The 288,358-nt window shown below is 39.9% G+C and overlaps 3 protein-coding genes, 1 long non-coding RNA gene and 1 pseudogene across 7 annotated transcripts; 1 reads left to right on the forward strand and 4 right to left on the reverse strand.

The window, feature by feature from the left end:
• Nucleotides 1-4,997: 4,997 nt before the first annotated feature.
• lrrc24 (leucine rich repeat containing 24) lies at nucleotides 4,998-37,785 on the reverse strand. The gene is made up of 5 exons (XM_047367222.1): nucleotides 37,450-37,785; nucleotides 13,880-14,075; nucleotides 12,887-13,165; nucleotides 12,446-12,614; nucleotides 4,998-9,174 (listed from the first exon to the last, which is right to left on the reverse strand). Exons 2-5 carry the CDS (start codon nucleotides 14,039-14,041, stop codon nucleotides 7,928-7,930), a joined length of 1,857 nt encoding a protein of 618 aa, XP_047223178.1. The 5' UTR covers nucleotides 14,042-14,075; nucleotides 37,450-37,785; the 3' UTR covers nucleotides 4,998-7,927.
• Nucleotides 37,786-65,864: 28,079 nt separating this feature from the next.
• LOC124869801 lies at nucleotides 65,865-68,444 on the reverse strand (annotated as a pseudogene).
• Nucleotides 68,445-83,694: 15,250 nt separating this feature from the next.
• On the reverse strand, nucleotides 83,695-179,317 carry slc6a9 (solute carrier family 6 member 9). Of its 3 annotated transcripts, none has more exons than XM_047367210.1 (14): nucleotides 179,185-179,317; nucleotides 159,449-159,727; nucleotides 105,539-105,695; nucleotides 98,985-99,116; nucleotides 98,545-98,821; nucleotides 96,242-96,374; nucleotides 95,997-96,131; nucleotides 95,797-95,900; nucleotides 92,443-92,680; nucleotides 90,899-91,033; nucleotides 90,711-90,810; nucleotides 88,378-88,478; nucleotides 86,743-86,913; nucleotides 83,695-84,861 (listed from the first exon to the last, which is right to left on the reverse strand). In XM_047367210.1, the coding sequence occupies exons 2-14, from the start codon at nucleotides 159,476-159,478 to the stop codon at nucleotides 84,607-84,609; spliced, it is 1,968 nt and encodes a 655-aa protein (XP_047223166.1). In that variant the 5' UTR covers nucleotides 159,479-159,727; nucleotides 179,185-179,317; the 3' UTR covers nucleotides 83,695-84,606. The 3 variants fall into 3 exon arrangements, with proteins under 3 accessions (XP_047223166.1, XP_047223167.1, XP_047223164.1); XM_047367211.1 differs by lacking the exon at nucleotides 179,185-179,317 and adding an exon at nucleotides 162,124-162,200; XM_047367208.1 differs by lacking the exons at nucleotides 159,449-159,727; nucleotides 179,185-179,317 and adding an exon at nucleotides 138,010-138,571.
• A 24,400-nt stretch (nucleotides 179,318-203,717) lies between these two features.
• klf17 (Kruppel-like factor 17) lies at nucleotides 203,718-207,043 on the reverse strand. The gene is made up of 4 exons (XM_047368696.1): nucleotides 207,026-207,043; nucleotides 206,156-206,230; nucleotides 204,979-206,065; nucleotides 203,718-204,770 (listed from the first exon to the last, which is right to left on the reverse strand). The coding sequence occupies exons 2-4, from the start codon at nucleotides 206,219-206,221 to the stop codon at nucleotides 204,595-204,597; spliced, it is 1,329 nt and encodes a 442-aa protein (XP_047224652.1). The 5' UTR covers nucleotides 206,222-206,230; nucleotides 207,026-207,043; the 3' UTR covers nucleotides 203,718-204,594.
• Nucleotides 207,044-216,067: 9,024 nt separating this feature from the next.
• Nucleotides 216,068-222,879, forward strand: LOC124869450. Of its 2 annotated transcripts, none has more exons than XR_007038586.1 (2): nucleotides 216,068-218,866; nucleotides 220,762-222,879. It is a non-coding gene; the product is annotated as an uncharacterized LOC124869450 (long non-coding RNA). The 2 variants fall into 2 exon arrangements; XR_007038587.1 differs by having other exon boundaries at nucleotides 216,068-218,833.
• The last annotated feature ends 65,479 nt before the right edge of the window (nucleotides 222,880-288,358 follow it).

Here is a 288,358-nt window from a genome sequence, read left to right on the forward strand (position 1 = left end):
TCTAGACTACTTGTTTTTGTGACAGTGCCATCTGCTGGATGACTGTAAAACTGCCCCCACATTTAGTCCCGCAGCTCTAGACTGCTTGTTATCGCGACTGAAGTAAAAATTTGCCTTTTTTTTTTCCGCACAAATAAATATAAAGAATTTCCCTTTGGGTATCAATAGGCTACTTCTGATTTCAATTTAGCCTGAGGTCTTTTTCAGCAACAGCTATTAAAGATAATTAAAGCACTGATTGTGATAGTTTAGTTTAGAGATTTAGTGCACCCTGATGCCAAACAGTTTGAAAGTTTATTACATTAAACTACTAAATAGTAATAAATACTTTATGCTTACACAGAAATATGTATCATGCAATAATGTATACATAAAAACATTCACGTGCTTCAGCTAATAGCAAGAAAGTCAAGTACTGAGAAATGTGAGAAATTCCGCAAACGATTTTAATGATACATGCATACACATCTATTATAATACATGTATACACATGTATTCCATGTATTCACAGCCACAGCTAATACAAGTCCTGATGAACTTTGTATTATAATAACATCATGAGTTCATGAAGTTCCAACATGGCTTCAGACATGTGTCTCTGATGGATTCAGAGGGAGGTGATGGAGAGATTGAGCAATCTCAGGTCATCTGCTTCATGGCACCTTGATGGATTGGAACACGGTGGTGGACGGCTCCTCTCTGTTCATTGCAGGACAGAGATTTTGGAGATCCTTCATTCCTGCAGCCATCAGGCTTCCTTTTTAAAAGCAAAATGTATAATGCAAATGAAGCTTGCTGGGTGCCTCAAAACTTTGAATACACTAGTTTAAAACTGAACTTTAACAATTTCTGGTCTGCTTACTTGTTTATGCCCAGCTGCTGTTCCGACCCAACTGTGTGAGATTAAATAAAGTTGAGCTGCAAAAGGGACAGTGAAAGTTTGTGCTGCAGGTCCTACATCTGTCCAATATTATGTGCTGGACAGTTTTATGCAACTGAAAAAGAGAGACCCTAGTTAGTCCACGTTAATATTTTTCTAAAACACATTCTCAAAATATAGGTATCAGAGTGATATCAATTTAAATAGTTTAAAACATACATAGTAACATAAATACTGACTGAAATAATAACCTTTGGCCATTTCTAAATGGACCTCTGGGAAGTTCTTTTATGGCTCTTTGGAAAACCATTTCAGGTGGCGACCTCATGGAGAGAATACCAAGAGAGCAAATCAGTACAGGTGACTGTGGCTCAGGTTGTAAGAGTTTGTCATGCACACCGGTGGGAAAGCTCCCTAGACGCCGCACAGTGGCAGCCCTCTGCTCCCTAAAGTGATGAGTTAAAATGCAGATGTAGATTTCTCCATTGTGAGATCAATAAAGTCTAAATTGTTATTATTGTTATTATTATTAATGAAAGCAAAGGCTGGCTATTTTGAAGAATCTATAATATAAAAATGTTTAGAATTACTTCACACTTTGTGTTTACTAAATAATTCCATATATTCATTCAGTTTGTTGCCTGTGGTGAGAATCTACAATGTCAATAGTCATGAAAATAAAGAGACCCATTAAGTGAGAAAGTGTACTTAAAACATTTGACTGGTCTTTCCGTTCGCCATCCATGTTGACTCGGGCAAGGAAATAGATGGCACTGTGGCAGAAGAGAAGAGATCTAGAACTGCAAGTCAGAAACTGCGGTCTTTGAGTCGGCAGACACATCCTTCTCACAAAATCAGCTACAAACACAAGGCTTGTGTGATGGTATGAGGGAGCGCCATGTTGTTTTCAGTTTTCGCCACCTAACGTACAAGATGCGTAATCTGGGGCAGGAGAAGAAGAGTTGCCAATGAGGTCACTCTCCTGCTTGGGCCATCTTATCCTTGTAATGTGTGTTGATGAACATTCTTGTCCTATTCTAACAAAAAGGAAATTTTAAGATGTGTTCTCTTCTTAATGTACTTTGGAGAGTGCCAACATTAAAATGGTCTTTAATTCTTTTTCGATTTCCACAAGTTTGACATCATTGGAAAGCTTAGACTCCACTCTTTCAGGATCTGTAAATAACTCAAAACGACCCTGGGTAGACTTGTTCATGGTTTTGCCATGGCCTGTCACATTTTTGTAATGAATTGCAGCAAACCAACAACTTCTTGATTGACATCAGCAACAAATCTGGTTAAAAAAAAACATTTGTTGCCTCTTACCCGTTTAGTTTTACGTGTGCAACAAATCCAAACAGTGCTGTCTAGCTGCTGCATTAAGGTTATTTATAGCTTAATTTTGATCATTGTAATGGATACCACATCATTGTCATAACGTGAATATGCCTCCCAAATGTCTATTAGGAAGACTGTCGCTACACTCACATTGTGAAGTTCTTAACATATTTAAAACGATTCAGGACATCAAAAAAAATAAATATTTATCCAGAAGCCAGCCATCTCACACTGAGCCTACTTGAGGTTTGTTCCCAACACATTATATACTATAATTAGAATAACAATAGTTATTATTACAGTGTAAAGGAATTACGAGTTGAGAAGGCCATCGTGCCAATGCATTTGTGAGACACATTTGCACATCAAAAATAGGTTGCACATATATTGAATGAAAATGCTTTATATTCACAAAACCATATTCACTTACAGATGGTGAGTGCAGTCCATAGCTCTGATTACATTCGGAAATCGGCTCCTCGCTGCAAATGAGAGCCACAGTTTAGGGGAATTTTATATATCTGAGGAACATATGGATGAGCCCGTCCCATATTGCTGGCATGGCATGGCTCAGGGATGACTGTTAAATATCCAACCTGCCAGTGAGCTCCCTGTGAAAAGCTACAGTTGAAAGGAACGCAGCACAGTGAGAACTCGAACTGACACCTGTGACTCACGGTTCTTTCTGGCTTCCATCTGTAACACTGGAGCAAGGTCCGTGCAGAGCTCTAAAATAATTACCCTGGACAATTTAAGCCAACTAATAAACCATGCATTATCATTTGCCAGCAGATCAGTACAATCTCTCTACAATCAGTACGCTCCCTCTGACTTCTTCCATTGGCAAATGTCCTCCAGCTGCGCCAAAGCTGCCATCATTCCACAAGTAAGCACAACTTTACGCAACTATTTATGGACATGTGTGATTGTCTACAGCTTGTCCACCTTAGGAATCATCAAACCTGACTTGTTGTTTGGAATTAATCTGCTGATTAGACACCGTTTATTTTTCAGTAAGAATGATTTACATGCATTTTATGCTCTACAGCGCACAAGCCGATAGGCATTTACATCTAAATGTGACACAAACAGAGGATGTTTTACAGTTTACATCCGACTGAGGTTGTTTCCATCATTTTTTGAGGTGTGTTATATTATTGTTTGAGGCTAAATGTGATTCAGTTTCATTGCTTGGGTTTAAACCATGAAAGCTCAAACTTATGAAAATACAATGGGCTCAATGCTTCATGAATTCAATAAAACTGAATGGAGAGTTTTAGTTCTCTGTATTTTGTTATTGTCATTTGAAGAAGTTTGCATGGATTACCGCACACTTTTAGGCCATGTTCACTTTTGTACATGTCGAGTTGTGTGTGAAACTTTGCGCTGCAATGTTTGTGTGTGTACGCACACTTTGTACACGAGACCCCTGGACTGTAGTCCTTTTAGCCATTTCACTTTCCCATGGCTGCTTATCTCTGTTGTTTAAAGGTCCCTCTACAGTGTGTTGTTTTGCATTATTCACTTTCAGGGTTACCGGAGAGAACGTGTCTTAGCCTATGTAACTGTTTTACTACTACCTGAAGAAATGCCTAGTTTTTCAGTATTTTCCAATGGCAACAGAACAGCTTCCATTTTCTGGTTTTGAAATACTTCAAAACCACAGACATGATAGCAACATATTTCTGCACAGTCCATACAATTGTTCAGCTTTAAGGGTGTAACTGATGTAAAACCTAGAGAGTAGGGCAACAACAGTCTTTGCGATTTGAGTGCAGAAAGGTATTTAGATTTGGAATCGTTCAAAAATGCCGTGATTGGGACTCTGAGGTTTAACTTTATTAAAAGTTGCAGATACAAACTGTTTAATTGCCATTCTCATGGATTGTGTCTTATTAAATCAGCAGCACACACAGAACTGTACAGCAATTCATGAACATGTTTCTGAAGTGTTTGAATGCTTAGAATGCTGAGAAGAACATTGTTATCAGCTTGTATTGTCTATAAGTGTGAGCCTGGTCAGATGGCCCAGCAATTAATAGACCCCAATGGGTTTCTGACTGGCACCTGTAACATGGCTAAGTTTAAAATTATGTTATTTCTAAAGGTCAATTCAGACATCCAAGGGAATCAAAACACACCATAAAATGAAGCTGTTATTAAACACTACAACTACAAGTTGTTTAAGTGTCAGTTCTCATGATGCTTCCTCCTAAGTTGTTTTGAAAAATATCTTAAATTTCTTAGCTATAGAAACTTTCTATTGAGACTATTGAACTGACAGGCTGCACAAACAGGTAACCATGGTTTACTGCTCCTCCATAGATCAGACATCACATTTGTGTCCTGCAGGGTTTAATGGTGAAACTCTTAAATAGCAGTCCTTTGGAAAAAAATATTGACATACATTTGACTCAGAATCAATACAACATTTGGTCTGTGTGTAAAGCAAAGATTTTTTGGCCCTGTAAAACACATTTTCAATAGCACTAATCTATCTTATTCTGCAAGTAGTTCTGAAAGCACATCTCATACTAAAATACTTTGCAGCAAAGGATGTCTATGAACTGTGAACCTCTTTGACTGAACAACACAATTACTGACAACAAGAGTCTCTCTATAAAACCATGTAGCAAGTCTGAGTGAGCAACACTCAGACTTGCTACTTGTCATAAGTTGTGAAGAATAACAAATCATAAATGTATGAACTCTAAAGGTTGCACCAAAGAAATACTGTCACTGGTAAAATTGTTTTTTACCACAGAGTAGGACAAATAGACTCATTTGAAGACATTTTAATGTATACAAACTGAAAACATCATGTACAATATTCATATTAAGTTAGTTGTTACAGTCTGGTGTTAGCAGGATAAGATTTGTTTGAACTACACAATTTTATTTAAAGTGGCCTTGATGCGCACAACACCAAAAGCAATGAAAACATAAAAACAACAAAACAAAAATGTAAGAATTTAAACATTTTCCAAAGATAAAAATATAAAATCAGGAAACACAACAACAAAACATGTTATCTGACACAATGTTTTATTGTGTTTTCCTTGGATTCTATCTCTGTGGTGGAGTTTGTTTAGCAAAATTCCTGCTTAATATGTTTTTTCCAAACATGTTTTTGTACTTAACATTGAGTTTTGCCTTTTGTTTTGGATGTAGTTTTTGAACTGTTATTTTCCTTGTGTTTTGTGAAATAGGCTATGTTTTAATTCACCCTTTCTCCAGCTTGTATCCCTATTTTGCAATCAAATATTGTAGCATGAAAATTTATTGTCCCCCTTACATATTTTTTCTGTTTTATTTCCCACATTTCAGATTTAACTTTTTTTTTTTATATCAAAGATAACCTGAGAAAATACAAAACGCAGTTTTCAAACCACTCTGGCCCTATGTGAACAACTGATTGCCCCCTAAACCTTGATAACTGACAGTATGTCTTTTCCATTGCTGTGGAGGAGTTCTGATCCATCTTCTTTGCAAAATTCTTTTTATTTAGCCACATTAGAGGGTTTATAAGTATGAAGATCCTCTGTCAGGTGTGCCAAACCATCTAATTCAAATTTTAAAAGCAGACTTTGACTAGGCCAGTCCAGAACCCTTTTTTTTTTTTTTTTACTTTTAGACATTTCAATGTGAAATTTCTGGGGTGCTTTGGATCATTGCATTGCTGCATGATTCAAGTGTTGAGCTTAAGGTCACAAACCGATGAATTCTCTGGTACAGAGCTCAATTAATTGTTTCAGAAACGTTGCTAAGTTATCTAAGAGAGTTCCAAAAGTAAAAAAAAAGATGTTGTTTGGCTTAATGAAAACACCAAACTGCTGACTGTTAATATCTGCTGACATGGCATTATATCTATCTGATATGAACATTTTCAGGCTGAGTTTTCTTATTTGTTCTCCAACTTCATGGTCATTTGATATCTTTTTAATACAGGTAAATTAACTATTACCAATTAAGACTTCAGAGAACCCCACTGAGGTCTGAAATACTTTAGATGTTGTTCTGGGTTCTTTTATGATCTCCTGGATGAGTCGTTGATGCACTCCTGAGGTAATTTTGGTAAGCCAGACACTCCTGGTAAGGTTTACCACTGTTTCACTTGTTCCCCATTTGTGGATAATAGTGTTCATTGTGGTTCACTGGAATCCCAAAGCCTTAAAAAAGGCATTGTAAAACTTTCCAGACTAGTTGATCTCAATGAGTTTGTTTCTCATCTGTTCCTATTTTTTTTTCTGATCGGGGCACAGTGTGATATTTTGTGAGATCCTTTGGGCTTCTTTATCTGGGTGTGATTAGTGAAACTAAACAAAAAAATGCAGCTAATCACAGTTAAGTTGTGATTTAACAAGGGGGCAACTTTGTTTTTACATATGGCCAGAATGGTTAAGATTAAAAAATTTCTGTGAGACAAAAAAGCAAAACCAGAACAAATCTTTAGGAGGACAAATACTTTTTCACAACACTGTACTTCCAGTTTCTACCGTGAGACAAAGCATTTTGAGACCATGTATGGTACATGATTAACCATTGCATAGCAATGGTTTTCTCTTGGTTGTTGAGTATTTTCCAGACAAATAATCTTAAAATATAATCTCACAGCTAATTAAATTTCTTCACAATTGTTTTTGATGATATTTGACTATAATTCTGTATGTTCCAGTGGACTCTTCTGAAATATGGCCGTACTGAATATACTATGAGCTATCTCCTGCTGGTAATTGGACTAACACCCCTATTTTCTTCTATGAGATTGGGGTCACTTCAGTTTATCCCAAAATGGATGTATAAATTGATGCATGGTCGATATGAATTGTCTTGTGGCAAGAGGCGTTTTTCCTACTCGAAATAGTTGGTACTAAACAATCAAAACAGTGAAATGGTGAAGGAATTAAATGGCCAACACCTTATAATCACCTGTGTTGTTTTTCATATAAAATATTGTCTTAGATTTTGTTGTTGTGTTTCATCCAAGTTGCTGGGTTTAGGGGTTATGGTATAAATGACAAAAGCATAAGACATCAAAAGATTAAAGATTACAGTGCAGTGATGCAAACATTCAAAACTCTCTGACTTTTGCCACATTCATGTTGGACCCCTTTAATCCCCTCTGGCCACACAGACCCTCACAACATATGCAGCTGATGATGCAGCTTCCATAAAACCTTTGTTGTAGAGATGATTCTAATTAAATTTATTACAGGGTCCACAAAACAGCTTCACTTCACACAAAATGAACAACATCAAACTTAGAGACAAAATACTTAAAACATAACTTAAATAAATACATTTATAGAAAATATTGATCACCAACCACTGACATTGTTACAACCATACACTGAACAGGTTGGGCCTATTTTGTTAGGATTTAGTTTAACTTTGATATAAACGTCTTGTGGTGAAGTTAGTCACTTGTAATTGTTCTGAAAGTGTTTATTTGGAGGTTGAAAAGCATAGGTCAATAATAATTTTCTCTGTAAATACTACTGTCCAGTCCTCTGACCCATCTTTTTGTCACACAATTAATTAGAAGAGGATCTTTGGAAAGCTGGAATAGATCCTGTTTTCCCTCTGCAACTACTATCTGAGTGTCTCTGTATTGAAAGCCAGATAATAATCTTATGCTTTTAAATGTTACAAGATGGTTATTAAAGTCTTTAAGTCCTTTAACACTTAGTTTCACCCATTGAAGATGCTTCAACAGTGGATCTCATAGGCAACCTGAGATCCAAACAGGAGGCTCTGGCTGAGAAGCATTTCTTCTGGATCTGTCGTTAGTGGGCCCTCTCCACCCTCTGCCGGGTTTCTGCGAAACCCAAGTCCCCCCGATCGCGTCAGTGTCTGGACCATTTCGTGGTCCAGGAGAGCTTCCTTCATTCCTTTCTGCTGGACAAAGCCACTTATCATTGGACATCTAGATGTGGTACAGCCCATGACAGGCTTGGTTCGGTTGAGTACATACATCTCATGGCCGTGGTCATCACGGTACTCTTCCAACTGTGCAAAAGTTGTGGGTCCATCAGAGTAGTCATTCACATAAAGGATGCTCTCCTCCTTAGTAGTACAGTAGGAGCTATTGTCCTCTTTTTGGTACTGCTGGTGGCGAGTGTAGATCATAATCAGGAGAAGAACAGCAGTGAGAGCCAGCAATGAGATTCCCATAGCAATGGCGGTCTGTGTGGCTGGACCTAGAGCACTGAAGTCCATGCTGTCCTGCTCATACAGGGGCTCCTGACTAACATCTAGGACTTCGGGCTGATAGAAGGAGCTAGATGATAATGAAACATAGGACTGTGTGTTCAAACGAGGCCAGAGCTGGGATGAATAAGAGGAAGAAGACATGTTGACAGCCAGGTGAAATGTAACCCTAGCCACACCACCCGGGTTCCAGGCCTCACATTCATAGCGCCCAGCATGTGCTACAGTCACATTACTGAGGAATAACATGCCGCTGCCCATGTCTGGATCAAAGCTATCTCTTTCACCGCCCTCTTCTGCTCCACGCACAAGTCCCTGGATTCCTCCAACTGCTCCCATCTTGATCTCCCGATTGCTAGGCAGGGCTGTCACCATCCCCCCAGGCCCTGGTCGGAACAGCTCCCCATTTGGTCCCAGCTCTTGGAAAAGACCTCGAGGTGATAACTGGGCCTTGCCCATGGAAGCTTTTTTCCATGTCACCTGAGGCTGAGGATATCCCGAGGCCTGGCAGGAGACTCGGAGGCTCTCGCCGAGTCGCACTGTCAGGTGGCTGGGCTCTAGCTGCACAACAGGCGGAATACACACCAGACTGTTGGGCGCCACCTCTGCCAGGCTGAGGTGTGAAAGACGAGGGGGTTCAGCACACATCAGTCGACGCTGTTCTGCCGAGCTTAGTAGACGCTGTCCATCATCACTAATCCAGGTTCTTAGCCAACTGAGAGCACAATCACAGCGCCACGGGTTCTCTGAAAGAACGGGATATGGATAGAAAAGGATATGACAGGACTTTAAATAACAAATTTAACAAGCTTAGATAATTCTTAATTTCTTGAGCTTCCTGAGTTTGAACAAGATGCATCCAGAATACAGGGTATTTAAAACAAATGCCGAATTTCCTTAACCCAAATTCTGGGTTTATGCTGTTGAAACAGATATTTAGGAGTTTTAATGAAATATTGCAACAAAAATTGTGACCCGTTTGTTAGGTTAGAGAAGACATTAGAAGTCTTATCATTCTTCTTAAGCCGGCATTTTGAATTATACAATGGCCTGATCAGACCTCACTGCACCATAGGAATTGCAGGATGGTATAATTCTGCATAATGCAGTAACACTGTGTTTAATAGTGGTAACATCAGTGGGTGGTGTTATTGACATTAATGACATTAAAGAACTAGTTTGTCTAATTAAGATAGCATTGGCATTTTATTTCCTAAGTAGGTGGCACATTTACACTTTGTGTAAAGGATAAGTTATAAAGTCAAAATAGAGAGACAATATTTCATGTACTGAATATAGATTCTGCTATTTATACTCTCTTGTTTTTGACAAAATTATTCTTAGCCATTGTCAGATTATTGTGCTATGATTTATTTAATAATATTTTAATACAGAATTAAACAAAATATATAAAAATAGTATTTTAAATATTCCTATTTTAGTAATCCAGGTTATGGCTTAGTCTTTTCAGTCCAGTCTTTGGTATCCTTTACGTTAAATATCAGTTACTTTAACACATTTTGGGATTGGATCAGTCCATAATTGCCATAGAAGTAGGTTAGAAACAAAACCCAAATTGGCTTGTTTTTAACCCAGCTGCTTTCAGAGTTTGCTAAAGCACACATCTAGCCTGTGTTTAAGGTATTTTGTTCGTATCTTATTTTAAAATGCCATTCCTCTAATCCTAGAATATAGACTGTAGTGTTTTGTCTGACAGTTTACACCATAGCAAACCAAGTGCACACTAGCACTGAGCAAAGTGAAAATTATGAAATACTAAGTTTTCCCTTACACACACTTTTTCCAAGGATAACTGGAAATAATCCATCTTTTTGTCATAAATTCATTTTAGGCCATGTTTACTTGGTCCTAGTTATTAAAACACTGAATCAAATGTACAAATTCTTGATAACAGAAAGCTAATTAAGCATTTAGCACAACAGCAGTTGTCACAGAGTGACTTGTCTATTAGGCTATTTATTGACTCCTTATGCACACAGAGATCATTGAGAAATAAATCCCCATTGATTAGAAGTTTTATAGGATAATATAAAACTTGATTAATGGGCTTTTTTAAACAGTAATATGTTTTCCTTTTGTTCCTTTCATCGACCTTCCTTAATTGTAGGTTCAATAACAAGTAGAAAACTGGGATATCCAGCCACTTTCTTGCAAAAAACTGGAAAAAGACATTTCTTTCTGAAAACAACAGATTTTTAAGATGTTTAATTTGCTGATGACAGCAATGCAGAAAGCAAATATAAAAATATGGAACTTCCCACTTGGGAGTTGCAACAAAATGTTTCATGATTTGTTTTTAAGGATGGGATGAGATAAACAGGAGAGGCTGGATTTTCTTCAGAAAAGAATACATACACTATTAGGTACATAAAAGGGATCTTGTGCACAGTGGCGGTTTTTGCTTGAAAGGAGTGAGACTGTCCTCAAATTCTAAACAACCTTCTCAAACACTGTTTTAAAAATGTCCATTTAAGGTAAAAAAAAAAAAAAAATCCAGATCAGATTAAACTTTAAATTTGATTTTAGATTTTGAACAAAATCCAGTCTTGGTTCTTTAAAAAACAGGATAATTTAGTTTGAAACCAACTGTATCATCACTAGCCAGCCTGAGTTTATGAAATAATTATCTTGCAGTACTTATGAAGTGAACAAGAGAGAGTGGCTCCCACAGCTCATTGACTGAACATATGAATAATAAAAACAAACATAATTCTGGGGGCAACAGAAATAAAACCTTTTAGTGCCACCTCCCGAGTGTTTGTGCTGCTGCTGAAGGTTCACTCTATGTAGGGAGCCATATTGCCCTTATCAAAAACTGCCACTGCCTAAGGCCTTTAATGGCTGCCATTCTCCATACTCATCTGAATATTAGGCCTTGGACCAAAATAATTATTTTAAACAGTTTATGCTCTGTTTAAACTGTGCTGAGCTCTTTATAGGACCCAAAAGACCAGTTTATTGGGAGCGGGTTATTTCATCCATTTGCCATTCTGTATCTTTGTAGTTTAGGTAGTTTTCTTTTGTCCCAACTATGCCCTAACCCGTACCAACATGCAAGATATTATGAACCTGCTTTAAAAGCTGAAAAGTTTTAGTAATTTTCTATATTCCACTTACATTCCATGGTTAAAAGTGTGGTTTCATCACTACAATAAAAATATCTTCCACAAGGAAGTTGCTTATTAATTTTGGTTTGATTAGGGTTAATAACCATTGATATTTTATAAGAGCCAAAGGGGGAAAACAGTTATCAGAACCTAAATGAATGGAAATAGTAATATGAAGTTTTCAGATAAAAACACACAATTGTTTTAAATCATGCGACTATTCAGTCCTGGAAACACGTGATTAATATTAAAGCCCAGAGCTAGGTTTATGTGGTTGCAACTACGGGTTGCCCAGTCATGCTGCAAATCAAAACTGTCAGTGTGAAAACTGCGCTCTAAGGCACAATAAAATCACAGCTGTCACAGACTGAAAAACATTAGATGCTGTATCAAGATCTAAATGAAGTAGAGTGGTTCAGTCCCATGCTATTGTTTCACCTGTGCACAGCTGACCAATTACTGTTAGACATAAGAATGAATGTCACAATGCTGATTTGAGAAGGTTGCATAAATAGTCTGCCTTTTCAAAAGGTGTGAGAGGAAGCGTTACCAAAGCTGACTGCAATATACTGGTCTCCTAATTGGCCACTCTATCACTCTAAGATAGTGTCTTGAAGTACCTGCTTTAATAGCTGGTGTTGGTTGGTTGGGTGAATTTCTTTAATATGCAAAAAATTCTAAGGGTTCTTCATTTTCTTTAACATGGGTCATTGCTATATCTATCTTAAAAAAGATCAGGAGTGACTCTCGGTGCTTCACTAATTGGTGTCAATTCTTAAAGATTCTGACATGGATGATCTTTTTAAAGATGCAGTGAGTTTAACATTTTCTGAGACTACATGATACTGCCATAGTATCAAATACAGTATGATCTTAAGATTGTTCCTACCTGTAATACGGAGCACCTGCATGCTGACGAGGGGTTTTAGAAACAAGGCTCCCAAAGTGCGGAGGTGATTCCTGCTGAGGTCCAGCAGAGCCAAAGATGATAAGCCAGACAGAGCCTGCTCTGTTAACAACTCTATGCTGTTTTCCTGCAGGTGCAGTTCCTGCAGGCGCTGCGCATTGAAGAAAGACATAAAGCAAAAAGAAGACAGGCATGAAAAGAGCTTGTCGAATGCAGAGAGGTGGTAAAACCCACAGTTGAGTCAGTTCTTACTGCATTAAGAATAAGATTAGGATTAGCAAGACATGTCAAATTGGATTTAATGTAGATTTTTAAATGACAATTTACTAGATTTATTTAAAGCCATGCTGACTTTATTTTGTAGACGTCTAAACTCAAAGTGTTCAACATCCATCTCTAGCTATCCTTCTAACATGACTGAACCTGCAGTCCCCTGAACGTGTGGTCCTGGATGCGAGTAATCTGGTTGCCAGCAAGGTAGAGGATTCGGAGATGCTCCAGACCCTGGAACATGTCAGGGGTGACCAGGTGGATGAGGTTTCCATTGAGGGCCAGCTCCAGGAGCTGGCCCTGGTTGAGAAAGGCCCCAGGCTCAAGGGCAGAGATACTGTTGTTCTGGAGGTACAAATAATGGAGGTTTCTCAGGCGTTTCAGGTCCTGAAGACGAATCTGTACTATAGCATTGTCCTGGAGGAAGATAGTCTTTGAAAAGCAAGAAAGGGAAAAACAAAACGAGTGATCAAAATGTGCAAATGTTAAAGGAGTGTGCACTTTTGCAAAGCACTGTACTTCACTGTGCTTTGCAGAGCTTTACAATAATGTTAACACATCTAAAAGGGTATAAGCTAGAAAAGGATCAGAGCAATAACCAATGTTGTGGCACTTTCCTAGTTTTATTGCTTCTTTTGTGAAACTTTGCAGACATCTGCAGAAATACTCGATTGTATTTGAGCTTCAGGTGAAGTGCTTTAAGTTTTAATCCACAATTCATGGGCGCCTGCCTGATTGCTAATGCGACTTCATCGTGCGTCGAGGTGAGCTTTGATCGACGAGATAGACCTGCTGATTGAGGTTAATGGAACAATTTATGCGAGACTTGCTTTTCATTAATATTCATGAGCTGCAGTAATGTTGGAGGGCCTTAACCCTGAAGAAAAAGACGGTGTAATGTTAAACATCTTCCTAACAGATGATCAGTGGGTGTGCAAGAGTCACTTTCTAAGGAAGGATAAATAATTATGCAGCCAACAGTGCAGGCCCTCCCTCAGGCTTACATCAAAGAAGGACTCAGTCAATTCATTAATCACAATCATTTTAGGGTAATAAGTAAGGATGCAGGGGGAAGTTAACCTAAAACCACCCCAATGCACGGAGGACAGTTAGAGGAGCTAATGTTTTATCATTCGGCCAACTGACCTCTGTAATGGAGGGGGCACCTTGTGGAATTTCCTTGATCCCTAGCGATCCGCACTCCACTGTGAGGCTGTAGCAGCGACATCCAAAGGGGCAACCAAGGGACCGTTGAGGGATGAGGGTTAAGATTACCAGGGTAAGTCCGGAGAACCACAAAAGGGCCATGGCAGTTTCACGTCGTCCCTTTTGAAGACAAATCCTGAGGAGGGAAGACAAAAGGCAAATAAATATCACAGATTCAGCTCAGATGCACAGGAACAAACCTTTTGGTCCATTGCAGCAATGTATTCTCATAACAGACATAACTTAGGCGGTAGATGGAATGTATGTATGGAATGAGAACATGATTGTCAAATAAAGGAGGATTTACAAAAAAAACCAGGAGAAGTTAAGCACGTCTCTTTATCCCCTGGCTGATTACTATTCAGCTGTGTCTATTCAGTGGAATTGTAGCAGCCTCTATTAAAGGCTTTAATAAATTAAAGATGTGATAAAAGATGTGCTGGTTGCCTCAAGGACCTCTCTCTGTTCTATTTAACTCATATGCAAACCCAGTCTTTCAATAGCTCTGTCTTTGCCTTCTCAACACACTCATACATATGTGCAGCTAGGAAAGAGAGGGCTCTCAGTTGAGCTCCATAATCTTAGAAACCACCTTGAAGCAAATCCCAGGAGGTAAACAGCTCTAATGATCTGATCATGGCCATCAGGTTTGGTTGCGTGGTGCACCTCACGGTGATTTATCCCTTTGATATGCACTCATCACTGAGCAACTCAACCATGCACTACTTTCTTTTTTGTATTTCTATATTGCATGGAAAGGGTTTATTGTTCTGTCTAACTGCTCACATCAAAACAGCCTCATACTCCCTTCCCAATAACATGCAGCCCGGTGCCATATGCAGTTGTTCCTCGGCTGCAGATTGCATGAAGGTACAACGCTGCTGGAGGTATAATACAAGTTGAAAATATCATACTGAGCCAGTGCTTCTGCTGCATCAATGGAGGGTGAAAGAAGCTTCTTTCAGTGGAGATGCAGAGTTCACCCTGCTCCGATCTAAACTCTCACATTATTATAAATGATTTATGCGCACCCAGGTGTTGTGTTCTAATCCTGTTAAGCTTGAGCTTGAACTTCAGGTTTGTTTCAGACAGCTGAGTTGTCCAGATGGATCACAGATTCACAGCAGGTTCTGGATCACTTGATATTCTGGTTTATTAAATACAGGAATGTTCGCAGATCTTGTTTAAGTCAAGTGATAAAAAGGTCCTGTGCCTGATATAAACTGCCAGATATTAATATTTAGTGCCTGACCTGCACTGCCAGATTGATATAATCATGTCCCATTTGTAACGCTTTAATCTAGACCAGTCATTTAATGCCTAAGTATAAAACCAAGTCAGAAGTGTGTTTCAGTGGCCGAGAAGTAATTCCCAGTACAACCGTATGGCATTATTGAGCCATTGAGCAATGAACTGGATTTTAATGTGGCACATTTGATTTGGAGCACATTTATGAGGATAGCCAGCCAGATTAATACAATGTGACCTACATAAGCTTTTCTGTCGCTGTGTTTCACTTATTAACAAAAGTGTGCCATGCCTCTTCTCCACCAGGGAAAGAGAAACCATGTGTTCCATTGTTAGAGACAGAGGAGATGAAAATTGGATGGCAAATGAAGTGCTAGTCTGTAACATTGTTGCTTCTCACATTGCAGAATCATCTAAATAAGTATGACTTGGGTTCGAAGGAAACCGGAGAGGAAAGCGCTCATCAGCCCTCAGTTGTGGTGCCTTGAAATCTTTGAATCGTACACCCAACATTTTTAGATTTTGTCCTGATAAAACCAACGAAGCTTTATGTATTTGGTTGGGATTTAAAGTTACTGACTTGAACAAGATAGCACAAGTTGTTACACTGAAAGAGAATGATACACGGTTTTCAAAGTATTTTACAAAGAAAAAACTTAAGTGTTGTTGCATTTGTGTTAAGCCTCTTTACTCTGCTACCTCTGTGTTCTGTGAAGTCTGCAAAAGTTTGTCAGAGAACATTAATGAACAATCAGCATCATGGAGACCAAGGAGCACATACAGCTGTGGAGAGGTTAAAACCAGGGTTAGGTTATAAAACAATATCCCAAGCTTTCAACATCCATCAGCAAAGACTGAAAAATAGGTTCTCAAATTTACTAAGCTATGACCGTCCACCTAATCTGACAGGCCAGGTAAAAGAAGAGGCAAAGAGGGCCCTGGTCAGTCAGGTGTGGCACTCAGGACCACTAGCAGCCATGCACTTTGTAGAGGAGGGGCAAGAAGAAAGCTGTTGTTGAAAGAAAAGCATAAGAAGTCTTTTTTGGAAAAGATGTGTTACAGATTAATACCCACAGCAAAAAACAGTGATGGCAGCAGCAATATATGGGGATGCTTTTCTTAAGTAAGAACAGGGAAGCTGGTCAGAGTTAATAGGAAGATTAATGGAGCCCAATTCTTGCTCTCTTAGGCTGGTGTCCTGCGTGTTTTTAATTCCTCTGCTTGAAATCACCCGATTCAAATGAATTAGTAATTAGTAGGCTACTGCAGGATATGGTGACAACCCAACTGCCATCGAGGACTGGAATATCCCACCAATGATTTAACTCAATCCATCCTCCCAGTAACTATGATCAGCATTCTTATCCCTGCAGAAGAAAAGCATCCCCAAACCTGTGTTGCATGTTGGCAGAAAAATAACAGTGCACATTAACACATGGTGAAACATGGTGGTGGCAACATCATGCTATGGGTACGCTTTTCTTTAGCAAGGTCAGGTAGGTTGGTTACCCTAAATGGTTGGTGGAGCTTAATACATTGAAGTCCTGAAAGAAAACTTGTTAGAGGCCACAAAATACTTGAGACTGGGGACAAAGATACATTTTGCAGTAAATTTGAAAGGTTTTGACTTAAATACAAATGTTTGCAACACTTTAAAGAAAACGAATACTTTGTATCATTATGCTTCCAGTTCACAATTATTTACCACATTGTCTTAGTCTGTCACATACAAACCCAATTAAACACTATGACCTTTGTGATTGTAATGCAAAAAAGTTAGAGGTGTTTAATGGCATTGTAAAAATGTGCAAAGAACAGAATAGATTGAATGACTCCCAGCATAAAGGCAAATGACACCCTGAAAACTGCATGTGTCTCATTTGAGGAAAAAGAAAAGCCCCCTGATTGCCAATGATATTGCTGTGATGGCAGCTTGATGGGTTGCGACCAGAACTGATGCAGTGACCAGGATTGGCAAACGAATAAGGAGGCTTTTTTCAAACAATGTTGGACTGAATTTTTTTTCCAGCACAATATAGGTAGATGTTCCAGATAAAACTTCAAGTGTCTGTTTTTGACCATTTTGTAGATTTTTAGTAGGAGATCAATTTGTTCATCTGAGGCTGAGTAATCCTCTGTGAAACATTCAGTAATCTGCACAATCAGATGCTTGTTTGTTAAGCCTCTCCAGATCCTGTCAGCAGTTTAATAGAAGGTGTTTCATTCAGTTCGAGAACAAACCAGGTCAGCAGTTTAAAATGCGTAAATTGGATGATTAAAGCTTGATATTGTGTACACAGATCAGCCTGTCAAAAGAGAGCAGCTGCAAAGGTCTGTCATGCCAGATGTCAGTCATAGAATGCCAAGAGGAAGGCAAATCAAAGCGGATGTCAAAATTCACCTCCAGCATCCTAACTCCAAACATGCTTCTGCAAACACTTCACTTCAGATCAGCTCAGGGTTTGTTTATTCTGGAATTTCTGAAATTACATTTGTCACTTTTATTCTCGACATGGTGTTTCATTTTCACACACTAAACAAACCATCCTCTGCTGAGCAATCACAGCCTTGCTTAGGCCAACCATTCCCTGCAAAAAAAAAGAAAAATAAATGTTCCCGTGCCACTCCGTGTTGATTTTTATCTAGGCAAAGGTGGGTGTTGGCGTGTCGGAAGTGATGCAGACAGCTAAAGAGCTGGAGGCAGAAACAAAGTTCACATCCCTGTGCTGCAACCCATGCAGGTCGACCTCATCTGTTGTTATGGTAACTTCTGTGATGAGGGAAGGTCTGCTCACAGGGCCCGAAGGCCAGCCAGGGCTCCCGTGAGCCGCTGTTAGGCAAACAACTCTGCAGAAATAGGAGCTGTCATTTCCCACGGAAAATTGCTCACAGGCACTTGAGCTATCTGATGACCCAGAGCTAAATTGCTAAATTCTTTTTCACTTGAAAGTTTTTCCCTCTTTTCCAGCTTCAACTTTGCTGCTGCTTGCTTTCTGCTCTCTTTTCCCTTCAACAATTTTCTGAAAGCCTCAATTATTTTTTCCCCTTCCTGAGTCTCTGACCTATGCCTTTTCTCATCTCCCATCCTTCTTCTCTGACTGACAGGTGCTAAATCATTTGTCTTAGAGCATTCTTATGTCCACAAATAGACCGAGGCCAAGCCACAAACCCACCTGTGTGGCACTAACTCAAGAATACTGACTTTGACAGATTGTCTCAGTGCTCAAAACTGTGCACATATGATATGCCTAAAAAGTAGCAGTTGTGCACAAACACCAACCACTTACATCCAGGGAAAACATTCTCACACACACATACACACACACACACATGCACTCAGTTCATGTCTACAACCAGCAGCACCATCATCATTCACCTATAAGTAAAACACAGGCGCCCACACATATTTTTGTGTGTGGTAAAGGAAGCTCTGCTCAGTTAATAAGTCTGCATTGATTTCTTTATTTTTCCACAACTGCCCTGTCCTACTCGCCTTCTGCAGCCATCGATTTTCAACATGAAAGCCGATGGGGAGGGGAGGTTGGTTGGCATTTGTAAATGTCTATGTTGAAGAGAAACAGAGTAAATGAGTGCATCTTTTTTCTCTATTAGTGCATTTGTGTGTGCGTGTGTGTGTGTGTGTGTGTGTGTCTGCAGCTCGCTTGTCAGACTGCCTCCAGCAGAATCACCCTCTGAGCAGCAGCAGCACTCCACCGCTGCTCCCAGTGGAACATTTAGACTAAAAACCCTCCATCCGTCTGCCCCTCGTGCTCAGAAAAACTTCATGAATGTTTGCTTTTTATAGGTTCTAATGATAAACGGCCTTGACAAATAGAAGCAGTTGCTGTTAGAGTAAGCGAGCCATCAGAAAAACTACAAACTTATTAATGTAAATGCAACATCATTTGAACTTTAGATGCCTGATAAAAGAAAAGATAGACATAGAATAGACATAAAACCAGATGCAGTTAATTATTTTAAATAAATGTTACCTGGACTTCTACTTCTTTTGTATTTTAATTGATACGATTATGGGATTTATTAATTTGTATTTTTGCAAACATAGCATTTCTACTGCATGCATTAAAAGAACTAATGGCAGAACCCCCCTAAAAACAACTAATGCACTGACCCATCATTTTTTTACCTGAATGCCTAAGCTTTTATTGCACACATTTTCAACACCATTTGTATAAACATTTAATGATATTATAAGTTATTTTATTGTTATGACTGAATGAAGGATGCATTTTTTCCATTTTGGACTAACAGTGCTGTGAAAGTATTTGCCCTCTTGCAGATTCCTTCTGTTTTCGCTTTTTTGTCGCACTTCAGTATCACAAACATTAAGCAAATTGTCGGACAACCATAACCTGAGTAAACACAAAGAAAAGTTGTCAATTGACCCTATCCAAACCAACATTACCCTATTTGAAAAAGTAACTGTCCTCTTGTTAAATTATAAATTAACTGTGATTAACCACATTTTTTAGAGAGCTGAGTTCAATTCCACTAGCCACACCAAAGACTGATTACTCCCTGATCATTAAAATCAAGAAATCACATAAATAGAACCTCTCTGACAACAAGAAGCAAGCTAAATGTTCTAAAATAACAATACATAATGCCCTGATCTGAAAGAAATTCAAGAACAGATGAAGTTATTGTCTATCAGTCTGGAAAAGTATTTCATACTGCAGTGAACCACTGTGAAAGCCATAGTCTACAAATAGGGAAAACATGGAAAAGTGGTGAATCTTCCTAGTGCCAACCAAATTTAGTGAATGAGTCCACCAACGACTCATTTAGGAGTTTCACAAAATATTTCAGAATGACACCTAAATTACTGCATAATTCAATTCCCTCTGTTAGCGTCAGTGTTCATTATTCAACGATAAGAAAGAGACTGGGCAAAACTGGCATCCATGGAAGAATTTAAGGAGATTTAGGCAACCACTGTTGCCCAAATTGACAGGCCTGCCTCATATTTTCTAAAAAGCATTTTAATGATCCCCAAGACTTTATGGAAAATATTTTGTTGACTAACGAGAAAAATTTGGATCTTTTTAGTAGGTGTGTTTCATTACATCTGTTGTAAAAATAAACAGCATTTAAGAAAAATACAGTTAAACAAAATATCGAGGCACTTGACGTCGCCCGGTACGGCGGAGCTGGGGTCCCACCCTGGAGCCAGGCCTGGGGTCGGGACTTGTCGGAGAGCGCCTAGTGGCCGGGTTGCTCTTCGCGGGACCCGGCCGGGCCAAGCCCGAACGAGAGACGCGAGGCCATCCCCCAGTGGGCCCACCACCTGCAGGGGGAACCGTGAGGGACCGGTGCAAAGAGGATTGGGTGGCGGACGAAGGTGGAGACCTCAGCGGCCCGATCCCCGGATGCTTAGGCTGGCTCTAGGGACGTGGAATGTCACCTCGCTGGGGGGGAAGGAGCCTGAACTTGTGTGGGAGGTTGAGAGATATCGACTAGAAATAGTCGGGCTTGCCTCCACGCACAGCGTGGGCTCTGGAACCCATCTCCTTGAGAGGGGTTGGACTCTCTTCTATTCTGGAGTGGCCCACGGGGAGAGGCGGCGGGCTGGTGTGGGTTTGCTTGTTGCCCCCCAGCTCAGCCGTCACATGTTGGGGTTTACCCCAGTGGATGAGAGGGTCGTATCCCTACGCCTTCGGGTTGGGGAGAGGTCTCTGACTATCATTTCAGCCTACGGGCCGAGTGGCAGTGCAGAGTACCCGGCTTTCTTGGCGTCCCTGTCGGGGGTGCTGGATAGTGCCCCTCCCGGGGACTCCATTATTCTGCTGGGGGACTTCAACGCCCACGTGGGGAACGACAGTGACACCTGGAGAGGCGTGATCGGGAGGAATGGCCTCCCCGATCTGAATCTGAGCGGTGTTTTGTTATTGGACTTCTGTGCTAGTCACGGATTGTCCATAATGAATACCATGTTCAAACATAAGGGTGTCCATCAGTGCACTTGGCACCAGGACACCCTAGGCAGGAGGTCGATGATCGACTTTGTTGTCGTATCATCAGACCTTCAGCCGCATGTTTTGGACACTCGGGTGAAGAGAATGGCTGAGCTGTCCACTGATCACCACCTGGTGGTGAGTTGGATCCGCTGGGGCAGTAGAAAGCCGGACAGACTTGGCAGGCCCAAGCGCATAGTGAGGGTCTGCTGGGAACGCCTGGCGGAGCCATCGGCCAGGGATGTATTCAACTCCCACCTCCGGGAGAGCTTCGACCAGATCCCGGGGGATGTTGGAGACATAGAGTCCGAGTGGACCATGTTCCCCGCATCTATTGTCGTTGCTGCTGCCCGTAGCTGCGGCCGTAAGGTCTGCGGTGCCTGTTGTGGCGGCAATCCCAGAACCCGGTGGTGGACACCGGCAGTAAGGGATGCTGTCAAGCTGAAGAAGGAGTCCTTTCGGCTGTGGTTGGCTTGTGGGACTCCTGAGGTGGCTGACGGGTACCGTGAGGCCAAGCGTGCTGCGGCCCGGGCTGTGGCAGAGGCAAAAACTCGGGCCTGGGAGGAGTTCGGTGAGGCCATGGAGAAGTACTACCGGTTGGCCTCAAAGCAATTCTGGCAAACCGTCCGGCGCCTCAGGAGGGGGAAGCAGTGCTTCGCCAACACTGTTTACAGTGGGGGTGGGGAGCTGCTGACCTCGACTGAGGACATTACCGGGCGGTGGAAGGAGTACTTCGAGGATCTCCTCAATCCTGCCATCACGCATTCCGTGGTGGAAACAGAGGCTGGGGACTCGGGGTCAGACTCTTTCATCACACAGGCTGAAGTCACCGAGGTGGTTAAAAAGCTCCGCGGTGGCAAGGCTTTGGGGGTGGATGAGATCCGCCCTGAGTACCTCAAGTCTCTGGATGTTGTAGGGCTGTCATGGTTGACAAGCCTCTTCAACATTGCGTGGCAGTCGGGGACAGTGCCTCTGGACTGGCAGACTGGGGTGGTGGTCCCCCTTCATAAGAAGGGGGACCGGAGGGTGTGTTCCAACTATAGGGGGATCACACTCCTCAACCTCGGCTTCAGGAGGAGCAGTGTGGTTTTCGTCCCGGCCGTGGAACACTGGACCAGCTCTATAACCTCTACAGGGTGCTCGAGGGTTCAGGGGAGTTTGCCCAACCAGTTCACATGTGTTTTGTGGACCTGGAGAAGGCATTCGACTGTGTCCCTCGTGTTGCCCTGTGGGGGGTGGCCATGGTACTCGACCGGAAAAGGGTGGCTTGTCCTCTTCAGGTTGGAGGGGAGTTCCTGCCTCAAGTGGAGGAGTTTAAGTATCTCGGGGTCTTGTTCACGAGTGAGGGAAGAATGGAGCGGGAGATCGACAGACGGATCGGTGCGGCTGCCACTGTAATGGGGGCGCTGTGCCGGTTCGTTGTAGTGAAGAGAGAGCTGAGCCAAAAAGCTCAGCTCTCAATTTACCGGTCGGTCTACGTTCCTACCTATGGCCATGAACTTTGGGTCATGACCGAAAGAACGAGATCCTGGATACAAGCGGCTGAAATGAGCTTCCTCCGTAGGGTGGCCGGGCACTCCCTTAGAGATAGGGTGAGGAGCTCGGCCATCCGGGAGGGGCTCGGAGTAGAGCTGCTGCTCCTCCACATCGAGAGGAGCCAGTTGAGGTGGCTCGGGCATCTATACCGGATGCCTCCTGGGCGCCTTCCTCAGGAGGTGTTCCAGGCACGTCCCACCGGGAGGAGGCCCAGGGGCCCAGGGGACGGCCCAGGACACGCTGGAGGGACTATGTCTCTCGGCTGGCCTGGGAACGCCTTGGGCTCCCCCTGGAGGAACTGGAGGAGGTGTCTGGAGAGAGGGACGTCTGGGCGTCTCTGCTGAGTCTGCTGCTCCTGCGACCCGGTCCCGGATAAGCGGAAGACGACGAGTACGAGTACGAGTACAATTAAACATGGGGGTGGTAGAATGAGGGTTTAGGACTGCTTTGCCACTGCTAGATGATTTGCAGTATTTATGAAGCCATGAATGCAGCTTTCCTGCTGAAAATCCTTAAGAAGAACCACAGTCATTGGTTCATGACCTTAAGCCTAAGCCTAATTGGGTTATGCAGTAGCGCAATGATCTGATGCACACAAACAAGTTCACCTATAAATAGCTAAAAATAAATGAATAAATAAATAAAACTCTGAAATGTATGAAGTAGCGGCCCTATTGCTGTATCTATACCTGGAAGAAAACAGAAACATATTTTGTCTTCTTTCTCTTTCAACATGTTTTTGTGCTTTAATTGAAGCCCATTAGATTTGGGTCTGATAATTGTTAGCGACAGGCATAATGGCAAACCGTATGGCAGCGCAATCAATGTCCATTTTCCATGGAAGATTTATTTTGTAACATCACACTGTGATTGCTCAAAGCTTAAAAAGAGATTTGAAATCTCATTTAAGCCTCATGCATTTCCTCCTTGTTTTTCCTCTGTGGGTTCTTCTTTCTAAATCCAGTGCTTTATCAGCTTGATGAAACAGAAGCAACATTGCAAACGTTTTTAGAAAAATGCATGACTTCCTAACAATAACGCCCGGTGCACCAACCACATTCACACTGCTCTCAAAGACAGTTACATCTATCAAGATGAAATTAGAATAATACAAAAAGATTTTACTACTGAGGACTCTTAATAATAGAACACAATCAATGAAATTGCGGCTCTCTAAATACCAGACTCTAATACAAATCTATCAGGTCCTCATGACGCATTCGTTACAAAGAGCCACATAAATATGATAGAAGGTATTTAAAATGCAAAGAGAACTGCTCCTTTCTACTTTGGGTACGATTTTTTTCCAATGCATCCTAAAAATAGTCATTTGCAATTTGTAACAGATCGAAGATAAGAGCAACTTTAAGGCAAACAAAATCTGCTCTTTTTAAGGAAAGGAACAGACAAGGAGCGTATTTACTAAGAAAACATTTGTTGCAAAAAGGAAAGATACATGGAAACTAAAAAGACATTATCACCACAGAGTAATGCAGTATTATTAGTATCACCTGAAAAGATGTTGAATAAATGACACAATGTTTAAGTGAATAGAGTTATCCCATTGTATCATGTAATAAAAATAGCCACACTTTTCTTTTTGGAAAAAATTTGTGATGAATCAAATCGTGTATATAACTAGTTTGAAATTAGCAAAATGTTAGAGTTTTTAAAGCTGTCACAATATTTAGTATCTTTCATTGTATGTTGGTGTATCAAAATCTTAAGTGGTTATGAAGGTTCCCTATTACATCTATGAAGTAGCATCCTCAATTCGTATAGTGTATGTCTAGTGGGATCAAGGATGTAAATGTGTGTTTTCCTTTTATGTCATCGTCTGGCAGAAATAATTACAAAACAAGTGGGGCTGCCATTGAATTAAGCTCCTGCAGTGCAGACAGGATGTCTGCATAGTGTAGCATGAGAATATGTCACATTATTATGGAGTTAATAAGACATTTGAGTAGCACTTGTTTAAATTCCATAGCAGTGGTGCATATATATAAGGATTATTTTTTAAAGTTTTAGAGATGAAACAGTTTGAATCACTGCAGAATTAACTTGTGATCACATTACATATGTTACAGTATAGTACAGTACAGTATAGGCTAAGGCTAAATCCAATTCGCAATCTAATTTATGTTATAATTTTTTGGTGCTAACCGCCGATAATACAAGATGCATTTAAACACTAAAGGGACATGCTCACAAATACAAGCTGTACCGTACAATGTGTATTTCTCTGGTATATTGATATAGAACCTGTGAGATGTGCTTATAAATAGTTTATACCTGCATCCAACTTCAGTTCATGGTTGTGTTTAGTATTTTCAACTGGGAACACAGAAAATAAGACTTTGGAGGTTTTACTCCACCTCTCCAAACCATTTAACAGTTATCAATAACAAATATGCATTTATGGTGCAAAACAACACTGCACCATATGGTGATTATACAGGTCCTTCTCAAAATATTAGCATATTGTGATAAAGTTCATTATTTTCCATAATGTCATGATGAAAATTTAACATTCATATATTTTAGATTCATTGCAGACTAACTGAAATATTTCAGGTCTTTTATTGTCTTAATACGGATGATTTTGGCATACAGCTCATGAAAACCCAAAATTCCTATCTCACAAAATTAGCATATCATTAAAAGGGTCTCTAAACGAGCTATGAACCTAATCATCTGAATCAACGAGTTAACTCTAAACACCTGCAAAAGATTCCTGAGGCCTTTAAAACTCCCAGCCTGGTTCATCACTCAAAACCCCAATCATGGGTAAGACTGCCGACCTGACTGCTGTCCAGAAGGCCACTATTGACACCCTCAAGCAAGAGGGTAAGACACAGAAATAAATTTCTGAACGAATAGGCTGTTCCCAGAGTGCTGTATCAAGGCACCTCAGTGGGAAGTCTGTGGGAAGGAAAAAGTGTGGCAGAAAACGCTGCACAACGAGAAGAGGTGACCGGACCCTGAGGAAGATTGTGGAGAAGGGCCGATTCCAGACCTTGGGGGACCTGCGGAAGCAGTGGACTGAGTCTGGAGTAGAAACATCCAGAGCCACCGTGCACAGGCGTGTGCAGGAAATGGGCTACAGGTGCCGCATTCCCCAGGTCAAGCCACTTTTGAATCAGAAACAGCGGCAGAAGCGCCTGACCTGGGCTACAGAGAAGCAGCACTGGACTGTTGCTCAGTGGTCCAAAGTACTTTTTTCGGAGGAAAGCAAATTCTGCATGTCATTCGGAAATCAAGGTGCCAGAGTCTGGAGGAAGACTGGGGAGAAGGAAATGCCAAAATGCCAGAAGTCCAGTGTCAAGTACCCACAGTCAGTGATGGTCTGGGGTGCCGTGTCAGCTGCTGGTGTTGGTCCACTGTGTTTTATCAAGGGCAGGGTCAATGCAGCTAGCTATCAGGAGATTTTGGAGCACTTCATGCTTCCATCTGCTGAAAAGCTTTATGGAGATTAAGATTTCATTTTTCAGCACGACCTGGCACCTGCTCACAGTGCCAAAACCACTGGTAAATGGTTTACTGACCATGGTATCACTGTGCTCAATTGGCCTGCCAACTCTCCTGACCTGAACCCCATAGAGAATCTGTGGGATATTGTGAAGAGAACATTGAGAGACTCAAGACCCAACACTCTGGATGAGCTAAAGGCCGCTATCGAAGCATCCTGGGCCTCCATAAGACCTCAGCAGTGCCACAGGCTGATTGCCTCCATGCCACGCCGCATTGAAGCAGTCATTTCTGCCAAAGGATTCCCGACCAAGTATTGAGTGCATAACTGTACATGATTATTTGAAGGTTGACGTTTTTTGTATTAAAAACACTTTTCTTTTATTGGTCGGATGAAATATGCTAATTTTGTGAGATAGGAATTTTGGGTTTTCATGAGCTGTATGCCAAAATCATCCGTATTAAGACAATAAAAGACCTGAAATATTTCAGTTAGTGTGCAATGAATCTAAAATTCATGAATGTTAAATTTTCATCATTACATTATGGAAAATAATTAACTTTATCACAATATGCTAATATTTTGAGAAGGACCAGTATCATCCCGTTGAGAAATGATCAGATTTAGACCAAAGTAATTCTGTTTGAGTGGCATTTAGCCAAAGCATTTTAATCCTTTTAAAATTATTTATATGTTACAGTTACAATATCAACGCATGAGAAAAATCTCCAAAGCAGTGACATATACTGTGTTAATTTGAACATTTTGCATCCATACCAAGCAGACTGGATTAAATGCATTTAGATGCAGACATGCCCATCAAGTCCAGCAGATGGAAACAATTTTCATCTATTATTGGATCAGCTCCCAACTATCCTGTCTTTAGCCACCAATGCATCAGGTGCAGAAGTGATCAAAGAGACAGAAAAAACACACAGATGTCCACGTCCTAACCTGATCAGTCACTTTCCAGTACCCGAAGAAAAAGATCTGGATGTATCAGGAAGTAATCACATTTGGAATGACATTTCAAAAATAATATAACTGATGTGGATGTTTTTGTTTTACACTGCTGCAGACTTTGAAGGAGAGTAGAATGATTCATCCTTTAAAATGATTCATTCAGAGGTAAAAGGCAGTGAATTGAATTCAAATGTTTCAGCCTTTAAATTTCTTTCATTTGGTGTGTAGCCTTCTGTACTAATTTCTGATCTATTGTTAGAATAAAAAGAAATCATTTCCTGGTGTGACTTGATTACACCCTGTAATTTCTACTTAGAAATTAAAAAAATGGTCGTTTTCTATTGCAGGGTGCTGGCAGCAGGGGCAATTTTAGGGTCTCAAAACATTGGGGGTTTTAGCCCAAATCCAAAATAATAGATTTCAATAAGACAATGTATAGGTAATTTAAAATTAAAATAATATAGGACATATTGTACCAGTTCTCTGTCTCGGCCGGTTTTAGACTGAATGTAAATTATTGTGAATCAAACAAAAAAGGTTTGCAATAATTTTACCTTTTATTTTTGTTAGAAGCTGCATGAAGGACAAGGAGAAACGGAGTTTAGGCCTGATGAAAAACCATTTTGTTGAAGAAAATAATGACACCTTTTGAGGTATTTAGAAGAGAACTTAATCAGACTTTTTGCTGACAAACGTTTTTCTTAAACTCAGAGATGTTTACTTTGGGCCAGTTAAATGTGCTTCTTTTGTCATCTACATAAATGACTTTTTTAAACATTACATTCTAATCAAAGTGCTCCACTCCTGAGGCTCCATTGTCTTTATTCTTATATTTCAAAAAAGGTAAGTGGTATAAAGTTGATTTTCCTAAATCTTAGTCAAATGGTAAAATCCTAAAACACATTTATTTTACTTATGCCAAGAGCTTTTGAAACATTTTATTAAAATTGTTCCTTCTTTTATGAACCTGTTCTCTTTTATCGCCATCTTTTCAGCCCTTCATTGCACTTCTGAAGAAATTTGGCCTGCCAAAAAATAATAAAAGAAACATTTTTCAACACAGTCTTTTGTTCTGCACTGAACATGTGAGACCTTAGAGCAGTTCTTACTATTTAACACTTTGAGAGGAAATGGTGTTAAGTTGTGGTGTTTAAAATATAGCATAGAGCCTCATCCTGGACCTCATCAGTACTAATATTACAGTTATTAATAACCGTATACATATGGTAAGTATGTCTCACCTTCAGTAAAACTGTATCCTTGTTAAATTAGTTTAGTTTATATACATGTGTAATTCAGAAAAATAAAATAGTTAACTAATCAATGGTCCACCTGTGATTAATTGCTATGATTTATTTCTTAACTATACTGCATATTTCAGAGCTGTATGTTTAGAATCAACACAGGAGATGTGAAAGAGAACATGGAGGCTTACTTTTGTACTTTCTACTACGTCTTACTGGAACCAGGAGATATTTTCCTGGTTTATTGAGCAACACTTTTTTCTGTCTACATGTAGAACTGGACTATAAGACTGGCTGCAGAAATGAGATGCAATGTGATGATCTGAAGGACCTTTTAATGTGTTCAGCTGCGTTAGGATTAAATGCTTTTATTTTGACTGAAGTAAAGGACCAGATATTTTCACATTATGATGCAAATCCCGCTAGAAGCTCACAGAGAAGGTTGCTACTGTTTTCTATCACAGCCACATCATTTAACTTCACTTGTAGCTCAGGTGAAAGTCCCTCATCATGACCCTGATGATGCTCATTAGAGTGAACCTCCACCTCATGTCTTGCTGGGTGAATCAGTGATTAGCTGTAACTTACAATTAGCCCATTCCGAGTCAGCATTTAGGTTTTACAGCTATCTTCAGCTTGGGTTGTACCGCTCTGCTTCCACCTGTTCCTGAACACACACACACACACACACCAGGCTTCCTCTCGCCGGTTGGCTCCGCGGTTGCTTTGAAATGAGCCCTGTTTGAGCCGCTCAGTGTAACTTTTCAGGTAATGAAGGAGGCAGGTCGACCTGGAGGAAACTGCTCTTCTGGACTTCTCCAGAATGGAGTTTGTCTCTGGCTGTGCGCGTAGGGCACATTTGTGGAGCTGCGAATGCACAAATAAATTTTTTTTGTCTTCTTTTAACTTGTTGTCAGGTTAGGTGGAGCGGGAGGTGATTATATGGAACACAATTGATAAAATCTGATTGTTTTTAAACATAAATATGAAGTCCAGCTACAAAATGTTATCAATTTTGTGGCTGGATCTTTTTGATACTTCTAAATTTCTTCTATCAAGAAGTCCGGGGCTATTCAGAAAACATCCGGGGCTTCCGTCCCGGAACCCCCTGTCTAACTACGTGCCTGGCTGGCAGTATACTTATCCTCCCTCATCCGCCAGTATCGTCAGGTCTCCTTACCATCCCTCCTGCCCTCAACAAAGCCCCCAAACAGAGCAGCCTTCTCAGTGCGGCACAGCCACATTGAAAAGGACAGAAATCACGTTTGGAATGACATTTCATAAATAATATTACTGATGCGGATGTTTTTGTTTTACACTGCTGCAGACTATGAAGGAGAGTAGAATGATTCATCCTTTAAAATGATTCATTCAGAGGTAAAAGGCAGTGAATTGAATTCAAATGTTTCAGCCTTTAAATTTCTTTCATTTGGTGTGTAGCCTTCTGTACTAATTTCTGATCTATTGTTAGAATAAAAAGAAATCATTTCCTGGTGTGACTTGATTACACCCTGTAATTTCTAGTATTGTCAGGTCTTCTTACCATCCCTCCTGCCCTCAACAAAGCCCCCAAACTGAGCAGCCTTCTCAGTGCGACACAGCCACATTGAAAAGGACAGATCAAATTAGCACAGTTCTTTTGCTAGAGTTCTGTTTATTAGTCTCTATTAATAAAAAGGGCTATAAACACAGTAGTGGTATCTGTGTGGATATTCCGCGATCCTAGTGTTTTGTAATTTGAATAAAAAGAAACAGGATTTTAAACTCAATTTAGACAATTTATGTCAATAGGAAAATAATTTACTAGAATTTCAGGAACAACTCAAGAGATGATCAACCTTCCCATTTGTGACTTTCCCATCCAGCCACACAACAGATTGGTTTTTCTTTTCTTTTCTTTTCTTTTCTTTTCTTTTCCATCTCCTGCATCCAAATTAGCACCAGCTTTCAGTAAACATTGTTTTTTCACCCAAGCTAACTAACAGAATTTGCTCTGATTGTTATGTACATAAGTATACATTCATAAGGCAAAGATTCCAACAAGCTTGCATTATACGTCATTAACGTGCAAGCTGCATCAGTACAAAGAAATACCAAATGGTCTTTAGAGTGGTTTAGTGCTTTAGAGCAGATCTTGCTTTTGCATGTGGTGTTGAGAATTAGAAGACTATGCAATGTCTCAATTTTTCTCTCAGTTTTTCTGCTCTTCGCAGAATTGATCATAACTTTCTAAGCCAGGAAAAAGTGGGTGAAAATATGTCAGTTAATGTGCTAAGTTAGTTCAAAGGTTGTATCATTTGGCAATTGTAAATCTGAGCAAACATATATCTTAGATATCAGTACTCACCTAGTCTCAATCTGGTTAAAAGCTCTCGAGCATTCACAAACTTAGACTGTAGACCTGACTTTACCTGCTTCATAATATCATTTACTAATTCAGATTACTATTATCTTAAAACATTGCATGCTTTTATTTAAAATCGGTTAGATTATGGTAATGACACCTTTACTTGTCTCTTTATAAAATCAATTAAGCAGCTGCAGCTCATTCCTCATGCTGCTGTTGAATGAGTTCTAACTGACATAATGCACCAGTCTCTAAATCACCACACAGCCAATTTCTGAAAGGACATTTTTTAAAGTTTTTCTGCAATGAACCCAGGCCTAAATGCATTTTAGAGTTGTGGGTCAGGTATGAACTATCTAGACCCATCAGATCATCAGAGACCTGCTCCCTCATTGTTCCCAGGACAAGAAGTGAACAACGGGAGAAAACATGTTGCGTTTGTATTTCCCAGGTTTTAGGACCACCTTCTCGAAAACTTAGGTGTGCAGAAACTGTTCATTTCACCTAAGCAGATTGTTTCAGTTCAGATTTTTCATGTATTAGTTTTCATTTGTGTTATATTTGTATTTTACAATTTCTTTCTAATCTTTCTTATGGATGATCTTATTTGTTTGTTTTCTTTCATTCTGAATTAGTCTTAATGTACTCCTTCATTAATAGTTTTTTCCTTTGCTTTATGTAAGGCATTTTGAATTAACTTGTGTGTGAATAGTGCTATACAAACAAATGTCCCTTGCCTTATCTCTGGTTGAGTGCTGTACAAGAACAGAATTGTGGTTAAAAAGATACATTTACATATTGGTGTGGTACTGGTAAAATAAAACAACATGCAATGAACTTCCACCCCAGTCTTTAATCTTTTGCAGCCTCTGACAGGTTTTCTTACTCGATTGCCCAGTATTTAGCTCCATCCATCTTCCCATCAAGTCAGACCAACTTCTTTGCTTCTGCTGGAGAAAAGCATTCCCACAGCATGATACTGCCACCTGCACATTTCGCCATGGGTATGGTGTGTTCGGGGTGATGTGCAGTGTTAGTTTTCTGGCACCTGAGTGTTTTGCATGTAGGAAAAAAATGTTTTGTCTTATCTGACCAGAGCATCCTTTTCCACATGTCTGAGGTTTCCCTTGCATAGCTTACGGCAATTTGCAAAAAGGACTTCTTATAGGTGTTATAACGATGGCTTTTTTTCTTGTCATAAAGGAAAGATTTTTGAAGTTCAACTTTGGTCTTGTGACAAAGTTCCAACAGAATGTCTGGAAGCTTGCTTCCATGGAGGCCATATTTGTAGATGCCCAACTAGTGGTTAAAATGAGAACAAATTCTCCCACCTGAGCTTTGGATCTTTGCAGTTTCTCCACAGTTTTCAAGCAACGCAAGGATGGCCATGTCTTGCTAGGTTTGTAGGTGTGCCATACTCACAACTACATTCCTAACCCTGCTTTCAACTTCTGCACATCTTTAGCCCTGACCTGTCAGGTGTGCTCCTTGGTTTTTGTAATGCTGCTGAAGACAAATGCTTCCACTGGATTGTATTCAAAGGTATTAGAGTACCAGGAGCTGCATACAAAAGCATGCCACAATTTTCTTTCATTTTAATTAGTAAAGAATTTGAAAACTATAAATGCTTTTGCTTCCATTTCATAGTCATACACTACTTTGTGCTGGTATATCACATACAATTCCAGTAAAATACACTGAAGGTTGTGGTTGTAATGTGACAAAATGTGAAACTTTTAAATGAAATAAATACCTTTGCAATAGACCGCAATCCACTGTAATAATAATTGTTTTTGGCAGCAGTTTGCCATGATTCCTCTTCCGTTTTCCAGAAAAAACTTCAGTCAGTGTTTTCAGTGCTTCCCTGTGTTTCCTCAGGATCTGTTAAGTCACTTCTGTTCAAACACAGACCTCCTCCGGTTTCTTCCTGAGACTCAACCATTGTCATTCTGCAAGCCAGTGTTGGTTGTTGGAGTTGATCAGAGCAGTTTCATACACTGCTAGACTCATCTGAAAGGATTTTAGAATTTTCTGAGTTGGTACGTGTTTAAAATGAGGAGGCTGTTTTTATTTTTTTTTATTTTATTTTGCTCCATTTTCACTAGCACTTGCAACCCTCTTCACCTTGCCCTTCTGTCTGACCCTATAAGTCACTGATCCATTTACATACAGCGATCACATGTGGCGGCTGCTCACTGAAGCTGGGATTTCATGATGTAAAGGATAAATGAGATCCGACAGGTTGGAAGATGGATGTGGAACAGCCACATCCTCTTCTACTGAGAAGCGCAATTTCTTCCATTTTGATATTTGTAGAAATTTCTTTCATTTAATTTTGTTTTATATTAAAGGTTTCTCTCCTGTGTTCTAGATGGATGAATCCAGGGAAAATGGAAAATTGCTCATTTTTTAAGACAGCTGAGATGAAACATCAATGAAAGTGAAAGATAAAATGTGTGTCCCCAAACAAAATTGGAATATTGCTTCCATAATGATTGCTTATCGACCCACTGTATTGCGTTTCTGCAATATTGGGTGCAATAATGGTGTCTGCAGGAGTCAATGAATCCTCTGAAATTATGTTTCATTGTTGCCATGGAAGTGACAGTATCTGCTGACACCAAGTGATGGATGATGGATGTCAATTTACACTAAGGTACTGCGCCTATATTGGGGTTATCTATGCAGTCACACATTTAGGCAGGACTGATGAAGCTGTGAAAGATTTGTTTTGGTAATTTTGTTTTTTTCATACATTTCTCATTTCAGCTTGTTTTTACGATCATCTGCACACGGTCAGACCAGAACTGAGACAGTAATACTATTACAGCCTTTAGAGAGATTTCAGTTATCATTGTCTGGCAGACAGTAGCCAATGAAAAATTAAAAATCTCCGCAGGCCTAAGGAGTCAACTTATCCATACAGATCCGTCAGTGCAAGACAGATTCCCCCACCCTTGGAGTTAAACAAACGAGGTCTTATCCAGTGGCCCGCTGCTTGGCTCCACACAGCTTCCTGTGCAGAATAGTAATTAACCACAGAGATGTGCATTTACAACTCTGACATCAGGGAAGAAACACCAATACTGAGACTTGGCAATGAGAATGCATTGTGGTCCTCCTGTAGGGCATGTAATATTTAACAGTAAGCAACTGCTAACCTAATCATAGCATTTTGCTCCTGGCATCTCCTATTGTGTCGCTCCAATGTTTCAGCCAGATTCCTATGGAGAGTGTGCTGCGCTCAGCAGAGAGCGACCTAAACATCCTTTAGCCAATGACAACAGCATCACTTTCACATTCTAGTCAGATACAGTTAAAAAGCACATTTTAGATAATCTACACTTAACTTGTCTACAATGTGACCATAAGATCAAACTATAGGTATTTCACTGTTACAGCATAATGGCTCAAACTTAACTTCTGAAACCATTTACTGGACTCCAATGGTTATAAGAGTAACATAAAGTACACCTAACAGCAAATTATAACAGTCAGTTCAGGAAATTGCTCGAGCTTTCAATATGTTTGATTCTTCAACTTCACCAAACCTAATTCAGCTAAAAACAACAATCAATAAGCCAGTATCTGTGATGGTCAGAGAAGGTGGTCAGGAATACAAACTAACAGTGGGTATCTTTTTTGTAACTTTGTAAGCTTTATAGATCCCTTTTTAATAACATGCACTCAGTGAGTGGCTACTTTAGTCCACTTACAATTACAATTACAGGTCCTTCTCAAAATATTAGCATATTGTGATAAAGTTCATTATTTTCCATAATGTCATGATGAAAATTTAACATTCACATATTTTAGATTCATTGCACACTAACTGAAATATTTCAGGTCTTTTATTGTCTTAATACGGATGATTTTGGCATACAGCTCATGAAAACCCAAAATTCCTATCTTACAAAATTAGCATATTATTAAAAGGGTCTCTAAACGAGCTATGAACCTAATCATCTGAATCAACGAGTTAACTCTAAACACCTGCAAAAGATTCCTGGGGCCTTTAAAACTCCCAGCCTGGTTCATCACTCAAAACCCCAATCATGGGTAAGACTGCCGACCTGACTGCTGTCCAGAAGGCCACTATTGACACCCTCAAGCAAGAGGGTAAGACACAGAAAGACATTTCTGAATGAATAGGCTGTTCCCAGAGTGCTGTATCAAGGCACCTCAGTGGGAAGTTTGTGGGAAGGAAAAAGTGCGGCAGAAAATGCTGCACAACGAGAAGAGGTGACCGGACCCTGAGGAAGATTGTGGAGAAGGGCCAATTCCAGACCTTGGGGGACCTGCGGAAGCAGTGGACTGAGTCTGGAGTAGAAACATCCAGAGCCACCGTGCACAGGCGTGTGCAGGAAATGGGCTACAGGTGCCGCATTCCCCAGGTCAAGCCACTTTTGAACCAGAAACAGCGGCAGAAGCGCCTGACCTGGGCTACAGAGAAGCAGCACTGGACTGTTGCTCAGTGGTCCAAAGTACTTTTTTCAGATGAAAGCAAATTCTGCATGTCATTCGGAAATCAAGGTGCCAGAGTCTGGAGGAAGACTGGGGAGAAGGAAATGCCAAAATGCCAGAAGTCCAGTGTCAAGTACCCACAGTCAGTGATGGTCTGGGGTGCCGTGTCAGCTGCTGGTGTTGGTCCACTGTGTTTTATCAAGGGCAGGGTCAATGCAGCTAGCTATCAGGAGATTTTGGAGCACTTCATGCTTCCATCTGCTGAAAAGCTTTATGGGGATGAAGATTTCATTTTTCAGCACGACCTGGCACCTGCTCACAGTGCCAAAACCACTGGTAAATGGTTTACTGACCATAGTATCACTGTGCTCAATTGGCCTGCCAACTCTCCTGACCTGAACCCCATAGAGAATCTGTGGGATATTGTGAAGAGAACGTTGAGAGACTCAAGACCCAACACTCTGGATGAGCTAAAGGCCGCTATCGAAGCATCCTGAGCCTCCATAAGACCTCAGCAGTGCCACAGGCTGATTGCCTCCATGCCACGCCGCATTGAAGCAGTCATTTCTGCCAAAGGATTCCCGACCAAGTATTGAGTGCATAACTGTACATGATTATTTGAAGGTTGACGTTTTTTGTATTAAAAACACTTTTCTTTTATTGGTCGGATGAAATATGCTAATTTTGTGAGATAGGAATTTTGGGTTTTCATGAGCTGTATGCCACAATCATCCGTATTAAGACAATAAAAGACCTGAAATATTTCAGTTAGTGTGCAATGAATCTAAAATATATGAATGTTAAATTTTCATCATGACATTATGGAAAATAATTAACTTTATCACAATATGCTAATATTTTGAGAAGGACCTGTAAATGTACTCTAATGCAAATGCTCAATTGGAGCTGGTGTGTTTCAAAGCTCATTCACTCTCTTTGTTTTTCCCATCTATACATGTAAGATGCTCTTATAAAAGCAGCGCTAAAGGCATCATATACAGATGCAAACAATGTCCTTTTTAAATATTTCTCAATAACTATAAAATTGAATGATATTTTGCTGTAAAGGTACACACATGGAACTTTAAAAAAAACAAAAAACCTTTTAATTAGAGTACATTTCAATAGGTGAAAAACAAATCCCACATTAAGAAAATAATGATTCTAAGAAAATTACTGGTGCGATTAGCTTTTCCATATGTTCTTATGTTTCATACAATATCCCTCAGAGATGTTAATTGCAGAAAAGCTCAATCTTTGTATCCTTTAACAAAAGAAAGTTTACCAGTTAGTAGAGTTATTTAACCTTTACATTTTCTGGAAGGACAGACAGGCTTTTTTCTGGCATAACTCAAAATCAACCATTTGCAATGTGTTGAATGGTTGTTAGGGAAGCTTGTTAACCCTAGGAGACCGCTCTTTGTTGCAGTTCTGTCACAGTAAGCTTTACACGTTGTTTTGCCTTCTTACCATCCCACACACTATGCGTGGTGGCAAGATATATATAGGTCCTACCTTAAAGGAATATGGGCCCAACATATTTATACTTCAGGGAAACAAATAATCATGGATTGCTACCTAAATTTCTAAAAACTCTGATGAACTTCAAAAAGTAAAGCAGGCATAAAAATACTTTGGTTACATTCATTTTTAAAGAGATTGTTAGAGCTACAAGTATTTGCTCCCACAGTATTGTGTTACAGTGGGTTTGTCAGATTGATGGTGTTTGTTTCCACAATTTTTCAGCTTATACCTGTAAAAACCTATAAGAAATTTGCAGTAATAATAATTTTAATAGGTTTCAACATCATCTTGATTTAAGTTAGTTTACTGGGTTTGGTCTTATTAACTTTGTCCACCCCATATTATTATCGTATACATGCTACAATCATTATTTCTAGCAATTATTACTACGTGCGAGCACATGTGTAAGTTAATATAACTAGAAATGCATAAGGAGGTCGAACATTTCAGTTCGCTGGTACTTCGCTCTAAATCTCAATTATTCATCTCACTTAAATCACGTCAATCATGCGGTTATTGCTTTCACAAAAAACAAGTCGCCTCTTTTGTTATTTGTTTCCTCCCTGACAGTTTGAGTCCAGCATCCGGGAAAGGTTCTCACCTCGCATTGAGGGATTAAACCCATCAGACGTCAAACAGGTCCGCGATGTTTTTAAATAATTAATAAAATACCCCCTCTATGTTAGTATCACAGGAGCACGCCGCCTTCTCTTTTTTGACCCACAAACCGAAACACCTACCCGTTTCCTTGGCTTGAACCCCGCAGCAGAGTCCCCACTTGCTCGAACGACTTGAAAGGAAAAAATTATTCGGAGAGGAGAAAGAATAAAAGCTGCTACGTCCCACTTGAAATCACCGAGGAGAGACTCTCCTCCGCGCTCCTCTTCCTCTCTGCTGTCTGTCTGAGCAGCGGCTTACAGCCCGTCCATTGAAAGTGGACGCTGAGGGGATAAACTGGACGTCAGCGCTGATGATGCTCCACTCAGACTCTGATAGTGTTATGCGGCTTTGATTCCTTTTTCCTGCCTCCGCCGGATGCTCTCTACCAATAGTGACCCACTCTTGTAATTATTCCTGCTTGAATGGACTCCCTCCCTTCATTCTCTCCTCTTTATGTCTGAGCTTGATTAAAACAAAAACAAAAGGGGGGGGGGGGGGGATGGTTCTACATACTCTGTTCTCATTTTGTTCACTTTTAAACCGTTAATTGTGCTGGCTCGTATGTGCGTGAAATGCAGTGTTGCGGATAATTTAAAGTGTATATTCGCGGCTGGGGAAGAAAAGCCACTTTGTGGTGAAACAAAAAGACTCGGCAAGGAGCAGAGTGATTTCAGCACCACGGACAGCGGGGCCCCGTCTGTCTTCATGGAGCGTTCTGGTAAAATGTGATCCTCCACGCTCTGACGCGTAAAGACACATGCTCAGAGTCAAATTTCTAGCTGTAGCGATGAAAAGAACTAGGAAAGAAGGAAAAAGCTACGGCAGAACTGATGTGAAAAGTCCCATTCTTGTCAGCCTGAGAACAAGGGAACTCATGTTGAACGGTGACCTTTAAATAACCTGGAGAATGCCCACAGTTCAAGCGTGGTAGAGCCCTGTAAAAGCAGTCATACTTTTCCCATAATTATTAACGTTTTAGCCAAACACTTGAATGTCTTTTGATAGGATTTTAGATGATTAGGCCAACACAAAGCAATGCATGCTTGGAAGGAAAGAAGGTATATGCAGTATTGGTTTTAATGGGTTTCAAATAGAAATAAGAAGATTGTTAAATAAAGAATTCTTTAGAGAAGCAGCAAAAAAAACAAAAAAACAAACAACACAGGGTAACTGAGAGCTCTACAACTCAGTTGAGAAAATCTGTTCACTTGGGGACTACAGTAAAGGTTGTTCTCCTTTGAACATACGTCTTCATAAGCCTGGCCTTTATGAAAGAGTGGGAAGACAAAATTCACTGTTGAAAAACAGCCATACGAAGTTCTGTTTGTAGTTTGCCACTAGCTGTGCAAGGGATACCTAAAACAAGTGGAAAGGATGCTCTGGACAGATTAGACCAAATTGGCTTTCATACAATGTGTGGTGAAAATTTGACACCTAAAAACTGACACACCACACCCATGGTGAAAGAAAATTGTGGAAGCATCATGCTGTAGGTATACTTTTTTCAGCAGCGACAGGGGAGCTGCACTGAGTTAAAAGGAAAGCTAAATTAAATTAAATACAGGAAAATCCTGGAAGAAATCCTGTTTGAGGCTGCGAATTACTTGACACCGGGGTGGAGATTCATCTTTCAGCAGTAAGATTAAACATACAGCCAGAGATACAATAAAACGCCAATATATTTGTGTTGATTAGAATTGGCCAGTCAAAGCACAGATGTAAATCAAACGGAGAATCAAGTGTGGCAGGGCTTGAAACCTGCTGTTCACAGATGCTTGCCATCCAATATGACTGAGCTTGAGCTATTTAAATAATGAGCAAAAATGTCAACTCTATTTGTGCACAGTGGGTTGAAACATACCTCAAAGGGTGATCCTGCAAAGTGTTGATTCAAGTGGGGCTGAATGAACGCCACACTTTTCAAAATTTTATTTGTTAAAATATTTTTCCTTCCACTTCATGATTGTTCACTCTGTTGTGTTGGTCCATGGCAATGAATCCCAGTAAATAAATTTTTTGAGATTGTGATATGACAAAATGTGAAAGAAAAACTAAAGAGGTGTCAATACTTTTACAGTGCATTGTAGGTTATACTATCACTGAATATATTTAAATGGTGTGTTGAAAATTGTCTATTTTTAGTCCAGGGGCTTAATTTCCTATGTTCTGCAGGAATTATGTGGCACAGTTGCTGACTTACATAATCATACTGGCCGTATGAACCCAAAAACCTTTACGTGGGCACCAGTAATCATCCAGCTTTCTTTTTATAAACTACTGTCTGAAACCAGAAAAAAAATATGTAGTTGTGGTTGAATTTAATAGCTCAGATCAGTATGGGACAATCATATTCATACAGTATTAGTGTGGTGTATTTTTTTGCTTTGTTTAAACCATGTATTTTGAGCTGAACAACTTGACCCATCTAAAGCCCTTTGCATTCTAATTAGCAAAACATTTCTAATCATATAGAAACAACTAAGGTCACTTAAAGGCAGAAAAAAAACAAATTGATTTCATCTAACTGAGTATTGGGTAATTAGAATTCACCATTATACTTCTTCATCAGGAAGCAATTTTTACTCTATATTGTATAAATAAATTGCATATGTCAGCTTGTATCTGCTCCAATATAATCTGTCCAAATCAGTTTCTAGTCACCATGCAACCCACCAATGAGCTTGTTAGCAGTCATAGTGGGGGACATGGAAGTATTGAGAGATTTTAGGCAACCTTTCTATTGGACACCTGGAATGCAGCCTAAAAAATAATGTTATGTTTTAACATTTTACATGCTTTTTTTGTAATGTCATTTAGGTAGATGTAAATGTTTGTTATAGAAGAGTCTTGCTCCATTTTGAAAATAGAAGTATATGATGACATATTCACTTTAATCAAATTCAGTTCAGTTTCTTTTTATTCAGTCACTTTACAGTGAACAATTTATGTTCTTTACCAAACGGAGGTGGTCAGTGTCAATTCATTCCAATACATTTCCATTATCATCTGATCCAGTATAGTGTGCTTCTGATTTAAACCCAGTTACATACAGTCTGATTCAAGGCTACTAAAATACCCTACAATCAAATTCAATAAATTCCAAAACACTGATCGCTAAATGAACTATCTATGCAAATCAGCACATTGCTTCAAATATTAACTTCAGTTCTGACCATGGACATGGTGGCCAACAACAGTGGATAATAACTAGGTAGCAGAACAAGCTCAAGATGGACGGCTATCTGATTCGATCAGCTGGGAGCAGAGAGCACTTAATATGGGAAAGAAATACAAAGAGAGGTTTCCAAAATTAATGGTAATAATAACTGCAATACATAGAGAGTAAAGACAGCAGACTGAGGAAGAGTGGTCTGTGTGTCCTTCAGGAGCCTAAGGGGTAGCTCAAAATAACCCAGGCCATTCTGGCTATATGATTTATCAAAAAGAAAACTTTTAAGTAACAAGTGCACTTGTTGAAAAGAAGGGCCATTCTAAAACAAGATTACAAAATTAAAGGTCATCTTGCAGTCATCCATACTAGTTTTCCTCTAAAGGCATTCGTGTAGTATAATTACCTCATTTAATCTATTGAGTTTTATTAATAATTATGGAAACCAGATATTTACATACACTGCAAAAGAGCAAAATCTTTTTTTTCTCACTGTCTGACATTACACCAGACTAACCAATCCTTCTTTTAGGTCAATTGGTAATGCCAGGATGATAACCAATGTTGGTTTCAAGATATTGTTTCAAACTTACTTTATATAAAAAAATGTTTACATAAATGTCCTTAGTATTTGGAAAAACTGTCTTTAAACTGTATGAGTTAGTTCAGGGTGGCCACTTTAAAACGTTGTCATTGTCATCTTTAAGCCATTAATTTATCATAATTCTATTGCAACTAATGTAATGAAAGTCAAACAGTAAAGTTTTAGTTTAATCAGAAACTAAAATTACAGAAATGAAGATCTCTGTCCCTGAGTGCTAATGATACACTGTGAGTACAGAAAAAGTTGTGTCATTTTGTTCATGTAAATATCTGGTTTTAACTGTACATAAATCTGAATATCAACAGAATAACAATAGAAATATATCATATGTTATCTAATAAATTAACTAGTGGAACCATCAAAAAAGAAATGTTCCTAGCATTGTAGCAATAAACAAAAAGTTAGGCCCAGTTTAAGTCATTATGATAAACTTAAACTACAGTCACCCTACGTTATAGTTTCTGATTCAATCTATCATAGACCAGACAAACCAAAGTAGGTTATTTTTAAGAACTAAATTCCTTTCCAATGACTACCCATGTGTGGAACAGTGTTTTTTATCATTTAACATGTTAGTTTTAATACCAACTGTCTTAAAGTTACAAACAAATAATACTAACTATATCAGAACTGTCCTCTCAATGCTGTTCTCCTTGTTAACTTGTTCCAGACTCTGACTTGTACTTTTATTTCCTGCTTCCTGCAAGTTTATGGTTCCTACATCAGACCAAATCTTGACAAAACAATTAATATAGTGTTTTAAGCGCCACACTTTATTTTAATGTTTCAGACTCTTACTTTGAAGTAAGAAAGGAGGTAGTTATTGATGTTCTGTTTTGATGACAGGGTCTGCAAATTAATACTGCTCGTCTGGCTGGCTGAAAACACCTGGTTGCAAAATATATATATGTCCTCTCCCCATGGGCATATAGTCCCTCCAGTGAGTTCTGAGTCTGTCCCTGGGTCTCCTCTCAGTGGGAGTTGCTTGGCAAACCTCCAAAGGGAGGCAACAAGGAGGCATACTGATCAGATATCCAAACCACCTCAAACTAATTCAATCAATTAAGAAAAGCAGCAGCTCTGCTCTGACACCTCCGACCCCCTGAATCACAAAGTTCCTCATCCTGTCTTTCAGGCCGAACCTGCCCAGCCAGTGAAGAAAGCTCATTTAAGCTGCTTGTATCTGGCAGATTTGATTAAAATCCTCAAACTAATCAAATCTGAACTTGATTTTGAATTCAGATTAAAGAAATTTTTTAAAACACAGTTTAAGAATCATAGAAATTGTATCTATTTGTTAAAACACAAAAGGGGCTTTAGGAGCACCATAGAATTAGACAATTAAAAAACCTCCATATGGGCTATGCAATACTTATATGTGCACCACCTACAACACTGCTCTGGTTCACCTGGTAGAGACTGGTTTGGAAGCACATAAGTTGCATGCAGGCATCTCCCTGTGGGCGTATTACCTTTGATGATGGTTCAAACCCACTAAGCAGACACCACTGGAGTTAAGACCATACTGACCCACATTTATCGTAGTTTGATTAACGGCTGCCTGCGTGTGTGTGTGTGTGTGTGTGTGTGTGTGTGTGTGTGTGTGTGCGTGTGTGTGTTTGTGTGTGCACACCAAGGCGGTTAACTGTGCGTCAATCGAAGCATAGCTACTTGTGAGAAGGCAGCCATGTGAGAGCAGGTACATTAGTTTGCATCACAGTGTGTCTTTAAAATGCTGTGCATGATGCTTTGTGCATATTTGAGCCCTGATTTTAATGATCTCCTCCCACCCCCTCTGGCCCAGCATGAGCTTATTTCGACTCACATCAGGATAATTAATATCACACTCAAATGCCTGAGAGAACATGGCTCCTTTCACTAGCGTTGCCCACACCGTGCTGCTCATAACTTGCCTACTTTTTTGGCTCACTGGTGAAACAAAACACGTTAAATAACAATGTTTGGACAATTTGCATCCATGGAAGTAACATTATGGTTTACTTGGACACTAACTAACAAATTGTGTTAATCATCCCTAAAATCATCCCTCAGAGCAAGACCGTTTGGCTCATAATACCATAATTGCCAATTTGAAGCCTTATATCTACAGAAAAATCACTCCTCCACATACATTTTCTTTTTAGCCCAACTGCTGAAGTGCACTTGAACTTTTCCCTGTTCCATTAGTGGTGCACTGAAGCCAGTGGTAGAGGACTGAGGATCTATGGTCTGTTTCCAGTAGTGTGTGTGTGTGTGTGTGTGCACAGTAATGAGTGAAAGTGTTTAAATAAAACCCTTCATCCTTTTGCAGATACTCCCTTTGGAGTTTGCGTTAATTAGGAGCATTCATTCTCCCTCAACTTGGCTTGCAAATAAAAACATCTTCAAATAAAAAAAAAATAGGCAGCACATGAGGTCATTTCTTGCTCTGATCTTCATAGTGTCATAGTGTCTTTGTTTCTATTTGCTTTCTTTGTAGTCCAGAAACCTCATGTGGAAAGAAGATTTTTTTTTGTTTCTCTCGCACATATGTGGAAAAAGAGCTCAATACAGAAACTGACACAAGCTCTTTGTCATTGTGAGAAATGCAATTGTTAGGGATTCATTCATCTCTTTGTTACTAAAACTGACAAGTATGAGTGATTTTCAAACGAGCAGAAGATAAACTAAGACGACATGATTCACAGTCAGTCAGAGGGAAACAGCAAAATTGACAAAATAAGTTAAATCTATTTACATATTTTATAAAGGAGAATAATTTCCATGTAAATGTGGGGAGAAATATATCCAGGTGAGAAAATCACTGTCTTTGTGTTTATGTGTACATGGCTTGAGATCAATAACATGCACATGTAAATAGTTGGGAAGATAACAGGGATTCAATGCAAAAACCACGCTCACCCACACCCACACATTCAAACCATGAAATGAGATGATCTCACAATAAAAAGCATGCAGGACATGAAAGCTTTACAAATGGCCAGGAAAACAACAGCTGTAATACGACAAGCAGACATTTGTTCCACTAATCACTGAGGGGATTGTCAAACGCATTCGAACACAAGCTACCAGAGACTTATGTTATTAGGCTCTGTAGCAATGATTGCGCAACACAAACAAACACACACACACACACACACGCTGGGGATGATGCTGTCGTCCAGCACTCTGTGGCTCAGTCCTCACACCTTGACAGCTGTCACTGATTCTGACATGTAGGATCACAGGATAAGGGGATTACACTGATCTGTGGAGTAATGGCTTCTTTGCTATCAGATATTTCAATTGATGTAAGCTTTGCATCAAGTAAACAACACTGGGTTTTACATATAAGGTGGAGGCTTATTTAAATCAGCCTGCTTTATATTTAAATATACAGCAGGCTTTCAACATCTGATTCTAAATAAATTTGTCTACAGGGACAGATTTATTTAGGACAGCTCAAGCTTTTTTCAAATAGCAACAATATACTATTCTTAAAACCGATTTAAAATCAGTGTGTTACTAGCTCTTTTTTTGCACTTATTTGTTTTTACTTTAGATCAACTTAAAAAAACAAAGAATACATAATAAAAATACTGCAGTTACATGTATTTAAAAAATATCAAAAAATTATGTCACTGGTGTTGCTGCTTTGGTCACAGGTGAGTATTTTTGGACACAAAAGCTCCAGTTCAGTTTGCAGTGAAACAATGGATAGATATGTGGAAAACAACCTTATGCCTATTGGTAAATATGGTGGAGGATCAGTGATGCTGTGGGAACATCTCAGCAGAGCTAATTTGTTTTTCAGTAAGGCAGTGTTGTTCTGTTGTGACATGAAACTAAGTAGACTCTCTGTCTTGTGTAACCTATTTTTTTTTAATTTTTTAAGCATCTGATCTGCTGGAAATACCAATGAGATATCAGTTACCATGGTTGTGGAAGAGGAGATTCAAGCAAAAATATAATCAGAGTATGGGCAAAAGGAAAGTAAAAATTTGGATTGAAAATCAAGGCCAACTCTAACAGATGTTTACTTTGTCTTTAATTTATTAACAGAACAATGCTCATTTTGCTCAGTGTCATTGATTTCCCACAGGCTGCTCCAACTGATTCACCTAGCTCACCAGAAGCTGCTCTGTTTCCTGTATAACTTTAAATATTTCTGTCGTTCGTCTTGCTTACATACTACATGTTTACTTGTGGCCTTGTATGTTTCCTTGTATCTTTCTGTAACAAAGGCATGGCATCTTATATTTTTGAAGCAACTATCTGACTTTATAATCTCAGTAAACTTCTACGTTTAAGGAAAACCAAGTAATGTCATTGACTCGATGTGCATTAACTTCACCACTTTTCACATAGTTTTTAAAACATTTTTAGAAAAATATAAAAAATTTGGTGAACATCATCAGTTTCTTCTAAATAATATAATCATACTCTTACATCTGTAGAGGGGGAACTGCAAGTTGTATCTGTTTAGAAGTAGGATGCATTGAGCAGCATTCATGCATGCAATGAGATGAAGCAATGTGGATATTGTTTGGTGGATTCCTTAAACATCGGCTATTCTTGTGCCAGGATGCATCACAAAGGCAAACCTAAAACATGTTAAATTACATTTTTATGTGTTTGTGATGTGACATGGTAAAGAAATCAGTTTGGTGCTAAAGTGTAGGTGTAACATGTGTAACACCGTCCATTTCTGCTACCTGTATGACCCCTTCTCTTTTCCAATGGATATAATCAGTCTGACAGAGACATGTCTCCCAATCCTTGTGGTTTTTAGTATAACAATGACCATCAGCGGGACCCTTTGTGAGCTGCCTTGAGACGACATTGTTGTAAATAAGCGCCGTTTAACTAAATAATCTGCACTGAAACTATCTGTGTAGTTATGCTGCTATAGGCTTAGGCTGCTGGAGGACATAATGACCACTTTCACCCTCTTCGCTACATTCTCACACTACTCTCCAATTTTGCTGTTATTTCAGCTTTTAACTTTGTTCTCTCTTTTCTCTTCCTAGAAGCTACACCTGGCCTGGCTCTGTGTCTGCCTGTGACACCTTTCTAGAGAGGGGAATCGTCCAAGCTTCTGCTGGCAACAACTTAATGCTCACCCTCTACCGATGATCCACATAGCCCTGTCTTTCAGTGTTTAACCCTTTCTCTCTCCTAGACATGGCAATACACTGAGCTTTTACTGTGACTAACTCTATGTGCTCTCTTTCAGACTCTAACCTTGAAAACTGGCTCAGAGTTTATCTGTTCTTTCTTTCTAGGTGAAACGACTAAAGGAGCTACATCCATTAACATTTACTTTTCCTTCCCATAGAAAGGACTCCTGGGTCAGTGCTTCTTTGTTCTCTTTGTGTCTCTGCTCTGTTCTCTCAAACCCCCAGTCGGTCGTGTCACACTGAGCCTGGTTCTGCTGGAGGTTTCTTCCTGTTAAAAGGGAGTTTTTCCTCTCCACTGTCGCTACATGCATGCTCAGTATGAGGGTTTGCTGCAAAGTCAACGCCAGTGACTGTCCACTGTCTCTACATGCTCATCCGGGAGGAGTGAATGCTGCAAGTCACTGACTGGATGCAATCTGCTGGGTTTCCTTAGATAGAAAAACTTTTTATCCAATTTGAATAAAAAGCTAACTCCGAATGCACTGTTCAATTGTTAGGATTAATTGGAATGTATGTACCTGACTGTTGTGAAGTGCCTTGAGACAACATGTGTTGTGAATTGGTGCTATATAAATAAAACTGAATTGAATTGAATTGAATAGTGGCTAAGACTGCACAGCAACCTCACAGCACTAACATCAAAAAGCAACTAGAAGTAATGTTGAGCCCTTTTTATCAGACAATTTCAAACCTGCTAAAATGCCTATTGAAGGTAATTGCTCACAACATGCCTTGGAGCTATAGCTTAGATTTTTGAGGTGAGTTTTTTTGGCATTATTAGCAGTAATAGTTCCCTTAGCTGTAGTAGAAAGATGTCATATTGCAGAGAGTTGTAAAAAAAGTGAAGAAATCTTCTGAGAAGTGCAGGGCTATCAGCTCATCTGACACACCCGTTTCAGCTGATTTTCTCAGTTTGTAGTCCTCCAACTGAAAACGTTAATTTCTAAAGAATTCAGAATTGCATTAGGAGATAATACACTTCTTAACTTTGACTACTGACTGTGGTCAAAGCTGTCTTTCTTTTCACAGCGGAAACGACCTCTGTGTTACTATACTAAAGTTAGGTTGGTCAAGGCTACTGCCTGTAGCGAATGGACTCATACGACACATCATTCCACTTTAACACTGCGTTCACGAGCAGCATGATCAAACGAAGCAATAGAAGAAACAGGGTTGCACCCCTCTCCGTTCGGTCTCATTCTGGCTGTGGACAGTGGCTAATGGAGGGACCAGACCACGCATCAGCTAAAGGCCTTGAAACTCACGGGCGAGTAAGGCTTCTACTTTGAAGAATCCTTGTATCCAAAAGTGTCTATGATCATCTATATGATATGCAACAAAGTTAAGTAATGATTTACTGTTCAAGTACCCAACATTCATTCATGCAAAGGGAGTAATAAGTCAAGCATGGCTACCCTGTGGTAGCAAACTATTGGTTTCCTGTTAGCTCCAACCGCTAACGGCTAAGGTAACATGTGACTCGCTGCCATCTTATGAGCCCGTAGGCTTTGTTGTCTGCAGCTGCATTTTTAAGTGTTCCGTTTTAATTACATATGTTTCTATATATACAGTGGGGCCAAAAAGTATTTAGTTAGCCACTGATTGTGCAAGTTTTCCTACTTAAAAAGATGAGAGAGGTCTGTAATTTTCGTCATAGGTACACTTCAACTTTGAGAGACAAAATGAGAAAAAAAATCCATTGACATTGTAGGATTGTTAAAGAATTTATTTGTAAATTATGGCGGAAAATAAGTATATGGTCAATAACAAAAGTTCAGCTCAGTGCTTTGTAGCATAACCTTTGTTGGCAATGACAAAGGTATAACATTTCCTTCACCAGGTTTGCACATACTGTAGCTGGTATTTTGTCCCATTCCTCCATGAAGACCTCCACAGCAGTGATGTTTTGGGGATATCGCTGGGCAACACGGACCTTCAACTCCCTCCACAAATTTTCTACGGGGTTGAGGCCTGGAGACTGGCTAGGCCACTCCAGGACCTTGAAATGCTTTTTACGGAGCCATTCCTCCGTTGCCCGAGCAGTGTGTTTGGGATCACTGTCATGCTGGAAGACCCAGCCACGTCCCATCTTCATTGCTGTCACTGATGGAAGGAGGTTTTGGCTTAAAATTCTACGATACATGGCCCTGTTCATTCTTCCCTTAACACAAATCATTCGTTCTGTCCCCTTTGCAGAAAAACAGTCCCTAAGCATGTTTCCACCCCCATGCTTCACAGTAGGTATGGTGTTCTTGGGATGCAACTCAGCATTCTTCTTCCTCCAAACACAATGAGCTGAGTTTGTGCAAAAAGTTCTATTTTGGTTTTATCTAACCACAAGATATTCTCCCAATCCTCTACTGGATCATCCATATGCTCTCTGGCAAACTTCAGACAGGCCTGGACGTGTACTGGCATAAGCAGGGGGACACGCCTGGCACTCCAGGATTTAAGTCCCTCTCGGCGTAGTGTGTCACTGATGGTAGCCTTTGTTACTTTGGTTCTAGCTCTCGGCTGGTCATTCATTAGGTCCCTCCGTGTAGTTCTGGGATTTTTGCTCACCATTCTCATGATCATTTTGATCCCATAGGATGAAATTGTGTGTGGGGCCCCAGATCAAGGGAGATTATCAGTGGTCTTGTACAGTATGTCTTCCACTTGATTTATTCACACCAACCTGCTTGCCTATTGTAGATTCACCTTTTCCACCCTGGTGCAAGTCTACAATTTTCTTCCTGGTGTTCTTCGGCAGCTCTTTGGTCCTGGCTATGGTTGAGTTTGGAGTCTGACTGTCTGAGGCTGTGTACAGGTGTCTTTTATACAGATAATGAGTTCAAACAGGAGCCATTGATACAGGTAACTAGTGGAGGACAGAAGAGCTTCTTAAAGAAGAAGTTATAAGTCTGTGAAGGCTAGACATCTTGCTTGTTTGTCGACGACCAAAAACTTATTTTCCACCATAATTTGCAAATAAATTCTTTAACAATCCTGCAATGGGATTTTCAGATTTTGTTTTTCTCATTTTGCCTCTCACAATAGAAGTGTACCTATGATGAGAATTACAGACCTCTCTTGTCTTTCTAATAAGGAGAACTTGCCCAGTCAGTGGCTGACTAAATACTTTTTGGCCCTACTGTAAATATATATATATATATATATATATATATATATATATACATATATATATATATATATATATATATATATATGTATATATATGTATATATACACTCTACTGGTAAAACGTTTTAGAACGCCTTTTAATTTAATGGTTTTCTGTATGTTTATGATTATTTACATTGTTTGTAGATTCTTAAGGAAGGCATCAAAACTGTGAATGAACACATATAGAATTATGTAGCGAACAAAAAATTGTAATGTTATCCTACACAACGTGGACACTATTAGAGCTGAGAACTGTCCTGTTTATGATGACGTCGCTACAAATGAAGATGTGGACAATGCAGTTGATATGAAAAATGGCCGAGCAGTTACAGATGCAGTATATCATAACAGTTTCTGATTTACCCACCTCTCCCCAAATGTAAACAACAGTGCTTTTATTTTATATTGTTAATTTTATTGCCTGCAAGTGACAATGCAGTTGTTATAAACATTTTATTCAAAAAATGAAATCCACCACTTCTGTGGTCACCTCACCCACATTTAACTGATGCTCCAGCAGTTGCATTTTTAGTTTTGTTTTCTGCAGCTGCATTTTCAGGTGTTCCTTTTTGGTTACAGGTTTTCATATTTTCCTGTAAGTAGCTGCAACTTGTACAACTGTTTCACAGGAAGCTTTATGGACAGAAAGTAATTTACATTTCAGTTGCATTTCTACTCTTTGTTATAGTTATATTAAGTCATGAGCCAAGGTTTAACCTCTTACACAGGCAGGTTGTGCTCCAGAGGTGGACAGACCCTCTTCACCTGAATATCTAGCATTGTGGACATTCAGGTGGCATCCAGCATTAACATGCTCTGGGTAGAAAGCAGAAATTTAGGGTAGACCTACTCGACTCTATCATTCCTAGGGTGGTTGGTTCCAGAACAGGTGAGAACAGTTAGGTCACTCAGCTCTGAGTCAAGTTAACCTTCATTTAAGCTCAAGCATATTTGCAGCCCTCATTAATGGAATACAGCTAACACAATTCACCATGGCAACAGGAGGAAGTAAGAAGCTTTGAAGTGCTTATTTCTCAACGATGGATTTAGAAATATTAATGACGGCCTATGGAGATTATCAAAACATATCTAAGAAAAAGACCCACTGTTGCTGCTGCAAAATAGCGTGAGTTAGCGTGGCAGAGTATTGCTAACCAAGTCAATGCATGAGTGGGATTTTACAGAATTAAAGTTGTATTCTCGACACGTGTAACAGAAAAGTGTGTGTGTGCATTTAATATCTGTCCAGGTGCAACATAGCAGGCACAAAAAAGATGTGGCAGCAAATCAAGGTAAAATATAAAAATACAGTTAAATCAGCTAAGGTCTAGTTATATAACTGTATTACACAGCATTCACTGGCTATATTCAACATATGCAATTAATGACGTGATTTCGCAAAACAATTCAATTTCTAGCAGGCCATCTTCACACTGCCAATATTTAATATTGTCCAATTGAAAGTAACATAAAAAAGGTTGGCTATAGAGCTATATAAGTGAAGAAATGTGGTGTGGGCCTAATTGTGTGGAGAAAAAAAAGCCAAAACAGGGCAAGTTAAATGGTTAACTTATCTGGGGTAAATGTCTCAATTTAACACTCTTATCTTTGTCTGATCAGATGTGGATGGTCTCCTGCCTCTTGTGGAGCCTCCTGTCCAAAAACTCCCATACAGTTGTATACAGTCTTTATACTTCACAGGTGTTTTAATAATGGATTACAGTACACTTGATTTTGTATCTTTTATTATAGAATGAAAATGATGACACTTTACTGCCATAGAGAGGGAGCAGACACAGATGCTTATTGAGGTGTAGCCCATACAATTGTAATGTAACACTTAAATATATTTTTGAGTGTGCACCAGAATTTTAGTTGGACATTTTCCCCCTAAAGAAAAATGAGGGTCATTCAAGTATAGAGTCCATCCACTGGAGAATCACACAAGCAACTAGGTTACAACACACCCTTTCTGGGCTGCAACAAGAGGAGAATGTTGTTTTACACCATATATATGTGTATATATATGACACCATATATATGTGTATATATATGACATAGCTAGACACACACACACACACACACACACACACACATATATATACCCCTATATATATATATATATATATATATATATATATATATATATATATATATACAGGGGTTGGACAATGAAACTGAAACACCTGTCATTTTAGTGTGGGAGGTTTCATGGCTAAATTGGACTAGCCTGGTAGCCAGTCTTCATTGATTGCACATTGCACCATACTAATAAATTATTGTGGTCTAAAACCAGGTGTTTCAGTTTCATTGTTCAACCCCTGTATATGCAGACCCAGGCCACTTGGCTTCCACATTACTGAAAACCCAGGGTATGAAAATACTTACCTGAGAACTTTCTCTGGGTTTGCACTAACCCCGCTTTGTGAACCAGACCCCAGGCTACGGCAGCTACTTTTCTATTCATTTTTTATCCAACAGAATGTTTTTTATTTGTTTTGCAGTTGAAATGCACAGATTAAATGTCACAGTATATGTGGGAAATCTTTGAAATGATTTATTAGAATCTCATGTTTCACTACATAAAAACCTGGCATTTGACAGGGGAGATAGACTTTCATAACCACTGTAGCCTGACAGGCTCACAGACCATGTGGGTTCAGTGCTTTAACAAAAAGGTGTAAAATGCACAGTCCTCTTTGGAGAAACTCCTATAAATATTTATTCATACACCGTTTAAATGTAATTGTATTGTATTCAGCAGTGGCATGTCTACCTGTAATGGATTAGTGACTTTATCCGAGGCTTTGTTGCAATTCCAGGTGGCATCAGCTTCAGAAACAGGCATCTGATTGGTAATAAAGAAATATAATGTACAGCTTCCTGCTGCTTCAAATGTTAAAGACTCAACTTTGAAGAATGAGATGATTATTCTGTGACCATTGTAGCCAAAGTTTGATACATTAAGACACGCTAAATTAATGTTAAAGGCAGATATCAATGGTCGGCTAGTGAGAAGAGAAATGTGTCAGGAACAGTTATGGGGAACTTTTAATATGTGTACATTTCAAATGAGTGCAAATAAAAAGGTTCCAGTGTGGCACACACACATTCAAACAGATAACAACATGCCAACAGTATCTCCATTCTTCCAGGACATACCCTGATGCCTTTTCATCAGTGATTTCAGGAAGTCCATTACTATTGCAGAAGAGTATCATGCTCCTGCACCACAATCAATACTCTTCCATTAAGGTGATGAACGGTCCGTTTCCCCAACCGTCTGCAGTCAAGACAAATTCTCAGGACCCACTGATCCAAATCAGTCAGTGTCAGCGTGACAGCACAACACCCAGACGATGTGAAGGGTACAGAGAATGACTGAATGGGGAAATCTGAACAACTCCCCCATGCTCACATTTGGAAACCTGCAGCGTAATAAATATTGTCCTTTACCTCAGCAGAAATTTTAGACATTAGCCACTCATTTCTCTAGACTGTGCAATCGTTTTATTTGTCAAGTTTCCAGGGTAATTTCAAACACATTTTCAAAGCAGGAACACAGCAAATAATGTTTTCTAGTTTACTATAGAAGACTTTTTCTCAGAAAAAGTAAGATCAAAGGAAAGATCAACTCTTAATTTGTCTTCCACAGAAAAACATGATTAAAGGAGACATACTTGTAAAACTCCAGAAATAACATCCAGGTACCAGGAATGTTAAGTGATGGAAATTAGAAAGCTCAAAACGCAAAAAAAAAAAAAAAAAAGAAAATTGGTAGTAGGTACAGACTGGTTTCTTTCTCTTTTCTTTGAGCAACAGCAAATACCCCCACCCATCCCAACTCCTCCACTGCTGCCAAACACTGGAAGCACAATTACAGAGAAACATTGAGTTTGACGAACAACAAAATGTATAAACCCCAAAATACAACACAAAAGAGAAACTGTGTACATAAAATCTGACAAAATATCTGCCAGGGCAGTAGTTATCTGGAGGCTTGGAATACAAAATCCATACAAAGAAAGGCAATGCAGACATGCAATGAAATAAAAAAGCAGTAGGTCAGAGAAAACATCAACTGTACAAAGCATACTAAGAACAGTGAGATGCTGGGAAAAATATTCCAAATAAGCAGAATTATTAAATAAATGAAAATGAACTTCAGTGGTGGTCATTAAACAGACCTGTAGCTCTAAACAGGAAGGAATGAAGCACATTTTGTGAAACTAAGTCCTGTCAAATCTAGGTTTTTTTTTGTCTTTCATGTTGTACCACTTTTGTGTGCTTTATGTTTTCTAATGAAAGGTATGAAATTTACCGCTAAAGTTACTTGCAGTGACTTTACCTTTCGTTGTTTTTTTTTCTATACTTAATGCTCACCTGGCCGTCTTGGGCTGACATTTAAATGTTCTGTATGTTCTGTTAGTCCCCTATGCGGTCAAAAAAATTACTAACTTGATTAATCCAAACAAAACTTACATGGAAGCAACATTCACCATGCTAAGGTGAGTGAATCTTCATCAGTGCAGAATGAGCATCTGCATAGTGTAGCATGAGAGTAAGCAACGTTTTTGTTTTGGCACAGTGCCCTCCGTTTTTGGTCTTCTTGAATCCTGGCCGCTGTTGTTTGCCAATGCCTGCCCGACGGATTTAGGGCACTTGTGGGTGATTCCTACTCCTCATTGCTGGTCGATTCTGCTGCATGGGGGTTGTGTGGGAACCTGGTTGCCTGGCTGAACAGGTTGCAGGCTTTGATCTGTACTGGGGGATATGGTGGCAGTGTTCGGTAGGGGGGTTCAGTAGTAGCAGCAAGGGATGCATGTTATCTCTAGATATGACTCTCATTTTCAGAAATGTTTCAGGTTTTAAAACTCCTTTTAAGCGTAGTTTAGTGATCAGAACTAACTATGCATTTGGCTTTGTTTTTAATGTAAGAAAACAACCTGAAGGCACAAGATCTCATAGGTCTAGGTTGGTTAGAATGTTTTTTTTTCCTTAATAAATTGATGATCTGGGAGATTTAAGTTTGACATGTTGACTAAACAGAAGTATTTTAGGGGCAATTGCTTTTTTCCAAGCACTCAATCGTGAAGTAAAATAACAGATTCTTTCTGCTTACTGATAAGAAAAGCCATTGTTATTTGTCTGTAAAAAAAATACACAATTAAGTGCAAGTTAAAGAAGCTTGGAAGTCAATTTAATTCTTTAAAATTTTTTATGATTCACTGACTTTGTAGCATTTCTCAAGCACAACAAAATGCTTTATAGAAATTTAATCACTTAAAGGTCTAAGAACCAATGTAAAATTTGTTTCATCCAACTTGGTTTTGGGTGTGATGAGAAATGACCAGAAATGACTTCTGAATAGCCCTTGTACATATTCTAAAAGCCTGTATGGCAAGGAAGATGCTCTTTCTCACACCTTCAGTACAATGAAACAATGTGTTCTTCTCAGAACACTTGCTATCATTTTAATTCACACAAGATATGCAAAGTCGCCCTTCAGGAAGTAGGAATTATTTTACGTTTTGTTTCAGACACAGACATGCTGTGAAAGCCTTGGCAAAAGACAGCAGCATGTAATTTAATAAAGTCTGCATTGCTAGCTCGCTCAAGAAACTGTTTCCCCCCAATTTAACAGCTGACATGCTCTGCTATCTTTCGGGTAATCCGAAGAGAAATGCCGAGTGGCAAAGCAATTACTGGGTGACTGACAGGCTCACAGTCGCACATTCAGCATCAGCCAACAAAGCAAATTCTGCATAATGCTCAAACAAAGTTCAAATCTCACTCTGGCATGTACAGAATGATAATGATAAAAGGGACAGACTGCTTTGTGGCACTTTAACACTAGCAGACAAATTACTCATTTGATTCTAATTATATTTTAAAATTACCAAATTAAACGTAATCAATAACCATGCTATTCCTTGTGTCAGCAGGACTGGGAGAAAAATGTTGAGTTAAACTGTATTAAACTATTATGCTATTTATGTCTTTGTTCCATGGCTGCAGGTGTATAAAGTTTGGTCTGAAGAAACAGAGCCCCTATCATGCAGCAGGCACGGGCCCGCCACAGTAGCCGAAACCTAGAGGAACAAATGCAGCAGTATAGCTGCCAGTGCCAGTGTTGTTTATAGATATTTGCAATACAATACAAGGACAAGATAGACAAGCCCCCAGAGTGTCTAAGCAAGAGGAAAAAAATACTTGTAACGGCAGATGAATTCAGATATCGATTTGGAAAACCAAAATAACGGCATCATTGCATTATGCAAAATTTGTAATCAGTAGTTTATTCTGTGCCTCAGAAATAATTGAAATAAAGTTAGTGTTTGAATGCAAGTTATACAATTTTGTGACAGGAGAAGAAATCAGTAGTGACCATAGGAAATGTCTTGCCATAAGACAGTAGTAAGATGTACAAAAATCCACTTTTAATGGCTAAAAGGTATGCAGATCTTCTTTGTTGTAATGCTTTTCTGACTTTCTGCTGTTGCTGTCAGGTTATGACGAGGCAAATTGTTTTCTCTTCTTCTTTTACTGTTTTGGTTTAATCAGAAAAAAGACATGTTTGGGATTCAAAACATAAATTAGAAAACTGTTTATTTTACTAGAGAGGTTTTTACAGGAAGAATGAAAATCTCTAGATTTTTATGCCACTTTTGCACAAGTTTTTTTCATAATCAGTGCCGGGATTTATACTCACCACACTGGTGTAAAACAGCTCAGCCTTTCCAGGGTGGCTGAAGTTAGCATGATTTCTTATCCCTGTATGGTGAATTCAGGTCAAACATGTCCCTTCATGTGGTACTGGTACATACATTTATAGCATAACATGCCTCTGTCTCATACTGCAAAGTTAAAAAAGAGTGTAAAAATAATCACTTTTTGCTAAGGAAAACTATATCTTTTGCATAGATTAGAGTTTAATTTTCCAGCATTTTCCATCCACCCTTAGCTTCATATCAAGCTACAGCACACTCTTATCACCAGTTTCTCAGTTTGTTTAACTCATAATAATCAGTTTGAATATTTAACTATCACTTTGTTCACCATTAACAGTTTCCAGCGACATAACTGTTAACGTCAAATATGGGTGAAAGGTGTAAAGTTTGTCATACAACAATGTTACTCCAGTTATCTAAGCATTAAGGAAACTCACGGGGAAATGCACTGAGTCTCGGCATATGGGGAGTAATATTGTAATAGAACACTGATGACTAATGATGAACAATGATTTGCATTCATCACTGGGCTCATAGATTATTTCTATCTTTGGTGTTTGTTCAACACAAGCCAGCTCAATAAATGATTCACAAGAGGATTCTGGCTTAAACAGGGATTAATTATGTATGAATCCATCTGACAAGGAAAATCTAAGATTTTTGAAATTAAACTGTTATTATCATGATGTAAAAAGGTTTTGGTTGTTTTTTCGGCTGCATGTGTTTGGATGTATTGTATTGCTTGGTTTTTAGTTTGTTTCTAGTTTTTTATTTAAATTGTTTTGTCATATCTGGGAGGAAACACCAATGTTAAAAGACTGCATTCATTTCACAAAATTTTGTGTTGCCAAAAATTTGTCATTTGTCAGAGAGACAATATGGATTAATAATAACAAAAATTAAGCAAAATGTTAAAAAAGTCCATCATACAACCAGATCTACAGAAATTCAAGTCAATTCAATTCAATTCAGTTTATTTATATAAAAACTAGATAGGTAAAAATAATCAAATTCTCAGCAAAACAAGGATAAAAAGCCTTACACAGAAACTTAGAATAATCAAAGGTCTGTGACATTATGGGAGAGAAAGGAATAGTTACAGTGCTGTGAAAAGTAATTCACACTTTATATATTTCTTCTGTTTTTGCATTTTTGTCTTTAATCTTTCAAATTAACAAACACATTTTAACAGAGAGAACCCAATTAAATAGAAAAGCTGATTTAATTTGTCCATTCATCTTCTACGCTCACTTCGTCCGTACAAGGTCGCAGGGGAGTTGGTGCCCTTCTCCAGCAGTCCAGCAGAGACGTGGGGTACACTGTCCATTGCAGATCAACACAGAAACACACAGGACAAACAACCATGAATACACCCATTCACACCTAAGGGCAATTGAGACAGACCAATTAACCTAGTCATGTGTTTGGACTAGGAGTACCCGAAAAGAACCCACACGTGCATGGGGAGAACATGCAAAGTATATGCAGAAAGACCTCTGGCCAGGAGTCAAACCCAGGACCTTCTTGCTGCAGGGCAACAGCACCAACCACTGCGCCACCGTGCAGCCCTAATGTCATTTCTTAATGGAAAAGAGTTATCCAACCACCCTGGCCATATATGAAAAAGTGCAGGCCCCTGAACGTAATAACCAGTTGTGCCATTTTTGATATCATCTGCTAGCATGCATGCACTGTCAGCGAGTCTTGAGTCACTGTGGAGGAACTTGTGGCCACTTTTCTATGCACAATTGTTGTAATTAAGCAACATTGGGCGATTTTAAAGCATGACAAGCCTTTGTAAGGTCAAGGCACCATAGCTCAATCTGATTTTCTGCAAGTTTTGACTTTTTACAAGGCCAGTCCAACACCTCCATTTACTATTTTTCAGCCATTCATAGGTTGACTTGCACATCCTTAGAAATGGCTTTGTAACTCTTTCCCGACTGAGAGATGTGAATGGCTGCTCTTTCTGCTTATTTCTTTAGATGTGTTGTTTTCTAAATCTTTTAGCCTACTTCATGTTGCCAGACGTTAAACAAATGTTCAGTATAAGTGATTTTCTACAGGTCTAGAAGTACACAAGCCTGGGTGTGGCAAGTGAAATTAAATCACATAAATGTGGTTAATCACTGTTAATTCTTGATTTAAGGGGGGTGGGCCAGTTACTTTTTTACATAGGATGCAACGTTGGTTTGATTAATTTTTTTACCTTTATAATTAATATCATGGTTTGAAAAATGATTTAAGCTTTGATTCTTGTCATCTTTGTCCGAGTTTAAAAGTTGTCTGATGATTTGAAACATTTAGGGGTAACAAAAGAAGCAAAAGCAGAAAAAACCTTAGGGGTAAATATTTATACATGGATGTTGTCCTATGTTGGAAAAATGTATATAAGTTATCATTGTTCAGTTTAAATCATGTTTATGTCTGAAGTTCTACTATAGTTAAGATGATTCTTATGATTGCTTTTTAGTGTGAAAAAGGGTTTGTGGAAGGTTAAAGAATGCGGTCTGGAGTGGATCACTCCCTGGACATACAGTGCCTTGCCAGCCATATGGAGAGGACATCAATGCCATGACTGAGTGTGTAACCGACTATATAAACTTCTGTGTGGATAACATCATCCCCACCAGAACCGTGATATGCTTCCCCAATAACAAACCTGGGATCACCAGTGACCTGAAGGACCTGCTTAACAAGAAAAAAAGAGCCTTCAGAGAGGGAGACAGAGAATTATTGTGGAGTTTACAGAAGCAACTTAAAGTCAAGATAAGAGACAGCAAGGAGGTGTACAAGAAGAAGCTGGAGAGCAAGCTCCAGCAAAACAATATCAGAGATGTGTGGACAGGGATGAAGAAGATCACAGGCTTCAAGCAGAAGGATGATCAGACCAATGGAGGTCTGGACAGAGTCAATGAACTGAAAACATTCTTCAATAGGTTCAGTTCAGAAACAAGCTTCGCATCCTCCTCTCCTGCTCACAGCCAAACAGATATTCCACCCTCCTTTGACCCACAGGACCCACAGCTGTCCAGTAACACCTCACATTTTTTATCTTCCACCTCAGCCATGGACCTTTCTGCTTCTACATGTTTGCCTTCACCCATATCAGAAGATGCTGATGCTTCCTTTGCTTCCCGCTTCCACCTGTGTGTCTCAAGAAGTCAAGTGAAGATGCAACTGGAGAGACTGAATCGGAATAAGGCTGCAGGTCCAGATGGTGTCAGCCCTAGAGTCCTGAAGGCCTGTGCAGAGCAGCTCTGTGGGATTCTGCAGCACCTCTTCAACCTTAGCCTGGCCCAGAGGAAGGTTCCGGTGTTGTGGAAGACCTCCTGTCTTGTTCCGGTACCAAAGAAAACTCACCCATCAGTCCTCAATGACTATAGACCTGTTGCTCTGACATCTCACATCATGACGGTCCTAGAGAGACTCCTGTTGGCCCACCTGAGTAAGCAAACAGTAAAACATCAGGAACCCCTTCAGTTTGCTTATTGCTGTGGAGTTGGAGTTGAAGATGCCATCATACACCTGCTTCAACAAACTCACTGTCATCTGGACAAGCCAGCAGCACTGTGAGGATCATGTTCTTTGATTTCTCCAGTGCATTTAATACAATCCAACCTGATTTGCTTTGTCAGAAACTCCAGAAGACTCAGGTGGAGGCCTCAACAATCTCCTGGATCAAAGACTACCTGACAAACAGACCACAGTTTGTGAGACTGAAGGGTTGTGAGTCTAACCAGGTAGTCAGGAGCACCACAGGGGACTGTACTCTCACCATTCCTTTTCACTCTGTACACCTCATACGTCCAGTACAAGACAGACTCCTGTCATCTGCAGAAATACTTGGATGATTCTGCAGTCGTGGTGTGGATCAGAGATGGACAAGAAGCTGAGTACAGGAAGGTGGTGGACCGCTTTGTGGCATGGTGTGGAAACAATCGTCTCATTTTGAACGTGACTAAAACAAAGGAGATGATTGTAGATTTTAAGAGAAACAGGAATAAGTCAAAAACTGTTACTATCATGGGAGAAGAAGTGGAGGTGGTGGAGTATAAATACCTCAATGTTCACCTGGACAACAGACTAGAGTGGAGATGCAACTGTGAAGCTATCTACAAGAAGGTCCTTTGGTGTTTGCAGCAAGATGCTCCATATCTTCTATAAGTCTGTTGTAGAAAGTGTGATCTCTTCTACCATCATCTGCTGGGGAAGCAGCATCAGAGCCAGGGACTTAAAAAAGCTCAACAAGCTGATAAAGAAGGCTGGTTCTGTTCTTGGGACTCCTCTGGAACCTCTGGAGATCATTGTGGAAAGACGGATTCTTCATAAAATGAAGAACATTATGGAGAACCCTGAGCATCCTCTTCATGAGACTGTCCTACAACAACAGAATGTCTTCAGTCAGAGGATTCTTCAGATCTGCTGTAAGACGGAGCGCTACAGGAGATCCTTTCTGCCCACAGCCATCAGCATCTACAACGACTCTTTGAGGAAACCCTCATAATGAGCTACAACAATATTTAATTTCCCTTTGGGATTAATAAAGTATTTTTGAATTGAATTGAATTGAATTGAAAGTATTCGGCCCCCTTGAACTTTTCAACCTCTTGCCACATTTCAGGCTTCAAACATAAAGATATAAAATTCAAATTTTTTGTGAAGAATAAACAACAAGTGGGACACAATCGTGAAGTGGAATGAAATTTATTGGATGTGTCAAACTTTTTTAACAAATACAAAACTGAAAAGTGGGACGTTCAATATTATTCGGCCCCTTTACTTTCAGTGCAGCAAACTCACTCCAGAAGTTCAGTGAGGATCTCTGAATGATCCAATGTTGTCCCAAATGACTGATGATGATAAATAGAATCCACCTGTGTGTAATCAAGTCTCCGTATAAATGCACCTGCTCTGTGATAGTCTCAGGGTTCTGTTCAAAGCGCAGAGAGCATCATGAAGACCAAGGAACACACCAGGCAGGTCCGAGAAGTGAGGACGTTTAAAGCCGGATTTGGATACAAAAAGATTTCCCAAGCTTTAAACATCCCAAGGAGCACTGTGCAAGCAATCATATTGAAATGGAAGGAGTATCAGACCACTGCAAATCTACCAAGACCCAGCCGTCTCTCTAAACTCTCATCTAGAACAAGGAGAAGACTGATCAGAGATGCAGCCAAGAGGCCCATGATCATTCTGGATGAACTGCAGAGATCTACAACTGAGGTGGGAGAGTCTGTCCATAGGACAACAATCAGTTGTACACTGCACAAATCTGGCCTTTATGGAAGAGTGGCAAGAAGAAAGCCATTTCTCAAAGATATCTATAAAACGTCTCGTTTAAAATTTGCCACAAGCCACCTGGGAGACACACCAAACATGTGGAAGAAGGTGCTCTGGTCAGATTAAACCAAAATTGAACTGTTTGGCCACAATGAAAAACGATATGTTTGGCGTAAAAGCAACACGGCTCATCACCCTAAACACAACATCCCCACTGTCAAAATTGGCGGTGGCAGAATCATGGTTTGGGCCTGCTTTTCGTCAACAGGGACAGGGAAGATGGTCAAAATTGATGGGAAGATGGATGGGTCCAAATACAGGACCATTCTGGAAGAAAACCTGTTGGACTCTGCAAGAGACCTGCGACTGGGACGGAGATTTATCTTCCAACAAGACAATGATCCAAAACATAAAGCCAAATCTACAATGGAATGGTTCATAAATAAACGTATCCAGGTGTTGGAATGGCCAAGTCAAAGTCCAGACCTGAATCCAATCGAGAATCTGTGGAAAGAGCTGAAGACTGCTGTTTAGGAACGCTCTCCATCCAACCTCACTGAGCTCCAGCTGTTTTGCAAGGAAGAAAGGACAAGAATTTCAGTTCCTCAATGTGCAAAACTGATAGAGACAAACCCCAAGTGACTTGCAGCTGTAATTGCAGCAAAGGGTGGCGCCACAAAGTATTAACGCAAGGGGGCCGAATAATATTGCATGCCCCACTTTTCAGTTTTTTATTTGTTAAAAACGTTTGACATATCCAATAAATTTCATTCCACTTCACAATTGTGTCCCACTTGTTGTTGATTCTTCACAAAAAATTAGATTTGATATCTTTATGTTTGAAGCCTGAAATGTGGCAAGAGGTTGACCAGTTCAAGGGGGACGAGTACTTTCGCAAAGCACTGTAACAAGCTTATACCATATATGGGAATGATTACACTTTTAGGTTGAAATCTCTGTAAGAATTGGCTGAACCAATTCCCGCTTTTTGCTTGTAGGAATGTGAGTTGTAAATAAAAGGCTGGTGCAAGGATTCTCCCTTTGTGAGAAGGAAGTCGCTGTTCTGGCAGCGGACTGTCTCACCCTTGCAAGTAAAACTTACTTGGTTCACCTTGTGTCTTATTTTACACTTGTCTGTGTTTATCAGCTTTCTAACTCTAACATCCAATAAAACTGATGTTTTGTTTGTTTGTTTGTTTGCTTATCAATTACATTTGTGTACTCTGATGAAACGTTGTTGGGATCCCTGCCTCTGTTATTTTGTGGAACTAAAGCTAAAACACTGGGAAAAAAACTTGGCTTAAGTGATTAGACTGCTGCTGTTTTGTTCCTATTATCTTACTGGAACAGAGAAGAGCCCCTATGATGTATGTTAACTTCCACTTAAAGAAATGTCCTTGAAGCACTCTTGAAAAAAAATGCTGGGGTTGAACATTTTAATTAATATTTTTACTGTAAAAAAAAAAAAAAGTTATTTATTCTTTCAGCTTCTGCTCTCAAATTTTGAAGCACATTTCCGTACGTGCTAAATTACTTGTTATACATACAAAGAGAGAGAACAGGAATAGGGTGGATTTAACAGGGCCTTGTATCATGGTTCTAGTGATTTTTTTTTAGCTATTCCTGTAACTATGGTTTTGAGTTTTGTGATCATAAAATGATTTTTATAAGATCTTGATTTCAACAAAACCAAGATAATAGGATATAATTTCTCTGTTTTGAAGAAAAATACCACTCAGAGCAACAGTAAAAACAGCTTCTGAAATAGTCTAATTTGCACAGTACGGATAAATCCAGTTCCCTGGTGAGAGAAATTAGTAAGCATTGCTTTTATTTTCAACAGAAGATATTAAGGACTATTCCTCTTATTTGGTATAAGCTTATGTCAATTTCTTCACATTTCTGTAAATGAAATGCTACACCGCTCATCTACATCTAATAGAAAGAATTACTTAATGAAAAGGAATGAAATTGAGCCTCTGGATTTTATTTTAAACCCCATCTGAAGCTTTGACTGCTTTATTCTATCCTGGTGCATGCGAATGAGATCTTTGTATGGCCATGCTGCCCTCCATTGACTCTCACTGGTACTGTTCCACTGGTTCAGTGTGCGGATGACTTAAATATAAATAACTATGAGAAGAACTTGTTTTTAATGAAGTTTATGTTTTTTGTTGGATGAGAATGCTTTTATTCCATTTCTATAAAAAGACACCATTTCAGATTATTCTGCATTTAAGGAGGTCACTTTATATGCTGACCTTAGACTGTTGGTCATATTATACATATTGTAATTTGTTGTAGGCTGCTGTGGCAAACAACTACAACACTAACCCTCTCTGACCCCAGTTAATGGAAAAACAATAAGATGGCTCTCCACCTGCCTGTATAGTTACTGCCTGAGGCTAAGTCAGCACTGAATTACAAACAGGCTATAGAGGTACTGCTGCTGCATTGCTGTCAGTGGGCGGAAACGTACACTTTTTATACCCACAGTACAACCCACAGAGACAAATGCATTCAAGCTATCTTCTCTACTGCAATCTTTGCCTCGTTATGTGAAAAAATGGAAAGTCGGACTTTTTTCCCAACAAAAAAGTGGGTTTCAAATAATTGATGACACATCATTTAGTAACCAAGCCTTGAAAGGGGATTTCAAGCTGAACTGTTCCAGATCAGTGTAAATTCAATGAATGGTTCATAAGGTGGAGGCAAGGTTAGGAGCTCTCTGAGAGGGCTCTGAGAATCTTTGTGAATACGGGCCCTGGACTTTATGGAATAGTGGCATGAGTGCTAAATTGTTGAAAGAAAGCCAAACCAATTGACATCTGCAGTTTGCCACAAGACATGTAGGGAGCACAAACATGTGGAGGAACATGCTCCAAAGACCAAAGACCAAATTTAGCATTTGTCCAACATGCAAAATGCTACTTGAGAAGCTGAATGAACCTTGAACATGCTGTCTGAACATAATGGTCAACGCAGGATAATGCTTTAGGGATAATTTTCTTTGGCAGAGACCAGGAAGCTAGATTAAATTTGATTTAAGATGCATAGTGAGACCTGGTCAGTTCTGAAAGAAAACCGGCTAGACTTTAGGAGGACTTTGTTGAATAACATCTTGACCCAGCCTGAGCTACTTTACAAAGAAAAACGGGTGAAAACTTTAGGTTAAGGATTTAACCCCGGTTCTCTGAAACATGAGTGAGGTATCTCACTATGGGACACGCCTCCAGCGCCTGTCCCCCAGAAGCTCTATTACATTACGCCAGTCTTGACTGGCAGGCGGAAGTGACGTCCGCTCCCATGGGAGGACTTCCTCCCAGTATAAAAGTCGACGTCACGTAGGTGATCTTCAGTTTAATAAGCACACATCTTCCTCGCTCCCTGCAAGGAGGGTGATCTGGTGAGATACCTCACTCATGTTTCAGAGAACCGGGGTTAAATCCTTAACCTAAAGTTCTCTTTCAACATTCGTTTCGGTATCTCACTATGGGATATTTCTGCTCCCGTATTGCCAGATAAGCTCACTCGAAGACCAACAGATTGCATCTTGCATTCATGGCAATGTGGAACCCACACCCAGAACCGTGTGAGCCAGTGTGGGCCTGGTGACATCCAGTTTATAGAACCTAGTGAAGGTGTGAGGGGTCGCCTAGTTGGCAGCCTCACATATTTCCTCCACAGGTATACCCTGGAACAGTGCCCAGGATGATGCCACACCACGAGTGGAATGAGCCCGCAGACCTGCAGGGGGTGCAAGGCCTCTGCTCTCATAAGCCATAATAATAGCCCCCACTACCCAATGCGAAAGACGTTGCTTTGTGAGAGGCTTTCCTTTATGTGGTGAAGCCCATGACACAAACAGCTGCTCTGATTTACGAAAATCTGCTGTTTTTTCACATATAACCGCAGAGCTCGTACTGGGCAGAGCGTATGCAGTCGTTCATGCTCCTGAGAGGAGAATGGTGGTGGGTAGAAAGCCATTAATTCAAGGGCACGGCATGGCAGAGCCGTAGCAACCTTAGGTATAAAGGCAGGATTAGGTTTCAGTAAAACCCTTGACTCACCCAGAAACTGCATGCAGGACGGGTTAACTGAGAGCGCTTGAATGTCACTCACACGCTTAGCAGAAACCAGAGCAATCAATAAGGCCGTTTTAAGGGAAAGCACTTTGAGCTCAACCTGCTGCAACGGTTCGAACGGTGCACGTGACAACGCATCGAGTACCATAGGTAAATCCCATGAAGGAGTGAGGCTCCTCGACACTGGACGGAGCCGTCGTGCACCTTTCATGAATTGACACACCAGGGGGTGCTGCCCCACTGTTTTGTCACCAAAGCCAACGTGACAGGCTGAAATAGCAGCCAGGTATACCTTCACAGTGGAAAAAGCCAAGCCTTTATCCAACAGTGCCTGCAGAAAAGTTAAAACGTCCGACACAGGGCTTTGCATTACGCTCACCATAGGTTTTGCGCACCAACCCACGAATGCCTGCCATTTACCCTCATACACGTTACGCGTGGAAACGGCCCTTGCATTTTGAATTGTGTCAATAACGTTCTGGGGAAGCCCACTGGCAGCCAGATTTAACCCCTCACAGGCCAGGCCCATAGGGCCATGCGCTCTGGATGCGGATGAAATATTTCTCCGCGTGCCTGCGTCAGGAGATCTCTGCGGAGGGGAAGCCACCATGGCTCGCCGTGTAGCATCTGAAAAATCTCCGCTAGCCAATGTTTCCCTGGCCAGCGGGGAGCTATCAGAGTGTTTTCCCTCTCGCTCCCTGGCAAGAGTAGGAATGATCAGTTCCAGCGGGGGAAAGGCGTACAGTAGGGCCGGCGGCCATTTGTGTGCTAGAGCATCCAGCCCAAGCGGAGCTTGTTGCTCTGTCAGCGAGAAAAACATCGGACACTGAGCATTTTCCCCTGATGCGAAGAGGTCGACCTCCGCTCGGCCGTACCTCTTCCATATCTGGGTCATCACCTCACTGTGGAGTTTCCACTCTTTGTAGCGGGGATTGCCCCTTGACAGCAGATCCGCGCCTCTGTTCATTACCCCTGGCACGTGAGTCGCTCTTAGCGACAGCAAGTGTGAGCTGGTCCAGATTATCAGTCTGTATGCCAGCTCGTGTAAATGACGTGAGCGCAGACCCCCCTGTCTGTTGATGTAAGCAACCACTGTTGTGTTGTCCGTTCGGACCAAAACATGGTGCCCTTTGATAAAGGGCAGAAAGTGTCTCAGTGCCAGCATCATGGCCAGGAGTTCCAGACAATTAATGTGAGCTGTCTGTTTGTGGACTCCAAACGCCGTTTACCATCATCCCCTCGTGAGTGGCTCCCCAGCCTGTCAGCGAGGCATCTGTGGTAATTACCTTCCTCGTCAGGATGGTTCCCATGGTAACGCCGGTGTTGAGAAAACCGGGACGCTTCCACGGGCTCAGCGCACGTGCGCATATGAGAGAAACCAGGACGCTGCGGTGAGCATGGCGTGTGGGGCTCAAGCTGAGTGACGCCACCCACCTTTGAAACGGGCGCATGTGTAGATGGCCGAGTGTGATGACCGCCAGCGCAGACGCCATCAGACCGAACAGTCTGAGGCATAACCTGAATTTCACCTGTGTGCCTCTGCGAAAGAGTGCCAGACAAGCCTGAAAGGCTTTTACTCGTTCCGCTGAGAGGCGCCGCGCTCTGAACTCGACTGAATTCAGGGACAGGCCAATGAATGTGATTGTTTGTACTGGGGTTAAAATGCTCTTTTCCCAGTTTATTGTGAATCCCAGGGCTGTCAGATGTAAAGTAAGCATCTCTGCATGCGTCCTGAGCTCCTCTAAAGACTGAGCTGCAATCAGCCAATCGTCTATATACGTCGCCAGACGCATCCCCCTTTCCCTCAGAGGCGCGATGGCTGCCTCGGTGCATTTCACGAACACACGTGGGCTCAGTGAGAGGCCAAAAGGAAGTACCAGGTACTCGTATATCTCTCCCTGAATCGCAAATCTGAGGTATTTTCTGTGAGGGGGGTATATAGGGATATGGAAATATGCGTCTTTCAAGTCTATGGAGACAAACCAGTCTCCTTGACGCGCAAACTTTATCAGAGCTGCGTGTGTTAGCATCCTGAACGAATACCGTCTCAGATATGTGTTCAGAGCCCGCAGATCCAATATCGGTCGCAGACCCCCGCCCCTTTTCGGCACGAGAAAGTATCTGGAGTAAAACCCGTCTCTGCTTTGCTCCTGCGGTACCAGCCGGACAGCTCTTTTGTGCTGCAGGGAAATTATTTCCTCTTGCAGGACGCGAGCTGACTCTCCCCGGGCGTATGACTGTACTATGCCCTTGAAACGGGGTGGGGCTGTCACAAATTGGAGCCTGTATCCCTTGGATACAGTCTTTATCACCCAATCTGACGCTCCACACTCTCGCCACAGCTGAGTGTTGTTTGCCAGTGGACCTAAAGGTGCTTCCGTGTAAACACTGCGCAACACCGGCTGAGGGATCTGCTGTTCCGCTACAACTGCCAGCTGCGCTCGTCCCAGGTCTGCTTCTTCCACAGAAAAAACAGTCTGCTGTGTTAGAGGTAGGGTGAGAGCTCCCCCTTGAGGCCTCATGTGCAGCTGTGGCAAGGGTGGAGCTGGAGCTCCAGCCTGCCGCTGTTCCAAAGCTGGAGCGAGAGCTCCCCCTTGTGGCCTCATGTGCAGCTGCATGGCCATGTCCTGTCCTTGTGTTATTTTTAACATATTTTTCATGTTTGTTTGTTGTGGCTGCGCCCTCGGCTCCAGGCCTGGATGCGTGCCAGAAAACAACTTTATTGGACATGTTCTGAAGGGGGAAGGTCGTGTTTTTAGACACTGGCATGTGTTTGTGCACTGGTGTGTGCTTTCTGGCCACAGCTGCGGCTCCACTGAGCTCTCGGTGGCTTTGATCCTCCTCCGCTTCGATCGGCTCTGAACGATGAGCTCCAACATCGGCTCTGCAGGCCGTTTGAGTTGCCTTGAACGTGGCGTTCTGAACTCGAACTGGGACAGGACGTGTCCTGGTAGGGGGGGTGCAGGTGTCTGGCAGATCCTGCTCTCCCACCCCGAAGACGGCTCCCTAGGTAGCGCGCCTCTTTTTCTTTGCGCTCACAGTAGCGGAAGGGGTCGCTTGGTTCCTCGGCGTTGTCGGGGGAGCGAATGGCTTCCTTCCCCAAGCACCTTTGAGCTCGGTTTGTTTCCCACGGTCCGCTGACTGCGGCTGGCGTTTGGGGATGCGGTAGGCCAGTCGAGCCGCCACTTGAGCGAACGGCACACGGGGAGGAGGCTGCGCTTTCCTGGGCAGACACAGCTTTAGCGCTTCACCTTCCCTCTTCTTTTCCTCACAGCGTTTTTGCATGGCTGCCACAGTGGGTCTGAATAAGCTCTTCGGGTCCACGGGGGTGTCGAGGAGCTGGTTCTTTTCCCTCTGAGACAGGCTAGAGAGGTTCAGCCATCTAGCTCTCTCCTGAGTGACCATCAGGGCCATGGCTCTCCCGGATGCTTGGACAGCACTTCTGTGGGGACGCAGGCATAGGTCTGACAACTCGTCCCACAAATCGGCCATCGGTGTGCCAGTCATCTGCTCCTGTAATTCCGCTTGGTAAGCGAGGAGAAGAGACGAAGCGTTTAAGGCTTTAACAGATGCAGCCACCGCCTTGTAGCTTTTCTCATTCAGAGTGGACTGAAAAGAGTCAGCTTTGAAGGGAAGGGTGGGTCCTGCCGCTGTCATGGCTGACTTCTGCGATGGGTGCAGGTGAGATGCCAGCAGAGGTTCTACGGGAGGCAGATGTGAAAAACCGCCGGCCCCCATGCCCGTCCAGTCCAGCGCCGACCCTCCCAGGGCGGGGTTCTTGGCGGTGAGAGGATTGCTCCAAGACCGGGTCGCTTCCTTGAGGCACTCGGGAAAGACCGGCAACAGCTGTCTGCCGGAGGATTTGGCTCTCGGAAGCCGCTTCCCCTCATATCGAGATGTGGTAGTTTCGGTGAGGGTTTCTGGCCACTCGATGCCCAGCTTCTTTGCTGCCCTTCTGCAGACATCATGCAGGTCCGTTGCCGTCGGGTTTGGGGAACCGCAGCGGCTGGTGTCATCCGTCAGCGAGGGCTTTGCAACCGACTGGATGGCATAAGGCCCGCAGTCCAGCTCGTCGTCGTCAGACCCGAGACTGATGGACTCCATTTCAGATTCAGACTCGGCATTAGCAAGAGTACTGAAACCTGGAAGTGCGGCCTCGTCTTCCTCTGGCTCAGTCAGTGGCGCGACAGCGTCGAGCTGATCACCCCAACTGGCTCCAGCCAAAGTGGGCTCTCTCTCATCAGTACCAGGAAGCTCCGGTGGCGGGGGATTGGCTACCCCCATCATAGGATCAACCTCCGACAGGTTAGCTTGGCGTGCTAGCCTGCGCCGACGAGACTTAAGGGAGAGCCGTGCACAGTGCTCGCAGCTCGCCGGTGACGCCAACGCGTCCTGGGCATGTTGCAGCCCCAGACACGAAGCGCAGACAGAGTGGGTATCTGCCCCAGCTATGAGATTGCCACATGTGCAGGTTCTAGATGGTGGCTTGACTCTGTTCATGGTGAGAACGAGTGCAAGTTACACAACTTCGTAAGCTCCGTTAAGGTTGCAGCTAGTTTGATGACCAGTTGCAGCGCTGCTGTTTGGCGACAGACCAGCGTTGAAAGGGACTCAGAACAGTCGAGCACAGTTATTGAGAAGCGCTTGGCGACCGAGTTGTTAGCTCGCTCTGTGAACAGTTAAGCTAGCTCAAGTTACTGTAATGACCGTCTGAGAGGTGCTTCTGGGAGCGAGAAGAGGTGTTAGACTGAAGATCACCTATGTGACGTTGACTTTTATTCTGGGAGGAAGTCCTCCCATGGGAGCGGACGTCACTTCCGCCTGCCAGTCAAGACTGGCGTAATGTAATAGAGCTTCTGGGGGACAGGCGCTGGAGGCGTGTCCCATAGTGAGATACCGAAACGAATGTTGAAAGAGAACCTAATTCTGGTAAAAATACTATACATTATAATATATATATATATATATATATATAGTACACACAAATGTATGTATTATGCTGAAACAGTTTAATTATTATTCACCAAGTTCACATACAACCATAATTGAAGCACAAACGCTTAATAACATTTGTGCATCCACTTTTTGTCCAGGAATAAATAGCTTTTACTTACTTTTGATTGGCTGATTACTTTCATTTCTGATTTGCAAAGCAGTTTCAGGTGCATTAGAAGGCAAAAGATATTGCCTGTTGGAAAGCTTTCTTTACGACCTGTACTGAAATAGGAGTGAAGTGAACTGTGGTTTAATTATGTCAATGCTCTGGAGCACTGAGCCAAGGTATGCATTTCTGTTTGTGTTACCATCAGCAAATACATATTTACAAGATTGATGTCTATACTTTTCAGCCTCCAACTATAAAATAACATAGAACAGGTAGAGACTGTGATTGACTTGCACAATGTAGATCTCTGGACTGAGACAGCCATGAAAAAACTAATTTAGTGTTGGTAAACAATTTCTGTTGAAAGAACCATATACAGGTCCTTCTCAAAATATTAGCATATTGTGATAAAGTTCATTATTTTCCATAATGTCATGATGAAAATGTAACATTTATATATTTTAGATTCATTGCACACTAACAGAAATATTTCAGGTCTTTTATTGTCTTAATACGGATGATTTTAGCATACAGCTCATGAAAACCCAAAATTCCTATCTCACAAAATTAGCATATTTCATCCGACCAATAAAAGAAAAGTGTTTTTAATACAAAAAACGTCAACCTTCAAATAATCATGTACAGTTATGCGCTCAATACTTGGTCGGGAATCCTTTTGCATAAATGACTGCTTCAATGCGGCGTGGCATGGAGGCAATCAGCCTGTGGCACTGCTGAGGTCTTATGGAGGTCCAGGATGCTTCGATAGCGGCCTTTAGCTCATCCAGAGTGTTGGGTCTTGAGTCTCTCAACGTTCTCTTCACAATATCCCACAGATTCTCTATGGGGTTCAGGTCAGTAGAGTTGGCAGGCCAATTGAGCACAGTGATACCATGGTCAGTAAACCATTTACCAGTGGTTTTGGCACTGTGAGCAGGTGCCAGGTCGTGCTGAAAAATGAAATCTTCATCTCCATAAAGCTTTTCAGCAGATGGAAGCATGAAGTGCTCCAAAATCTCCTGATAGCTAGCTGCATTGACCCTGCCCTTGATAAAACACAGTGGACCAACACCAGCAGCTGACACGGCACCCCACACCATCACTGACTGTGGGTACTTGACACTGGACTTCTGGCATTTTGGCATTTCCTTCTCCCCAGTTTTCCTCCAGACTCTGGCACCTTGATTTCCGAATGACATGCAGAATTTGCTTTCATCCGAAAAAAGTACTTTGGACCACTGAGCAACAGTCCAGTGCTGCTTCTCTGTAGCCCAGGTCAGGCGCTTCTGCCGCTGTTTCTGGTTCAAAAGTGGCTTGACCTGGGGAATGCGGCACCTGTAGCCCATTTCCTGCACACGCCTGTGCACGGTGGCTCTGGATGTTTATACTCCAGACTCAGTCCACTGCTTCCGCAGGTCCCCCAAGGTCTGGAATCGGCCCTTCTCCACAATCTTCCTCAGGGTCCGGTCACCTCTTCTCTTTGTGCAGCGTTTTCTGCCACACTTTTTCCTTCCCACAGACTTCCCACTGAGGTGCCTTGATACAGCACTCTGGGAACAGCCTATTCGTTCAGAAATTTCTTTCTGTGTCTTACCCTCTTGATTGAGGGTGTCAATAGTGGTCTTCTGGACAGCAGTCAGGTCGGCAGTCTTACCCATGATTGGGGTTTTGAGTGATGAACCAGGCTGGGAGTTTTAAAGGTCTCAGGAATCTTTTGCAGGTGTTTAGAGTTAACTCGTTGATTCAGATGATTAGGTTCATAGCTCGTTTAGAGACCCTTTTAATGATATGCTAATTTTGTGAGACAGGAATTTTGGGTTTTCATGAGCTGTATGCCAAAATCATCCGTATTAAGACAATAAAAGACCTGAAATATTTCAGTTAGTGTGCAATGAATCAAAAATTTATGAATGTTACATTTTCATCATGACATTATGGAAAATAATGAACTTTATCACAATATGCTAATATTTTGAGAAGGACCTGTATTTTGAATCCTTATCTTCCTTTAACATGCAAATAGAACCTTTCATTTTCTGACGACCAGACTCTTATTTAAAATGTGTCGGTACTTCAAGGAGTCCTTGATATCATCTATTCTTGGAAGTGAAACAGACCAACAGGATCACAGATCCTCCACCATACTTGTTCATCTATTATTTCACACCAAAACCCACCTGATGTGTTTGCTGCTGAAGATCTAAATCTTAGCCTCACCAGAACAAAGCAAATGTTTCCAGTTAAAGTCCCAGTAGACTTTAGCAAACTCCACAAACTTATGGTTGCAATGTGAGGACAGAAAAGTGTTTTCCTGTTATCACTCACCCTAAAACAACCAGTTTTCATGTAGATAGTGTCTGATTGCTGTAAAGGAGATTTGATGACAAGATGCCACACTTCTGCAGTTCTCTAACAGGGAATGTGGCGATTTTGTACTTCTTTTTTTGGCTTTTATCTATTGAAGAATAACTATGATAAAATTAGCTGTGTCACATCCTCTTCATTCCCCAGAAAAAAAAAAAAAGGAAGCAATGGATTGCTAATTAAAAGTTCCACAAAACTCGAATCAAGTCAAAAGGTGCAAAGTTTAAATTATACAAAAATCTTAAATTACATTTTGTTTCTAGGAATTATGACATATATGTATGACATTGGTGGTATTGTGAAAATAATATTTATGTAAAAAATTTATAAAATGTAAGTAAAATAGCTACAACAACCTGGTTGTATGGGTATGCACACTGTTAAAGGAATTCTTTAATAATGCATCTTTTGATTCAGTGTCAGCATTTATTCTTTTTCAGTAGGACTCTATCAGTATCCCACATCTTGACTTGACAATTTTGGCTACTCTACTAAACAAACATTCTTCAAATCTTCTATCAGATTGTGAAGATATCTCTCAACCACAACTCTCTTCAGGCAACCCAAAAATGTTCTCTCAAGTTGCACTCTGACCAGGATACCCCAAAACTTTAATATTCTTCTGGTGATGCCAGTCTTTGGTTGGTTTTAATATTTGTTCGGTCTCATCATGATGAGGAGAAACAAATCCTTCATGATCATCAGCTTCTAGACACCTGAAGGTCAAAACTGACTGGTATTAAAATCTGTTTATTACATCCTTATTGACAAAAAGTTTAGCTCCAACTAAAGAAAAGTAAACCCCCGAAGATGATGATGCCACCATCATATCTGCCAAACTTACTTTTTGAAATAGTTGCTAAAAGTTCAAGTTTCATCAGGCCATAACCCATTTTCCCACAATATTTTAGTCAGGTCTGAACATTAATTTGGAGGAAAAAGCTTCTGTACTTTCACCCTGTTCATTTGTCCAAACACAGGCACAATAGAGGAGACTGTTGTTAACGTTACGTCAAACACAACCAGTACTAACCAGAAATTTCTGCTGCTCTGTCACTGTTACTGTCAGATACTTGGCATCATATCTGGATTGTTTCCATCTTTTAATCAGTTATTGAGAAAGATCCAGGTTTAGTATTGTCACTGTTGTTCCAAATTGTTTTCATTTGTATACTGATAGCTATCTGTACTCTGATACCTTTGATCAAGGACATCCTTTTGATTTTTTGTAACCTCTCTGCGAACTATGGTTTTAGGTAAAGGATGCACATGTCAGCAAAATCCTTTCAGACAACTAAATATTTATTTGCTTTTAATCAGATTCTCTAGAATGTGATTCAGGTGTTTAACCACAAAGACTAAATGCTAGAATTGAATAAATATTATGGTGTGCTCACTTATGCAACCAAGGTATTGTAGTTTGTTTTGTAATTTTCCCCATAACTAGTTTTCATTTAAAGTTTACAGGATATTTGTCACATTAAATGTATACAAACTAGAGACATATTTATCAATTTTTTAAGACTCAGAAACTTTGATTTTTAACAGGGGTGTGTACAATCTTAGAGCCACTACAATTCAGTCGGATCTTTCTAGAATTTCAGTTAAAAGTATGCTGTTGTGATTGTTTGTAACCTTCTTACACATCTTGGCCAGGAGCATCAATAGTTGTGGAAGACTCTCTGAGGTTACCTTTCTCATATTTTCTGTTATTGAGCATTTTAACTCACTAAACAATTAAAAAGTCAGTCAGTCATTTTCTACCACTTATTCCATAGTGGGTCGCGGGGGAGCTGGTGCCTATCTCCAGCAGTCTATGGGCGAGAGGCAGGGTACACCTGGACAGGTCGCCAGTCCATCGCAGGGCAACACACATACAACCATGCATACACACTCGTTCACACACCTAAGGTCAATTTTAGAGTGACCAATTAACCTAACAGGCATGTCTTTGGACTGTGGGAGGAAGCCGGAGTACCCGGTGAGAACCCACGCATGCACGGGGAGAACATGCAAACTCCATGCAGAAAGACCCCAGGCCGGGAATCGAACCCAGGACCTTCTTGCTGCAAGGCAACAGTGCTACCAACTGCGCCACCGTTCTCTCAATTAAAAAGTAATGTTGACAAATTTATTTGACGGTAAATTAACATTAACAAGGAAACATAATAAATGTATTTTAAACAGACTTCACATATCCTCTATCCCCACTGAAATCAGCACAAGGTTTATTGAAAAACACAAGAAGTGATCTTTAAAATAGATTTTATTTACCATTTTGTAATTCAACAGTTTACGATATACAGGTGACAGGACTAAGACAATTCAATGGATTTTGGCCCTACAAGTTGAAGAACAAGAAGAATACACACGGTTAGATAGATAGATTGACAGATATATATGATAGAAGGTACCAGAAGAGCTCTGTTCTCTTTTGTCAGGTGTGCTTTTCCTCTCCACTCCACCAATACAATACAACAATTTCTCTCAGCCATATCCTTGAAAAACAAATAATTTTCTTCTCTTGTGCTTTTTTTTAAATGGAAACGTGAATTTGTATGTTGTTCTTAAAAAGAAACTGCTGATTTCTCTAAAGTGTTGCAGTATGAGTATGCTTGTATGAAGAGTAGTAAGAAATTCAAGAGGTAATATTCCGTCATTTACATAAAACCATAGAATTCTAGAAGGGTCACATTGCAATGTTTTCCTTTTCATTACATTTGTGTTTTGTATATCTGCTCAAAATGGTTCTAACCATGTTTATTTTCATCAACATCAGTACCCTTCTGCACAGTGATGGTAAGTAATGACATATTTATAACTGAAGACCTGGCTCACTTAATATTTGTCCTCACATCTGTTTTAATTTAGATGCAAGTAGAACATTTTGAATTATGGAGGACCAAGCCTGCCACAATCAAAAATAAACACAGAAATAATTAATTCTCCATATAAAGTAATTCATGTGCCAACAAATACTGAAAAATAGAGCTCTAATTAATTATCATGGCATATGATGTGGTAATAACTTATCAGTAATTTCCCTTGTTCATAGTTTCATTTTCAATTGTATTTGTATTTATTCACTTTCTTTTTATTTCTTTTACATATTTATTTCTGTATTGTTTGACTTTTTTTTTTTCTCCAAATTTTTTTAATTTTATGTTTTAATTTAGGTAAAAATGTACACTTTTTATTTTCTACTTCATTTCTTCCACGTTTAGACTTTGCAATGTCTTTTGTTTTCTGTTTTCTTGCTTTAACTAACTGCCCATAAATAAAAATTATTAAAAAGATTGTAATAAACTGAAACACAATAAATAAAAGGTTTTGGGAAAAAAACAACTAAACAATATAGAAATAAATTTGTTTTTAAATGAATAAATGTAAGGTAAAGAAACTAAATAAATACAAAAATAGTGAGAAAGATAATAGAGATAAATTAGTGTGGCTAAAAATTAAAATACAAATGCCAGTTTGTTCCTCACTGCATAGTAATTGTTTAAAAGTCTTCTTTTTATTATGTTTGACTGGTTTTGTAGTTACATTAATTATCTCATTGAGCTTTCTATTTATTTCTACATTTACTGATTATGGCAGGTTTGATGGACCATATTAAATAAATGAAGGTTAACAGGTTATCTGATACATATCCCAGATTATATGACTGCAATGTTAACAAAAACAACATTTTCTGATTACAGTAAGCAGATAAATAAGAATGTGAGCTCTGAGTGGTGATCCAGTCTTGGTCACAGATTCATTTTGGTGTTTCTGTTCTGCTCCTTACACAATAACAGTGGCAGAAACAGCCAGATGCCCAGAATTAGGGACACACACGATATCCAAGGTAAACACTGATATTATGACTGTTGGCACTGCACAGTGTAAAACAGCTTAACGATGTTATACTGACAAAAAAAAAAAAAAAAAGACAAAAGCATTGTGATGTAGCTGCAGCCTGTGTCTGCACCAGAGATCCATTCTTTTGTAGTTCAAGTTTCATTCCGAAGCTTTTTTATTTGGCAATGCTTTTTAATATCAGCTGGCTTTTATCTTCAATGGAAAAAACTTCAAAAACAAAGAGCAGGGTCATTAAAGATGAACAGTGATTAAAATATGAAGATATTTTCTGAACTGCTAGTAAAAAATCTTCATCTCCTAAAAGATATAACTGGGTATGATTAGTAGAGTAGCACCGAGCTAGTTCCTGTGGATTAAGGGTACATGGACATCAATACTGTCACTACAACCCACTCTACATGCAGGTTCTGCAGTTAGAGCTAATGTACTACCTATGTAATACATAATACACCCGACACCGTCTACTTTACACTACCAGAAATATGACAAATGAAAATCAATCAAAGCCTGCTCCCCTCTGACCCTCAGAAACACAAACACACCTGCCCTAAAGTAAAAGCGAACACATACACCGTCTGATTATATTATTGTTTTTACATTACTATACAATAGCAGGAAGAGAGAGGGTCCAGCAGAGTTGGTAAGGGTTGGGAGATATGGAGAGATGGAATCATGGTGCTCACTTAATACTACATGAACATACAAAACAGGCAATCACGAAGAGGACATTGTCTGAGCTACATGTTGTCCCACTAAATCCTGGGCAGAATAAATTCTTCTTTCATCTTTCAACAAACGAACTCCTATCTAAAGATTTCAATAAAGCTAAACAAGAGGTTTAGAAAGATGGTGATACTTCCTGGTGTCATAGAGCACCTATTGTTGCTTCGAGTTATTATAAAAAAATACATTAAGTCTCATGGCTGGAATGATTGGTGTTAAAATCGTTAGTTATTCAAACTATAAGATTAGCTAGAACACATTTCTATAAGCTTTTCTGTATTTAAGCGAGTTTAAAAGTTAGATCAAAGTGTGTGCTTATCTTTCAGAATGTTTGCTGTGCTTCTTTTCGTTTGACTTTCTGTGCTTAACTCTGATTTTTATTATTGTTGATTTTTTTGTTGTGTCTCCTTGCATTTAAATGTTGTCAGCGTTACTCCATCTTGTGGACTGTTGGAGCAACTGCATTCCCAAATTAAAAACTACCATTCGAATATGTCAAATGTAGTCCAAAGAAGTGCTTCTAAAAGTCCTCCTGCTAAGGAAAGATGTTACATAGAGCTTTTAAAGAAAGGTTCACCATTTCTGGCAATGTGCTTAATTATCAATCTTTATTTGAAGATCAATATAACTAATGTCTTTCTGATAAAAACAGAGTTTAAGCTTGTACTGGCTTAGCTTAGCTTAGCATAAAGAATAACAACAGGTGCAAAACATCTGTCCATAACCTCTTTAACAGATTACCATATTATATCATTGTTTTGTATACGAAACTGTTAGCTCGTGTATGTGTTATGTGCTCGACTGGTGGTTCAGTCCAGCAACAAGGGACACCGCAATTGTTTTAAACAAATAAAAAGAAGTAGTACCTGGGCCGATATGTAATTCTCATGATAAGACAACCCTGACTTAAAAATGCCAGTTTATTGTTATTTATTTAAGAAACTAAATCTAAATTTACACCATGATCTAATAGCTTTCATTTAAAACATAAAATAATATTTTTTCTCACTGCCTTTAAGAAACACACTCTATGTTAATATTGATTCCTAACATAACATTATTATTATTTATAACATTTAATTATTTTGATATACAAATTTAAGCCAATATATAGAATAAAGACCCACTTAATTATTAGTAGCATTATTTATTTTCTATTGAGCAGAATATTATGTCTTTTTTGCATTTTGCTCTGTGTAGTTACAGGAGTACACAAGCTGAAATTTGCTAGTTAACAAGCTATCTGCTTAGATAGGTAGCCGGCATATGGCTGCTTAACACAGATGGTAACTTACCAGGTGCAGTTCTACATAAGTGATGGATAGTGTACCCAAACCGTCCATGTTTTCTCAACGTGAAATATTCCCAGACAATGTTTTGCTCCTGTAAGCAATGGACAAGTGTTACAGCTTACCACACTTCTACTGCAACAACTGTTCAGCTCTGTGTTACTCTAGACTTCATACATTCTGAAAAAAAAAAAAAAAAACAGTAACTCTGGGAGTTTCTCTGGCATCTCATAAAGGAACTTTCAATTGTAGGAATGGTATGACGAAACGTTTTTGAGATTTTAAGCATCTTTTTATTAATCCCTAGTATACCTTATTACCGGCCCATGCGTAGTTAAAACAAGGTAAATAGCAAAACTTGATGTTTTCTTTTGACCACAGGAGTTGAAAATTAGATGTGGGAATGTGGTCATGTCCCAGTTCAACCTGTTCTTATGGGATTTGCAAAACGTTTTGGCGCCACTTCAATTAGCAAAACAAGGTAATACCAAGATATGTCTCTGCATTCTGCACATTTAGGTACTAAAAGGTCATATTCACAAATATCGATTGTATAGTACTGTGTGCTATTGATGTTTTTATAGAAAATATCAGAAGTGAAATAAATTGTTTATACTAACAAATTCTATAATGTCTTATATCAACAGCAGCCATATCAACTCTGTGGTTGGTTGGGGATCAATAACGTTCAGTTAAATCCGACTTTAAGGAGCAAGTGGGCCTCTGAAATTCTCACTAGGTAGGAATAAAGTTGCTGTAAAAAAATATGTGAGAGTGGTGTCAGGCTTTTTGTTGACTAATTTCTACTCCTTATTTAAGTATCTACTTTTATGCTAAGCTAAGCCCAACTGGCTGTACAACCTTCAAAACTAATTCTGACCAGAAAGTAAAAGCATATGCACAAAGAAATGTACTATATTGGATATACAGTTCTGCACATTAATTTAAAACATGTTTCTGTGCTTACTGGACCATGGCAGTTATACAAAGTGATGTTTTCATTCTGAGCACAGTGTATCAATCTGAAGAAACAATGTTGTGGTTAATGTCACCTATAAAAATGGAATCTGCTAATGAAACTAAAAGAATTTCCACATACAGAGTCACAGAATGACATTGTTCTGATGAAGATGTGTGAATGGGGTTTAACTAAGCTCTTCCCAAGGGTCAGTTCTGTCTTTGTAGCACCACACAACACCACCACTGAACCAGACATTTCCCAGTAAAAAACTCAACCCAACCTGCATCCAGTCTCAGAAGAGGAAAGGTAAACATGGTTAATCACAAATCTATAGCTTTTACGTTTTGTACAAAATAAACATACGCAGTCTTTATCATTATTTACCAAGTTACTTTACAATGAGAGGTAAAAAGACGACATCTACAAAGAGAACAATACTATTGAAGCTACATATAAAACTACAGAATTCATCGCAGAGTTTTCTTCTGGAAACAAGCAGCATCTCTCTGCTTTTTGTCTATCCAACAGCTTGGCTCAGAGCTTGAAAACAAGAGTCTCATCACACATTTAAATCTTCCACAGACCGTAAACCACTGGCACTTCATCAGTTTCTTAATCGTACACAAAAAGATGTGCGACACCCATGTCACTCAGGTTGCATGCCAGATGGGGGCAGACTACTACGACCCATTAGAGACAGCATCTATAATACACAGATTCTCCTTCGGAGGCCAAATCCCAAGACACACTCCACTCAAAAATAACACCTGGAAGACTTAAGAAGAAGGGATGGCACTTTAATATATATTCTGAGAGTTGCATCCACCTGCATTGTGAGCATATGTGGGTGTTTTCAGACAATGAGTAAAGTTCGGAGGTTTCAGTCCCTGTAACAGTATCCACAGGCAAGGAACAACAGTTTACCTTCACTTGGACCCTGAGAAACAGGCTATAGGACCTCTTCAATCAAAAAACAAAAAAAGCTTCATATGCGTACATGTGTGAGAATGCAAAGATAGAGAGTTTCTGTATAATTCATAAATGTTTTTCTTCAAAGTTAGTATCTAAGTAACTTCAGTGAAAACAAATAACTGCTAAAGAAATTCCCGGAGACAATCAGACACGTGCCATTCATATTCTTGGGTTAAATATTTCTGCTTTGTATGGTTCATTTGAACACTAAGCAGCATAAGAAAACAAGAGGCTTAGTCCTAAGCTGAGATCAACTGAGTCTGAGGTCACTGTGTGCTGTGGAAAATACTGTATTCAGAGACTACGTGTGGGCTGCCAAACCTGCCATAGCCAATAAAAAACAGAAATAAATAAATGGCTCTATAAAGCAATAAATGTGCCAAATAATCCAGCAAAAATGGTAAAGATATTTTCAGCATTCACCACAGTATAAAAAAAATGGCAACATTTAATTTTTGCTTTTAATTTAAACTATAATGATTGATATGTGTTACTATCTTTACTTTTTCTTTCAACATTGTTCATTTTAGATTAGATTTTTTTTTATTTCCTTATTATTTGGTTCTTTGTTCTTGTTTTTTTAAAACACTTCTTTTTTCCTTTTATTATTTATTTATATATTTTTTAAAGACTATTGGTTTAAATGTTTAAAACAAACAAAAAACTAAATAAAAGTAGAAAAGGACAAAACAGAAATATAGGAATAATGCATAAATCTATAAAGAATAAAGTTGGTGATCATAAATAAAAAGAGTGTTTTAAAATATTAATATTAGAAAATGAAGAAAAGTAACAGGTAAACAAAGACATATTAAAACAAAAATACATAAATAATTATGTACAGTGCCTTGCAAAAGTATTCAGCCCCCTTGAACTTTTCAACCTCTTGCCACATTTCAGGCTTCAAACAGTCAGTCAGTCATTTTCTACCACTTATTCCATAGAGGGTCGCGGGGGAGCTGGTGCCTATCTCCAGCAGTCTATGGGCGAGAGGCGGGGTACACCCTGGACAGGTCACCAGTCCATCACAGGGCAACACACACAAACAACCATGCACACACTCATTCATACACCTAAGGGCAATTTATAGAGACCAATTAACCGAACAGGCATGTCTTTGGACTGTGGGAGGAAGCCGGAGTACCCGGTGAGAACCCACGCATGCACGGGGAGAACATGCAAACTCCATGCAGAAAGACCCCCAGCCGGGAATCAAACCCAGGACCTTCTTGCTGCAAGGCAACAGTGCTACCAACTGCGCCACCGTGCAGCCCTTGGCTTCAAACATAAAGATATAAAATTCAAATTTTTTGTGAAGAATAAACAACAAGTGGGACACAATCGTGAAGTGAAATGAAATTTATTGGATGTGTCAAACCTGTTTAACAAATAAAAAACTGAAAGTGCAATATTATTTGGCCCCTTTACTTTCAGTGCAGCAAACTCACTCCAGATGTTCAGTGAGGATCTCTGAATGATCCAATGTTGTCCCAAATGACTGATGATGATGAATAGAGTCAACTTGTGTGTAATCAAGTCTAAAAGCACCTGCTCTGTGATAGTCTCAGGGTTCTGTTCAAAGTGCTGAGAGCATCATGAAGACCAAGAAATACACCAGGCAGGTCCGAGATACTGATGTGGAGAAGTTTAAAGCTGGATTTGGATACAAAAAGATTTCCCAAGCTTTAAACATCCCAAGGAGCACTGTGCAAGCAATTATATTGAAATGGAAGGAGTATCAGACCACTGCAAATCTACAAAGACCCGGCCGTCCCTCTAAACTTTCATCTACAACAAGGAGAAGACTGATCAGAGATGCAGCCTAGAGGCCCATAATCACTCTGGATGAACTGCAGAGATCTACAGCTGAGGTGGGAGAGTCTGTCCATAGGACAACAATCAGTCGTACACTGCACAAATCTGGCCTTTATGGAAGAGTGGCAAGAAGAAAGCCATTTCTCAAAGATGTCTATAAAAAGTCTCGTTTAAAGTTTGCCACAAGCCACCTGGGAGACACACCAAACATGTGGAAGAAGGTGCTCTGGTCAGATGAAACCAAAATCAAACTGTTTGGCCACAATGCAAAGTGATATGTTTGGCGTAAAAGCAACACAGCTCATCACACTGAAGACACCATCCCCACTGTCAAACATGGTGGTGGTAGCATCATGGTTTGGGCCTGCTTTTCGTCAGCAGGGACAGGGAAGATGGTCAAAATTGATGGGAAGATGGATGGGTCCAAATACAGGACCTTTCTGGAAGACAACCTGTTGGAGTCTGCAAGAGACCTGAGACTGGGACAGAGATTTATCTTCCAACAAGACAATGATCCAAAACATAAAGCCAAATCTGCAATGGAATGGTTCACAAATAAACGTATCCAGGTGTTGGAATGGCCAAGTCAAAGTCCAGACCTGAATCCAATCGAGAATCTGTGGAAAGAGCTGAAGACTGCTGTTCATGAACACTCTCCATCCAACCTCACTGAGCTCGAGCTGTTTTGCAAGGAAGAATGGGCAAGAATTTCAGTTTCTCGATGTGCAAAACTGATATAGAGACATACCCCAAGCGACTTGCAGCTGTAATTGCAGCAAAGGGTGGCGCTACAAAGTATTAACACAGAGGGGCCGAATAATATTGCACACCCCACTTTTTAGTTTTTTATTTGTTAAAAAGTTTGATACATCCAATAAATTTAATTTCACTTCACGATTGTGTCCCACTTGTTGTTGATTCTTCACAAAAAATTTGAATTTTATATCTTTATGTTTGAAGCCTGAAATGTGGCAAGAGGTTGAAAAGTTCAAGGGGGACGAGTACTTTCGCATGGCACTGTAAATAAATGTGTAAAAGAACTAAATAAAAAAGGACCTGAATAATTAAAAATATGAAATAATATAAATAAGGTTAATAACACATTGATAAATTATAACAGTTAAAAATAAAATACAAATTACAATTTATGCCACCACATATACTATAACATTTTGTTGGCACATTAGTTATGCTTTTGAGCCATTTATTTAATATGTCCTTATTTTTGAGTAAAGCAGGTTTGATCCTTCATATCTATGAGCATGATTCAGTTTATCCGCCTCCTTTTCTGGCTGCAGAACGAAGCCTATTTCCATTTTTCCGTATCAGGTGGCCAGTGCTGACACGGTTTGCCGTCCCCCTCTACGCTACAGCACCACAACAGGTCTCCAGCTGTCCGACTGCTGCCACTACGAAGTCATCCATCCCAAACGAACCTAGTGAACTGAATACAGGAGAACAGTGTTGCGTCTCTTTGTGACTGCATGCACAAAACAAGCACATGCAGTTTCACAATCTACTGTACCTAACTGCTGATGAGGATGAGATTTACACGTTTTATATAAAAAAAAAGAAATGAAAGGAAAAAACAAACTGCATTTTTAAATTATGCGGAACAAATTAACAGCTCACCCCCACACACATATACACACATTTACACACTAACATACACGCAGATCTTTTGGATGTTGACCCAATTTATTTTATCCTTTCATTTTTTTCTTCTTCGTTTATCTAGAGATAACACGCAGACAGATAGAAGATGTTAGGATAGATATAATAAGCCCTTACAATATGTAAAGGTCTCCAGCAAATGGGATCTCCCCCACAGAGGACTGTGGGAAAGTAAGGTGAGGATGGAGGAGAAGTGAGGAAAAGGGAGGAAGAGAAGGAGGAGACAGCGGGCCGCAGAGGCCGTGCCCAGTAGCGCTGACAGAGAGGGCTGGCATCTATGCGCTGGGGTTGGGGTTGTTGTGTGTGTTGGTGGAGCCATTGCTTCCCTGGATGGTGAGGCTGATCTCATCCTTCTTCTCTGTCTCCTTTGCTTTCTCCTCCTCATTGTGCTCTTCTCTTAGCTCCTCCTTCTCCTTGATGGGTCGGGCCTCTACGGTGTCAGCAGAACCCATTGGGGCGTAGCGGCCTGTTCTGTGCTCGGCCAGGGCAGGGCCCCACTTTGGATGTGGTTGGCATGCATGCTTCAACCGCTGAGAAGAAAAGGTGGAGAGGGACAAATCATGTGGAGAAGAAACTTTGGGCACCAATTAAATAAATAGAAATCAAAATCTCAGAATTAGAAGAATATAAAAAGAAGTATTCATCAAAGGGAAAGGAAAATTATCTATTAAAACATTAAGGCTGATTTTCCTGAGTCCAAATCAGAAAAAAATGTTTTTAATATTTGTATTTGTCACCAAACTTTTTATCTCCAATTCACATCAATCTTTTGTTTTATTTTCCCTTACATTTTGCTACTATTTTTCTCTAAACTTAGGTACTGCACACTTCAATGTGTTTTTGACTTTAAGGTTATGAAACCCAGTGATGCTGTAATATCCATATATTTTATAAACAACTTACATACTTAACCATTCCTTAGGCTGAATTAAAACTAAAACACTGTAATCAAAGTTAGCGGGTCCTCCTTAAGATCTCACTGTTATGAGGCAGTCTGAACTGACTAAAATCTAGAGTCTTGCAACATCATGTTGCAACCACAAACTGTAATTTATTGTTTTTTGATATGAGATAGGCCAACATAAAGTAGGCTATAATTGTGATCAGGAAGGAAAATCATAGAGATGATTTTCTAAATTCTTAACAAAGAAACCCTGACAAGTCGGCCTTTGTATTCATCTCATTTTATTCTGATGCCGCTAAATAACTCCAGTGGAACGAACTGTCATCCAATTACCTGATCTGTAAATAGTTAACCTGTGTTTAATTTAATCTAAATTCAACCACAGCTGTTTTGTATGGCCTCAGAGGTTTGTCAGAGCACATTAGAGAACAAACAGTAGCATGAAGATTAAGGAACACAGCAGGTAGATCAGAGAGAAGGTTGTGGAGAAGACTAAAGCGGGTTTAGGTTGTAAAACAATATCCCAAGTCTTCGACATCTCGCAGAGCACTGTCCAATTCATCAAGATGGACGGTGTATTGCACACACTATTCCTGCCTGAGCATCACCACAGCATGATGATGTGAAGGTGCTTTTCTACCGCAGTTACAAGGCAGCTGTTCAGAGTGGATGACTGGATTCATCATACAGCAGAGCAACAACCTTAAACCAACAGGCCAGAACTACAATGCAAAAGTTTAGATCAAAACATTTTCATGTTTTAGGATTCAAAGTCTAGACCTAAATCTAGTTGACAATTTGAGGCAAGACTTGAAATATGCTGCTCTCCATCTAATCTGACTAAACTTAAGCTATTTTACAAAGAAGAATGGGCAACACTTTCAGTCTCTAGATGTGCCATTCTAATAATGAATCGGTGGGGTTGAATAGAAATGCAAAACATATTTCAAAATTCATTTGTAAAAAATCTGACACTCATTCCTTCCACATCACACTGTGTTACTTTGTGTTGGTATAGCACATAAAAAGAGTTTGAGGGACATAAAGAATTTTGCAGATGGGTTTATTTCTAGTTTTTGTTGAGCATTTCTCATCTTACTTTAAAAAAACAGACACCAAATGTAAACCTCTGTTTTGGATTGAAAAACCTCTGCAGCTTCAAGGCATCGCACTTTCTGCAGAGTTTAATCTTGCATAAACACACAAATGGCTCATTTAAAACTGAACAAAGGCAGTGACAAAAATAATTGGGTAGTGTATTTTTTATTGAGATTGCGTGTGTCTGCTTCCTATTACTTTACAAATTATAATGTCATTTTAAAACACTAACTTTCAGTTTGAGGCAGCATCACTAACCACACAGCTGGAGAAAACAGTACCTGGGTGATTTTAACCAACTTATATTCTTTAGAAAATTAGTTTGGCCTTTTCTAGTTATTTGTGTTCAAGCAAAGGTTTCTTTCAGAGCAGATATATGTGGAGGGACCTTGTCTTGTCCATACTGTACCTCTCTAAAGGTGGTCCCCGGGGACCTGGAAATCTTGTACAGAGCATAAATTGGTATGCAAATCACAGAGGACAGAGCCATGGCAAAGCCAATAGCCAGGGACCAGCCGGGATACACATAGTCATTGTAAGTAATGGGCTTGTACTGAATCACTGTGAATATCAGGATGAACTGCAGGCACACAGAAAGAGAAAAAAGGTTTTAACACATGTAAAATCTTATCATAGTACCCCATTATCTTAACATTTACAGCATATTTACAAGAATGTGACTAAAACTGCAGATAATAAAATATGCTTAAAAACAATCAATTAACGAAGTCGTTAGTCTGAGTTTTCATTTGCAATTAGAATCCACTAGTCACTGACCAGCAATAAATTGTAATCATTTTGTCTCATTTAAAAATAGTAACATCCTGTTTTACAGCCACTGTTTTCAAACACACATGTCACTTCTAATCCTAATATATATAATTTATAACAGCATTCAACAGGAAGAATAGCAAAAAAAAGTTAAACATCTGCACTGTTCTTTTATCTTGTTACATTATTGCTTTCAGAAAATTTTGAATGAGCTACTTAAAGAACAGCATTCTATCCTTTCTCTTACAAGTGGTCATTAATTATTAATAATGGACGCGGAGGAGACATCACTCCATTTGTGAGAGATGTTACTTTAAAACAAGGTTTTATTGAAAATAAATATGAATAAAAACCCTTTTCATCTGCCTGTAGACAGGTTACATGTTTTAGAAAATATGGTTTATTTTTAAATAGCTTTTTACAACTATTTCTCAGATTTTCTGAATAAACTGATGCTAAAAATACTGTAGTTAACTTTAAATATCCTTCCTGTAGTAACAACTTCCACACCGAAGGGTGTTGTTGAGAGCGCGACCAGGTAGTTCCTATTTATGGTTAATTGACTGATTAGATTGGAAAGTAAATCTGAGTTTTAAGTTTTTCGACCGCCTGGTCACCAGTCAGTTAAGATAAAAAAAATCAATTAGCCGATTTCTCTGTTGTTCTCGAGTCTAGAATTCCTAAATGTCGTAAACTTAGTCAATGAAGACTCTGCAAATCAAATCTTAGTAACGACGATTTTAAGGAACAGCTTAAAAGGTCCCCAATATTTCTGATAATGCTGTTTTAAAATAAAATATATAACACAAAGACACATAAAGACAAAGAAAGCACTTCATCCAGATGGTTAAAATCTGGGCTGTGTCTAACAGCACTGAGTTCAGCTGCAGTTTTAACATGGAATTTGTAGTTCAGGCACCCTGTTGTGTAGTGAAATGCAAAACAGAACAAAAGTACCCAAGATGTGACCAGTAATCCGCAACAATAAATTTCTCAGTTGACAGGGTAGGCATGAAAGGACTAATTTGGCTGTTTGGGAAATACTATTGACAATAGCTCCATGCGTTCATTTCACAGCCCAAAAGATTAGCTTTCAGCTATTTATACTGCAAAGAAAAGCTGTGAGCAAGGAGATTAGCTCTAATGGCTGCTGAAATGTAGGTCAGGTCCCTTAAAACTGGTCAACAAGTCAGGAAACATTTCCTCTAAAACATCTACACTGTTGAACCACAGAGTTTCTGGTTTATGTGTTTATGTGTGTGTGTTAACATACAGAGATAATGACAGGTGAGATGAATCTCCAGCAGACTTTGAAGAAGAGAGGAGGAGGGAAACCCAGCATCATCTCAACATCCTTGAAATAGTTCCTGTGACCTGCAAGAGGAAACATTTTCATCCAAGAAGGTAAGTCTATTTAGTTTGAATTAATTTTAGTTCCAAATTACAAAGACTGGCTTTGTTTATATCATCATTTCTTTTTTTTCTTTTTTTTACCATAACCATATCTATATATCTATTTGTTTGGGTCTTTTAGGTTCTTCAGGGAAAAAGGCTTTATGGATTGATCTTCTTTTACTAATGGCATGGTCACTTTTTATCTGCCAGTTGATACTCTGAATGTAACTGATCTACATTCCTCAAAGCGTTTAAAACCTTTATTGTGTTCTTGGTTTGACTCTGAAAAAGCCCCTCTTTGCTCAGAATAACAATGACTCTCCTGACAGTTCTGCTTAGTTCAGCTGACAGGTTTACTGGAATAGCAGTCCTAATTAGAGGGAAATGCCCTGCTGGAAACCGGAGGATGAGTCATCTTTAAAAACTACTGAACAGTGACTGCAGGTTAATTTACGCGAACAAGGCTCTGATAAGCCGATTAATTGTTTTAATGCTGCTACAACTCCTGAAAGTCTAGCATTTGGCATTTTAATTAAAGACAGCACATGCAATTTGGTTTAGTTTGATAAGGAACAAGAAGACAAGAAAAAATCTGAAATATTTAAAAGGTCTCATGAGTTCATGAGTTGGAATTCTTGTACTTTATTAGGACTTTTGTGCTAATAATCCCACTATCACATTATTTTTCATGGTCAGATTAAAATGGACATAATTACAACAAGGAGTCAGACTTTTGGGACCTCACTGACTGTGTGTTTTAAGCAGAACAGAAGATGTCTGCTATTTGTGCTTGTATCTGATGACTTTCATATTTCTGTCCTAGTATTTTAGAACATGGCTGCACAGTGGCTCTTATCTTATTAGTATATAGTGTTTTGTAGAAGTATTTTTATGTCTTGTACTTCCTCGCAATAAAACCACTTCTTCAATATATCCTGCCACCATTATGTATCATCACGCGACACCACTCATAGTGTTTTGCATCCAGGCCGAAAAGCTCAGATTTGGTCTCATCTGACCAGAGCAGCTTCTTTAATTTGTGTGTTGTTTCCCTTACATGGCTGGGAGCAAACTGAAAACAAGAGTTCATGTAATTATCTTTCAACCATTGCTTTCTTTTCACTCTTCCATAAATATCAGATTTGTGAAGTGCATGACTGATAATTATGGACTGATTCCCCCCAGCTGAGCTTTGGATCTCTGCAGCTCCTCCAGAGTTACCATGGGTCTCTAAGCTGCTTCATAATTGCGGCTCTCTTTGCCCGGCCTGTCAGTTTAAGTGGACGGCCAAGTCTTGGTAGGTTTGCAGTTGTGCCATATTTTTTTCCATTTTCGGCTAGTGTATGGAACAGGTCTCCATGAGATGTTCAAAGCTAATATTTTTTTAAAGGGTGGGTTAATCAATGAGTTAAATATGCCTAACATACTGATTGTTGCTCTTTGTGGGGCATCTTAAATTACTAAGTAAAGAACACAGATTTTTGTTTTTCATAGAGGTTTTTTTTTCTATCTGCATACAACTGACTGGAAGTTTAGTTCTCTCATTGCCTTCTAATGCATCACTTACTCACAGCACCCCTCAGCCACACAGTCTCTTTGCCAGTGTGTAGTGTATCGGTATGAATTAACGAGCATTCAGAATTGATTTTGTGCCATTTTCATATGTATGTAACAATAGGACATTGAATACCAGTGGATGTTAAGATATTGTCAGATATTCTGTGTATTGTAATAAATCCCTAATATAACACAATGTTCATTTGAAGTCCTATTGTTTTAGTAAACCTTTTTAACACTCAATAAATTTAATCTTTTCTGCTTTTACTACTTTAATTTAGAAGATGAACAGACTAGAAAAATGAAAACATAAAAAAATTTAATAGTTCGGCTTTATATACATAATCGGCTGCATCCTTTTTAACTTTAATATAATACCAGGACAATGATGTGTTGTAAGTTTCCAGCTGTTCTAAAATGTGTCCGGCTTGAGGAGCAACAATTAGCTTAATATATCCCTGTAGGTGCATTGACGTAGACAGTGTAAACAAAACCTTGTGCTTTTTAGCCAGTACGTGGTAAACAACATTTTCTTTTTGTTTAAATGTGGGTATAGCAAACATGCAATAGAGCTCAATTTTTTGCATCAAAACAAACAATAATAGGCTCTATATTCTGTTAGATATGTTTATAGACAGTACTCTCCCCACATACCATAAATATACATGATGCAGATACACATGATGCAGGAGATGATGACCAGAGAGAAACTGGCAGCATAGTTGTCCATTAGCAACAGCCAATAGATTCCTGCCTGCAAGGAAAAAAAACAAGACTTCCCTAAAATGTGTTCCAAACACGAGCAAACAGACTGCATATGAACACATGGCTGCATGACTTACATGTGTGGTCAGTGGAATGCCCAGCAGGAAACCAGCTATGGCCACTGAGAATGTGACTACGGTCTTGTTTCTGATAATCCAGTCTGTGCCAATCTCATCCACAATGGCCGTAACCAACGTCTCCAGCAGGCAGAACTATAAGAAAACAGGCAAGAACAAGGTTTGGTGATTAAATTCAAAATTAGACTGAAAAAGCTGTTGCTTAATTCATCCCTAACATAATTAGAGCAGATCAAAGGGATCCTCGACTGCTTATGGACAGTCCTCATACACTGACATTTTCTACGCCTGGCGAGAAAAATAATGTCATTCAAACTTTGAAATATCGGTGGCAGAATATTATTGTTAAATATATGAGTTTGAAAATAGAGAAAAAAAAAATATTGGTAAACACTAAATGTTTTAAAAAACACACAAGAAAAATTACGTTTAGTGAGAAGAAAAACTTGATTTGAAATCATTTTTAGTTAAAATGTGTATATATTCAAAATTTCTGTTCAGAATATTATAATTATGAGAAGTATAACTTAAAGATTACATTTAACATTATTCTTATAAAATAATTATAAAAATAATAATAAAAATATAAATCGGATTAAAGAATTATGTCTTATTAATATGATAAGAATCACAGAACGAACAAGGTGGTCGGAGCATCATTTTGTGGGACTGTTTTCATTTAAATCATAGAAACAATGCTGCAGCTTTTTTTAGCAAAACAATCAGGAAAGAAGTTAAAGATTTGACACAACTAGTTGTACAACTACAGAATGATTCCTACTACTACAAATGTACAAAACTGAAAAATATCTTTTTCAACCCCAACTTCTACTAATCAAAGAAACTGAACTGAACTGGAAACTGAATTGAAATCCATATGAACTAAGAACTACACTCAGCAGGAAACGAAAATAACAATAAAGAATCCTACCTCAGGGGTCAAAGAGCCACAAAAATAGAAAAAAAGGGAATCACAAATCTTGAGTGTGGCCTAACTCTATCATGTATTTCACAGCTTTTGTATACCTTTACCATTAAAGGAAAACTGGAGGTCACCAATATGTGTAGTCATAATCAGAACCTACTATTAATAGACAATCAATAGAGAAGATATATTCTCTACAGCACTATCTGCAATTATAGGCACCCCTGGTAAACACGTATAAAAGCCTTAAAATAATCACTGTGTGGTGGCAAGATAAACCTGGGTTTATCTTGCCTAACATGTTATGTAAATGTTGGAAGGCAAATATCCACCGGTTGTCCTGTAACTGGTGGGTGGCCAGTTCGAATCCCCGCTCCATCCGTCTCAGACGTTGTTTCCTTGGGCAAGAAACTTCACCCGAATAAAGAGCTATAAAGGTGCAGGCCATTTACTATTTAAAATAACTTTAACTAATATACTAGTTTAACAATGTTGCCCTCAGCTCCATAGTAACCTTTCAGAAGTAATTGTTTAAGGTTGATAATATGTCAATAAAATAACCTTACCATATGCACTGCTGTCTTTGTTTTTATTAACCACCACAGTATCCTGCTCTCACCTGAGTTCCTAGCCCCAGAAGGATGAGCATGAAGAAGAACAGCAGTGACCACAGAGGTGAGATTGGCAGCAAGGTGAGCGCTTCAGGGTAGGCCACAAAGGCCAGTCCAGGGCCGTGGTCAGCCACTTCAGACACAGGAACGTTCAGGTTGTGCGCCATAAAGCCCAGGATGGAGAAAATGACAAAGCCGGCATACACACTGGTGGCACAGTTGGTTATGCTGATGATGATGCTGTCTCTGTACAGGGGAATGAAAGGGAAAGACAGAGGGCCTTTGGTAAACTGCTGCAAAGCTATAGAATACATTTGTTCTTAAAATAATAATGACAACATTACCAGTTCCATTGTACACGCTAAACACAAAGGATGCATCAGGGAAACACTTGTTTAGAATTCTGTAAGCACTTGTTTGTTTGATCATTCATTCATTTTGTCAAAGCTTTTGTTCTGTTGTAAAACACTTGAAAAAATTTGAGAAGCTCTAAATCCTCTAATTTTCCCTTTGATTAGTTTTATTCACTGATTGGAGGGTTAAATACTGAAAAATCTGAATTCTTTTCCTATTAATTAAATACATAAAATCAAACAACGTCTAGCATTTTTGGCCCAAAAACAAATCAACTAATAGCATGTTCCTTGGTGCACTTTTTGATCTGAATAAAAATCAAATGAAGAGTTTGTACCATATTTATATTTGTCAAAATTAAATCGGCAGGTCTGATCTTAAAAAACACCAGAGATCGGTATCGGTTATTAAAAGCCTGATTTGTACATCTCTTGAAAGAATTAGGAAAAATCTGGCCTGGTAGTTATTGATCCTAACCTTTTCAGACCTGATATTTTTGTGAGCCTCGGCATATAAGAGCTGAGTTAATTATGCGTAAAGATTATCATTATAGCAAGCTAAAACCAGTCAGGAGTCAGGATAGACACCACTACTGTACTGGTGACAGCTGACAAACTCCAGCTTTAAAATATATCTGCTTTTCATCTATTTCCTGTGCCGCATTTTCTCAAACATTTTATTAGTTCAAACAAGGGAATTGTGCTTTCTTCCTTTAGAGTCTTGTTAGGGTTATTGAGGCGGATGTCTTTGATAACATACATGCTTGTTTGTTTCTCACCACTGAGACTTGTACTCTCTCCTATATTCTGCACTTCTGTCTGTGCACCGACTGGTGGTGTTACAGGAGAGCAGAATGTGTGTCTGCAGGGACTGAGCTGCAGAATGCTGGCTTGTTGGCACCTCCGTGCAGCTGCCTGGACAGATAGTGTAATCTCAAGCTCCTAGTCGGGGAACAAACTATATCTTTAACCTCCCTCTTTGCCCTCTGGAACCGCCCTAGCACCGTCACTGTCAACATGTGGGGACAATCTTGGGCAATACATTTTCCTTTTATCAGCCACTTCCTACGTTTAAACCTTCTCCAAGGCTGTTCGTTGTCTCCCTTGTTGACCAAGCACTTGCAAACACAGGTCAAAAAAGCTTTATCTTTGTACCTTGTTCTGTTAAACTGTTTTAAATCTTTTCTAACTTTCTTTTGGACAGAGTACTGACTGGTTTCAGAATCCTCTGACCTTTTACATCAATATTTTTCCCTGGCTTCTTAGCTAAAATATGTACACACCTTAAACCCTTTCACATTTTCTCATATCCAGAAACTTCAGTGTTTTATTAGGATTTTTATGTGATACACCAAAGTAACATTTTTAAGCCAATAAAAATCCGAAAAGTGTGGTGTCCATTTCTATTCAACTTTCATGTTAAATATTTTGTATTGCTAAATGACACTTTAGACAGTCCATCAGTCCATGACAGATGCAAACCAGCATGTATGCACACATTTAATGGTAATTTACAGAAGCCACTGAGAAAGGTTTTGCAATGTTCAATGAAGTCGGAGCAAAGTTAACCATGCATGCAAGAGAAGACCATACAAAGTTTAACATTTAAACCAGTAATTTTCTTTCTTTTAGATCACAGTAGTAAGACTGTAATAAAAAATGGCACATCAAGTGTTGATAAATCAGAAGAACAGACATAACTTTTCAAAAATCCCCAATTTCAGCTTACTAGATTTAGGATTTGAAAACAGTGCCCTTGTTGCTATTCCCCCAACCTGTACACCTAAACCTGTCACATTTTATTCAGACATTCTGAGCTAAAAAACCGTACATAACAAGGAGAGATGCACATTGCCACCAATCATATGTGTCATCCCCTGCCTTTGTCAATACTATACTATACCAAAACCCTAAATGGGGAGTGTTTACAAGTCTGTAGATAAATGGTAAATGGACTGAACTTATATAGCGCTTTTCCAGTCATACAGGCCACTCAAAGCGCTTTATACTAGAACCACATTCACCCAATCGCACTCACTAACGCTCACACATTCATACACCGATACGCAGATCGGTAGGCAACTTGAGGTTAAGTGCCTTGCCCAGGGGCACATCGACATATGGCAAGAGGAAGCTGGAATCAAACCCACAACCTTCTGAAGGCAAGATGACTACTCTTCCTACTGAGCCACAGTCGCCTAGATCCATTCTGTGAGCAGAAATTCTAAGTTTTTACCGGTGCCCTGTTGCTGATTAGATAGAACCCTTTTATGGAGTTTAGCTGCTTTTCTGCATTTCATTCAGGCAGCAATAGAGAGCAATACTTAAAACAGCTAACAGTAAGGCTGAATAAAGTACAGATAAATTGTTCACTCTTATCATTTTGGGCTTTCAACTACTGTCATGTAACATGCTGGACTTGAAATTATTAGTAACCTTTCGGAAATCTCTGAGATTTGTGGGACATTTACTTTAGGTCATACATTTGGAAACTGATGTTTTAGTGATGTGAACCATGCTAACCATCTACTAGATGTAAACCCTGTAATAATTTGTTTTCCTATTTTAGGAAAACTCTGTATTACAGTGGCTGCTCTCTAATACACACTATGATGCCATCGCTGCTCTTAATATAAACAATTCATGTCCACTAATGGCATGACATCTCGATTTTTTTAATGCTGTTTATATTTATCTTCGTATAGTTCTTAAAGCAAAATCAGAATTTGCTAACATTTACTAGAATATTAAAAGGTTAAAGTTTTACAAAAAGCTGAGATTGGAAATTGGCCACAAAATTCTGATCATTACATCACTTATTACAAGCAGTAAACATCTTCCTACCAGCTGCAGTTTTTTTTTACAGTCTGCTTGTACCTTTTTTTAGCTAAGCTAATATTATTCTGGCAAAAACCTTGTAAGTAAAGTACAGTGGATTTATTTTTTTAAGTGGTGCACAACTCCTTTAAATGAGTTTTTCCATGTCTTTCATCAGTTTTTAAGACTAACCTGAAACAGTTGTTGTGGAACTTGTTATAAGAAGCCATAGTGATGAGACCACCCCAGGCACAGCCCAAGGAGTAGAAGATCTGTGAGGCAGCATCTCCCCACACCTACAGGAAGAAAACCACACAGAAAGAAAGAAAGGGAATGTCAAGAAAAAACTTTCCTGTTTTAACATTTGTTTGCCAGGTTAGATTTGCATGTACCTTTGCATTGAGGACCTTCTCCCACTGTGGAGTCAAGTAGTACTTGATGCCATTTATAGCTCCATCCAATGTTATGCCACGGACAAACAATATGGTCAAAACCACATAAGGGAATGTGGCTGTGAAGTACACCACCTGGACACACATAGTAATCATGGAAAGCTGCTGAAATCAGTCTCAGGAAAGCCTAAAGTACTTCAACTGTAAATATGCAAAACACTGTATTTTTGTATGCGCAACCTGACCTTTCCTGAAGACTTCACCCCCCTGATGAGACAGAGGAACACCACGAACCAGGATACAGCCAGGCAGCCTAGGATAGGGAGGCGGACCTCTCCGAAGTTTCCAATATCATCGGAGATGTTCAATACGTAGTGCCTGAAAGACAGAGTTAAGAAACAGAAATTTTGAAATTCAATTAAATTAAATTTAAAAATACTTTATTCATCCCAAAGGGAAATTAAACGTTGTTGTAGCTCATATCATACAGGTTCCTTCAAAGAGCCGTTGTAGATGCTGATGTCTGTGGGCAGGAAGGATCTCCTGTAGCGCTCCGTCTTACAGCAGATCTGAAGAAGCCTCTGATTGAAGACACTGTTGTAGCACAACAGTCTCATGAAGAGAATGCTCAGGATTCTCCTGTTCTTCATTTTATGAAAAATCTTTCTTAGCACAATAATCTCCAGAGGCTCGAGAGGAGTCCCCAGAACAGAGCCAGCCTTCTTTATTAGCTTGTTGAGCTTTTTATAGAAGATATGCAGCATCTTGCTGCAAACACTGAAGGTCCTAAGCTTGCTCAAGAAGTACAGTCTGCTCTGTTCCTTCTTATAGACGGCTTCTTAAAATCTACAGTCATCTCCTTTGTTTTATTCATGTTCTAGATGAGATGATTGTTTCCACACCATGCCACAAAGCGGTCCACCAGCTCCCTGTACTCAGCTTCTTGTCCATCTCTGATCCACCCCACGACTGCAGAATCATCAAAGTATTTCTGCAGATGATGCAGAAATGGTCACCACATTTCATTTATTATTCCCCTAATATGGGTTGTTGTGTTAAAAGCTGATGTTCCTCTGTTATAGAATAAGAAAAGAAGCTACAAGTTTTCAACTTTTTAAAATTAGCTGATCTATAGTGCCTCACAAAACTATCCATACCGATCCATATCCATACTTTTTCAAATGTCATGTAACAACCACAAACGTCAATGTGTTTTATTAATTTTATTGTTATTGACATTTTCTGTTCCTCAACAGAGTATTGTAATTGTTTTATTGCCTGGCTGAATATTTAAGTATTTTGGGGGTATCTCTCTTGCTCATCTAGGGACTGAAATTCTTCCCTACTCTTCTTCGCAAAACAGCTTAAGTAAGCCATATTAGATAAAAAGGATCTAAGCATCGATTTTCAGGTCTTACTACAGATTCTTGCTTGAAATTAGAAATGGACTTTGACTAGGGCATTCTAGCACATGAACATGTTACTTCATTGTAGCTTTGGCTGTAGGCTTAAGGTCATCATCCAGCTGGAAGGTTCCAATCTAGTATCAAGTGTTTTGCAGCTCTTTAACAGGTTTTCTTTATGTATTGCCCTGTATTTAGCTCTAACCATTTTCCCCTCACTTGTGACCAGCTTTCTTGTTCCTATTGAACATAAGTATGCCCACAGCTGCCACAACCATGTTAGTGTATTCAGGATGATGTGCAGTGTCTTCTGCAGCTCTTTCCGAGTTACCACAGACCTCGGGGCTGCTTCTCTGATAATTTTCTTTACTTAACAATATCCTTCTTCTTGTCTCTCTTCCATAAAGGCCAACTAATAGTTTTGCCAGTGACAAGTCCTCAACCATTACATGAGCCTCTTGGCTGCCTCTCTGGTTAATGCTCTCTACACCTGGCCTGTCAGTTTGGGTGGAAGGCCATGTCTTGGTAGATTGGGTGATCTTTTTGTTTCCAGATGATAGATTGAACAGTGCTCAATGACATGTCTAAACCCATCCTTGACCTGTCTGCTGTGTTCCTTGGTCTTCATGATTTGACTAACATTTATTTTATTAGTAACAAATTTCTATCCTGTATGATTTTCCTTCCACTTCACAATTTGGCACTACTTTGTGTTGGTATATCACATAATTTGTGACTGCAGCCTGAAAAAATATGGAATACTTTTGAGAGGCACTGTATGCCACTTCTGCTAATGCAGTACCACAATGTTCAAACGCTGTTGCATTTTTAGTCACATCATGTTAAAATATTTCAGAGCTGCCTGCAAACACAAGACATGTTGATGCAAAGTTATCTACCAGGTGTGAGTCAATTTCGACTTGTGTCAACTATGATTTTCTTGTGAGACTCAGTCACTAGAAGTTACTTGTCAAATATATTTTACTGTAGCGATGCACATAGACAACTGCTGCTAAGTCAACAAGAAATCATGTCATGCCTATTTGCCGTAAGCCTACAAACTGTGCTTTGCTTAGCAAGGCTTTCCACCATTTTATTTGGATAGACAAGAAGAATGTCAAGTTGAAAATCCCTCTTGAACTTACTTCCAGTACTCCTCACTGGGGCTGGTCCTCTTGGTGCGGTTGACCACCTCCATCACCCCTGCTACTAGGCTGGTAGTGGTGTTCACCAGGCTGCCGTTCAGCTGCGCACCGCTGCCAACCACCCCGCTGCAGTCCGGAGTGTTCCAGGGGTTGTTGCAGTATGTCCAGGGCAGCAGGTTTGTCATGGACATGAAGAAGTAGTAGAAGGCAAGGCAAATGACCACATTGTAATAGATCCCGATATAGGTGGACACCACCATCATGCCATAACCAACACCTGAACAGGGGATGAGAAAGACAGGATAATATGAAGGTGTGAAATGTCCCACAAGTGTCAAACATTGAGTGAATATTTTTGCAAGAAAACTATACTTTAATCCTGTTTGCATTGTTCATTCGCAAAGTTAGACAAAAATACGTACACACATGTTAACACTTACCTTTGAACATAGGGCTGATCTTCCAGACACCCAAACACCCAAGGCTGGCAAACTGACCAAAGGATAGCTCGAGAAAAAAGAGAGGGATGCCGCAGAACACCAACATGATGAAGTATGGCAGCATAAAGGCACCTGGGGAGAGATGTATGAAGGCAAAACTCAGGTCCCATGCTTCATTTGATTATACAGGTAATTAACAAGTTCAACTAAATGAGTAATTGCCATGAGGTGTTGCTTTGAAGGCATTTTCCATCTACAAGTAATTCCCATTCGAAAAACATAAGGATCTAGAAGGAAGTAATCATGGAAAGTAATTATGCACCAGAGCAAAATTAAACGTTGCATTAGTGAAAGTCAAAAAACTGTTTAAGTAAAACCGTTTAGTTCTGAATTAAACTAAACTTAGTTATTAGTAGGTAAAAGTCTACAGAGCCTGGAGAGCATGTTCCTGATCTCTGACATGGCTGTTGTCCTCTGAATTGTACACTGATAAAATTATGCTGTCCTTTGTTAGGGGACGGACCAAAGATTACCACAAGCATCTATTTTAAATTAGGCTCAGAGAAGACAGGAGCTTCATTGGATTTATTTCTTTATTCTGCAAATTATTCATTTTTATTGCATTAGTGATGCAGTTTCTATTGTAACAAAAAGTAATCTTCACAAAGAAATATGATTACATGGAGGACACATTTTGCATTCATCTTTAATGATCACACAACAGAAGATCCACTCCTAAAACTGCTCTTGCTGAAAATGAAATAAGGGACTATGCTTGCATTTGGAGATGCTTCGCATTTGTATGTATATTTCTGCAAATTGCACCCCAAGTGGCAGATTCAACAAAACTAACACTGTTTATAATGGACAGATTGTGTGAAATATTTACTGTCGACTGTAAACTAGGGATAATTTTAATGCAGAAGAGGAAACAGCAGAAAAGCAGCCTTCTGCCTCTACAAAAAGAGGGTGTCAAAGAAGATGTTAGTTACCCTCTATTCCGGGGATGTATGTCTGGTAATTTTGAATATCACTCCTTTATTCAATTCAGTTGTAAAAACTGCCCAAAGGTTGTTGTTTTTTTTTTTCAGAAAAAAAGGTATTCTCATGGACGGTGCTTTACGGTGTCTCAAATAAACACATTTTGTCCACATCGGGCTCTAGTTCATCGAGGACAGCCTGCCTTAGACAATGGTTTTAGGATTTTAATCTGCACCCATTGTCATAAGGTACAACAAGTAGCCTTGTCAACAGGGGACAATCAAGAAACCGTCTTCATTTGTCAAGTGCAAAATAATTTAGAATTAGAACATAAACAAATACAAGAACTTCATTCTTATTATTGCAAATTTAAAGAATATCCTAATTTAGTCAGAAACTGAAGATTGTTGTTTGGAAACATCTTCTCTATTTGTAACTTCAGAGCCTGTTGTTTGTGGGAAAAACTCATGTTTAGATTGTGAAATGAGGACAACCGAAACCTAATGCAAAAACCTGAAGGTCTTGATGGCCATTTGTGTCACCATTTAATTAGAGCAATTTGCTCTGTGAATCCACTGCAGAAAATGAGGGGATTTTTGACGCAAGAAAATGGGCTAAAGAGTTAATGTGCTAATGTGCTAGTTAATAGCACATACCAATGAATGGACTGCTTGTCCACTTCATTAATAATAAAATTCAATATTGGTCTTCAGCACAATTCTTGACAATTCCTTGATTAACACATTTTTTAAATTTGTCTGGTAATTGTAATATGATTTTTGTTCTTTTGCTGTAAACATTTCTGAGGCATGTTTGTGACACCAAATTCAATGGGATTCTAATAAAAACAATATTTTTTTTTTTACTTGATGTTATCCCTAAAATTCTTCAGGTTGACAAATGGTATGTGCTAATGCCAAATTGTTCAGTTTTACTTTTGAAAAGAAAAAAACCTGCATCATCGACTTGACAGAAATATGTTACATCCTAAATAAGGTAAAACAGAAAAAATAAGTAAAGATAAACCTCATCTGTGATGAGAACATGTCATGTGTTAGCTGAGAGGTCAATAAATGTCCAGCTGATGCTGCTCAGCAGTGCTGCAACACTGCCTTTTCAGGCTCTAGCAAATTTTAGATGCTCATCTGTAGGACACATCTGTACATGTGTTTCCGTGTGTAATTAATTGTACCAGCAGATCCAGTGCAATGTTCAAACCTTATCACTGCTTCTAAAAGTCAACCGTCCTTCACATGCCACTGCACAGCATCTCCAGCCGTGTATGAGCTCCTGCATGGCCAACAGATGCAGAGTCAGAACATGGGAATGCAGCTCTCCATCACAAGTCGACAGTAATCCAAATGGTTGCTTTGTAAAATTAACCAAAGTGGGACTTCATGCAAAAAGTTCTGGTTTTTTTTTTCACTAAATTAGCTGCACTTCAGTGTCCATTGCTCATCCTCTAGAACATAAAAAAAGCTTTACAGAAAAGAACATACAACCGTGTTTTGACACACAGCTTTTAGGACGCATCTTCTTATGAACTCAATAAATTGGCAGTAAAAATTAGTTTTTCATCACTCTCTTCTACACATACAGTAGCCATGCAGCAGATGGCTATTCTCCCTGCATACCCAACTGCTGCTTGGTGAAGGCAGCTTGTCAGCAGCACAGCAGCAGCACCAGGATCCACTCTGTGCATCAGACACATACAGTACAACCACTAAACAACAATCTCGCGTGGCAAAGATTTGGCTGGAGTGACAGTTGTGCGACAGCTGCACTTACACTGAAATCAAATTTACACAAATGTGGACTCTTTACTTAATTGACTTCAGAAATGGTTCCACTGGATTTTAATTATCAGAGTATCAGAGTAAAAGGGAACTAATAACACATGCACACCACACTTTTCAGATTTCCATTTCTTGCTAAAAAGGCACCATATTTATTTCACTTAAAAAGTACTGCTATGTGTTGGTCCCAACAACACAGACTGACGCTCTGAGGGCCTGATCTTCAAAAGGTTTGTGTGTATGAAAACATGTGCAACATGGAATGGGTGCCCAAAGCTGATCTACAAACCAGGAGCAAATTGAATTGCTTGTGTAAAATCAGTGCAACAGCAGATGCAAACCTTTTAGTGTGTTTGCCAGGCCAGTCGAGAGACATAGTCCCTGCAGCGTGTCCTGGGCCGTCCCCTGGGCCTCCTCCTCTTGATGTGGAGGAGCAGCGGCTCTACTCCAATCTCCCGGATCTTCTTTCGGTCATGACCCAAAGTTCACGGCCATAGGTGAGGGTAGGAAGGTAGACCGAGAGAGACTGAAGAGAGAGCTTCACTTTTTCGGCTCAGCTTTTTCACCACAATGGACTGGCACATCATCCCCATTACTGCGGCAGGTGCCTGATCCGTCTGTCGATATCCTGGTCCATTCTCCCCTCGCTAGTGAACAAGATACTTGAACTGCTCCACTTGAGGCAGGAACTCCCCTCCAAGCTGAAGAGGACAAGCCACCCTTTTCCGGTCGAGAATGGAAGAGCTGATCTTCATCCCAGCTGCTTCACACTCGGCTGTGAACCGCTCCAGCGCATGCTGTAGGTCTTGGGAGGAGGATATTCAAATGTAATTCTTTACCTGTGATTTACCAAACCCGATACGGATTGTGGGTGTTTTCTGCGTCTATATTTAGCATGTTTGAAAGGCAGATGCAAACTGGCACACAAAAATGTCTGTGGTCACTGTGATGAGAAGGGGGCATAGGTACAAAGACAGACGATGGAGAGTGAGAATCTTCTGTACGCATGCCAACATATTTTGACTGCCAGAAATAAAAATAGTAGAGATATCATCTATCCAGCAATGCCATTTTAAAGCTGCAGCATTATAAACCCAGCACACCAATCACTTTATGGAGCACCAGCGTTATGTCTGGATGGACTGAGCGCCGCTATACAGCGCAGAAAAGGTGGTGCTGATTATAGTTGTCTGCTGCATGTTTGCAGCGGGACTGTAGACAAACTTTATGAAATTATTACAAAATCCAAAAACACTATCCCTTAACCCAAATTTTGATGCATGTTTATAAACAAAAAAGTAGAATATCAACAGGAGATGGGGGTTGTTTTCGAGGTTTTATGATTGATATTTAATCTTTTATCTTTTATTTTCTTCTTTTCAACTGTTTTTAGAAAGTGCATTATAATATTTCTTCTTCCTACTCTTATTGATTATGATTACCTTCTGCCACTCTACTCTCCCAAACTGCCCATGATGACCGCCAGCAGCACACGCAACATTCTCATTTAAGTAGGGTGGTCTGCAACACTTTTGCACCTGTTTTCCATTGCGCACGTAATCTTTGTAGATCACCCACAACCTATTGCACGTGCAAAAGATCAAGGGGTGTAAATGTTTTTCAAGGTACTGCATATGCAACAGTGTTGAGGCACTGGGCTTCTTTAAAGAACTCCTGCTAAGCTGAATAAGACGAAAGTTCACAGTATACAAAAAAATTGAAATTACTTGGCCACCAGGGCACCATCCTTACACATGCATATAGTTCAAATGCAATCTGCTAACTCTTAAGAGCTAAGAAGCCTGAAGAAAACTCATTTTCAGAAACTCAAGTCAGTGCCAAAATTCTGTAATCATGATGGAACCATTCTCAATTTTTTACTCACTACAGGTCCTTCTCAAAATATTAGCATATTGTGATAAAGTTCATTATTTTCCATAATGTAATGATGAAAATTTAACATTCATATATTTTAGATTCATTGCACACTAACTGAAATATTTCAGGTCTTTTATTGTCTTAATACGGATGATTTTGGCATACAGCTCATGAAAACCGAAAATTCCAATCTCACAAAATTAGCATATCATTAAAAGGGTCTCTAAACGAGCTATGAACCTAATCATCTGAATCAACGAGTTAACTCTAAACACCTGCAAAAGATTCCTGAGGCCTTTAAAGCTCCCAGCCTGGTTCATCACTCAAAACCCCAATCATGGGTAAGACTGCCGACCTGACTGCTGTCCAGAAGGCCACTATTGACACCCTCAAGCAAGAGGGTAAGACACAGAAAGAAATTTCTGAACGAATAGGTTGTTCCCAGAGTGCTGAATCAAGGCACCTCAGTGGGAAGTCTGTGGGAAGGAAAAAGTGTGGCAGAAAACGCTGCACAACGAGAAGAGGTGACCGGACCCTGAGGAAGATTGTGGAGAAGGGCCAATTCCAGACCTTGGGGGACCTGCAGAAGCAGTGGACTGAGTCTGGAGTATAAACATCCAGAGCCACCGTGCACAGGCGTGTGCAGGAAATGGGCTACAGGTGTCGCATTCCCCAGGTCAAGCCACTTTTGAACCAGAAACAGTGGCAGAAGCGCCTGACCTGGGCTACAGAGAAGCAGCACTGGACTGTTGCTCAGTGGTCCAAAGTACTTTTTTCGGATGAAAGCAAATTCTGCATGTCATTCGGAAATCAAGGTGCCAGAGTCTGGAGGAAGACTGGGGAGAAGGAAATGCCAAAATGCCAGAAGTCCAGTGTCAAGTACCCACAGTCAGTGATGGTCTGGGGTGCGGTGTCAGCTGCTGGTGTTGGTCCACTGTGTTTTATCAAGGGCAGGGTCAATGCAGCTAGCTATCAGGAGATTTTGGAGCACTTCATGCTTCCATCTGCTGAAAAGCTTTATGGAGATGAAGATTTCATTTTTCAGCACGACCTGGCACCTGCTCACAGTGCCAAAACCACTGGTAAATGGTTTACTGACCATGGTATCACTGTGCTCAATTGGCCTGCCAACTCTCCTGACCTGAACCCCATAGAGAATCTGTGGGATATTGTGAAGAGAACGTTGAGAGACTCAAGACCCAACACTCTGGATGAACTAATGGCCGCTATCGAAGCATCCTGGGCCTCCATAAGACCTCAGCAGTGCCACAGGCTGATTGCCTCCATGCCACGCCGCATTGAAGCAGTCATTTCTGCCAAAGGATTCCCGACCAAGTATTGAGTGCATAACTGTACATGATTATTTGAAGGTTGACGTTTTTTGTATTAAAAACACTTTTCTTTTATTGGTCGGATGAAAAATGCTAATTTTGTGAGATAGGAATTTTGGGTTTTCATGAGCTGTATGCCAAAATCATCCGTATTAAGACAATAAAAGACCTGAAATATTTCAGTTAGTGTGCAATGAATCTAAAATATATGAATGTTAAATTTTCATCATGACATTATGGAAAATAATGAACTTTATCAGAATATGCTACTATTTTGAGAAGGACCTGTACAGTAACTAGATCTAACAAACTCACATTTAGCCAAATGCAGCTCCAGCTACAAGTGGTGAAATGCATATATATTATATATACGTATTACTTCAGGCCCAAAATGCAAATGACAAGGTTTCTCCAACCAACTACCACTATCAATCATTCACTGAACTTCAATGAACTGTGAGCTCACAAAGTGAAACCCAATAACTTTCCTAGTATCCTATATATCCTTTACACAGTTGTACTGTAACACCAAAGCTGTTTTTAATGAAATGGTAACTGGAATATGTACCTCCTCCATTTCTGTAGCAGAGGTAGGGAAACCTCCAGACGTTGCCCAGGCCCACAGCATAGCCCACACTTGTGAGGACAAACTCGATCTGGTTGCCCCAGTTTCCTCTCCGGGAGTTTTCATCCTTCTTCACGGGCTCCCCTGGAACTGCTCCATTCTTTAACAAAGACAGAAAGAGACACAGAGTTGACATTAGGTAACAGAAAATTGAGTGGCTTTCTAAGATAGTGCTGCTGCAATGGGTCCAACAGCTTCAAAATTCACATAAAAAACACTTTATTGGTCAAGTAAATGGGCCGCATTCATACTTCAAGATTTCTTTGGATGTATCTAATGAATTATTTTCCTGATTGTTCAGCTTAATGTGAAGCTCAGCTATTTAAGTGTCAGGGTCATAAGATATTTCTGTCTCCTTTACCCCAAAGTGTAGCATAAGGTGGGCTTGCTCGAGCAGAAAGGATGAGAAGTGAAATCAGTGCCTTCAGAAAAGCCTCCCAGCATTCACTTTGTGCCGCCCTGATTTCCAGCTTTTCCTCTGCTCTTCTCCCTCCATCGCTCCATCTGCTGGCATCATATGGTCCCTCCGTGACCTCCTCTACACCCTCAGCTGTGTCTTTGCGGGCTCACATGACGGCACTTGTGCTGCTGCTGACGAATAAATACTGCCACGCACCAACTGGAAGTAATCCTACATCGACTGACTGAGTTCTGCCGATTCAGTTGAGCAAAAGCTGGGGCAAAAAAGCTCAAAGGTGAAATTATCTAACTGTTAAGCCAGGGTACTGTATATGAGCAAAATGTCTTAGTAAAGTATTTCAAGATAGGAACAGTTCGAGCCTCAACTATGTGTCACAAGAGAATAACTGTGAGAGTACACTTACATGTGCAGCTTACAGCCGTTATCAGGCTACAGCTGCAATGCAGAGGTGTCAGTGTTGTTTCATAACACTGAGTAAAAATAACACGCTTTCATGATTTTTACACCATTTAGACAACAATTATAAAATCATTTGGTTTTTTTTAAAACATTAAAGGAAGAAATATTCCTACGTTTGCTAAAGTAATATAACAGATTTTTCTAGGTATGTGTAGTTTTTATTTATTATTTTGATTTTAAAACATACAGTCAAGCAAACAGAGAATAAATATGCAAAACTGTGTAAATGGCGTTAAATGAAGAGGTTAGATCATGCTACTCAGTTTTGTTTTAAAATGTTTGTATGAATACAGTGATACCTTGAAACCGTGGTATACTGTAATGTTATTGTACCATGAAAATTATATACTTATACAGAACTCTGAAGTAGTATGGTTTCACTGAAGACCACTTCTTCCCAATAAACACAGCTCTTACAGAGACATCATGAGCACAAAAATATCAGACAAAAATAACAATAACCACATAAGCAGCTGCTACATTTTCTCAAAAGCTCTTGTCTGAGTCTAGCTGTGCGAGCATGTTAGGAGGGAAAAGCAAACAGAATTTCTCCAGCATCCTTGACCTTTCTTTCCTCAGGTCCTGATGCTGCAGATGTGACAGACAGGAAGATCAGCAAACAAGCTCAGTCGCTGAGGGCAGCCTCTGAGTGAACCAGCGGCTGCAGCAGTGTGTGGGTTGAAACCACCAGCAGAGATCCTGCCATCGCAGCAGGTCGCATTTTACAACATCTACATCCAGAGTTGACTTTGGAAGAACAAGAAGCAGCGGAGCCAGCGTGCAGCTGTGTGCTTGTTCCCGCTCACATCAACAGTACTTCTTGTGCCGACTTCCCCCTATGAGCAACCAGGTGTGGGTGTGCACATAAAACACAGACACACACACACAAACAAACACATGGACAAACACACAGTTTGGCAGGTTGCACTCAGCTTTGCAACAAGACAAACAAGAGCAGGAGACGAAACGCCGGGAATAGCAATGACCCTCCGATCTCTGGTGTTTATTCTCCAAAGCTCAACCTGATGTGCTCAAGACAGTCACACACAATGTGTGTGGAGTCTGAAACAAGTAGCACAGTAAGTGAACTCAAAGGAAATGTTGACTACATTCAGGTATTTTATAGCACACTGTGTACTGACAGATTGACAGCTCAGCGTATATATACTGAAACAGAAAATACAGCTTCACCTTACAGTGCCGTGAAAAAAATTCTTCTGTTTTTGTTTTATTTTTGTCACATTTAAATGTTTCAGGCCATCAAACTAATGTTATTATCAGACAAAGATGAGCTGAGTAAATACAAACTGCTGCTTTCAAACTGGGATTTTCTCAAGTGGAAAAGTTATCCTAACCAACCTGGCCCTACATTTAAAAGTAAATGTCCCACCTTTAAAAATGTATATTAACTGTGATTATGCTCAAACCTTCTGACAACTCAAAGTAGACGTAAATATGTCATGAAGCAACACATCAGGGGAACGTTTCAGAAGGTGTATGTCCTGCTACATCTGGCATAAAACTACCAACATCACAGCATTACAACTACAGTCAAACAAGGTGGAGGTAGTATGGTGGTCTGGGGCTGCTATGGTACTGCAGGACTTATACAACTTGTTCTAATAGATGGAACCTTTAATTCTGCTCCCTTCTCCTTTCTTGCAGTAAAGACTTTTAAACAGATCTGCAAAGAAGAGTTGGCCAATTTGTGGCAAACAGTTATTTGTTTTAAGGGCCAATAACTTTTTCATACAGAGTGAGTGGCTTGGATAGCTTTTACCATAATTGTATTTACTCTCGTTTTTTGATATTATATGTTGCCTGATGATCTGAAACGTGACAGAAAAGCAAGAACAGTTACATTTGTAAGGGTGGAAGACACTTTTACTACCTTGTAATAAATGATCTAATGTATTCTTAGAACGTATATCCATCCCTAAAGGTATCTGTCTGTTTAGGAATAAGACACAAGTAAAGGTTTAGAATTTTTGTTTTAAAATTAAATAACCACAAAGCAGCGTCAGTAAAAAGTACCTTTAAAATTATACCTATGCATGAGTCTTTGAGCAGAGTTAGCTAATGTGTAAAAAAAACTGTCATATATTTGGTAAATGTATAGAAAGTGAAATCTAGTAACTGTAACCACTACTGCCTATTTTAATGTACAAGATTTGCAATACTGCATTTTAGCTTGTGTGCATGATATTGTTGATCAAATCAGGATTTTCAGCTTCAAATTTTAACTTTTTTTTTCCCTTTGCAATGATGTTCCTTATGAGACAAAGAGGGGCTGCAGTGTCGCCCTGACACTCTGAGTTATGTGACCTGGTCTGGCCACTGCACTCAGGTGTCCACATAAAGCTGTTGGCGAAGGAAAGATGAATGAAGCAGAGAGCAGAAAAAAACACTAGAAAACGTTGTACCACGTTCAAAACAAACCATTACCTTAATGATGCAGGAGAACAATATTTTTCTGCAACTTTTGTCTGCATAAGATTAACTGGATTTGATAGCTCTAAAAACATATTACAAAACCAACATTATCACAAAATCTTTTAAAAAATACTAACGTTAGCTAACGTTAGCTTAGTGCTAAAGCAAACTGCATCACATGAAAACAGCTGGAGCAAGTTTAAAGATTTAAATATTTTAAATTCATAATTTCAGCCAGCTACGTGTTTAAAAACAGATGATAAAGCTTTATCAGAACATTATATTAGCCATTAACCTGAACAGCTTTTAAATATAAATTACTCATTCTTTGGTAATAGACATGCAATAATTCAAATTTTTACAAGACAGATGAACTGCTATGCAATGAAAGTGATACATGTAGAAACTTGCAAGAAATGCTAAAGGAAACTTATTGCAATTAACCCAAAATGATGACTAATACTTGGTTCACACGGCAAGATTTCAAAATTGTCGGCTGATTTTCAAAACCCGCGAGACCCCACACATGACGATTGAAAATTGTAGGTATAACAGATTACAAAGGTAAGCACAACACACCACACACTAACAGATTTCACTCATCAACATGTAGATGTCAGACAGGAAATTGTGCAAAACCTATCGAGATCAAATGTGAGTTCACAGTAAATAAACATGGCAAGAAGGAAGAAGCTCTGGCGATAGTTTCTAGACTAATTTTACTAGAGAAAAAACATTACAAAAATAAAAGGCGTTAGTTGGTTAAAGTAGTGGGAACAACATCAGCAGGGGCTCTACATGCTACACTATGATATTAAAGTGAGTTATTGTGTTTTCTTTCATTACACACTGTGTTTAGATTGTTCTCTGTTCTGATATTTCATTGAGCTTTCCTGGTTAATAACTCGTGTGCCATGGCAGTTGTTTTGTCTTCTGTACTTTGGATTCCCCTCTGTGTTTTCATCTGTTCAATTTCTGATTGCCTACACATCACATTCAACAGGCTGCATGCTTGTTTGTCCTTGGGAAAAAAAACAACCCACATATCGGGCCAAGACAATCCAATAAGTTGAATATCCCCAATTTGAGGTCGGAGCGGTCCTGCCGTCTTTCCAAGCAGACTAGATATCTCTTAATACACAACACACAGCAGGAATATCTCATGTTATCTTTAGAGCCATGAAAATAATCGGGGCATCCTTAAAATTGTTGGGCGCCACAGTCCGTCTCTGTGTCCAGGTGTTGCAGCCTGCAGCTTCATTGACCTCCTAGTCTGTCTGTCAGTCAGCTGGCCTCCACTCCTCTGTCACATGACTCTCTAGGACCATCTGGACTGTATGTAAGCATTAACCCTCTCTCCTGTCGTCCTTTTTAGTTTGTAACTTTTTTCCCCAGATCTCTTTTAAATAACAGCTCTGACCTTGCTAAAACCCATAACACCTGTGGTCATCCCAGCTGTTGTAAGAGCAAAACAGACAATCTTCAGAGCTAACACTCTGATTTGTTTTGGACAAATTTCAACCTTGATTTATTATTATTTTATTTTCATTTACATAGACTCATAAAGTAATCAAGACATTTCCACGGTTTAACATTTTGTCATATTATAGCTACAAACATTAATGGATGTTTAGGGGGATTTTATTTGATAGATTGACACAAAGTGGTGCACAGTTGTGAAGTAGAATTAAAATCATAAACACTACAAACATAAAACTGAAAGTTTGGCATGCATTTTTATTCAGCCTCCCCAGTCAAGCACAAGTCAAGAATTTGCAGAACAACCTTACTTTGTAATTACAACTGCAAGTCTTTTGGGGCATGTCTATACACGATTTACTAATTGAAACGATAATATTATAGCCCGTTCAATAAAAAAAGCTCAAGATTAATCTGCAGGTAGAGGATCTGTGCAAATCAGTTTTTCAAGTCTTCCCACAGAGTTGAAATTGAATTTAGATCTGGACTTTGACTGGAACATTCTAAAAATGAATATGCTTTGCTGTAAACCATACTATTGTAGCTCTGGCTGTAGGTTTGGCCTTGTTGTCTCTATTATTTTGTAGCCTCATGTATGGCTTCCTTCAGGATATGCTATTTTAGCTCCATCAATATCAAGTGGTGTGAATACTTTTGCAAGGCACTGTAAGATCAGTCCCTACTCGATAAATCCAGGAAGTGATATTAAAACGTAAAAAAGTGCACAACTTCAATGAGACAATTTGTGCCGTCATAAATTGTTGGGCTGCGTCACTTAACATTTACCTAACTGATTTCTGAGTGCTAAAATTAGACTGAAGCACCAAAGAAACCAAATACATTGCAGACATTCAGGTTCTTATATATGTAGGTTTTTATATTCTGACATCAAAAATATTTAATCAGAGGTGGAGGTAGGTCATTAGCTTTCTGTGAGAATATTCACACAGGTTTGAGATCAGCGGTCTGTCAAATTTCCTGCTACGAGCTGTTCTCTCTGCTGAGCTGATCTTAAAAAGAATGCCAGCTCAGTGCCTCAGAGGGAGATGCAAGCAAAGCTGCTGATCAGCTTCGTGAAGCTCAGACTCTTAAGTGCTAGGTGTGACATAAGTTGGGATCAGAGTGGCTTATCCAGAAACATGTCACTTTTCAAATATCTGCAGTTGTAATGCAAACAGAATACATTTATGTAGATTAGGTGCCTATTGCATACCCTTAAAGATCATTGTTGACCTTTCCATGGCTTGCTTCCAATAACTGCTCAAATGCACTATACCTGATTCACAGTTACAAGATAAATATCAAATCTACAAGTCCTTCTCAAAATATTAGCATATTGTGATAAAGTTCATTATTTTCCATAATGTCATGATGAAAATTTAACATTCATATATTTTAGATTCATTGCACACTAACTGAAATATTTCAGGTCTTTTATTGTCTTAATACAGATGATTTTGGCATACAGCTGATGAAAACCCAAAATTCCTATCTCACAAAATTAGCATATTTCATCCGACCAATAAAAGAAAAGTGTTTTTAATACAAAAAACGAAAAAACGTCAACCTTCAAATAATCATGTACAGTTATGCACTCAATACTTGGTCAGGAATCCTTTTGCAGAAATGACTGCTTCAATGCGGCGTGGCATGGAGGCAATCAGCCTGTGGCACTGCTGAGGTCTTATGGAGGCCCAGGATGCTTCGATAGCGGCCATTAGCTCATCCAGTGTGTTGGGTCTTGAGTCTCTCAACGTTCTCTTCACAATATCCCACAGATTCTCTATGGGGTTCAGGTCAGGAGAGTTGGCAGGCCAATTGAGCACAGTGATACCATGGTCAGTAAACCATTTACCAGTGGTTTTGGCACTGTGGCCAGGTGCCAGGTCGTGCTGAAAAATGAAATCTTCATCTCCATAAAGCTTTTCAGCAGATGGACGCATGAAGTGCTCCAAAATCTCCTGATAGCTAGCTGCATTGACCCTGCCCTTGATAAAACACAGTGGACCAACACCAGCAGCTGACACGGCACCCCAGACCATCACTGACTGTGGGTACTTGACACTGGACTTCTGGCATTTCCTTCTCCCCAGTCTTCCTCCAGACTCTGGCACCTTGATTTCCGAATGACATGCAGAATATGCTTTCATCCGAAAAACGTACTTTGGACCACTGAGCAACAGTCCAGTGCTGCTTCTCTGTAGCCCAGGTCAGGCGCTTCTGCCGCTGTTTCTGGTTCAAAAGTGGCTTGACCTGGGGAATGCGGCACCTGTAGCCCATTTCCTGCACACGCCTGTGCACGGTGGCTCTGGATGTTTCTACTCCAGACTCAGTCCACTGCTTCCGCAGGTCCCCCAAGGTCTGGAATCGGCCCTTCTCCACAATCTTCCTCAGGGTCCGGTCACCTCTTCTCGTTGTGCAGCGTTTTCTGCCACACTTTTTCCTTCCCACAGACTTCCCACTGAGGTGCCTTGATACAGCACTCTGGGAACAGCCTATTCGTTCAGAAATGTCTTTCTCTGTCTTACCCTCTTGCTTGAGGGTGTCAATAGTGGCCTTCTGGACAGCAGTCAGGTCGGCAGTCTTACCCATGATTGGGGTTTTGAGTGATGAACCAGGCTGGGAGTTTTAAAGGCCTCAGGAATCTTTTGCAGGTGTTTAGAGTTAACTCGTTGATTCAGATGATTAGGTTCATAGCTCGTTTAGAGACCCTTTTAATTATATGCTAATTTTGTGAGATAGGAATTTTGGGTTTTCATGAGCTGTATGCCAAAATCATCCGTATTAAGACAATAAAAGACCTGAAATATTTCAGTTAGTGTGCAATGAATCTAAAATATATGAATGTTAAATTTTCATCATGACATTATGGAAAATAATGAACTTTATCACAATATGCTAATATTTTGAGAAGGACCTGTATAATGTGGTTTAAAACTCTAACTGGTTGATGGAATATCTCATAAAAATGCTGTGATTGTGTTAAACTAGTGCTTAAATATTAGTAGCTGTTCTTTTTTTCATATTTCCATTTTCAGCTGCAGCATCGTCTTCCATCCTCTGTTTAAAAAATTGTTATGTTTAAATCTAGGTTTTGTTTTTGTTTTTGACTCTTCAAACTGGATTATCGCTATTGTTAGGGTGGCATTCTCTAAGTACAAAGTTAGCGCTCTTTTGGCTGCAGTAACCAGCCCATTTTCTGTTCATTTTCAGTGTATCCCCTGATTCATTGCAGAAATTTTAAAGCTCAACAACACTGGATGGATGCATGAGTGTTTCAGATTTCAATTTTCCTACATCTGTTCCCAATGGTCTTTTTGGATGTTTGATTTAGATCACTGTGCTGCTGGCATTTAAATCTTCAGCTTCAAATTCTGAGCAAGTCACAAGTCAGTCAGTCACAAATGTATTCACTGCAGCTTATTAATGAAGCACAAAATTATCATCATCTGAATTTAAATCAATCGACTATATCTACAAAGATTTCCTCTACTTATTCCCTATTGTTCTCTCCATATACAGGGGTTGGACAATGAAACACCTGGTTTTAGACCACAATAATTTATTAGTATGGTGTAGGGCCTCCTTTTGCGGCCAATACAGCGTCAGTTCATGACATATACAAGTCCTGCACAGTGGTCAGAGGGATTTTAAGCCATTCTTCTTGCAGGATAGTGGCCAGGTCACGACGTGATACTGGTGGAGGAAAACGTTTCCTGACTTGCTCCTCCAAAACACCCCAAAGTGGCTCAATAATATTTAGATCTGGTGACTGTGCAGGCCATGGGAGATGTTCAACTTCACTTTCATGTTCATCAAACCAATCTTTCACCAGTCTTGCTGTGTGTATTGGTGCATTGTCATCCTGATACATGGCACCGCCTTCAGGATACAATGTTTGAACCATTGGATGCACATGGTCCTCAAGAATGGTTCGATAGTCCTTGGCAGTGACGCGCCCATCTAGCACAAGTATTGGTCCAAGGGAATGCCATGATATGGCAGCCCAAACCATCACTGATCCACCCCCATGCTTCACTCTGGGCATGCAACAGTCTGGGTGGTACGCTTCTTTGGGGCTTCTCCACACCGTAACTCTCCCGGATGTGGGGAAAACAGTAAAGGTGGACTCAGAGAACAATACATGTTTCACATTGTACAATCCGGGTTAGCACCCGAACATCCCTTTCAGACAGCTTCCTCTTGCGTCCACAGTTAATCCTGTTGGATGTGGTTCATCCTTCTTGGTGGTATGCTGACATTACCCTGGATACCGTGGCTCTTGATACATCACAAAGACTTGCAGTCTTGGTCACAGATGCGCCAGCAAGACGTGCACCAACAATTTGTCCTCTTTTGAACTCTGGTATGTCACCCATAATGTTGTGTGCATTTCAAAATGTTGACCAAAACTGTGCTCTTACCCAGCTAATTGAACCTTCACACTCTGCTCTTACTAGTGCAATGTGCAATCAATGAAGACTGGCTACCATGCTGGTCCAATTTATCCATGAAACCTCCCACACTAAAATGACAAGTGTTTCAGTTTCATTGTCCAACCCCTGTATCCCCATTCATGTTCCTGTAGGAAAAAAAAAATGCAAGCATAATGATACCCCCACCACCGTCTTTGACACTTGCAATCAATGAAGGGGTAATATATTTCCCTCGATCATTCAGTTTTAGTTAGGTGGACTCCAGTTAACATATCAGAGATCACTATTAACCTAAGCTTATGAAATACATATTTAAAAGGCAAAATTCAGTATTCATTTTTATTAAATAGAAAAAATATTTAAAAAACAATTTTTGTATAGTTTATATGAATAAAAAAAAAAACAAGCAAAAGAACAAATAGCATGACAGCTACTGTGTTTTAAGATTTAACACAAAAAATCTTCTGAAAACAGTAGACAAGAACTCAGAAAACAACACAAACTTTAAACATGGTTACCAGACAGCTGAAACCAATTCTGTAAAGCTGTTAACGATGCTGGATTCTAGCAGGACAAGCAAGACCTCACATGTGGTTACTTCAGACAATATTAAAATACAGTTTCCTTATTTGCACTTCTTATTCTTACTTGACAGATTCATGTAATACTTCTGCCGTCAGCCCAACCCATTAGTCCTATCTTCTCATACACTTGCAGCAAAAAAGCAGTCAGTAACATGCAGAGCTTTGCACAGGCCAGATGATCTCTGCTGCAGAAAAGTGATTTGTCAATATCGTGCAATTGCTCACTGTGCATGACATTTGCTGCCTAAAATAATTTTATCTACACCTTCGACCTGTGGAGTGATGACATTTTACTCACAGCTTTCTCTTTTCTCTTTAAGGGAAAGCTCTTTGTTTAGTATATCTGCAGTGAAGGTTCATACTGCATGTTTGGGCAAGTGAATGTACATAAATGTGAATGTATAAAGTTTATTATTTTCCATAATGTCACGAGGAAAATTTAACATTCACATATTTTAGATTCATTGCACACTAACTGAAATATTTCAGGTCTTTTATTGTCTTAATATGGATTATTTTGGCATACAGCTCATGAAAACCGAAAATTCCTATCTCACAAAATTAGCATATCATTAAAAGGGTCTCTAAACGAGCTATGAACCTAATCATCTGAATCAACGAGTTAACTCTAAACACCTGCAAAAGATTCCTGAGGCCTTTAAAACTCCCAGCCTGGTTTATCACTCAAAACCCCAATCATGGGTAAGACTGCCGACCTGACTGCTGTCCAGAAGGCCACTGTTGACACCCTCAAGCAAGAGGGTAAGACAGAGAAAGAACTTTTTGAACGAATAGGCTGTTCCCAGAGTGCTGTATCAAGGCACCTCAGTGGGAAGTGTGTGGGAAGGAAAAAGTGTGGCAGAAAACGCTGCACAACGAGAAGAGATGACCGGACCCTGAGGAAGATTGTGGAGAAGGGCCGATTCCAGACCTTGGGGGACTTGCGGAAGCAGTGGACTGAGTCTGGAGTAGAAACATCCAGAGCCACCGTGCACAGGCGTGTGCAGGAAATGGGCTACAGGTGCCGCATTCCCCAGGTCAAGCCACTTTTGAACCAGAAACAGCGGCAGAAGCGCCTGACCTGGGCTACAGAGAAGCAGCACTGGACTGTTGCTCAGTGGTCCAAAGTACTTTTTTCGGATGAAAGCAAATTCTGCATGTCATTCGGAAATCAAGGTGCCAGAGTCTGGAGGAAGACTGGGGAGAAGGAAATGCCAAAATGCCAGAAGTCCAGTGTCAAGTACCCACAGTCAGTGATGGTCTGGGGTGCCTTGTCAGCTGCTGGTGTTGGTCCACTGTGTTTTATCAAGGGCAGGGTCAATGCAGCTAGCTATCAGGAGATTTTGGAGCACTTCATGCTTCCATCTGCTGAAAAGCTTTATGGAGATGAAGATTTCATTTTTCAGCACAACCTGGCACCTGCTCACAGTGCCAAAACCACTGGTAAATGTTTTACTGACCATGGTATTACTGTGCTCAATTGGCCTGCCAACTCTCCTGACCTGAACCCCATAGAGAATCTGTGGGATATTGTGAAGAGAACGTTGATAGACTCAAGACCCAACACTCTGGATGAGCTAAAGGCCGCTATCGAAGCATCCTGGGCCTCCATAAGACCTCAGCAGTGCCACAGGCTGATTGCCTCCATGCCACGCCGCATTGAAGCAGTCATTTCTGCAAAAGGATTCCCGACCAAGTATTGAGTGCATAACTGTACATGATTATTTGAAGGTTGACGTTTTTTGTATTAAAAACACTTTTCTTTTATTGGTCGGATGAAATATGCTAATTTTGTGAGATAGGAATTTTGGGTTTTCATCAGCTGTATGCCAAAATCATCTGTATTAAGACAATAAAAGACCTGACATATTTCAGTTAGTGTGCAATGAATCTAAAATATATGAATGTTAAATTTTCATCATGACATTATGGAAAATAATGAACTTTTATGTGCTAATATTTTGAGAAGGACCTGTATTTGTGTGTTGTTTGTAGCGATGCACCTTTCAGATATTTGTGCCCTGTTCTGGTGATAGCAGTTTAACCCAAATCTGATTTTTCTTAAGAACTATAATATAGAAAGATAAAAACTGCACTCAATATATTTATTTTGAAGCCTTCTTGACGTGAGTGGTTATTAAATATTTATTGCAGTAGCAGGTTTTTGAGAGAACAGTTATGTTTACAGTAAGTAAAATAGGGTTTTACAAATATTTTTAAATAAAAACATCTTGTATTAAACCTAGTGCTGTTAGCACAGCCAGCACGTTAAGAACGGTAAGTTCTCACTTGAATCATATCATAGTTTGTTTCTCAGTACTATTTCATACTAAATTATCTGAGAAATATACTGAATGATTTTGAGAAGATGTTTTGAAAGTCGCATAGGGTTTTATGATTTAAGAAAAAGACACACCTCCATTGTTTATTAGTTTGGATATGCTACCGCATCCCACAATGCAATGCAAACCTGGCTACGGAAAGGTGTTTCTCTCATGTCTGCAGAGTACACCTGGTAGCTGTGTCAGATTGAGGTCAGATCACAGTCACACAGAGTCCAACCAAGACCACCCCATCCAAAGGGTCTCGTTGTTTTGTTCCTCACAAAAAAAACAGTGCGCTGTTTTGTGCGCACATTATATGTATTTTGTGGGCACAAATTATTATTTTGTGGGAACTAATTAGTATTTTGGGGGAACTGATTAGTATATTGTGCGCACGCTACATATTGTTTTCCCCCATGTCAGTTCCTGAGCGCCGTACGTTAAACATTGAAAACAAAAATATATATATATAGTAATATTGGGTACATTCAAATAAATAGCTTGAAGTAAAAACAGCTTTAGTAAAATCTAAAATATCTTATCTTGTTTAAAAATGTATGGTTCTCATTGTTATGTTGTAATAATTTTCTTTATTATTTGGCTGATTTGCAGTTTTTGCATACTTTAACCAGTGATATTCAGGGTCTTTCTCTGTTGTGTCACAGGTTGGAAGGTGAAAGGTTTGGAAGCCATGGCACAAAATTTGCATTTACTGATTAAGGTGCCATGATTAGAATTTTGTAATCAATTTCTAAATTGATGGTTTCTGTAAAGCACTGACCAGTACCAATTTTAGATGATGTAAGAACATCATAACAAATATTTCTTCCTTTCTGTTGACATAAAACTGGAGTTTTACCATTGTTTGAATGCAAAGAAAACTTATTAGAAGTCCCAGGACTTAGCACCTTATGTTAGCAGTAAGCACGGCTGGTATTATGAAAAACAGCAGTCTGTTTGTGTTTCTACAGAATGCAGATTCTTAGTTTAACTCTGAGATTTACAAAAAGCTATCAACATTTCAAAATCTACCATGTTCAATTAGATGTAGAAAACGTATAATGAAAAAACAGTGCAGGATTCCTGTACACCAATCAGCCATCCTGTTGTCTGCTCTCTCTCTTGCTCTCTCACATCATGAATGAACTGCAGAAATTACTCAACATGTAGTAGCAAATAAAATAAAGTTTGTTTGGCTTCCTTTCATTTTAAAATTTCACACATTACTGAAGCAGAAAACTTGGCTTAGGCATGGTGTGTTTAGTAACCATGAGATAAGATTTTTCAGTTTAAATCAGGTGTTCACTGTTCAGAGGCGAGCAAGTTGTAATAGATTAACAAAAGCAGCGCTAGATCTCACCTCACATTAGGTCATACATGCAGCTTTGATAAAGAGCAACACCTCTTGCACTAGAATATGCTTTGCAGGTCTTAAATTCAACAGCTAATTCAACAGCTACGTAACGGACATGGCCAATGACAACTTCCGCAGCACTGACATTCTGAACTCAGACTGAGTTGTTATACAGTATTGTGGTGTTTGATGTTCATGTTTAGCACTTAATAAACCATTTCATTGTTAATCCTTCTCATAAATTCATGCTTAAAGTATAATAATGCCAATAGAAATGCAGCAATTTATTGTAAAGCTATGTCTGTGACTGTTTTTGTGAATTTCTCCTCTTGCTGTTTTTGTCTAATTTTACACAGTCCAAAGAGTTGAAAAGATTACTGTGAAACAGGCAAAACAACATGTTGCCATTTAGTCCAGGATTCCCAACCAGTGGTCACCCATCCACATATTCACGATTGCACACGTAATCTCCCCTGCTGGACCTACACAGAGTTTAGTAAACATGTCTGTCTGTGCTGACTGAATCCACTTGGCTATTATGGCACAAAAAGCCTACCGGATCCCCCCAAAACCGGGCAGCTCAAAGCATCTTTTATCATTGGGCTGTGATGTGTGAGTAATAGGTCTAAAGACAGTGTAAACCGTAGCTTCTCAACCTGCTACCATTGGGGCCACATACCAAAGGATCCCATTGGGCAGGGATTGAATAAATCCCCCTCCATGGCTGATTAAATTAAGTTCAGTGGCTTGGGTGTCAGGAGCAAGATGAGAGAGAATTGGGTGCTGTTAGATAAAAGATGGGAAAGATGGTTGCTCAGCCAAGGATCACATACAGGGTACATCTCTTCAGGCTTTAAGTCAGTCAGCAAACCAAACATCTTGAGCTCATGGTTATAAAGAGCATCTTACAATGCTGACATTTTTAAATATGGCTTACATTCTAAGTATAGGTAACTGTTAATCTTACATTCCCAAGGCATCTGGCTTAATCAGTGTTTCAAGACAAGGAGAAATGTTGGTAGGGGGTCATTAAGAATTACAGTACTCTATGATCTAATTCGGATCTGTTTCATTGCTGATTCAACTTTTAATTCAGACAGTGAACATGGTTTTGAATAGAGATGACTTGTATTGGCTGATTTTGATCTTAACTGACCAGTTACCGATCAGGATAACTGGTCAGTTGGAAACCCAAAAATCCAATCTTTTACTGATCAGTGAATGAAGTATATTTAGGCACCATTAGTACATCAAAGGAAGTTTGTGGAAGTAGTTACTGAGGCAAGAAGAGTCTTGAAGAGAAGTTAAAATCGGATAAAATCTGTATCAGTGGGACAACACTTTACAAAAAGTGAAGAGTGGACATAAGCCACAAAAAGTGTTTTACAGATTGAAATCTCTAAATCCAGCTGAATCTAGCCAAAACAGATCTTAGACTTTAGTTTAAATGCCTAAGCAGATAAGAAAACAGTTTAACAAAAAAAAAAACTTTGAAATGTATCCAAAACCTAGTTTGATACACTGAATCTTTCAACATTAGAACTGGGTAACTGGGTAATTTAACGTTCTTGTCTCTCATATTTAAGAACAGGTGTCAACAGCAGTTGCAAAACTAGTAAAAAGTAGACCTTTAAAACTAGATTTTAAAATGAAATATCCAAATATTCACAATACAAGATAATATACAATCCATCTGTGAAGCAGTACAATTAAGAAACCATAATTCATGCAAATTCAACATCACAATCAATCTCACAATAAAAGAAACTGTAAATTGTAACCTTTTTATCTTTTAGTGCAAGATGACAATATTAACATATTCCATAATAACAAAACGTTATGCAATGAGAGATTTTTGTTACACTGATACCATAAAAACAATTTCTGTGATTAAAAAGTTGCCAAAAATATAATTATAGATGCAGATTCTGAATTAAACTCTTCTGTCTGTGGTAAATTCCTAGTTGTTACTCTCTGGTATTTTAGCAGTATACACATCTTAAATATTTTCAGCTGTATGTGAATTAAGTTATGAGGACAAATCTACCAGAGCTTAATGTGGAATAAATTATGCCAGGTACATTCTTAGCAAAGTGAGGGCTATGGTGAGACTTACATGAAGGTCATTAAGTAAGGGTCACTTGTTTGAAATCTGGCACATAACACCTGTAGCAACAGATGCACACCGCCCCAAAGTTATACCAATAAAGCTTTTTTTCAATTCCAACAAATTCAGTTTTTTTATGTTGTGCCAGTTTACAACATCTGCTGTCTCACAGCACTTGACAGATAACAAAATATTTAGTTCATATATGGAAATATTTAGTTAACTCAATCCAATCATAAAGACAGATTGAAAGTCAGTTACATACATTCCAGTTCGACAGTAGTTATAATTTAATGCATCCATGTCTAAGTTTTTCAAAGGAAACCCAGCCGATTGCATTGAGTCACTGACTTGCAGCAATTTAGCATTTAGGTAGCAACAGTGGAGAGAACTCCTCTTTAACTCGAAAAATCTCCAGTGTGAGTCAACTTCTGCCCTGAAAATTTCAAAGTAAAATCTGATCTCAAGTATTACATGAGTGAGGAGTCATCGGATACCTGATTCCAAGTAATCCAATTCAGTCAATTTCTGGCAGTACTAGGGACAGTATCTGGTTTGCATGATCTGTCAGCTATGTACATGAGGCAGTTGGTGAACCTTGCTCTTGATGATTGGCCAGTGGATTGGTATGACAGTATCCTATGAAATCTGTGAGTACAAGTCATTTTCCTTAAGACTAAATCAAAATGACACAAAAATATTAAAGATTGTGTTTGCTGCAACACAGTTCCCTACCTTTCAAATGATTTCCATGGTCATAAACAGCATTAGCCCTTAAAATATTCCATATGGTCTTACTAGTAAGTAGCTTCAGAATATCTTTTTTTCACCAAACCAGGAGCAAACCAGCCTGAAATCCTCAAATACCTTCCACAGTGGAGCAGGAGAGGGGCTGGATGTGTTTGTAAACAAGGTGCAGTCTAGTCAAAGATCATTGGGACAAGCATGTTGAAGTCTGATGAATTTCTAAAGGTTTAGTTACTGTTGAGATACTGTCTGAGTTCCAAAATTACCCACTGCTGTTGAGCTTGATGTTTCCTTGCATGTACCTAAGCAAGAGCTGATTTCTAATATTAAGATATATCAAGGTATAAAAAAGCATCAATATCAACATATTTTATGTTTTACTGTTCGTACGATTTAAACACTTTCCCTTTCTTACAAAAAATTTAAAAAAAAGAAATATCTATGTTTACCATATAACAAGGACCGTCATGGTGTGGAAACTAAAGACATGCCAGATTTCCCTCTTAAAAGAAATGTTCAGGATTTTTGAAGTAAGGTTTCTTTTAAAAGCTTATAGGCAGTTAAAAACTTACTTTAAGTTGATAACTCTAAAACTGTCTTTATTTACTAAATAAAGACAGTTTGAGAGTATTCAGTATTTGGACTTGTAACCACGATTGCTTGCAGAGTTTTGCAGTTTTGCTCAGCTCCTCATTTTCTACAAGTGTGGGATGACAGTTACCTGTCAAGGTATTGTGAAGCTTCAGAAATAGGCTATTCTTGGATTAAACAACATGAGGCTGAGCAGAAAAGATTGGGAGACTGGGAGTGGCTGTCTGAAACAGAGACAGACGCTGAGAGTTTGAGAGAAGCTGTCACAGAAAGAGAGTTGGAGACGGGAGGCCAAGGACCGGGAACAGCTGATTTGTGCAGACAAGCAGCCAGGTTTAGCAGGAGCTGTTGCACCCTTGTGCACCCATCCACCCTTGAACACACTCTCCCACCCCCTTGTTCTCTCTCTTGCTTGTTCACTCATTTGCTTAACAAGTTCATTTGTGCATAGGCCTTCATCAGGGTATGGAAGTCAAGTGATGCGCGAGACTCGCCTGCGGAACTGTTGGCCCTCGCAAGCTGTTCACCTGCACCCCTCCTCTCCCCAACACAACATAGCACTCCCTAACACACACAGACTCAAAGACTTTCACAATGTGTTTATATTGGTGCAAGACAGACATTGTATCCAGAATTGCCAGAAGCCTGAGCAAATGTTGTGTGAATGATCTTCATGCTGTGGCATTTCCCCAAGACCCACTGTAGAGTCAGAATTCAAGTAGCTTCATAGACTAGTTTTGTTGATTGTAAAGCTGACATGATTATTTGATCAAAGTATCAGTTCAAGAAAGCATACTGCACAATTACTGTTTTGATAAATGACTGATTGCTTCAAAATGTCTCAAGGAAAAGATTTTAAAGCTCTTCCAGTTTCCTCTAAAACATGATAATTCCCTGCATTTCTTCTGCATTTCCGGAGTTTGTTTGAGTCTTTGACTGTTGCAAAAAACTGGAAAAGTTGGTAAATTGCCTGCACTTGTATAGTGTTTATCAAATCTAAGGACTCCAAAGCACTTTACGCTACAATCATTAATCCACCCATTCATAGACACCTTCACACACTGACAGTGGTAAGCTACATAATAACCACAGCTGCCCTGGGGCAGACTGACAGAAGTGAGGCTGCCATACAATCGTCTCCACTGGCCCCTCTTACCTCCATCAGTAGGAAAGGTGGGTGAAGCGATATCCTTTACCAAGATATCGGTTAATTGCAAAAGTACTCAACGTGTTCGGAGATGTCCGCTCCCACTGCGCTAACAGCCAGCTCGCCTCGCCATCTGTCAGCTGACCGTCCAGTTGAGGCTCCCTAGACCAGGGGAGGACACCTATCTCCCGACCCATCGTTTTCATACTCCCGTTGGGTTTCACCAATGAGTGGAAGTTAAACACAGATATAATTTGGTCAGATTATATATCTGATGTTAACATTTGGTTTATTTGTTATTATGCTCTACAAATAAATTGATTTAAACTTGGTTCAGAAAGTTATTATGTTAGTGTTTAACTGTTTTTTCTTAGTTACCAATAAATGTGTGGTATTTGTCAGAAATATACTATATTTAGTGTTTTCATATCTATGAACATAAAAGTTATTTTAAACATTTGGCTGATTATTTAGCGAGAATAAAATTAAAAGATAATAAAACAAGAATATTCTGAAGAAAACAAGCTTATATGCCATCAGCTAAATTAACCATGTGCAGTTATGTACAGTGGAGACAGCAGGGTTAACCTTCGGGCTCCATTTTTACAGCTTCACAACTCTGCTTCACGCTGTCACGGTTGCTAGGCGACAGACATTATGCTGAGGTAAGGGCAGGAACAGCTGGTGAAGGCTAGACCATTCAAATTCACAGATCACTTTTGGCCACCCGGCCTATGTAGAACGGTCCTTCGAAGGATGCAGCCCCTGCATTTGGACACAGCACTCAGACACTCCACCAATGGATGGCCTTTTGACGAGTGGAAAAAAAAAAAAAGAGTGGAAATGTTTAAATTGTGTACATTTCCACGTCTCTTCAGGAGAGGTTATGTACAGTTGCCTTCAGGTTTCTGGAGTTAATGTGTTTTAAACACAATCATTATAATGCAGTGCTGATTAGTTTCTAAGATTTCTGCAGCGCATGAGTTAAAGTTGCTAGGCAGTTGAGGCTTGCATAATAACAAATAAACCAAACAGGCTACATAAATGTTTATTTACGCATTTATATATAAAAAAAATACTGTTTACTGGAACCCCAAAATTAGTCGACTCCAGCTAAAATCCTTTGGAGCCGGGTCTCCAGTTACATCGTCTACAATCTTAGATTAGGATTAAGCAATTATTCCAAAAGAGGAAAATGGGCAGATGAATTAGAAGTGAAAAACATTTCTACTGGTGGTGATTTTTTTTTTCCAACTCTACTACATTTTTTTTTTTTTAGAGAAGTAAGGCAATCAGTGATCTGTATGCTGGCTAATGAATTTACAGCATTGTAACAACTCTCTTGTTAGCTCTCCTTCCAGCACTCTCCACTGGAGCCAGTGTTAACAAACATCCTCACTATGGAGCCGCCACTAATCCCTCATACTGCAAAGCAAGTGTGCTGCTTCACCAAAAGCACACACACACACACACACACACCACACATGCAGACTCAACAAGCATTATTAGCCCTAACCCCCTCTGTATTTCCTTGCTAACACGGTGAACATGCTGCCTCGTCGAGCTTCATCATCAGCTCCTTTTCTCCCTTGGTGTTTGCCTCCTATAAATCCATGACAAAGCTGAGGAATAAGCCTCATCAGCCTTTTCTACTCACCCAGTTTCAGAGGTCTGCCTAAACTTCTTATTTCAAAAAACTTGCAGCTCAACGAAAACTAAATGAGGCGCATGCAGATCAGGGCACTGTATAGCTTTAGCTGTGGAGTAATGTTGGTTGTTGTGATGCCGATGTAATTGGAATTGATTTAAACTTTGCTCTGAGCAGCCCACAAAGTTAATTAAATTTTAGGTTTCCAAATAGCCACCATATTAAATGCTGATGTGAGTTTGTTCCTACTTTAGTTCAACCCTTATTGCATAGTGCTGAGGTAAGCTATTGTATGCATGTAAACATGAAGTTTTGATACAATTGTAAAATGCCAGATTGTACTGTATAATGAATTTTAAAAAGCAGCAATATTTTGAAATTACTGTTTTGACGAAAATTTTACATTCATTTATCTTTAATTTTTCCTTCAAATTTTAAATAGTATTTCCTGATTTGGGTGGATGTTATTTTTTAATTGGGTTCCTACACAATCGGGACAAATGTGGAAAAGCCTTAAATTAAGTTTCAGTTTTCAGTATAATTCCTCCCTTATCTCTCCCTCCCTTCTTTCCTTTCTTGTATACATTCTTTCTTCCTTTTCCATTTCCTTCTTCCTCTCATTCTTCACATGCTTCCTTCTTTCCTTCCTTTCTTCTTTACTTGTTTAAATTAATGTGTCTTTCTTTCTCTCCTTCCTTCTTCTGTTCTTCCATCTTTGTGTCCTACCTTATTTCTCTCTGTACTTCCTTTCTTCATTCTGCATTTCCATTTTTGTCTCGGTCATTTCTTCCTTCTTTCCTCTGTTCTTTTATTCTAATCTTGTATCTTGGTTCATTGCTTCTTTCATTTCTTCCCCTTGTCCCTCCTTCTACCCTTTCATTATGTGTGTCCCCTGTACTGTTCTTGTATCATTCCTTTCTTCCTTATTTAATTACTTCCTTCTCTTACTTGTGCCCTAAATAATTATTCCAAATAGGTTCCATACTAAACGCCCACCCACCGTAGAAGTATCTGTCTTAATTAATAGTGAATATATATATATATTAGCATAAAGATAAAGGACTGAGAACACTGTAAAGTCAAGCCTGAAATATAGACATTTCACATGAAAAAAAAGATTGAAAGTCTGCCACAAATTTCTGTTCTTAAAATGTTCTTTTAAGTCTTTAAAAAAAAAAGCTTGAAGAAGTGCCAGAAAGACAAGAGTCTTCTCCAGCTGTATGAGGAATAGAATAGGGTACTATCCTTCCTACAACTGTCGCTGCACACTGCTGGTCAGTTGACTGAATGATGGCTCCTACACTTTTTTCTCAGTTACAAGACTGATAAATGCAAATGTTAAAAAAATATTTCAGTCAGGATGTGGAAGCTAAAGAAGCTAAGCCCATCACTTGTTATGGTAAACCTGATTTGAAGCTATAGTTCGTCTGCTCAGCAGCTGACTGCAGGCTTGTTGCTAGAGCAAGAAGCCCTACTTGTAATCAGCTATTACCGGCTTGTTACACCTCCGTTAAAAGCAGAACGGGAAAAATGGAATGATATTCTGTGCACTGAACACTTGAAAACTACTTAATATTGCTTGTATTTATTCTATATTTTTTGCCTAAGTCTGTGTATCAAAATCTGAAATTGAAAGCTAATAATATTACAGTAATAATATGTGTGTTATAATTGTCTGAACAGAAAATACATTCATGTTGATGGTTAACTTTCAGATTCATGCAGGGAAAATATAACAACATACGACAATGTGTTCTCTCATTGAGAAAAAGTGGAACTGAATAAATACCGTTCTTGTTCACAGATGGATTTACTAAAATGTCTACATTTGGATTATTCTAGTCTAAATTAAGTGTGCTAACTCACTGTTATCCACTGCAGGTAAAATACGAACAACTCATAAATACTCCACACAACACCAGTTTAAAATACGTTTTATGACAAACTAAGCCTAAAGTGAAAGTTGATGAAAGTTAAGCCAGACTTCTAGTTATTGACAAACTGATTCTAAATATCTACTACATATTCTCCCTAAAACTGCAGAATCATTTACAGACTATGAAAATTCACTAATGTCCACAATGAGTTACAATATGTCTTCTACATCACTGTGAAAGAATTTAGGCCACTCATCTTGTTTCAATTCTGCAACAATGGAAGCAAGTACAGCCTGTTTAAACTAATGCCACAGCATCTAAATTGTAACTTTTACTAGGCCAATCTAAAACATTTGTTTCTTAAGCCATTCCGAAGTAGACTTACTGGTGTGCTTTAAATCATTGTACTGTTGGGCAACTCAAGTGCTCCTGAGATTAAGGTCACAAACTAATAGCTGGACATTCTCCTTCTGGACTTTCTGCTAGAGAGACCAATTCATGGTTCCTTCAATTACAGAAATTTATTGAAGTCCTGAAGCAGCAAAGCACCACCAGATCATCACACTAGCAAGACCATGTTCACCAGGTTGGATTTAAGTGATGTCTTCTTTCTGCAGGTCTGGCACTTATCAGGCCTGGGTGAAAAGAGTAAATCTGAACCCAGAAATATTGTTGTAGTTTCGATAGCTTTTTTCCTACAAATCAGATCATAATTTAAAAGATGCATTTTGTATTTGCTCAGTTTATCTTTATTTGATAAATTAAAATGCAATAACTGAGTAAATCTGCAATGAGGAATTACTTTTTCACAGCACTGTAACCTGTAACATGGCATTGCTTTTAATGAAGCATTGGAATGAAAATGCCAGAATAACTGGGACAAAAACATTTGGATCAGAAAACTGATAATACATAAACCGCTAATACAACCTTTTTAGGATGAGTGTTATTTTAAGCACATAACAATGCTGAGATGTTGCAATATTTCCACATTATTTTCTTTGTTCATGATGCCATCTATTTTGTAAGGTGTACCAATGTGTTCGCGGTAGGAGGGATCAGTTGTGTCCATTACCTCATATGTTGTAAATTAGCCTGTTAGATGCCTCCCAAGCAAACAAGCATTATCATCTGGGCTTTCCCAAACTATTTAAAGGCACAGTAGTCATGGTGTGTGTAAACATCTGAATTTAAGGAAAGTAAAAAAAAAAAAACATCTCTCATCATTATTCTGGTAAATAGTCTAAATTAATATTTTTATTAATTCTACCTACAAACATTTGTTTAAAACTAGGATCAGTGTACACAATTCTCACTTTTCCTTCAGTACATTTTTGTTTCAAAAGCCTGGGGGTTTTAAAAAAGTATAACTACCAATTTCCCACAGTGTAAGTCTCGCACTGTTAAGCCTTATGAGCCTAAAGTGGCTTAATGCCGTTCTTACAGAGAGAGACAGAAGTGAACCCTCCACAATGGTCCTGTTAGTTCTGGTATGTAAAAAAAGAGTTCCAGGAATCAGCGTCAAAGGATGGGCGCAAAAGCATTGTACAGTCAAATTACATAATATTGTAAATTAGTGTATATAAATAAAAACAACCTGAATTGAATGGAGTGTCTTTGCCTGAGGAGAGACACTTTAGCAGTGCTAGTGACCATGATGCGTTTTTCCACTGAAGGAACTCTCATTCTTGACCCAGTTCCGATTGCATGTCTTTGAACTTTGGTGTTTGTTGAGAACCGACGCACGTTTCCACCAGTTTTGGGAACCAAGCGTAACTCATCAACAGTGGGTGTTACAAAGCGTGGTAGTGAGACAGCAAAGCTTGCTGAGCTGTGCGTAATGTTCCTTCTAATGCAAAAAGAGAGAGCATCCATACACTACAATTAAACGAAAAAGGAGACAGTAGCTCTGTGCAAGAACAATGGTGCATACGATATTTTCATGTGCATATGTTCAGCATCAGCGATTAAGGGAACTGAGTAGTTAGACAATGCATGTTTAGTGTGTTTTGGCAAACAAATAAATAATGTTCATACTATACGTTCTTCATTTAAACCACCATTTGTTGCTTCTATTGTCGACAACTTCGACCTTCAATTCTGCGGAGCCCAGGTTGAACCAGAGTTTGCTCTCTGGAACATCTGTTTGTCACTGGGAACACGCGTCACCAGTTTGAAATCATGTTCAGGAACCCGAACGAATTGCGTTGGTGGAAAAGGGGTAGATGTGACGTACTAATGCCTGCGTTTTGAATACAGCCTTGAAAACCACAAAAAAAAAAACCTTTACCTAACAATAACAACAATACTCTTTACTCAAGAATGGATCCCAACTAATGGGAGACAAGCAAACTATTTTGTCAGGTTTTCCTAACTTGTATAACATTGTAATTTTTTTATCCTGTTTTATACTTTTGATACAGAAACTGAATTATACTAGATGCTATCACAAAATGGCAAATACCAACCAGTGCTGCAAATAAAGGCCTATGATAAGCCTACTAATTATACATCTGATCCATTTAAAGGCTCTACGTGTTGAAGCCATGTCAAAATCTGTTAGTCTCTTTCCTGCTGCCACCAGCTGATGTGTGAAACTGTCATTTATCTATTTAATCCTCATTTTTCTTTTTTAGTAAAAAGAATATTTCGAGACTGCCTTGCAAAAGTACTCAATGGAAGCAAGATTCAATATCTAATCAGAATTAAAAAAGAAGTATTATTTTCTGTGCCCAACTTCTAGACACATGGAAGATCTGTATGTGTTTTAATGTATGTGCTCCTATTGCCAACAAAGCATTGAGATTCTCATTTCTTCTGTTTTTACAAACAGAATAACGGCTAAATCCAGAACTGTGTTTTAAATATCTGTTCTGTGTAGAATTATCCATTTCACATTTAATGAGCCTAAGTATTTAGGATTTTTAGGTGAAGACGATTAATGTAGTCAATGTCTGTTAAAGAAAAAAAAAACTCAAATACTCGTTTTATTTAAGTGGAGATACCGTACCGTACCATACCAGCTTAATTTATATAGCACTTTAAACACCCACTGCCCTGTAATAAAAATATTAAACGACGTTTTAACAAGGAATTTTAAAAACAGACAGGGAAGAGGTCTGTCTGATGTCCGAGGGAAGGTCATTCGATAATTTAGGAGCTGCCACAGCAAAGGTAAGCATGTGTTGTCTGTCAACCGACATAAAGATGACTCAGTCAATACAATGAGGTCACTCAAGAACTGCTTCCTTTGATTGTCTTTGGTGTGTGTATTTTGATTATTTCCTTGTTGCCATGTTCTTATTCAGTTCATTTTTCAAGGTTAGTTTTTCATGAGATATACTCTTAGTAGTTCATGCTTTTGTAATTAGTTTCTCAGTTGATTCTTGTCTTTATACATTATTGTAATTATTTCTCTTAGATCTAGTTTGTCTCTCCCTCATGTCTTGTAATTTCTTTGTAACCCTGTTTAGCTCCACTCATAGTATTAGTCTTCCACCCTCTGCCATAGCATCATGCAATCTAAGCTCATTCTGCCCACCTGCGCCTGCTCATCAGTGTCATTCCACTTACCTATTTCCCCTGTAATTTAAGGTCCTATTGATCATTGTTTTTCCGCCGGGTTCTACTGTTTCAGTTTGTGTTCCATGCCAGGTTTTTGTCCATGATCCACGTCTTCTTCTCCTCACGCTATGCAGTACGTTTTGCTTTATGTAACTTGCAGTTTTATTTTTATTAAACCTTCTCAAATAACCGTCCTGCTCCAGCCTGCCTGCCTGTTTGCATTTGAGTCCAATAGCAAGAATCAACATTACGCAAATTCAGTTGTTGCTAATTGTTGCTATGTAGACTTGGTGACTCCAAGATACCACTCTTTGCTGCAGTTCTCTAACAGTAAACCTACCTTCCTTCTCAATGTATGTGATGGGAAAAAACCTTCTTTGTCCCAGTTCTAGTTGCTTTAAACTTTTTCATTATTTTTCTGACTGTATACTATATGGGCACGTTTAGGTGAGTAAGTATTTTCGTGTAGCAAATGGCTGACCCATAAAGATCAACACTCATCTGCCTTACTTAAATGGCTTGTCTTTCCTATTTTGAAGAGTGCCTAAAAGACACCTAAAAGACACCTTGTCGACTTCTGTGCAACAAGATATTTATACCCCAGGGAAACAAGAAGCAGTTTCCTAGACACTCTGATTAATATAAAAACAGTCAATTTTAAATAACATAAATGTCTCAGTTATATTTTTTCCTAATTGAAGCAACACAGATTTTTTTAATGGTTAATTTTTAACAACTGATTTTTCCCCTACTGAATAAATGTTCACAATAAAGGTTAGATTTTTCTTTCTGTGTCATATTATGCTACTGCAATACAAAATTTGATTATTTTCAGGCTTTAAACGTATTTAACTTTTTTAGAGATGCCAATCAGACATCATTGTTTATGGAACAAAAAAAACATATTTAAGTGGAGAAATAATTACAATTCTAACTTAATGTCTGGTAATCCAGACATCACAAAAGTTTAAACTATATCGCTGTCCCAGTTTTATGGAAAAACTCCAAGCGCATTCAACGGTTCGGCAGATTATGTCACATGTTTACTTAACTTAAAACTGAATCCATAGATCTAGTGCTTCTAATCTTGCAATAACTTTGGAAAGATAAGCAGCAACAGAAAACACTATGTTTATCCACAGAGTGCATGCATCATCAGTTTGCCTTGTGTTAATGTAGTATAAGTGAATGCTTTAACATGGCAGCTGTGAGCCCAAAAACGAAACTAAGCGAAATACAGAGGCAGACCTGAGGTTGGATCCACCACAGGGACATCGACACGGGGCACCTACATGCACATCCACACACAAATGCTTCATTCGGTCTATTTCTGTCTCCCTTTTCCACATGTGTTGGTTTCTCCTACTTGTCAAACCTTGGCCCAGAGTAAACACAGCTACTTTGCTGCGCTCCATAAACTGCAACACCTGCCCCCAGTGTTTCTGTCTCTCTGTCTGTCTGTCTGTCTGTCTGTCTGTCTGTCTGTCTGTCTGTCTGTCTGTCTGTCTGTCTGTCCCTGTGTTGAATTGAGAATGAGTAACAACTAGCATTCGTATAGAATCTTCACGGATGCTTCACATTTGATTAATCATAATACATTTCTATATTTAAAATATCCCTGCCAGATTATCAGTGTCTGCCCCAATTCATCATGTTAAGGCTAAAATTAAATATAGGAGAATCTATACCTACCTGACTAAAAATGTGAAAGCCTGCAGCACAGATAGGCTTAATATGTCTCAGGCACATTCATATCACTAGACATTAACTAAAAAAGCAAGCTTTCAGAGTGCAGTAACGCTCTACATAAATGCATCTAAAGTAGAACAATTTCTAATTTCTATAGGACATGCTTTATTAGCTTCCTTGGATTCTGTTATCCAGCGATTCTGCTTAAATACAAAACAATAAGTTCAGTTTCTGAATCTTTTTGAGGTGGTACGCATCATACCTGTGTCACTCAGAAATTTACAAAGCAGAGTATAAAAAGTTCATGTTCATGTACTTGATGAGAACTTTTCAAAAATGACACCAATTTAACGTAATGACAGGGTAATTACAGCTTGTCTGAATTTCTTTCCTTTTTTTTGTAAAAGCACATCAAAGCCAATCACCAGCATTCACTCAGCAATTACCGGATCCATCTGAGCTTCTTATTACTTCAATTACTAGTCGAGCATGTATTGAAATCATACACATGACCTCAGACTATTGTCTCAACATGCTGAGGTCCGGCTACTGCTGTGAGCTGCAAAAAGTGCAGGAACATGTTTTGGATTATTGCTCAGTCTCCAAACTCCTACTCAGTTTCTACAAGATCTTAAAAAGTGGACAAAAAGTCTTAAATTTATTTGTCTAAATTCCAGGCCTTAAAAAGTCTTATATAGGTCCAAACTTCCTTTACATGCTCTTACAAGTTATGTTTTTTTTTTTTTCAAAATTCATGTAGGACTCATATTTAAATTGTAATTAAAGGTTTTAAAATGCGTAGGCTGGTTACCAGTATCAAGGCATGCCAAGGTTTTAAAAAAGCTACAGTTTTTAAAGCGCTAAGCTTTTCTGTCATACCATTTCTATGGTTTACAGACCTCCTAATGAAACTTCAGAATACAAGATTGACCTGAGCTTTCTCTGTACTGTGCACTGCTGGTCAGCTTGCTAAAAACAACTATACAATTCTCATTAAAAGCACAACCATGGCATGGAAACTAAAGCACCATCTATCACTCTAATCAAGGTAAAGCTATTTAAAACTACACTTGGCTATGACTGATTTTTATTCTCCCAGGTTTACTCTGTAACGAGTAGAATGATAATAAAGAAATTATCTTATGAGCATAAAGCACTTAAAGCATGACAACATTTAGCAAGTGTTTGTTCTATATTTTCCCTGAAGTCCATGAGTAAAAAAATAATCAATAAATAAAAGTACCTAAATACATATACAGTCAAGCCTAAAATTATTCATAGCCCTTTCAAATTTCAATTTCAAGTCATCTTTTAATATTTCCAACATGTTTCTTCTATATGGAAGTGTTATTACTATTTTAGAGCAGCCTAGCCCAAGTCATGGGTTGAATCTGATAGAGAATCTGTGGAGGGAGCTACAGATTAGGGTGATGGTAAGGAGCGCTTCCAATCTCAAAGACTTGGAGCTCATCATGAAAGATAAGTCATCAAAATACCATTAGAAACATGCAAAGAGCTGTCCAGCAGTTATGAAATGTTTGCAAAACCAATAGAGATTTTTCCATTGATTTGTTGAGACAGATTAATAAAGTTTTCAACGTTTCATTTTTAATAATAAGTTTAAGTCTAAAATTGTTGTCGGAATCCCATAATAACAAGAAACCACTGTGTTTTTTAACAAGACTTATATGTGAAATGTGACACTGACACATGCATATTCAGAAACACAATCAGCATCAATCAGTCATTACACAATGTGCAATTAGTGGAATCTGAAGTAAACTATAAATATTAAAATACACATTTGTTAATGATGTAACCTCTATGATTATTGCTTAATTGTGCCATATGATAAGATGAAGTAATGTGTGTTATATTGAGAGCCGGGTGATTATCTGTTGCTAAAGAGCATTAATTTGTAGATTCACTGCTGCACTTCCAGATAGACGGAGTGGCTTATCCTCATTTTTATTATCTGTGTTCAATCAAATGCTATCAAAGTTTTCTGACAAATCAAAGAAAGCGCTGGACTATTAGCCTTACATGTTAGAAACTTTGGATTTTAATTGTGGAAATGTGTGCATGCAAGTATTCAGCTCAATCAGCTCCATCCACTCCTGACTAAACCTAATCAACTCAGACAGTACAAAACAGTAGAAAACCTGAGCACGCTTGTTAGTTCAGTGGATTGTAATAAGAAAAAAGGCAATGTCAAAAGGACCACAAATGAAGTACGATATGCTGTAGAAACAGCCTGCCAATAAGAACTGCTAGGTAAGCCTGCTGACTGGCTACTCATTCAAAGGGGCGCTTTGTCCCTTTTATGAAATCAGCTCGATATGATTTTTTTTTTTTTTATTAGCAACCACCGCACAGCAGAGGCTGTGTGAGACAAGGGTAAATGAATAAAAATGAAGGAAGGTCTTTGAGCTCAGTGTAGACTATAGAGTGTTCTTGCATTTCTCATAGTCTGCTTACTTGACAAAACATTTTCAAGGGATAATACTTTACAATTGCACAGTTACTACATCCCCATACAAGTTTATGGAGATTAAAACTACCCTGTGTTTTCTCCCTTGCCTACAATCTTAGACCGATGATGCCAAACTATTATTCAGTGCTGCCATAGCGGTGAGGGGATCCTATGTAAGACTTAAACATGACGAATTTATCTAATTTCACACCAGATTCAACTTTAGATTCTGAGGCTGCTACAGTTTGAATATTTTCCTACAGGTTGGTGGCAATGCCAGTGCTCATAGTTGCAGTTTGGTTTTCTACAGTAGATAACTTGACATTTTTCACTTCTAGCCAATTCAATTATTATGCAAAACAGATGTTTTCAAAAACCTCCAAGGTGCATCCATGCTATAAATTCACCAAAAATAGAGAAAAACTTCCAATACAAGCAATTTAGCAAAGCCTATTTTGAATCAACTTGAAAAACCTCTCCCGCTACCCAAGGGGCTTACATACTAACAACAATTCTTTAAGTAAACACCAATATATTACACGGAAGACCTGAACTAGAAAAAAAAACACATGTCTCATGCATATAGATGGTTGGTACTTTATAGAATAGATCCCCACAAAAAAGAAAACAGCTTGAATTGAGGATTTGGCCAAATAAATTAATTTATGAACACACTGTGATATTTTCCCAACATTAAAATATTTTACTGTAAATAAGCTGCAGGGAAACAAAACAAAAATACTAGATACACCAAAAAACTGGCTGGAGACCAGAATCATGCAAATTTATCCACCCTGATCGTTTGGCAGCCAGTCAGAAATCAAAATTAAGTGACTTTTTTCGATCACTGCTAAAACAACAGTTTTGTGTGGAGGTTGTTGCTAAGTAAAGACTTAAAACCTGGTGGGTGTTAAAATGTTTTGAACATATTAAATAGTTGTTGTTTTATTAAGTACAGCACAAAGATTAAATCTTTTCGAAATAAATATTTACAGGATTACTAAGCTGTTTAAAATAAAGTTAGAGGAGGGCATCTAAGAAGCTATTTAACAGGAAATATGTTGAGACTTCTGTGGTTCATTTAGGCAGTGAGAGATCAGACTTTCAACAGTTAACATGAAGGCTGAACAGAGCACAGCACAAATTTTCTGTTTTATGCATTTGAGCTTTCAACCTTTGTGTCATAGAACATGCTCAGAAAATGTTGGTAGCCTTGAAAATCCACATATAAGGTTCAACATTCTGTAGGAAACACAAACATTAATAATGCTATCCATGCTAACCACACTAATAGCTAATATAACATTGTAAAGCAAGTTAAAAATGTCGAGACTATAATCATGTTCTCTGTTTTTAAAGTAACAATAAAACCTTGTTTTACAACAATTGCCACCACAGCAGAACATCACCTGTGCTCCTAATAAAATAAAAAAATTCTGTTTAGGTCTTTTTACGTTAGATTTCTTAAGAAGGAATCGGAATCTGAATTCTGTGGAGATTGGCCACAGAAGTTTGATTAGTGCGTCTCTAAGAACTGCATAAAAGATGCAGAGAAGACAGACGTGAATCCAAGGATTCTTTGACATTACTCAAGTTAAGAACTAGATCACTTAGTATTGTGAAAATGTGAACACATTTGGAGGGGCATGATTTTTATTCAACTTTCAAATACAGGAATGATTTTAATTCCAAAACTGATATAAAGAGGTTTGGAAGACAGGGATAATTGTTGTTTTTTTTTTTGTTTTGTTAGTTTGTTTTTGACAGAAGACTAAGAAAAAGAAGAGTCAGTAATTATGAACCTAGATTTGGAACCATATGGACAGGCAACACTACTTGTCAGTCTCAAAGACCTCCAAGTCCTGTCAGTCAGAGCTTGCGGAAAAATATGGTGCCCGCCTGTTAACAAATCTAAACTGTCCAGATTTGGTGGATTAGCACACTCAAACACACACGAAGGTTCTCCAATGTGCACACACACTCTGGAGCTCTAAATAAATTCATGCTTCACCCACAACAGCCTCCTTATCCCGTAATTTTGTGTGTGAGCAATTTAGGCATCTGTTGTCCTATTGTATTTGTTGTGTGAGCGCAGAAAAAGCTCAAAGCATTTGTGTAAATGCTTGAATGTAAGGTTGTGTGTGTGTGGGTGTGTTTGTGTCTGTGAGCGCCTACAGAACTACAGCAAGCTGACTCAGCCTTGAGAGTGGCAGGCGGAAACAGGAGACAAGGACTTGGCTAACAATGTATGCCGGCAGCGAGGTTGGATGTACATACACACAGCGTTATGCTCGCACCCCTTCTTGTCTTTACCTGCTATAATGGAAATAACCGTACATCTTATCTTACACAGATCACAGGATTTAATTGTTTCAGTCAGTTGACTGTTAATAAAAGAAAGCAGAGCAGAGGAAGAGGTGCCAAAGCGTGCAATTAAAGCTCCTTCTGGAAGTGGCGGTGGAGGGCTGGTGGAGGGAAGGGGGCATAAATATCTGCCTTTTTCTCGGCACCTTTGCTTTTCTGCTCTTTCAAACTACTCTGTCTACTCTGTCTTTTTCAAACGTACGGCAGGCCGGCCCACTTCCTTACCAACCCTGTCTCTCACAGCACTGCCGGACTTCCCACTGCAATTACTTATAAAACTTTTCAAGGCCGCCACACGTGGTCGGGTTTTTAAAGAGCTGCGTTCCCCTCCTCACGTGGTGTTGGGGGTATTGAGTCGTCACCGACCCCCTGAATGATCACCGAAAAATAAGGAGACGCAGACAATAGCTCGTCTTGATGAATTCAATTCTTTCTGGACCCTGTACCGTTGTCCAGGCAGCTCCGAGCAAAACAATCGTTGCTTTGAAAGACACAGTCACTCAGTTGCCTTTGGAAACCCCCCCTAACAACTTCCGATTTAGGATCTAAAGATGATATACATCTCACCAGAACTTGGGACTTTTTTTCGTAACTTCTTCAAAGTCTTTAAAGAAGACATTTCTCAGTCCTCAACCTGGTATGAGGGTTCAACTAATGATATATTTCACACTAGCAAATTTAAAACAAGATAAAATTACGAAGACAACTTAAACTCACCTGGTCTGCAGTAGAAGCAGTGATGGTGTCCGACTCAGACATGATTTGATGCTGTGACCTAGTGGTGCTTCTCTGCTGGCCACTGTAGGCTCCTTCATTCACACCTTGTCTTTCAGTTCCGCAGCGAAAGAAGGGGGTGGGGGGGACACAATATACCCTCCCTTTTGCCCTGGCTTGATTAATGCCTGAATTACTTTCACCTCATTTCATCTGATGGAGCTCTGCTTCCTCTCCGCCTCTCTTGCTCATTCGGCATGGTAGTCCACTCTCTCCCATCCCTCTCTCACCCCCTCCCTTCCTTCTGTGCTTGCAGTTCTGCCTCAAACCTCAATCCTAACCTCCCTCTCTCTGTTCCTCCATCACTCGATCCCTCGGCACCTTACTTTTTAATCAACCCTCCCTTATTTTTCTTCTAACTCTTTACGTTCCCACTTATCTGTCACATTTCTTCATTTACGGAGTATACTCCTGCCCTCCTTCTCCTAAGCTATCCACCTCCCTCTTCACAATCACCAACACCCCAAAAAAGACACAGGAAAGATCCAGAGTCTTTTTGCTCTACCTCCACAATGAATGGCCCGTTGTCACTCCAGCACCTTGCCAGAATACAGAACAAGTAAGTGGGAGCGAGGCGAACCCATGGTGGCGGTGATGGTGGGGGTGTTCAACTTCAAGTGTAGCTGGCCAGAGTGAATGTGGGGGGAGGTCTGGGGGACCCTTGGGCCTCAGCCAAGTTTCCTTACTCTTTTTCTCAACAGATTAACGTAAGCAGACAAAAAAAAGTTAGGAGCCTGCAGGCCTTCCACCGGACTCTACTTCCCCCACCCCCTTTTTTTCTGTCTCCCTTATTTCTTCCATTTGTTTTCAGGGGCAGCTGCTGCAACTCTGCAGACCACCAACAACTTCCCTTTCAGCGGTACTTGACTCTTCCAAATCCTCGTCCGTCTTTACACCCTGACATTGCCAATGCCCTCCACTTGCCCACCATTTCACACCGAGAGGCCGGCCTACGCCAAGGCCCACCTCCTTTGCCTCATCAGCAATGTGTGCACAAAGTTACCACCCTTTCAAATTTAAGCGTTTTCCTCCTGAGCCGCCATTTGGTTGCCAACATTTTTGTGTCTGTTTGCCACCATATGGCTAATGGCCGTCCACAACAAAAAAGAACAAAGAGGCTGAAGGGTAAAACTGAATCCTTAATTGAGGGGTGATTGAGAGATCAACACTCATGGGGCAGTATGAGATGCTGTCATTCAATAAGTCACTTAGCATTAATTGTGCAAGTGAATGTGGTTGTGAATGATGTCCATAGTTGACAAGCAATTGGCGCCTGGCCTAATGCCTGTTTGATAGCTTTGGACAATGACTGCTGCCGCTTGAGTGGAGGCCCTCCAGTTATGTTTAACACGAGACAAGCAACACGGACCGGATGCTATTCATTTGTCTATCAATTAAAAGCGACAGAATCTCACAGGGGATGCAATAAAAGATTCATTAGCATTTACCCGCCCTATTCAGAGTGCTGAGAGGAAGCATTGAAGGGCAAAGAAAAGAAACGTTCTTGTCAGACGACTACATATATTGATATGTTTTAAAACATAAATTATTCTTTAAGGGGAGTAATGTGTTTTGGCCTTGACTTCTTGACTTTCTTCCTTTTAAGTTGTTAGTGAAGGCAATAGATATTTGTTATTTTAGGCATAAGCTTAGACATAAGCTTCCTCAATATAAGGTTAAAAATCCTGTACATTTCACTCAGTGTGTTTTTTTGTGTCTATACGTTTTTTGAGGCAGATTTTACTGAAGCGTCTTTGTTTTACTAGCTTTATACTTTAGTTCTAATACCAACTTTTTTCTGAAAGTACCTTATAGCGTCAGTAAATTATTTTGTTGTCTCTGATATTTCTAATGACATTGAGGGCAACACTTACAGACCAGATGTAAAGCTTTACGGGTGATGAAGCATTTTCTGCAAAATCCAAGAAAATCGTTTGGATGAATACTAATATGAATAACTCCCGAAACTGTGACATCTGTCTTATAAAAATATTAAAAGCCGACAACGTTTTCGGTATTTTAAAATACAATTATCAATTTGTAAAATGTATTAAAATGACTAAAGGTAAATCAATAATTCAGGCTTAGTGAAACTAGTTTCCCCTTAAACCTGACCCCTAAACCAAACAACTAGTTGTGCCACCCTTGGAGACAACAACTGCCATCAAGCATTTGTGATAACTGGCAGTTAGTATTTTAGTTCACCAATGTGGAACTTTGACCCACTCTTCTTTGCAGAACTGTGGGCCAAAGCGGTTCAGGCACTGCTCATCACGAGGCCAACACCATCCCTGAAGTAAGGCATGGTGGCGGCAGCATTTTGCCTGGGGATGTTTTTCAGCTGCAGTAACTGGCAGACTAATCAGGATAGAGGGTAAGATGAATGCAGCAATGTACAGAAACATCCTGGATGAAACCTGCTCCAGAGTCTTGACCTGAGACTGGAGTAAAGGTTCATTTCTCAGCAGGACAATAACCTGAAACACACAGCCAAGATCTGAAAGTATTGGTTTCAGAACCACTCTATGAACGTCCTGGAGTGGCCAAGCCAGAGTCCAGACTTGAATCTGATTGAACATCTCTGGAGAGATCTGTCTCCTATCCAACCTAATGGAGCTTGAGATATAATGCACAGAAGAATGGCTGAAACTGCCTAAAGATAGGTGTGCTACGTTTGTTGCATCATATTCAAAAAGACTTGAGGCTGTAATCGCTACCAAAGGTGGATCAACAAAGTATTAAGCAAAGGAATTGATTACTTTATGTATATGTTATCCCTTAGTAGTTTTCTATTTTTAATACATTTGCAACAATCTAAAAAAAAATTGTTTCACATTGTCATAACAGTGTATTGTGTGTAGAATTTTGAAAAAAGAGATATCTGATACAATTTGGAATAAGGCTGTAACATAACTAATTGTGCAAAAACTGCAGTGCTTATATTTCCGGATGCACTGATTCTAAAAGTGGGAGTTTTCAGACATGGGAATTGAACAGGTAATTTATTATGACTTCTATTTTTACTTTTTTGTTTATTTTACTTTAATTTTCTATATCTGATATCTACATGTGTTTGATGATCTATACAGTTAAGAGTAACAAAAAAAACAAAGAAATCTGTAAGGCAGAAAAACCTTTTTCACAGCACTGAGTAGATAACCATTATTTCCTCTACAGGGAAGTAAACACATAACTTGTTTTTGTTGAGGTTCTTTTGATTTAAGATTAGGTCAAATGGAACTAAATATTTTCGAAGTGTATGAAATACAGTACAAATACATGCAATATACAATACTTCATTTATTGCAGCATTAAAAATCGGACGAATCAGCTTGTGACAAACTTCATGAAATAATTGTTGCTGAAATTAGTTGCTTGTGAATGAGGGGTGAGGCTGTTTTGTTAAATAATGTGTGATTTCTGTACGTTGGGTCTTTTAACTCTAATTAAAGATGCACAGATGCTATTGCAAACATTAACATTATTTTTCCCACTTCAAATACTTGATGTGCAAATTAAGGATTTTGTTCCTAACATTTAGAGGTGCTGAAACCTTTTTAATAGTTCTTTCACAAACACTCCAAGCAGAAGTTTCCAAACTTCTAGCAAGATCAGATTATACACTCACCGGCCACTTTATCAGGTACACCTTGCTAGTACCGGGTTGGACCACTTTTGCCTTCAGAACTCCCTTAATCATTCGTGGCATAGATTCAACAAGGTACTGGAAACATTCCTCAGAGAGTTTGGTCCATATTGACATGATAGCATCACACAGATGATACAGATTTGTCGGCTGCACATCCATGATATGAATCTCCCGTTCCAATACATCCCAAAGGTGCTCTATTGGATTGAGATCTGGTGACTGGGGAGGCCATTTGAGTACAGTGAACTCATTGTCATGTTCAAGAAACCAGTCTGAGATGATTTGTGCTTTATGATATGGCGCGTTATCCTGCTGGAAGTAACTATCAGAAGATGGGTACACTTTGGTCATAAAGGGATGGACATGGTCAGCAACAATACTCAGGTAGGGTGTGGCGTTAACACGATGCTCAATTGGTACTAAGAGGCCCAAAGTGTGCCAAGAAAATATCCCCCACACCATTACACCACCACCACCAGCCTGAACCGTTGATACCGTTGATCCTCTGACCTCCGGCATTAACAAGGCATTTGTGCCCAGAACTGCCGCTTACTGGATATTTTCTATTTTTCGGACAATTCTCTGTAAGCCCTAGAGATAGTAGTGTGTGAAAATCCCAGTAGATCAGCATTTTCTGAAATACTCAGACCAGCCCGTCTGGCACCAAAAACCATGCCACGTTCAAAGTCACTTAAATCACCTTTTTTCTCCATTCTGATGCTCGGTTTGAACTGCAGCAGATCTTCTTGAACATGTCTACATGCCTAAATGCATTGAGTTGGTGCCATGTGATTGACTGATTAGAAATTTGCGTTAATGAGCAGTTGTAATAAAATGGCCGGTGAGTGTATTTCGACCCAAAAACCCAATCCTCTTACTAATTAGTTTCTGATGTTTATTTTATTAAAACGATCAGAATTTTGATCAGATTTTATGTCTGTTATGAAACTAGACAAGTGCGATGCAATGAGGTCAGGAAGCAGAGTACTGATAAGGTCAGAAAAGATAGTATTTTCTGTTAACACATTAGGGCTAAAACAATTAATCAGATTAATTGTGATTAATCAATTATTAAGATAATCGTCAACTAATTTAGTATTTGAATAATTGTTAACTGGAGTATACAGATTCTATAACATGCCTTTTGCTGAAAGTACAACACACTCATAGCAGTAGTTAGGCCAAAACTGTACAAAAATCATACACATTTTGTATTTAAGATGAAAAACCTATCCAGAACTCGTCAAGTGCAATAGCTTTAACTGCACCTGGTACAAATTCTGTAAAAAATCTCCTATTAAGCACCTTCAGCAATCCGATTATTAATCAATTACTTGAAAATATCATCAACAGATTAATCGGTTATCAAAATAACCATACTGCCCTCCATATTGTATTAGAATTGCTGTTGTCAAAAATGTTTGAAACATTGAAAAAAATGTATGTGCTTCTATTCCCTTGTCAGCCTATAGGCCAACCTATTTAATTTATTGGAGTTTATCAGATTCAGTACTTTTATACTCTGGTAAATCATAGGTCATTCAAACCATACCACTGTGGTGCTGCTTGTTTCGTGGTGTGTTTGTGTTTGTATTTTCGAAGCACTCATTTAAATGGTATTTTCCCTTCTGCATGTGGCAACATGACCTCTTCCAAGAATTCTGAAATATTTATACCCGGGGTCCATGGAATGCGATAATTAGCTCCAACACCATAGTATGAGAAACATCCCCATACCAACATGCATAAGTCACCATGCTTCAGAGTTTGGGGGATGTCTGACAAATTACCTGTGGTTTCTAGACCCAAAAGGAAAGGTTTTGTTTTCATCGTCCTGTGAAAGGTCTCTCATTACACCAGTCAACATCTTCTTCAGCAAATTGTAACCTTTTCAGGCTATGTTTTTTTTTTTTTTTACCTTTTTCAGTATTATTCAGCTCAAGCTGATTGGTTTTCTCTGAGTACTCAAATGTTTGCTCACTGGATAACACAGATTTACAAGATTATTCTTGGCCTAGCCACACTGTGTTTATGTTCTTTGCTACAAAGAACTAACAGCTAATATGCAATGCATTCTTAAGGCACCTACGTTGCTGAACTGTCCGGTCAGACACACAGGTGTCTTCTAATTGCTACAGTCCTTGCTGGTTACTGTAATACAGTTAATCATTTGGTGAGTCTTAGCTTTTTTGCCTATTTGTTGACCCATTTGTTTGTTAGTTTTTCATCTTCCTCTATGTTTTTTGGTTTTGGTTTCATTTTTAAATTTGTGGACATTCTCTGTACTTCTTTAAAAGTTTTTTCTCACTGCAATTGACTTTTTCATCAAAGTAAAATCCACAAATCCATGTCAGGAGAAACCCATTTGACTCAGGAGGAGGAGTACGTTACATTATAACCAGGATGTACAACAGTTTCTTCCTTAAACCAAAGCCCCCTTCATGACCTGTTTCTTTCACAGAACGAATGACCTCCCTGACTAAACTGTACAAATAATACATTTGTTGAGTTCAATCCTGCATTTTCTGTCAAAAAACTATTATTGATCTAGTTAGTATTTTGGCCATTATTGTATTTGCAGTTTGCACAAAAGTAAATCCAGTCAGACCTTGAAATCTTAAGAAACAAAGACAAACGTTGGATGTTGAATACATACTTGCATAACAACCTTTTGCAACGGCAAACACTATCTATTTTCTGGGACTGGTTCACACAGACATTCCTGAGACTTCCCGAGCTTATCAAAATTCCAGGTTTGGAGAAATATGCTGATGGGCAACATCCTGTTAAACAGTAATTAGTATGTCGGATCACTGTCTATGTATTTGTCCACTGAAAAAAGCCAAGGAACTGATTACACTACATGAAATACAATGAAGTGATGAAATGTACATCAACCATTATCCTCTTTCGCACAAAGGACTTTCAAGAGTTAAATGACTTGTCAATCAATGACTTATATTGCATATTTCATATCAGATTAGCATTTTAGTGCCAGAGGAGAGGGTAAGGCGAAGATGAATCACTTAGAAAAGGTGACAGGTATGGGGAAAATAATTCTTGATTCAGTTCTTATCTATTTAGTTTCCACTTTTATGGTTTTCCCTTGTTTTCAAAGTATTCCTATCTGTATTAACAAACAGTTTCAAATATCACTGCATAATTGATACAGATATACAGTATCTCTCCAGTGCCCTTCTGTCATTTGCTGAAATAGAGCTTTGTGATTTTAAAGGCCAACAAGAATAAACAACATTGAGTGATAAGTTGCAAATATTCAAATTTCAAGTAAAAGTTGGTCAGTCATTCTAAGCATTTGGCTTGTAAAGATTGTTTTTCCTCACTTTCTAGCAGGAATGAGAAACTATAATTCTATCATTCACAAGTTTACTCACAAACAGAGATGACATGACAGCACTATGAGCATGGCTTTACAGTTGAAATAGGTTTCCTAACAGAGCGTTAGATATTTAGCACGTTCCAGGTACCAGTTCAAGTTTTTTTAAATAATCTGTAGTCCTGGTGAAAGTCAGCGCCCAATACCTGCGTCTGGTTTATTGTCTGTGATTTTGTTGGTTGCATGACTCACTAAGGCCCATTTTATGCTGCCAACCATAAAAAAAATCATAGCCTATTTAGTGTGTGTACGTTTCGACTGCAAAACTGTATCATTGGTTTAGAACAATTTTTGGCTGAACCAACAAATCTGGGTTTTTCCTGAAAGTCCACTGGATTGTTTTATCCTTCAGAATGGCATCGATGGTGAAAGAGTGACTCCTGCATCCTCTGCTGTTTCTGTGTCATCCAGCCTGCTCTGCACTGATCAGATATTTCTAGCTGTCCTGAGGTAGGAGTGCAGCTGAATCATGAGTCTTTAAAATGTATGATGTTTAAAGCAAAGCAAAGTTAAAAGAAGAACTCGACTTTTTCAACACGTTTTGAGAGCACCAAATTAACTGGAAAAATATTTAAATATGTCTCAAATTGTCAACATTTAATATTTAAACATAAAATAGAACAGAAAGCAAGCATCTTATTGTTAGTCTAGCAAAAGCAAGACTGGATTTAACCTGTATGTGTTGAGTCAGATGTACCTAACCCTAACCCTTCAGAAGTAGAGTCTGTTGGCATTGGATAGTTTCTGATAATAATAATAACTATACAAGTTCAGTACATTTACCATTAAATAAAATGATGATGTTCATTAAAGAACCGAACCTATTGATTGGCTCTATAACACAATGGAGAGCCAGTCTCAGTATTTTAGCTTTTGTTTTTGCTGTATTTACAGACACTCGTCCTTTAAAACTCTACTCTTTGACATCAGTTCCTCATAAACAAAAAACTAAAGGAAACAGTGGGACACACTTCCTTTTAAGTGCGTGCCTGGTGATTAAAACAATTCAATAACTATCCTGAACCAAAGGAATGCAACTCCAAAGTTTAATATTTGCCAGAAAAATATTGTATTCAAGACTGAGTCAACAAAGTTGTGTAAATCAGACATTAAAATTTTGTCTACACATGCACACACATTTAAATCAGTATTTCAGCATAATTCAAACTCAGAATATATATTGGTGGGATGTTTAAGTTTAATTCTGATCCAAGTCTTACCCTGTTAGGCATCCCAGTAATTATTTCCCCGATTAAATTAACTAATCCAGGTTGGCTTCTTAAAAATAATTGCTTACAAAATCAAGCAAGTCTTCTGACATACAGTGCCTTACGAAAGTGTTCAGCCCCCTTGAACTTTTCAACTTCTTGCCACATTTCAGGCTTCAAACATAAAGATATCAAATCTAATTTTTTGTGAAGAATCAACAACAAGTGGGACACAATCGTGAAGTGGAATGAAATTTATTGGATGTGTCAAACGTTTTTAACAAATAAAAAACTGAAAAGTGGGGCGTACAATATTATTCGGCCCCTCTGCGTTAATACTTTGTAGCGCCACCCTTTGCTGCAATTACAGCTGCAAGTCGCTTGGGGTTTGTCTCTATATCAGTTTTGCACATCGAGAGACTGAAATTCTTGCCCATTCTTCCTTGCAAAACAGCTCGAGCTCAGTGAGGTTGGATGGAGAGCGTTCGTGAACAGCAGTCTTCAGCTCTTTCCACAGATTCTCGATTGGATTCAGGTCTGGACTTTGACTTGGCCATTCCAACACCTGGATATGTTTATTTGTGAACCATTCCATTGTAGATTTGGCTTTATGTTTTGGATCATTGTCTTGTTGGAAGATAAATCTCTGTCCCAGTCTCAGGTCTCTTGCAGAGTCCAACAGGTTTTCTTGCAGAATGGTCCTGTATTTGGCCCCATCCATCTTCCCATCAATTTTGACCATCTTCCCTGTCCCTGCTGACGAAAAGCAGGCCCAAACCATGATGCTGCCACCACCATGTTTGACAGTGGGGATGGTGTGTTCAGGGTGATTAGCTGTGTTGCTTTTATGCCAAACATATCGTTTTTCATTGTGGCCAAACAGTTCGATTTTGGTTTAATCTGACCAGAGCACCTTCTTCCACATGTTTGGTGTGTCTCCCAGGTGGCTTGTGGCAAACTTTAAACGAGGCTTTTTATGGATATCTTTGAGAAATGGCTTTCTAAAGGCCAGATTTGTGCAGTGTACGACTGATTGTTGTCTGTTGGAGTTTGTTACCTAGAACTCCTGCGTGTTGGTTTGTTTTGGAAAAGCTATCCTATACTTTATAGTACAAATAAAAACAAAGACTGCGCAGTCAAGTTTTTCTGGCCAGCCAGGAGAAACGCTGCAGCCCCGTTGCTGCTCACCACAAACGCTTCTGCTTTCCTCCCCAGCTTCAGCAGTTTTTATTCAAAAGCAAGGCATGTACATGCAAAGAAAAAACATACACTTTATCAGATGTCAGTTGAACTCTCTGATATATCTTCACTGTTGCCGGGCAAATTATACCTAGGTCAAACACACACAGAAGGCCTGTTAGCCAGGCCACTAAGTTACACAATACATTTTATTTCACACATTATTAAACATAACTTGAGCATAGCAATTCAGACCCTATTAAGTATTTTAAATGTTTCCAACATGTCCTATGAACAGACTCTCCCACCTCAGTTGTAAATCTCTGCAGTTCATCCAGAGTGATCATGGGCCTCTTGGCTGCATCTCTGATCAGTCTTCTCCTTGTTCCAGATGAAAGTTTAGAGGGACGGCCGGGTCTTGGTAGATTTGCAGTGGTCTGATACTCCTTCCATTTCAATATGATTGCTTGCACAGTGCTCCTTTGGATGTTTAAAGCTTGGGAAATCTTTTTGTATCCAAATCCAGCTTTAAACTTCTCCACAACAGTATCTCGGACCTGCCTGGTGTGTTCCTTGGTCTTCATGATGCTCTCTGCGCTTTGAACAGAACCCTGAGACTATCACAGAGCAGGTGCATTCATACGGCGACTTGATTACACACAGCTGGATTCTATTTATCATCATCAGTCATTTGGGACAACATTGGATCATTCAGAGATCCTCACTGAACTTCTGGAGTGAGTTTGCTGCACTGAAAGTAAAGGGGCCGAATAATATTGCAAGCCCCACTTTTCAGTTTTTTATTTGTTAAAAAAGTTTGACACATCCAATAAATTTCATTCCACTTCACGATTGTGTCCCACTTGTTGTTGATTCTTCACAAAAAGTTAGAATTTTATATCTTTATGTTTGAAGCCTGAAATGTGGCAAGAGGTTGAAACGTTCAAGGGGGCCGAATACTTTAGCAAGGCACTGTACTCTTTGAAAGCAGTAGTTAAAATAACTTGAATGCTTGTACAGGCATGCCCAAAATATACACTGCATTGCTAAAAGTACTGGGTCACACCACCAAATCAATAAATTCAGGTGATCCAATCACTTCCATGGCTGCAGGTGTGTAAAGTTTGGTGTAGAGAAACTTGACTGGCCTGCAGAGAGTCCTGACCTCAACCTTCTTGAACACCTTTATTGTGTCGCTATTGCTAGCAATGGTGGGTCCATCAACATAGACCATATAGATTAGGAAGAGGATGTCATCAAAGTTCATGTACATGTAAAAGTAGACAGACAAATACGTTTGGTAATATAGTGTAGATCTTTATCAAGCTTCCATTCTTTAGCTATTTATAAAACGACTCTGGACAATAAAAGCAAGAAAAAGGCACGGTAGTTTTTGCTCTTCATAATTTTATCTTTATCTGAACAAAAGTAATAAAAAACAAATCGATGTGTGGCCAACTTCAAAGTGAGCCAATGGATGCATCTGTACCTATTAAATCCAATACAATTTCTGTATCTGTCCCTTAGAGTAATTAGGTTGATTTCCCTTCATCTCTCATTAGCTCAGCATGCCTGTGATGGGACATCTGGCTGTGAAAGGGTCTTCGAAGTGAAGGAAGCATTGATAGAGTACTCTATTCCCTCCTGAGCTGTTCGTTTGAGGAAATACTGAAATCATGGAGGGTAGAGCTCTCTTGTCTGGTGTAGGTGAAACTTGACCAGAATTCTGAATAAGACAAGCACTACAGGAGTCACAGAGGAGAAGAAAAGAGAATTTTGTAGCACCAGGGCAGCTTTGTCCAACTCAACAATCTCAGAAAAAAGCTTACAGACAGAAGGGTGAAGAAAGCATTAAAGATGAATGAAGAGGACAACAATGAATAAGACTCAGATGAGTGAGTGATGTTTGTTCAAGGGTCAAGCAGACTTGAACTGAATATGACCTGGCCTCTCCAGGGGAGAGACAGAGAGAGAGAGAGAAATGTCGGGGAGCAAAAAAAAAAAGAGGGAACAGCGAGACATTTCCAACGCTTGGTTGAACCTAAAGTTTTCCATGTTAGTTACTCCACCCACCCCTCCGACCCCCTCCACCCCCCCATCCCTCACTGCTTTGGCTGGGAGGGCCCCAGCTGTTCGCTCTGTATAAATAGCGTGGCTTCAGCTTGGACCCCCGGGGAGACTGGGGCTCATCGGAGAGAAGGCATGGGAACAAATCGGGCTGGAAAAAGCACACAGCACACACGTTTTGACAAACATATGGGACCATTGCTGAGGATGAAAAGTGGGAAACATGTGAGAGAAGTTGGCCTCACGTGGCAAAAGTCACCATCGTGCTGAAAATGTGACAAAAGTTAAAAGGAAGAAAAAAAAGGTGAAAGAAAGAAAATATACCTTCAGAGGACAAAGCACTGTCCAAGGTGCTGCGGCTGCTTGATCAGGAGCTAATCCCCGCTTCATTAAATGCAAGAACATTAAAACCATGAGAGAAATCACAGCAAAGTGGAATTAGAAAGCTGGTAAGACAGGGGAAGCGATTTTTCATACTTTTCCTAAATTTTAAAAAAAGCATGCTTTTAAAACCAAATATGTTTAAATATTTCTCACATTGTCATTACTTGCTCCATTGTAGCTGAATTACTGACTGAATTACTAATTTAACATCTGAACATGTCAGTCTATCAGAAAGCCTGAAGCCCATGCAGTACCGGAGATGGCCCATACCTGAGTTATCACAGAAAATCTTTACACTTCATTAGTGAGCACATTCACAACTCTTCTCCAGCTGAGCTACACCTACATCTATCATGTTTATGCACAATCAGCAAGGCCTTTTCTCATAAAAATCAAAACATGCTTATTTATATTTCAACTCATTTATATTTTAACTTATATGTATTTTTATCTTGGTAGACTGGTGTCTGTAACCAGCAGTTTAGAAACTACTAATTCATTTTTCCGACCAGTAAAGGCACCGTACATGACCTATACCAGGTAGCCTGGTGGCAACTACACTGTTTTGTAATGAAGTCGTTGCTGCAGGAAGAAGACGGGTATTTTCAGTATCAGTGAGGTATTTAAGGGGGAGAACAAAAGGTGTAACACATCTCTGATTTCTACAGAGATATGTTGGTTGTTAACTCAGTCTGCTACTTATTACTTATGTGTTTTTAACTACATATTTTCAACTGTATTTATGTCAGCTGTATGTTTGTCTATGTGTAACACCTTACCACCAAAGCAAATTCTTCGTACGTGTGAAACACTACTGGCCAATGAAGTTTTTTTTCTGATTCTGATTTTGGATTCTGATTCTGATGTTGAATAATCCAGAAATGTTTGCAGTGTAACATGCTGTGTTAGGAAATGTCGCCAATCTCACAATGAGTGAAGAATCAAACATGTACTCTTATTATTTTTTTATCAAACAACCAACACAGGCGTCTGTTTCGCAGCCGACACTCCAAGATGCCATCCCCAGCAATCCTGTTGAACCTGTTGTATTTTGAAGCATAGACTCTTCTGATAAAACTGTCCATTAATCTCAGCTACCTAAACCGAAAGCAAGGCTAGCATTAATCAGGTAGGCAGCCGTAGGTCAGTGGTAGCTCTGGAGGAGCTACAGAGAGCCATAGCACTCAGGTGAGGGCAATTGTTGGTAGGGCAACTATTAGACGTGGGTTCAATAAATGTGGTTTAGATCAAGAGCTGCATCCTAGGTACAAATCCTGGGCAGGGGTCTTTCTGCTCCCCGTGCATGGGTAGGTTTTCTACGGGTAGCCAGGCTTCCTCCCACAGCCCAAAAAGATGACTGTTAATGAAGGTTAATTTCTTTCTTTAAAATTAGGTATGAGTATGTGCATGCATGGTTGTTTGTCTTTGTGTCGCCTCTCGACCAAAGACCGCTGGAGATAGGTACCAGCCAAGCTTGACTTGTCTAAACTGGTGATCTGAAGCTCACAATCAAAAAATCTGTCAAATCTTTTATTTAGTCAGAAAGTAGAAAAATAATTTTTAGTTACTCATTGATCTTCAAAAGAACTCAAGTAAAAGTTTTACAAAGCTAGTGATCAGAAAACTAGCCACAAAATATCTCCTTGGTGGATTTCTAGTTTTTTAAGCTGAAATGGAGTTAGTGTGGGAAGACAAAATGTAATAAAAACGACTCCCTTCATCCTATAGAGCCTACAGCTGCCATTCAACACCAGCAAACGCACGTATAACTAGAAACCAGGTTGAGTTCAAGTGCAACAAATTCCTAAATATTCCACTGAAAAGGCTTTTAAAAAGAGTTCTACTGGAAATCGTTGAAAATGATAATAACTCCAAAAACTGGGAGAGATTTAGCAGGTCCTTTGTTTCCGGACCCTGTCCATATTTCTCTGACTTCTGATGACAAGGGAGAAAGGGAGTGAAGTCCCCTCTTTTTAACTTGTTTGTCTTATGTTTTTATTGGGCTGAACGGAGGGCAGGCTCATTAAAACCAGATAAAAGCTGGAAAAGAAGAAACATCAGAAAACAGAATTTTCAGCCAGAACAGGTTTTCTTACACATAATAGAGCCCTGTGCGTGCGTGCGTGCGTGCGTGCGTGCGTGCGTGCGTGCGTGCGTGCGTGCGTGCGTGCGTGCACTGAAAGTCGGTGGGTGGTGAGTTACCTTTTCAACAGTGCCCAGCAGTGGACGTGTTTGGCATTTGTGGCCTGTGTGTCTCAATTGTATGCTCGCCACAGTTTCAACAGTTCAACTGACTCTGTGTACAGTTGAGCAAGTTCTTTTATTTATTTTTTTTTTTTCAGTGAGCTGGTCAGTCGGGAGGTGGAATGAAATGAGAGACCAAATCATATCTGACTTCATCCTCCTCCACCTGCCCTCTAAACTCTGTCTCCCTATCTCTAGCTCTCCGTTTACATCTGCTTGTTGGCCCTTTGCCTTAGAGGCAGTCAACATGGTTGTTGAGCACTGCTGTTAACTAAACGGACTGACTGGCAGCTCAATATGTTTCTTACATAACAACAAAAAGAGAGAGATAAAGTCTATTTTTCACCTGTAGGTGTTCACAAACAGTCTGGAACACGTAGTGGAGAGCAAGCTACGGAAAGCATCTGTCAGCACATGCAGCATGACTGCAAACAAAGTCATGCGTCAGGAAAACAATTTCTGACTCAACACAAGCCACTGAATAATTATCCCATACCGCATGACACTGGGATGATGTCTAAAATGTGAGAAAAAAGAAAATCGCATCATTTCAACTTGAGTTTTAGTTTGTGTAGGATTCTAATGTGTGTCCTGGCTGTGTTAAGTGTGTTGTCTGTGTGTGGGAGTTTGGGAGTGTGTATGCGTGAGTATGTGGGTCCTGACCTCATGGACGTTTTGGCTGTAGGATCCACTATTTCTTTCTGTTTAGTTTCCACTTCACAGCCTACAGCACACATTAGCCCCACAACCCCTGGGAAATGGCACGCACACACACTGAAATGCTTCCAAGCAATGGGGTACTAACGGACAATCGCAGACTCATGTAGGACCACGTTAACAATATCTGTGTAAGTTATAATAGCATAATTATGTGTTAGAATGACTCACTCAAAATCTGGATCTATATCTAACTTAGAATCTCTGAGAAGACTTGAACATTTATGTTCACATATGCTCTCCATTTAATCTCACTGAACTATGGCAAAAAAATACATTTGTAGATGTGCAAACTGCTCAAGACATACTCAAAAAAAACCATACAGCTGTAATTACAGGGGAGTTCTACACAGTTTTGACTCAAGGGGCTGGATATACAGGTCCTTCTCAAAATATTAGCATATTGTGATAAAGTTCTTTATTTTCCATAATGTAATGATTAAAATTTAACATTCATATATTTTAGATTCATTGCACACTAACTGAAATATTTCAGGTCTTTTATTGTCTTAATACGGATGATTTTGGCATACAGCTCATGAAAACACAAAATTCCTATCTCACAAAATTAGCATTTTTCATCCGACCAATAAAAGAAAAGTGTTTTTAATACAAAAAACGTCAACCTTCAAATAATCATGTACAGTTATGCACTCAATACTTGGTCGGGAATCCTTTGGCAGAAATGACTGCTTCAATGCGGCGTGGCATGGAGGCAATCAGCCTATGGCACTGCTGAGGTCTTATGGAGGCCCAGGATGCTTCGATAGCGGCCTTTAGCTCATCCAGAGTGTTGGGTCTTGAGTCTCTCAACGTTCTCTTCACAATATTCCACAGATTCTCTATGGGGTTCAGGTCAGGAGAGTTGGCAGGCCAATTGAGCACAGTGATACCATGGTCAGTAAACCATTTACCAGTGGTTTTGGCACTGTGAGCAGGTGCCAGGTCGTGCTGAAAAATGAAATCTTCATCTTCATAAAGCTTTTCAGCAGATGGAAGCATGAAGTGCTCCAAAATCTCCTGATAGCTAGCTGCATTGACCCTGCCCTTGATAAAACACAGTGGACCAACACCAGCAGCTGACACGGCACCCCAGACCATCTCTGACTGTGGGTACTTGACACTGGACTTCTGGCATTTTGGCATTTCCTTCTCCCCAGTCTTCCTCCAGACTCTGGCACCTTGATTTCCGAATGACATGCAGAATTTGCTTTCATCCGAAAAAAGTACTTTGGACCACTGAGCAACAGTCCAGTGCTGCTTCTCTGTAGCCCAGGTCAGGCGCTTCTGCTGCTGTTTCTGGTTCAAAAGTAGCTTGACCTGAGGAATGCGGCACCTGTAGCCCATTTCCTGCACACGCCTGTGCACGGTGGCTCTGGATGTTTCTACTCCAGACTCAGTCCACTGCTTCCGCAGGTCCCCCAAGGTCTGGAATCGGCCCTTCTCCACAATCTTCCTCAGGGTCCGGTCACCTCTTCTCGTTGTGCAGCGTTTTATGCCACACTTTTTCCTTCCCACATACTTCCCACTGAGGTGCCTTGATACAGCACTTTGGGAACAGCCTATTCGTTCAGAAATTTCTTTCTGTGTCTTACCCTCTTGCTTGAGGGTGTCAATAGTGGCCTTCTGGACAGCAGTCAGGTCGGCAGTCTTACCCATGATTGGGGTTTTGAATGATGAACCAGGCTGGGAGTTTTAAAGGCCTCAGGAATCTTTTGCAGGTGTTTAGAGTTAACTCGTTGATTCAGATGATTAGGTTCATAGCTCGTTTAGAGACCCTTTTAATGATATGCTAATTTTGTGAGATAGGAATTTTGGGTTTTCATGAGCTGTATGCCAAAATCATCCGTATTAAGACAATAAAAGACCTGAAATATTTCAGTTAGTGTGCAATGAATCTAAAATATATGAATGTTAAATTTTCATCATGACATTATGGAAAATAATGAACTTTATCACAATATGCTAATATTTTGAGAAGGACCTGTAAATGCACACCACACTTTTTAGATTTTAATTAAAAATAAAATAATGAGATTGTTTTCCTACCACTTTGTGATAATGCACTACTTTGTGTTCCTCTATCTCATAAATTTCCCCCCAAAAAACCCACTGAATTGTGTTGGTATAATGTGACAAAATATGTAAATGTTCAGCACTATTGTGCAGGAACTGGATGTAAAATTCTGTACTGCCCAAAGATCTAATGTCAAAAAGTGTTCTCTCTTTCAGGAGGCACCACAGCAGACCATTGCTGCCTTCCTCTTCCTGTCCTTTCCTTGCCATGATAAGTCCCTTTCTATTCTATAGTTCTGTCATCAACATTTTTCTGGTGCTAAGGTGTCAAAGACAGCTTAATGAGGCATAGGAAATAAATAAAAAGTCAATTTTCATTAGAACAGAGATGACTAATTGGTCCATAAGAAGCTCATAATCTTAAAACCTCTCTGACATGACTTTAGCCAAGCAGTGCACAAAAAGGGACAAGTCTGCTTGAAGGAAAAGACAAATCCCACTTGCACAGAAATGAGCACACAGCTTCACCTGTGGAAAGGCACCATAACATCGGGGTTTGATGGTGGACATGCAGTGCATTAGTTAAAAACAGCAGATGCAGAAGTTAAACTGCACACAATTCAGAGTTAAATGTGCAGGAGAAATCACAGTTATGCAGCGGTTGAAAAAGGTTTAAATTTGACTGCTGACAGAGCTTTAACCCTGAGAGGAACTGCCAGTAAAACCTTCCAAATTGTTGCTTCCTTGATCATAGTCCAGATTTAGGTAACCTCCTCCCCCATTTGGCCTTGAAAATTGATGGAGCTGCCGCTGTGGTCCACACTGCCTGACATGTGAATGCAGCTCTGAGCTGACAAATCAGCAACACAGCAGTCCAACTCCTCCTTTTTCTCCTCCTACCCTCACATCCCACAACATACATCTTAACCACTGAGACTTTAAAGACTGCAAGTGCAAAGGTAGTCACCAAGGAGTAAAAACAAAAAGACAGCTATCCGTTCATCCGGTGAAAACATAATGCCAGGGCACCATCTGCTAATCCGCTCTGTGGAAGTCGCTGCTTCCAGGGCAGTCAAAGACAACAGTAAGATTGAGGGAGATGGGGTACCTTTTGAGAGCCATGAGCGGTGGCAGGAGATTTAAGTTTGGACTGAGAGAGTCCTGGCAGAAGACTATGGGCCGAGCCAAGCGGTAGCAGGAAGCTACTGCCTAGTGTGTGCCGAGATTTACGGTGACTGGTCCATCTACCAACCATCTGGGCTAGTATAGATAAATCTAACTCGACGAAAAGAGCAGGAACTTTCAGAAAAAAGGAAAACAAAAGCAATTTTCCTCTCTTCAAACGGCAGTTTAGGTGTGTAGTTTACATCTAAAAGGTTAGACAAATAAATCACAATTACAAATTGTAATTGTGGACGTGAAACAATGTGAGAGGAGGATCTAGCCGATAAAAGACCTTAAAGAGAGGGTGGAGGTAGAGTGGGTGCACTGAGAGGAAGAAGAAACAAAGAGACAGTTGGCGATGGGAGCAACACTTTGACTGGGCACACACACATGTACACACACTATCTTTGATTGGTAGCTGATGACTTGAAGTCACAGCTGACATCAGTGTGCAAACATCACTGTGAAATGCTTCTGAAGACAGCACCCTCAGCCATCAGCAGGGGAAAATTAGAGGAAAGAGAGTTTATACTAATTTTCATCAAAGCTCTGTGCCTTGTTCATGTTTATAAATGACTGAATATTAGGCAGAATTTATTATTCAACAGAACTACAAACACAACAGACATCAAATAGAGAAAGAAAAGATCACATTCCCCTGTGTCTAAACTGTGGAAACTGAAAAGAGATCCACATAAATATATCAGTTGATATCTCAGTGTGCTTGAAAAGTAGATAGGGTTTATCAAAAAGACAAACCAAGCCTCACTTTCAACATCTTTGTTCAGGCTAAATTTGTTTGGGATGTGTGTTTTTAACATGCTATTTTTAGGGATAAACAACCATATTTATGTTGCAATAGCCTTTAACGAGATGTCCACTAATGCCCAGTACTTCAGGGGAATGACCCTATTGTAATTAACACATTAACTTGTGCTGTGAAGTGAAGTATTGTTTAGAGTAGGGACTGTGGTCGTGAAATCGTCTTCGGTACTTAAAGGAACCACAGTGTCTGTTAATGCATATTCTACACATACCAGTGATCACACTGGAAGCACGTGGCCAACATCTAGCGCTTAGAATATAAACAACATCCGATTGTGGTTTTACAGTTTCAAGCTGTGTATGAACTACTATGATAGACCAGAAGGAATTGTACAGAAACTTGTGTTTGAAATGAATTTTAATGCCCTATTTAGCAAAGGCAGCTTAAAAAATATTTAATTATACTAGTAAATTTCCTTCATTACTATTAAATCCAGTTATACTTAATGTCATTAGTTTGCATGACACCATAAATTAATATTCATTGTGTGTCCTTTTTTTTAAATTACCAGTCTGTGCTTAATTTGGCATCTGCTTGACTGGAAAAACCCCACAAATATACATTTTTTTAGATAACTGTAAATAAATTCAGGCAGATGCATTTAATGCGACTATCATCTTGGTTTGTACCATTCTTCGCCACAACTTTCTTGAAACAATATAAAAGGGTGGTAAAATACTGCCAGGCAATGGCAGAGATGCACCTGTTGGTGGCTGGCGACTGACAAACAAACTGAGAAGTTTGATCATTTTTCTATCCCTGAATGAGCCCATCAACGTGTTACCATGTTGGCCTGACAACAATACTCTTCTGAGTAAACATGACTCATATTTAGTTATTTTCTGTATCAGTGAAATGTTTAAATATCAACTCAACATTTGGAAATCATGGCAGCTTTTTAGAAACCTCACAGTTAAGTTAAGGGTGTACATTATCAAGAAATACACACAAAAATAACTTTTAGTAATAGTAGATTTAGAAATCCTACACATGCTAATCATGCTAATTGCTAATGAAAGATGATGCGCTCCATGAACATTTTGTCTTTACAAAAGATAGTAAAACTTATTTTTGTTTTACCTTGACTGCTCTGACACTCACATGGTGTGACTTTACCTCTGCTGCCAAACTAAAAAAATAATGGCGGGAAGGCTGGAAAAATGATTTTCAATGTCTTGTTATATTCAAATTTTTAAAGAAAAATCAACTAAAACTGTGATGGGAGGGTCAAAGCCAGGAACTTCTAAAAACAAACATCTCATTCGTACATCATTTTTGCAAAGTTTATAAACTTTACAGGTGTCAAAACATTCTGTACAAAAGTCCATAGATGAAAATTCAGAGAAATATCTTCTAAGAAACCTTAAATCAATAGTGAATGCCTACATTTTACTGTGCATTTCAACCCTAAAAACCCCAAAGCATTATGAACACATTTTGCAAAATGTATTAGGCTGTTGCTCACACCATGTTAGAATTTGCATTCATCTCACTAATCCTAAAAACAATCCCTGAGGGCTGACTACATTTTTTTATTCAAACAGGTGTACAAAAACCCGTTCATACCTCCATGATGTGAAAGTTATTCATCTCAACACTTCTCCAGCTGAGGCTCACTGTGCAAAGACTTACTGACTTTTCCATGACTAACATGGAAACATGACAGCAACAACACACCCATAAGAGAGTTGTGAAAAAGTTATGAATCTAATCTCCATCCACCAACAGAGAGGAGGATGAGAGAGAGCAGGCGAGACTGATAACGCCTGCTCTTACGTTTGAACGGTTTGTATGCACTTCACTGGATGAACATCTTAAAAGGACACAACAGAGTAAGGAAGAAATGTCAACGGGAAGGAAAGCAATACTTCAAGCAAGTGAGAATGTCATAGGAGAGTTGGGAGTCAGGGTTTGTGTTTATCGCCGTCTTAAGGTGGACTGAAGGACTTGGACTGAAGGGAGAGATGGAGAAAGAAGTGACCAGACTGTCAATGATGCCAAACTACTGACGCTCAACTTCAGGGCAGGCCTGATACTGACACATTTACGTATTGGTCCTATCTCTTATCAGCTTTCCAAAAAAAGAGGTTTCAGATATAAGGTATACAAGAACAGCAGAGGAAATGTTTTCTTCTTTGAATTGAAAGCAAACATTCGGACTATTAGACAGATGTGTAGGAACAAGAAAAAACAAATGCATCTTCCTCAACACAAAAAGCAGCAGAATGGTTTCAAAAAGTCACTATAGGCCCATTAGTGCATGAAATGTTGTGAATTACGCTCTACCCTCATAGTATGTGACGGAAGTGAGTTAAAACGTGTTCTGGAACCCTGTAAAAACCCAAATATAACAGTAAAACAGTTGGCCTGAAATTGGTAAAAAAAAAGGAAGCAGGGAGTAACTCAACTGGTGATTGAGCAGCTGCATCCCAGCACTACGACACCACCGAGATGTGGCTGCATCTGTGCGCCTTTGTGTTTGAAACGTTTGTGTCTCTATACACTTATCACTGAACATGAGAAAAACTCACCAGAATTCCAGTGAACTGCTTCTCTTCCATCCTTCAGGACCTTGTCAGCAAGGATCCTTTGCCTCTCTGCTGCTTTCTCACTCACTGTCTGGAGTGGACTCGTCCGCCTCTGTCTATCAAAGCTCTGGTGTCTTCTGAGGTGCCCGAGTGCCTTCACCCCGTCGCGTCGGGTTCTCTCCGTCTCGATTCCCCCACTTCTTCTGTGCCGTTTGCAAGTGTTGCTTGGAGTGGCGTCGGTGCTTTGTGTTAATTCTGCCCTAATCCAGAAACTTTTCTAAGCTGTGAAAAGAACACGTGACAGGCAGAGAGGGGTAGGAGGGAGTAGAGGAGAGGGGTAGGAGGGGTGGGGGGACAAGGAGACACTTTTTAGTAACTTTTCTCCTTTGGCGATATTCAGATCCGTCCTCATCTACCTGCATCTATCTGCTTGCATGAAAAACGTCAACTTTTCTATCCTCTTAAGCGTTCAGTACATCAAAATGTCTTGAAACGCCTAAAAAAATCAGTTACAGCGGACACAAAGAATTTTGAAAACATGTAGTAAGATATTTGCATACTGTCGCAAAGCAGCTGGTACAACAAAGTGCCCTTTTGTGTACAGAGATTAACTGATAGGGGAATGTTCAGATGGATGTAAGACAGGCAAACTGGGAAAACAGCTCTAAGCCTGGATTTACAGGAAGGTGGCAGAAGATATTTATGTTTGAACAAAACAGTTTTCAGGTGCTTTGATTTTATGTTAAAGGTGACATTAAATTTGTAATGACATAATGACATTAAATTTGGTTATGCAGAGAAAAGACATTAGTAGGTTTTCAGAGCTGGAATTTAACTTTTGACCACAAAACAGCAAAGGTAAGAGATGCACTATAATTAATTATTTTTAATCATTAAAAAGGATAACTAATTGAAACTCTTATTATTTTATATAATATAATATAATATAATATAATATAATATAATTTATTTTATTACCTTATTTTTATTTTCTGAAGTGAAATACCAGGCACAAAGAAGTCTACGTTAAATATCTGTTTGAATAGAATGATACACTAATTTTCCTCCCTTCAGTGGTTTTCTTTAGCAGTACAAACCTTCATCTATGGCACGATGCTGAAGTTGGCATTGATGTTTTAGCTTCAGGAAAGAGTTAATTTTACATTTTAGAAATCTGGACAAATTTTAATTAGCATAAAATCTGAAATTCTGAAAGTTCACAGAAAAATATTGTGAAACCTGTTGGCAAAGACAAAAAAAAAGTTTTAAATATATGAAACTGACATTCACATATAGAACAAAGTTTTAAAAGAGCACACAATGCTTTTAAATTATCTTTCTTCAGTTAGCATTAATTCTGTCCTGTTTCGACCAGTCTCACTATGTCAGATCACCAACTACAGCTGCTCTGTAAAATCAGTGAAATTGCCCCTTTACCCAGGCTACAAACAGGATGCTATCTTCAGTGTGCTGATGGGCATTTCAGTCATGTATGTCAGCAAGGAGGGCAGGGACCTAAAGCTTGTGAAAAAGGCAAGTCATGTTCATAAAAAGAATTGCTTAAAATATTAACAGATCTATAGCCTACAATATTTATCTGACATAATTTTCAATCCATCCATGCTGTCTGGCCTGAGCAGGCTGGCTGTAAATGTTTTCTAAACACCTCTGCATCTCATGACAGGAAATACCTTTTAAAAAAGCTCACGCATTAAGGTTACTTGCTCTGTGCGTACCTGCACACAGCAGGTAGGTGTCAGCTGTAGTGAGATAGTGGCAGAAGTAGGAATGGAGTTTTCTTTCGCTGCAGCGCCACTAGTTCCATTACAAGATATAGCTGTAGGGATCTTTATCCAGATGGTTAAGACTGGAGTGTTCTTTTTAAACATTTTTACACTTTATAACAGATTCAGAATGATAATTTCTTATGTGGGTAGCTAGTGAGCTGAGCTGGTTGGGTGCCTTCCTTCGGATGTTTTCTGGGCATGTTCCACTGGGACGAGACTCAGGGGAAGACCCAGAACTTGCTGGTAGGACTACATACCTCGTCCGGCATGGGAACGCCTTGGGATCCCCCAGAATGAGCTGGAGGATGTCACTGGGGAGAGGGATGTCAGACGTTCCACATATCAAAATCCTAATGGGGCCAAAATAATAAATGGGACTGCAGTTTTCCTTGCCTACTGGAATGTTGAGGAATGATTCGAGGAATGTGAGAAAGTTTCAGTATTCCTTGAATATACCAACAAAAGCCACATCTATGTTGGGCCTGATATCACAAAATAAAAGGACCCAATGGATCAAATGTCATCACCAGAGAAAACTGTCAAAATTGCACCATATTAAAGATGTTTAATGTCAGTTGAATAGGTTGTCAGGCTGAGACTGTAAATCATGCACAGTAGATTCTTAGCATGTCTTACTTAATCTGGCTCTATCACTGACTCATAAAATGAAAATAAGAAGCAGCTTGACACAAGCAGAGCAAAGTGACCAAATATAGCCACCCTTCAGGGTCACAAACACAAAAACCATCACATGCAAACAATATGTCTGCTACACATACAGGAGCCCACGGAGACTCCAAACTGCCCCAGGATACACATCATACACAGCATGCTGCACATTGATAAAAGATGACCAATAGAAACAAAACTAGGTTTTAAACTGAGTCCTACCGTTCACAAAGTGATGCTGGTAGAAAAAGACACCAAACCAAAGACAACATCAGCAGAGGGAGCGAGCTGAGTCTCAGGAGCCAGGACTGAAAATTGTGAATAAAATACACAGCTCTGCCTCCATCACACTGGGGGAACTTTACTAGTATGTCAATGAGGAATAGGGCCAAAGCCTATTGGGCAATCCTGGAAGGAGAGGCAGCAGGAAGTAACATCAAGCTCACACATATTAAACGCCTCAGTGAACCTGTGAGAGTGAACACTGCAGAGCTTAAACAATCAAGTTTATGTAAGGTCAATCCTAACATTAATGTACAATTAATAACGACTCAGGTGATATAAAAGCTAAAAACAAATGTGGTTTCAGTATCTTGAAACCACATTTTTTTATCTTGCATTATTTATTCTTAATGCTTTAGTTTATGCTTTTAATTTACACCTGAATTGTGCTACTTTAGAAACACACACATCTTCAAATGCAATGAACTCATCTGTTTTTGTGCAAATTTAAAGAAACAAAATTATTTCAACTTATTTCAAAAAGCTAATGCTCTGAAGAACTGACTGAATTCCGGCGTGGTGCCATGAAATTAGCTACTAAATATTCCACAGTCAACTGATAGTGATTTTGTCACAAAGTGAAAGGATTGGGAGCGACAGCCACTCAGGCAGGACGCTGAGGCCCATAGTACGCAGAGGCCACCAAATTCCTACTTTATTAATAGGTACAGACCTACAAACTTTCTGTGGCCTTCAGAGTAGCTAACAAAAAGTGTGCAAAATGCTTCATGGGATGAGATTCCATGGCCGAACAGCCGCATCCAAACCTTACATCACTAAAGACAATGGAAAGGGTGCAGTTGCGTAAAGCACACCACAAAACTCTAAAAATAGATCAAGCTCAAAATAAAGAGCATTTTCAACACAAAAATAAGTTTCCCAGATGAACACATGGAATCTGATTAATAACTTATATAAAGTGTCAGTTTAAATTTAAAAAAAGGAAAGCTACTTTAGCTTAACACTTTGCAGAATTTAAACAACTAGTTTTGTCTGTACTTAATAACAGAAAAGTGCTAATTTGGTTCAGCTTTTTTTTTAATACACGTATTTCGTTCGTTCGTTCGTCGTCTTCCGCTTATCCAGGACCGGGTCGCAGGGGCAGCAGACTCAGCAGAGACGCCCAGACGTCCCTCTCTCCAGACACCTCCTCCAGCTCCTCCAGGGGGAGCCCAAGGTGTTCCCAGGCCAGCCGAGAGACATAGTCCCTCCAGCGTGTCCTGGGCCGTCCCCTGGGCCTCCTCCCGGTGGGACGTGCCAGGAACACCTCCCGAGGAAGGCGTCCAGGAGGCATCCGGTATAGATGCCCGAGCCACCTCAACTGGCTCCTCTCAATGTGGAGGAGCAGCGGCTCTACTCCGAGCTCCTCCCGGATGGCCGAGCTCCTCAACCTATCTCTAAGGGAGTGCCCGGCCACCCTACGGAGGAAGCTCATTTCAGCCGCTTGTATCCGTGATCTCGTTCTTTCGGTCATGACCCAAAGTTTATGGCCATAGGTGAGGGTAGGAATGTAGACCGACCAGTAAATTGAGAGCTTTGCTTTTCGGCTCAGCTCTCTCTTCACCACAATGGACCAGCACAGCGCCCCCATTACTGTGGCAGCTGCACCGATCCGTCTGTCGATCTCCCGCTCCATTCTTCCCTCACTCGTGAACAAGACCCCGAGATACTTAAACTCCTCCACTTGAGGCAGGAACTCCCCTCCAACCTGAAGAGGACAAGCCACCCTTTTCCGGTCGAGTACCATGGCCTCGGACTTGGAGGAGCTGATCCTCATCCCAGCCGCTTCACACTCGGCTGCAAACCGCCACAGCGCATGCTGTAGGTCTTGGCTAGAGGGGGCCAGCAGGACCACGTCATCCGCAAAAAGAAGAGACGAAATCCACTGGTCCCCAAACCAGACCCCCTCCGGCCCTTGGCTGCGTCTAGAAATCCTGTCCATAAAAGTTATGAACAGGACCGGCGACAAAGGGCAGCCCTGCCGGAGTCCAACATGCACTGGGAACAGGTCCGACTTAGTGCCGGCAATGCGGACCAAACTCCTGCTCCGCTCGTACAGGGACCGGATGGCCCCTAATAAAGGGCCCCCGATTCCATACTCCTGGAGCACCCCCCACAGGGCATCACGAGGGACACAGTCGAATGCCTTCTCCAGGTCCACAAAACACATGTGAACCGGTTGGGCAAACTCCCATGAACCCTCGAGCACCCTGTAGAGGGTATAGAGCTGGTCCAGTGTTCCACGGCTGGGACGAAAACCACACTGTTCCTCCTGAAGCCGAGGTTCGACTATCGGTCGGACTCTCCTCTCCAATACCTTGGCGTAGGCCTTACCAGGGAGGCTGAGGAGTGTGATCCCCCTGTAGTTGGAACACACCCTCCGGTCCCCCTTCTTATAAAGGGGGACCACCACCCCAGTCTGCCAGTCCAGAGGCACTGTCCCCGACCGCCACGCAATGTTGAAGAGGCGTGTCAACCATGACTGCCCTACAACATCCAGACACTTGAGGTACTCAGGGCGGATCTCATCCACCCCCGAAGCCTTGCCACCGCGGAGCTTTTTAACCACCTCGGTGACTTCAGCCTGGGTGATGAAAGAGTCCAACCCCGAGTCCCCAGCCTCTGTTTCCACCACGGAATGCGTGATGGCAGGATCGAGGAGATCCTCGAAGTACTCCTTCCACCGCCCGATAATGTCCTCAGTCGAGGTCAGTCTCCCGCCCCCACTATAAACAGTGTTGGCAAAGCACTGCTTCCCCCTCCTGAGGCGCCGGACGGTTTGCCAGAATCGCTTCGAGGCCAACCGGTAGTCCTTCTCCATGGCCTCACCGAACTCTTCCCAGGCCCGAGTTTTTGCCTCTGCCACAGCCCGGGCCGCAGCACGCTTGGCCTCACGGTACCCGTCAGCCACCTCAGGAGTCCCACAAGCCAACCACAGCCGATAGGACTCCTTCTTCAGCTTAACAGCATCCCTTACTGCCGGTGTCCACCACCGGGTTCTGGGAGTGCCTCCACGACAGGCACCGCAGACCTTACGGCCGCAGCTATGGGCAGCAGCATCGACAATAGATGCAGAGAACATGGTCCACTCGGACTCTATGTCTCCAACATCCCCCGGGATCTGGTCGAAGCTCTCCCGGAGGTGGGAGTTGAATACATCCCTGGCCGAGGGCTCCGCCAGGCGTTCCAAGCAGACCCTCACTATGCGCTTGGGCCTGCCGAGTCTGTCCGGCTTTCTCCTCCTCCAGCGGATCCAACTCACCACCAGGTGATGATCAGTGGACAGCTCAGCCCCTCTCTTCACCCGAGTGTCCAAAACATGCGGCCGAAGGTCTGATGATACGACAACAAAGTCGATCATCGACCTCCTGCCTAGGGTGTCCTGGTGCCAAGTGCACTGATGGACACCCTTATGTTTGAACATGGTGTTCGTTATGGACAATCCGTGACTAGCACAGAAGTCCAATAACAAAACACCACTCGGATTCAGATCGGGGAGGCCATTCCTCCTGATCACGCCTCTCCAGGTGTCACTGTCGTTCCCCACGTGGGCGTTGAAGTCCCCCAGCAGAATAATGGAGTCCCCGGGAGGGGCACTATCCAGCACCCCCGACAGGGACGCCAAGAAGGCAGGGTACTCTGCACTACCACTCGGCCCGTAGGCTGAAATGATAGTCAGAGACCTCTCCCCAGCCCGAAGGCGCAGGGATACAACCCTCTCATCCACTGGGGTAAACCCCAACACGAGACGGCTGAGCTGGGGGGCAACAAGCAAACCCACACCAGCCCGCCGCCTCTCCCCGTGGGCCACTCCAGAGTAGAAGAGAGTCCAACCCCTCTCAAGGAGATGGGTTCCAGAGCCCACGCTGTGCGTGGAGGCGAGCCCGACTATTTCTAGTCGATATCTCTCGACCTCCCGCACAAGCTCAGGCTCCTTCCCCCCCAGCGAGGTGACATTCCACGTCCCTAGAGCCAGCCTAAGCATCCGGGGATCGGGCCGTTGAGGTCTCCACCTTCGTCCGCCACCCAATCCTCTTTGCACCGGTCCCTCACGCTTCCCCCTGCAGGTGGTGGGCCCACTGGGGGATGGCCTCGCGTCTCTCGTTCGGGCTTGGCCCGGCCGGGTCCCACGAGGAGCAACCCGGCCACCAGGCGCTCTCCGACGAGTCCCGACCCCAGGCCTGGCTCCAGGGTTGGACCCCGGCTCCGCCGTACCGGGCGACGTCACGTGCCTCGATATTGTGTTCTTCATGAGGGGTTCTTGAACCATTCTTTGTCTGACCCATCACCTAGAACCTGTTTGCCATGGGAGACCCTACCAGGGGCATTTAGGCCCCAGACAACATAGCCTCTAGGATCATTTGAGCACTCAAACCCCTCCACCACGTTAAGGTGACGGTTCAAGGAGGGGTACACGTATTTGTGTTTGAAATACACGTATTTCAAACACAGAGAAAACAGGGATATGTGGTATTATCCGAGTTTCATTTGGGGCTTCAGCACCTGGTGAGTGCCCTATAATCATTGATTAAAATGCATAAGTTGTATTACATAGAGTGTGGGGAAATATTTAATGAGAATTAAACACAACAAAGAGAGTTACACATGCTAAATGTGTAAGAATAGCGAACAGACATCAGATAGCGAACAGACATTAGCTAATCATTTTGGTTAGCTGTTGGAGCATATATAGAATTAATTTTAAACCTGAATGAGTTTAAACAAAAAGTGCTCTGCTTTGTCTTTATTCAGAATTATTAATCTGGCAAATGAAGGATATTAAAGAGGCAAGTTTTCAGGTAAGGAAAAACAACAAAATTGTTCAGGCATGATAATCTTATATCATCATCAATGCAAATGAATATGGCACATTATCACGTTCTGGGTTTGGATCGGACCAAAGTGCAGATAAGAACTTGGCAGCCGCATGATAAGAGGAAGACTTTTCTTTAATTAAAGGTCTCCAAAGCGTAACATAATCCAACAAATACAAACATGAGTCGAGCCAAAAACTTAAATGTGTACACAGTTGTGGCAAAACTGAGCATAAACAGGGGTAGTGAATGAGGAATAGTGACAGAGGAACCAGCGAGGAACAAAGAACACAGACCAACTAATATACAGGGAGAAAACAAAGGCAGGTAATCACAGGAACTAAGAACAGGTGTGGCAATGAGACATGGAGGCATAAGGGACAGGTGGAACTAATTAACAATAAAGGAAACCATAGACCTAAGAACGGTTAATACAAAAACACAAACCAAGTCCAAGGATGTCACACCATGACACACATTCTGTTACAATACACAGGTCAGTAGTGTTTCAAACGTGTCTCTGAAAAATTTTATTATTTTATTTTGTCTCACTAACTGCATTTCGATTGACCATCAAATTGTGCAAATTGTAATTATGAAAATACATTTGCTTAATGGAAACATGCCAATATCTAAAAAACTCACGTTTTTCACTTAAAAGCTTTTGAGCTAGGATGAGGTGGTTTTCTGGCCATATCGAAATTGGTGTATTTCCCAAAACTGCAATGGAAACACTTTTTTCGCATCACAGGAGTAATGTGATCAACAACCAGATGTTACTGGCAAAAAAGATGAAGAATACAACAGGAAGTAGTTGGAAGGTGATGTTATCGCATGAACAAACGTATTCCCCTGTGGTTTTAATTGCATTTCTTATTTAATGTAAACACCGTAACAGCGAAATTGTGTTTTATCGACAATTTCTAAATATCGACAAGTTTTGCACATATTTGCATATTTGCAGCATAAGTAAAATTTTGGTCCTCAGGGTTTGTATCCTGAGATCCTCTGTACTGCTGAACAGATACCAGAAAGTAGGAAGGCATACAGCAGAAGGATAGATGGCTTTGTTGTTATTTTTAATTCCTGCCACACAATCTTTGGAGCCAATAACTTAAAGACACGAGTAAAACTAAACATAACACTTGTCTCACAGAGAGAAGCAACACCATTCTCAACTGGCAGTCAAACATTGCTTCTGTACTTGCGGTCTGCATATTTACTGTGTCAGCCAGTGTGAAAGCCTCTGGTTCATCGCCTGACACAAATGTAAAACACAACAGCCTGAAGAAAACAAAGCAGCAACCATTATTGTTAGCCATGTTTACAATGCGTTATATTGTTACTGCCTCACAAAGCAGTTGTGTCTATTATCAATGAGGTCAATATGAGGCAGCAAGATTAGGACTCCACAAGTTCTGTTAGGTTGTGATAGAAAGCCTTATTCTCATATATATGTACTGCCAAGTACAACTAACGCAGCACTCAAAGCAGCCCTAACTAAGACCTAACTTGTGTTCAGAACCATGTGAACAGAGGCGGCAAAGCTGAAATCACTTTGAAAAGCTGAAAAAAACCGACTGATTCTGTCAACAGTGCAGTGGAAATGAGAATGGGAAAACTATGGGGATGCATTTTAAAGATAAAACATTTTACAGTGAAATTTTAATGATTTTGGTACCTACAAGAATGCACTAGAAAAACCCACAACCTACTTATTTATATCAGAAAGCTACACTTGCAGAAGCCAACATGAGGCTTATTTTCAACCCCCTTTTGCAAAGATTAATTAATGATGGGACGAAATGATGTGCAATATTGGGTTTAGTAGAATGGGACGAGACCAGAGTTTAGCAATATTTCTGGGAAAAATAAAATCCTCAATGTTTTTTGGTTTGTTTTGATTCCAGTTTATTTGACGAATCCTCATATTTGTATTTATTGTATTTAGGCCTATTTAAAGATTATTCTAAGGTGCTCCTAATGCCAACAATGCTCCGTTGTTGTGTTTTCACAAATATAAATCAGGTTTCCTAAATATCAGCTGTAATCCTGTTGAGTGTATAATTATTCAGTATAACTTTGATGTTTATAAGTGTTTCATGTTTTTGGGGAAGGCATGATCAAATACTGTACAGACTCATTACAAAACTGTGAAATAGTGTTTTAATTAAAGGTAGATGCTAACTTCAGCACTAATGAAGTTAAGGGGATTAGGCACCTTTGTCTCACTGTTCGTACAAATCCTTTCTATCTTTTCGGTCATTCCATCACAATTTCGTTTTCTACCAAGTCCCAAAAATTGCTGGCATATAAACATAAAAGTTGCGTCAGCTTCTACAGTGCTAGTGCAAACAAATAGTGTTGGTCAGCCTGATGTCTTTGTTAGCAATTTCCATGAAGACAACAGGGCAACGACATCATAACTATTTATTTTTACATATCCAAGTACTCTCCACATGCTGACAGTAACTGGATAGTATGGAAGCCCCGAAAGGCAAGTGAAAAAAAAATTAAAATATAAAAAAGATTAAAATATTTCAACGTTTATGCAAAAATTACAGACTCAGACTGAGGGCAGCACAAAAAAAAACTTTGCAATATTTCAATGAATTTGTTTTTTTTCAATTGCCTCTCAGGGCTTCTGTAGGATAGTGCTACTGAGAAAGACTTCCTTTTGAGATGACGAGAGATGTTGCAGTGTTTTATAACATCACGAGTTCTCAACCTATAAGATGTACAGAGTTAAAACAGCAAAAGAAAAAAAAAAAAAAAAACACCACAAGCAAGTGCCTACCAAAAAGAACAAAAAACTTGAACATGAAACAATAACCAGAACAGAACAACAGAACTGTATTGGTCAAACTCAAATAAATGCAAATAAAGAGCGCCTCTTATATCATCCTCCTCTCTTTGATGGGGCAAGAACAACCTTTTGTTGCATTTTCATAATATTATTTTTGCCCCTTGGAATACTGCAATAAAACATTAATCTGAAGGCTTTTTACACCTCTTTGACAGGGGTGTAAATAAATCAGGAGGGTGCTGAACAAGCCCCAAATATTTTGTCTAATACTATCACTAATATTAGCTGAGTATTTTAGGTAAGATTAGTCCAAATTATCTTCACTTAACATTTTTACAGTGCTTTTTTACAAATGTTTTTCCCAACATTCCTAATTGTCACTTTTGCCTTATTAATATTAGTGGTATTCAATGCATGTACTTAAGGTGTATTCAAAAACAGTTATTTTTCTTTATTTCACTCTTATTTCTCAAAGTTAAATATGATCACAACATTAAAGCATTAAACATGATCACAACTGGCAGAAACACAACTAAAGACATGAAGAAATAGAAATCTAATTATAGATGCAAATGGTTATTTAAGAACTTGTTGCACACTTTTAAAGCTTTCAACTTTTGGTTTCACTCTGAGCACTGACTGGAAAACAGGACTTTATAGAGGAATTAAAACTCTCTTTAAAAGAGACACGGGAATAATGATCAGACGTGCTTCAAACCTGTTCTTGCAGCAATAAGAGAGTATGAAATGTATCATAAGTCCACTGTCCCAGGATGAAACTTTTTCCAAGTGATGCAATAGATGCTGCAGTCCTTGTGAATAACAAGGAACAACCAGGTATTTCAGAATGTGAAACTCATATAATATATACAGTATATTCATTACACATAGAATGAAATATGTCAAGCCATTATATCTTTAATTTAATAATCATGGCTTACAGTAAATAAAAATCCCAAAAAATGTAGTGTCTCAGAAAATGTGAATTTTAAATAAGATCAAAAAAGTGAGATTTTAAACAGAAATGTCAGGCTTCTAAAATGTATGTTCATTTCAATGCACTCAACACTTGCTTGGGTCTTCTTTTGCATGAAATACTGCATCAATGCGGCATAGCATAGCCGCTTAGCATGGCACTGCTAAGATTTACTGCAAACCCTGATTGTTTTGATAGCGGCCTTCAGGTCATCTGCATTGTTGGGTCTTGTGTGTATCGTCTTCCTCTTGACAATACTTCATAGATTCTCTATGGGGTTCAGGTCACAGTTGGTGTGGTCAGGTGCTGGAGAGGAATCAGCCTCTCCATAGACCTTGCTAGCAGAAGGAAGCATTAAAAGCTCTAAAATCTCCTGTTGGATGGCTATATTGACTCTTGACTGCAGAAAACACAGTTGACCAACACCAGTAGATGACAAGGCACCCCAAATTATTACTGACTGTGGACACTTTAAACTGGACTTCCAGCAACATGGATTCTGTGCCTCTCCACTACAGTTTTTTCTTCTCCTTAGCACAGATAAGAAGCTTCTGACATCTCTGATTCAGGAGTGACTTCATACAAGGAATGTAACACTTGTAGCCCTAAGTAGAATTCGTTTGTGAATAGTGTCTGTGTAGCCAGACTCAAATTTCAGTCCACACCTTGTGAAACTCCCCCAAATTCTTGAATGAATTTTGCTTGACAATCCACTCAAGGCTGTATTATCCCTTTTATTGGTGCAATCTGAGCAGAAACCCTCCCTAGCTGCTAGACCGAGAGCAGCCACCACAGCTTCTTTGTCCAGCTCACTGTTCACTGCACCATCGAACATCTCCCTGTTCACCAGAACAGTTTACGTAAAAGGTTGTATCCATGCAGAGAAAATTATTTTAGGATAAAACAATGGGGCCTGAAGGACACACCTCATCTTCGATTCTCATTAACACCGGGGCCCCCCAAGGATGTGAGGTCAACCCACTGCACTACACTCTATTCACACATGACTGCTCCACCTCCTCTCCTTCAAATATCATTGTCAAATTCTCAACGACACCACAGTAATCGGCCTCATCAACATCGAGACATCCTACAGGTGTGAGGTGCAACATCTGGCATCATGGTGTAAGAACAATAACCTAGTTCTAAACATCAAGAAGACCAAGGAAATTATTGTTGACCTCCACAGGAACAGACAAAACCACTCCTCACTTTTCATTCGCAATGAGGCAGTGGAGAGTGTCCAACTCCAAATACCTGGGAGTAACCATTTTGGAGGACCTGTCATAGAGCACCAACACCTCCTCAGCTGTACAGAAAGCACAGCAACCGATGTACTACCTGAGGAAGTTGAGGAGTGCCCAAATCCCAAACTTTAATAACATGCCATCAGCAGTGTTTTAACCTTATGGACCTTTAGTGTGGTTGTACAGCTGTGTTAAGGCTGATCAGCAGACACTCTAGCAGATGGTAAAACAGCAGGAAAGACCACTGGAGCTACTCTTGCAGAGATCACTACCATCTACACCATTTGCTGTCTGAGGAGAGTCCATCACATCATGCGTGATCAACACCACCTGGCGCATCACCTGTTCCACCTACTGCCCTCAGATAGAAGATACAGGTCCATATGTGTCTCTGTGTTGTTAAGACTTCTATTTGATGCAGCATGTCTGTTACTGTTTATTACACTTATGCCTACACTGAATTATTATTGCATATTATTGTATATAATGCAATTCTACAGTTTTGTTCATGAAAAAAGAGTTTTGGCACTATTGGCTATGCAGTGTATGAAGTCTCCGAACAACATTCTGTTGTCACATTTATTTTGACAATGACAATAAAGGATTAAATCGAATCGCAAATCAGGATGTGACATCATCATGCCTGTTGTCAAGGTGGCCAAATTGTGAGTCTGTATCCGTTTGTTTGCTATATTGTGAGTCCAAAAACGCTTTTTTTTTCTCCCATCTTGGGAGACCATTACTCTGTTCAATCACATTCAGTCACTGTGATGGCAAAGTCCACATTAAAAATCAATTGTCCAAATGGGTATTGATTTCAAATTTGGTAAAATATTGTCAGTCAGTCAGTCACACATACAACGCATACAAATTGTTGTTCTTAATACATTTTTAAGCTAATTTGGCCTCAGTCGAAATTCTTCAAAACAAGCATTGGTTCTTAAATGAACATTTTCACACTCAACTGTGAATATGTTTATTAAGGAATAAAGGTTTCTATTGATCACTGCTTTTGGTTTCATTCTTTTGTTTCCCTTTTCGTAATTCATAATTTTTTCTTATTATTTCATTAATTTATTCAGTAGTTTAGTTTAATTTTACTAGCCTGGTTGAAGAGTTTGAGTGTTTTGTTAAGAAATTCTTGTATGTTGGAGAGAAGTTGGTTATTCTGTATATGTGTGCAGGGCTTGTTGTTTGAGAACACCAGTGAGCAAATTCCCTCCTTCATCTGTTGTTGTATAATACCACCTCACCAAGCAGGTATTCATAAAACAATAACCGATAGGGACTTAGAGATGTTTAGCTATTAATTCCTGATAATCAGGTGGTGCCCCGACTTGGTAATTGTAATCAAATTACAAGTTTGTTGATAATTGCTTTGTCACTTAATAAACTAATAATTATGTATAGCCAAACAAAGCCAAATGTTGCACAGCATCAAAATTACAAAAAAAAGGGCTTGTTACTGAGCATATGATAGCTTGAGCCAATGTCCTGAGCACATCTGTACTTGTTGGGTCTTGAAGCACAGAATCCAGATGCAGCTAACATGTTGTGACTCTCCCCCAACTCTTGAATTGACCTTTGTTTTACAATTCTCTCAAGGCTGTGGTTATCATTGTTGCTTTTACACCTTTTCCTACCACACTTTCCCCTCCCACTCAACTTTCCATTACTGTGCTTAGTTACAGTACTTAGTTACTGCAAATGATCAGCGGAGGACGTTGCTGACCCAAATCAAAAGACTGGAGAAACTTCACTCTGAACTTGAAGGACTTTGGACAATTGAGTATTGAGTCCTTCTTATTCTTACCCCAGGTAAGAAGCTTCCGGCATTGACTTTGGTTCAGGATGGGCTTATAACACATAGAATACTACAGCTGTAGCCCATTTTCCTGGACACGTCTGTGTGTGGTGGATCTTAAAGCTACGACTCAAGCCACAGTCCACACCCTGTGAATCTCCCCCAAACTCCTGAATGACCTGTGATTGACAATACTCCCAACACTGTGGTTATTCCTGTTGCTTAGACACCTTTTTCTATCACATTTGTCCTTCCACTTAACTTTCCATTAATCTGCCTTGATACAGCACTCCGTGATACAGCATCTTTAGCAACAATCTTCTGTGGCTTACCTTTCTCAGTAACTGCCTGCTGAACATGTCAAGACAGCATAAGCTCTTTATGACTGTGAAGGCCAGGGGTCTCAGCTCCAGTCCTTGAGGGCCGGTGCTTAACATAAAGCTTGTTTTAGAAATCTATTTGTATTGTTCTTATTAGTATAATGTTCTGATTAACCAAAGTTTGGATTTTCATGTCAACTGTAAGCCATAACCATAATGATATTTTCATATTATAAAGCTGTATAATGTATGCCCATCAATTTATTACTGAAATAAATTTACCTTTCAACAATATTGTAAATTATCAACATGTGCCTGTATATTGGGGGAACGCAACCAAAAATAAGGATCTAGCAACAAAACAGACAAAAGCCTAAATACTTCTGGAGATGTTGAACTAATGAGGTAAAGGTGAGAGATAGTCAGAAACTGTATCTAGAAGCAAAAGCAAATAAACAGCGACACAACCACAAATTAGAATAAAACATGACATTTACAAAAGGAAAACAGAACAGAAAAAGGGAACCAGGGAATTCCAAAAATAAGATCAAAAGTAAAACTAAGAACATGACAGAAAAAACATAAAGTGCACATGACAGCATGGAACAGTTTCCCAGCAGAACAATCTGTCCAGCCTAGGAAATACTTTCTGTTTGTGAAGTGAATGGAGATAATATTTCGAACTATATAGATGGGACCACAGTCATTACAGACAAATTCAGCGTTGGCAAGTTTGCCAAATAGCTCATCAGTACTAAGTAAAATTCCTGCTGATTTAATAATATGTATTTATTAATGAGACATCAGATACTGTCCTTTCAGTAAAACAGTTCATGGTGCCCATTTTCCACATGGATAAGGCATTATCTTTTTAGTATGAGGAGGCACTACAACATAACATTTAATTGTCTAAAGTCAAACATCAAATGGTAAAACAATGTACAAATAGTGTTGCATAAAAGTTATGATCATACTGCCCTTGATCAGCTTGTTTTTCTTCCTGGACAGAAGCAGTTTGTACTGTAAACATAATAAATGCATCCATGAAAGAAATTGTCATATCAAGGGGTAGTTTACAAGTGGAAGGCCATCTATTCCCCGCATCTGTCTGGAGTGAATACAATATAAAAATTTAAATATTACAAGTTCAAGCTTACTTTTCATCAGATCAAGAAACTTCACAAATGTTAGCAGGGATTTCAAGACTTTTTATTTTCGAAAGAAAGAAAAGAGAGGGAAAAAGTATGTCTTCTTATTGCATATTAATCTACTTAACATGTTTCTTTAAAAAATATATATACACCATTTGCTATATATTTTAAAATAATTTTAAGCTATTCCTACATCTTATTTTCACTCTACAAATTCATTTGAGCTCAGATATGGTATCCTCTGATGGCTATAAAAATAATTTCTCCTCTATGTCTAACAAGGCAGCACTTTTGCTAGGACTAAAACATCGTTGAACCATTGACGTCAAATAGCAAAGCTGAGCTGTACGTTCTTGCCCTCTAGTGGTGACTGGAGATAAACTACAGTCTAATTTTATATTTTCCGTGACTATTTTACATCTTTTTTGTTTTTTTATGAAATTGTAAAATGTAGTAACACTGTCAGTTTAAATCTAAACTCTTTAAGTGTACAGATCTGACATGAGAGCATCTTCCTATTGTGTGTAGACGATCGAAACACCACTGCTTATTGACACCTGTGAAACATATTGTCTTTCTCATTTTCTTCTGTTTTGTTCAGCTCTGTCCCCTAGTCTCCCTTTATCATCCCTCCCAATGTCCTAATGCCACAGTATTTGGGAATTCCAGACATCCAGACATGTCTGGACAAACGCTTGGCAAAAACAACACTGAAATATCCGAGAGCCACGCTGTAAAAACTGTCTTGATCCTTCTCATGGGAAAAATACTCACAATAACATCCACCAATTCTGACCACTTTCAGAAAAATTTTAAAAAAATACATTATTTATCTTGTTAGTATGACAACTGGCATAGACAACAAGTCAATGCCAGTTGTCATTCGGCCCTTCTGGCATTTAGGTTGATATGTTGATGGCAAGAAAATAGGTCTTTGTAGACAGACGGAATTAAATCTCCACCACTGCCACTCATGCAAAAATAGTCAAAAGAAGAAAACCTGTATAGCCAGCAGTATGGTCATGGTGCTGTCTATTCTATTGAAAGCTATAATTGCTCATTTAAAAAAATGGTTTGATTTAGACAGAATAGCATGTAGCATATGTAGTGCGTGGCTCCAGATATCCATGCTGACTATTGTAGGCCACCAAAGGTACCTAATATGGCACATAAGTACTGGACAATGAACAGGAAATGAATAAGTTGGAGTGACCTGAAGGTTGCCTTCATGGTGGATATGCGAAATTGATCAGTCAGAAGTACATGACCTTATTTAGCTGTCCCGCAGCAAATACTGTGAAACAACAGTTGTAAAAACGTAACAGATGCTAGAGAAAACTGAACGGACTGAAAACTATGGCCCAAACAGAATATAAAGATATCTCCGCAACACCTGTAGAGACTAAATTCAACTTTTCTGCACTCCTACAGACTCCAAGTACACAACAAAATGCATTTAAAGGCTAAAAAGTGGATTTTGCATGATATGTCCCCTTTAAGACTTATTTCTAAGCAACAAACTAGTAAACACAGAAAATCGAAGTTGTAGGAAGTTGTCAGGAAGTGGAATCAGATGGTATCCTCTTTGAAAATCAGTAATGTATGTTGAAGTGAATAGGTGCTTTTTTATTTTAACTCCCTTTGAGAGACTTATAGGAGGTCAAAACTGGGGCCTACAGTGCACAGCAAATACAAATCTTCAGCGCCCAAGGAAATAAAGGTTCTCCTGTCTGAAGTACCGCATGAAGCTAAGTCTATAATGGGGTTACTGTTATTCATGCATGCAAAGTCTTTGTTGACATACCCTACTTTTCCATTTAGTCTAGCAACCAATTACATGTTAACACCTAGTGTATTCTTAGATTGTGGGATTTGGACTGCATTTACTCATCACATATCAACCTAACCTTGAACATTTTTATTTTAAATATCTGCCTAAATCTTTTCAGCAACCTGAGCTTTAGCACCTCTTTTATTGGATAAGACAACACATTCTACAGCCTATGCTCCAAACATGCAGCCCCTGCACTTGCCACTGGCCTGTCAGATCTCCTTTATTGGACTATCACTTGTAGATAGTCCTGACAGGAGATGCACCAATTAGGCTTTTACTGAATTTCCAGTTTTCTTTGAGGTCTGAACTTATAAATTTCAATTTTGTTGGTTTCCAAATTGTGGAAAATTTTTTGGAGTCCTCAACAAGAGACCTTTTTTTTAATATTTGCGCTCTATGATAATTGTCTAAAACGCATCAATATACACTCACTTTCTTTGGTACACCTGCTCAATTGCTTTTAGCACTTAAGCAAATCAACCAATAACATGGTAGTAACTCAGTGGATTTAGTATCTAGACGTAGAGAAGGTGACTTGTGGAAGATTATACTGAGTATCAGTATGTGAAACTTAAGGGGATTTAAGTGACTTTGAACAATCACAATACAGTGTAAAATTAATGCCGATTCTAAGATTGCATCTGTTTCAATACAAATTGAAAGAACAAATTAAAATAACCTTTTTAAAGAGCGCAGGACATTTATTTTCAAAGATTGGCATAAACTTAATATTCAATACCTTTATACATTTTGGGGTAATACGGATTAAAAGTAAGTAATTAAACACATAGAGTACGCTTTCTACCATTACTGTATATTGATGTAAAAAGAAAGTTTACACAGCTGGTCGCAATCTCTTTTTCATATTGTAAAAAGTAAGGGTGACCCTATACTGCCTGGCGGCCCACATGTACTGTCTGTGTTGCTGAATTCTAAAGGCTGCTTCTATCATTGTCTCTATAAAATATTATTATTGTTTGATCACCTGGCACTACTTTGAACATGGCATGGTTCTTGGTGCCAGACCAGGTAGTTTATGTGTTTGAGAAACTGCTGATCTACTGGGATTTTCATGCACAACCATCGCAAGTTAACAAAAAATTGCCAGAAAAAGAGAAAAATATCCAATGAGCAGCAGCTGTGTGGAAAAAAAGACCTAGTTTAATGTCAGAGCAAAGTGGATAGACAAGTGCAAGATGATGGAAGGGAAACCACAGCTGAAATAAGTATTTATAAAACTAAGTTGTGATGAATGCCATATCTGAATGAACATCACATTAAACATAGAAGCAGATGGGCTACAGCAGCAAAATGTCACACTGAGAAAAACTGAGGCTACAGTTGGCCTATGCTCATCAATATCGGACAATAACGGGCAAAATGTTGCCTGGTCGGTCGATTCTTGATTTCAGCTGCTACATTCAGACTGTAAGTTCATTTGACCCAAACAACAGGACAACATTGTATCAATGGTTCAGGCTGATGGTGGTCTTATAGTGTGATCGGTATTTTACTGGCACACGTAGGTCTTCTTAGTCCTAACTGAGCATTGTTTAACCACCACACTCTCCCAGGGTATTGTTGGTGACCATACCTGCCCCTTTATGACCACAGTGTGCCATCTTCTGAATAATTTACCATGTCATAAAGCTCAAATCACCTCAAACGGTGAGAAGACCACAAACTCGGTTTGAAATGGGATACCTATGTGAGAGCTCACTGATTAAATAGTGTTTGACAAGACAGGAAGTATATTAAGAAAAAGATTCCATCAAGCCCCTCCCTTCATTACAAACTCCCCACAGCCTCGCTCGCTTTATGTATAGTGAATGGTCATTATGGGGTCTCACTACCGGTGCCACGTGTATCTCCATAAATATGAGCCTCAACACCCCGAAGGTTAGGTATGAAACAACAGACACCCCCCAGACCCCTAAATGAACCACACTCAGGTCCTTTAAGATGATTTTACCACGTTACGGTTAGAGCTGGTGACTACCCGCATAAACTCCACAGAGCTGCAAAGATCAGAGCTGAAACTCAACCTACCCCTTCCTCTTTCCCTCATTAAAGAGGCGTGATCTGTGCGTGGAGGTGCGGACGCGCCTTTCACTTCAAGCCCCCGACTTAATTCTTCCCGCCGGTAAATTCAGTTGGAAGTTGCATCACCTTGGTCTTCGGTCCCTCCACGGTCAACATCAAGCCCCTAAAAACACTCCTCCTAGAAACCCCTCCCTGTTTTTCCCCTAATCCAAGCCAACCGGGGGGCAGCAACATGTGAGAGCTTCCAGTCCAACTGCATAAACCGACCAGAGGCTTCCGGCGTGTGCGTCTGCATCGTTTCGCGCATGTTTGTGCAACAACAGGGCATGAAAGTTGTAAATAATAATCAGAGCAATTCATTTCAACATGCATGCTATTGATCAATCAAAATGTCACTTTCTCTAGATGCTAAACTCTCATATGTTTGTAAAACGTATAATCAAAACAGCATACAGTAATTACGCTATAGTGTCAGTTGTTTCTGCAGCCGCACCGTGCTGATGGTGAGACCAAGAACCTTCTCATAAAACACAGTGGAGCTGCACGTGTTCGGCGTGGGGGATGAATGCATGTGTTGTTCATTCTTTTGTTATGAGAGCATGCAACGATCTATCTCTCATCGACGCGGTGATTTCGCCTAACTGCAAAAGAGATCTTATCCGTCATGCGCTGTGCGTATTAACCATGATGAGAATTCAATTCCAATCAATTGGCCGATGAGGTACATTAGTCAATGCAATGCTCCAGACAGGTGTGGTAGCTCAGTGCGGTGGGGAGATGTGGAAGCTTTGGGACTTCCAGGGGGAGAAACATGAAGAAAAGGTAAAGATAATGGCTGTCTGAGGCATGACAAAAGCAGTCCGTGGATGGACGGAGACAGTTCGGAGGTTTTGGCATGCAGAGGGGGACTTTACCTTTTTGTCAGGATCGGCCAGGTTGGAGGGATGAGAAGGAGCGCGGAGTAGGAGGAGAACATGCGGAGCGACGTCTGGGAGGGATGGTCAGAGATGCTGAGAGTGAGAGGAGGAAGGAGAGCATGTTTCACACCAAAGCTATAAAAATAAAGCGGAGCCCTAAATATGTAACAAAAAGGGTCCAACAATTTGATAGGGTTAAATGGCTGGAATTAAATTCTAATAAAACGCAATGTGAATAAATAAGAGAAATAAACCCTTATGGTTTAAATACTTAAGTTTAATAAGACACGTCTTTTGATGCTTAGAAGCTAAAGAACAAAGGTATCCATCCTCACATTTTGTCATTACAAGGGCAAAACTGTCTTGTACCGGGATTTAAACAGGTAATTAGAAATAATACAAAATCTAAGAACTTTTAGGGAATATTACTAAGAAAGGCTATAAACATACAAACAAAAACATAATTTCCCGTGACAGATAAGCAATTATAAATAGATAATTAGCCTAAATACAATTTCAAAGCTTTACATCATTACTGAAACTTTCGAGGTCAAACGAGTTTGTTTCTGTTGCTTTGCGGTTTGGTTCGAGTTCTTTCAAATATCATTGTGTATGCATCAGGATGACATAAAAAATTGTTATGGCCTACGAAACCGACTGTTAGCCTAGTGAACAGGTGGTATTTTTCGGATTTAGGAAGAGCTTGGAATGTGTGTAGATCATAACGATGTCAGCTAGGATTTCAATGGAAATGGAGAGGATGTTTTAGCACAACCTTGAGTCAATCAAAGAATACATCAAAAATAAATAAAATAATAGTGCATGAGAGGGAAATTAATGTTTTGGAATGAATCCAGAATTCATTTTGACAGTCAATCTCCTACCAAAAAGGACCAAATGCTAAATAATAAATCAATATGTCACAAAGTTTATCAGCGTACAACCAAACAATTGCACTTTGTTTTCATTTGGTTTTTATTAGCATTGTATAGCAGAAAAAATCACATTATATGAGGAAAAAGGTTCAAAATCATTTATTATCATCTTATTTCTTACATCACAGACCCCTGACATGTTAACATGGGTGTATGGACTTTTCAGAGTCACTGTAGAAGCACATTCTCATTCGGAAACCAATATCAACAAAAAACTGTGAAACACTTGTTTTTCACTTGGTACCGAGTGGACCCACTTACTGATCTGGCACTTACAAGGTTTTTATCATTTGAATGCAGTGGAAGGGCCTTGTAGCAATAGATAACATAGCAATGTGTACATGTGCAATATACACAATAAGAGATTCCGTTAAGAGATTCCCACAGTAATATTTATGAAATATTATCCATTATGAGGATGCTAAAACTAGAATTAACCTTAGGCTAATCTTCTGTAATGAGAACATAAAGTCGTCTTCACTGTCTGCTATTAGAAAAAGTCTTCCCATGTCCTCTGTTTGACCCACAAATAAATCCCCTTCAAAATTCTTGTTTCCTGTACAAATGCCTAAATGTGTAAGCTGAAAATGTCTGTGTTTGAGCCCCATGTTCATTTCTGTTGCAACTTAGAGAGAGTGTGACTCTAACTTATAGAATACTGAACGCACTAGTTTCTGTTCAGACGCACTGCATGGAGTGCGTGACTTTTGACCTGGTGACTGTTGACAAAACCCAGAAGCCCACAGGGTTAGGTAAACAAGCACAGACATAGCTTTCTCTCCTTGACAACACACACTTGTACACTAAGGAACGTCCACAAAATACTAATGCATTATTACTACTCAGGTAAACAATGACTAGTGTCATTTTACAATGTTATACAGCAAAGAAATTGTCTTATTTTGAAATTAAACATGGCTTTCCAACCACTTTACATTTTTTACCTTTTTTTAAACCTGTTATAGCTTCCTTTAAAATGTGGAAATAATAAATTAAATGATTAGCTCTTGTAAATATCCTGATGGTGAGTCTGGAATTTACACCAGTCTGGTGTGAGTAGTTTGAGATTTTGTTGACGTATTCCCCCAAAACATCCCCAAAAGTTCCTTTTTCACCAACTAGTAGCTTGTAATGTCCAAATACATAAACTAGTTTAAGTTTTGTTTCATGTGGCTAGCATGGACAAAACAATCTTAGCTAGCTTATTGATAGTTAGCTTGGTATTTAGCATCAACAGCTGTAATGTGACAATAATTCAAACACAATTTCATCTCAGTAGTAAGTGATGGGAAAGGTGCAGCAAAAGCCAGTTTTCAGGAACAGAACCATTTCGAAGTGTTCACTAATAATACTATGCACATAATCCTTATGTGGAGGTGAGGGAAAATATTGTCTAAAGCTTTCTATTTGCACTTCACTAGCTAATAATATGTGTTGACCAATAGCTGCTCTAGATACTGGTGTTTTGTTACAAGCTGTACTTGTATTGTATTGGCACCACTTGTGAAGATGTGTAAAAACTTTTTAAAAGAATTCAGTCTTTTTTACTCAGTTGGGAAAAATATCCTATGTTAAGAATTTTGTATTTTTACACTTCTATTGCCAACCCAGAAAATGTCTAGAATATAAATTTACTGAAGCCTTTACAAAATGTACTTTACATTTTAAGTATCTATTTCCCTGGGGCATGTAGATGATGTGACACCAAGTTGACGCCAGCTAATCAGCACAAAATGCCTCCCTTCACCACAGAAGACTTCCACAAACCTTTACAGAAATTGACTGTTTTGGAGATGAAAATCCATCGACTAGAAGTGAATGTGGAGGTGAATATGGGGTACAGCGATGATTCAACTCTGCCTGTGATCCCAAACAGTGAAAGCCAGCTTAACGAGTCAGAACAATCGGGGATCAGGGCAATCAGAACACTGAGAATAAACCTACCGGCAGACCCCCCTGGCATGTTTTAGGCGCATGCCCAAAAAATCAAGGTGGACGACTCACTGGAAGATCTCAGAAATAAAATAAATTAGAATGGCCAGAATTACAGAGAAATGTCCTGTTTCCCCTGGGAAAAGGAGACTTCGACAGCGAGCTGCTGTCACAACAACTGATAGACAGTGTCTCGCCCACGGCCAAAATGGAATAGATTAAAAAATAATCTAAAAGGAGGAAATCAGGAAAATCTCATAAAAATAAACACAACTCAGACCGAAAAGAAAAATAAAACAATTAAATGTGGCCTACTGAACATAAGATCTCTCTCTTCAAAGACATTGCTAGTTATTGACCTGATTTGTGACAGATTGCCTCACAGAAACCTGGCTGCAGCAAGAGGATTATATTACCATAAATAAGTCAACTCCTACTAATTATTTAAATTTTCACATTCCTCAAAATACCGGGCGAGGAGGAGTAGTAGCAACCATCTTTCAGTCCGATTTATTGATTAGTCCCAGACCAATCGATAGCTACAACTCTTTTGAATATTTAATCCTTAGTTTTCCTCATCCAAATTACAAAGCACTAAAACCACTTCTGTTTGTTGTTTTGTACTGTCCACCAGGCCCTTACTCTCAATTTTTAGATCAGTTTTCAGACCTTTTATCTGATTTAGAGTTAAATGCAGATAAAGTTATTATAGTGGGGGATTTTAACATTCATGTTGACACTGAAAGTGATAGCCTAAATATAGCCTTTAATGCTATCTTAGACTCAATTGGCTTTGCTCAAAACTTTAACAAACCTACCAACCTTTGTCTTCATTCTCTGGACCTTGTGCTGACATATGGCATTGAGTGTAAAGACATAACAATATTTTCTCATAACCCTGTCCTGTCTGACCATTTCTTAATAACCTTTGAGTTTAATTTAACCGAGTACTCCACACCTGAAAGAAAATTTCATTACAGTAGATCATTATCAGGCGATGCTGTAACAACCTTTAAAGAATCTGTTCCACTTTTAATTTCCTCATTATCTCTGAAAAGCACAGTGGAGGGCAATAATTCTGTTTCTGCCCCTTCACAAATTTATTCTTTTGTTCATAGTGTTTCTTCATCATTGCGTGATGCATTAGACAATGCAGCCCCCTTGAAAAAGAAGGTAATCATTCATAGGAGGCAGGCTCCTTGGTTTAATTTAGATCTGTGTACTTTAAAGCACAATGTTAGAAAATTGGAGAGAAAATGGCACTCTACACACCTAGAGGATTCCTACTTAATCTGGAAAAATAGCCTACTGTTGTATAAAAAGACACTTCGGCAAGCTAGAACAGCTTATTTCTCATCATTAATAGAAGAGAACAAGAATAATCCTAGGTTTCTCTTTAGTACAGTTGCTAAATTTACACAGAGTCATAGCTCTGTTGAGCCATTCATTCCCTTAGCTCTTAGAAGTCATGACTTTATGGGATTCTTCTTAAATAAAATTGATTCTATTAAAAATAAAATCTTTGACATACTCCTGAAGATGATTACTTCATCCTCAGCAAGTGAGACAATATTGGAAATAACTGCAGAACCAGATTTGTGTTTGGACTGTTTTGATCCTGTGGAGCTTCCTAAGTTATCAGAAATATTAGCTTCATCTAAACCTTCAACTTGTATGTTAGACCCAATCCCAACCAAATTATTTAAGGAAGTGTTCCCTCTGATTTCCAGCCCCATTTTAGATATGATTAATCTATCTTTAGTAAATGGATATGTACCACAGGCTTTTAAGGTAGCAGTAATTAAGCCTTTACTTAAGAAACCTTCGCTTGATCGAGATGACTTAAAGAATGACAGACCTATATCCAATCTTCCATTCTTATCTAAAATTCTTGAGAAAATAGCTGCTAATCAAATGTGTGAGCATTTACACAGCAATGACCTGTTTGAAGAGTTTCAGTCAGGCTTCAGAGCTCATCATAGCACTGAAACAGCTCTGCTGAAAGTCACTAATGATATTCTTATGGCCTCAGATAATGGACTTGTGTCTGTACTTGTCCTCTTAGATCTCAGTGCTGCATTTGATACAGTCGACCATAATATTCTCTTAAAAAGGCTGGAATATGCTGTAGGAATCAGGGAAACAGCGCTAGGCTGGTTTAAATCTTATCTGTCTGACAGATTCCAGTTTGTTCATGTAAATGATAAATCATCTTTAAACTCAAGGGTTAATTGTGGAGTACCACAGGGTCCAGTACTTGGGCCAATTCTCTTTACTATATATATATATGCTTCCAATAGGTCAAATTATCAGGCAGCATGGGATAAATTTTCACTGTTACGCTGATGATACTCAGCTTTACTTATCCATAAATCCTGATGAACCCAACCAGTTAGATAGACTACAAGGATGTCTTGAAGATATAAAAACTTGTGTGACTTTAAATTTTTTGCTTCTAAATTCAGACAAGACAGAAGTTGTCATCTTTGGACCGGAGTCTTTAAAAAAGAAACTGCTTAGTCAATCACTTAACCTGGATGGCATTAAATTGACCTCCGGTAATAAAGTAAAAAACCTTGGTGTTACTTTTGACCAGGACATGTCATTTATATCCCATATTAAACAGGTTTCTAGGATTTCCTTCTTTCATCTCCGGAACATTGTCAAAATTAGAAATATCCTATCCAGGAATGACACTGAAAAACTAGTCCATGCATTTGTTACTTCAAGGCTGGACTATTGTAATTCTTTACTATCAGGATGTCCACAAAATGCAATTAAAAGCCTTCAGCTGATTCAAAATGCTGCAGCAAGAGTTCTGATGAAAATTAAAAAGAGAGATCATATTTCTCCTATTTTAGCTTCCCTTCATTGGCTCCCTGTTAAATCCAGAATAGAATTAAAAATTCTCCTCCTCACATATAAAGCCATTAATGATCTAGCTCCATCATACAGAGATCTGATTGTTCCATATGTTCCTAACAGAGCACTTCGTTCTCAGACTGCAGGTTTACTGGTGGTTCCTAGAGTCTCTAGAAGTAGAATGGGAGGCAGATCCTTTAGTTATCAGGCTCCTCTCCTGTGGAACCAGCTCCCAGTTTTAGTCCGTGAGGCAGACACCCTGTCTACTTTTAAGGCTAGGCTTAAAACTTTCCTTTTGATAAAGCTTATAGTTAGATTGGCTTAGGTTATCCTGAGCTATCTTCCTTATTTTTTACGTCCGTCTTCTTCCCTCCCGGTTGGATGGAGGAAGGGGGAGTCAGGTTTAGCCTAAACCGGCTCAGTTATGGTTGAGGTGCAAACACACCCTCCATTTCTGCTACCTGTATGACCCCTTCTCTTTTCCAATGGTTATGATCAGTCTGACAGAGAGAGGTATCCCAATCCTTGTGGTTTTTAGTATAACAATGACCATCAGTGGGAACTTTTGTGGGGAGCCATGTGACAACATTGTTGTAAATAAGCGCCGTTTAACTAAATAATCTGAACTGAAACTATCTGTGTAGTTATGCTGCTATAGGCTTAGGCTGCTGGAGGATATAATAACCACTTTCACCCTCTTCGCTACATTGTCATACTGCTCTCCAAATTTGCATTATTTGCTGTTATTTCAGCTTTTAACTTTGTTCTCTCTTTACTCTTCCTAGAAGCTACACCTGGCCTGGCTCTGTGTCTACCTGTGACACCTTTCTGGAGAGGGGAATCTTCCGAGCTTCTGCTGGCAACAACTTAATGCTCACCCTCTACCGATGAGCCACATAGCCCTGTCTTTTTAGTGTTTAACCCTTTCTCTCTCCTAGACATGTCGATTGACTGAGCTTTACAATAACTAATTATATGTGCTCTTTTTCAGACTCTAACCTTGAAAACTGGCTCAGAGTTTTTCTGTTCTTTCTTTCTAGGTGAAACGACTAAAGGAGCTACATCCATTAACATTTACTTTTCCTTCCCATGGAAAGGACTCCTGGATTAGTGCTTCTGTAATTTTTGTGTGTCTGCTCTGTTCTCTCAAACCCCCAGTCGGTTGTGGCAGATGGCCGCTCACACTGAGCCTGGTTCTGCTGGAGGTTTCTTCCTGTTAAAAGGGAGTTTTTCCTCTCCTCTGTCGCTACATGCATGCTCAGTATGAGGGATTGCAGCAAAGTCAACGCCAGTGACTGTCCACTGTCTCTACATGCTCATCTGGGAGGAGGGAATGCTGCAAGTCACTGACTGGATGCAATTTGCTGGGTTTCCTTAGACAGAAAAATGCTTTATCCAATTTGAATAAATAACTAACTCTGACTGCACTGTTCAATGGTTAGGAGTAATTGGAATGTAAGTACCTGACTGTTGTGAAGTGCCTTGAGACAACATTTGTTGTGAATTGGCGCTATATAAATAAAATTGAATTAAATTGAATTGAATAGGAGTGAGACAGCTGGAAATAATGGAATTCTCCTCCAAAACAGATTTGCCCCACTTCAGAATGAAAACCAGGAAAATTATCCATCTTCTGAGAAAAATAAAATGTTTGAGAACAACCTTCATTCTAAACAGTCTTCTCCTAAACTGCCAGAGAAAAAGCACACCACCAGACCAAGAACCCTAATAGTGGGCAACACAGCTGTGAATGGGATTAAAAACTTCTGCAACAAGAAAAATACAGAAGTTATGATTGGTACCAGTAACGTGGTGTCCGATATCTCAGAGAATATTCTGGCAATCACAGAAAAGCGCCCGTCTCTAGAAAACCTTATTATACACCGTGGAGCCATGGATGATGTGGCTAAGAAAAAATCAGAAGGACTGAAGGAGGTTTTCACTCGTTTTGTGAATATTGTTGGAGGTCTCAATATCAAGGTATTTCTCAGCGGACCCTTTGCACCGATTTTCTGTAGAGATCAAATTTTTTCAAGACTTCTGATGAGTAATAAATGGTTGAAAAAAACATGTGCCACTACATCTGTGAACTTCATCGACAACTTTAATATTTTTTGGGAAAAAAGACAACTCTTCAAGCAAGATGGTTTCTGTTTGAACAAGCCGGGAGCCAGACGTCTCACAACTACTCTCTTCTATTCAGTAAATAATCCACCAGCAGCTTCGACCTTCAACAGAGAACATGGAGTATCAGAATCAGAATCAGCTTTATTGCCAAGTTCGTACATATAAAAAGAATTTGACTCCGGTACACTTTGCTCTTTGGTTTTGTTTTTGCATTACAGAACATACATATTTACAATGTACAATATACACAAATATAATAAAAAGGTGCATTTGCAACATCTGTATGCTGTTGTTTTGTACTCTATTGAATGTTCAACAGAGAAACAGCCTGGGGAAAGAAACTGTCTCTGTGGCGGCTGGTTTTAGTGAACAATGCTCTGTAGCGGCGGCCTGAAGGTAAAGCTTTGAACAGTTTATGTGCAGGGTGTGTGGGGTCTGCAGAGATTTTAGCAGCTCTTTACCTGACCCTAGTCCTGGATGGAGGGAAGGTCAGCCCTGATTATTCTCTCTGCATTCCTGATTATTCGTTGCAGTCTGGACCTGTCCTGTTTTGTGGATGAGCCAAACCACACTGAGATGGATCAAGACAGGACAGACTGAATGATGGCAGTGTAGAACATGACTAGCAGCTCCTGTGGAAGGTTGTACTTCTTGAGTTGCCTCAGGAAGTACAGTCTCTGCTGGGCCTTCTTTCGAACAGTGTCTATGTGTGAAGACCATCTCAGGTCCTCAGAGATGGTGGTTCCTAAGAACCTGAAGTGGTCCACGGCCGACACAGTGTTGTTGAGGATGGTGAGGGGGGTGTATGGGGGTGGTGTTCTCCAAAAGTCCACCACTATTTCCACAGTCTTGAATGGGTTGAGTTCAAGGTAGTTCTGACTGCACCAGTGTACCAGCCGATCCACCTGCTGTCTGTATGCAGACTCATCACCGTCCTGGATCAGTCCAATGACAGTGGTGTCATCTGCAAACTCAAGGAGTTTCACGGACGAGTCCGGTGAGGTGCAGTCATTTGTGTACAGAGAGAAGAGGAGTGGGGATAGAACACATCCCTGAGGGGCACCAGTACTTATTGATCTGGATCGGGAGAAGATGCTCCCCAGTCTCACCTGCTGCTGTCGGTCCGTCAGGAAGCTGTTGATCCACTGACAGGTGGAGGCTGGGACATTGAGCTGTGTGAGCTTCTGGTGGAGGATGTCTGGTATGACGGTGTTGAAGGCCGAGCTGAAGTCTACAAACAGGATCCTGGCGTACGTCCCTGGGTGGTCAAGGTGTTGCAGGATGAAGTGTAGACCTAAGTTAACAGCATCATCTGCCGACCTGTTTGCTCGGTAAACAAATTGCAGGGGGTCCAGCAGGGGGCCTGTGATCTCTTTCAGGTGCTTCAATACCAGCCGCTCAAAGGATTTCATGACCACAGACGTCAGGGCTACAGGCCTGTAGTCATTTAATCCTAGGATGGTGGGTTTCTTGGGAACCGGGATGATGGTGGGTCGTTGGAGGCAGGAGGGGACCTCACATTTTTCCAGTGATTTGTTGAAGATCCTTGTGAAGATCGGAGCGAGTTGATTTGCACAGGCTTTCAGGCATGATGGGGAGACGTTATCAGGTCCTCCAGCTTTCTTTGTTTTCATGCGCTGAAAGAGCCTATTTACATCTTCCTCAGAGATCTTTAGTGCAGGCAGAGGATCTGAAGGTAGGGGGGTTGGTTGTTTTACGGGTCAAATTTGTTCCTGAATGGGATGTGGAGGGGATGATTTGAGGTGTGAATGGCTTCTTGTCATGTCTGCAGTAGAAGCCATTCAGACGGTTGGCCAAGCGAGGACTATGCTCAGGAAGGGTGGGGTGGGGGGGCTCCTATAGGCAGTCGGGTTTCTCAGACCAGTCTATACAGCCGAAGTGTCACCAGTAGAAAGGCCGTTCTTAAGCTTCTCACTGTAGCTTCTCTTGGCTGCTTTGATCTCCTTTGTTAGTCCGTTCCTGGCCTGCCTGTACCACGCCCAATCTCCACTGCTGTGAGCTTCTTCCTTTTCCCTGCGCAGATTCCTGAGGTGTGGTGTAAACCATGGCTTGTTATTTCCAAAGGTGCAGAAGGTCTTGGTCTGCACACACATGTCCTCACAGAAACTGATGTATGATGAAACCACATCAGTTAGTTGGTTTAGGTCAGTGGCTGAGGTTTCAAAAACAGTCCAGTCTGTGCATTCAAAGCAGGCCTGTAGCATCTGCTTTGATTCCTCAGTCCACTTCTTAACAGTGTGAACCTTGGGTTTGGAAGCTTTTTGTCTCTGTCTGTAGGTTGGGATGAGGTGGATTAGATAATGATCCGAAAAACCCAGAGCAGCCCTGGTAACAGCATGATATGAGTCCTTTAAAGCTGTGTAACAATGGTCCAGTGTGTTTTTGTCTCTGGTGGGACACTTCATATGCTGTCTGTATTTGGGGAGTTCATTGGAGAGGTTTGCACTGTTAAAATCTCCCAGTATTATGATGAAAGAGTCAGTGTATTTTTTCTCCAGGTCTGGATCGTCGGCGCCATCTTGGTTTTCACTAACTATCAACAACAATGATAATGCTGCCTTCAACAGCTCCAGCAGAAACAACCGGCCAGTTGGCTGAGAAAGAGAGGTCATCACAAAAGGTCTCCCCGTCGAAATCCACAGGAGAGGTGGACGCCCCCCCATTATACCCCCCTCCCCCAAAACCCAAAACTCAGACCCAGACCGACACCCCCGGTAAACCCCCCTCATTCCAGACCCCAACCCAGACCGCACAGAACTCTCCCATCTCCCCACTGAGCCCGCTTTTTGCTTTACTGGATTCTGATAACATGAAAGGAGCTCTTAAAATCGGGACCCAAATGGTTCTGACATCTTCTCCATTCAACACCCCCCGTGGCCGAGGCCCTGCTACTAAATATCTTCCAAATGCCGCAGAGCCCCACCACCTCCTAATCTATATCCTCCTAATCAGGACCTTCAAATCACTTCTCTGTGATACAGTCTGGGCCCCAGTGGTGACTCTATCAGAAATGAGCAAGTCCAGGAAGAACTTGGGCCCCTAATAGGAGATAGTTGTAAAATCTCTGCACTTATACGTGACAGAAGAACAAAGCCAAAAGGATAAGAGACAGAAATAAACAATCAAAAAAAGCCATAAACTGTCAGGTACAACCAGACACAGAGTTAATATCAGCAACTAAGTCATATAAACTGGCTTTATTGAAGATTAGATCTCTGTCAGGAAAATAATTTTTAATCAATGACTTTATCACTGACCATAATCTTGATGTTATGTTTGTAACAGAAACATGGTTACATGAATTTAATGAAGCTCCCATTCAGTCAACATCTCCGAACTACAATTTCCTTTGTGAGAGCAGACAGCAAAGAAAAGGTGGAGGGGTGGTATGTGTTGATTATGACTGTTTAATTATTGTGGGAGACTTCAACATTCACATAGACAATCCTGAAGATAGAAGTGCAATAGATCTATGTGACACTCTTAGAAATGTTGATTTGCCTCAACATGTTAAACAGCAAACAGGGACATATTTTGGACTTGATCATCACTAAGGGTCTAAACATTTCCAAGGTGTCTATAACTGATGTTGCCCTATCTGACCACTTTTCTGTTATTTTTGAAAACATCATCTGCAATGACTCATTTTGCCAAAGAGACATGATAAGAAAACACATCTTTAAGGACGGTGCTGCTGAAACCTTTAACCAGATTTACTCTTCTACCTCCACTTTGCCCTGTAACACTGTAGATGAGCTGGTAGAAAACTTTCATTCTAAAATCTCAGACATCATTGATTCATTTGCTCCAATTAAAGCGAAAGTCGTTTCTGGGAAGAAAATGTCTCCATGGAGAAGTGCTCCACCAGTCAGAAGTGAAAAAAAGCAGTGTCGAAAAGCTGAACGCAGGTGGTGCAGGTGGAGTCTGGACTCCAGGTTCACTATATTATCTACAAAGAGAGACTATACAGATATAACCTACAACTGAAAATTACAAGGGAATCTTTCTTTTCTGAGATCATCAGCAAAAAAATTAACAATGCTCGTGCATTATTTGCCACGGTCGACAGGTTAACAAACCCTCCTGTAACTGTAGCATCTGAACTCCACTCTACCAGGGCCTGCAATTAATTTGCTAAATTCTTTACTAAAAAAAACCAAAAGATCAGAGGGGCAGTCAGCACATCCACATCAACTCCAGTGCCAATGTTGTCTCCAACTAGAACTGATTTTGACAAAATTTCCCAATTTCACCAAATAAACTACAAAAATTTAGAAGAAATCGTACAGCAACTAAGCTCTTCTTCCTGCTGTCTCAATCTTTTACCCACAGCTTTCCTTAAGAAAGCTTCGCCTGTAATAACATCTGATTTAACACAAATAATAAACGCATCTCTTTTGTTAGGTGTTTTCCCCCAGGCCCTGAAAACAGCAATTATCAAACCTCTTTGAAAAAGAGCAACTTGGACAAGCTGCTTCTACAGAACTACAGGCCTATATCAAACCTCCCCTTCATCAGTATTATTGAAAAAGCTGTGCTTCAACAGTTAAACAACTTCCTAACAATGACCAACCGCTTCGATGTCTTCCAGTCAGGCTTCCTGCTTACCACAGTACAGAAACTGTTCTTGTCAAGGTGTTCAATGACATCCGTATAAATGCAGACTGTGGAAGAACCACAGTGCTGGTATTATTGGACCTTAGTGCAGCATTCGACACTGTTGATCACTCCATTTTATTAGAGCACCTGGAAAACTGGGTCGGCCTTTCTGGTACAGCACTCAACTGGTTTAAATCCTACTTGAAGGACAGGGACTTTTTTGTGTTAGTAGGTAACTTTACATCAGAAACCACAAAAATCACATATGACGTTCCCCAAAGGTCCATCTTAGGGCCCCTTCTGTTCAATATCTACATGCTCCCCCTAACTCAGATTTTAATAAACAACGTAAGTTGTCATAACTATGCAGACGACACACAGCTATACGTTGCGATGTCACCAGATGACTATGAACCAATTCAAGAGCTGGGTAAATGCTTAGAAGAAATCAATGCATGGATTGGCCAAAATTTTCTTCAGATGAATCAAAACAAAACTGAAGTTATAATCTTTGGACCAAAGGAAGAGCGTTTAAAAGTTAGCACACAGCTTCAGTTAATACAGTTAGAAACCACCAGTCAGGCTTGAAACCTGGGTGTAGTGATGGACTCAGACCTGAACCTACAGAGGCAGATAAAGATAGTAACAAGATCAGCCTTCTATCACCTACAGAACATCTCCAGGATTAAAGGACTAATGTCTCAGCAGGACCTTGAAAAACTTATTCATGCATTCATCTTTACTAGAATTGATCACTGCAACGGTGTCTTCACAGGTCTGCCTAAAAAGTCGATCAGACAGCTGCAGTTGATCCAGAACGCTACTGCCCGTGTCCTCACTAGAACTAAGAAAGTGGAGCACATCACCCCGGTTCTAAAGTCCCTACACTGGCTCCCTGTAGCTCAGAGAATAGAGTTTAAAATACTTCTGTTAGTCTTTAAATCACTGAATGTCTTAGCACCAAAATACATTACAGACTTGTTGTCAGTGTATCAACCATCCAGACCTGTCCGGTTTTCTGGCTCAAATCTACTCTGCACACCCAGAACCAGAACCAAACATGTAGAAGCAGCTTTTAGTTCTTATGCTCCACTAATTTGGAATAAACTCCCAGAAAACTGTAAAAGTGCCAAAACCCGAAGTTGCTTTAAATCAAGATTAAAAACGTATTTGTTTAGAGTGGCCTTTGACTGTGTTATCTAAACATTATTTGTAAAGTCTTCAGCCCAATTTTCCTTTAATTTTCTTATCCATCATTCTATTCTCTTTATTTTATTTTTATTTTTTTTAATTACCTCTGTTGTTTGATTTTCTGTATCATTGTAATGTTTTTTCTTATGTACAGCGCCTTGTGTTCCTTGTTGCTGAAAAGCGCTATATAAATAAACTTGACTTGACTTGACCAAGCCCGTGGTTATGACCCACTGTTCAAAATGATCACACGTCAGGTACGGTACAGTATGGTGAAAAATACATTTCTTCTGTTTATGTTTTGTTGTCCTACTTAAATGTTTCAAATCATGAAATAAATGATCAGACAGAGAAAACTTGAGTTAATACAGAGCAACAGTCTTCAAATAATGATGTCATTTTTCAAAAGAAAGAAGCTATTCCAACCACCCTGGCTGTATGTGAAAAAGTAACTGCTAAGTTGTGCCAACCTTGGCAGCAACAACTGCCATCAGGTGGTTGCCACAACTGACACTGAGTCTTGACACAGCACAAGTTTTTTGGCTGAATGTCCTGCTTAAAAACCAAAGTGGGCTTGAGTTTGAGGTCAGTCAAGGTCACTGATCGGCGAATATTGTCCTTTTATTGCTCTGCTCTCGGTGGAGGACGCACGCGTTTTCTCTCCCTCCCTCTTGCCTGCTTCTGCATCTGCTTTTGTCTGTGTTTTTCTCAGAGCCTCACTTTACATATCTTCCAAACTTGCAAATTATGGATTTGGTCTGCTGGTCTCTCAACCCAATTGATAAAATCTTTTCCACGGGAAGACCGGGTAAAGGAGAACCCTCTTGCCCAGCTGGTACATTCTTCTCTGGATACACAATGGATTCCTGGCAACAGTGGAAGATTGAGGACGCAGAAGATGTTTATATATTTGGATTCTTGATAACAGGATTTCTGCTTTTTGGAGCCGGCGGTTACCTGACTTATCGAGTGAGTAGCAAAACGTGGGCAGCTGTTCAAAGCATGCCAAAGCTGCCTGCAATGCTGGATGGAATCTGCAGAGCGATCAATGCTCAGACTGAATTGTTAAGAGAGCTAAGCCTCAAGCTGGATACCGTTCTTGAACAGAATCGTAGTCTGGAAGCGGCTTTTGGAGTCAGAGGTGAAAGGATTTAATCATGGAGAAGGTTGTTCGCTCCAGAACTGCAGGAAAGTCCCAGAAATTTAGGTATTTGGATTTGCAATTGAGAGATAACAGTAAAAAACTCTTAAAGCGGTTGGAAATCCACACAACTGCTTGAACCAGAACACTTATTGTTTTTCTAAATCTGGTGCCCCAAAGTGGCCTTGGCAACCTCTGCTAAGTGGCTATCAACAAAATATCTCCTGGATGTTATGTAAATATGGCGCTCTTTCCCAGCACCCCCGAACAACTGCGACCCAGATAAGACTTTGCGGCCAATTGAGAAAACTTCCATCTCTCTCCTCAAGGACAATGGTGCTCTATCTGTGTTGACAGTCTAATTCTTTCACACACACACACAGTTATTTATTAGCACCCCCGGGATTCCACTGCACTCTTGCAAAATCTTTTCTTCTTGTGTGTTGCTTAGCCCTGCACCTAATTGCATGATTTCATTACTTTTTCATAGATTTTTTGTTTTATCAGAAGCATTACCAGCAAAAACCAAACATTTTTAGTAATTTGGACCATAGCTGCTCTAACACCAATGACCCAGCTTTCTTAATTAGACTACAATGGACTGTTATTACTATTAAGTTCAACTTCAGTACCAGTAAAAGCAATATATTATTAGCACCTGAAAATGTGGATTAAAGCTGTTTTGTACCAGTGACTCAGCTTCCCTAGTTAGAATTCAGTGGAATGATGAGACTATCAATATTATCATCTTCTTTTGGCATAAGATGCTTTATTATTAAGAGTGGCTTGGAACCAATTTCTACCAGTAAACTTGGAAGGATTATTAATTATTATTACTCCCAAGGATTATTAGTGTTTTTTGATTTGTTTTTTTGTGTCTGGTTCATTGTAATGTTTTTCCTCATGTACAGCGCTTTGAGTGCCTTGTTGCTGAAAAGCGCTATATAAATAAACTTGACTTGACTTCAGGGTTTTCTAGTAGAAAGCAGAATTTATGATTCAATCAATTGCAGCAACATGTGTAGGTCATCACAAAGCAGCCACAGATATACTACCACCATCTTTAACTGTTGTTATGATGCTCTTCATCTAAAATACTGTGTTACACTGACTGTTATTGGATGTACAAATTTTAAAAGCTCCACTTTTGTCAGTCCAAATAGGTGGACTTTTGCCAGGGGTCTTGGGGATCATCAAGCTAGATTTTGCCTTGAAATTCTTTTGAGGACACCAATATTTCACAGTCTCTTTCTTATTGTTGAACTATGAACACTGACCTTAACTAAAGCAAGTGAGCCCTGTAGTGCTTTGGATGCTGTTCTGGGTGATTTGTCACCTCCTGGAAGTGTTATTCCTGAATTAATTGCACAAGTAATTTTGGTCAGCTGGCCTCTCCATTTGTGCATGTTTCTCACTGTGCTTCTCTTGAGTCCCAAAGGCTAGTAAATTGTTCAATACCTTTTTCAGACTGATAGATTTCAGTGACATTGTTTCCCATCTGCTCTTGAATTTTTATAGATCAGGGCAAGATTTGTTGCTTTTTGAGACCTTTTAGCATGTTGTCAGACAGAGCTGCACGATGCAACAGTTGTGAATGCTGTTGTCTTGCAAACAGTGGTCTAATACCAACCTGGGGTCTTTCTGCATGAAGTTTGCATGTTCTCCTAGTGCATGCATGAATTCTCTCCGGATACCCCAGCTTCCTCCCACAGTCTAAAAACAACTGCTAGGTTAGCTGATCTCTCTAAATCAACTTTAGGTGTGAGTGTACATGGTTGGACTGGGTACCTACCCAACCTTCACCTAATGACCGTTGGATATATGCACCAGCCACCCTACACAGTGATGAAAAATATTATGAATCTTATGTCATGTTTTGTTTAACTGTCGGAACTAAATGCACCAATACTCTCAGGTGACAAGAGTAGGTTTAAAGAGTTATTTAAGTACAATGATGAATGTGAAGGAACTCATAGTCCGGGCAGTTTTCTGGGAACACGGGATAGAGAAGAAGAGGTGAACAGAGGAAATACTCCCATGGGCCTCCTCCCGGTGGGACGTGCCTGGAACACCTCCCGAGGAAGGCGTCCAGGATGCATCCTAAATAGATGCCCGAGCCACCTCAACGGGCTCCTCTCGATGTGGAGGAGCAGTGGCTCTACTCCAAGCCCCTCCCGGATGGCCGAGCTCCTCACCCTATCTCTAAGGGAGTGCCCGGCCACCCTACGGGGGAAGCTCATTTCAGCCGCTTGTAACTGAGATCTAGTTCTTTCGGTCATGACCCAAAGTTCATGGCCATAGGTGAGGGTAGGAATGTAGAGCGACCGATAAATCGAGAGCTTCAGCTCTCTCTTCACCACAACGTACCGGCACAGCGCCCCCATTACTGCGGCAGCCGCACTGATCCGTTTGTCAATCTCCCGCTCCATTCTTCCCTCACTCGTGAACAAGACCCCGAGATACTTGAACTCCTCCACTTGAGGCAGTAATTCCCCTCCAACCTGAAGAGGACAAGCCACACTTTTCCGGTCGAGTACCATGGCCTCAGACTTGGAGGAGCTTATCTTCATCCCATCTGCTTCACACTCGGCTGCGAGATGGTCCAGAGTTCCAGGGCCGGGACGAAAACCACACTGCTCCTCCTGAGGCCAAGGTTCAACTATCGGCCAGACTCTGCTCTCCAATACCCTGGCGTAGGCCTTACCAGGGAGGCTGAAGATTGTGATCCGCCTGTAGTTGGAACACACCCTCCAGTCACCCTTCTTATGACGGGGGACTATCACTCCGGGCTGCCAGTTCAGAGGCACTGTCCCCGACCACCACGGAATGTTGTGGAGGCGTGTCAACCATGAATGCCCTACAACATCCAGGGCCTCGAGGTAATCAGGGCGGATCTCATCCACCCTCGAAGCCCTGCCACCGTGGAGCTTTTTAACCACCTCGCTGACTCATCCTGGGTGATGAAAGAGTCTAACCCTGAGTCCACAGCCTCTGTTTCCACCAGGGAATGTGTTATAGCAGGATTGAGGAGATCCTCGACGTACTCCTTCCACCGCCCAATATTGTCCCCAGTCGAGGTCAGCAGCCTCCCACCCCATTGTAAACATTGTTGGCGAAGCACTGCTTCCCCCTCCTGAGGCGCCAGACGGTTTGCCAGAATCACTTCGAGGCCAACCAGTAGTCCTTCTCCATGGCCTCCCCGAACCCCTCTCAGGCCCGGGTTTTTGCCTCTGCCACAGCCCGGGCCACGGCACGCTTGGCCTCACGGTACCTGCCAACCACAGCCGATAGGACTTCTTACTGCCGGTGTCCACCACCGAGTTCAGGGATTTCCGCCGCGACCAGGCAGACCTTACGGCCGCAGCTAAGGGCAGCAGCATTGACAATAGATGCGGAGAACATGGTCCACTCGGAGTCTATGTCTCCAACATCACCCCAGAATTTGGTCAAAGCTCTCCTGGAGGTGGGAGCTGAATACATCCCTGGCCGAAGGCTCTGCCAAGTCTGTCCGGCTTTCTCCTCTTCCAGCGGATCCAACTCACCACCAGGTGGTGATCAGTGGACAGCTCAGCCCCTCTCTTCACCCGAGTGTCCAAAACATGCGGCCGAAGGTCTGACAATACGACAACAAAGTCGATGCACTGATGGACACCCTTATGCTTGAACATGGTGTTCATTATGGCAAATCCGTGACTAGCACAGAAGTCCAGACCTTTAAAACATTTTTGTAATGGGTGGAGGATACTGCACATTTCGATTAGTTCGCCGATGCTGAATGTGCAGAACACAAGTCAAAGCAAAGAAGGTCCGTGATCTTAACTGCTTTCACCATGAGGCCTGTCCTTGCTTGTACAGAGCAGAACCTTTCAACTGTGCACTCAAAAGCACAGGCCCTAGTGAAGCTTTGAGTGTTTTGGTTGGTGTTCTTTGATATGCAATTGCTAAAAACACAAGAAAACCACATAAATGCTGTCAGAATCGTCTGCGTAAAGCTTCGATCTGTATGAGAAAGGCTGTCTGCAGTGTGTTATCCAGATATTTTATATTTGAAAATTCCACATACCTAACAGCTGATTTACATTTTGGTGCCTCCACAAACCTTCAGTCAGTTTTAACCTGATCTCCAACTTAGTGCGGGAATGGGAAAAAGCAAGAGAAAAAAAGAAGATAAAAGACCTCACTGTGTCAGCAAAATCTTTATGAGTCAATAATAAAAGCAGTTATATGTGATTTTTGTGTGACATGACAGAATTTTATCTGTGACAAATTGTGTGCAAAGTATACGGACTTTAATAATAAAAAACAACAAAGTTGACATAGGATGCAAGCAAATGACTTCAAAAAGTCAGGACTTTATTGTATCTTGGTTAAACTTGCCTTGCTTACCTATTGACATAAACCCATCGAGGAAGTCTACAAGAAAGGCTGCAGAGGCAGAAACTAAATCAATGGGGACATCTAGTGGACTAACGAAGTATTAGGAGGAAAACTGCTGCTTTTGGTTTCGGTTGAAAAAGGTAATCTAATATGTGTCACTTTAAGTATGTTTATGCTTTTATGTCACACATGAACTGGGCATCTAGATGTCGATTGATCAATTTAATAAACCTAATGTTTCCTTGTTATCATTAACTTATTGGGGTTTAATTAAAATACAAATACTTGCAACAATATTTGGAATACCAGTTGCTGAAAAGGAGGCACTGTTCCAGTCATTTTGTTTTCTGTTGCTAAACCGAGAAATAAAAACAAACAAAAACAACTAAAATTAGCTATTTATAATGTATGAGATGTGGCACTCCAAAACAATTGATTGATCAGATATTTTACCATAAACTCAGGAAGTGAAATGTAAAGTTATCTTTGTCAGCCAACCACCATCATTTAAACGACAATTGAATATGGAAAAAATTACATTTTAACAATAAGTGATTGTAAACCAACAAACATACAATAACTGAGTCAATAATGAAATACATTATCTGGGAATTACAATTATCTATTTTCTTATTAGATGTTTCCCGGGTTCTAGAAGAAGACGTTTCTGATATTTGTTCTTAATAGGTCTGTTACGGGTAAAGAATATATACACACATTTTAGTAAATTAGAATATTATTGACCGGTTCATGCATTTCAGTAACCCAATTCACTAGATGAAACACATTACACAGGATTATGTTTTCAAGCCTTTATTTCTGTTAATTATATTAAGGATTAAAATATTACATCTGACCAATAAAAAAAACGTTTAATACAGAAAGGTGGGTTTATTGGAAAATATGTTTAATATCTCAGAGACATAGCAGAAGGGGGTCGGATGTAATTTTGAGATAATAGATGATGTCATAAAACATCTCCTTTGGTTTAAAGTTCCTCTGGTGATGTATTAAGTTTTTTTTGTAAAATCTGATTATCAAATGCAGGTACTACATTGTTGGTTTCAAGTTAAAACCATACATTTAGCTTTTACAAACCTTGTTAAAGGTATTGTGATGTACTCTTCAGTAAAACCAGTTTTTCCTGCTTTCTGAATTGATAATGTTGATTTAGATAGGAAGTATAATAACAAAGTACTGAGATCACTAAGTACAAATACATATTCTCGTCTTCCAGTTAAAAAAACCATCACTCACTTCAAAGTTTTTCAGAGGCAGAAACTATCAAAACACAAACTAGATATTTTAATTAGCTTTGTTCCCTTAAAGAAAACTGCTTTTTATTTAAAATTTTAAAACCATGAAGGACATTTATCCATATGTTGAACTTTAAAAATAAAATTTAAGAGCATCTTGATGTGATGTGATTAAAGCATGAAAAAGAGGGGTGGTCATGATAGACCTTCTTCCCCATCCGTTTTTCTTTTTAAATGCACACTATAACAACACGCATCAACACCACATTTGTGCGGGCGGAAGTAGGCTTGGAGTCTTTTCACATCCCCGTTTGCTGTTTGCCGTCTGGGTTCGGAGGCCGGGAGAGGGAGCGGGCCTTCTGGTCAGGATCTGGGCTAGGGTTGGGGTTCGGGATCGTTTGGATTGCCCAGTTTCTAATAAAGTTTCTTTTTATACATATCAAGCAAAGCTTTAAAGCGTTAGCTGTAATGCTCCACTTGTGAAAGCAAATCTGTTGGGCTTTTTCTTGGCACTCAGACAACAATTCTGAGTGCTACTCTGCTAGACAGGACACGGTTAAAAAAAAACCAAAAAAAGAAACTATGCAATAATATTTAGTTTATTGTAAAATATTTATTTTACAATATTTAGAAGTAGATTTATTTTAGTGTCCACAATTTTTACATAATTTGAGAACTATTCAAATGTTCTGTTTCAATCGATTAAGAAACTAAAAAATAAACATCCTAAAACTTTCACAGTTTTTAGATGAGTCTACATATATAAGCGAAGTCCTTGTTTTATTCCTTGTTATTGTTTTATTCCTTGTTATTGTTTTATTCCTTGTTATTGTTTTATTCCTTGTTAAGCTAGTAGATGGATATATTAAAGTCTCAAAAATAGAGATTTGGGCTCCTCTTCATAAAGAAATATAATGCTGTTTCACTTTTCCAAATTTGTCACATTACAAACAGAAATATGTATTTTATGTGTCAAAATACCAAAAAAGTTGCCTTAATTGTGAGGTAGAAGGAAAATAAGACACAATTACCAAGGTTTTTTACAATACCTTGGTAATTGTGTATTGCAAACACCTTGGGTGTTTGCAATACCAAACACCCAGTCGGTCGTGGCAGATGGCCGCTCACACTGATCCTGGTTCTGCTGGAGGTTTCTTCCTGTTAAAAGGGAGTTTTTCCTCTCCGCTGTCACTACATGCATGCTCAGTATGAGGGATTGCTGCAAAGTCAATACAAGTGACTGCCCACTGCCGCTACATGCTCATCCAGGAAGAATGATTGCTGCAAGTCACTCGATGCAATCGGCTAACCAATTTTAATAATAAACTGAATCCGACTGAACTGTTTGATATTTAGGATTAATTGGAATGTATGTATGGACTTGATTCGATTGAATTGACTTTGTAAAGTGCCTTGAGACGACGTGTGTCGTGAATTGGTGCTATATAAATACAACTGAATTGAATTGAATACAGGAGGAAAACCTTTTAGAGGCTGCAAAAGACTTGAGACTGGGGCAAGGGTCTCTAGCACGATGTCGATTCTAAATATAGCTTTTATAAAATGGTTCAAATCAAAGCTTATTCATGTGTTAGAAAGACCCAGCCAAAGCCCAGGCCCAAATCCAGTTCTCCATCCAACCTGACTGATCTTGAGCTATTTCATAAAGATAAATGGGTGTAAATTTCAGTGTCTGGATGTGCAAACTTGGCAGAGAGTTACCTCAAAAGTATTGGAGATTTAAGTGAAATTCAAATTTTTCTATAAAATACTGACTCTGGGGAATTAAATACAATGCCCACCACACTTCTCAGGTTTTAGTTTTAAAAATTAAAAACTAGCTTCATTTCACTGCATAATAATACAATTAGTGTTGTCCTATCGTGAGAGTATTGTTAATTCAGTGTTTTTTTCTGAATGAAACTCATATCTGGCCCATTCAAAGAGAAACAAGTTGGAACATTTTCTCATCACTGGCCTGGACAATGCAACTGCATACATGGACACTAGGATGCAGTATTGCACAAGGTTTAAAAGGCACCAGGGCAAATCACCTACTGGTTTCAGTCAGACTTTATAACAAATATGATAAATTTTATAATTTTCAGGTACTTTCAGAACACGCTAAAACAGTTCTGCAACAAGAGCTGGATGTTTTCTCTTTGTTGTCTTTTGTTAGAAAATAAAATGTTCACATCCAGTTGCACTGTTATTTGAGGTAGAAATTACCAAGTTCCAAGTTAGAAAAATGACCAAGAAGAACCCCCAGAAGATACAATTCTATAAGATAAAGAAGGTGATCTCACCTACCCTGGCTTCAAAATCCAATATGGCTGCTGTTTGCTTAAAACACAAGGAAAGGTGCTGTCGTAGTTTATCAGCACTTCTGGCAATTTGCATCTCATTCCATTAATGGGCAGGTTTCATAAAAACACGTTTCTATTACCTTGTATTACCAATAAAGGTTATCCTAGTCATTGATTGGAACATTAAACAATTTCTACTGGTTCTCCATTGTCATACCATGATAGAGTTAGGTTAGATGTTATTCCAAAATTCAAGTTCTGACTTCAGAGGTACATACAATGCAGCATTAACAGAACTTTGTCCTGGTTTTGCTGTGGTGGGCTTCTGTTTCTGCTGGAAGGGTTCTTGAAATACTCTTCACTGCATTCCCCTGAGGACTAGTACGTGTTAAAAACAAAGATCAATGTGCTTAAAGTACTATTCATATGGCTGATTTGGTTCTGTTGTTCTAGCCTACAGCTAATTTGCTTCTTGTTAGCTTGTAAACAGTTAATACCACAATTTCTTCTGAGTCCTAATAAAGACAGCCATTGTACCACCAGTGGTTCTTGTACCACTGTTTGAGAACCACATAACAATACTTGTATAATATAACCTTATCACTAGTGACTTTACAATATTTAAATATTGTATAGTGATATATTTTGTCTTCAATAGAAACAGAATGAAGCTGAATAGTTTGTTCATTTTATCTTTAAAAAGGGCTTATAGTATTAGTTTATTTAATAATGTTTCTGAAACCTTAATTTGATTAAAAAAAGAACACATTCTTAAATTATAATTCTGGAGCAATCACAGATTGAAAGAAAGATTTTCATTTATTATGAGGAAAATATCAGGAGTATTAAATAAACTAATGAGCAATGACAAGAGCTTGTTTATTGTAAAAGTATTTTATTTTAGAGCCCTTGAGAACATACAAAACAGTTGCATTCCATCAGAAGTACACTTAAGCAAGCTTACATTTTAGTTTCAAGTAAAGCCGTTTAACCAGTGATTACAGTGGATACTTCATTCTTAGACAGTCACTCAACATTCAAATTCATATTCCTGACTGTAGTCCTGATAAAATGAGCAGTATGTAGACAAGCTGAGGGAAGATGTGTCTGTTAGTTCTAAAAGACTAGCTTAGTACCTGAATTAGCTCTTTTTGATTAGGTGAACCTTCAAAAAGACAAATAATAACTGCAGTCCGGTCCCACAATGCGAGGCAAGGCTATGACATCTTTTATGTTCAGGAAAAAAAAAAACGTACAAATTGTCATGGCAACCTTGACCTTATTTTAGTATATTCTTAAAAACACACAATGAGAAAAACATATATACTGATGTACAATTCTGGGTCCTGCCCACAGTGAGTGAATAAAGCAGTCTGGTTAAGATACTCAACAACGTATCAATAACTTATTACAAAGGCAGATGGAAGAAAAGAGTTAAATACTAAACTACTATAACTTAGCCAGTGTTTGTCATTTTATACAAAAATATACAAAAACCATCAGAGGCACTTGATTTGGTGGAAAATGAGGCACTTGTGGAAAATAAAAACACAATCTCCACCTTTTCGCACTTTGGATTTCCTTTTAAAGTACTTAAGGATTGCAGGCCGGCATGCCCATAAATGTGAACGCTTTATTACATTCATATAGAGCAGTTCAATTAAGAGGTGACCACCTGATGCGTCACTGGAAATGCTGACAGTGATCCCGTTGGGTAGGGGGGACAAAAACCGTCCATGAGTTAAGAGTGACCTACATGTGCCTCTTCATGTGGAGAGCCAGGTGGTCCGAGCGGGAGAAGGCACGCTCACACAGGTGACACTGAAAAGGTCTGTGCCCAGTGTGCTTCCTGAAGTGCCGAGTGAGCTCGTCAGATCGGGCGAACTTCCAGCCACAGCCTTCCCAGTTGCAGTGGTAGGGCTTTTCACCTGGGAACACAAAGTGAAAAGTTAGGGATGTAGTGCAGGATTACGCTGTGGCGAGCAGGGGTGCCAACTAGAGGGGCCCAGAGGGTGACAATGGCATTTGTGTGCTCCCCAACTGGCCCATTCTTTTCTAGTGGCACCCCAGCTGCAAAAACAACAAAACAAAAAAATGCAGATGAAAAGAAAACAAATGTTTTTTAAGTTATCTCACCTGTGTGCGTTCTCATGTGCGCCTTAAGATGGGAGCTCTTGGTGTATGTTTTCCCGCAGCCGGGGAACTCGCAGTTGTGCGTGGCGGCGCGTTTTCTGGTCCAAGACTTGCGGCCTCGCTTCTGCTTAACGCCCCCGGCCTCGTCGTGCGCGTAAAAGTCCAGGAGAGGAGACGAGGGAGGCGTGAGCATCATCCCCTGCAGAGAGGTGGGATGGTGTTGCTGGCAGTGCATGCTGTACTGTCCTTGGAACTGTGGCACACCTCGGTGTGGGTACTGCGGGTGATATGGTGCGTTCATGTACTGGCTTGATAGATGGTTCTGATCAGGATGATGATGATGATGATTATGATGATGATGTGAACTCATAGATGAGTTCATTTGCGCCAATGTGCGTCCCTGAAGCTGAATCGGGTGCGCGCTGAAGCCCTGTACCGCACCTGGAATTGGGGGCTGATGCGTAAAAGCTGCTGTACGCATCTGGTGTTTGTCATACACTTCTCCCACAAAGGTTCCAGCAGTAATCATACATGACTGAACCCCGGGCTCGGTTTTAATTTTATATCCAAGCGGGGATGGAGATGAAGCCGCTTGAGGGTGAGAAGGACAATTTAAAGCCCGCAGTTCTGTGAACTCGCAGTTATCCCTCGCCTTGCCTGTCCTCTCCAGAGCGTCTTCCTCTGTATAACTCATCTCAGGCGTGAGAAGCTCCGCCATCAGGCTGCGGACAGGGTTCGACTCCGCGAAGCTGCTGACGACGCCCTGATAGCCCTGTGCGGCCAGGTGAGAAGGAGGATGATCGGCGCAGTCTGGCAGAGAACCGCCGCCACAGCTTTCCGGCGACTCCGGCAGGGGGTACCCGCACTGCTGCTGCTGCTGCGAGGGAGACACGTCCCCTCTGTCGTTGTTTCCAGCAGAAGTGCAGATGGTGTTAGACAGGATGAACTCAAGGTCCAGAAACTTCCCGAGCTCGTCTTCATCTTTGTGGGGCGCAGAAGGAGAGTGAACGATGCTGAAGTCAACCTCAATGCGCGGACTCCCTGCGCCACCTGTTGCAACGCTCCGCACCCATTCATCCATATTGCAAAGCTGAAAATAAATGCAAAAATTAAAGCTCAAGCCAGGAAAACAAATGCTAAGATGGCAATAAAGGAATACATTAAAAGACAATTTACTTACATTATCCACCGCTTTGAAATTTGGGAACGATGTCAAGGCAGGCATCAGTGCCTCAGCCACAGCCATGCTGGCAGTCTGCGTATAAACAAATCAATACAAATTCAAGACTTCAAAGTCTCTATGCACATACAGCGCACGTTTCGATTGCGCCGACAGCTTACGAGCGCTCCAGGAATCAGAATGTGAGTATCAACACTGCAGACTGACTTTTATACAGCTGCCTTACTCAGAGTGGGAGGTGTCTCCTCTGCTGCACTAATCGCAAGCACGGCCCCCTGCAGTTAAAAAATTCACTGGAATTCCGTGAGCAGGTGAGATCAAAATGCGTGGAGTAATAAAAGAGAACAATCTGCAGTTGGTTTAATCGGAACGTGTTTAAACGAAACAAAGAATTGGAATTAATTGCAGTAGCTGAAGCACATTTACAACCAATGACTCAGGATACATGTCCCCAAAGGCGTTGGCTCATCTATATTCGCGTGTTGGTTTCGTTGGCATTAAAACCTGACATTCCCCTATGGCAGTAGCAGAGGTCGACTCCTAATCTGAACACTGATTTAAAATGCAGTTCGCTTACCATGTCAAGAACCTTAAAGCTTACAAGCCTTATTTATTTTAAAATATGACACAATTATTGGCATATTTAGTGTAAAGGATGGCATATTTTTTTGGGTAAGTAAAAATGACGTGAGTTCACTCCCCCGCCCAAGTTAACAGTATGTAACATTTTAAAAGCCCCCATTAGTTTCGTCCCGGCCACTTCAAACAGAAACACATCATTAATTAATTCCGAAATCATCCCTGCCTGTTCAAGACAAACAAAAACGTGTGAAGCAGACCCCCCCCTCCCCGCACCCCCGGGGGAACAACCTGTTAATCCGGAGTAGACAAAAGACTGGCCGACATGTTCCCTTAATGACACCCCTCCTTCCCCACTCCCCAATAGCCCTCTCCACCACCTTTCATTCGACCACAGGCACGTATGCACCCTGCAGCCATTCCTTTGGTAATGCATAGGTGGATATATATATATATATATATATATATATATATATATATATATAGCGCAAATCCCCTACAGGGCGTCAAAGCCAAGCAAACATTGCTTTGGCTCTCCCTCCTATGTCCTCCTGCAAGCCTTGTGAGCAGCAGCCTCCTGCAGCTCCCTGCTTTTATACTCCGTTATTTTTGACCTGCTGTGCTTACGCAAAACAAATTCCGGTTCAGCCTACGAGCCAAGTGGAAATGGACTCTGTTTCCTGGGGAAAAACTTTACACTCACTTCCTGTACTTTCACTCCGCAGTCACATCCAGACCAGTTTAAGGATACAGATGGAGCTACTTTTGGTCTTTTGCCCAAACACTAACTGTACCCTCATGGCAGTACAGTAAACTGTGCATGTAAGTTTAATTTGGACTTACAGTAAAAAAAAGGAAAATTACATTTCTGGCCCCACTCTAAATGGCCTATCAGAGAAAAATGAAAAGTAACTATTTAGAAAAAAAAGTCAAAGTCCTTAAAATTTGATATTACTACAACTGCAGCTTAGAGAAGAATGTCATCCATCTTGTCTCAAAGGTGTTATCAAACTGAGCTTGTGTAAAATAACAGCTCACCAAGAATAATGACAGACAGATAAAGAGTTGCCCTAAGCTCAGGTTTCTCTTTTGTGACTTTTCTTCTGAAAAAGCGTCTCCCAGCTTGTGTTTTCCAAACACAATTACCTGAGATTACAGTTGTGAGCAGATGAACATACAGAAACAAGGCTTGTCAGCTCATACACAAAATGTTACCATACAAACCCTAACCATTTCAATGTTTGTATTTTCAATTACGCAAAAGTTTTATTCACAAAGGGCCTTTTACAGCCTTTGTATATTTTTGCCATAATGAAAAAAACGCTTCTGTTAAAATTTTGTTAACTTGTAACTAAAACTCTGTTGAAAGCAGTCATATGAATGAATGTAATTTATTATAGTTATGTTTTTGAAGCTAAAGCTAACACGTTGCTAGCTAAACTTTCATGCTATTTCTAGCTAAAAAGGCAAAAAGGTGCTACTTTTAGTCCAAAATGCATAGTGTCTATTTTTGTGTTACTTTAGGCTAAAAAGGCTAAAACCTGCTACTTTTAGATAATAAAGCTATAGCCTTTGTATTTCTTTTTATATTGTAAAACATGATTGGTTCTTTCATTTTGAAAAAAGCTTTGCTTTCTAACTAAAAGTGGGTTTAAGCAAATAAAATTATAAAACGCTAACCAGATCTTTAAATGTTGATTTTGTAGATAAAACCTAAACATAATTAACTAAATGTTTATGCTTCTTCTAGCTAATAGGGTAAAATTTGTTACATTGTAGATTGTAATAGTTGTTACTTTAACCATAAAGCTTGAAGGTTTCTGCTTTCAGTCAAAAATGGTAAAAGCTGGCACATTTGCTGAAAATGCTAAAATTTGTAACTGCTAGCTTGAAAGGCTAAAAGCTAAGACCTTTAGTTGAAAATGTTAGAAGTTGCTACTTAGATTTTAAAAAGCCAGAAACACTAAAAGTTGCTGCTTTTAGAAAAAAAAAAGCTAAAATTGCTAGTCACACATTTTTTCTAACAGCAAATGAAAGCAGTTAGCTAAAAGGATATTTCAAAACATATTAGGTTTTGGATGAGTGTTCAATTCACTTTTAACAGTTTATGTAGCTAGCCAAAAGTGAAGTAAAAATGTTGGAGTGGACAGCTTAGTGGAAAAATACTGAGACATAAAGGCTACTGAGGAAATGGTAGGGTAAATGCTGATTTTTTTTTTTTAAACTTGCTTTTTTCATCCAGATGTGTTTCTCTCAGTTTATGACACATGCTTCCACAGATACCCGTTGTTGTTTTTTAAGTGTGTGTGTCTGAGTGAGTGAGTGAGTGAGTGAGTGAGTGAGTGAGTGAGAGCATGTGTATACATTCCTTTCAAAAGATCAAAACAACCAGCCAAGAACAATTTGTTAAGCAGAATACGGGGACGCACACAGACAAACACAAACACCAATAGTAATTACTCTCCATCACCCGCAAAGAGTGGGGAAACCCAGTTGTTATCTTGGATAAATATGCTGCCGAGCATGGCATGAAAAAGCAACAAAATGATTAGAGAGGGGGAAAAAGAGAGTGCGACAACAGCAAGGAGACAGACTAGCTACCTTCTAGAAAGATATCAACAAGACATGGAGGGGTGGGAGACAGGAAATAGGAACAAACTGAGGAGAAGCATGGGAAAGAGAAATAATGAAAGCAACGATTTATGGTGCTGTAATCTTTTACTCTGCTTTCTTGAGGCCAGAGTTAGATGGCTGTTGGGTTCAACAGTCACTGTCTAGGCAAGGAAAAGGTCTTTGTGTCTGGAAACCGAGACAAGAAAAACATAAAAGACAAAAACAAAAATGTAATGACCTGATATATCATGTAACCATCTGGGATATAAAAAGGTTTATTTTGGATCCCTGTGGCGCCATTGTTTAGCACAATCAAACACTAATGAAATTATTAGCAATTAACAGGATCACATGCAATTAGGAGCTTGAACAATGCTGATGACCTCCTGAATAGATATGACTGTTTACACAGAATCAAAAGTTTATGTTACTGTTCCAACCAGTCATTTTGCTATCATCAACTCAAGTAAAAGTTTCAGGAGGTTTTTGTGAAAACAAAAAAATGATTTGTAGTTATTTACACCTCCAGATGTAATCTTGTCAATAAGTAATGACTCACATATTTTCTCATTTATTTAAGATAAGATAAGTTACACTTTCAGAAACAATTTACATCTCGGATTCTGATGAATTTGTAAGTGCATAAAATCTTTTGTGCAGTCTTGAATGTATGGAGTTTCTCATAAGTCTGCACAACCCCTGTTAAAATGCCTTTTGTGTTTTCTGTATAAAATTGAAACAGTGATGAATAATTTCAAAACTGTTTCCACATAGGAGTCTTTTTGAAAGGAAAAAAATTTAAAGAATGTCCAATAACCCTGTTTCAACAGTGTGTAAACACGTTTGGCCCTTTTCCATTACTACCTTCATGGTTTGACTCAACTCTGCACCGTTTTGAGTTGTTTTCCAATACAATTTAATACCACTGCAATGTGGGTGGGTTTGTGATAGTAAGGTGCTCCAGAGTTTAAAAAGTAACATGACATGTTTTGTATGCGACACAAACACAACGCAACATGGAGGACAAGGAAGCAATGTTTAACCTGCTGCTCAGTCTATTGCTTTTTGTCAGACTCAAAGTAGAAGACGAGAATCAGAAATGGCTGCGGGTGAAAAGATGGAACACTTGGATAAGTAAAGGATATTATGGGAAGCAACAAAGCATTCTCAAGCCAAAGGATATAAGCTAGACAACGTATGAGAACAAGCTAGTGGTATCTAATGCTAGCTTGCTATAGTGCTCATTTGCACATTAAGCCTAGAATACAACTGTGGTTTAAGACAGTTATTGTAATATGTATACTGTGTGTTTTACCAATGGCTGTCCTTTTGCAAATTTAGCACTGCCAACTGTCAGTCTGGATGTTTAACTGAGCCTCCCAGTGGTGAGGTGTTATTGTTCCCGGTTACATGAACGCACAGTGGTTGCAGAACTTCAGGATGTCTAAACAAATATTTAGCTTCCTGTGCAACAAACTGCATCCGACTCTGGAGCTACAAGCTTTGACTTTCAGTGAATGTGTACCCTTAAGGAAGAAGAGAGGTGCAATTGCACTGTGGAAGCCAGCTACCAGCTCAGAGTGCAGGAGTATTGGACACCTTTTTGGAGTCATCACAACTGTGTGCAGATGTGTGCAAGAGTTTAGTGCTGCTGCAGATATAAAAATATTCTTGTTGATCCCAGGCCCGAGCCCAAACAAGTATAATTGCATATCAATATGAATTATGACAAAAAACTTTGGTATCTTTTTGTATTTTTTCTTTTGTTTTGTACATATGGCTTTATGACAAATGGAATTCTGAAATAACAAAAAGCTAAGAATGATCCAATAGTAGAAAAAATCACTTTTGATTTTTTGTGATTTGGTCAACAGAATTATGAACCATGAATGAGTCAACTAAGATAAATTAAATTCCATTAAAAACTAGCCCAGTATCAGAAAATGCAGATGCTAGTATGTCACAAAATTCCACAATATAAAAGTATTATCACTACAGGATATGTTCTTTTCTGCACTGGCACATTACAGGGGTTGGACAATGAAACTGAAACACCTGGTTTTAGACCACAATAATTTATTAGTATGGTGTAGGGCTTCCTTTTGCGGCCAATACAGCGTCAATTCGTCTTGGGAATGCCATATACAAGTCCTGCACAGTGGTCAGAGGGATGTTAAGCCATTCTTCTTGCAGGATAGTGGCCAGGTCACTACGTGATACTGGTGGAGGAAAACGTTTCCTGACTCGCTCCTCCAAAACACCCCAAAGTGGCTCAATAATATTTAGATCTGGTGACTGTGCAGGCCATGGGAGTTGTTCAACTTCACTTTCATGTTCATCAAACCAATCTTTCACCAGTCTTGCTGTGTGTATTGGTGCATTGTCATCCTGATACACGGCACCGGCTTCAGGATACAATGTTTGAACCATTGGATGCACATGGTCCTCAAGAATGGTTCGGTAGTCCTTGGCAGTGACGCGCCCATCTAGCACAAGTATTGGGCCAAGGGAATGCCATGATATGGCAGCCCAAATCATCACTGATCCACCCTCATGCGTCACTCTGGGCATGCAACAGTCTGGGTGGTACGCTTCTTTGGAGCTTTGGTACGCTTCTTTGGTGGCTTCTTCACACCGTAACTCTCCCGGATGTGGGGAAAACAGTAAAGGTGGACTCATCAGAGAACAATACATGTTTCACATTGTCCACAGCCCAAGATTTGCGCTCCTTGCACCATTGAAACTGACGTTTGGCATTGGCATGAGTGTCCAAAGGTTTGGCTATAGCAGCCCGGCAGTGTATATTGACCCTGTGGAGCTCCCGACGGCCAGTTCTGGTGGAAACAGGAGAGTTGAGGTGTACATTTAATTCTGCCGTGATTTGGGTAGCCGTGGTTTTATGTTTTTTGGATACAATCCAGGTTAGCACCCGAACATCCCTTTCAGACAGCTTCCTCTTGCGTCCACAGTTAATCCTGTTGGATGTGGTTCATCCTTCTTGGTGGTATGCTGACATTACCCTGGATACCGTGGCTCTTGATACATCACAAAGACTTGCTGTCTAGGACACAGATGCGCCAGCAAGACGTGCACCAACAATTTGTCCTCTTTTGAACTCTGGTATGTCACCCATAATGTTGTGTGCATTTCAATATTTTGAGCAAAACTGTGCTCTTACCCTGCTAATTGAACCTTCACACTCTGCTCTTACTGGTGCAATGTGCAATCAATGAAGACTGGCTACCAGGCTGGTCCAATTTAGCCATGAAACCTCCCACACTAAAATGACAGGTGTTTCAGTTTCATTGTCCAACCCCTGTACATACAAACATTTGACTGTGATACAGTGTACTGAACTTCTTGCTTTTGCTGAAAACACTTTTACCTTAAATGGCTCGACCAACCAGTGTTAGCCTCTTCTGTTAGACTGGACAAGTTAAACCAACACAGCAAATGACCCCCTACATTAGGGTGCCTTTCTTCTGCAAGGACAGGGAAGAGTTGATGGGAAGATGAATGAAGATAAATATAGGGAAATGCTGGAGGAAAACCTGTAAGAGGAAGCAAGCAACTTGAGACTAGGGTGGGGGTTCACCTTCCACCTGGACAACAGGCCCAAAAATACAGCCAGAGCAATAATGAAGAGTGTTAGATCATAGCATATCCATATGTTAGAATTGCCCAGTCAAAGTTCAGTACTAAATCCAGTTGAGAATCTTTGCAAAGAGTTGAAAATTAATGTTGACGGACACCTTCCATCCAGGGCTTCAGCTATTTTCTAAAGAAGAATGGGGAATAATTTGTTCCCCAATGTGCAAATCTGGGGAAAAATGTAGAATTCAATTCTGACAACATAAAATAGGCTAAAAGGTCTATAAAAGTAACACATTTTGCTCCTGTCTAAAGAAATTAGGGAAAATATGAGAAGTTCATTTACATACGTTAGTCTGGAAAGGGTTACAAAGCCATTTTAATAGCTTAGGACTAGTCACAGTTGGAGTCGTTGTCCATGAATGGAGAAAACCTGAGCACTGGCGACTTCAAGCACACACTGATCAACTCATGCAGAATATCTAAAATGTACCCAGAACACATCTAAAGCACTGCAGGCCTCCCTTCGCTAAGTTCAGGTCAAGGATCACGATTCAACCGTAAGAAAGAGACTGTGCAAAATTGTCATCGATGGGTAAGTTACAAAGCAAAAACCACTTAAAACAAAAAAATGGCTTGTCCTACATTTGCTCAAAGCATCTTGATCAAAGACGTTTGGAAACATTGTCTGTGTACTGACAAGACAAAAGTGTAACTTCTTAGATGATCCTGTGACATCTGACACAAAACTACAGCAGCATTTTAGACACAGAACAGCAGACCGTCAGTCAAACATAGGGGTGGTAGTGTGATAGTTTGAGGCTCCTTTGCTTCTTGACCTGGATGTCTTGCTGTATTTGATGAAACCATGAAACATACTCTCCACCAAAACATTTAAAAAAAGAATGCCTGACCATAATGTCTTGACCTTAAGCTGGAGAACTAAAATGCAAACCAAGCCAGCTGGTCCAAATTTGAAAGGCTCCAAACATAAGGTTTTGAAGTGGCGTAGACAAAGTCTGGACATAGAGCTGATTGGGATGCCGTGGGAAGAACTTAAAAAGGTCATTCATGATTAAAAGCTGTCCAATTTGGTTGAATTAAAGCAGTTCTGCAGAGGAGTGGGTCAAAACTTCTTCACAGCGACGTACAACCCCCTCTGCATGTTATCACACATGCTTGAAGGCAGTTGTAGCCATTTGGCAGGCCCATTTACGGGGCAGTTACTTTTTTACATATGGGCCAGTTGCTTGGGATAGCTTTATTCCTTTAATAAATTACATCATCGTTTGAGATGCGTGTTGTATTTACTTAGATTACCTATATCTGAAATTAAATTTTGTTTGATTATCTGAAACATTAAGTGTCACAAAAAAGGCAAAACAGAAGAAACCTTTGAAGGGGCAAATACTTTTTCACAGTGCTATATTACCTAGAGCGTTTTTTTGATTTTGCTCTTGGGCAATAACTGATTGCTCCTTATCCATTTGGGCTGCTCTACTTTGTTTGTCTTTCAGTGGCTAAGCTGTTACCGTCCTGATATTCTATGCTGATATGTGACAAAGGGATAAAATCAAATCCATTGTTGGGGTTTTGTAAAAGGAAAAAAAAACCATATGATGCTTGATATTTTGTCATTTCACTTACAATGGTTCTCATATACTTGCCAGTGTTTACAGTTTCAGTTGTGCTATTTCAGTGTAGTTGGCATTAGACCAAAAAAGAGAAATGCAGCTGAGACTAATTATCCTAGTACATGTTGTGTGAGTACATTGTGTTACCAGGTTCATACCTCATATAGGGCTCAAATGCTTCTGATTTCACTGACTGATTCATCTAGCCTATTCGAATTGAGCAAAGTAATAAGTGCAGCAATAAACCAAAAATCTAATATCTGTGATAGATGTCAAATGACATAGGACTTTCTCCAATACCTAATTTCTTTGCTTTTTATCAGGCCATAGAGAAACTAAAGACACCTGGTGCACAGTGTGGGTGAGTGAGGGGCCAAAGGGTGATGTATTGTGCATAGCATCACGTATTCAGTGTCAGTGTGGTGTCTCAGGGTGCGGTGACGAGTTTGTTTCCAGATGGGGCCACCCATGTCGGCCATAAATCTATGAAGGAAGAGTCTTTTCAAGACTTTCATAGGTTTTTACTCGTTACTGTTTGTTAAATAAAGTTTGAGAAAATATGAACAGTTCTATATCTTTTATTGTTGACTATACAACTATGAGATTGTTGTTCAGCTAACAGGGTTCACACAGATGCTTGAAATCATTGAAAATGCTTGAATTTTAACAAGGTGTTTTCAAGGTTTGGAAAGTGCTTCATTTCTGTATATAGTCCTTTAAAGTGCTTGATATTGCAACTGTACTGTTTTGTAATTAAGAGTACTCCAACAGTTTGATTAAAAACCTCAATTTGACATTTTTATGGTAAATACACAAAATAGAGAGCTATCAGTTTGCCTTTGATAAATTGTCAGAAAGCCTCGCTGCCACTCAAAGAGGGTTTGCTCCTTTTCATAATACCAGCATGTGAGTAGTAAATGGTAAATGGTAAATGAACTGAATTTATATAGCGCCTTTCCAGTCATACAGACCGCTCAAAGTGCTTTACACTAGAGCCACATTCACCCAATCGCACTCACTAACGCTCACACATTCATACACCGATACGCAGATCGGTAGGCAACTTGAGGTTAAGTTTGCTCCTTTTCGTAATACTGGCATGTGAGTAGTAGACTTCACCTGATAAAAAGACCACTGGCCCAGTGGCGTACTCTGGCATAGCTATGAAGCAGACCTACTTTGAGCAGTGTTATGGAAAATTTTAGTGCCTTGCTTTCTTTGCTCCTTGATACTCTACAGGAACTGACAAAAGTATTAGAACCCCTCAGTGTTTTTCCATTCTTCTCTTATTTAGTCTTAGATTAATGGTTTCTCAGCCTTCTGCTGGCAGCTGTGTGAGATAATATGTATGCCACACTGTTAAGATTATGTCTAGGACAACAGGTTTCTCGCTCTGTTTCTCTCTCTCTCTGGGTCTCATGAGAGTTACCTTGAAAACTGTTGTAGCTTATAAGGAGAACCTTTGCTTTGTCTAGGCAGAACGATTTGGCAGCACTACTGAGCGCATCTCCAATGCTGTAAAAAAATCCTTCTCTCTTGCAAGATTATAATAAAGCTGATTCTGAGTGACAATCATCGGTCTCTGTCTTGGTAAAATCAAATTTTTCTACAACAAATGGCGACGAGGATGGGATTCCTTGACTGGGTTTTTCTGAGGACATCGGCAGGAGTGTCTGATCAACCTGGGAAGAGCTTCCCTACCTCAAACCCTTTTAGTGTTAAGGGGTGGAAGACTGCTGACTCGGTGTTCTTGGAGACTCAAGACTGGAATCCAAAAGAACCAATTTTTTTTTTCTTCCAGAGACGGTGAGAAACAATGAATCAGCATAATTTTATTAATTATCATCAATATTAATTTGCTTAGTAGTTTGATAATTATTACCAAAGGCTTATAAATTAAATTGCAAACTATAAAAAAATAGTAGGAACAGAGAAAATAATAAAAGGGTTAATAATAATAAGGACTTCTTAAATTTTAACTAAAAGGTTAAAACTAACAGTTTTCTAATGGGGACAAAGGGGATCTGGGATTTTTCCCGCCTTGGAACAGGAGCGAGGTGTACGGACCTCACTGGCGTGGTTGATGCCACACTGCGCCCGGGTGAACAGTACTTCACCAGTAGAGTCCCTTCCCTGTACGGTTGAGTGAGGCTCCCCTAACCAGTAAGTTAGGGAGAAGGCGATTAGGGTGCCAGAAAGCTCTAAACTCTTGTGGAGATGTCTGCAGGTTTTAAAGGAACATTTCCCCCATTACCAGTAAGTAAGGGGTGTGGCAAGGTTGTCAGTATGGGACAGCGGTTCAGTTCTAAGGGATTACCTCCTCCTCCCCAGGGAGAAACGTGTAAAAATATGGACCACAACGCACAAAGTGCATCAATATATGGCTTAAAACTTTTGCAGCTCTACAATATTAAAAAGGACTGAGGAAGCAACAAAAGAGAAAAAATAGGACAAAAAAAGACAATGGATGACAGGTATGTAAAAACTAACTGACTGACTGACAATGCTTCTGTTTGTGCAAAATCTGAACCATGTACTAAACCTTTTTCTCTGCCTCTTACACACATACACATACACATGGGAATTTGAGCGCTCCCTGGACATTAGACACCTGCCCTCCCCACGGCTCCACTCCACCAGAGACGCTTCTTCAGCGTGACCTGAAAAGGAGAGGACCTGCCTGCTGCAGATGACAGCGTGAGAGTTTCCACCAGAACAAAACTTAGAAGAAATCTGGTAAAAAACCCAAAACCCACTGAGATGGGCAACAATCTATGCTGTTTGCCAGAGCCAGAAGAGCGTTACACTGGACTCATCTTGAGAGCACATCTTATGAAGACAGAGGAGAAACAGGCTGGAGCAAAGTTTTTCCTCCCTTCTGAAGAAGTTAAAGTGGACAAGGAAAGGGCAAATGTCCACCAACAGGCCAAGGGAGGGCCTGGGTTTTTGGACTGATAGGGGACTGTATGCCACAACAGTCCGACTCTGGAGCGGTTAAGAAACTGAGGGGGGTAACGTACAAACACACACACATTTGCAAATATCTTTTCTGTTTTTCTGCAAGGAAGAAAGCTTATTAATTGCTGTTGATGGGGTTTTGACGTTGACAGATGTAACAAGAGGTTAAATGTTATAAAGTAATTGTTTTAGAGAAACAAGTTCTCTCTCTCATCATGGTAGATTCAGGGTCAAATATTGCTACTAAAAGTCCTTAAAAGAAAGAGGAATTTTTAAGCCCCTCCAAAACTCAGCTGTAACCATGTGTTTTCTATGTCAGCCTCAGGACAGATCCCACGGAGGAGCATTTTAAAGTCCATCGCATGTGTAACACTTGATGGACTCTCCTTCAGGCATTGTGTCCTGTTGTCAGAGTGTACCCTGTAAATCTAACAGGTAGAGACCTCTGAGAATAGGGTTAGTTTTACTGCAGAGTGTCTCCATACAGTCTGACACAGTACTTCCAGTGGGGTACGGCTTTGGCCACAAGCGTTAACTGAAGCTTGAATGGATGGTGCAAATTCATTATTTTCACAGCAGCTGCTGGGAAGAGGTTAAATTAGCTGATTTTTCCACTCTTCTGATTTTATGAAGCCTGCTGACTTACACTGTACCTCATATTTGGTCCTGACAAAACTATGAAAAGCTTTGTCTGCATTTTCTCCTCTGGGAAAAGAAAGAAAATCTAATCACTTCTGTGTTGCATTGGAACGTAGACACACTTGTTATTTTCTCTAACACCCCACCAGCAAAATGTTTCAGAGTAATGGATTCAGTTAAACACATCTTCCCTGGCAAAAACCTGTAAGATGAGAATGGAAAGATGTAGTTTTGATTCTGAAGGTAAGAAAGAATCTAATTGGACAAGTGGTACCACAAAAACTCTAATATCATGTTCTCTAAAGACTCTGCTTAGAAAGGCCTTCTTCCAGAGACTGTGGAACTATTTCCCACCACAGTACTAGATTTTGAAGTATGCTTTTCCTTTAATCCAAAACAGATCTGTGTTGTTTTATTATAATGTCTGAAGCTCCTTATGAACTATGGGTTAAAAGAAAATATGACTTGGAGCTAATTTAGAGCTGTGAGCTAGTGATTAAAACTCCTAAATCTGTTATTGTTGATGCCAGAAATAATAAACCCTTTAGTCTGAAAATATTTAAGGTATTTAATCCATTTTCTTTAATCTCTGCAGAAAGCTGGCATCAGTGGTCCTCAACCTGTGGTTCCTGGACGCCTGAGGCCCGTGAGCCATAGATTGTGGGTCAGTGAAGAAAATTTTAATAAATCAATAAAGGTATGCCATTTAACTGAACAGAGTACATAAAAAAAATAAATAAATACTACACTTATTAAATAAAAGATCTAAGCCAATGATGGGTTCTGGCTTTAAAGTCTATCAATATTCAAATTAGGTTTCTACTCTGGGGAACACAGATTGAGGCTGAAAGTTGTTTTGGAGCCAGGACTAGGATTCAGGAAATTAAAACTCATAGTGAGTAAAGTCCTTTATAACAGAATAAAGGCAGAAGTAATTAGGGTTCAGGATTTAAAATCCTAGGAAAGACCTTTGTGGGGCATAAATCCAGGTAAAATCCTTTATTTTAGGGATAAATAAAGGCCCCTCTTTTAACATTAAAGAGGAAGAGCGGCTCAAACTCCAGTCTCCTCCCCAGGGAGAAATGTTTGATTTCATGACAACTTGGATGAGTTTGAAAATGTTCAAATAAAGGTTTCATTTTTGGATACTTATAGGGTAAAAGAATAATTAAATCCTTCACTACCTAGGAGTACCAAACACATTTCAAATTAGTACAAAATATATTTTTAAATTAGCATAAAAGATCATTTCAAATTACCAATATTTCAAATAATGGAAGATTTTCTAGCATTTGAATTACAAGAGAGGGGTCCTGAGAATAATTTTCCTCCCCAACTTTCAAAACTTTAATAACCCTGATTTAAAGAAAATGATGTCCAATTATGTCTTCTGAAGCACTATAATGAAATAAAATCTAGTTGGGGATTAAACTTAATTGTTCATTTTTCTGTTTAAGTTTTAACACTGCAGTGTTTGTGTTTGTTTAGTGTCTGGGTATAACCATAAAATGTCAATGCCGGCCTAAAAATAATTGTCTGCATTTAACCTGAGCAGAGAAATTCTGAAATACAGCTGTGATCAAATTAAACTTAACAAAAAGAGAAATTTAACAGCAACTCTCAGACCTATAACTGCTGTCATTACAATGTTTAAAGTATGAAGAATTAGCAAAGAGGAGACTACTGCTGAGCTTCTAAATTATTTGAGATCTCTTTGAATTGTGTGCAATTATCTTTAAACAGGATCCTGATGATTATCAATCAAAGCATCTGGAGATATGCTAAGAAAAACATTTTTGAAAAGAGATTGTTGAAAATTTCTTTACATTCCTGAGGCTTCATGAAGTCACTGAGTAGATTTGACATCATTAAAACATTTATTAAATTTGATATTTACAATTTGATCAGGGAAAAAAAACAAAATTTTTGCCAACTGTGTCTCTGTCTGTGATTTTTGTCTTTGTTTCATAGGAATGAATGTTTTAGCACGTACTGTAACTATGGGGAAGGTTGCTCATATCTCCATTGAGGACTTAGTGACACTGTGAGAAAAGATTACACTTTGTGTTTTGTCTATAAAACTGGTGCCCAGCTCCCCAAGGCCTCATCCTGAGAACCTGTCTGAATGTACGGGGTTAATTCCTCTAAATTAGTCAAAAGATTAATTCTCCTTTGCTGGATATTTTGATAAAGATCCATGTAATTATTAAAGTAGTTTCTGCTTAATGGAAATGGTAAAAATACAAACAAAAGTATTTTAACCTTCAGTAACTGAACCAACTGCTGGAAATAAAGGAGTTCACACTGCAGCAGATCTAAAGTTTGACATTGCCAAGTGATACAGTGGATAAAATGCAGACTCAGAATGGACCAGTCTTACTTATCAAAGTAAATATCCCTATTTGAAGATTTTTGAGCTTTAATATGATGCAAACTGGGTTAAGCACCTGGGGCAATAATGAACCACTGCATTTGAATTTCATGCAAAATAAGGGTAGACAGAATAGTTTATTCTAGAACTGTTGAATGCCACTGAAAACAGCTATTACTGTAGAAGTTTGTCTGCAACCATATATCGAGCCTTCTCTCCAGGTGGAGCTGTCTGCCATTAGCAGGATGCAGTCAGATTACACCAACTGCAGCAAGGGTTATTGGACCAGCCAAGGAAGAGACATCGAAGGTCCAAACGCAAACAGAGTCCATTCCAAGGTGCTGCTGGTGGCTAGAACAGTGGCTGCTTACCACAGACTGTTTCCTAATCCACCAGATGACTCCACTCCTGAGGGACATCGGCCCAAGCCAACGGGCTAGAGCACTAGGCCTGCTCCAACCATCACAGGATGTAAAGAAAGGAGATCACCCCATGAAGGACAACGGCCCACCACAAGCCAAAGAACTGTAAGCTAATCACTGGAGAGTGATTGAAGAGGTGGGTGAAGAAAACAGTTTTTACAATGGGCATAATAATCCTTTCGGCAGCGCAACGTTTGCTTTAAATAAGATCACGGATGAGAAGAAGATGTCTTTTATCTACCTCAAGTCTCCCAAATTCAAGATGTACAGAAGATGGGACATTTTGCATGTTTGTTCTCTGTCTTCATCATTGTTATGTTATGTTGGTTTATTCTTTCCATGTTTCTTTCTTTTTTTTTTTTTAATCAAAGCTTATCAGGTTCGACAGAGCTGTCTCCACATCAGAACAACTGAGACAGGTAACCGTAAAGGTAACCCTAAGAATACCACAGTGGCAGCAAGGATTGACCTCCATGACGTGGTACCCCGCAGAGGTTATGACAGTTGGTTTCAGAATGCAGATGTGTACATTTGTGTCCGCACACCTTGGAGGCTAGCAATTGGAAAATGGTGTCCGGACTGGACTTATGTGTACTGGAATTCAAATCCAAAAGGTTCTGTCAACCCGAACTCTAACTATATTCCACAGGGCCTGCGGCAAGACATCAGTTTGAATAGAGACAAGTCCACCCAACGACCTCACACCACTAGATATGATCCCCTGGTAATAACTGTCAGAGAAATGTGGAAGAATCCCCGGCCTACTGTTAATCATGCAGAACTTAATGAACTTGTTTTGGCTTTAGGAGCTGATGTCTCTGGAAGAGACCCACTGGGATTGTTTCGAATTCAGTTTGTGGATCAACCTAAACCTTCTGATGAAGTTCTAGATAGTACTGGTATTAGCCCTTCTCCTAGCCCAACCACACCTCCTCACGCATTGGTCACTTACTTAAATGTCTCATCACCTGAAGTAATATTGCAGGTTGAAACTGGATTTTCTGACAAAAACACCTGGTTAGAATGGATAACATTTATGCTAAAAGCAATAACATGACAGAGTGTATTTCCTGTTCATCAGCCAGACCACAACTTTTCACTACTCCTGCCTTCCCATTTGGTGTTCCAGATGAGTATAAGTTGGCCAGTCCTATAGTCAATGGGTTTGAATCAATATTTATTTGGATTACTCCTAACAAAAATGTTGATCGCATTAATTATGTCTACTACAATATGCAGCGCTTAGCAAACATCACCAGAGATTAAATGGTCGGCGTAACTGACCAATTGTCCTCCAGTTCTCTTATGTCTTGGCAAACCAGGATGGCTTTAGACATGTCGTTGGCTGAAAAGGGAGGTGTTTGTGCCATGTTTGGTCCTTTATGTTGTACTTTTATTCCAAATAACAGGTCCTGAGGGTTCAGTAACAAGAGCTCTGGATGGATTATGCACCCTGGCTCCCTGGTACCCTGACTCTGGTGCTGATTCTTTGTCTGACTGGTTTACTGCTACCTTTGGTAAATAGAAGGTTTTTATCATTGCAGGTTTGACTTCTTTTGTCACCTTCACAGGTATCCTCATTTGCTGTGCCCTGCCTGCGTACTCTAATTAATAGATTGATTACCTCTAGGTCATATCAGATGCCCTTCCTCAGAGGTGAAGGGAACCCTTGGATTGCTCTGATGAGTCTGAAAGTGACTCTCATGATGATGTATTTTTTTAATAAGTTTCATCAATGTTCAATTTCCATCTGTACACATAATCTTCTTGATTCTAATAATGTAGATGTGTGTCGAACACACACACAGTTGATAATTGGTGAATCATTATTTCATTTTATTATTATTATCTTTTTTATATTTCTTACTTTAATTGATTTTTGAATGTTCTAATTCATTAAATTCTTTGTGTATTCGGTTTATCTGGTCATTCCTTAAAATGTTGTTGATTACATTAATTTCCCCCTACAGAGTTAGTTGATAGGTGTTTTATACACAACGTTTTCCATCTGACAGATCGTTTTTGCCACAGAGAGGTTGACAGTTATGGTAGTTTTGGAAGTTTTAATTTGTGGTTTTTAGTAATTGATTTTATTACTCATTTGGTCCTACAAATTCATACATTTTTATTCATTTTTATTATTATTAATCATCTTTTTGTTCATTTTTTATTACAAATTTTATTGTTAATTTTTATTATTAATCAATTCACTTTTATAATTACATTTTCTTATATTTTCCTTCATAGTCATTCAGTAAAATGTCTTTTATTGTTTTCTTCAGTATTCGATAACATATGAAACAAGTTTCATTATGATCGAAGAGGGTGGATTGTTATGGAAAATTTTAGTGCCTTGCTTTCTTTGCTCCTTGATACTCTACAGGAACTGACAAAAATATTAGAATCCCTCATCGTTGCTCCATTCTTCTCTTATTTAGTCTTAGAGTAATGGTTTCTCAACCTTCTGCTTGCAGCTGTGTGAGATAATATGTATGCCACACTGTTAAGATTATGTCTAGGACAACAGGTTTCTCGCTCTGTTTCTCTCTCTCTCTGGGTCTCATGAGAGTTACCTTGAAAACTTTTGTAGCTTATAAGGAGAACCTTTGCTTTGTCTAGGCAGAATGATTTGGCAGCACGACTGAGTGCATCTCCAATGTTGTAAAAAAATCCTTCTCTCTTGCAAGATTATAATAAAGCTGATTCTGAGTGACAATCATCGGTCTCTGTCTTGGTAAAAACAAATTTTTCTACAACAGCAGATAACTATATATTTGCTAGTCAAGCACGTCTGCGGTGAGCGGAATAAATCAGCCAAGCAATTGCTGTTTTATGACCACTGGCTTCAAAACGCTAGATACAAATCATGATTGAAACAAGGACCAAATCTTCCAGTACCTTCCTGCAACATATGCAAGAAGGACCTGCAGCTTTTTGCAATGGGAGAGACGGCGCTCTTGAGCGGTAAGCCATGGTAGTGGGAGGGTAAATTTGGGCTTGCTCACAACTTTCTAGGTAAATTATAAATTGTATATTTATAGACATAAAGATATATGCATAAATATATTTAAAATGTATTTAAAAACCCAGAGAGCAAAGCATACCGGGTCAAATTCTTTGTTTGTATGTACAAAATTGGTAATAAAGCTGATTCTAATTTTGATATTGCAAATTGATTATTGAATGGTGGGTCGAGCTAGGGTTTTATGTCATCTACTGTACTTTAAAATGTGCAATAACTGAATATTTTTATTGAAATTGCTAGTAAAGGTGGTTAGCTGTCTTAATTGGTTTAATTATGCAAAAAGTAGCTGTGGCTTGGCAATGTCTGTCATGCATGCTGTGTTTCTGATGTCTTTTGAGCTCCTTATGCCTGGATGTCCATTTCATATTAATACTATAACTTGCAGAATAGTAATCAGTTGCACAGTATTTTAGATTGTTGATAGTCTCCCTTCACATAGGGAATGCTGTATGAAGCTCAATGAAGAAAAGGCGCACAGAGATACAGACTGCTTCAAAGTTTGGTGCAGGTAGACCGATAAAATATTTGAAAGTAGCCAGTCTTTCCAGCTGCAGCTTAAATGCTGTGTTCATAGATAGTCAGAGAAAACCCTATTATTTCAATTAGCAACAAGGAGGAGCTAAAAAAACGAGTGTCGATGGTTTATTGCAAATCATGGTAAATGTTGAATGGCCTGCACTTGTACGCCGCTTTATCAAGTCTCCAGAGACCATAAAGTGCGTTGCACTACAACCAGTCATTCACTCATTCATTCATGCACACATTCACATACTGACAGTGGCGAGCTACATTGTAGCCACAGCTGACCTGGGGAACACTGACAGAAGTGAGGCTGCCATACACAGGCGCCACCGGGCCCTCTGACCACCATCAGCAGGCAAGGAGGGTGAAATGTCTTGCCCAAGGATACAACAACAGAGACAGACAGAGCAGGGATTGAAACCAGCAACCCACCGGTTACAGGACGAACTCTTATCACTGCCCCCACCGTCGCCACTCTGTGATTTGTTTAGATTTGTTCAATGTAATGAATATATATTATTTCTAATGAATGAATGAGTTACAGATCTGTGTAATTGAAATAAAGGTTGTCCTAAATTTGATATTTTAAATAAAGCTATTAAAATTGGAAGATTCCTTTGTTAAATGACTGTTTTGTTCTCGGACCAGTCAGGTGTAGTGGGTATTTGTGAGAGAGACATTTCAAAAAGTAAAATGTTGCTATATTTTAGTTCACTAAAATATAATTAACTGATCAAGTTTGATTATATAGCACCAGTTTACATCAATTGTCATCTTAAAACACTTTAAAGTACAGTCTAATTAATTTCTAGTCATATAGAAGTAATCACATATTTAGAATTTATACCAATACAATACAAATATATAGGCGGTGCTGAAGAACTACAGCAAAACGTGACATCTTGGGGTCACCAAGTCGCAAAAAAAATCCCAAATGTTTTTTTTTTTTGTGAAAGAAATGACGAAAGCAGCTCATGCCAGCTGTTTAGCATGGTAAAGGAGTTGTGATGCCATGGGCCTGTTTCCTTTGCAATGGCCTTGAGAACCTTGTTAGAGTGGATGACATTGTGAACTGTTTGAAAAATCAGACGATATCAAATCTAACTTCAGGAAACAGACAATGGTTCATAATTGATTCAGGATAATGATCCAAAACATATGGAAAAATCAACACAGAAATAGTTAACCAGACACAATATTAGCCTTCTTTCATGACCATAGCCTTTTTGTGTGTCCTGTATTCAAAGTGATTGTGCTTAGTTTTTTGGCAGATTAGATTGTTTTTTATACACTAATGATCTATGCTGAGTGAAATAATCTGGTTATCCTTGTGTACCATAAATTGACCTTTTATAATGTAATATGCACATGAGAACTAAAAGGATAGTTATACATTTTAATGTTGACTTTTAGCCAACAGTTTATTAGTTGTCCCTTGAACTAGTCACATATTTAGGATGTGGGTAAGGCTGAAAAACCTTCATGGCTGTACTAACATCAAGGTGGGAATTGCAAAACATTTTGTTACTGCCAATACACCAGCTGGTACCAACACAACTTGTTTTGTGATTTGTATTCCTAGGAATAATGACATATGAAACTTTGGAAATTGATTAACACAAAAAAAGGGCATGTTGCATTTTTTAAAAGTTAATTCACAAACCTTGGAGATGGCAGCGTTCCATAACAACATTGGTCTCACAACATTGACGACAGATTTCAAATGTTTATATTTTTGGACCATGAAAGGTAATTATCTGCGTCTGAAGCGGATTTGCCTCCAAAGCATTCTTGTAGCATTTACATTCTGCTCTCAAACTTCTTAAAAGCATAGAGAAATTTCCTAAAGTCAACCATGCAAGACGCACTCATTGCAACAAAAGCAGGCCATCTGTGTTTGTGCAACATGCAAAAAGTTATAATTTAAAAAACGACTGAAACTTATCTAATATTTATGGAGGTGTTGGAGAATTTGGTATCTGGTTCTTCTCAGATCAGGCATCATGTGGAAACCAGAAGACAGACACGAGAGCAAATAATTACCTTTCCCAGGAAGCTGCACCAATTGTTGGGGGCTGGAGGATGAATGAAGAGTATTTTATGTTAGTGTTTGTGTGTGTCCTCCAATGTGGGGTGTCCTTTTGACCTCGCAGTATGGCAGACACACACAGAGAGACGGTTTTGTGTCCCCAGACAAGAGGCCTGCTTTCACCTGAGCAGGCTCGGCCAATTACGCTTTTCAACCCCCCTGTCCAATGGAGACAAAGGGGAGCCGAGCAGGATGAGTGACTGGGACCAGGCCGGGAGTCTTTTCCCTTGTGGAGGAGGGGTGAGGAGTAAATCTGATGGAACATGAAGACAGGATTTGTTTTCTATTGTGTGCTAAAAGTTTTCTAAGTGCTAAAAGTTTGCAGATTTCAAACTGCAAACACTTAATTTTATGCAATTCTAAAAAGCTTTACATAGTGAAAACCAGTGTTTTAAAATAAATTACATATATATACACATTATATGTGACCCTCTAATGCAAGTAGGAAGGCCAGCAGTGCTTGGCACTGGGACATCACTTTGGTCTTGTGAACTGCAGGGTGGAGCAGCTCCGTGGATCGGGCTTGTTCTGACACATCGTGCTCATACTTAATTAGCTGGGTCAACATTCAGTACTCCTTGTGCTGCTTAGGCTGTTTGTCTGCAAGTTTTCTGGTGTGGTAGGCCACATTGTTCTAGAGGGGAACATGCTGCATCCAAATACTGCAGTTGCCATGTTCATGTGCCTTCAATCTACAACAATTCTTACCTAGAAGGCATCAAAGTACCATACATAAATGCCAGGACCTTTGGATTCCACGCAGAACATTACATAGAAACACACTAAGTGTAATTTACCTTAGCTGCCTTTCGGTTTAATGATGTTATTTTTCATCTACATCAGTGGTGTCCAAACAAATGGCCTCTGGGCCACCCTGATCTACATAATAAAATCTTCTGAAGTCAGAGATACTCTTCTCTGTGCCTTCAGTGCAGGAACAGGTTCAGACAGAACACAAAGCAATAACACTAGGAAGTTTGATGCCTATGTTTAGTATTATTGTAGGCGTTTGGCTCCACATCTCATTTTGCAATTCAAAGCTATGGTAGAGTTGAGATTCCTGGTCTGTATTGTCTGCATGTAGTAAAAAGAGTGCGTCAATATAAATGTTTCTGCACATCGAACACGGACATAAAAGTGTCTGGTACGAACACACTACAACCTTTATGAAACCGATGAAGTTACACACCTGCGTAACAGATAGTATTAGTATAACTATATTTAACAAATAAGTCGTTTTTTTCTCATTTCATACATACAGGGGTTGGACAATGAAACTGAAACACCTGTCATTTTAGTGTGGGAGGTTTCATGGCTAAATTGGACCAGCCTGGTAGCCAGTCTTCATTGATTGCACATTGCACCAGTAAGAGCAGAGTGTGAAGGTTCAATTAGCAGGGTAAGAGCACAGTTTTGCTCAAAATATTGAAATGCACACAACATTATGGGTGACATACCAGAGTTCAAAAGAAGACAAATTGTTGGTGCAGGTCTTGCTGGCGCATCTGTGACCAAGACACCAAGTCTTTGTGGTGTATCAAGAGCCACGGTATCCAGGGTAATGTCAGCATACCACCAAGAAGGATGAACCACATCCAACAGGATTAACTGTGGACGCAAGAGGAAGCTGTCTTAAAGGGATGTTCGGGTGCTGACCCGGATTGTATCCAGAAAACATAAAACCACAGCTGCCCAAATCACGGCAGAATTAAATGTGCACCTCAACTTTCCTGTTTCCACCAGAACTGTCCGTCGGGAGCTCCACAGGGTCAATATACACAGCCGGGCTGCTATAGCCAAACCTTTGGTCACTCATGCCAATGCCAAACGTCGGTTTCAATGGTGCAAGGAGCACAAATCTTGGGTTGTGGACAATGTGAAACATGTATTGTTCTCTGATGAGTCCACCTTTACTGTTTTCCCCACATCCGGGAGAGTTACGGTGTGGAGAAGCCCCAAAGAAGCGTACCACCTAGACTGTTGCATGCTCAGAGTGAAGCATGGGGGTGGATCAGTGATGGTTTGGGCTGCCATATCATGGCATACCCTTGGCCCAATACTTGTGCTAGATGGGTGCGTCACTGCCAAGGACTACCGAACCATTCTTGAGGACCATGTGCATCCAACGGTTCAAACATTGTATCCTGAAGGCGGTGCCATGTATCAGGATGACAATGCACCAATACACACAGCAAGACTGGTGAAAGATTGGTTTGATGAACATAAAAGTGAAGTTGAACATCTCCCATGGCCTGCACAGTCACCAGATCTAAATATTATTGAGCCACTTTGGGGTGTTTTGAAGGAGCGAGTCAGGAAACGTTTTCCTCCACCAGTATCACGTAGTGACCTGGCCACTATCCTGCAAGAAGAATGGCTTAAAATCCCTCTGACCACTGTGCAGGACTTGTAAATGTCATTCCCAAGATGAATTGACGCTGTATTGGCCGCAAAAGGAGGCCCTACACCATACTAATAAATTATTGTGGTCCAAAACCAGGTGTTTCAGTTTCATTGTCCAACCCCTGTAGATACATTACAATGAATTAAATTCAGATCAAAGAAGCATTTATTTAGTTCGATTTAAAATGTGAAACATATATAGATTCTTAACACATAAAGTAATACTTAGGTTTCATTTAGGTGATCGGCCTGTGGCAATGCTGTGCTAATGCTCCACAGTTTGCTTTAATAGCGACCTTTGGCTTTTCTGCATTGTTGAGTCTAGTGTCTCTCATCTTTCTCTTGACAAACCCTAATAGATTCTCTATCAGGTTTAGGTCAGTTTGCTGGTCAAGCACAGTGATATCATTAAAGCAGAAACTGATAGTTTTGGAAGTTTTTGGGTGGGGATTTTTATCCTTAGCTCAGGTAAGACACTTCAGATGTTGATGATGTCATGGATACATCTGTGTGTGATGTCTCTTGAAGCACTCCAGTTTAAGTCTCTTTTTGTGAATTTTTCCAGACTCTTGTGTTTCCAATATTATGCCTGGCTACGTCACTCTCTGAAAAGCCAGATTTCTTCGAAATTATCTTTTGTAACTTAACCTGAATGTGGGGGGTGTCAGTGACTGTCTATTGAATTACAAACATCACAGTCCATGAAGGCAGTCAAAGAACCCATTAGCATGCATTTTAGCATACATGTGTTTTATTGTTTTGTTTTTTTCAGTGCCAAGACAGAAAATGAGAAGCTACTGTCTACTATACTACTTTAAACCTATCAACAAAGGTATGCAAGTATGCTGGTGATTGTCCTGGTTGTTTTTATACAGCATTAGGAAAAGGCTGTGTTACAGAGGAAATCTAGCACCTCTGGAGAGTAAGTGGAAAGCCAAAAGGGTCACAATTTGCTCATTTTGCAATGCCTGTTGTAAATTTTGTTTTTGTATTGTGCAGTGTTGATGCATTTTTGAAAGATGATTAACTTTATCTCAAAGTAATGTTTTGAGGAATTCTTCAATTTCTCCATGTCTGTGCCAGAATTAAACTCTTTCTTCTTACTAAAGAATTACCATTAGTTGCTGAGCCAAAAACAAAAAAATAGATTTCATTGTTTTGATTAACACATTTTGTACAAGCCTTACGTCCTGGTAATGCAAGAACAGCTGTACAATTGCATCCTTCTTCAGGATACAAACATCTTCCCAATTGCATTTTTTTTTATTTTTATAAAAGTTCAACCCTTCGTTTTTGTCCTCTTAATTTCCTCTGACAAAAGGTATTTCACGATGTACTCCCATGAGTCTGTGTTATGTTGTTAGTGTGGATTGTGGTGTACAGTACATCAAACCCGTTGGGCCTTTGAAATAGCTGTCACGAAGATAAGGTTGCTGTTATTGAATCCATTATGAGATTAAAGGTCTGAACAGCCGCAGGGCCTCCTTTAAAGAGAGTGAGTGAGAGAGAGAGAGAAAGAGAGAGAGAGAGAGAGAACAAGCAAACATCCAGCTAAAAATACATACAATAACACACAAAACCCCAAATTTTCATTCATTGCCTTTGTAATATTTCTAAACTCATCTATCTTAGAAATAGGTGCAACAAGTGACTCATGGGAACTATTAGATAGAGCCTTTAAGATATTGTATGACGATGTTATAAAAATGAGCAGGGTGCTCAGTAAAAGGGCAAGTTGCACACACACACACACACACACACACACACACACACACACACACACATATGCTTGGTTACAGTGGAACAACATTCTTATGATTGTTTTGACCATTGATCATCTAGCATTGGTATGAAAACAATTGAGCTTGCAGAAGGGTTACTAGAGTAGACCTACCAAATGACATATTTGCTATTACTGTTGGCTAACCTTGCTCACATTATTTGAATCAGACTCTAAATTAAGGGTAAACACAACATAAGTGATAGGTTCTCTATACAAGAAGAAATTTATGTCCTGAGTGTTCTGTAACTGTTTGAACAGTATTTAATTGTTATGTAAACATATTAGCCTTTTCTGTTATTTTGGATATAACTTGTGGCTTAATGTAGTTTATGTATATTTGGTAGATGTACATAGGTCTGAAGATAGATCCATTATTGTGGAAATTATATTCTATGATATGTATAACAAGGTCTGTTTATTTGTGCTAGCTTTATGTTCCAATGCCACATAATGGTGGCAGACATTCTTCATGACTGCTTTAAACAATGTTTACAGAGAAGATACCGGAAGTAACTCTGGCTCTCTGTGTACATAGCAGAGATGGTGAATTGAATTTCAAATGACTTATCTCTGATGTTTTATTCTGTTTTAGTTAAGCTAGTTACGTCAATACAAAGACACTTCCCTGTCCTAATAGTATTTCTGCTTTTCTTTAGCCAGAAATTAAATGTTCCCTCTGATTTATGCACCACACTGAGATCAATGACTAATAAACCACAGACTTGATGACATAATTTATTTTCATCCCATACTTATTTTGTAATTTTCACATTTTTAAAGGGGATTTACTGTAGTGACATAGCAGACAATATTAAGCAATGATCAATAACAAATACCATAAGACTGATAAACTGATTTGCATGTCATTGGGTGAACCAGCAACACTGTTAAAATTGTGGTTCACAGAGATCTGTGAAAATACTTTATTTGAGGAAAGCAGTATGAAGTGTAAATATAGAAAAAACATATGGTTTACAACCTGGGTAGGTGCATGGCAGAGAAATTTGCTCTGTCAAGTATACAAACTTTATAGATAAGAAGCCAGACATCTTCTACAAAACTATATAGTTGAGAGCCAAAAAACGGAAGAGCAGTTATCTTTGTCAAAACATGTCCCCATAACCTGAGAATCTGAGAACTTTCACCAACATCTTCATTGCATATTATTTCTAGCCTCTGAACTCTTGTGGCAACATTAATCTTGTATATTCTCACAATGTTTTTTGGTTGGGTGATCATTTTTGAATTTACTTAGTCATTAGGAGAGCCCTATTTAGTAGCAGGTGGATTTAATGATTTTAACAGTTTGGCTCAGGGTTTTTCCTTCAATATGCGACTTGTCTGCACATGTATATTAAAGCCGTGTGTGGCAGAGGAGGAAGTGAGGTGGGTGCTATAACTAGATCAACTAGGAGAACAGGACCTGCTGTTGGCCGAGAACCTAAGTGTTAAAGAACAGTTTGTCCTGCAGAATCAAGATGTTTCTGCACAGCATTTTACCTGCGTTCCTAAAATCAATGTACCCGTTTTTATTGTCTCTGTTGTGCCAAACCTGTGAGTGCCTCAGGTTATGCATGAAAGTTACTCTCCTCTGAGCACCCACAAACCACACTTTGCTAAAAAGTGCTTTTTGATTGTGCTAGCTATCTCAACATGGTTAAGAAGGAGTGAACTTGGCCTTTAAGGCTGCAAACAGAGCAGAAACATGGAAGATCAATCTAAATTTAATTTCACAACATATAATAGATGAGAATAGATCTACACCGTTTTAAATGCTACATCCTAAAGACCTCCAATCTTAACCCTTTGTTAGGGTACAAAAAAAGACTTTTATCTGTTCTATCATTATGAGAAAACCAGAACAAAACCTTCACTTTGTGGACTTTTCTTTGCATATCTAAACTCCTTAATTTGTTTGTTTTTCTCAAGAAAGCTAGCATTTATAGTCTTAATTAATCATTATGTATGCTTAATGACGCAATCTTCTGGAAAGCGAGGTACTGACAGGCTAATTCCTAAATGTCTCACAGAACCCAGAGGTGGTCTCTGGATGTTTTGCACAGGGCTTAACTCAAATACATTCATCTTTTGGCTTTTTAAGTCAGGCTGACAAGTTTTCTTCCCCCCTAATTTGTCATCATATGTGCTTACTGGCTTTGCCTCACTGCCTGCCCCCACTCTCCTGTCACATTTCGATAGCTAATGGGGTCCACTCAAGATAACCATTGTTTGTCTGCCACAAACCTTTGTCTTAACAAGCAGAGTACCAAAAACAAACCAACGTGAAAATGTGTAAGTCTGCAATATTAACTCAGAGCAGCATAATTACCCTTAAAAAAAGACCATTATGCATAACTTTTACCTCAATTTTCTATTTTTCACATAGATATTAAATGTAGCAGATGAAACGACCGTAAATTGTGATGGAAATAAAACATTATGGAGGTTATTACCTTGCAGCTTCAGCTTCTGTTCTCATCATTGTGTTTTGAAACCTTAATGACAAAACTGAGCAGGAAAAATAATGTGAACTTCAGTAGCATAAATTAGGATTTTTTGGTATTTTACCATGTACATCTAAGCACGTGTATGCCAACGACTATTCGGTTGAAACGGGGTAGAATGTGACTAGTAAATCTGACAATTTAACTAACCATTTATTTCATAACTGTTGAAAGAAATCTCATTTTCTGGCCTGGCTTTACCTTATTTTGACATATTTGTACACACATATCCAGACAGGGGCAGGCCATATCTTAATATGGTGAGTTTGAAAAGCTTAAAATCCAGTTAATTTACAACGTGAAGGAAAAAATACAGAGGAAGCACAAACAGAAGGCAAACCGCTATGACAACTGATCACTAGGACAGTCCAACAAATGGAGTTTTGACGCAAATTCATACTGAAAGACTCACCCTGCTCTATCTAATGACTCCTCCATGTGTCTCCCCTCCATCCAATCAGCGTCAAGTCCGCAGGCCTCTTCAGCCAATCACCCTCTGACGCTTCGCTTTTAAGGACCACCAGTCATGGATCCCTCCTGCTCTTCAGCCGAGATCAACCCTCCTCCACCCCACATCCACCATCTTCCTTCCGATCTTCTCCCAGTCTCTTCTGGCCTTCACACCACCACCAGTCAGATCCAGGGGGAAAGACATCTCTAATCCTAAGCCTAAGATATCCATTCAAGCTCATGACATTCATGTCTTCCTCTGTGGTCCGAGCGCCAAAGAAATAATAATTTGCCAATGAACTTCTCTAATTGCCATCTTTGTGTTACTTATTGTGAGTCTGTTCAGGTTGAAATGACTGAACAGAAGCTTGAGATGACAAAATAAAAAATACTACAAACAAGGAAATAAATAAGAGGAAATTAATGAAAAGGATAAACGTGGGAAAGTACAAGTCCAACTTATCATGACAGGAAAATTAAAGACTTTGTTAAGACATTCTGACATGTATAACTCTTTCATGTTTTGAAAGTTACCTACCTTTGAGTAGTTATCTTAGCAATTTGTCAATACAGTAAATGTCTTCAGTTTTTTTGTGTACTGTATGATGCATTGATTTTTTTCCTTCTAAATTTGTACCATTTTTGGTTGAGTTCTTATATTTTAGTTTTTTATTGTTTTTATTGTTTATTTATTTAATTATAAAATTAAAACTCATGTCATTTTTACATTTTCTTAAGTAGTTTTTTGTGACTGTGATTTTCTTGTGATTTGCTGACTGCATTAGTTTTTCTAACACAAACAAAATCTCAAACTCAGAAAGACTGAATAGGTGAGAAAAGTGTCAGCTTGTCAAAGAAAGAGTTTCTTACGTTTTCTCAGGAACCCTGTGAGCTCATGTGTCTTATCGTCTCATCCATATAGAAAACACAGAGGACTGGACAGTTCCTCGGGGCTCTTATCTGACTCTGGCCTCTGGTATTTCCGTTAGAGAGAAGCCGCTATCTTATGGTGCCCACTGCACTGCCCAGCCTGTCCACCACAGATTAGTAGTAACCACATTTGGAGGTGTCTCTTTCAGAAATATCCCTTCTCATATGGCCACTGATGTTTGCATTATATTAAGAAGGAGCTTGTCTCTATTTTCTTTTATCCAATTCCTTTTTTTCCTTCTTTTAAAATTGGTTAATTCTCTCTTTTTTCTTGCCTGCTTGTTTTTTGTCTTAACCTTGAGTCTTACTCTAACTAATAGTTCCAATCATCATCCTTTCAAAAGTAAGATTTGTCAACCAAATGCTTTTAAATTGTCTTTAAGAATTCCTAATGTGAAAATGTGACCTAAGAACTGAGAGTCATCACTGAATATATAATCAATGACTATAGTATAAAACAATATATTTTTAATGATTTGATGTAATCTCAGATGGCTATCTTAATACCTTTTAAAACTCTGCTTTTCTAAATTAAGTACCTGAAGATGATCCTGACATATTAGTAATATATTAATCTGGAAAAGGGTTGCATAGTGGCACAGTTGGCAGCACTGTTGGCTTGCAGCAAGAAAGTCCCTGGTTCAAGTCCTGGCCACGGGTCTTCTGCATGGAGTTTGCATGTTCTCCCTGTGCATGCGTGGGTTCTCTCTGGGTACTCCGGCCTTCTCCCACAGTCAAAAAACATGACTGGCAGGTTACTTAGTCTCTCTAAATTACCCTTAGGTGTGAATGGGTGTGTGCATGGTTTTTGTCCTGTATGTTGCCCTGCGATGGACTGGCGACCTGTCCAGGGTATAACACACATCTGACCCATAGACTGCTGGAAATAGGGACTAGCTCAACTGTATGGAAGAAGTGGGTATGGAAAATAGATGGATCTAAAACCTTTACTTAAGAAACCTTCGCTTGATCGAGATGACTTGAAAAATTACAGACCTATATCCAATCTTCCATTCTTATCTAAAATTCTTGAGAAAATTGTTGCTAATCAAATGTGTGCGCATTTATATACCAATGACCTGTTTGAAGAGTTTCAGTCAGGTTTCAGAGCTCATCATAGCACTAAAACAGCTCTGCTGAAAGTCACTAATGATATTCTTATGGCCTCAGATAATGGACTTGTGTCTGTTCTGGTTCTGTTAGATCTCAGTGCTGCATTTGATACAGTCGATCAAAAAATTCTCTTAGAAAGGCTGGAATATGCTGTAGGAATCAAGGGAACAGCGCTAGGCTGGTTTAAATCTTATCTGTCTGACAGATTCCAGTTTGTTCATGTAAATGATAAGTCATCTTTAAACTCCAGGGTTAATTGTGGATTACCACAGGGTTCAGTAATTGGGCCAATTCTCTTTACTATATATATGCTTCCAATAGGTCAAATTATTAGGCAGCATGGGATAAATTTTCACTGTTATGCTGATGATACTCAGCTTTACTTATTCATAAATCCTGATGAGCCCAACCAGTTAGATAGACTACAAGCATGTCTTGAAGACATAAAAACTTGGATGACGTTAAATTTTTTGCTTCTAAATTCAGACACAACAGAAGTTGTCGTCTTTGGACCGGAGTCTTTAAAAAAGAAACTGCTTAGTCAATCACTTAACCTGGATGGCATTAAATTGACCTCCGATAATAAAGTAAAAAACCTTGGTGTTATTTTTGACCAGGACATGTCATTTGAATCCCATATTAAACAGGTTTCTAGGATTTCCTTCTTTCATCTCCGGAACATTTCCAAAATTAGAAATATCCTATCTAGGAGTGACGCTGAAAAACTAGTCCATGCATTTGTTACTTCAAGGCTGGACTATTGTAATTCGTTACTATCAGGATGTCCACAAAATGCGGTTAAAAGCCTTCAGCTGATTCAAAATGCTGCAGAAAGAGTTCTGATGAAAATTAAAAAGAGAGATCATATTTCTCCTATTTTAGCTTCCCTTCATTGGCTCCCTGTTAAGTCCAGAATAGCATTTAAAATTCTCCTCCTCACATATAAAGCCCTTAATGATCTAGCTCCATCATACATCAGAGATCTGATTGTTCCATATGTTCCTAATAGAGCACTTTGTTCTCAGACTGCAGGTTTACTGATGGTTCCTAGAGTCTCTAGAAGTAGAATGGGAGGCAGATCCTTTAGTTATCAGGCTCCTCTCCTGTGGAACCAGCTCCCAGCTTTAGTCTGTGAGGCAGACACCCTGTCTACTTTTAAGGCTAGGCTTAAAACTTTCCTTTTTGATAAAGCTTATAGTTAGAGTGGCTTAGTTTATCCTGAGCTATCTTCCTTATTTTTTACCTCCGTCTTCTTCCCTCCCTGTTGGTTGGAGTAAGGGGGAGTCAGGTTTAGCCTAAACCAGCTCAGTTATGGTTGAGGTGCAAACACACCCTCCATTTCTGCTACCTGTATGACCCCTTCTCTTTTCCAATGGTTATAATCAGTCTGACAGAGACAGGTATCCCAATCATTGTGGTTTTTAGTATAACAATGACCATCAGCGGGACCCTTTGTGAGGTGCCTTGAGACGACATTGTTGTAAATAAGCGCCGTTTAACTAAATAATCTGAACTGAAACTATCTGTGTAGTTATGCTGCTATAGGCTTAGGCTGCTGGAGGACATAACGACCACTTTCACCCTCTTCGCTACATTCTCACACTACTCTCCAATTTTGCATTGTTTGCTGTTATTTCAGCTTTTAACCTTGTTCTCTCTTTTCTCTTCCTAGAAGCTACACCTGGCCTGGCTCTGTCTGCCTGTGACACCTTTCTGGAGAGAGGCATCGTCCAAGCTTCTGCTGGCAACAACTTAATGCTCACCCTCTACCGATGATCCACATAGCCCTGTCTTTCAGTGTTTAACCCTTTCTCTCTCCTAGACATGGAAATTGACTGAGCTTTTACTGTAACTAATTATATGTGCTCTCTTTCAGACTCTAACCTTGAAAACTGGCTCAGAGTTCATCTGTTCTTTCTTTTTAGGTGAAACGACTAAAGGAGCTACATCCATTAACATTTACTTTTCCTTCCCATAGAAAGTACTTCCGGATCAGTGCTTCTGTGTTCTTTTTGTGTCTCTGCTCTGTTCTCTCAAACCCCCAGTCGGTCGTGGCAGATGGCCGCTCACACTGAGCCTGGTTCTGCTGGAGGTTTCTTCCTGTTAAAAGGGAGTTTTTCCTCTCCGCTGTCGCTACATGCATGCTCAGTATGAGGGATTGCTGCAAAGTCAACGCCAGTGACTGTCCACTGTCTCTACATGCTCATCCGGGAAGAGGGAATGCTGCAAGTCACTGACTGGATGCAATCTGCTGGGTTTCCTTAGATAGAAAAACGTTTTATCCAATTTGAATCAAAAGCTAACTCCGACTGCACTGTTCAGTTGTTAGGATTAATTGGAATGTATGTACCTGACTGTTGTGAAGTGCCTTGAGACAACATGTGTTGTGAATTGGCGCTATATAAATAAAACTGAATTGAATTGAATTGAATTGAATTAAAAAAAGAATACTCCAAATACTGTTTGTTATAATGGGACTGATAGTAGTAATTGTAAACAAATTAACTTTTTTCTACTAGTGTGGCTCCGTGTCAACTTGCCCTTTTGTCCCTTCCTATTAATGGTTCGTTCCAAGGACAACAGGGTGCAATGTTTATGTTTGCTGCATGTTTGTCTGCTTAACATGAATTTGCGGCGCATCTCTGAGCTAAAACTGCTGATTGATTCATGTTCACATTATACTTTATTGTTCCCTCAAAAACCTGGCAGCACAATGTTTTGGTTTCCTTCCAATAAAACTAACAAGGAATCAAACAACAAAACACGTTTTGTGTGAATGGCAAGATAAAAATTACAATCCTTCCATATGTCAAGCTTTACTTAGAAAGTATGTTTTGTCATCTCGAAACATATTTTTCAATAAATGCTAAGGATTAGCATTTTCAGCATCAAGCACGAAATGTGATTAAAAATGTATTTTTGACATACTCATCTATGTACAAACCCATCAAAATTATAGATATGTCTTAATTTAATTTAATTTAATTTATGTTTGTGTTGTTGTGCAAAAATAGTGTGGAGTTACTTTTACTGTAACTAATTATATGTGCTCTCTTTCAGACTCTAACCTTGAAAACTGGCTCAGAGTTTATCTGTTCTTTCTTTTTAGATGAAACAACTAAAGGAGCTACATCCATTAACATTTACTTTTCCTTCCCATAGAAAGTACTCCTGGATCAGTGCTTCTGTGTTCTTTTTGTGTCTCTGCTCTGTTCTCTCAAACCCCCAGTCGGTCGTGGCAGATGGCCGCTCACACTGAGCCTGGTTCTGCTGGAGGTTTCTTCCTGTTAAAAGGGAGTTTTTCCTCTCCACTGTCGCTACATGCATGCTCAGTATGAGGGATTGCTGCAAAGGAAACGCCAGTGACTGTCCACTGTTGCTACATGCTCATCCAGGAGGAGCGACTGCTGTAAGTCTCTGACTCGATGCAATGTGCTGCTTTTTCTCCAATTTGAATAAATAACTGAATCTGACTGCACTGTTTAATGGTTAGGATTAATTGGAATGTATGTTCCTGACTTTGTGAAGTGGCTTGAGACGAAATGTGTTGTGAATTGGCGCTATATAAATAAACTGAATTGAAGTGATTTGAATAGAAGTCCTATAAGAATTTTCTAATTAACATTTACTGTCCCCAATTCTGACCTGAGTAGTTTACAAATGGACATTTGCCGATGCCAAGTCGTACTCGTACTCGTGGTCTTCCGCTTTATCTGGGATCAGGTCTCAGGGGCAGCCGACTCAGTAGAGACACACAGACTTCCCTCCCACCTACTCTAGCTCCGCCAGGGGGAGCCCATGGCACCCCCTCTGTAAACAGTGTTGATGAAGCACAGCTTCCCCCTTCTGAGGCACCGGACGGTTTGCCAGAATCGCTTCGAGGCCAACCGGTAGTCCTTCTCCATGGCCTTACCGAACTCCTCCCAAGCCCGAGTTTTTGCCTCTGCCCATCAGCCGCCTCAGGAGTCCCACATGCCAACCACACCAGGTTCGGGGATTGCCGCCGCGACAAACATCGCAGATCTTACAGCCACAGCTACAGGCAGCAGCATCGACAATACAGATCCTTCTCAAAATATTAGCATATTGTGATAAAGTTAATTATTTTCCATAATGTCATGATGAAAATTTAACATTAATATCTTTTAGATTCATTGCACACTAACTGAAATATTTCAGGTCTTTTATTGTCTTAATACGGATGATTTTGGCATACAGCTCATGAAAACCCAAAATTCCTATCTCACAAAATTAGCATATTTCATCCGACCAATAAAAGAAAAGTGTTTTTAATACAAAAAACGTCGACCTTCAAATAATCATGTACAGGTCCTTCTCAAAATATTAGCATATTGTAATAAAGTTCATTATTTTCCATAATGTAATGATGAAAATTTAACATTCATATATTTTAGATTTATTGCACACTAACTGAAATATTTCAGGTCTTTTATTGTCTTAATACGGATGATTTTGGCATACAGCTCATGAAAACCCAAAATTCCTATCTCACAAAATTAGCATATTTCATCCGACCAATAAAAGAAAAGTGTTTTTAATACAAAAAACGTCAACCTTCAAATAATCATGTACAGTTATGCACTCAATACTTGGTCGGGAATCCTTTTGCAGAAATGACTGCTTCAATGCGGCATGGCATGGAGGCAATCAGCCTGTGGCACTGCTGAGGTCTTATGGAGGCACAGGATGCTTCGATAGCGGCCTTCAGCTCATCCAGAATGTTGGGTCTTGAGTCTCTCAACGTTCTCTTCACAATATCCCACAGATTCTCTATGGGGTTCAGGTCAGGAGAGTTGGCAGGCCAATTGAGCACAGTGATACCATGGTCAGTAAACCATTTACCAATGGTTTTGGCACTGTGAGCAGGTGCCAGGTCATGCTGAAAAATGAAATCTTCATCTCCATAAATCTTTTCAGCAGATGGAAGCATGAAGTGCTCCAAAATCTCCTGATAGCTAGCTGCATTGACCCTGCCCTTGATAAAACACAGTGGACCAACACCAGCAGCTGACACGGCACCCCAGACCATCACTGACTGTGGGTACTTGACACTGGACTTCTGGCATTTTGGCATTTCCTTCTCCCCAGTCTTCCTCCAGACTCTGGCACCTTGATTTCCGAATGACATGCAGAATTTGCTTTCATCTGAACAAAAAGAACTTTGGACCATTGAGCAACAGTCCAGTGCTGCTTCTCTGTAGTCCAGGTCAGGCGCTTCTGCCACTGTTTCTGGTTCAAAAGTGGCTTGACCTGGGGAATGCGGCACCTGTAGCCCATTTCCTGCACACGCCTGTGCACGGTGGCTCTGGATGTTTCTACTCCAGACTCAGTCCACTGCTTCCGCAGGTCCCCCAAGGTCTGGAATCGGCCCTTCTCCACAATCTTCCTCAGGGTCCGGTCACCTCTTCTCGTTGTGCAGCGTTTTCTGCCACACTTTTTCCTTCCCACAGACTTCCCACTGAGGTGCCTTGATACAGCACTCTGGGAACAGCCTATTCGTTCAGAAATTTCTTTCTGTGTCTTACCCTCTTGCTTGAGGGTGTCAATAGTGGCCTTCTGGACAGCAGTCAGGTCGGCAGTCTTACCCATGATTGGGGTTTTGAGGGATGAACCAGGCTGGGAGTTTTAAAGGCCTCAGGAATCTTTTGCAGGTATTTAGAGTTAACTCGTTGATTCAGATGATTAGGTTCATAGCTCGTTTAGAGACCCTTTTAATGATATGCTAATTTTGTGAGATAGGAATTTTGGGTTTTCATGAGCTGTATGCCATAATCATCCGTATTAAGACAATAAAAGACCTGAAATATTTCAGTTAGTGTGCAATAAATCTAAAATATATGAATGTTAAATTTTCATCATGACATTATGGAAAATAATGAATTTATCACAATATGCTAATATTTTGAGAAGGACCTGTAGATGCGGAGAACATAGTCCACTCTGACTCTATGTCTCCATCCTCCCCCGGGAATCTGGCCAAAGCTCTCCCAGAGGGGGGAGTTGAATACATCCCTGGCCAAGGGCTCCGCCAGACATTCCCAGCAGACCCTCACTATACGCTTGGGCCTGCCAAGTCTGTCTGGCTTTCTCCTCTTCCAGCGGATCCAATTTACCACCAGGTGGTGATCGGTGGACAGCTCAGCCCCTCTCTTCACACAAGTGTCCAAAACATGCAGCCGAAGGTCTGAAGACATGATAACAAAGTCAATCATTGACCTCCTGCCTAGGGTGTCCTGGTGCCAAGTGCACTAATGAACACCCTTATGCTTGGACATTGTGTTCATTATGGACAATCTGTTACTGGCACAGAAGCCCACCTATGAAAACATTACTCGGATTCAGATCGGGGAATCCAAGAATCATGCCTCTCCAGGTGTCACCGTCGTTTCCCACGTGGGCGTTGAAGTCCCCCAGCAGAATAATAGAGTCCCTGGGAGGGGCTCTATGCAGCACCCCTGACAGGGTCGCCAAGAAGGCCGGGTACTCCGCACTACTGCTCAGCCCGTAGGCCGAAACGACAGTCAGAGACCTGACCCAGACCTGAAGGCACAGGGATGCAACCCTTTCATCCAACGGGCTAAACCCCAACATGAGATGGCTGAGCAGGGGGGCAACAAGCAAAGGAAGACCAAGAGTCACCTCTGCTGCGGACGATAAATTAATCCGAGTCACCAGCCTCAGAAATCGCAGGTTAACAGCAACTCAGATTAGTGAACAGGTCAATGCCACACAGAATTCTAGCAGCAGACACATCTCTAGAACAACTGTTAAGAGGAGACTGTGTGAATCAGGCCTTCATGGTAAAATAGCTGCTAGGAAACCACTGCTGAGGACAGACAACAAGCAGAAGAGACTTGTTTGGGCTAAAGAACACAAGGAATGGACATTAGACCAGTGGAAATCTGTGCTTTGGTCTGATGAGTCCAAGTTTGAGATCTTTTGTTCCAACCACCATGTCTTTGTGCGGCGCAGAAGAGGTGAACGGATGGACTCTACATGCCTGGTTCCCACCGTGAAGCATGGAGGAGGAGCTGTGATGGTGTGGGGTGCTTTGCTGGTGACACTGTTGGGGATTTATTCAAAATTGAAGGCATACTGAACCAGCATGGCTACCACAGCATCTTGCAGCGGCATGCTATTCCATCCGGTTTGCGTTTAGTTGGACCATCATTTATTTTTCAACAGGACAATGACCCCAAACACACCTCCGGGCTGTGTAAGGGCTATTTGACCAAGAAGGAGAGTGATGGGGTGCTGCGCCAGATGACCTGGCCTCCACAGTCCCCGGACCTGAACCCAATCAAGATGGTTTGGGGTGAGCTGGAGCGCGGAATGAAGGCATAAGGGTCAACAAGTGCTAAGCATCTCTGGGAACTCCTTCAAGACTGTTGGAAAACCATTTCAGGTGACTACCTCTTGAAGCTCATCAACATTATGCCAAGAGTGTGTGGAGCAGTAATCAAAGCAAATGGTGGCTACTTTGAAGAACCTAGAATATAAGACATATTTTCAGTTGTTTCAAACTTTTTTGTGCAGTATATAATTCCACATGTGTTAATTCATAGTTTTGATGCCTTCAGTGCGAAGCTACAATATTCATAGTTATGAAAATAAAGACATCTCTTTGAATGAGAAGGTGTGTCCAAACGTTTGGTCTGTACTGTACCTGCGACTATGATGGAAACTGATTATATAACCCAGCATTTGCTTTAACATGCTTAATTGTTTTGGCAACATGCATTTTTTTTAAAGTTTAGCAAATGGATTTTGTGCTGTCGTTATGTGCTTATTAACTTCTGGAACAAACCTCTCTGCAGATGATGACACAAATCCTTTAATACCTCCAAAGGTTTTTTGTGAATATGGGTCTTGGTAGTGTGCTGTTCAGTCTTTTCCGCTTTACTTGGTGCTCAAACAGCCACATCATATTCTGTAACAACATGCTCTACACAAGGCTTTATGTTAATCAGTCTCCCATGCAGATCTGTAACTTAGTTGCATACAATAATAAAATATTACCTGTTGTGGCTTTGAGGTTTTACACATCAACTTGTGGTTTAGCTTCTGGCATGCTTATTTAATTTCAATTAAATTCAGTTTATTTATATAGTGCCAATTCACAACACATGTTGTCTCAAGGAACTTCACAACAGTCAGGTACATACATTCCAATTAATCCTAACCATTGAACAGTGCAGTCAGTTAGTTATTTATTCAAATTGGATAAAACGTTTTTCTGTCTAAGGAAACCCAGCCGATTGTATCCAGTCAGTGACTTGCAGCATTCACTCCTCTTGGATGGGCATGTAGAGACAGTGGACAGTCACTGGTGTTGACTTTGCAGCAATCCCTCATACTGAGCATGCATGTAGCAACAGCGGAGAGGAAAAACTCCCTTTTAACAGGAAGAAACCTCCAGCAGAACCAGGCTCAGTGTGAGCGGCCATCTGCCACGACCGACTGGGGGTTAGAGACAACAGAGCAGAGATACAAAGAGAACAAAGAAGCACTGATCCAGGAGTACTTTCTATGGGAAGGAAAAGTAAATGTTAATGGATGTAGCTCCTTTAGTCGTTTCACCTAGAAAGAAAGAACAGATAAACTCTGATCCAGTTTTCAAGGTTAGAGTCTGAAAGAGAGCACATACAGTTAGTTACAGTTAAGCTCAATCAATCGCCATTTCTAGGAGAGAGAAAGGGTTAAACACTAAAAGATAGGGCCCCCCACAAAGGGTCCCACTGATGGTCATTGTTATACTAAAAACCACAAGGATTGGGATACTACTCTCTGTCAGATTAATTATAACCATTGGAAAAGAGAAGAGGTCATACAGGTAGCAGAAATGGAGGGTGTGTTGTCCTATTGTCAGGTAAATGCTGTAGTGTATTGTGCAATAATTTTAACCTGATTAATGAATCACTTAGAATTGTTTTTCCCAAACATTATACAAACCGCTTGTTAAAATGCATGTTTTTGCATGCAAGTACAAAAATTACTCTGATGATAAATCATTTACAGTTTTTTTCCTTTTCCTTTTCATATATTGTATATTTGTTATACAGTTCAACAGAAAATAAAACAAATCAGTTACAGGGAAAAAACCTTGCTGCTTAACTGTGCACTGCCTCACAGAATACTATGTTTTAGGCACCATTCAATACAATTTCAACATTCATGCTCCTCGGTTACACATCTGCCATCGCCATCAATTACAGTGAACCTGATAAACTGTGAATGATGTTTAACTGTCTTAGTAGGATTTTCTTGACATTTGACATCTCCTTCCAACATCAAAAAGCTCATTGATCTTTGTCCAAACTGCCAGTGGGGAAATGTTTGTAATTAAATAAGAGGTTTTTGGTTGCTGTAATGTCAACAAATAGGATTCCTTTGATTATTGAGAATAAATAATTCAGTATAAATGTTTTGAACATAGAGTACCGATTTCATAATTAAAGTAATATTTTTTACACAGTTTTATCCTTTAAGAGATACTTGGTTGAATGAAAATAATTGTATCTAAAACTTGTATAATAAGATAATTTGAGGCTTCCAATCAAAATGTCTTATCCTGGCTAAAAACTCCTAGAATCTTTTTGGAGAATGTGTTATAGTTAGATCAATCCATCAAAATTTTTCCTTTAGTAATTTCTTTTTTCCAGCTGAATTGTAAAGTGGAAACAACTTTCAAGTGATTTACCTTGGTTTGTCATTTTTTAAATCACAAACACTTAATATTTTACAAGGGTGTGTGGACACTTTTTATATGCACTGTATTTCTCTCAGATCTAGTATATTACTTTTCAGGGGTTTTACTTCATCATCATCTGCATTGGTTTGTAGTCTTTAACGTTAAATGTAGATATCTAGTATTTGTCTTTTTCTCACATACCGAAATGGCAGTTGCAATTGTTGTTATTCTTATTTTAATGTTGTTTGGTTAATTAACAGACCACACATTTACGGTTATGTTTTTTTTTATTTTGTTGTCTTACATTCTATTGGTTTGGCGCCAGTGGTTTGAAGATAACATCACTCTCTGAAGCCACATGAAGAGAATAACTGCCAGCCAATTATACCATTACCACCGATGAAGCACTGGGTTGCATGTTAGGTTTACACACCCACATACTTACAAAGATGCCAGTACACACACAAATGTAGATAGGTATGTTCTCATAGCCAACTACCAGTGAGATGCACAGAAATGAAAAAGTCACGTGTTTTTCTGTGATCCTAATGAGAAATAAAAGTAACAAATGTCTAATTAAAACAAAATGAAATAAGATAAAACAAAAACCTGTTCTACATGACATCTGTCTTTTACTTTCTGACACTGTGACCAGCTTCCCCTGCAAGAGAGAGGTGGGAACCTCTCTCTCTCTCCATTTCCTATGAGGTCACCTTTGAAAAATAAAGGCCACTAGCGCTGCAAATTTTGTTGCCAGGTAAAATACCATGTCTATGCCATGATGGAGTCCCACATTCCACATGTATTTATAATTTATTATTTTTGCTGCACTCCTGGCTTTACTAAAAATGGCCAGGGGTTATTGCCAGCATATTAGTATAAAATGCATGTTAAACTGACATAAACTATAAACTGGTGTAGTCTTTAACCTTATGTGTGCTATTTTCTGCTGAATTAGTTCAAGTGAGAGTTCTGGTTGTGCATTAAAACATCAATATCTCTTTGTCTCACATGTTTAGAAAAATTATTTAATTGCCATCCCAAGCATGATCCTCCTGTGATACAGTAAGATTTTTGTTAAATTTCTGAAGCATGCCTCCATGATTCAACTAATAAAATCTAGACTTATTCTTGTCTCTCTGGTCTCCCGGGCCACCCGGGTCTGGGCGGTGCCGGCGCTGTCTGTCTGTCTCTGCCCCAGGAGGGAAGGGGACCACCTCCTGGGTCCGGGGGCTGGTTGCCCCTAGGGGGTACCGGCGCCTGGACCTGGGAGTATAGAGTATGCATGGGGAGTGTGAATGAGTGTATGACGTCCATTGTTGTTTGTCTTTACGTTGGGTGCGAGTGATTTTATGTGTATGCATGAGGGTGGGAGTGGGTGATTGTGACTGTGTGTGCCTGTTTTTTTTTGTGACAGGTTGGGTCTTGGACTGCTCCCTCTCCAGGATCAGCTTAGGCCCCCCCATATTATGGCCTATTTCCTCCCCGCCACACTACCTGCCAGTGGTTGGAGTCTCTGCCCGCTGGTTTACTTGTGGTTCTCGGTGTCCAGGGCTGGGTGCTTTGGTGTGTGCTGGGTCACTCCCGGTGGCTGCTTGCCGGGGCCTAGCCCCCTGGGCTCTGTCAGGCCTCTGCTTGGGGGGTGGTGTGTCCCGGGGTCTTGGGTCTCTGGGTCCATGCCTGGAACTGCTCAGGCGTGGACGGCTGCCGGCGGGGCTTGTGGGCTTGTGGGCTCGTCGCTGCGGCTCCCTGGGGCTTCTGCACTTTCGCTGCTGGGTGGTTCCCCTGGGACTCTCCGCTGCTCTTCTCTGGGGGGGTTGCGGTAGTCCCGGCGGTGGTTCTCCTGGGGTTCCTGTGCTTTGGGGGGCCTTTGGATGTCTGTGGCTCGGATCCCCTCAGTGTCCGTCCACGGACCATGGGGCAGGTCTGTTGGTCCTCACACTCGCTATTGCATTTTTGTGGAGAAACCTTGTATACAAAAGCGCGTCCACACTCATACTCACAGGTGTTAAGCTCCCGGTGTTGACAGATACACAGATGTTCTATATTGGGCGGCACCTCTCACTAAGTACATTTTACATTCATAAGTACTGTGTACTATTTTGTTAAAAAAAAAAAAACAGCTGCAGGTGTATAAGCAAGCAGGGTGTAATCTTTTATTCTCTTCATCCTTCTTTCTCTCCTCCACTCTTTCCTCCTTTTCTCCCCTTTTTCCCTTTTGCCCCATCTCTCTCTTTTTCGAACTTCTTTTTTTCTTTTCATTTCAGTCTCTGTGTCCGTAACAATTGAAATATTCCCAAAGAAGTTTATAATAAAGTTTATTTTATAAATATCAAGCAGAGCTTTGAAGCATTAGCTGTGATGCTCTGCTTGTGAAAGTAAATCTGTTGGGCAATTTCTTGGCACTCAGACAACAATTCTGAGCGCTACTCTGCCGGACAGGACACGGTAAAAAAAAAAAAGGTTATTTGCTTTTTGAATCAGATGCTAAGATGGAACAACTAGCAGTTCTACATGATGTGCAAAAAAACTCTTGTGCCAGGATGGAAAACTTGGAGAAGGCTGTCAGTCTTCTTCTTAAGTTTTAAAATTTTAATTTCAGTTTTGACACAAACATACTATGTTGCTTGTTAGGTTTTAAACCAGGCCTTTTGAAACTATTTTTCTGCCTGCATATAAACTCATATGTGACTACTGGGAAACATAAATTGCAGTATGTTGATTGACAAAATAATTTCTGTATCATTTCTTTTGTATTTTTGCTTAATTAACTTTTATTTTATAGAAAATAAATGTCAATAAATGTAACACACACCAAATTACACTTTGATTTCTTATATATTGACATAAAGGAATTGAAACCAGGGCTGGTGAATTTATAACAAATGATACCGTGAATTAAAATAAGAAGCATTTATAATGGCAAACAGATTAAATATAGAAGCAGGATTATTACTCACTGGTTAACAGTGCTTGCCATAATTAAGCTCTATCTCTGGATAATTAGCTTCCTTGTTTGTTAAGCCTTTGTCCAAGCATGTGACTATGACAGTATTCATGGTATGCTAGTTTTAAGCAGGGATCTGTCTAGCATGTTTCCCTGCCTTCTTTTTACTCATGCATGCAGGGATTGGCCCACTAAAAACACACCAGACGAAGTAGAGACAATAGTTGAAAAAATAAATAAACGTTTAACGAATTAATATGAATGTCACGGAGTACATTCCTGTGCCAGTTTTATGTAACAAGGCTTGACTTGACGTAGATTGCACATGTTCCAAAGAAGCATAGCACGGTTTTCATGCACATACAGTACTGTGCAAAAGTTTTAGGCTGGTGTGAAAAAATGCTGTAAACAAAGAAAGCTTTCAAAAATGGAAGTATTAATCTTTTATTTTCATCAGTTAACAAAATGCAGTGAATGAACAAAAGAGAAATCTAAATCAAATTAATATTTGGTGTGACCACCCTTTGCCTTCAATACAGCATCAATTCTTTTAGGTACACTTGCACAGTTTTTAAAGGAACTCAGCTGGGAGATGTTGCTCAGACATAAAGATGCAAACCGAGGAGTCAGACAACAACAACGACAAGACAGGAGACAATGGCAGCAGCATAAGAAAATTATGTGATTTACTGCAAATGAATAATTTCACGAGGTTTTTGCTGGAGAAAAAAAAAAGTAGATAAAGGAATTTGGACTGAACCGACCAGATTTCAAAATCCAGCAGCAGGCAAGTGACCGTGGACGGATTTATATTTAAATACAGTTTATTATTGTATTGTAATCCCTGACTTCTAGTTCTTCTCCCAGAATTCTTTATCACCAGCCTTAACTGCCCTTTACAGTTGCAAGTTGGAAAAACTATGGTTGCCCTCAGGGACCAAGCCAACTTGTTTTGCTACAACTAGCAAAACAAGCTGATAACTTTGAGTTCCTCTGCAATTCTTGGTTTCAAATACAAAATAAATATATTGCAAATCAATGTTGCAGAACTTTGTGTTCCACTCACTTATCTAAAAACTAATTTATAGAAAGGGTGCTGGTTATTTGTCCCAAGTGTTTATGTAGCTGTCTGCCAGAGGAAGTTTCATACTGATTATGTTCCAGTTTATACCCGCCAGGGGACGATTCATACCTTCTTTGACAACCCAGAAATCAAAGTAGTCTTCTATATTCCACTAATACTTCTTTTTGTCACTTAAAATGTAATTATGCAGTCAGTCAGACATTTTCTATATCCCGCTTCTTCCACAGTGGGTCACGGGGAAGTTGGTGCCTAGCTCCAGCAGTCAATGGTCGGGAGGCGGGATACACCCTGGACAGGTCGCCAGTCTATCGCAGGGCAACACAGGACAAACAACCATGCATACACTCATTCAGGCCTAAGGGCAAGAGAGAGACCAATTTGCCTAAAGCTGTGTGAAAAAGTATGCGTATTTGTGCATGTATGTTTGCGGACAGGACTAAAATAATAGGAACTGGATTACAAGCGATAGGACTGGATCACCTGGTAAGGATGGCTTGCAGCAGTGTGAGAGGAATCCTCACGTTGATGCAAGCTACTAATATACTTTTGACATATGTTTAATTTTTCCTGTCTTTATTACTTTATTTAAATAAACAAAGGAAAGATAACAGAAACAGTAGCTGTGATTATCTCTGACTGCTTAAAACATATATATTGCACATAATTGTTTTTTGGCCGCACTTACATGCTTCAGGATAGGATGAACTAATTTCTCAAATTTGATATTTCAGGGACAAAAGCTTAACATAAGTATTAGCATTAGGACTGGTAGTTTTATTGTAGGACGTAGCAAGTAAGAATAGAAGCCGACCACGTAAAATCCGTTCATGCGTGCTTACCTGTTGGTTTGGTTAAAGGTGAGACAACAGTTGAATGCTGGAGACTCAGCTGCACTCTCTCACCAGCCTCTCTTAGTGAGAGACCATGGTTTATCACATGTTCTATGATGGTGGCAGGTATTTCATCATTCACTATGAACATCCCCACCACTGCACATTCTTCCTCCTCTCCTTTGTTATGTCCCTAGGCCAGATCCTCTCTCTGGGTCAGCTGTCTTTTTACCAGATCCCTCCTGCTCTATCTGCTCCTCTCACCAGGCCCATTGAGCTGAGGACAACCTACATGACTTTCACCACTATCACAGATTTTACAGACATGAGTTCACACAAACAGACTGGTTTTTGTTTCACTAGGGAACTGGAGATAAAACACTTAAAAACTGGACCTGGCGAGGGATCATGGACTACAGGATTTTTCAGACCAACTAAAGCTAGCTGAACTAATCAAAATCTTGTGGAAGTTCTTGCTAGGGCAACAGTTTGAAGGAATTTGCATACCAGAAGGTGGCAGTAATAGAAGGTATTCTCAGAATTTCTATTTCTGTTACACTGTCCCATAAAATGAAACTTGCAATGTCAAATATGTTAAGCCTAACCAACAAGTGAATATGATTTATATTCTTTTTGCAGTTGTATTGAGAGTTTGGAATATTTATTTGAGGTTGTTGTTGGTTTTGGAATGACTGTCAATGTTGGCTTTAATCTAAAAATTTTATTATTTCTATCCAATAGACAACGTTGTCCTCTTTCTTGGAAAAATCAGCATATCAGTCCTAACAATATGGTGTCTCCTATCACATTATCACTCTTCCACAACATTCAGCTGCCTACTTGGCTGCCTTGTGCTCATTTGTTTGGATGGAAATTAATAGAAACTTTCCTGATCTAAAATCTTGAATTGAAAGGGAAATTTGCACTGCTAAATTTTTTCTGTTTATCTGAACCCAGGATCTTCTTGCTGCATGGTATCAATGCTAACCTCTGCTTAGTTGTGGAACCATTACATCAGGCATCCATCCATCCATTGCCCCTGCCTGTCCTTGTAGGGTGCTTATCTCCTATCTCCAGCGGTCATCGAGCGAGAGGCAGGATACACCCTGGTCGCCAGTCTATCACAGGGCAACACAGGACAGACAACCGCACACGCAACGGGATACTTTTTGAAGAGACCAGTTAACAGTCACGTTTTGACTGTGGCCAGAATCCGGAGTACCCGGAGAGAACCCACGCGTCCATGGGTATAACATGCAAACTTCATGCAGGGGAGGGGATTTGCGTCCAGGACTTTATTGCTGCAAGGCAACGGTGCTACCGACTTCACCACCGTGCAGCCCTTCACATATGAGGCAATTCAGTTCATAGAACAAGATTTATACAGTATACCATGCAAATATATGAACATTGTAAGAAACATGATTACAGATTAATGTAAAAATGCCAGAAAGAAAAAAACAGAAACTAAAAAGTTGCTTTATCTGATAAGGCTGTATAATTAAACTGATTTCCCTCTCTTTGTATTAATGTCCATAATGTGAATGTGTGGAAAAGCACATTTATAGTTGAAATTTTGTTCATGCACAAAAAGTAACTATTGAATTCATCATTTCCAACTGGAATTACGCAACACCTAGTTCTTACATACACATCAGCATCTGTGTGCCTTTTGAAACAATGCTGTGCTGACAAGATAGCTGCAAACCATTCTTTGCAACAGGGTTTTATTTATATTAGCAAAACCTAATGCCAAGAATTGACTTGTATCTCATCTGGACAACCCAACCTGATTGAGATTGATCCATACCTGTAGCACCAATTATTCGTTCTTGCCAATCTTGGCTAAAACACTTCTACAATTTTATGTCTATTCTGATTTTGGCCTAAACCTATACAAAGCTATTTATCTAAACCCTTATGTTTCAAAAGAGAAAAAGTTCTAGATAGCAATATCTTTCTGACTAGAGCTGCATACTTATTTAAGGTTGAAGAGATGCATTAGGAATGCAATGATAAACGTGAATTAAAAGGATAAAGATAACAGCTATTGAAGGAAACATCCAGTCAAAAACATGTATGGATAATTTCGGTTACATGTTTCTCAATCATTCAGTTCCAGCAATACTCATATTTCTGATGGTTAGTGTCACATGTTTCTGTGAGACGGGGGCAGTTCTGTCTTACCACTCATTACTGAGTAAAGAAGTATCCACTTTTACATGGAATTTTCTCCAATAGCTAGTGCAGCTGACTTCATTTGCGGTTGGTATGCTGACATACAGAAATCTCCAATGCATGCAATTAATGAGTCACTGACACCAGGGTGTTCCAGCCCACTAAATGCAAAGGGCTGTCTGCATTCTGTTACAAGGAAAAGCAGATTCAAATAGTGAGAGACACATAAACTTTGACAACTAAATCAAATAAAAAAAGTTAACATTTTTACAATTTTACAAATACCATTTAAGTTTTAAATTAGCCATTGTGGGCTGCATGGTGGAGCAGTTGGTAGCACTGTTGCCTTGCAGAAAGAAGGTCCTGGGTTTCAATTCCCAGCTGGGGGTCTTTCTGCATGGAGTTTGCATATTCTCCCCATGCATGCGTGGGTTCTCACCGGGTACTCCGGCTTCCTCTCACAGTCCAAAGACATGCCTGTTAAGTTAATTGGTCAATCTAAATTGCCCTTAGGTGTATGAATGAGTGTGTGCATGGTTTGTGTGTTGCCCTGTGATGGACTGGTGACCTGTCCAGGGTGTACCCAACCTCTCACCCGTAGACTGCTGGAGATAGGCACCAGCTTCCCCGCGACCCACTATGGAATAAGCGGTAGAAAATGACTGACTGACTGACCATTTAAGTTTTATTATATTTAATATATATATATATTTAATCTATTAAGACAGGCATATTTTACATGTGCTATTTTAGACCTGTGCAGTGCATTATTATGAAGGAGATTAGGTAAATTTCTAGCACAAGTGATTGACCATATCTCAATGACCTGGAAGTATATATTGCTATTTTTATTTGACCTCAACTTTTTCGTAAAATCATTAGCCTAAACGAGCCCACTGCAGGGCAATCTTTAACCCATTCATTGATGCAGTTTCTGCTTTTTGGTCCATGTTTTTTCACCATAAAATCAAACGTTTCTCCCTGGGGAGGAGGTAATTCATTAGGACCCTTCTGGCCCATTACACGTCTGGGTAATGGGGGAATATCCCTTTAAAACTTGTCCACGTCTGGACCAAGAGTCAGAGCCTTCAGGAGACAAAGATGCAACATGAGCAACATAATTAATCATCATAGAATAGATACACTGATTCACAGTATAATTTTAAAAGACTTATGTATGTGTCAAAATATTCCCCCGAAAATCTATGTTCTTATATGTTAATGTGAGCTCAAAGCTCTGGAACTGTAAGATTATTAGACTAATATGGTTTATTGGATAAGATGTTCTCAAAAGCATTTTTCTAAGCCTCATGACAAAACTCCCTAATAAAAATCATTGTGAGTGTGCAATTGTTTTAGCAAACTCTGGGTGAACAGCTTTAATTATTGATGAATGTAATGTCGAACTAAAATTGTTTGTAGGTATGAGTTGTACCCAGAATATTTTAGTGTATTATTCAGATTAATACAAATATCAAAAATTTCACAAATCATAGTGTTTTAAAGAATCTATTATCAGTGTGGTACATCCCAGTCCAGATTTGACTAGTTTGTATATTGGGGTATTTATTCTAAGAGGGTCTTCTTCAGTGTAGAAATATTCAGATGTGGTGTAAACAGCCTAAGTATTTTAGATTTTGACCTAGAGATGATCAAACACAGCACAGAGTCATAAAATGTCTAAATAGCCTCTTTTTTCTAGAGGGCAACCATAATGTTGCCAGATAAACAATCTGAAAATGTGGCAACCTTCTGATTTTCTTATCTTTATTAGCCAAATGCTGTATACACAACAGAGCAACTCAAGAACTACTTCCTTTCTCACTTCAAAATAAGAGTTGCAAAAACAGATACAGAATGTCAAGCTTGAGGTACTCAGCTTATCTGGGGTAGCATAGTAATAGCTTACACTTATTTCTCAAGAGGAAGTCATTGCTAACAGTTACTCCATAGCACTCCAATTGTTGGACTTTAATGAGAAAAAAGATTGTGGTATTTTAGTATCTTACTGCAAGATCTTGTTACATGACAAAGAAATACTTATTTTATATGCCTAGTCTACATACATTCTACCATTTATTTAATTACGTAATGCCTTCATAAGTCAATACTAAAACTGTGTACTGAAACAAACATTTACACATATGCACTTGTTCACCAGTGTATGTTTTTAGATTGTTGAAAACCTTTTCAATTTCTGGTAGTAACCCTTTCCTCTGGGGCCAGACTTATACACAGAAATATATGCTCAGCCTTGGTTCAAACTGGAGACATTCAGTGCTAACAATAACAACAGCCTCCAAATGATAACTTAGGAACTTCTCAGGAAGTTTTTCTCTGAACAAAGGTACTGACCTTACATTGTTTTGTTAGTGTATGGCCTCTCGGTGACAAGCTGTCTTTTATCTCAGCTACACCCTTTCTAAACTCTTAGAACCTCTCACCTGTCAGCCTGTGACAGTAAGATACACGCTTTTTGGATGGGGTAACCTCTCCAACCTCTTTTCCCTTGACACTTTGTATTCTTTACCAGTGTAACCAAAGCCTTTATGAGTAACCCTCACTTCCTCAATCCCCCCTCCCCTCCTATCACTTCTTCATATTTCTGTCTCATCGCTCTCTCTTTCATTGTCATCACTTGTTATGCCCTATTTTCACATTAAAAGTTTCGCTCTTTACCCGGCTGTTCTAGAAAGTATGTACATAACCATTATCTTATGTATACAAAATTTGTCTTTTGCTTTCAAAAATGGGTTCAAATTTCAATGGCAAGACTGTATTAAGACTGTAAAAAAATCAATAAGTTATGTTTTTCTCCAGTAAATCACTTTTTAAAAAGATTTCATATTTTGAAAGGGTTTGTCAGACTGTGTTCAGCCTATGCAGTACAGACCAAACGTTTGGATACACCTTCTCATTCAAAGAGTTTTCTTTATTTTCATGACTATGAATATTGTAGCTTCACACTGAAGGCATCAAAACTATGAATTAACACATGTGGAATTATATACTGAACAAAAAAGTGTGAAACAACTGAAAATATGTCTTATATTCTAGGTTCTTCAAAGTAGCCACCTTTTGCTTTGATTACTGCTACGCACACTCTTGGCATTCGGTTGATGAGCTTCAAGAGGTAGTCACCTGAAATGGTTTTCCAACAGTCTTGAAGGAGAGATGCTTCAAGACTGTTGCTTAGCACTTGTTGGCCATTTTGCCTTCACTCTGCAGTCCAGCTCACCCCAAACCATCTCGATTGGGTTCAGGTCCGGTGACTGTGGAAGCCAGGTCATCTGGTGCAGCACCCGATCACTCTCCTTCTTGGTCAAATAGTCCTTACACAGCCTGGAGGTGTGTTTGGGGTCATTGTCCTTTTGAAAAATAAATGATGGTCCAACTAAACGCAAACCGGATGGAATAGCATGCCGCTGCAAGATGCTGCGGTAGCCATGCTGGTTCAGTATGCCTTCAATTTTGAATAAATCCCAACTGTGTCACCAACAAAGCAACCCCACACCATCACACCTCCTCCATGCTTCACGGTGGGAACCAGGCATGTAGAGTCCATCCGTTCACCTCTTCTGCGCCGCACAAAGACACGGTGGTTGAAACCAAAGATCTCAAACTTGGACTCATCAGACCAAAGCACAGATTTCCACTAGTCTAATGTCCATTCCTTGTGTTATTTAGCCCAAACAAGTCTCTTCTGCTTGTTGCCTATCCTCAGCAGTGGTGTCCTAGCAGCTATTTTACCATGAAGGCCTGATTCACACAGTCTCCTCTTAATAGTTGTTCTAGAGATGTGTCTGCTGCTAGAACTCTGTGTGGCATTGACCGGTTCTCTAATCTGAGCTGCTGTTAACCTGCGATTTCTGAGGCTGGTGACTCGGATTAACTTATCGTCCGCAGCAGAGGTGACTCTTGGTCTTCCTTTCCTGCGGCGGTCCTCATATGAGCCAGTTTTTTTGTAGCGCTTGATGGTTTTTGTAACTGCACTTGGGGACACTTTCAAAGTTTTCCCAATTGTTTGGACTGACTGACCTTCATTTCTTAAAGTAATGATGGCCTCTCGTTTTTCTTTACTTAGCTGCTTTTCTCTTGCCATAATACAAATTCTAACAGTCTTTTCAGTAGGACTATCAGCTGTGTACTGTATCCACCTCCTGCACAACACAACTGATGGTCCCAACCCCATTTATAAGGCTTGAAATCCCACTTATTAAACCTGACAGGGCACACCTGTGAAGTGAAAACTATTTCAGGTGACTACCCCTTGAAGCTCATCAACCGAATGCCAAGAGTGTGTGGAGCAGTATTCAAAGCAAAAGGTGGCTACTTTGAAGAACCTAGAATATAAGACATATTTTCAGTTGTTTCACACTTTTTTGTTCAGTATATAATTCCACATTTGTTAATTCATAGTTTTGATGCCTTCAGTGTGAAGCTTCAATATTCATAGTCATGAAAATAAAGACAACTCTTTGAATGAGAAGGTGTGTCCAAACTTTTGGTCTGTACTGTATATGTGAAATATCTTAAGTATTCCTTAGATCAAAATGGCCCAAAGAAAATTAGGATAATTTACATTTTTGTGGTAAGATTTCAAAGAGCTAACAGCTAAGCAGACATGTTCTTGTGATGTGTTCAGTCACAATGCATTAAAGGTCAATTCAGCCCTTCTTTACTGTGTGCTGTCAGGTTTATGAATGAAAAGCAGCCTGTTGTGGGGCACTGGTGGCTCAGTTGGTAGAGCGTGTGCACCATGTGCAGAGGCTATAGCCCTCGACAAGGTTGTTCTGGCTTCATCGGATAGAATAAAATGTTTACCACAACTTGGTAAACATTGGTAAACCTCTGCTGCATGTCTTCCCCTTCTCTCTCCACACTCTTTTCTGTCTGATTACTGTACAATAAAAGCCACTAGTGCCAAAGAAATCTTAAAAAAAAAAGCCTGTTGGTTCCACTGCTTTTAAATATCAAATGTACATGGTGAAAGTCGGTGCAATGCACAAGTGAACAAAGCTGCCGTTACGTTCCCCAAGGCAGTCCAAGGGTGGGGGATATCTGTCCAGGAATGAGGAGTCAACTGCAAAACAAGTAACATAGTGATGTTTTTATTTTCAAATACTTTCAGAACAAAAATAAAATTTCAAAGAAAGTGAATCTGTATTGAAATGCTCTTGTTGGTGGTGATGTTCTTAAGAAAATGGGTCCCAAGTAAACCTCAGGCCCCACACGGCTTTTGGCCACCCCTGTGCATATACAGTGGGGAGAACAAGTATTTGATACATTGCAGATTTTGCAGGTTTTCCCACTTGCAAAGCATGTAGAAGTCTTTAATGTTTTCATAGGGACAACTGTGAGTGCTGGCATGTAAAACAAAAATCCAGAAAATAACATTGTGTGATTAATTTAGTAAGTAATTTGCATTTTATTTCATGACATACGTTTGCAAACAGATTTTAACATTCTCCCATGGGAGTTAGGTTTGTGGGAATGTCAGATAGTACATGTTAAACTCTTCCCTTTCCAATAAAGAGAAGATGGATCTAAAGCTGCTGTATTTTATGGAGGATCTTTTAAACAGAAATCTGTTTGTCATATGTTCATCATCATTATTTAAACAGATAGGGTCAGGTTAGGTACCACAGTCTCTCTAATTGTATCTCTATAGTCCTTCATAGGGCAATTTTCAAAACACAACACATGCTTCTTTCTCTTGTGCAGCTGTGGTACGGATAAAAACATGCACAATGAAATGCATTCAGATATCCTGCTGTAATTTTTGGATTGTAACCAAGTGCTCCAAGTGCTATTAGCTTTAAATAAACTGAATGGATGATAGACGGGAGGAAACACTTGATGGTAGATTGGGCACTGCTTATGAAACACAACGTGATACACATGAACATAAAAAACAGAAAAATAACAGTCATCAAGATGAATAGAGTAAATGTGATCCTGGTTTGTGTTGATGGGGTTACACACCTGAGATTTTGAATATGCAAATACCTACAAAACATGATACATGTTCTGCAGCAAAAGCAATTACTATGTGTTAATTGTGATCGTTCCTATTTATTCATAGTTTACCCTATTGTGTTTTATCAATTTTTGTCTGTAAAAATGAAAACCAAAATGACCTTACTCTCAGAGCAAGACGTTACATTGATGTTTCTCTAAACTCATATGTCCAATACGTGCAGTGAAGATAGATGGGATTGGTGAGAAGGATCAGTACAATTCTAATCATACTTTTAATCGTACTTGAACTGATGTATTAATAAAAAAAGGATCTTTGAAGCTTTAAGTTATCATGATCCTATTTTGTTGAACCAAGAACTGACCTAACACTTTCTTCCTTGTTACTCTAATGCCCCATGCGTGCTCAGAATGTGAGCTTAAAAGTTCAATGCAACCTGCTGGTTTCCTCAGACAACTGTTTTCTAATTGGCATTTTGTGATCTGAATCTAATTACTTAATAACATTTGATTTTGAATACATTAAATAGAATGTCATAAATTGGAGAACCGGCAACCTGTCCAGGCCGTATTACGCCTCTTTTCCACTGAATGAAGGACAGAGCCACCAATCCCCGGTGACACTAAACAGGAACAAGTGGATACAAACAAAAGATAGATGGAAGGATGGAAATTAATTGCATTGTTATTTGTCTGGATGTTGTGTGACGAAACAACACTAATTGGTCCATAATAATCTGGATGTCTCTACCAGCTTTGCAAGACCTTAGAATATCCAAACACTGAAGATTTTGCCATTTTTTTTGGCTCTCAGCAATTCTCAAGTTGCCAAAGATTTGCAATTGAATTTAGGTCAGGACTTGGACTGAGTCCTTCCAACACATAAACAAGATTTGATCAAAACGGTTTCCTTGTAGTTTTGGCGCTTTGTTTGAGGTACCTGTTCTGCTGGAAGTTGACTTCTGTCCTAGTCTCCAGTTATTTGCAATCTTTCTTCCAGGATTGCCCTGTATTTAGCTCCATCCACTTTCGCGTCAACCCTGACCACTTTCACTGTCCCTGCTGAAGAAAAGCATCTCCACAGCATGAGGCTGTCACCATGTTTCACACAGGTGTTGTTGGTATGTTCAGGCGGGTGTCCACTGTCACTTTTCTTCTACACAAAGTATTTTGGAAAATGCATTAACATAAAGAAAATCATGGACAAATAAAACAGCATCTGCCACTATTTCCAGAGGTCTAGAAACAATTGCTCTAACTGTGTGTCTTGGGTGGAACTTACATTCTACAAAACCTTAATTCATAATTTTAAATTCAAACAGCAAAGTCTCATTCAATAAGTAACTGTATCACACTAAATTACCCTAGACCAATGAAAAGCAAGACCAAAATTAATAGCCCAAATTATAAAATGTTTCATAAAACCTGAAAACAACCTCTCTACAACTGCATGTGCATATTTTAATATAAATGTGTGTCATTTAAAATATGATTACTAGGGCAATTACTTCTATGACCATGTGTCAGAAAAGAATGCCCCGCCTTTACATTATGCTTAATAGTGACTGAAATTTGGTAATTCTTAAAACACTGACTGGTGGGCATCATCTAAGATCACATGTATTAGGCATGGAAAGAAACTTTATGTTGCCCAAGGGCAATGCTTTGCTGTACACTCCAAAGCCAATCTGTATCTTGTCCAGCTGACTGGACATGTGAACAAGTTTTTGAAAATAGCATATTTGAGTACAATGATTTTTTTAAGCCTGAAGAAGATTGAAAATGCTAAAGAAAATCATGAGTGAGGTTATTAAAACTTCCACATTAAAGGGTTTAATGGAGTTGAGAGGAGAGACACTGACACATATGATTAAAAGTTGCCCTCTAAATGATAAAGTTCTGTAAACTTGTTAACATCCCTGCCCCACCATTGCTGGCTGTGTCCCCGCATCCAAATAGTTTGTTGTGCTGAATTGTCAGTCAGATGTCCCTAAAATGGAACAATAAAGAGTTTCATTTTCCTTTTATTCACATGTTTCCCACACAGCAGCCGCTGACAATAAATGGCTTCTGTTGTGCACTGAAACCATAACACCTATGGTGCAGGGGGAACCGTGAGGGACCGGTGCAAAGAGGATTGGGTGGCGGACGAAGGTGGAGACCTCAACGGCCCGATCCCCGGATGCTTAGGCTGGCTCTAGGGACGTGGAATGTCACCTCGCTGGGGGGGAAGGAGTCTGAGCTTGTGCGGGAGGTCGAGAGATATCGACTAGAAATAGTCGGGCTCGCCTCCACGCACAGCGTGGGCTCTGGAACCCATCTCCTTGAGAGGGGTTGGACTCTCTTCTACTCTGGAGTGGCCCACGGGGAGAGGCGGCGGGCTGGTGTGGGTTTGCTTGTTGCCCCCCAGCTCAGCCGTCTCGTGTTGGGGTTTACCCCAGTGGATGAGAGGGTTGTATCCCTGCGCCTTCGGGTTGGGGAGAGGTCTCTGACTATCATTTCAGCCTACGGGCCGAGTGGTAGTGCAGAGTACCCTGCCTTCTTGGCGTCCCTGTCGGGGGTGCTGGATAGTGCCCCTCCCGGGGACTCCATTATTCTGCTGGGGGACTTCAACGCCCACGTGGGGAACGACAGTGACACCTGGAGAGGCGTGATCGGGAGGAATGGCCTCCCCGATCTGAATCCGAGTGGTGTTTTGTTATTGGACTTCTGCGCTAGTCACGGATTGTCCATAACGAACACCATGTTCAAACATAAGGGTGTCCATCAGTGCACTTGGCACCAGGACACCCTAGGCAGGAGGTCGATGATCGACTTTGTTGTCGTATCATCAGACCTTCGGCCGCATGTTTTGGACACTCGGGTGAAGAGAGGGGCTGAGCTGTCCACTGATCATCACCTGGTGGTGAGTTGGATCCGCTGGAGGAGGAGAAAGCCGGACAGACTCGGCAGGCCCAAGCGCATAGTGAGGGTCTGCTGGGAACGCCTGGCGGAGCCCTCGGCCAGGGATGTATTCAACTCCCACCTCCGGGAGAGCTTCGACCAGATCCCGGGGGATGTTGGAGACATAGACTCAGAGTGGACCATGTTCTCTGCATCTATTGTCGATGCTGCTGCCCATAGCTGCGGCCGTAAGGTCTGCGGTGCCTGTCGTGGTGGCAATCCCAGAACCCGGTGGTGGACACCGGCAGTAAGGGATGCTGTTAAGCTGAAGAAGGAGTCCTATCGGCTGTGGTTGGCTTGTGGGACTCCTGAGGCGGCTGACGGGTACCGTGAGGCCAAGCGTGCTGCGGCCCGGGCTGTGGCAGAGGCAAAATCTCGGGCCTGGGAAGAGTTCGGTGAGGCCATGGAGAAGGACTACCGGTTGGCCTCGAAGCGATTCTGGCCAACCGTCCGACGCCTCAGGAGGGGGAAGCAGTGCTCTGCCAACACTGTTTATAGTGGGGGCGGGAGACTGCTGACCTCGACTGAGGACATTATCGGGCGGTGGAAGGAGTACTTCGAGGATCTCCTCAATCCTGCCATCACGCATTCCGTGGTGGAAACAGAGGCTGGGGACTCGGGGTTGGACTCTTTCATCACCCAGGCTGAAGTCACCGAGGTGGTTAAAAAGCTCCGCGGTGGCAAGGCTTCGGGGGTGGATGAGATCCGCCCTGAGTACCTCAAGTCTCTGGATGTTGTAGGGCTGTCATGGTTGACACGCCTCTTCAACATTGCGTGGCGGTCGGGGACAGTGCCTCTGGACTGGCAGACTGGGGTGGTGGTCCCCCTTTATAAGAAGGGGGACCGGAGGGTGTGTTCCAACTACAGGGGGATCACACTCCTCAGCCTCCCTGGTAAGGCCTACGCCAGGGTATTGGAGAGGAGAGTCCGACCAATAGTCGAACCTCGGCTTCAGGAGGAACAGTGTGGTTTTCGTCCCAGCCGTGGAACACTGGACCAGCTCTATACCCTCTACAGGGTGCTCGAGGGTTCATGGGAGTTTGCCCAACCGGTTCACATGTGTTTTGTGGACCTGGAGAAGGCATTCGACTGTGTCCCTCGTGATGCCCTGTGGGGGGTGCTCCAGGAGTATGGAATCGGGGGCCCTTTATTAGGGGCCATCCGGTCCCTGTACGAGCGGAGCAGGAGTTTGGTCCACATTGCCGGCACTAAGTCGGACCTGTTCCCAGTGCATGTTGGACTCCGGCAGGGCTGCCCTTTGTCGCCGGTCCTGTTCATAACTTTTATGGACAGGATTTCTAGACGCAGCCAAGGGCCGGAGGGGGTCTGGTTTGGGGACCAGTGGATTTCGTCTCTTCTTTTTGCGGATGACGTGGTCCTGCTGGCCCCCTCTAGCCAAGACCTACAGCATGCGCTGTGGCGGTTCGCAGCCGAATGTGAAGCGGCTGGGATGAGGATCAGCTCCTCCAAGTCCGAGGCCATGGTACTCGACCGGAAAAGGGTGGCTTGTCCTCTTCAGGTTGGAGGGGAGTTCCTGCCTCAAGTGGAGGAGTTTAAGTATCTCGGGGTCTTGTTCACGAGTGAGGGAAGAATGGAGCGGGAGATCGACAGACGGATCGGTGCAGCTGCCACAGTAATGGGGGCGCTGTGCCGGTCCATTGTGGTGAAGAGAGAGCTGAGCCGAAAAGCAAAGCTCTCAATTTACTGGTCGGTCTACGTTCCTAACCTCACCTATGGCCATGAACTTTGGGTCATGACCGAAAGAACGAGATCACGGATACAAGCGGCTGAAATGAGCTTCCTCCGTAGGGTGGCCGGGCACTCCCTTAGAGATAGGGTGAGGAGCTCGGCCATCCGGGAGGGGCTCGGAGTAGAGCCGCTGCTCCTCCACATCGAGAGGAGCCAGTTGAGGTGGCTCGGGCATCTATACCGGATGCCTCCTGGACGCCTTCCTCGGGAGGTGTTCCAGGCACGTCCCACCGGGAGGAGGCCCAGGGGACGGCCCAGGACACGCTGGAGGGACTATGTCTCTCGGCTGGCCTGGGAACGCCTTGGGCTCCCCCTGGAGGAACTGGAGGAGGTGTCTGGAGAGAGGGACGTCTGGGCGTCTCTGCTGAGTCTGCTGCCCCCGCGACCCGGTCCTGGATAAGCGGAAGACGACGAACGAACGAACCTATTTCTCTGTGATTACTGTTGTGCTGCGCTTGATGACACACTTATTGTTTTTATGCGCATGTGGGTGAGTTTGGAGCCACAAAATTTTCAAAGTAATGTGAACGACCACACAAACAAATCAGTTTCTGAAAAAATCGGATTTGAGCATTAAAAACTGCAGTGTGAACATAGCCTTCGGAGCCAAAAGGCGAGTAGAAGTCTTTAATAATAACAGAACTGATAACTTACAAAGGAGTGAACAGGACTTGGAGCACAGGTGATGAAATGGGCATAGAACAATAGAATCCAGTAGTGAATAAACAGGGGCAAGGTGATGGGAGATTTAAGTAAAGGAAAAATAAAAACCAACTAGTGTGTGTATATATATGGTGGAAATGAGCAACAGCTAAAGAGAATTAAAGCAGGGAGATGAGGGAGAGAGTGAATGATAGTAGGGAAGGAATCACAGAATATAGTAAAACAAAGCAGGAAAATGAACTGTAAACTAAGCAGAAATGAATTAACTGATAAGGCAATCTAACAAAACAAGGAAACAGAATCAGGAATGATAACTCAAAAACATTTAACACCCATAGATCCTTGCAGACATAGCATGACTAGCAGTTGAGCTCTAATATTAGACATAAAGCCACTCCTGATATACAGATTGCAGGTATACAAAAGACATATATCGTAGTTTGCACACACTCAAAATTGTCACTCATCCATTCATTTCAGTTGCTTTTTTGACATCTGGGAGTTTCAAACTTTTTCCGGTTTAATGGTATAACTTTAGCTCTGTTGCAGCTATTATTGAGCTTCATCATTTGAAGCACAGCCTGAATGTTTCTGTTTGCATGTCTCTGATCAAAGGAGATTTTGTTAGAGTTGACTTCAAATTCCCAGTCATCAGTGTTTGGATTGCAACAAGACAAATCCTTTCTGACACTTCACACAGCACATGTACCATTGGATCGACAGCTCTGGTTTTGTTTTTCCTCTTTCCTGCAGCAGGCAAACCCTTCTTGGAAAATACAATAGGATCATAAGTCAACTTGCTAAGAGGAATAGGTATGTAACATTTTTGGTTATTTTCACAGGGGCATGAATCTTTTATTCCAGCTGATCAACACTTTTACCATCTTTTCTACATTTTGGAATCAACTAGCTTGGACTGAAGCCTTCTTGTATTGAAGTTAAAAGCCTTGCTGCGATCCTCCAGCTGGTGGTCCACACTTGAATTACTTCTTGTCAGTATAATACAAGATTTGTTCTACCTGTCAAGACTAAGTGATATTAGCATACTGGCTCATCATTCCTAGACTGTGCAATTGTTTTTTTCTTGTTCATATGTACAGGTGTACATGCTTACAATCACTAAAATCCACTTAAGAAATATGAGCCACAAAAGGTCTTTGCTAATGAAGCTGGTTGTTAACAGAGTTCTGGAAATATTAGTGAAAGGAAATAGCATGACAGTATAAAGTACACAAGTAACAGTGATAACCAGAAATAACTGAAAATATTTTGAAGCAAAGTTCATTCAGGAATTTGGTGGAGATTCACAAGACAGTCAATTGTGGCTGAGATCAGAGCTTGAACAACCAACCTACACAGGCTTTATCCAGGACATGGGCTATAACTATCACACTCCTCATGTTAAGTTACTCCTGATCCAGAGACATCATAAGAATCTTACCCAGGTGAAAGTAAAATTACATTTCATTCAGTAATCAATGAGCCAGAGTCTGGAGGAAGAGTGTGGAGGTGCATAATCAAATTGCTTGAGATCCAGAGTAAAGTACAGCGTACTTTCCACTGTAAGTAACATTTTGGGAAGCTATGTCATCAGATGCAGATTTTATTTTCTTGCAGGACTTGGCTCCTGCTCACACTGCCAAAACAAGTAATACCTGCTTTAATAACCATACCATCATTCTGCTTGATTGTCCAGTAAACCAACATCACCTAAATTCTATGAAGTTGTTGAGAAAAATGACATAACCCAGATGCTGACAATGCAGGCACGCAGAAGGGTGCTATTAAAACAACCTGTGCTTCCTTTACTCCTCACCAGAGCTACAGACTGCTAGCCTCCATCCTATGTTGCACTGACACAGTATGTCAGGAAGAAGCAGCTCTGATCAAACATTGGGTACATATACTGTACAGCACATGGACATACTTTCCAGTCTTATGTGGTATTCTGATTGAGAATCTAACAAACAGAATTTTGGGCTTTAATTAGCGGTAAGTCATCATCAGAAAAGAAATAAATGAACAAATGTTTGCAATATTTCACTCTGTGTAAAATAAATACATTTATATTTTATATTTGTTTTTTTAATTAAATTATTGAAAAGAATTAACTATTTATTGAGATAACCCAGACTTGTATAGAGTACTGCTGTTTACTAATTTTGGTTTTAAAAGTCAGAAGTCACCATAGTTTTAAAATGCAAAATTCAGGCCTATTTTGGTGGATGATTCGTGTCAAAGTGACGTGGAAAAAAACCATTGAAATTTCTGTATTGACTGTTTCCATGCACCATAATGTATTTAGATATGGTTCAGTTAATATCTGTTACACCAGAAAATTATTGTCGCTCTTCATTTTTGGTTTGTTAGCACCATCAGTTCATAGGTCGATAAACACAAGTATGGGAGTTGACTTTAACTGAAAAAGTAAATGTTGGTGTGTGTGCCATGCTGTAGCTCTGCTTCTCACTCCACACACTCCGTTGTGTTTGTACCACCGATAAGACATCGGAGAGAGTTTTTATTAACTGTGTTGCTAAATTCCAGTCAAAGGGGAAGTGCTTCCAGAAACTGTGATTAGGATGGCGTGAAAAGAATCACAAGGAGATGATTTGCAGCCAAAAACAACACTGGCTCTACAGACACACAGAAATAAGGAGCAGGGTTTCACTTTGAGGGGGCATTCACGCTGCTGGCCCGGTTCAGGGATCGGTCCAGGTATCGGAAAAAGTGAGAGAATTCACACAAGACCAAACAATGTCATGCAGTTGTAATGGATTGTTGTGGGGGCAGTAATGCTCCAGTATTGTGCTGATCGAGAAGAAAAAAGCTCGAAGAAGAAAGTCCATCTCATTAAGGTTTCTGTTGCACACTTTGGTGTTCAAATGTGTGCCTGCAGCTCTTTACCACTCCATGTAGCCCCACAAGCCATACAATTAGAAAACACAGTGGACCAACACCAGTAGATGACATGGCACCCCAAACCATCACTGACTGTGGAAACTTCACACTGGACTTAAGGTAATGTGGATTATGTGCCTCTCCACTCTTTTTCCAGACTCTGGGACCTTAATTTCCAAATGAAATGTAGAATTTGTTTTCATATGAAAACAGGACTTTGAAAAATTGATGCACCAACTCCAGCCTCAGTCCACTCCGCGTGAAGCTCCCCAAAATTCATTTTTTGGATTTTACTTGACAATCCTGTCAAAGCTGCAACTCTCCCTGTTGCTGGTACATCTTTTCCTACACCACTTCTTCCTTCCACTCAATTTTCTGTTAATACAGGTCCTTCTCAAAATATTAGCATATTGTGATAAAGTTCATTATTTTCCATAATGTCATGATGAAAATTTAACATTCATATATTTTAGATTCATTGCACACTAACTGAAATATTTCAGGTCTTTTATTGTCTTAATACGGATGATTTTGGCATACAGCTCATGAAAACCCAAAATTCCTATCTCACAAAATTAGCATATTTCATCCGACCAATAAAAGAAAAGTGTTTTTAATACAAAAAACGTCAACCTTCAAATAATCATGTACGGTTATGCACTCAATACTTGGTCGGGAATCCTTTGGCAGAAATGACTGCTTCAATGCGGCGTGGCATGGAGGCAATCAGCCTGTGGCACTGCTGAGGTCTTATGGAGGCCCAGGATGCTTCGATAGCGGCCTTTAGCTCATCCAGAGTGTTGGGTCTTGAGTCTCTCAACGTTCTCTTCACAATATCCCACAGATTCTCTATGGGGTTCAGGTCAGGAGAGTTGGCAGGCCAATTGAGCACAGTGATACCATGGTCAGTAAACCATTTACCAATGGTTTTGGCACTGTGAGCAGGTGCCAGGTCATGCTGAAAAATGAAATCTTCATCTCCATAAAGCTTTTCAGCAGATGGAAGCATGAAGTGCTCCAAAATCTCCTGATAGCTAGCTGCATTGACCCTGCCCTTGATAAAACACAGTGGACCAACACCAGCAGCTGACACGGCACCCCGGACCATCTCTGACTGTGGGTACTTGACACTGGACTTCTGGCATTTTGGCATTTCCTTCTCCCCAGTCTTCCTCCAGACTCTGGCACCTTGATTTCTGAATGACATGCAGAATTTGCTTTCATCCGAAAAAAGTACTTTGGACCACTGAGCAACAGTCCAGTGCTGCTTCTCTGTAGCCCAGGTCTGGGGAATGCGGCACCTGTAGCCCATTTCCTGCACACACCTGTGCACGGTGGCTCTGGATGTTTCTACTCCAGACTCAGTCCACTGCTTCCGCAGGTCCCCCAAGGTCTGGAATCGGCCCTTCTCCACAATCTTCCTCAGGGTCCGGTCACCTCTTCTCATTGTGCAGCGTTTTCTGCCACACTTTTTCCTTCCCACAGACTTCCCACTGAGGTGCCTTGATACAGCACTCTGGGAACTGCCTATTCGTTCAGAAATTTCTTTCTGTGTCTTACCCTCTTGCTTGAGGGTGTCAATAGTGGCCTTCTGGACAGCAGTCAGGTCGGCAGTCTTACCCATGATTGGGGTTTTGAGTGATGAACCAGGCTGGGAGTTTTAAAGGCCCCAGGAATCTTTTGCAGGTGTTTAGAGTTAACTCGTTGATTCAGATGATTAGGTTCATAGCTCGTTTAGAGACCTTTTTAATGATATGCTAATTTTGTGAGATAGGAATTTTGGGTTTTCATGAGCTGTATGCCAAAATCATCCGTATTAAGACAATAAAAGACCTGAAATATTTCAGTTAGTGTGCAATGAATCTAAAATATATGAATGTTAAATTTTCATCATGACATTATGGAAAATAATGAACTTTATCACAATATGCTAATATTTTGAGAAGGACCAGTATGTGTGGATACAGAACTCTGTAAACAACCAGCTTCTTCAGCAATGACCTTTTGTGGCTTACCCTCCTTGTGAAGGGTGTCAGTGGCTGTGTTTTGGACATTAGTCAAGTCAGCAGTCTTCCCTATGATTGTGTAGTCTATGACCCAGAGTGAGACTTTTTAAAGGCTCAGGAAACCTTTGCAGGTGTTTTTAGTTAATTAGCTGATTAAGATGAGATACCATGAGTGTTTAATAATGAACTTTTTCACAGTATTCTAATTTCTGAGACACTGAATTTTGGGATTTTATTATCTGTAAGCCATAATCATCAAAATTACAAGAAACAAATGCTTGAAATATATTACTCATATATTGTATTGATTTATGATAGAGCCATCAAACAGAAACTTATTTTAAGCTGCTCTTCCTCTTCCTCTGGGGATTTATATTTGATGGTCAACACATGTTTAAAGAAAATATGTTAACAAAGTGGGTTTATGAACTAAATAAAAAGTTGTGGAATGTTTTGGATGTTAGAAAAATGTGTTGGCATCCTGTATATTTTTAATTATGTTGGTACTGGCATTATAGTGGATTTATTTCTATTGAATGACCACAGAGCAAAAAGTACTCACCTTTCCCATCTTCACATGTTTAATTTCCCATTCTGAGGATTTTCTTCATGAATTATTAGTGCTGATAAGGCTTTTTTAGGTCATTCCACGTGGTTCTTCTGTCATTATTGTGCTCTGGGACTGCCAATGAGCTTCACAGCAGGGGTTAAAACACCTGTACAGCCCTTTTCCTGAGGCCTCACCCACCATAAAATCACACTCATTATTTGTGGAAGCTGTGCTTCTCAAATTACTGATAAGTACTTAGGATATTACTGCACTGTTAAAACATTTAGTAAAATGCAAACAATGCTAGTTCGTTTAGACTTAGACTTGACAAAGGGAAGGGAACTAGGTTAGGCTTACCCCATGGGGTTCTACAGTGGATAGGAAGAGGAGTGTAGCTTGTAGCTGTATGTGAACACTTTTTTTCTTTGGTCTGCCTTGTTTTTCATGCAGTGCTTTGTGAAAGTATTTATACACCATTTTTTCACATTTTGATGTTACAGCTACAAACCTTAATGTAATTTATTTGAATCTTATGTATTTTATCACGTCATTGAAATTACAGGTCCAAACTGTGTTGTTTACAGTCTCCATCAGCTTTTTACATCTTCAGACTCAAATTTGAAACAGATTTTGAAAGTTATGATTTACTAGGTTAATTAGTTTTAATTAGTTTTCTATATTTAAAAATTCACAAATAAGATCATCAACGTGAGAAGCTCATGTCTGTACTGTATATGTTTCAGATCTTGTGTAACACGTACATCACCTGAATCAAAAAAGGTAGAATTTTTTCAAAGTGTGCAACAGTTTTGGCAATCTATTTCATTTCATATCCATTACTGGTTTCACTTTACAGTTTTAAAATAAAGTGCATTTTTGTCAAAATTATTTACGCAAAAATATTAACATTAATACAAATAATTATCATCACTGACATTAAATAAGATAAAAGTTTCCTGTTTTAGGTCAGTTAGGAAGACCAAATTTTTTTACATTTGCTAAATGCCTGAATAATGAAAACATCTTGTTTTTGCTGTTTTGTATAATTCTTTTAAATTCAGAGGTTTATATGCATTGCCGTAGTCGAACTGAATGATTCAGGTAACCTTCCACAAGCTTCTCACAATAGTTTTCTAAAATGTTGATCCATTCCTTCTGACAGAACTGGTGTAACTAGTGTTAGGTATTTAGGCCACCTTGCTCACACACAGCTTTTTAGCTCTGCCAATCCCCTCTGCAACAAAACACCCACCCACCATGATGCTTCCACCCCCATACATCACAGTTGAGATGGTGTTCTCAGTCATGCAAGCTTCTTCCTTTTTCCAAATACAATGATGTCATTATTGCCAAAATACTTAAATGTCATCAGACCACAGGACATGTCTCCAAATGTCCCTGTGTGCATTTGGAAACTGTAATCTGGCCTTTCATGTTGCTTTTTGAGAAATGGCTTATTCCTCCTTCAGTGGCCTCACAGCCCATATGGTGCAGAACTGGTTTTAATGAGCACTCTTATCAGCTTCAGCCAGCATCTTCACAAGATCTATTGCTTTCGTTCTGGGGTTGATACACCAAAACACATTTATCTCTGGGACACAGAACCCATCTCCTTCCTAAATGGTCTGGTGGCTGAACATTTTCATCGGGTTTATATTTGCCTGTAACTATTAGAACAGAAAAACGGTGTGTCTCCATTTAACTCAAATGTTGAAAATTATCCTGTGAGAAACTTACGATAATTAACACGGCTTTCTCAAAATTTAATGTATATAGAAATCTTGGTTTATGGAAACCTCCCAAAATTAAAATCTCTCAAGATTTCTCTCTTTCATCATTTTGGCATTTAACAAATACAACGGATTTTGGTCATCCTAACAGACCTAAAACAGGAAAGATTTAGTCAGATTAATGTTATACTGCAATGGCGTCTATTTACAATATGTACAGGGGTTGGACAATGAAACTGAAACACCTGTCATTTTAGTGTGGGAGGTTTCATGGCTAAATTGGACCAGCCTGGTAGCCAGTCTTCATTGATTGCACATTGCACCAGTAAGAGCAGAGTGTGAAGGTTCAATTAGCAGGGTAAGAGCACAGTTTTGCTCAAAATATTGAAATGCACACAACATTATGGGTGACATACCAGAGTTCAAAAGAGGACAAATTGTTGGTGCACGTCTTGCTGGAGCATCTGTGACCAAGACAGCAAGTCTTTGTGATGTATCAAGAGCCACGGTATCCAGGGTAATGTCAGCATACCACCAAGAAGGACTAACCACATCCAACAGGATTAACTGTGGACACAAGAGGAAGTTGTCTGATAGGGATGTTCGGGTGCTAACCCGGATTGTATCCAAAAAACATAAAACCACGGCTGCCCACATCACGGAAGAATTAAATGTGCACCTCAACTCTCCTGTTTCCACCAGAACTGTCCGTCGGGAGCTCCACAGGGTCAATATACATGGCCGGGCTGCTATAGCCAAACCTTTGGTCACTCATGCCAATGCCAAACGTCGGTTTCAATGTTGCAAGGAGCACAAATCTTGGGATGTGGGCAATGTGAAACATGTATTGTTCTCTGATGAGTCAACCTTTGCTGTTTTCCCCACATCCGGGAGAGTTACGGTGTGGAGAAGCCCCAAAGAAGCGTACCACCCAGACTGTAGCATGCCCAGAGTGAAGCATGGGGGTGGATCAGTGATGGTTTGGGCTGCCATATCATGGCATTCCCTTGGCCCAATACTTGTGTTAGATCACTGCCAAGGACTACCGAACCATTCTTGAGGACCATGCGCATCCAGTGGTTCAAATATTGTATCCTGAAGGTGGTGCCGTGTATCAGGATGACAATGCACCAATACACACAGCAAGACTGGTGAAAGATTGGTTTGATGAACATGGTGAAAGTGAAGTTGAACATCTCCCATGGCCTGCACAGTCACCAGATCTAAATATTATTGAGCCACTTTGGGGTGTTTTGGAGGAGCGAGTCAGGAAACGTTTTCCTCCACCAGTATCACCTAGTGACCTGGTCACTATCCTGCAAGAAGAATGGCTTAAAATCCCTCTGACCACTGTGCAGGACTTGTATATGTCATACCCAAAACGAATTGACGCTGTATTGGCCACAAAAGGAGGCCCTACACCATACTAATAAATTAATGTGGTCTAAAACCAGTTGTTTCAGTTTCATTGTCCAACCTCTGTATATATCTTGTTTCAAATATGTATAATACGGATGGGAATTAATTAATTAAAATAAAGGAGTTCTAAAAGCAGCATAAAAACATTTCTAAAATAGATTTCATGTTAGTGTGTTCATGGCTGCATGTGCATGAAAACACTCAGCTCCTCTGGCATCCATCGCTCACCTGCTGCCCTACCAGTCTCACACTTTGGAATGCCTGCTGCCATTTAAGCTCAATTACTACCTGCTGCTGCCCTATTCTTCTTGTCCTCTATTGCCTGGGGTTCATATTGGATAAAAGCCGTAAAGCTCTGCGTTTCACGGGGCAGGGTTGGGTGTAATTGAAAGGAGGCAGGCACCTCATTCCCGGCACTGTGGGGGGCTACAATCACAGGCTTGCCCTAGCCTTTAGGCCACTCCACCAGGCGCTAAAGAGGGTCTAAACAGGGCACCGCAGGGGTTGATATCAAACACCGACAGAGTCCTGGGATAACAGCAAATAACAACACAGAGGAGCAAAGTCACACACACAGTCGGGATGTCTGTCAGAACGTGTTTATTACAGTAAAGTGTTGGAGTTAATAGAAAGAAGAAATCACATCATTTGCAATTATAAAGGAAAAATCTTGACTTGTCTATCAAATTCCAATTTCTTATATTCACACTAAAACTGTTATACTACAGCTGCCAGAAAAGAAGCAATAAAATGTTCGCTTCTTTTCACTGCTAGATTTGGCAGCTATTGTAGTCGGTTTAAATTATCTTACCAATAAAAGAACTGAACATGTGCCATACATTTGTATTAGGTTCACATAATAGAACCACCTTTTGGTTTACAGCTTGAAGTCTTTTGGAGTATGTCTCTACTGACTTTATACATATGAAAAACACTTTTTTTTTTGCTAATAACTCTTTGCTAAAACATCTCAAGGTCAGATTAGATGGGGAGCATCTGTGAAAATTCATTTTCAATTTGTGTAACAATTACAATATACAATTGGATTTAGGTCTGAACGGTGAATTAGCCATCCCACAAAATGAATAGGCTTCAATCTAAATTATTCCACTAAAGCTATGGCTTTATGTTTAGGGTTGCAGCCCTGCTGGAAAGTGATTGAAATGTGACCTGAAAAAAATTTGAAAAATCTAGTGAGTCATGTGTCATTTTGATAGGCCACCTCCAGGTGAGAACTCAGTAGCTGTAACATAGCTACATCATAAAGGAGAATTATCATAAAATTGTTCTTGTTTTGACCAAATTTGATGAAAACACATTTTATTACTATTAATGGGTTTGGGCCATTTAAATTTACATATTGCAATCCTGAAATGTTCCAGAACTTTTTTAAACGGGAATAATGTTAAAATACAGATGTTAACCTCTGAACATGCCACTGATTGTTCAGAAAGTCGGCTGGTAAAATATTTGTAAGATTACCAAATGGGGTAATTAGAATTTATACACTTCAGACCTCTTTTCATTTTTTTCACAAAACAGCAAAAAGTAACACAAAGCACGTCCTTTAAACAAAATCATTTTCAAATTTAAACCTTACTGTTAACTTTTTTATTCTTTTTATCATCTTCTTATTAATAAAAACTAATTTAAAGAAAAGAATGACCCGGCCACTGAAAATGAAATGCAGTCATATTTAATTAAATAGAATGTGCGTTAGGATGACACTTGTTTATCACATTAAAAGTACCTTTTTTTAAATAAAAATCTTTAAGCAGATATTAATCATATTTTTTATTTCACATTTAATTATCAAAATGTGTTTTTTATTGGTTCGATGTAATATTCTTAGTGGAAACTAACCAAACTATATGCCATCCAGGCCAAAATCATCAAGTTCAAAATACTGAGAACCAAAACCCCTGTGTGTTTATTTTGCATTTATGTGGGCCATAAGGGAGAATTTTGGGTAAATGCACGAATTTGTTAAATTTAAAGTATGTGGAGTTAATAAAAATTTGATTTTTTTAAATGAAGAAATGACTACATTAACTATAAGATAAACACAAGAAACTCTTGTTGAGATGAGGAGAGTTTTGCAGGCAAGGGATCTGTTAATCATTGCAGATCTAAAACATAAAAAGCATAAGAAGGCAGCCTTCGCCCATCCTTTACTAAAAGGAAAGCATACAATGTAAATAAATGTTTTTGGGATGATTGGTTTTACTTATTTTCTTCATTTATAATTTATTTATTTATTTGCTTATTCTCTAAGTGGGACATGAGTTTTGTCTGAGTTCCCAAATGCTCGTTGTATTCAGCCAAGTTAACCAAGTTAACTTCTTTTAAGTAAAGGTTACTGGGTGTCTGTGTTCGTATTTATAATAAAAAAAAGAATGTGAGCAAAAAAATTGGTTAATAAATGTTTAAATAATGTTAGGGGTCCTTTTAGTTGCTTTTCTCTCTGCATTTGTGTTGTGGTAGTATGAAAATGACAGAGATAATTTTTAGTGCATGATATATTTGTATCTCCATTTATTCAACTGGTGGTCATGGTGAACAGAGACACAGATAATGCAGCCGCATTATATTTACATTTTTGGTTTACATTAAAAATTTAAATATTTATGACTGTTAAAATATTACTGTTATTGTGTATTCTGAAAATTGAATCCCAACAGATCACAAACACTATAATGCAACACCAAACCTATCATCATTTAACAGAGGATAAAAACTTTCACAAATGTTCCTAGAAGAACTCTGCATGCCTAGGTGCTGGTTTTGATACAGCTGTAAATTGCTGAAATTCAATAAGGTTAGGTGACTAAATATTTTTGCAATATAGGTTATGCTAAACATTCTCACTTTACACTAAAGAGTTGTGAGTAAAGTCAATTATTCATAAAGTAGAAGAGTAATATTTAAAACAGTGTTATACACTGAGTATATATTTTCTTGCCAAATTTAATTTTCTTGTTAAAAAAGTCTTACTGGACAAAATTAGGTTGCTGCACTTATTTTGCTGTTATGATATGGCAGCTGAATTAAAGAAATACAAAACTTTTTTTTTGGACTCAATTATGTAGTTTTTAGCACTGTTGCCTAGCAGCAAGAAAGGTTTTAGTGCCAATCTTAGCAAGATATGTTTTTGTGGCATTTACATGTTCTCTCTAGGTACACCAGCTTTCTCAGACAGTACAAAACATTCATGTTAGGTTTGCTGGCCACTCTAAATTGACCATTAGTTGTAAAGAACACATATCAGCATCATATGATGCTTGTCAAAAGTACAACTTTGTTATTTTTAACAACCCACAACACATTTTTCTGTTCAGTGGTTGATGCTTGATGGAATGGCTCCCAATGGTACTTGTAGGACCTATTCTTGTCATGGTTTCCGGTTGTGAATGACCAAAGTGGCAATAGGACATAGGCAGGTGGATAAAAGAAAGCCTATGGTCTGGTAGTCAGAAAGAATGAAACAAAATAAACAGGACAACGTTTCATTGTTTAATGTATTAAGTGATCCACTTGCAGATCTGGAGCTGCATGTTGCAGACCCATGATCTAGCAGATGAAAACTGTGATCCTATCTCAATATGGCTGAAGCTATAAAAGTGCAACACCTTGATTGTTAATTGTTAAAGTAAAACTGTAAAGGTAAAAAATTAAATAGGTCCCTTGGACCAATCAGTAATGGTTTCTGTTCCAGCACAGTACAAGGGCCATAACAGGAGCCAGGACCAGTTCTACAGGGGCACTGGCCCCTGTTGGCCCCTGTCTAGAACTGTCCATGAACCAGCTGTGGAGTTGGAACATAAATCAGGTCCACCTGGACACCCTTGTTGGAGAACTCAGGGACAGGAAAACAAGGCGAGTCCACCTGGACACCCTTGTCGGAGACATTGGAACTGAAGCTTGGCGGCAGCTACGTGCAAGCTCTTGTCCTTGGAAGCAGCAAGGAGCAGGCTTAGACCCTCAGGAGCAGCGTGAAGCAGGCTCTGGGACCATGAGGTGCCGTGGAACAGGCTCTCCGACCTTGAGTTGACTTGAAGCAGTAGAGGTGTTTACTAGAGGCCATGGAGAAGGAGTGAAAGCATCCTGGCCACAATGTCCATGTCTGGAACTAATGTGCTGTGTTTGACCGAGTGGCGTCCTGGGACCTAGGACCCACCTGACTGGCGCACCAGTGTACAGCAATGGGTCTGGCGTTCCCAGGCCAAGACGATGGCCTGCTCTGACGAAGACAGAGAGCAGTTGTAGCTGCTATGAATCAGAAAAAGGCGGACCCAAGATTCAGCCAGACACAGTACTGAAAGTTTAAAAGGTTTATTCAGCCACAGGAAAACGTCACACAGGTAACACTCCTCACAGCTTCCAGGAATCACTGAGGCAGAAAGAGGGATTAGTGACTTGTAGTCTCTCCAGATTTTGCAGGGACCAGAAAAGCCACTAACCTGCTTTTGTCTTGCGTGGAACTTGAAACCCAGAGGGGAAACCTCTGTGGGCGGCAGGCGGTGATCTCCACAGCACAGGTAAGAAGTGACTCCAGGCTGAATAATCCGAGGGCTAGGCTGGCTCAATAATCCAAGGACAGAAACAGGGTCAACGATCGGAACAAGAGGTGTCAGGCAAGGGGCAGGCAGAGGCATTAACCAGATGCAGGAAACAAGGTTGACAACCAGAATCCAAATAGTCCGACAGGGAGCAGGCAGAGGCATAAATCCAAAAGGCAAGGCAAGGTCAAGAACAATGATCAGACAGGAAGGAACGCTGGATATCTACTCACACAATGGTTTTCAAAAATCTGCCACCGTCTGCTTGTCAGAGTCAGTATATATCAGGGAAGACACAGGTGCTTTGCATTCCACAGATTGCACTACACTGCAGCAGCCACCAGGTGCATCTTACCTGCTGATTGCAGCCAGGGAGACAGGGTAGAGCAGATGTGCCAGAATCATAACAGTAGCCTCACGAGCCACTTCCAGGTGATGGCCCCAGAGCTCAAGCTTCTAAACTTCATCATCAGGCCGGTGCATATTATTCTTCAGCTGGCCTCAGAAGTACTTAAAAACAGTGGTAATTTCCAAGTCTGTTGCCTGGTCCTTCTTCTGATTGGGTTCTTCTGTCATGGTTTGGGGTTGTGAGGGACCAACGCTGCAACAGAACATCGGCAGGCTCATGGCAGATGGATATATTTTAATGAACGTAATGATGAACTTACAGACAGGGAGAAAATACAGGAATCAGGTAGATGGCAACGGAGAACACAACAATAAAGGGACAGAAAACAGGAACGTAAATACAACTTAGGTGAAAAGAACTACATGACAAACAGGTGTGTGCAATTAACAAAACACAAACAGGTGCAGCTCATGACAGTTGTGTTCAAAAGTGCCGAATCTTCTGATAAAATTTTCCACAGCCAAAGACCAGTAATCTGTTCTTGCTTGAGTTACTGTAACACCACACATACAATGTGTGTAAAACGTGGAAAATGATGGAACACTGTGACACTCCGGATGTGAATTCCCGTTAAGTGTATGGTTATCTGTCTCTGTGTTACTGTGATGAAATAGTGACTGTTTCTAGGTGTACCTGCTTCTTACTGTTCAATATTTGACCCAGGACTGGGTTAGTGAAACAACCCAACTTGGATTGTTTTTAACCAAACAGTTTTCAAAATACACATGCTAATTTCTGAGCTACAAATTTAAGAAATGTTTTTTATATAAATATACACACGAATAATTTGGGAATTTTGACAAGTGTAGTTAAAGCTATCAAAATTTTATTTTTGCTTTATGAAAATGAGCAAAGTGGAATAAGAAGGAACTTTAAAATCTTTTCCCAACAGTCAGCAAAGACAGACACTTTCCCAACATGAAAGTGATAATGGTCTGCTGTACATTTAGCTTCCCGGACCAGAATTGCAAGCCTCAGATCCAGTAAACACACACACACACAGACAAATCCGGGTTTTACTATCCTTATGAGGACTTTTCAGTTACTTCCATTGACTTCCATTCATTTTCCTTGATTTTTAGTGCCTAACCCTGACCCTAACACTACCCCTAATCCTAACCAGTTAATACCTAACCCTAACCCTAACAATAACTCAATTCATACCCTAGTCCTAAACCTAACCCCTGTCCCAAGAACGGAATTTGAAAAAGTGAGGACCAGAAAAATGTCCTCACTTTGTCAAAATGTCCTCACTTTGCGATAAAAATATGAAAAATGGTTCTCAGCAACAAGTACAAGAACACACCCACACACACATGATCCAGTAAACACACACACAAACAAACGTTACACCTGACCTGTATGCATGGCTTGAAGGGTTTCCAATAACACAACTAAAGCTTAAACCTGTCCCTTCGCAATCGATGAGAAATAACTCAACTTTTTTTGCACACCCAAACATAACAAAGATGTTATGATTCAGGAGATGTTAGCCAACTTGTCTTGAACAACAAAGACCAGTTCTAAATCAACAGCAAATATATGCAGTAATCTCTCATGTGGGGATCCTGCACGTGTTAATAGAAGAGCTAAAATAAGACTAAGGACTTGAGAAAGAATGTAAAGTAAGTATTGTGTCAATAATGGGGTGCAGAGCTGTCTTTGTGTGTATTTAGCAGAGTTTGTCCAATTGTGACTGTGTTCGAGAATATGCCTGGGCGTGCAGTTGGGCATTTTCATTAAGTTACATTTTATTTCTAGGTGTGCTCTTGTTTGTGAGAGTTTATGTCTGCATTAAAATGGAGTGTCCAATATTCATCAGTTTGTGCTATGCATGTGTTCTAGCTGCTGTTTTATTTTCCTGATTTTGCAGTGCATCTAATTTTTGAATGATTTTAAATACTAAAAGCAAATATTCAAAAATAGCAAATAACAAAACTAATGTCAATTTGTGCATACCTACTTTTTGCTGTATGAATTTGGCGACAGAGGAGGAGGGAGTGGTTGTCTGAAGTGGTCGCAAAGAGAGAGTGGAGATAAGGTACCTCTAGCAAGCCTGGAAGCAACCCCCTAGAGTCTGCCGATGTTGAAACAAAGCACAGTAGCACAGGGCAGGGTAAGAACCGAGACACACTATGGAACCATAAGACAGACAAGTGGCAAAGACCTGCAAGCTGCCCAGACGAAGTGCAACAACCCAGCAACCAAAAGCCACTGCAACTCCAAACCTGAAAAAGTAAAGGAACATAACCACACCTGAAGACCATAACTATCATCTGCCAGAGACATTGACTCATGCTGTGTCAGTGTTGCATTCTCCCTGTGCATGCATGTGTACTTTGGTTTTCTGTCATAATGCAAAAACTTGTATTATAGGTTTTCTGGAGACCAAAACTTGCTTTATCGGGCATAATAGGTGTATGCTGGATAAATGTGTCATTTGTGCCTGTATTACCCTGTGATGGATCTATATAGGATGTTTCCTGCATGTCCTCCAATGACAGCTTGAGATCGGCACCAGCCCCTACAACCCTGCATGGTTAAGCAGGTATAGACAATGGATGGATGGATGGCAAAAATGAAAACAGGCCATGATGAAAAGTAAGAACAAAGTTTGAACATATGCCCTGCCAGTTATCAGAGACCTTTCTGGTGTAAATGCATCTCATTACTTGTTCACTCATGATTCAGGATGAGTCAGGGGACCAGGTACACATACTGACACTGTGGTCAGGAATAAACTTGTCTCCACTTGTCTTTAAAACCTTTTGAAGCTGCCCTAACCTTTGAGAATTCCCATACCGGGATTAGTTAAGGGCCAATGAAAAACTGGTTATTACCCATGTTGGAGCCTTGCTTTAAAAGAAGCATATGCCTTTCACTATCTAAAACTGAATGCTTCAAAGCAGCCAGCAATGACAATTCCTTTACTTTCTCCCATTTCCTGCTCTGCAACAGTTTTATGTTCACTCTCTGTCCCCTTCCCTTTTTCCTTCCTGGTGGTTTTTGTACCTGATGTTCCTTATAAATTGTGATGCACAGCCAGCTGTGAAAACACATAAATCAAACAGAAGGGCAGAGGAAAGATGGATTTTGGGAATTTGTTGAATAGTCAATGTGTCCAGAGATAATGAAAAAAAAAAAAGGTTGAATGCAATACAGTTTGAATGATTTTTGAGGTCTTGAGCTTTCATCTTTTGGTTGAACCTAAAAAGCATAGTATGAATATGTAAACATTATTTATGCCTTCACTTTCCCTTTTTAATGCTAATACCAGCTTCACTGATAAGTGGGCTCTTGCTTAAAAGATGGCTAAATGACGAAACACTTTAATTTACACCATTGACAAAAGTCAGACAATTCTGCTGTTTGTCCCTGGACAGGAATGATATCCAAGGTACACTCTTTGCTCATTTAGAAATGTGCCTTTTTGTAAAAAGTTTAATCTGCAAACAACAACAAATCTATAAAGGACACTGCAGGCATCTGGAAATCCAACTTTATGCAGATCTACTCTCCAAACAATAAAGATCCATGGATATCTTTCTTCATGGCTTTCTTAGGTTTACTAGCCATTACTCCTATTTAATTCTTAAACATCTGTTGAAACAGATTGCTTAAGCTTAAATATTTTATTAAACTTTTGCCTGAGAGAAGTTTCCCCATCTGAACAATCCTAATAGCTTACCACATGGGCAAATCTAAAGCAAAATATCGTTTCTGTCTGTCCAGTAATGTCCTTCTTAGGGGGAAAAGAAAGATCAAAGTGTGATCCTCCACTTTCTCATTTCATTAAACAAAACTTGACTGATGTCATGTCAGCTGTTGTAGTCAGACAGTCTTCAAACCTCTTTGTTAGAATATTTACAATACAAGGAGTTGAGGTGTTGTTCTAATTGCACCAACCCTTCGACATATTTATCTTCTTATTTCACAAATTTACATTCACACGTAAGATGAAAGAGAGTATTTTGTCTCTGTTTAAACTTCCAAACTAAAAAATGCATTCAAAATGTTGTTCTTTGACGTCCCCTTTCTAAATATAGAGAATTAAGTCATTCTTTCATTGAAAAGGTTTGATAGTCTTTAAAACAGCCAACATGTAGGCCCATAACGATTGCTCAACATGGCAGCCAGAAGGGCACAATTGCATAACAGCAGGAATGTGTTCTTCTTCTGCCAACATTGAGGCAGTTGTCAAAGACAATTTTGATTATCTATCCAAGAAAGAAAAACAAAGACATCAGGACAAGCTACAAATTTTGAGGACTTGTGAACAATATTGTGCCCCTGCATCTTTATTTACATTTTGGAAAGTGTTTGGAAATATCTCTCTCAGAACTGCAATTTGGTGACATTTATGGGTACTTTGAAGGAAATTACAATGCTGCATAAAATCTTTTCAAAAGTACAGACAGCTACATGTTGGTTCAGTCAGGATGGATAAAGCGTAGTTTTTAAGCAACACCTCAAACACACTGCTTCATCATGTAAAATCATGACAAAAAAAAAAGAAAACAGCTAAGACATCAGTAAGAGAATTGTGGCCCTTCACAAGTCTGGTTCATGTCAACATTAAAGGGTTAGGGTTAGGGTTAAGAACTTTAAATGTCAATGAGACACGTCACAACCCGCCCCCCTCCAGGTCAACGAACGTCCACTCAACCCCATTGTAGTTTGATAACGGATATACCATTTTCTAGCAGTGCAGAAAAATGAAAAAAAAAAAAAAAAAAAAAACAATCTAAAACTGTTTATGTAATAATACTGTTCAAAACACGCAGTATGGTTATGTCCTCATAGAGCTAAAAGTGAGCACACAGCACTAACATATGCAGAAGGCACGCTGCTACTGCTATCAACACAATGGCCAGGAAGTCAAATCAACACACAATAAATTCACGTCTAAAATAAAGTTGTTTTTTGTTGCTTTTTATTTGCAGCTTACTGCTTTACTATGTCTGTCCTTTCCCTTAGACAGAAGGAACTGACTCCTTAATCAGATGAAGTCTTTGGCATGAAGTCCTTATGATGAAGTCCTTCTTGATACAGGCGGAGGTTGCTGAAGAACTCATCCTTGAAATGCTTTGCACCGATGAATTTTCCCACTGATGTGGGCACATCTAAATTGACTAAAAAATATGACCCAAACAGAGTATAAAGATATATACACAGCACCTGTAGAGACTAAATTAAACTTTTCTGCACTCCTACAGACTCCAAGTACACAACTAAACGTACTTTGTGTGTATATATTTATAGAATAGGGAAGGCAGGTTGTGATAGTGCAATATGCCTATTTGTTTCCTGGCTGTGAGGAGCTCATTATATTCATCAGGAAATATTTTTTTATTGATAATTCTTTTTTGCCCATCTGTATATATAGATTTTTCAAAGAATATTCTTTTTTTCAATAAAATTACTCCAGTTCAAGACCAAAATACACAATTTAGTTTGATATATTTTCATTATATTGATATTATGCTGTGCACAATGGCACATTTTAATCATACACAGGGTAAATGTTATGACCAAAGGCTATGTCATATGCAGGAGTCCTACAATGGAAATCAGCACTTTTATTTGACCAGATTGCCTTTAATAAATAGTTTCAGTTATGCTCTGACTGTAGATATGTGCAAATGTTGGTGAGTAGCAGTTTTATGATCAGCACACTGGCTTTACTTAAATTGCATGTTCTCTGGACTTTCACATTCTGAAGAGTGGCAGAGAGAAAATTGGTATCTGTCACATAATACTCCAGGCACACAGGAAGTCATAAATTACAAATAAAATTTATTTGACACTCAAATAATTAATTTACATTTATTTTATTACAATCAAAAATACCCTGTCCAGGGTGTACCCCGCCTCTCGCCCATAGACTGCTGGAGATAGGCACCAGCTCCCCCGTGACCCACTATGGAATAAGCGGTAGAAAATGACTGACTGACAATCAAAAATACAGTACCTTATAAATGTGAGTACACCCCTCAAATTTTTGTTAATATTTTATTCTGTCTTTTCATGGGACAACTCTGAAGATATGCCATCTTTGATACAATGTAAAGCAGTCAGTGTACAGCTTGCATAACCATGTAAATTTGCTGTCCTCTCAAAATAAGACATAGCCATTAACACACCTGCTGTCCATTCACACCAGAGACCTTGTAAGACTAGTGAGCCAAATGAAACCACGGAGGGAAAATGGCTAATTGGGCACAATTTGGACATTTTCACTTACATTTGTACTTACTTTTGTTGCCAGCAGTCTAGACACCAATTGCTGTTTGTTGAGTTATGGAGGAGCTGCAGCTCATGTAGGGGCCACAGTTAATATGTGAAAGGAGGTGCTCTCGTCAGACCACAACAGCATTTAACTTTCTAGCCAACATGCAAAACACTATGTGAGTTGTGGCAGTATAATGCTGGGGAAATAATATTGCACAGTAGGAACAGCGAAGCTGATCAGAGTTGCTGGAAAGATACATGGAGTTAAATAACAGGCACTCTTGGAAGAAAACGTGTTAGAGGGTGCAAAAGACTTCAGAATGGAGCAGAGGTTCACCTTCCAGGACAGTGACTCTTAACATACAGACAGAGTGTACAACATACAGCAATACAATAGTTTAGATCAAACTATATGCATGTGTTAAAATTACCTAGCCAAAGTCCAGTGCACAATCAATGGTGAACAGCGGAGTGGACATCCTGTCCAGGGGCAGTCCTCGACACAGGTGCTGGACCCTTCATCCCAACATGATCTCTCAGATCTGGAGCAGATTCGGCAGAGTAGCATTGGATTTGTTTGCTACACCGAAGAACACGCTGTGGCAGCTGTAGTTCTCACTGTAGTTAACTGATTATATGCTCCTCCTGAGGAGTTATGTTTTTGACCCAGACAGAAACAGTGAGGCATAGACTACATTGTGCTTCGCCTTTAACCCACTCGCGTTTTGGGACCCACAGCCATGGTTACAACATGAAAGGCCAGTACAGACTTTCCTGGAACTTCCAAAATAAATTGCATTAACCTACTTCCAGCAACTGAGGAAGGGGGGAAGTTCCCATGATGCCACTGGCTGTACAAAAGCACCCCCCCTTTTCAATGATCCGATCTCTTCCACTGTTCCTCTTTGCGGGACCGGGATCGGAGAGGCAGTGCGCTAATGTCTCTTTGCTGGCAAAAAGACATAAACTCTTCAAACTGTCTCTACAAGCCGAGTGAAGCAGTTTTCCCTGCCCGAGAGAAGGACAACAGGAGCCGTGGTTACGGTAACGTGCAATTTGGCCGGCCGACAGAACAGCTACCACTCCCCACAGCTAAGGAGGTTAGGTGTAGCTAACTGTTTAAAGACTGTGGACGTTTCTTCAAACTTCGCCCCCTTGGACAACGTTCCTCACCACAGTTCATGAGGTTAAGTGTTTGGGCAGAATAATATAGAAGTGATTTAGATTGAAATAATCTAAACGTTTTCCATTTTATGAAGTTTGGTTTTGTGTTCTTTGCTTGTATGTTTTTAAAGTTAAGACAAACTATACTTGAAGGGTGATTTTAAACAGAAGATTGATCATAACATGCCGTCCGCGCTTATGCATTTTAACTCTTTTATTGACGGTATTTTTAAAGGTGTGTGTTTGATTCTGGTGCTAAGCTATCATCCTCCTTTGTTAGCTTCAACTGCTAACAAGTAAGGACATGTGGTTGCTGCCAAATAATATTTACCCAGAAAGGTTAGTTTTCAATCCAGTAAATAATGTGTCCCTAACATCTTTTACTAAATTTGATAACTAAGTAAACACCATTCAGCCCCATTTCTCCAGAAAGATTTGGCTCTTTTCCAAAATACGTCCTTAAATGTTTTACCATTCCCTTAATAATATTTCTTTAAATATTATTTCAATAAAGAAAGGCAGCTAATGAGACCCCGTTGAGAATTAGTCATCCAGAAGGTTGGTTTTATTCAACAGATCATTCTTAAAACATTATTTTGTTAAAATAATATTTTATCTGATCTTGCATTGTGAATGGTTGTCTAAACGTTTGCTGATTATTGCCTAAGTTGGTTCCAAGACTAACTTAACTTCATTTCCAGATTCTTCAAGATAATCCTTGGTTCTCAAACATAAACATTGCATGGTAATGTTGCATCACTCTTTTCGATCATGGTTTTCAATCATCTTTAATCAACTTGTTTATATTGTACATAGCCCATTAGTCTTCCTTATTCTTTAATTCTGCTTGGTAGTTTAGTTGGATTGTTTTAGCAAAGTAAAGAGTTTATTGATTGAAATATGTTTGACTTTGAGTTGACTTATTTTTGTTAATAAATTCTTGTATTTTAAGAAATTGTGTGAATTCATTCCATATATGTGCAGAGTTTATGCTGTTCAATAATGTCAGAGCTCGTCTCACACCTTTCTAATCTGTCCTAATACCATCGCCTTACTGGGATGGTATTCACAGGACAACCCTTAACAGACCGAAATATTATTTGATAAAATATTAAAATATTGATATTAAATATTAAATAATATTCTCAGATTCATAATCGTAACATGCAATAGCCTTAAAGGGCAGTGCAAATATTAAATACAATATTGGTTAAGTTCTGTAGCTCCAGATTCTATAAGTTACGGCGCAGCCCTTAAAGCTCTGGGCCTCACTAGTTTCTAAATGGCTAAAAAATAACACTATTTGGGACCAGATTGTCCAGTCTCAGCATAATTTACACTCAGTGAAATCATAACGTGGCCCACTCAGCAGATGGGTGTGGACTAAATTTTTCAACGCCACTAGCAAGGGATAAACATAGTGGGGAAAATGCATAAATACAAACTGTAAAGGGCACGTTTTTTTTTTAGAAGAGCAGGAAGGAGGGGTCTGGGCTAAAGTACCCAATGTTTAAAGACCCTAAAAACACTCCTGCTTCCAAGTTCTTCATAAGGTGCGATGCCAGGGATGGTAGTCTTCTATCCTGGCCGGTCTCAGCACTTTGGCCAAAGTTCAAGACAAGACGTCTTCCACTGCACTGGGACTACTAGATTTCGAGATGAGCAAAGCATTTAGAGAAATACCCCAAAAGACTTAGATCTGTAATTTCTGTGGAAGGTGGGTCAACAAATTACTGACCCAGGAAATAATATCCAAATGCACACCTACAGGTCCTTCTCAAAATATTAGCATATTGTGATAAAGTTCATTATTTTCCATAATGTCATGATGAAAATTTAACATTCATATATTTTAGATTCATTGCACACTAACTGAAATATTTCAGGTCTTTTATTGTCTTAATACGGATGATTTTGGCATACAGCTCATGAAAACCCAAAATTCCTATCTCACAAAATTAGCATATTTCATCCGACCAATAAAATAAAAGTGTTTTTAATACAAAAAATGTCAAACTTCAAATAATCATGTACAGTTATGCACTCAATACTTGGTCGGGAATCCTTTGGCAGAAATGACTGCTTCAATGCGGCGTGGCATGGAGGCAATCAGCCTGTGGCACTGCTGAGGTCTTATGGAGGCCCAGGATGCTTCGATAGCGGCCTTTAGTTCATCCAGAGTGTTGGGTCTTGAGTCTCTCAACGTTCTCTTCACAATATCCCACAGATTCTTTATGGGGTTCAGGTCAGGAGAGTTGGCAGGCCAATTGAGCACAGTGATACCATGGTCAGTAAACCATTTACCAGTGGTTTTGGCACTGTGAGCAGGTGCCAGGTCGTGCTGAAAAATGAAATCTTAATCTCCATAAAGCTTTTCAGCAGATGGAAGCATGAAGTGCTCCAAAATCTCCTGATAGCTAGCTGCATTGACCCTGCCCTTGATAAAACACAGTGGACCAACACCAGCAGCTGACACGGCACCCCAGACCATCACTGACTGTGGGTACTTGACACTGGACTTCTGGCATTTTGGCATTTCCTTCTCCCCAGTCTTCCTCCAGACTCTGGCACCTTGATTTCCGAATGACATGCAGAATTTGCTTTCATCCGAAAAACGTACTTTGGACCACTGAGCAACAGTCCAGCGCTGCTTCTCTGTAGCCCAGGTCAGGCGCTTCTGCCGCTGTTTCTGGTTCAAAAGTGGCTTGACCTGGGGAATGCGGCACCTGTAGCCCATTTCCTGCACACGCCTGTGCACGGTGGCTCTGGATGTTTCTACTCCAGACTCAGTCCACTGCTTCCGCAGGTCCCCCAAGGTCTAGAATCGGCCCTTCTCCACAATCTTCCTCAGGGTCCGGTCACCTCTTCTCATTGTGCAGCGTTTTCTGCCACACTTTTTCCTTCCCACAGACTTCCCACTGAGGTGCCTTGATACAGCACTCCGGGAACAGCCTATTTGTTCAGAAATTTATTTCTGTGTCTTACCCTCTTGCTTGAGGGTGTCAATAGTGGCCTTCTGGACAGCAGTCAGGTCGGCAGTCTTACCCATGATTTGGGTTTTGAGTGATGAACCAGGCTGGGAGTTTTAAAGGCCTCAGGAATCTTTTGCAGGTGTTTAGAGTTAACTAGTTGATTCAGATGATTAGGTTCATAGCTCGTTTAGAGACCCTTTTAATGATATGCTAATTTTGTGAGATAGGAATTTTGGGTTTTCATGAGCTGTATGCCAAAATCATCCGTATTAAGACAATAAAAGACCTGAAATATTTCAGTTAGTGTGCAATGAATCTAAAATATATGAATGTTAAATTTTCATCATGACATTATGGAAAATGATGAGCTTTATCACAATATGCTAATATTTTAAGAAGGACCTGTATATGAAACTGAAAACCATGTATCCTTTATGCAATGTTCAAGGGATGTGAATACTTTTACAAGGCCTGTTGAAAAAAATACTATCAATGGCAAAAACCATGCTGAGTATATGTATCAAATTCTCAAGGTGTGACTAAAGTGCATC

Source organism: Girardinichthys multiradiatus, chromosome 6 (assembly GCF_021462225.1).
Source record: "Girardinichthys multiradiatus isolate DD_20200921_A chromosome 6, DD_fGirMul_XY1, whole genome shotgun sequence".
NCBI lineage: Eukaryota > Metazoa > Chordata > Actinopteri > Cyprinodontiformes > Goodeidae > Girardinichthys > Girardinichthys multiradiatus.

Bases quoted from the DNA above. Each gene is read 5' to 3' on its own strand.
- lrrc24 (XM_047367222.1), bottom strand. From the start codon at position 14,041: ATGGCCCTTTTGTGGTTCTCCGGACTTACCCTGGTAATCTTAACCCTC. The intron at 13,166-13,879 runs GTCAGTTGGCCG...TGCTTTTCAAAG, and splicing joins GTGCCCCCTCCATTACAGAG to ACTATCTTCCTCCAGGACAA. The intron at 9,175-12,445 runs GTAGGAACAATC...CCGTTCTTTCAG, and splicing joins GCAGGTGCTCCGTATTACAG to AGAACCCGTGGCGCTGTGAT.
- slc6a9 (XM_047367208.1), bottom strand. From the start codon at position 138,051: ATGTCTGAGTCGGACACCATCACTGCTTCTACTGCAGACCAG. The intron at 99,117-105,538 runs GTACATATTCCA...ATCTCTCCCCAG, and splicing joins CTGCTACAGAAATGGAGGAG to GTGCCTTTATGCTGCCATAC. The intron at 92,681-95,796 runs GTTAGTCTTAAA...TCCCCTGTACAG, and splicing joins TTCCACAACAACTGTTTCAG to AGACAGCATCATCATCAGCA.
- klf17 (XM_047368696.1), bottom strand. From the start codon at position 206,221: ATGGCTGTGGCTGAGGCACTGATGCCTGCCTTGACATCGTTCCCAAAT. The intron at 206,066-206,155 runs GTAAGTAAATTG...ATTTATTTTCAG, and splicing joins ATTTCAAAGCGGTGGATAAT to CTTTGCAATATGGATGAATG. The intron at 204,771-204,978 runs GTGAGATAACTT...TTGTGTTCCCAG, and splicing joins GCACATGAGAACGCACACAG to GTGAAAAGCCCTACCACTGC.